The sequence below is a fragment of the Diceros bicornis genome, chromosome 3, assembly GCF_020826845.1.
Source record: "Diceros bicornis minor isolate mBicDic1 chromosome 3, mDicBic1.mat.cur, whole genome shotgun sequence".
Classification (NCBI taxonomy): domain Eukaryota; kingdom Metazoa; phylum Chordata; class Mammalia; order Perissodactyla; family Rhinocerotidae; genus Diceros; species Diceros bicornis.
The window spans coordinates 67,531,884-67,762,559 of NC_080742.1; the positions used below are offsets into that span (position 1 = coordinate 67,531,884).

Consider the following 230,676-nt stretch of genomic DNA (forward strand, 5'->3'; position numbering starts at 1 on the left):
TAATTTGAGCCTCCAACAACTTTGTATGATGGGTATTAATATTCTCCTTTCGTAAATGACACATTCGGTGAGTAATGCCTTGAATTTTGCCATGTCTTAACTGAGATTTTTTTTTTCTTTGATGAGGAAGATTGGCCCTGAGCTAACATCTGTGCCAATCTTCCTCTATTTTGTATGTGGGACACCTGCCACAGCATGGGTTGCTGAGCGGTGTAGGTCTGTGCCCAGGATCCGAACCTGCAAACCTGGGCTGCTGAAGCAGAGCGCACCAAACTTAACCACTACACAACTGGCCTGCCCCCTAACCGGGATTTTTTTAAAAGGCGTATTTAAGAAACAATTTATTTTTGGCCTTGACCAAGTTTACAATCAGGGCTTCTATATTAGTCAGGGTTCTCCAGAGAAACAGAACCAATAGGAAATATATGAAATATATATATGAATATATAAGGAATAATATAGACATGAAGAGACTTATTATAAGGAATTAGTTTGCACAATTTATGGAGCCTAACAAGTCTCAAGATCTACAGGGTGAGTCAGCAAGCTGGAGACCCAGGAGAGCTAATGGTGAAGTTCCAGTCCAAACATCGGCAGGCTTGAGACCCAGGAAAAGCCAAGGTTTCGGTTTGAGTTCAAAGGCATAAAAAAAAAAAAAACAATATTCCAGTTCAAATACAGTCAAGCAGAAGGAATTCTCCCTTACTCAGGAAAGAATCAGCCTTTTTGTTCTATTCAGTCATTCAACTGATTGGATGAGGCCCACCCACATGAGAAAGGGTGATCTGCTTTTTCGGTCTACCAATTGAAATGTTAATCTCATCCAAAAACACCCTCACAGAAACACCTAGAATAATGTTTGACAAATATCCGGGCACTTCAGTCAAGTTGACATATAAAATTAACCATCACAGCTTCCAAACAAAATTTTGCAAAGGGGATCTTCTAATTTCTCTCACCCTGAAATTCCTTTCACGCAGTTTGCAGAGTCCTTCTCTTTGTTGGACTCTCAAGCAAGCACTGAGGCTGCTTATTTAGTAACCTAGTCTGGTATTTGTATTTACCCAACAAATCCATTTCTAGTGTGCTGCGTGGAAACATGCCTTTTACAGTGGCAGCATGTGAGATCCTGGCCAAAGTTATGCCCCCATCAAGCAGAATCAGTTAAGTGACTTTAAAGAAGGATTATCTTTCTGTTGGCTTTATTATTTGAATTTCTAAATGAATGCATATTAACAAAATCAAGATTTTACTTAATTATATTTTGGCTCAGCTATACACATGAAACAGTTCCATTTCTGGTTGCACAAATAACTACCATGGCTTTAGACAACTTTTACTCCTTAGAATGGCCTTAGAAGAAAGTAAAATTGGGAATAAACAGCTTCATACTTCACACATTTCGTAAATGTTAGTTACATAATAATACACACCAACCTACTGGAGTGGGGCTCAATCTGAATAGCTGACTCGTACCTTCTCTGATATAGGAGCTGATATTTAAATGTTGTGGTTTTTAAATTATAATCCATATTCATAAAATTGGGAGAGAAGGGGAGAAATAGAGAAAGACACTCTTAGCATAACACAAAAGGATAAAATCACAAAAGAAAAGATCATGGCTATGAATACATAAAAATATTAAACTTCTGTATAGCAAAAACAGTAGAAACAAATAGAAAACAGTGATCAAGAGCACTAAAAGAAAGCATTTGATATATATATACAACATATATATATATATAATGCAAAGCATTATAGTATACTGAAAAGGTAGCTTTCAAAAATCAAGAAAAAGATGAAGATGCCAATAAAAAAAAAGGCAAGATATGAAAAGATAATTCACAAAAAGAAGTGCACAGCAATCATATGAAAAAACTTATCAGTAATGAGATAATAAACAGCAAAGCAACAAGATACCATTTTTGCCTAAGTTTGCAGTGACCAAAAACAAAAATAATATCCCAGTTGGAGAGGGTGCAGGGACATGAGCACATGCATCCATTGCTTCTGTGAGTATAATTGGTACAAGCCTTCTGGAGGACAATTAAATGTACATATGATCAATCCAACAATTTCACTTACTAAATAAAAATAACAGCAGCATATCAAGGTTTATCATCATAGATGTTCGTTATTTGATCGTCGACAGTAAGAAATATTGCAAACAACATAAATATTCAGAAATAGGAAATCGGTTAAATAAATTATGGTATATACATTTAACAGTCTACCTCAGTTATCAGCTTTTAAATATTTTTATGTAATGGAATATTTAATGACATGGAAATATGTTCATGATATAACGTTAACTTAAAAAGCAAAGCTAAAAACTGTGTGTAAGATACGCTACTTTTTTTGTTTTAAAAAAATAGAGGAGGGGATTCAAATAATTGCATCATTTCCGAGTACCCATCAGACAGTTTACAGGGATTATATCATTTACACAACATTTCAAAATGATACTGATGTCCTCATTTTACAAATAAGATTTAACTTTGGTGAGTCACCAATTCACACAACTAATAAGCATCGGAGCTCTTGTTTAATCCAGGTGCATCTGACACCTAAGCCCTGCTCCTTCCACTCCTCTATCCTCCTGCTCTGTGTGGTTTCTGAGCCCTAAGCCTCCCTCCTCTTCATGAAGCTTCCTGTTCCTACTGGCTTGCAGAATCATTTCACACACCCTTATATACATAATAAGAAAGTAATGTGAGCAGAGTTGGAGTAAACTTCAGCAATAGTTAAATAACAGTAGTTAAAACTTTCAATAATCTCTGCATGCCAAGCATTGTTCTATACCCTTTAAATATATTAGTTCACTTAATCCTCCCAATAACCCTATGTGGTATGTACTATCAGTATCATCTCAACTTTACAGGGTAGGAAATTTAGGCACAGAGGAGTTAAGTAACTTGTGCAAGGTCGCACAGCCAGTAACTGACATGGAGTCTGGCTCCAGAGTCTGGGACTTGAACCATGGTGGCAAACCACAGAGTTAGTGATAACGCCAAAAACCAGAAAGCAAGTTGTGCCTCTACTGAGAACAAGTAATGGTCAACAATATGGGTGGCAATTAAAATACTAATTAAGGGGCCAGCCCGGTGGCATAGCGGTTAAGTGCGCGCACTCCGCTGCGGCCGCCCGGGGTTCGGATCCCAGGCGCCCACTGACACACCGCTTGTCGAGCCATGCTCTGGCAGTGTCCCATATAAAGTGGAGGAAAATGGGCACAGATGTTAGCCCAGGGCCAGTCTTCCTCAGCAAAAAGAGGAGGATTGGCAACAGGTGTTAGCTCAAGGCTAATCTTCCTCACACACACACACAAAAAATACTAATTAAAATGTTTTGCATCGAAAATATAAAATTAAAATTACTCACAGATTTACCAAAATCTTTGATTTAAAGTTTAAATATAAGTTTTTACAACATTAAAAAGTGTTTTGTAATAGTGTATATTTGATCACGTTATAGCTTAGTGACCTTCAGGACCATAAAATGACTAAGTGACAAAGTGATGTACAGACTCCAGGACAGAGATTTCAATGATGCAGAGAAACACAAACTTTTTGAAATGAACCATGATATTTATATTTATTCAGACAAAAATTTAATAATGTAATGGAATCAGATTGGATATAGATAACTGACAGAACAATTTTACCATCAAGATTTAAAACACTTCTATTTTTGTTTCTCTAGGAATCCATTCAGTTACTTAACTTTCACATGCATTCTCAAATCTGCCAGTTGCTTGAGCAAAAATGAGTTTCTCTAAGTGTTATCCGTCACCCAACTTACCAGAGCCATGAATGCAAACTCTCTTCTTCCCATAACGCACAACAAGTCTACTTATATTTGCTCCCATTCTTCTCTTTTCCTTCTGCTAAAATGGAGGAAGATTCTACACTCCCACAAAAAGCCATTCCCTCTACATGTGTTGTGAACTTCATTCCTTCTTATTTTCCCAAGATCTTTGCTCTTTGATTACCGCCTTTCACTCCTTTACCATCAATCTCTCCCTGTATTCTGGATTGTTTCAGCTTACAAACATAACGTATATCTTTCTTATGAAAAAAAAAAAAAAACGCCCTCCCTTGGCATCTAACCATCAACAATTTTCTCTACTTTCTTTTACAGTCAAATTTCTCAAAAAACATTATCTATAGATATTAAACAGTATCAAATTACCCTAGCTATAATTGTACTTTTAAGCCAAACAAGTTTTTAAAATAAGTTTTTATCTCAAGTGCCCAGATGTAGGCATCAGCATAGTCATAGGTTAAGGTCATCATTGGTCTTGTGTGGCTTTCTTTTATCTGATTTTCTTTTGTTATTTAGTTATCATTAATTAGCACCTGTGAATTCATCACCAATCAAAGATCTAGGACAGTAATAGGAACTCACAACCACACATTTGTTCCTTCTCTTTTCTATTAATCTGTCTCCCTTCATCCATACAAGGTAATCATTCCCCTAAATTTCATATTTATCATTTCCCTGCCCTTAAACAAAAAATGTTTTACATATAAACAATCTCCCAAGCAGAAAATTACTGAGTTTTAGTTATTTTTATGTTTTTTTTAAAAAAAGGGTATCATGAGGAATAGAATATTCTGACACTTAATTTTTTTCACTTATTATTTTAATTAAACTTCATCCAGATTATTGAATATAGTTTTAGTTCATTCATTTTCACTGCTATACATTAGTTCATTGTGTGAACATACACTATTTATCCAGTTGCCTCTTGATGGGTCCTTAGGATCCAATGGTGCTCCTATAATCATACTTACATTTCGCCTGAGGGGGCTATGGGCCTAAGTACCTCTAGGAATTATCATTAAGACTGAATTGTTTGGTCCTGACATATGACATATCCTCAACTTTTCTAGATAATGATAAATGGCTTTTCAAAGTAATGATAGCAATTTACACTCCCACCAGCATTTGGAACTGGCACACTTTTTAAATTTTTCTAATCAAATGGTATAAAATAGTATCTTATTTTAGTCTTGTTTTGTAACCTTCTGATTATCAATGAGGTTGAGCATCTCTTCGTATGTTTACTGGTCATATGGGTTTCCTCTTTTGTGAAATGACTTTTCACATCATTTAGCAAATGTTTCTTAGGATGGTTTATCTTTTGTCATTGATTCATAGGATTCTGTCAGTTCCATCTCCACTATGTATCTTGCTTTTGAACTCTTGCCTCATCTCCAGTCACTACCTCAGTGTGAGCAACCATCGTTTAAATCATGTTCTATCCTAGCTAGTCTTTCTGTTTCCACTCCTGTCTCCCTCACCCCCCATCTAACTCATTTGGCCATTTTTCTTTATAGCAATACAAATTGTCACATACATATGTACACACACACACATACACAAACAGCTTTAAACCCTCCAATGACTGCTCATTGCATTTGGTATAAAATCTAATCCCTTTACCAAGACCTAGAAAGTCTTACATGACCCAGGCCCTACCTATTTCTCCCACCTTATCTCATACCACCACCTCATCACTATCTGTGCTCCAGAAACTCTGATCTTTCAGGCCCAAGAGCATGTTAAGCCCTTCCTGGTCACAGGACTTCACACAGCTGTTCCCTCTGACTGGAATGTTCTTATACCTTCCTCTCTACTTTGCTACCCCCCTCTCATCCTTTAGGTCTCAGCCTCAATGTCACTAAAGTCTTCCATGTCTTCCCTATCTGAAGCAAGTCCACTCTTCTTAATCTCTATCTTAACCTCTTGCCTATTTCCTTCACAGTACATGCCATACTGAGTGATTATTTTATTTGTCTGTATACATTTTTTTAGTCCTCATCCGTCTTAGGATGTAAACTCCATGAAGCAGAGATTTTTGCCATAATAGACACTCAATTAACATTTTTTGGATAGATAGATGAATGGATAGATGGATGAATAGATGGGTGACGGTCAGACTATCCTGGAGACTATGAAGGCATGAGGTGTCAAATTTCTGCTTTACCACTAATAGTGTCATGAAGAAAGTCACCTAACCCATTCTGAAATAAATTACAGCATTATCAACAACATACTTGCCATTTGTTTTTCTTCTTCCACTTTGCTTTATTTCTCTATGATTTTGTTCCCCCATCAAAACGTTCTCTACTGTACCCATTTGAACATTTTGATATGTCAAAACATGAGTTTCCCCAATGAAAATTTTAGCAAGGACTATCATGGATATTTGATATACATATTTTTCTTACTTGAATAATAGCAAACAGATGTTGATACAGTTATTAAGGAAAAAGATGATTTTCCACCAGCTGTTGACTTCATCAATTCCACTATGTGATGAGTCACTCAAACTTCCACAGAACTAGAAAGTTACAAGTAAGGAAGAAGGATTTTTTATTGTGATGAGAGAAGAGTGGGAAGAGTTAGACATGGGAAAAGCAAATAAAACCAGCTGCAATGAGGGATTTGATGCTATGGAAAGTTGAGTAATTTACTATACACCTACCTAGTACTTTAACAGAACAACCGAAGAACATGTGAAAACTGGTATAAAGGATGTGGTATTTACAACAGGAAGAAGGCAGTCATTTAAAAAAAAAAAAAGGCAACAGCTGCCAGTCTGAGCCACTCTATGAATGGGCAACAAAGAAACCTATTCCTTTCATTTTATTAATATAATGCCAACTATTAATGAGATAATAACTATACCACAGATTAGTCAAAGTCCTTTTTGAGAGGATATTTCTCAAATCCTTCATCATATTGCACAACCTCCTGGAAAGGTGAAATTTATTTACCTTCCAAGTTTAAAACAGAAAGTTCTGTCAGCTATATAACACAAGTAAGAGCTTTATGAAATGCATAGCACAATGTTCACACTGATGGTTGTGATTTGGTTTGACACTGACTTTGCATTTTCACCATGATTTTGTTCTTTGCTTCATTGTCTTTCATATTGCCCTCAAAATAAAAATAGCTTCCATTTATTGGGCATATACCATATGCCAAGCAATGTGCTAAGCATTTACAAATATTACTCCTACAACAGCCATATGGCTTACATTTTGTCATCTAAGTCAAGTAGATACTATTGATCTGTTTTTGAGATCAGAAAAGAAAAGCTCAGAGGGATTAAAAAACTTACTCAAGGTTACCCAGTGAGTTTAACACTCATGACTATGAGCTTCAAAGCTCTTCTTTATGGAAAAACTCACTATATTCAAGGAAATTGCAAAAGTGGAGCCCTATTTGGCAGTGATACCATTGTATGTCATCAAAGGGAAACAAAGAACAATAAATGGTTAAAAGCCATGCAGATAATGTATTCTCTCATCCAAGATTCTGATCACATAGTTGTTCACTTTATTCTTTCGACAGGCATTTATGGAGCAACTATCTGGTATGGTAGGGAATAGAAAGATAAGTAAGACAAAGATGGGTAAGACGAAAGCCTTTGTCTTCAAGGACGCTCAGTGAAGCATCCATGAAGGCAACTGCAAGATGAAATTAATATTTTGCTTTTTTCTGCTGAGAAAATAACTTTTTGTAAAATAAAAATTAACAATAAACTTCACGGTTTAATACAGCTTTAAAACTGTATTCTACAGAATCCAGAAGTATTGACTTGGTCCCCTAAGATGGTAGAGGTGGGCTAGGATTAGAGATGAGAGGAATAGCATCTACCACTTTCCCTCAAACAGACAAGCTCCATTTTAATTTCTTTTCATAAGAATTTTCAGCATAATATTTTGTTTGACTAAGTAGCTCCATCACCAAGAAAATTTGAAAGCCATTGAATGACTTGGTGAAATAAACACATATTTTATACCAACTTAGATCTTAAATGAAATGTTGGTGCTTGCTTTTGTGATTATCACCCAAATATGCTCTAATAATATTTTTTGAAGATGCAGGCTCAACTGAGGAGATGACCAAACTCAGAAAATATCTATCAAAACCATGAATAAATTCCAATTAAAATATATGATAGCTTTGCTAACTCTCACACTCTGGTCCTAATAGAAATGAGTAATGATTTGAGTGGGATGAGTAGGAGGACAGTAGTGGTGTCATTTATATCTCCAAGGAGGAAATAAATTTAACAGTGTGGTTTTTGGCATTGGGACAAATATCCAGGATGATGTCCAATATTGCTCAGGCAATTTACAAATAAAATATCAGCCTTCAGTATCTACCTTGGACTAGAACAATTTCTTTATATCTTCTTATTTCACCTTCAGCCTTAAATAATAATAAATGCAAACAATAAGACATCCTGCAGCAGAAAAAGCTTTGAACTTAGAAGCAGGAACCTGTATTTAAATCCTCAACCAATCTCAGAACCAGCTGTGTGACCCTGGATAAGTCACATGACTGACTATATTCTCTTAAACCAGCAGCCATAATGCCTCCTACCTCATTAGATTGTGGTTTGAATGAAAACGCCAAAACAGAGCCAGACCTCATGGGAATTAGAAAGTTTCAGACAGCCCCTCTCTCCATCACACTATTTCATTCTTTCTAGTGCCTCAAGATCACTCACGTGCTTTCCTTAACACATCCCAGCCATTCTCTTGACTCTTCGTAGACCAAATTTCTTCTTGTGCTCATCAATATGAACTGAGTCAAAATGCCACAAATCTACCTGAACTTTGATTTCAGAATCTATCACTGTTTGACTTCTATTTCTGTGTCTCTATATTCAGGGAGTCAAGGTGGACATCTGATTGGCTCAGACTAGATTAAAGATCGGCTCCTCCTAGATTTGTTGTCCTGGTTCAATCAGTGGCAGCTATGGTAACCAAGTCACCTGGTTTGAAATGTTGCCCATTCAAGGGGTTATGGAAGGAAGGGGAAGCTAATTAGAAAAAAGATGTGACAGGCAAGCTGGCCAACATGTCTATCATAATCTAAATATCCATAAAACTCAAATCTTCCAAACTCTTCCACATCTGTGTCCTCCTGTACTCCCACGAGACAGGAAGGGAGGTGTCCTCATAACCTATTTTACAGATGGGAAGAATAAAGCACCAAAGATAAATGACTTACATAGGGTCACATAATGGGAGTCTGGTGGAACAAGAAATAAAGCCAGATTTTCTGAGAGCTTAGGCTGCCTGGTATTTCATTAACAATTAAGATTGCAAAGATTCCAAAACACACAGCAAGTGCAGCAAATGCTGTATCAGTACCAATTGTAGAGGCAAAAACACAGGCACAGACAGAAGAAGGAACTACCATAGGTCACTAAAGTAAGAGAATAAATCTGCTTGAAATAGACTTCTGTCTCCATGGCTACGTGATTTCACTCCTAGGCAACTTCCTCTCTGCAGAGCAACATTAAAGCCAGTAAAGGAAGAACTTGAGGGTTAAATCTTTGGCACCAGCCCTAGATAGCAGTGGAGAACTCCCCACCCCCACAATTCAGCCATTGAACGGATGTCTCTTTCATACAGGAGTCTCAGAAAACACAGTTAATGTTCAGCCACTACCTGCAAATTAAAAGAGGAATCATCTTACTATAAAGGACACGACCATTTCACTATTTGTGTAATTTAAATGAGACATGGTAAAGAGAGAAGAGACACAAAGTAGCTGCTGCCAGAAGTTTCTTTTTTTTTTTTTCAGAAGTTTCAATAAAAGATCACCACTAGCCACCCTTAAAACTATTGGGCAATTATTAAACATAAGTGTCTCCTGAACCTGACCCTTGGTGGTGGGGAGGGGACAGGAAGGAGGTTCTCTCAGCTTTAAGCAGCAGAGTGCAAAGAGAAGCGTCATTGGCGTGAGGTCTAATTGCCTGCCTTGTGAATAATGTTGCCAAGCAAATTTGGGAGTTGTCACGGTTCCCACCCTGTGGTCCAGGCTCATTTGTAAAATAGAGCAAAGGGAGCCCAGTGCTTTGAGAATGACAATGCAAAATTATAATAATTGCTTATTACATAATACAGTTATTAAAGTATTTTCTGTGTTGTTCAAGAAAGAAGGCATGTACACGGAGAGAGAAGACAGAAGAAATGGACATAATTGTATTTTCCTCTTGTAACTTTCCCAGGCAGAGAAAGTTGCTCTGGTCCTCAAGGCCTTGAGGCATTTTATCATATCTCCACTGAACTGTAAGCTACTGGGAGGCAGAGACCAATTTTTAGTCATCATTGTGTCCACAGAGTTTAGCATAGTGACTGGCCCAATAAATATCTGCTAAACTCAACTAATAACTCTGTTATAGATTACCATGATGTATTCTAATTTCTACTATAAGCATTCAATAATTATAAATTCTTAAAATGGAGAGACCAAGTCTGATCCCTTTACATCTTTATAACTACGGAGCAGTGCTGTCCAATTGAACTTTCTGCAACTATAGAAAAGTTCTATTTCCATTATAATAAATGGAAAGATTTTAAAGGAACTTTCTTCCTTTAAAAATCTATACCTGTACCGCCCAATAGTAGCCACTAGCCACATGTGGCTATTGAGCATTTGAAGTGTGGCTAGTATGATTAAGAACCCAATTTTTAAATTGTATTTCATTTCATTTCATTTAAATTTAAATCACCACTTGTGGTTCGTGGCTGCTGTGTTGGACAGAGCAGCACTGGAGGCTAGGATGATGCTTGGCACATAGTAGTTGCTATGTGAATGCTTCCGAATGAATGAATGACTGTACATACCTAATCTTTCCATAAACCTACATCCCTCCAAACAGCTCTCAGCTGCAGAATGATGGGAGCATTCAACATGTACTCATTTACTTGGCTCAGTTAGGGTGAAATATGCGATCTAAAGGAAGAGAGAATTTGGTCATTTGCTAGATATTGTGAGGAAAGCCTTTTGTGGTTAATTTGAAAGACGTATGTCAACATCACTGATTTGCTTAAGAATGAGTCATCTGTAAACCCTATTTTCACTCCCAGTCTTACAGCTTAGGACAGAGTTGTCAAGTGGAAAAACAATCTACTTGGGTTCTAGTCCCACTCAACTGTCAACTGGCTGATTGATTTGGGAGCTCAATTACCGTGAAAAGCACTTGACTTTTCTTAGCTGCAAAATGGGGAGATTGTATCTGCCATGCCTCCTTCCCAGGATGTGGTCAACAGCAAATGAGATTACATGCATGAAAATATATAATGCTAAGCAAATATAGATTATTATTAAAAATGTTACTCACTTTGAATTAAATAACATTTTTAAATAATGATTATCATAGTTATTACCAAATAATTGAATATATATTTTCTTGCACAGTAAAGACATATATGTACCCCTCCCCAAAAAAGGTCAAATTACTTTCTTCCACTTTAAGTTGATTTCCACTTTTTTTCTCTGCCACTTCATATCTAAGGTCACATCCTGCTTGCTGGATAGCTTCAAGTGACAATTCTGCAGCTACTCCTCCTACCCATCTCTTGACATTGTTGGATGTGGCTGTTGGCACAACAGGGTTACGTTGTAGGTTCTGCGTTTGTAGGAAAAGACTAGTATTGGCATATTATCTTCCCAGCCACCTCTCCAGAGAGATTTCACATTGTACTTCTAAAGGCCTCTTAAAGAATGATTATATAGGATCCTCTCAGAAATGAAAGGAATGAAAGAAGCAAGATGGAAAGGCAATTTGGGGCTTATCCTCCAAGACTGGGGAGACAGCAGAGGTCCCATGGCAATGACCCCCAGTGCCCCAGAATGGCAGTGTCCCAGGAAAGCCTTCATCCCTGAGGAATAGTACAGCTCTGAGCACTGACTACATCAGCTGTGATCCTTGAGGACCAAATACAAAGACCCTCAGGGCATTCAGATGGCACCAAGAAGGACCCCATGATGACAGAGCTTGACCTTTCCACCAGTTAGGCTGAATGGGGGCTTGGAGCATATTAAATTTATTTAGAGAAAGGAAAGAAATGAAGTATTACTCACATCCTGTGTTTTGAAGAAAAATCACACTGCTGCCCATTTTACAACTGTGCGTCAAAGCAGGGCTGCCTTCCACTCCACATTTTTTATAGAGGCCATAGTGAGGTGGCTTTTTGACTCACACTTTGTCACAGCCCCCATCTCCATAGAACTGTGAGGGCTGAGTTGGAGACCAGTCCAGTTACAGTCACTAGGCTGTGTTCAAAAACCAGAGTTTCTCTGGGGCCGGCCTGGTGGCATAGTGGTTAAGTTCGCTCACTCTTCTTCGGCCGCCCAGGGTTCGCGGGTTCGGATCCCAGGTGTGCACGGACGCACCGCTTGTCAAGCCATGCTGTGGCGGTGTCCCATATAAAGTAGAGGAAGATGGGCACGGATGTCAGCCCAGGGCCAATCTTCCTCAGCAAAAAGAGGAGGATTGGCATAGGCTGTTAGCTCAGGGCTAATCTTCCTCACAAAAAAAAAAACAGAGTTTCTCTCCAACCCTCAAATGATTTTCTTAGATCAAGTGAGTTTACCTAAGGAACTGACTTTAGCAAATTTGGTTGCTCATGAGTTTTAGGTTATTCTAGCAGATATCAGTCACCTCCAGTAGCTATGAACAAGTGAGAATTATAATTCTCCTCCTCCACAATCTCATTACTGAGTGATGTGTTATATTGAAAGCACATTTTGGACCAAAGAAGCCACGATTCAAATACTCATAACAAGCAGGCCCGGAAACAACTAGATAACCTGAGGTCATAAGTGCAATGACGTTCTAAGCATTGCCATGTACAAAAGGGTCACTCAAGGCAGATGCATCAGTGTTCTGGTGAAGAATTCAGTTCAGCTTCAGGTCAGAAGGCAGGCCACAGGATCTTCTGTTGAGCAGTTGCACGAAGCCTGGATGGAGCCCTGGTCCAAGAAGGCTCCTGTGAAGGGGGTAGGTGGCAGGGCTGACTCTAGATTCCTACTCCTTGTTGTTCACACAAGGGCAGCGGTGCCTGTATGATATTTCCAGCTAATCTACATAACTTGATCACCAACCATTTCACCAACGAAGTATTATTCTAGCAACCCTTATGCTAACTAGCAAACCTTCTTATGCTCATGGGTGACAAAGTTACAATAGGATTGCAGATAATTGTTTTTCAAATGCTAGCTGAGTATCCTTGGAGTGTGAATTCCTTAGCCCAGTATTTCAAAAGTTCACTATTCACCACTAAAGGTGTTCTCTAAAACTAGACACATACACGCATACGCACACACCATGTATCCCTCTGTTAGTACTAAAGAATTATGAGGTCATTTACAGAGACTATAATAGAACTGCTCTCCCTTCAGAAGGGTTCTCCCCTTGAATGGCTGAGAGGTTTGAACTCTTCCTTCTTCCTAGTCGTAGAACTTAACCTTGGAACGCAGTGTTTCCCTTCGTTGTCTTTCCTCTAAGTCTCCCATACAAATAAGCCTCTGGTGAACCCACAGAGCTGGCTATAGATAACCACACGTGTGAGATCATAGTGAGCACACAGCTTGTGCATGCCCCGCTCCTGGTTTTTCCAGCCAGCCAAAACATGAGATCCATTCTTAAAAGCAAGTGTAAACCCAGTAGTGTCACTCCAAACCTTCAGGAACCTCCCAACTTCCAGTCATCTATTTGTTCCATTTGACTCCACAGTGTTTCTTCTCACTGAAGTGGGGATACTTGGAAAAATTCCCACATGGAGAATCCTGGTACCTGCAATGTATTGATTTTTTTCTTTCTTCTAGGAACAGAGGATGTTAGTAAATTGTGGATTCTAACAACAAAATTGACTGCACATCTATCCTGAGAGACAACAAATAACAGTTTTGCAAATCTCTTTCTGAACTTTCTTCCTTTAAGAACCATTTTGCTGGTCTCTGCTTTGAAATGTGTCTCTTTCAGCTAGTGTTTCTCAAACTGTGAGTGCTGACCTATTATAGAATTACAAAACTGAGTTAGTGTGTAATAGCTTTCATTTTTTTAATGAAAATATAACAGAATGGAATGGATGGGAGGGGGTGGAATGGGATGAGATGGGATGGGATGGAATGGTATATGATAGAATAGAAATATCACAGTAGATCACAGATAGCAGGGGTAATAGGATGAATTTAGTAAGACTTGTTGCACTTGGATGAGCATGTGTGTAGTGAGTTGCAATATATAGCATATTTTTTACTGAGGATAATACCAAGAAAATCTTTTAAGCCATTACCATAATTTATGTGGGGATAAGTTTTCTTTGGGTCCCAAATAAAATAAAAGAAAGTTCTAATGGGAAATTTCCCTGTACCTATCAAGATTAGCTAGAAAGAAAGGTTGGGAGTAAATTCCATCATGATCCCAAAATATCTGCCTGGGGAAACATTATTTTTAAAGTGTCAGAATAACTCCCTCATATGGCCCAGGCTGTTTTCTGGAAAAGTAGAGTCTTACTTTGCATTCTCCCAGAAGCAGACCCCCGAGACAAGGATTCACATGCAAATCGTTTTGAAATTTGAGAAGAGCAAGGAACAGCAGTTGGGAACCAGGAAAGTGATACAGGGAAGAGAAGGCAGCTAGAAGAGTCAGCTACCATGGTCAGCTTATGTTATGGGAAAACTCAGGGAAATGGTGCAACACCCAAGGGGTAGGAGAGCAGGCATTTATGTCCAATTCCCAAGTTGGTTGAAGCTGCTGCTGGGGCTTGAGTTGGAGGGGGCAGGTGTTAATTCCCCTGCACTTCCAGCCTGCCTCGCTCCTGAGCAGAGTGAGGCAGAGAAGTTTCCACTCCTCCCCTCACCCAAAAAAGCCCTCAGACCCAATGTGCAGATACTGAAATATCCATGGATTACGGGTGGAGCACTGCTGACATCTGCTCAGTTGGCCTGATCCTACAGAGGCTCACCTGAAAGGCCATAGCATCCTCTCCATCCTGTCTACTTACACTCATCTTGGGGACAGTGCTAGTCCTGAGCTGAGCACTATGGTGTAACTGAGGGTAGAAAGTAGTATGAGTAACGTCAAGTACAGTTTTGGCTCTAGTGCTTGGTAGCAAATGAAGAGTGGGTAAAACCTTTTTGGTTATCCTAAAATTTCAACAACTTTGGGCTGAGAAGAACAAAGTCTGCGTAGACCTAAGAGGAATGCCCTAATTGTGGCAGATTTTAAGCCATTATGCTAGTTTCCCTGGCTCTGAACCATCAGCCACATATTCCAACTTTGCTGCAAATCTATCCCTCCAAGATTTAGTTCACAGGCTGAAATTCTGGGTCATGAGAACCTCCATGGTTCCTGAAGTAGCCCACTCTTCTGGTCTCAGTGTCCCCAGCCAGCTGGAGGGAGGGTAGTGGCCAATTGCAGTCCTCAGCCTCTTGGGTCCTCCCTCCCACTTCTGCCCCCTGGACTGGTGCCAGTTATATCAGTCCTGCTCCCTGGAACCCTGCCACCTTGAGGGGAAGGGAGATGTGCTCAAGTTCTATGGTCACTTGGATTCACTGAACTGAGATGGACAGATCCACAGCATCTCCATATCCTACACTGGAAAATGCCCCACCTGAGGGAGGTGTTACTCACAGGTGTGGAGCAATTTCACAGGTCTATCAAGGGGACTGGTAATTCCACATTTTCTCACCAGTCATGCAACTGCAATTCACATGGGAGTTCCTGGCTCTGCCAGGTAGCCCAGCCAGGTAAATGAATGGAATTAGCAAGATGGCTTTAGATCTGTAGTGAAACAGACCTTGGAGACTCAACCACAATATCAACTAGATTCAAGGAAAGAGCAAAAGGGCATATGTAACTCTGCATTCCTCAACCCCAACTAAATGAAGAAACTCAAGACCTTTGCTCTACCTATCTCCAGAGTTAATTCCACCAAGTCTGGTAGAGCACTAGAGACCCCTCTCCACCAGGTGTTGTGGTCTAGAATTTGACTTTCCTCATTATGTCCAAAACATTTGTCCCAGACCCTCAGAGCCCAGGCTATAACTGCTCCTAATTTGTTGTATTGGCCAAGGAACCATAACTGAGTTTCCACCTTGGATTTCCTGAGATCATTTTGACTTCTCCTGCATTGAAATCTGTTTGGGCCCAGATCATTTGGCTATGATCTTCCGCCCTACAACCCTGCCTGGTTCTTCCAAGCCTTCTCTTCCCATCCACAGGGGACTGAACCCTATTTTCAATGTCTCTGCCACTGGCCTCTTCAAACTACACAGACTCTCTGGGAAGCAGACACAACTCATCCTCTGACTTCAAGTCTCCTCATTGCTTGACAACCAGCAAGGTTCAGCCTAGGACCCACCAGGTCCTTGGCATCAATATCAGCCATGCTGAGAAATGGACCTTGGCTGTTGTGACGGGGACTGGCTAGTTTGTACACAAAACTCTTTTACCTTTCCTCCTGGGCACACACAGCTAGACTACATTTCCCAGTCTTCCTTGCAGTGGCCATGTGACTCAGATCTGGCACTGGAATTTGGGCAGAAATTACATGCTCTATTTCCAGGCCTGAGCCATAAAAACCACCCACATGTTCCTCCATCTGTTGGCTGGATGTCTAGACCAGGGGCATCTATGAAAACCATGTGTTGAAATGGCAGAGCATCTCTCATCTTGGGTCCGCCAAAGACTGTGTAGAGGAAAATGCCATCCCCCACCCACCCCACTCTCCAGCACTAATGGGCTGTTACATTAGTAAGAGCTGAGCTACTAAGATTTCAGGGTTTATCTGTTACAGCAGCTGCATTTATATTAACCAATGCAGCCACCCACGACAAAGGCTAGGCTCACAGCCAAGTTGGTTACTCCAGCTGTCTGCAGCCTGCTCCCATCTCCCTCACAGTTGTGGAGGTCCCAGCTTTCTTTACTGCCCAAGGAAGTAGTTTTAGATGTATAGGGCATGTAGATGGGTGGGAGACACTGTCAAAGAGATGTTTCTCAAGGGAAAAACTTTGACTTTTCCATGTTTTATAATCAAAATTTTCCATGGTCATGAGGTGAGTCAGAGGCAAAGCAAGGATTCATGTTCTCCCTCTGCTGGGGCATCTCTCCTCATGCAGGATGGAGTCTAGATCTGTGCTTAGGGATGTAGGGATTAATCAGGAGAAGGGTCATGAAATCAGGATCCTACCTTCTGACACAGACCATTGAGAAGACTTTAAGCCCACCAGCCTCAGAGAAGTGAGGAAGTTTAAAATCAACTGGACAATGCCTTTTCAGTTTATATATTGTACTGCTCACTCTCTCTCCCAAGTGACTTTATCCCATCAGTATTTTCATGTCATTAGAAATGCATATTCCCATTGTTTAATGTGTACTCAGTACAGAGAAGAAAATTGAAAAGTTCCACCCTCTGGTGTCCCCACACTTAGCAGCTAATAAGTTTAAGAACTGGGAAAAAATGCTCTGACAGGATGTCTGGAGGCTCCCAATCGACTCTGTGCCTGGTCACCACAATCAGCTTGTTTCCTCCAGAAAAGAGTTCACGCAGCTCCCGCAGTGTCCTGTGTCCTCAGGGAATTTAGGAACGCTTCGGCAGCCCTACCCTGAGGAGAAAGATTCCTCAGAGCAGTGCAAAAGGCACTGGGCAAAGAAAGGGGGAGGAGGCTCTTGACACGTAGCAGGCCTCCGTCAACAGAAATGGCTGGGCCTGGGAGTGCCTTGCTGGGCCTATATTTAGTTCATCCAGTGACATCTTTGCACCTCAGCGCCATCTCTCACGCTAGCAAAGGCCTTTGAGACTGAAAGTTTTTCTCATTGTAGCAAGGCTCTGACTCACTAGTTTAAAAAAAATATGAGGACAATAAGACCCAAGGGGACAACTGAGTTCTCAAAAAAAAAAAAATTAAAAAATAAAAGAAACAGTCAAGCATTCCTGTAGGCTGAATAAAAAAATGACAGTCCTGGAAAACTTTTCCAGGAGGCATCCAATAAGCTCTTTTTTTTTGCTAGAGCACAAGTCCAAATTGCACCAAAAACTAGTTTATAATTTCCAATGAGTTCTGAAAAACATAAGCCTATTTTTATAATGAGTTTTTCCAAAACGAAAAACTGTTAGTGCCAACTAAGACCAGCCTTGTATCTGACTGCCAATAGCCTTTAAGGGGCTGACTCCAAATTGCAGAGGTACCACATTTAAGCAAATGGTAGCCTGTTTTGGTTTCATCTTGACCCCCAAAACAGACTAGAGACAACCTGAATACTTTTCAACCAATTCTCTTCTAAATCTCTGAATAACTTACTGCAGTGATTGGCAAACTTTTTCTTAGCCAGATAATGAATATTTTTAGACTTTGCAGGACATATGGTCTTTATCACAACTAGTCAACTTTGCCATTCCACACATTGGCTCTATTTTATAAAACTCTATTTTATTGGAAAAAAAGAGGTGGCAGGCTGAATTTGGTCTGTGGTCCTAGTTTGCTGACCCCTGACTTAGTGGTCAGAGTCAATGTGGATGAGGCCAGGCTCACAGACACTACTAAGGGCTTCACCCTGTCTTATAGCCAAAGATGTCACCCTACCCCTACCCCAGCAGGCTGTTCCAAAAACCCTCTCCTAGCTAAGGAAGCAAAAGAGGGTGAATCTATTCCTGCGTTTCTATCAGCACCACAGAATTATCAACTCTAACTCTAACTTTGTAGGAAACCGAAAGTTACTGGAAATCTGAAAATGATTGCATATTCTTTTAAGTTTGAATCCGAGGGGAGAATGAATTGGACTCTTAACCAACTTATCTGAGGTTGGACCTTTGTAAGACCTGGCTTTCGTGCTTATAGATGGACCACATTCTGAGGCCGTTATACAAGATTTGGTTTCCAGGAAGTACTCACACCCAGAGCTGTGTGAGCAGTGTTTGTGGACCTGGGAGCCTAAAGGACTCAACTGGTTCTTGCCTAAGCACCAATATTAATGGATAGCTGAATGGTTCACCTAAAATGTGGGTATTTCTGCTTTCATAGTACCCAGTTGAGGTTCTTTAGGAAAATAACAAAAGGAATTACCTACCTGATAATGGTACGCAGGCTTATAAATAACTCATTTAGGTATGGATAACTAATACATTTTTCCCAAGGAAATGATAAACTATTACCAATCCAAGTAAAATCTCGAAATCTAGGTCCCGGTTCCATCTCTTTTCATAGGGCAAAAAGCATGAAGTTGTATGAGAAAGGAAGAGGGTCTTGTTTTTTTTTTAAGTTGGGATAACTTATATAAGACAGGAATTCTGGAAGAGACCAGGGCCTGATTTTGATCCAGCCCAGTTGTGAAGGGCAAGTACAGAGTTGGGCACACTCAGCCTCATGTGTAAATGGGATATGACATCAGGGGAAGATTTCAAGAGAGAGTAACAGGCCAGTGGCATTTGTCCTGACCACCCATGTCTAAAGTGGTCTGAGTCGCCTGTCGTCAGAAGACAATAGGAGGAAGCAACAACATGTGGCGGTTTTCTGTGTTCATGGCAATTGCCTGAGGACTTTTTCTCCTTGCTCCATCCTTGCTCTCAATTCAGCTTCCCTAGCTCTGCCTGTCTTCAGAAACTTTGCCTTCATGGAAGGTAGGATTGAGCAGCTCTTAGAAAACCAGGCTTTAGTGCAGTGGGTCTAGACCCTGGGTGCACATTAAAACTACCTGGGGAATCTGTAAAAATCCCAATACTGAGGCCACATCCCAGTCCAATTAAATGAGGATTCCTAGGTGTGAAATCAGGTATCAGTCTGTTTTAAAGCTCCCTGGACTACTGGTTTAAAATCAGATGGCCTGAGTCCAAAGTCCAGCAAAACCAATTATCTATTCTCTCTAAGTCTTGCTTTGCTTCTCTGTAAAAAGGTAATAAACATAGTGTCTAATTTATAGGATTGTAAGGGTTAAATGAGTTAATTCATGTCAAAATCTTAGTACAGTTCTTAAATGGTAGCTCTTAGCACCAAGTTTCCCTCTTCTTGACTTGCCAGTTTTGAACAAATATCTCTTCAAAACCCTGCTTTCAATTCTTTTGGTTAAATATCTAGAAGCAGAATTGCCTTGATCTCTCTTAAGCTCTCATCCTGACCTGCATGCCTCCTTACTGTGGGCCCCAGTGACGTTGTGGCTTTTCTCAGGGTGACGAGAGCTTGCTACCCTTCCCATGGAGGAGCTCTCCCCTGCTACCACTACCCTGGCTGTACTTCCTGCCTCATTTGTACCTTTGAACTCTTGGGCTTGGAACATTAATCTTCTCTGCATGATCATTCATTCATTCATTTACCAAAAAAATGTTTCTGTGAGGCTGAGATGTGAAGACTGAGAAGACGGTGGACCAGAGAAAGTAGAGGGGAGAGGAGCACTGGGAGTCGAGTGAATGGCAAGTGTGAAGACTTATACTTGGTTCATCTCCTCTCATCTTCCCTGATTTTTTACTACATGCTCCTCTACACCAGGACACACATCTCTTGGCTTCAAACAGAGTCAGTGACCTCACCTGGTATCTTCCTGGTCCTTTGACCAGGAAAGGTCTTTCCTTGACCTTCTTCTGACCTGGGCAGGCTCACCTCCAGCATCCACAGCCTTACCACCTCCAGCAGCCCTAACGCTTGCTTGTTTCTGGCCTGACAAACCCCCAGGGGATGTTCTGAATGCACTGAATCCTGGAAACAATGATTATTCCTCTCTGCTCTCTAGCAGACCAGGATAGGTTCTTTACCTTGCCCAAGTCTTGAGGTAGACAAGAACAACCACCAAAGCGAAAGTCCCCTTGGAAACTCCTGCCCCTTAAGGGAAAACATTCCATTATCATTTTATCTCTTCCCCCCCCAAAACTTCCCTTTGACAAATCAGATTGGCAGCCTGTACAATAGCAACTTTGCAGTATATAACATTAATAACAGTTCCTACAATTGCCCATAAGTTGTGTCTTCAACAGATAGAGGAAATTTCCTAGAAGAACAAAGCATCATCTGGAATGTTCCTGGTCACATTTGAAGGGCAACATCTTGGCCACATCCTCCCATCTGCTCCTCTCTAACAAATCAAGAAAACTTACAGAAAATTGGTTTATTGCTTTTATCATTCTAGTGTTTGTGGATATTTTAAGTTAATAATTGCTTTTGTTTTACTGTGCCAGAATCTTTTTCAAGCAAAATGAAACAAAAAAATAGATATATGTTCCATTTATAGTGAAGAAGAAAGTAGCTTAAAGTTGACCCACAACCTGATTGTGTGAAACTTCATCAAAGTTTCCAAAATGCAGTTAAAAAATAGCTGCAGTTAGAGTTTGACAAGGGTCTGTGAATTCTAGTGCATAGACTGACATCTACTGGACATTTACGATATAAAACTAGCTAATCTGCTCTAGGACCAAGTGCACTTTACAACTGAAGCAGCATCTGTAGAAGAAAAGCACGCCACAAATGTCATTAATTTTTATAATAAAGATAAGTGTCTGGATGGCTGCATAGAATAAGTAAGTGGACTAGGCAGTCTTAGAAACATTCTGTCTGGAAATACTCGTCACTAAGGAGTTTTCATTTCCGCCTGCAGAGTAATGTTCGTTTGCCACCCTGGTGAACACAGAATCACTGCATTCATGCTAATAAAATGATTTTCAAATTGTGGTTACTTGATACGGCCAGAGAGCAGAGACAGCTCATATCATGCTTCATGTGTTCGAGTAAAAGTGGAACTTCTTTTTTCACAAAATGATTGCAGAATAGGACATTCTTTGTAATCACACATTCTGAAACTATACATTGGAAGTAGGTGTGCAATTACATACATTTACGGAAGCTTACCAATTTTTAAGAAATTGAATTCAATCACATTCACAATGCTGACCTTTTCATAAAATAAAGTTCAATCTTCATTTCAGAAGGCAGTTCAGGGTTTTGTAGTGCCTTGTGGTCATTATTGAAAACATTAATTATTTTTGTATAATATAAAAAAATATATATTTAGTTGAGCTTTGACCTGTTGTTACTCTGGATAGATAGTGCTATCCTTTGATTAGATGGCAGAAAAATACATTGTTTTTGCATTTTAAAATGTAAAAAGTAACAAGTTTTGAATATTTGACATACATAAGGGAGTGACAAGTTTTTTTTTCCTTGCATAGTAATTTTTTAATAAGGCAGAAATTTAGGATAGGGAAAGCTGAGGTGTGGAAAAGATAAAATTTATTATAGATATTACAACCAACCTTTATAAGTCACATGTCATTTTTCTACTTATTTTGGACCAGATCCTCCCACGCATATGCACCTCATTAGAGACGTCCTTTCAACAACAATATTATGACAGATTCCAGTCACTTTGAATCTTCGACAGGTGTATCTGTACTTGTGTGTGTGAATGTATATGTGTACGTGTTTGTGCATATGTATGTGCAATGTATATGTCTATGTAAGTGTGTGTGTGTGTGTTGCTGGAGGAGTTGTTTATCTGGCAATAGGGATTAAATTAAATTGTCTTCTATGATGCCAATAATAGAAATCAAGATAGATTATGTACTAATGAAAGAGTTAGATGAGTGGGTCTAATTTTAACTGCAAGAGCACAAAAGAAAGTATACCTAATGATAAATAATATGGAATGAATAAAGTGGGATGAGGTTTCTATTCAAAATCTTAGAGGTTTTCAGGGTAGATTTTAAGAAAGTCTGGATTTTAAGAAAGCTAAAATTTAAGTTCAATAAAAATTTTAAAAATTGTCTATGTATTTATCTCTTTTTAGACACTATAATAAATAGAAAATAATATATTTCGATATCTCATGAGACTCCTAGCTTTTTTTTTTAAACCTGAAGGCTCAAATGCAGAGAATTAGCTTAGAAAAATAACTGTAGGGGTTAGGCTTTGAAATTTACCCTTACTAAGCATTACAAAGTGTTCTCAATATTTTTGCATGTTTTAATCCTTGTTTGTGAACCAGAGACAACATCTTTGTTTTACCTAAATTCAATTAAACCAGATCTATACAGCTGAAACCAACAGAGAAAATACAATATGGAACAAATCCTAACACACTTGTATGGTGGATTCCAGCAAAAAATAGGACTGGCGAGTGTGGAACAGCAAGAGAAATACAGAGCTACTTTAGAAAGCAAATTAAGCATATTGGTGAATACAACCTCAAATCCATAAAGAAATCCTCATATCTCCGCACTAGGTAAATCTGTATTGTCCAAGACAGTAGGCACTAGCTACATATGGCTATTTAAATTTAAATTAATCTTACATTAAATAAAATTGAAATTTAGTTCCTCAGTCTCACGAGCTACATGTCGAGTGCCGAGTGTTGGACAGTGTAGATATAGAATATTTCCGTCACCGCAGAAGCTCTACCAACAGTGCCACTATAAATCATTAAAATCCTATTTTAGTTTTTTGTTATAACTTGTAACAACAGATGTTTTTTAGCAAAAGAATAACCATACTCCTCCAATTAACAACTGTTTTATTTGCTACTTTATTGAGTGAACATATTCCAAGCTTCAAAATAGAGTTGGCATACATATGCATTGCTTTAAAAAGAGATCTCATAGGATGCTAGAGTTAGAGAGGACCTAGAGATAAACAAGATAGTCTATCACTCTCATTTTATCAATGAGGGCATTCAGACACACTCAAAGAGGAAAATAGTTTGCACAAGGTCACAAGAGCTAGTTGGCTCTGTGACTAGAACCCAGCCTCCTGACTTCAAGTCCTATTTTGCAATTTGAATACCAAAGAGTAAGTTATATCTAGCCTGAGGCTATACTGTAACCCGAATAAATAAATAAATAAATAAATAAATAAATAAATAAATAAATTTAATAATAAATGTATTAAATTTGTTATTAAATAAATAATTAAATAAATAAATTTATTAAATTTGTTATTAAATAAATAAATAAACCTGAAAAAAACAAAGTATATAGAAAAACTAAATGGAATGAAAAAAATAGAGATTCTCTTAATATACTTTGTGAAATATTTAGCAGTACTCAAAATTAAGTTTCAGATCTTTTGATATGAAAAGTTAAACCTGTTGAAGACAGAGTTTTTATGTATTTGATTAAAAAGTATCTATCTTCCCAAATTCGTTGCAAAATTATATTGCATGGTAAAGCAGCTTTGCTTAACTTTGTTGTCCCTGCGGACTGGAGCAATATAATCAGTCAGTCCCTACTTCTGATCTGTGTTCTAAGAAGAGAAAAATATTTACTTTTCGTAAGCCTAAATTGATTCTTTTTAATTATTTGGGAACATTTTTAATTGTTCTTCTCTGCATTTGATAAGAAACCAAAATATTCAATGGTTAACTGTAAAGAGACTTAAAGTGGCATTATACCTCATCTTAGGATGTGTGCTTAATATCTGAAAGATGACATAGCTCCACTGCAAATATAAAAGCCTTTCCTTTAGATAATTTAAGGGAAAAGACACAAATATAAGGCAAGAAATAGAGATTTAATCCCACCTGGCAAAAGACAATATAGCAGGTTGAAGACTAGGGAGACAAGGGAGGGATTTAGAAAGAGGAAGGAGAGTTCATGGCAGTGTAGATTAGGAGAGGGGTTCTAAGATGAGGGGCATGGGGCAGAAAAGGCTCTAAGTCCAAAAGGCAGCTCAAGGGCTGAGGGTCAGAGTGAAGAGGGAAGCTTGGCAAGAGAAGGGAACAGGAAGGAGTGTGGGTAGAGATAAGGGCTACAATCTAGCCAGCCATGACTCTGTTCCTCCCTCTGAAGATGAGAACTTGATATAAGGGAAATCAGGGGACAAAGTCAAGGGAAGAGGTGATAGCATTAGTAGACCTTGAAAGGAAAATGAATCCATTGTAATTCTGGAGAAAATGGGAAGGGTGAGATTAAAGAAATCAGAGTTCAGAGCACAAGAGAAATTCAGATGAAAATATTCAAACCAAAAAAACGTGCATATGATATTATTTTAGCATTTGAGAAAAAAAGGAATTCCACAAGCAATGATAAAGTCAATTTGACTTGATAAGTTTTGGAGCAGATCACGCCGCTCACGCTCCTATTTTCCTACTTATGGACACCCTGGAAACATCAGGGTCACCTCAAGCATATCATGCAAAATGCCAGACTTTTGTTCCAGCTGCCTGGACAGCCTACGTGATCCCCCTAGGGTCACTTTCAGGTACTGCGGGAAACAGGCCATGCAATTCACAACAGCAAGCGGATAAAGTTTTCCCTTGGGGAGCTACCGTTTTAATGCCCTGTCACCTTTCTTAGGAGCCCATCCAAAGGTCTGTTGATCATCTAAACCTTCCCTTCCCTAGCCCCAACCCTCCACACGTTACAACATTCCACCAAATCTTATTCCCTTAGGATATCAAGTTTCTAGTCTAACAAAGGAAAAAAAGGTAATATGCTAATGGAAAGGTTTGGGGTGCCTTTACAGCACGTAAACGTACGACTACACATAGGGTGGCCCTGCATTACAAGAGAAAACTCACAATTACTTCAAGAACATTTACAAAGCGAGGAAACTCACTATTTCCTACGAACATTGCTTCTTGTGTTTATAGGAATCAGATTTCCAATGTTCTCAGACTGATCCCTTTGGCATCGCATTTAAAAACAATCTCACACAACTGAGGGAAACCCTGCTGTTTTATGTCTGTGTTCCTAGATCTAGGAAAAGGAAAATAATGGTTAAAAGAATACAGTCATAGCATGAGCAGAAAGGATTATTTTTCCGGAGGTTTTAAATCCCATGGAGTTATAGGGTGCCACAGAGGTGACTTAGAGCCTTTTATGGAGGAAAAGGGAAGTTCAGTGGGCACGGCTTAGGGCCCCAATCCCCTAGCTTCATTCTTTTTTTTATTTGTTTTATACTCTGGAGTTCATATAAGATATATTTTGTAATGGTTCTACTGGTAAATGTTTAACAACCAGTTTTCCAGAGAGTATAAAAAGCCCTGATTTGCAGTGTTCGCCACTTTCCGTGGTGTAAGTACTCCCAGCATGGTCAATTTCAAGCTGCCAACATGAAGTCTCTGAATGCAAAGTTGGGAAGAAATACGCACAGTCAATTCTCACCAGCTAGCGAGAGCCGGTTCCAGCCGGTTCCAACTTCTGCATAGCTCATCAGTGGATGGACCAGAGCTGAACTCAGAACCACCACAGTAACATACAGTCCCACCACACATGTCAAATTACCAACAATCTTGAGCTAAATTATCCAGATCAATGTTTCAATCTCATATGCAAAAATTTGGGTCTGGACCTTCTTCATCACGATGGTTCAAAGGTATCACAGGTAACAAACAAATGTTCGATTAGACATGGAAATGTTAGAAGCACATATTCAGGATTTTCAGCTTCAACAGGAGCTTAGAGGTTATCAGTCCAACCATGCTTTCAATGCCTAAATCTCAACCATAATTAATCTTTCAACTTATGAGTAAATACCCCCAATGACAGAAAATTTACTACCTCTCAGATCACCCATTACATCTTTAGTTAGGAAACATCCTTTCTTCAAGTAGACCAAGTATCTATCACCTTGACGCTCTATCCATTGTTCATCATCGAACACAGGCAGCCAAGAAGAACAAGTCAAATTAAATTTCCACATTAACAGTCTCTCAGCTGGGATACTAACATGTCCATGAGTCTTCTCTTTCTAGTCCAAGCACCCCTAGTTTCCTTGACTGTTTTCATGACACCATTCAAGCCCTGTCACCACCCAAGTCACTCTCTTCTGAGCTTGCTTCAACTTGCTTGTCTCTCTGCTTCTCCAGACATGTAATGAGTACCACAGGCATCATGTGACCAATTCAGAGTAACTCAAGACCAATCCCTTCTATTTATCTACTTTCTAAATGGCTGCCACATTATCATCCTTTTGACACAAAACACTTTCTCATACATGCCATTGCTAAGTCATGTCTGCCTGAAACAATCCCCTTAGAGTCAGGTTCTTAAACCCAAGCACAGATTTTTACATTTATCACCATCTCCTTTAATCTTGTGAGATTTGGCTCATCACTCCTTCCTGTCAGTACCTTTTTGGTTCCTGCTTCCCTCATCCAATGTATCTCTATTTATTTTCCTGAGATCCAGGCAAAGGACAAAATCACATGGTACCACCAGAAACTTCTCTTCCAGGTGATATCAATCTATTAATCAATATCATTTGGGTATCTTTGTTCCAATTCCCTTTTGGAGAGTTAAAAATTACAGATCAACTTACTCCTCTTTGTAGATTCCTAAATGACCTTCAGCTGATCGTTATTACTAGCACATGAGAGATCCTGAACAATCCGCAAAGGGGATTAACCTCAAAGCATGTGCCCCTCAAATCAGCAGGACACTCTTCTTTCAGTCATAGTGTCAGAAAAAGAAAGGACTGGGGAGAGTGGACAGGTTTCCTGCTGCCTGGTCTCCACCTAACGTCGTGTGTGTGTGTGTGTGTGTGTGTGTGTGTGTGTGTGAATTGTTCTTCCTGATATGTAAGCTCTGTAATTATAAGAAGAAACTAGATAAAAGCCCCAGTATATGAAATCATCTCTTCATAATGCAAGGCAGTGTCTGTCATGCCAATGTCATTCTAACACCTTTCATGCACCACAACTTTTCATCTGAATACTTAGAAGACTCTTCTTTGAGGTTAACACCAAAATAAAAGACAGAGTAACTGCTAGAATAAGTCATGGATTGGCACTGTCTCGGGGGAGTCACATCTGGACAGGAGCTAGAACAAAGGCAGGAGGTTGAATTCCCATTAGTATCAATTACATGCTATATAACAAATCTAGTCCAATAATAGGGTGGTTATGAAAAGCTCTAAAACCACCCAAGGGTTTCAGATAGAGAATTCAAAAATATGAGTGGATTTTTTACCATATGAGGCACTGATTCTGGATTGGAGTTGCTCCTAGTTCAAGGGAACTCTTGAATGTGGAGATTGCGGACAGGTAAACTCTGAGGCTAGTCTGAGCCCTTAGGTTCAAGTGTTGATCATAGGGAGCCCTTCAGCTCCTGGTCACCCAATAAATACTAACTGTGGAATATGCTGAGAACTTGGGTGCTCCCTGTGGGGTACCTAATTGTTTTCCTATCCCTGAAGGTAATAATACTTTGCCATCTAAGTGGAAAAAAAAACTTAAGCTTAACCCTGTGCCTATCTAGTTCCTCTAAGGTGCAAGTCAGTCAAATGATGACCATAAAGGCTGAGTGGCCCTCAAATGGACACATTCCAAAATTTACAGGAGGTGACCTTGTTCCTGGATAAAGGAAGGAAGTGAGTACGGCCCCTTGGGTGTTCAGTCAGGGAGATTTGGGGAAATTCAGTCTCGGAAACAGGGGTGGTCCCAAAGAAATGCTTGTCAAGGCCAGTGTCAATCAGAAAAGGCAGAGAGGAACACATTTGAAATTCCCCGGGAAGTTGGAACTACAAAATGGCCATGGATTTTTGTTGAGTGTGTAGTAAAGGGGAGATAAGAGAAAGACTTAGAAAAGGAATGGAAATATTTTATTCAGTTTTCATAACTTTATTTTAATTTTACTGAACTTGTGAAATAATTATTTTTAAACCATTTTACTAATGGCTTACCAAATCTCAGAAAGTTAAAAGACTGGCCCAAGATCACAACCAGCAAATAAAGGAGTCAGAATTTAAACATCAGGTCTGTCTGACCCCAAAATCCATGCTTTCCCCCTGTAAGAAAGAAGAAAGAGATGAGAGAAGAAGAATGAGAAGGAAACGTAATGTTAATTGAGTTCCTAATATAGGCCAAGTACTAGGCTTAGCACTTTACATATATATTTATTTTTATTATGTAAACTTTACAACAGATACAGTTGGTATTTTGTTCTGCTTTACATCTGTAACTGTGGTTTCTTGTGTCAATTTGAGAGTCCCACAGCACATTAACCCCCACCTGTCACTTTTTACTCACCCCCAGACTCTCTTCCCTGATACGCTCAAGGTTTTCAGCCAGTATGTAAAGTATTCAAAGGCCCAGACCTATGGATTTCTTTGGAGTTGCAACTCAAGAGAGCCATTTTAAGGCTGAGGAATCTCATAATTGACACCAGAAGCTCTAGAGTAAACCAGTGCTCCTGGTGCTGCCATAAACATGAGAGGCCACTGAACAACCAAAGTGGGCAGCCAGAAGAGCTTCTCCTGTTTTGTCCATGGCTGTATTTCTGCCACCACCATGTTCCACATTCCCGAGCTACATCAAGGAAGAGGAGAAAATATCTGTCCAATTCTCTCCTGGTGCAAAGTTCAGCCACAGGGATACCAAGCCAAAGTAGCCCAGGCTCAACCTTGCAGCCCTTTCCAGTGGTTCACATACAAATCTCACCACAGCAAAAACAAGCTCCCCTTTGCTTCCTCCAATCAGTGACTGTGACCAGTCCTGTGGTCCTCTCTTTCTACACCTGTCATTATTTTATTCTGGGAGTCATATCTCCCAGAGACCTTGCTAAAGGCAACACTGGTCCACTCTGATAGGTTTGCTGACTTGAATCATAGAAACATCAGAATTGGGACACAGTGAGTAATCTCGGCCCCTTCCCTCCCAGAAGTCTTCTGGGTTCCTTATGTAAAATTACAAAATTACTTACTCTATTCCCAAAGAGTTAATTATTCCTCTCATAGGGGAAGAAAAAGAAGTTTACCTTCCATTTTGCTAGACTCTCCCTATGCAGATGATGAAACTGAAGCTCAGAGAAGTTATAAAATAACAAAGAAAGAAGAGGAGAAGCACAAAAGAGAAAACATACCCAAGTTCTTTCAGCTAATTAGTGGGACAGCAGATTCAAATCCATGTCTTATTCCACGATGCAATGTGCCTCAAAGAAAACCATTCTCTGAGATTCATAATGTGGAACATGCATTCTTGGGGTGCTCCCCCTGGGAACCCAGCTGCCATACTGTGAGAAGCCCGGGCTGCATGGAGAGGGTACAGGTAGGCGCTGTAGCCCACGGTCCCAGCTGAGCCCAGCCTCCCAGTCATCCCTGCCTGGATGCCCGGCATGAATCCTCCACATGATTCCAGCCCCCACCATTCCAGTCACCCTCAGCCATTTGAGTCTTCCCAGCAGAGGTCCTAGACACCAAACAACAGAGAAGCCATCTCTGCTTGTGCCCTATCTGAATCCCTGACCACAGAATCAGTGAGCACAATAAGATGGTTGCTGCTTCACCCCTCCAAAGCTGGGTGTGACCTGTTTCCAGGAATAGATGACCTGGGGAAATTCATCAGGAGGGCTAGGAGATCAAACACCCTGGAAAGCAGTTTTTGGTTATCCTGGACAAAAAGTATGAAAATGCTAGAAAGTGCATTCTGTCACATAAGTCATCCAAGCACAAGTCTCTCATATTATAATTTTTGGCTGAGGGACTCAATATACACATTACTAGGTTATCGTTAACTGAGTATTGTTCGTGCTGGGCCAGGAAAACTTTTATGGGCAACAGTGGAACATTTGGATGTGGAATTCTCTGCCATGGAAAATATAAAAAACATTCTTTAGCAAAAAACACTGATCATCTGGAAAAAGCTTTATCAGTATCTTACTGATGCTTTTCATTTTCTTATGAGGCGAAAACAGTTTTCTCCTAGGTCTAGGTTACATTTGGAACTTTTAATAAATAGTCTCCATTATGCAGATAACAGCACAAGAGACGAGAAACTCTCCAAATTGTGGAAAAGATTAGATAAGTCTATGAAGTGTGAGACAAAGATTCATAAATATGAGACTGACTTTCAGATTTCCTGTTTCTTTAACATATATGGTGTCATATATCATATATGTGTTATGTGTGTGTGTGAATTTATGGCTATGAAACAAAATAAACTTCTATTAAATTTCTTGGTTCTGTGGAACTAAAACATACGAATAAAATTTTTGATATCCCTATATTCATCTTTTTTTTTTCCACAGGGAAAGATTCACCCTGAGCTAACGTCTGTTGCCCATCTTCCTCTTTTTTTTTTCCATCATTTTTTCCTATCATAGTAGCAAGCAGTTAAAGTCAAGCAGGACATATAACCTTATATATGTATTTATAGACTTGTAACCATATACATTTACTTATAGTCTATCTTCGTTCCTTCGGGCTGCTGTAATAATACCATAGATGGGGTAGCTTAGAACAACAGAAATTTATTTCTCACAGTTCTGGAGATTGGGAAGTCCAAGATGGAGGCACCAGTAGGTTTGATGTCTGGTGAGAGCCTACTTCCTTGGTTCATAGAAGGTCATCTTTTCATCATGTCCTGACATGGTAGAAGTGGCAAGGGAGCTCTCATAAGCGCTCCACTCTCATGACCTAATCACATTCCCCAAAGCCCTCACCTCCAAATACTCTCACACTGGCGTTTACGTTTCATCATATACATTTCAAGAGGACACAAAATTCAGTCTATAGCATAGGCTGTCTACTGTCCACAGTCAAACATTTATCTACGTATTTACTTATTGGGAAAATACATATTGAACACCAACTATATGTCAGACATGGTTCTAAATACTGGAAATAACAGGGGTGGACAAAAGAGAAAAATATCTCTCCCTTCATGAAGCTTACCTTCTGGTGGGGGGAGCAGAGATAAATGATAAACAATGAAATAAATAATATCTCCGGGCTCGGAGGATTCAAAGAAAAACCAGATTAGATACAAAGAACTTTTGAAACGTGGAGTCACACAGCAAAGAAACGAAGTAGACGTTTGTTCTTCAGCTGTTCAGAATATCACTTGCCTTGCCCTGAGCATCTTGGTCTCCCTTTAAGGGAAACCCCCAGCCAGAAGTACTGCCACCCTCTCACTTTGGAAACCAAGGGGCGAGAGACTGTTTCTCCTCACCCTGCTGTAGCAGGGTGGGCATAGGACTGAGATGTGGTCAATCAGGACTTTGATCTTGACTGACAGATTCCTCACAGGTCTCAATGGTGGCAGGCTAACCAGACCACACCTGCAAAGAGGAACTTTCATGTGTGATGGTTAATTTTATGTGTTAACTTGGCTAGACCATAGAAGCCAGATAGTGGGTCAAACATTATTCTAGATGTTTCTGTGAAGGTATTTTTTAGATAAGACTAACATTTAAACTGGTAGACTTTGAGGAAAGCAAGTTACTGTCCACAATGCGGGTGGGCCTTATCCAATCAGTGGAAGAACTTAATAGAAAAAAGACTGATCTCCCCCCAGGAAGAAGGAATTCTGCCAGCAGACTTCCTTGGGCTTCACGCTGCAACATTAACTCTTCCCTAGGTCTCAGGCCGGCCAGCTTACTCTGCAGATTTTGTATCTGCCAGTTTCCACAATCATGTGAGTTAATCCCTTAAAATAAATCTCTTGGTTAGGTAGATAGATAGATAAGGATAGAGATGTCTCTCTCTCTCTCTCTCTCTCTCTATATATATATATATATATGTAACTATATAGAGGTATATAAACACACCACAGATATGTATAGATATATATAAATACACCACATGCTGTGTATATGCACACATACACACACACACACACACATGCACACATACCTATATACCCTATTGGTCCTGTTTCTCTGGAGAACCCTGATTAATACACTATGGTTTTTACAACCTCCGAATTTCCTCGCTTCTTCCTCTTCCAAGCCTCGACATTTAGTCCTGTGTTATTCTGCAAGTTGACACCTCCACACCTCCAATACTGACATAATGATGGTTCCAATTAAAGAAAAATGTTATAGATCAATCACACAGACTGGCATCATAAAAATACAACTTAAATTTTACAACACCCACCCTTCCCAACTCATACATCAGTCCAGTGAACATCCTTCTGCCCATGGTAGACAGAGGAGCCTGCAACCATGCACCTTGGGTAATACAGGAAAATCTTTTTCTTAATATCTTTGCTTTTTCTTCCCTGAAGCTTTTCCCAGGCTCCTCCTGCCTCCAGTAAACCACATACCTGCTCAGAACATTTTTGGCATCCTCACAGTAATTCTGGGTTGATTTACGTGTTGTGATTAAAGCGTTCCTTGTCTCCCAAGCTAGGTCCTCCAGAGCAGAGATGATGCTTTCACTCCCTCATGCCACCCACGGCGACCCTTCAGGGCCCTGCCTGTGAAGGTTGCTCAGTGATGGTCTCCTGAGGTGGTGGAGGTGCCTCAATGAAAGAGCAACTTGCAGCTTGAGAATTATGTTACCTGTGGTGGTAGTGACTGCTTTGATTTATAGAACATCTTTCTCCCAGTGAATTCCAAACATCCGAGCGCATTATTTCACTCATGCAAGACAATTTTGGCAATTACTTATGAATAGAAGTCCAGAAAAGACAAAATATTGCGGTGATTCTTCCATGGACAGGATCAGTTAAAGGTAATCGGAGAAAAAGGCTGCAATTGTCCTTATTTTCAGTAAGCTGTGTTTTTCTGACGCTAGTCTGTGTGATCTATAGCCTCGTTCTTTAATTGGGACTATCATTTTGTCAATATCTGAGGCGAAGATAAAAAGGAAACTGGAATGTCTGCCCACATATCCCTGGCTGACTGGGAGAAAATAGAGAGACAGGAAAGAGCACAGAAAGTGGAAGGGGCAATCGAAGCTATTCTTATCCAATCAGGTCGGGAGAGAGACAGAACCAAACCAGCCAGAGATTGAGAGCATCATTTCTCTCACTCCATGTATTGCTGAGGATTAAAGAAATCAGGCAAAGCATTGAGGTGAGTGGTAAAGGTTTATAGGCTGAACACAGCTAAGATGTGATATTTAGCACATTACTAATGAAGACCTCTTAACCAGAATGGTAGTTTTAAAGCATTTCTAACCAGGCAAAAATGCTTCCAACACAGCCCGCCTTTTCAATACTTCCCATGATCGTCAAGTTAAGTTTAATAGTCACAAAACAAGAGGCTGCAGATATGAGTCTCTCTCTTGCTTGAATTTGTATTTTTTGAAGTTTCAGAAGCTGGTAAGGGAAGTAGCAACAAAACGGGAAACAAAGCTAAGAGACTTCAACTCAAATTCTTAAATGTCAATTGCTCTCTGCTGTTGGCACCCAATCCAAATTTTACTTAATAAATTATTAATTGTATGGCCAGAAAGATAAAAGGATCAAGTTCGTGAAAATTGCTAGGCCAGCACCTAAGTAATAGCAGTATGATGGTCCTATGTGGACTCAAAAAAGGAAAATTAAGCCCCCATTGTTTTAAACTCTCTTCTTTGAATTTATTACAGAGACCATTAACTGCCAAGCTCAGATGCAAAAGGCAATGAGACAATAAAGGTAAAATTTAAGGCAGCTGAAAGGGAACTTGGCTTCCAGCGTACCTTTCCCATTAAATTACCATCAGCACAGACTCATTTTCACCACAGTCCAAGTTACCGGCTTTTAGCATGAGACTCTAATAGGCAATGCAGGAAAATTCTTGTTCCACTACAGAGCCCCCCGCACAGTTATTACGCAACTTCAACGCCTTGTACACACGGAGAGCAGCCATAAAACCTCCTCATGAACAGCTCTCTGCATGTGGTGCCTAATAAGTGCTATAATGTGAGTTTCTGTAGCTGCTTAGAACATGGCCAAAATGATGCCCTCAATTGAAATCCACCTCTTAAAAGTGCCACTTCCAATTCTTATCCAGGCAGTAGAGTTCATACCTGGGCTTCAGATATGTAAGGGCCACTGGGGCCTTGCACAAGTCACTTCACCTCTTGAGCTTCAGTGTTCTCACGTGAAAAATGAAGATGATGGTGATAATAATAATAACAATAAAAAAGATAATAATGTCCAACACCTGTAGAGTCATCACTATCTGCCAGGCACTGTTCTGAGCAATAGCTCATTAATACTCAGAACAACCCTATGAGGCAGGTACTGGCATCAACCCCCAGCTCCAGCCCCACCCCACCCACCCACCCTTGGCCTTAGGTCTCAGGCCAACTTAACCTCACCTCTTATAAATACATGGAGCTGATCTCAAGTGGTGCCAGCTAAGGGAATAGGCCTTAAAATCTAAGATAGAAAATAACACCAGGACTCTACAAGAAGGATGCATGTCTGTGGTATAATAAAAAACATATAATTTGGTCTTTGCCCCTGGTTTCTGGCACAGAGTTCCTAAAGCCTTTGGAATTTCCTGAGTGATAGGAGTGTCTTTGGGAATTCATAGTCAGCCCCTTTCTACCATACCTGAGTTGGTAATGAGGTGACTCAGAGTGGGGCCCTTAGATAGCTTCCAGACGAGAGCTACTCACCAGAAAGTCTGAGCACATGATTAGAGAGTGGGAAATTTCAGCCCCACCCCTCAACCTCTGGAGAAAGGACTGGGGGCTAGATATTGAGTTCAATCACCAATGGCCAATGATTTAATCAATCATGTTTACGCAATGAAACTTCGATAAAAACTCTTGAACAGTGAGATTTGGGGAGCTTCCTGATTGGTGAACACATGGACATCCTGGGACGGTGACATACCCAGAGAGGGTGTGGAAGCTCTGTACCACCCACCTCCATACCTTGCCCTATGGATCTCTTCCATTTGACTGTTCCTGAGTTGTATCTTTGAGAATAAAACTGTAATTTGTAAGTATAGCACTTTCCTGAGTTCCATGAGTAGTTCTAGCAAACTATTGAACCTGAGGGGGAATTGTGGGAACTTCTCAATTTGTAGTTGACCAGACAGAAATGTGGGCAGCCTGGGGACCCTATCTGCCACTGGTGTCTGAAGTGAGGGCAGTCTTGTGGGACTGAGCCCTTAACTTGTGGGGTCTGCACTAACTCCAGGTAGTTAGTGTCAGAATTGAATTGAATTCTAGGACACTCAGTTGGTGTCAGAGAATTAGAGAATTGGTCATTGTTGGACAATAACAAAGAATATCCTCAATGGCTAATTAACTAGCTAAATCAAGCTCAGTGGCAGAGATGGATAACTCTAAAATGGAGTGGTATAATTTGCTCTGTGACTTGTGAAGTAACCTGTATTTCTAGTAATTAGGAAAAAAAACCCACAGAAAATTCTTTCTTATGACATAATATAGGAATTTCCCCAATCTTGCTTATCGAGGTCATCTGACCCTATTTTGAATGAGAAGATACATCACTTATTATAAAAGCCATATTTGAAATTTTCCATGAGGAGTCTACATCTTTTGAAAAAAGTTCATTTAAAGACTCTTTCCCCAGAAGAAAATAGATGCATATATATTTGGGGCAGGGGGGCATAATAAAATAGTTTATGTAATCATAAAAATTATTACAATATTTCTTTTTAAAGTGTTCTGTCTACCCACTTATTGTCCTATAGCCCACTGCAATATTTAGCACTTCAAATGTCTAGTGAAAAATAAAGAATACTTGACCTTAAGTCACTATTTCTATAGTCTAAAATACTTTGGTAAAAGTGGGAAATAGATGAAGAAATGGAGAACAGAAGAAAGAGACAAGGAAAGGTGGGAGAGAGGTCAGGAAGGAGAGGGAGGAGAAAGTCTGCCTTCCCCCTACACTGACCCACATAGTAGAAGGCTTCCCCATTGATTTGTAGTCATTCTTTTTGTCAGGTATTAATGTGATCTAATGAAACATCAACCTCTATTTTGATCTGTTGCTGCTACAGCACCCTCAATTTATTAGGCACTTGCTTGCATTTCAAAACACAACAAGGCTTTGAAGGATGATTGGCCTCCTCTGATCAAAGCAAATTTCATTAGCTGAAATAGTTTGACTTATAGCTGGCCTATAATACAGAATTGGAAAAAATTTTAATGTCTGTATAAAAATGCCTGCCAAAGGCCTTTCAATATGTTTATTTTTCCTCAAAAGACAAAAGGAAGCCTAGGTAGCTAAATAATTTCTTATCTGATTGAAAAACCTGGTGCCCAGAAATCATTCAGAAAGTTTTCATATAAAACAAAATAAAAAACCTTTGAAATACTACTACATAAAATGCAAAATCTTACTTAACAGAACTGAAAATGATTTACAAAAACAAGCTGATTACATAGTTAATTCTTTTTAAGCTCAAAATTGATAGGATTTAAATACAGCCAATTCTTGGTGATTTAGTAATTGATAATCCAAATCATAGATTTTTTTAAGGGCACGTTTTTCTAGAGTCTTTCCTTGACTGCATTTTGGGCATTTTACTGCTTTTAGACTCAACCACTGAGTATGGGTAAGGAACGCAAGAGAAGATCTAGCTCAAATTTCCTACTCGGTCTTTATGTAATTACTTGTTTACTTAATTGGAAAAGCCCAAACACAAACATGGGTTTCCAGATTCTCTGTCTTTATTTTATATTATTTCACTATTCTTCTGTTACTGTTTGTTAAGGAAAAAAAATGTAGGAGTATTTGTAATAACTTTACAATAGAAAATCTTAGATCATCTCCTACTTGGGCAAAATGAAAGAAAGTGACTTTCAAATAATTTAATCAAATAGTCATTCAGAATAAGTTAAAAAAAGATAAAATCATCAATACAAATGCTATCACCTAAAATATTCTAGTACTTGCATTTTTCTGTAATTTTGTCTTAGTGCTGTACTTTTATCTATGTAAATGCAATATCCACGGCAAAAATTTTTAGCGTTTTTCTCATTGTTAATAACTTTTGCTATATGCCCTGTGAATTATCAATAATTTGGAAAGTCAGATGACATTTGCATTCAAGTCACTTAATATAATTGTATAAGGAGCAAATTTGAGAATTTATAACTGGGTAATTTCATTTAAAGATTTCCCACTGCGCTCAATAATTAAATAACTCAAATTTTAGACCATTAAGAACCTTGAGACCAAAGAAGAAGAAATTCTGCCTATGGACTCCAGCATCAAGCTCCTGCCTGAGAGTTCCCAGCCTGCCCTTCCTGACAGCCTGCCCTGCTGATGTGGGACTTGTCCAACCAGCCCCCACAATTACATTAGGTCAATTCCTAGCGATAAACCTCTTCACATGTATCTCCTACTGGTTCTGTTTCTCTAGTTGATCTCTAACTGATACATTCCCCCAACACTCTCGCCATCTGCCTCCCCTCCTCTTTCACATCCAACACCCCTCTTTTCCTCTCTGAAAAGACTTTCCTTACATCCCATCCTCCAGTCTTCCCAGGCACCGTAAAGGCAGACATATCATAGAGAGAAAAATCCATTACTAATGAAGAGCTATAAACCACAGAGCATTTTAAACTTTTCTACCTGTCTTCTCCCCACCCAACGGTTCATTGTAAAAATTTCTAACTACAGAAAATTTGAAAATTTTTATAGTAAACACCCGTACAACCTAGATTCTAACCATTAACGTTTTATTACACTTACTTCATCTGTTATCTAGCCATCCACATATCCCTCTACTCATCCATCAATCCATCTTATTTTTTGATGCATTTCAAAGTAAGCTGTGGACATTAATACCTTTCTCCCTAAATGCTTCCGCATGTACATTATTAATTTTAATTTATTATTTGTGTATAGCCCTTTTCTTAGAAAAATTTTATACAAATGAAATGCCCAAATCTTAAGTGTACCATTCAATGGGGCTTTTTGTTGTTATTGTTATTGTTGTTGTTGTTTTTAATACTATTTTTTAGAGCCGTTTTAGGTTCATAACAAAATAGAGAGGAAGGGACAGAGATTTCCCATATACCCCCTACCCCCACACATGCATAGCCTCCCCCATTATTGATCTCCCCCACTAGAGTGGTACATTTGTTACCACTGATGAATCTACACTGACACATCATAATCACCCAAAGTCCATAGTTTACATTAGGGTTCACCCTTGGTGTTATATATTCTGTAGGTTTAGACAAAGGTGTAATGACACTTATCCATCATTATGGTATCATATAGAGTATTTTCACTGCCCTAAAAATCCCTGTGCTCCCCCTATTTGTCCCTCCCCTTCCCCAACCCCTGGCAACCACTGATCTTTTTAGTCTCTCCATAGTTTTGCCTTCCATTCAATGAGTTTTGACAAATGCATCCAACTATGTGACCCAAACTTTATCAATAAGACATTTACATTACCCTAGATTTCCCCTGTGTTTCTTCCCAGTAAATTTCTTGTCTCACCTCACCAGAAGCAATCACTGATACGATTTCTTTTCCTTCACACGTTAGTTTCACTTGTTCAAGAAATTCATAAATATGGAATCATAGGACCAGCTCCGGTGGCCTAGTGGTTAAGTTTGGCCTGCTCCACTTCTGGGCCCCGGGTTTGGTTCCTGGGCGCGGACCTACAGCACTTTGTCAGTGGCCATGCTGTGGCAGTGGCCCACATACAAAACAAAAGAGGAATATTGGCAACAGATGTTAGCTCAAAATGAATCTTCCTCAGCAAAAAAAATTATATGGTATCATAGAGTATGTACACTTTCAGGTCAGCTTCTTTAATTCAGCATAATGTTTTTGAGATTCATCCATGTTGTTGTATGTATCAATTGTTTGTTATGTTTTGCTGCTGAGAAGCATTTCACTGTATGAATATATGACAGTATACTGTACATTCTCCTATTGGTGGATGTCTGGCTTGGTTTTGGCTATTATAAATAAAGCTGCCATGGACGTTCTTGTATTAAAAATTAATCAATAAATAGAAATCCAAGCCTACATTGCAAGTTTCTTTCTCAAATAAACAAATATTTATCAGACAACTATTATGTGCAAAGCACTGTTCTAGGCACTGATGTCAAGGAGCTTGAAACGAAATAGTAGAACAAAACATGTACGTAAATTATTACTGTAAAAACAGAAGTGCTACAAGAATGATGTGAAATTGAATGTATCTTGGAGAGGCTTCAGGAAGAAGAGTATCAGTGGATAAGTCTACAAAAATGTGTTTGGACTATATTTCAGACGGTTTTTAACAGGGTGGGGGGTCTCTATTGACTTCAGCAAATAATGAAAGGGAAATCATTGAAGGATTTTGAGCAAGGAAGTGATGATCAGAACTGTGTTTTAGTTAGATTCTTCCAGAGGTTATGGCAGATTGAAGAGAGGATAGCTTGGAATTAAGATACCACTAGAGGGCCATTACACCCAAGTGAGTTGATGGAGAACCTGCCCAAAGGTGAGGGCAGGAAGAATTACAGGAGAGAATAGATGTGTTGCAAACGGACCTATACAACTTGGCCACCAACTACTTTTTTAATGCATCCTCTAATTACATTGTAATTCAACACACACACACACGTATAAATAATGGAAACAAAAGTTTCACAAAAACACCCCCTTTACTATGTGTGATGCACTCTAATATTTTCTATTTTTATTCTCTTTCTTTTTTTATTTAAAAGCCGAGAGTAAACCAGTAACTGATTTCATAATCTGTTGGGTCATGACCTGTGGTTTAAAAAACACTGGACTGGATAATAAAGAAGATGACTCAGATTCAAACCTGGGCAATTGGGAGAATGGTGGTTTTGTACATTTGAAAATATTTTATTGAGAAGTCTCAACTTGCTGGGGAGTAAACATACAACTTAACTTTTTCCGGTAACTGCCTTCAGCTATTCTCCATCACTCACCTTTCATTCTCACTGAACTCATCCCCACCTGACTTCATAACTTTTCTTTTTATTTATTTTTTTAATGGACTTCAGGAGTACAACATTGGATAAAGCATAATCCTTGTTTCATTAAATACTGTCATCATTCATGGCCCTCTTTTTACTTGTTATATATTTATTAATAATGTAATCAATACCCATAAATCAACCACCCAACCGAAGAATTAGAACAGTTACAAAAACTTACTTCTATGTTCACCTCCCCATTCTATCTCTTGCCTCCTCTTATTTGATATGACTATTATCCCAGTTTATGTTCATCATTCCCCTGCTTTTTAAAAAATAATTTATTACAAATGCTAGTTTAGAACAAAATGATCAAGCTATATATAATCTTCTAGGGCTGGCTTTTTCTTTATTCAACATTACATTGCCATTATCCAGCCCCATTTTTGGATATAGCTGTAACTAATTCATTTTCACTGCTGTATGGTATTCCATTGTGTGAATAACTGCCATTTATTTATCTTTTTTGTTTCTTTTTTTGCCATGAACATTTTGGTTATCCACAGATTTTTGTTTGTTTATTTTTGCTACTACCAACAGTGTTGCTACAAACATTTTTGTACCTGTGTCCTGGTGCACATATTCATGAATTTATCTTGAATATATATCTAGGAGCAGAATTACTGAGTCACAGAGTATACATATCTTCAACATCATAAGATAATTCCAAAGCACTTTATCAATTTACCTCCCTCTAGCAAGATATTGAAGACATTGTTGCTTCATGTTCTCTCCAAAACTTGGTATCTGACTTTCTTCTGACACTTCTAATTCTACTTCTTTAAATTCAGTCCTGGTAATTTAGAAACCTCGGTATCACATGGATTTAAAGCTCTCTTTTGAACACCCCTTTCCCACCCTGCCATCTTAGACCTGCAGCTCTAGCAGCTTGGGGTGGAGGTTGGGGCATGTCCTCTTTCACATATGGCCACTACCACCCCCCCACCCCCCCGTTGCCTGTGTTTCCCCTCCGATCTCAGAGTTGGGAGGAGGGACAGTGGGGAGGAGGCAGAAGTATGCTTACTTGATGGCTTAAGACCAAATTTTACAATTTCCTGTTGCTGCTGTAACAAGGATGGAGAATGAGGTTGGAGAGAGATGGAGGCATGTGCAAAGTTGGGAAGTTGGAGAAGGCTGGGCACACAGCAGATTCAGCTGAAACCATTCATCAAGCCCCCAGGGAAAGAGCCTGACTCCTCCAACAGTAAGCACTCTGAATTTAGAATGTGGACTACTTAGAATCTTCTGTTTCCAGCTTTGGGCCTTAATTACAATTTTGAAATAAGTCCTACCCGGCACCTAATACTATCCTGTTACAGAGAAGAAGCAGAGAGTTGAAGGGAGAGAAGATGCACCTTCAGAACATTTTGAGGTTAAGTTGCTAGTGAGACATCCAGATAGGGTTTCCTAGTAAGCAGTTGTTAACACAGTTCTGGACCTCAGGAGAATGACGGGGGCGAAAGACGAGACCTTGGAAATCAGCCACATTGCTAAAGTCATTAAAAGGTAGATATTATTATATTCCATTTTACTAATGAAAAAAACTGAAGCTCACTTGGTATCAATTACTTACTCAAGATCTCATAGTTAGCCAGACAGAGGCAGAGAGGAGATCTGCCTTTGAAATTTTGTGATTGCAAAATCTCTGCTCCTTTGACCACATGACAAAATCGCATGAGGGACAACACAAAGAAAGAAGGGAAGGAGGCCAGCCTGGTGGCATAGTGGTTAAGTCTGTGCGCTCCGCTTGGGCGGCCCAGGGTTCGCAGGTTCGGTCCTGAGCGCGGACCTACGCACCGCTATCAAACTATGCTGTGGCAGGCGTCCCACATATAAAGTAGAGGAAGATGGGCACGGGATATTAGCACAGGGCTAATCTTCCTCAGCAAAAAGAGGAGGATTGGCAACAGATGTTAGCTCAGGGCTAATCTTTCTCACCAAAAAAAAAAAAAAAAGAAAGGAAAAAAGAAAGGAATGAGGCATCTATGACAATCAAATTATTTCCCTTGCAAATCATGGAAATAAGATTGTAAATGAGATCTATATAAATTGAATTAGTTATCCTTTATACCATCTGCTTCTAATAACTCAGAGGGTAGGATTCCCATATATGTTCAGGTATGACTGCACCCCGAAGAAAAACCATTCATAAGGAACAATAAAGGTGGGGGGATATGTACAAGGTGCAAGGTCGGCATAAAGTGGGTCATGGTACGATGGGAATCAGCTAATGAAGCAGAGATGAAAGAGAGGCACAGAGAAAAATAGTGGCAGTGCTCATCAAGCTCCAAACACTGCCCATGGGGAGAAGGAACGCTGGCCCATGAACTCACCCACTCTAAATCCAGACCAAGAATATACATCCCCATGGTGAAGATCAATTACTTAATCTGCTCCTTGTTTTCCTGCCCTCGTCTCACTATGCAACCTGCTGAAGGTAACTTGGCTTCCTTACACTTTACCTTAAAGAGAGAACATATTGAGCAGAAGACAGGAGTATCCATCCCCTGAGGCTCTTCCATATCTCACTGCAGTTTAATTTAATCAAGTTATAAGCATCAGTTTCTGGTGAAATTTTCCATGAGGGTAAGGTCTACTAAGTCAGTTTTGGAAGCTGATACCAGATTTTTAATCCCACAAGGCTTTGGGCAATGGTCATTCCACCGTGGTAAGGATTTGGTACGGCTCTGTGGTCATCCAGTGCCTTCCACCCCACAGCCCACCTCCACTCTGGACTTCTCTGTCAAGTAAACAGGCACTGCAGATGGCCAAAATGACTTTACAAAGGAGGAATAAGGGAAGAGCCAAGAGTGCCATGGCCACAAGATGGAGAATGTAACTGTTAAATGAGCAGAGGGTGGGCATCCACTGTGTCAAATCCTGTCGAGGCGGTAGGACCTGAGCAAAAAGAAAAGACTTCAACTATTTTCTATATGTAAGTACATTGTGGTGACTAAAAGATATATTATATATAAAAAGCTAATGGATAGCAATGGAAGAACTGCTTCTGAATGAGGATGTTAAATGTGGATTATTTAAATGTAGTAAGTAATTTAGAAAAATATTATTTATAATCTTTGAAAGAGAGTAAAAAGGAGTAAAATTAAGTGCTTTGATTTTTTAAAAGTATGGGTTATTAATTCATTCAATTATACACAGTCTGGGCTTGCACACTGAGCAACATGAAACCAGCTCTACAAAATGAAGAGAAACCAAAATGCTCTCCTGAATATTTGTCTATGTAGAGACCCTACGTATGAAGACATGATATTCCTGATAAAACTGCATGTATTGATCACAAATGTGAATGGCTAGGGGGAAAATAATTTTCATTTTCAATTACTGATTTATGGGTCACAAAACACAGCTTTCCCCTAAATAATTGTTTTAAAAAAATCCTGCCCTTCCCCTCTGCAGCTTCAAATTTTTCAAAGTAATAGCATCTCAGATGCAACTAAAAACATAAGCCAGAAGACCCCTTGTAAACAATGATGTGTCTGATGGGACAGATGCCATCATCCCTTTAGCGTCCAGTGCCCCAGCTCATGTTCAAATTATATCTGAGGTTTGGATGGGAGAGTTAAATTTTCAGCCCTGGTTTCCCTTCCCACTGTACTGATTCTCTCAGATAATCTTTATTTAGAGCAGAGACAGGAAAATGAAAAAGGATAAGCTAACAGTCCCAACTAAATAAGAAAACCTGTATGAGGCTATATTTCATTTGCCTAAACTTGTGGCTTAGACTATCACACTGCCCAGACTTAGATGGCAAAGTGAATCTTTCCCTGCCAATTAGTAAAAAATAAACTAGGAAATGCTATGCTCCTTCCCTCAGCTGAGGTTGCAGGTGCACAGGCTGCTCACTAAGGGCAACCAGGGAATAGAATAGCAGGAGAGTGTTCTTCATGAGTCTGGTGTTTTCTTTGTGCCCAGACAGGATCATTTGTTAGGAGTCTTCTCTATGATCTGAGGGTAGACAAAGAGAAAAAATATATTTAAATGATGAAGGTAGTGTCAAAGATCTGAGCTTATTAATAATCAGGGAGAGCTCAATTCTGGACCCGGTAAATATAGACAGTTCATTTAAGGGGGACACATGTGTATATCAAAAAGAAATCCCTGTGATGTCATGTTCCCTGCTGTCTGAAACCTACACAGTAGACAAGTCAAACGGTTGGCAACCTCATTCGTGTTTCTTTAATTTGATTTGAATGCTGTACTCTCAATATTGACTTTTGTTCTTTATCTTGACTTTCTGTTACTGGCACAGCCAGTAACAGCAGTGATGAATGCTGCACACCCTAACAAAATAAAGTACTTTTGAAAAAAACAGTAATTAGTGCATTTGCTTTGTAAGTTGAACTTTTTCCCTGATGGGGTAATGGGGGTAGGGGCATCTTCCTCATCAATAGTCAAAACGAGGTTTGGTATTAATTCACCTTTGTGATTGTTCATCCTTGATAGGTTGCAATTAGTTCACATTATAAAAATACTTTTAGTAAGTTTGATTTAAAAAAAAAAAAGAATGCTACATCATCTCTTGCCAATTGGTATGTGATATGTGTAAACCATTTCTTTACAATTCTTTTCATAACTTACCAATTCACATCCCAAGAGTTTCCTGGAAGTATATATGCAGTTGGGTTTAGGTGATTATGCCTTTTTCAGTTTCAGCATAGTTTCGGTTTTGCCCCAACCTAAGACCTGACATACCAGTCCCCCGATTATCAACAGTTCCATCAAGTTAGCATAAAGCGTTCTCTCAGCTACAGCTCAGTGATTCAGTGACAAGCAGCAGCTTGAGAGAGACGGGAATTCACAGCATTGCAATGGCTAATCCTTTTACACTTTTAGGGGAAATAATGGAACCAAAGAGCCATCTATAAAAGAATGAAAGTGATACCAGGACGTAAGTGGCTCATTAGGCTAGCACCATGGGTTTTCACATTTGAGAAAATGGGATTTGAAGGCCTAGGAATAAATGAAAAGGAATTGTTTTGAATGCTCATGCTATTATTCAGTTATAAGAATATACGCACATATACCACACGTAAACATTCACACATTCACACCTACGTACACACCAGAGAACTTAGTAAATGGGTGTGCAGTGCCCAAGAAAGGAAAGGGTAGGAGCAGCAGGAACAGGTTCTTTGGCAGAGCTACAGAACAAAAGACAAATATGCACAGCGTGCAGTATGTGTGCTTGGCTCAAGTCTGTGCAATTAGTACTGCTATTTACAGCAAACTCCTTGTACCAGCACTTTAAAAGTAAATGACAACTAGATTGAAACTGTTTAATCAGGATGCAAAATTGAACCACGGTAGGTTCCAAAGCTGATTAACTAGCTCACATTTTTTTTTTCCTCCTGCTAATTGCTAAGTACATTTGCTGGTTCCTGGCATTGATTTGCTGGATTCTAATTCAGGGTATGAGTTTAAAATATTAATCCACAAACTTCTCATTTTCTTTATTGGTCAATATAACTCATGACAAATTGTACTCCATAAATTCTTTATCTTAATCCTTCCACTTTGATTTTTTTTCTGATTCCTCCATCTATCTCACATATTTGTCCCCATCCCTCCCCCCACAGACTACATTTTTACTCTTTCTTCCGCTAAATTTCCCTAGACAAGAGCAACATCAGTCAGAAAAATGAGAATATGAGTAACAGAGATTAATAGATACCACTTAGAAGACAGGGGCTCAGTACAATGGGTGTTCTGAACTGAAGAATGGAAGCATATTAGAAACCCAAAGAGACTGGTACCCAAAGGTAGACATGGGTCAATTCCTTCCTTTCTATGAATGTTTCCAAATATCTTATTTAGAAACCACCAGGTTTTGCGTTAATAAATATGTTTTCCTTCGGAGTTTGTGACTAATCTAATTTTACAAAAATGCCAATTTGCCTGTTTGTTGGCAAGGATGATATTAGTGCTACAAAGAGGGTGGTTGACCCCAGTAGACATATAATGCCTGATCCTGCAATCTGTTCTTTGCAGACAGGGAATAAACTAAACTCTGCACTGTAGAGTGACTCACAATGATGGTTCTTCCAGCAGATAATGCCTTGAAAATCTCTGTATTCTACAGTCTCTTTTGAAAAGCATTATTGTTCCTCAAAGGATCTACCGTTTAATTGAAATTCCATTTATACTACATCAGAAAAAAATAAAATTCAACTTTGCCAAAGAAAAGGCAAAAGCATTACAGAAAATTGTTCTTCCTTATTTCTAAAACAAATATTTCCCACACACAGAACACAAACCAACAAAATAAAAATTTCTTGGCAAAATTAATCAACTCTTTAAAAGATATATTTAATGCTAATATAACAGATTTTTTTTTTTTTTTTGAGGAAGATCAGCCCTGTGCTAACATCTGCCAATCCTCCTCTTTTTTTGCTGAGGAGGACTGGCCCTGAGCTAACATCCATGCCCATCTTCCTCCACTTTACATGGGATGCCGCCACAGCATGGCTTGCCAAGCGGTGCGTTGGTGCACACCCGGGGTTCCGAACCGGCGAACCCCGGGCTGCCACAGCGGAGCCCGCACACTTAACCACTTGCGCCACCGGGCCGGCCCCAACAGATTTTTTAAATGCTACCATTTTATTTACAACAATTTCTCTAATTATTCACACCACTTACAATTCAGAGAAATAAAGTCAGAGGAATTTTGAGAAATAAAGAGTGAAGAGAACAATATTTTTTTAAGACCACCTGTATGCAAGGTGCTTTACCTATATCATTTCACTAGATCCTCAGAACAACACTGTAGGGTCCATAGGATTATCTGACACATAAAAAACTGAGATTCAGAGAGACCAAGTAACTTGTCCCAGATCACACAGATAGTAAGCGGTATTCTCAGGATTCAAACCCAGGAATATCTGCCCTGATATCATAACCTTTCCACCACAATATATCATTCTGTAAAGTTCTCTTTCTTCCTTTTCTCTTTTATTCCAAAAGCAAATTTCTTACATCACAATGGCTAGGGAACTATTCAGGAATACATCATTTAACTTATTAAAGGTGTTCTTATGTATAAATCAAATTAATTTTTAAGTGAACGAAGGGTATATTCTTCTGCTATAAATTCTTTGGCAAATAATTTTAATAATGTTTTGTTTAAATTATTAAATCCTCTTATATTTAAGGTACGTGTCCTAATTTGGACTTCAGTATAACAAATTCAAGCAGGGCACATAATAATTATGAGCAATTCTTCATATGTAAACATAAGTGACGCCAGTGACCAGCCATAAGTAGGTAATATTATTCAAGGTGTTTTTCCAATAGCAGTGATGGATTTGCACTGATTCATTCTTTCTCCTTTCTTTGGCTGGCTCCCTTGGGACCATGTGTATGTATTTGCATTTGCTAGAAAGTCTGTTTAAGATTGAGAGCATGAAAATGGTGCAAAGTTAACTGGCCCACGAGGGAATTAAACCTATGACCTTGGCCTCATTGGTATCATGTTCAAATCAACTGAGTTAACCAGCTGTATTTTCTTAAGTCCAAGCACATATTTATTTGGTCAATATAGGAGTCTCAACTTCTTCAAGCCCCTCGGGTCCATTAAGTGGACTTCAGCATTCATTCATTCATTCAACAGATACTAATTGAATACAGTCATGCATTGCTTAACAATGGGAATATATTCTGAGGAATACATCAGGTGATTTCATCATTGTGCAAACATCATAGAGTGTACTTACAGAAACCTAGATAGTATAGCCTACTATACACCTAGGCTATAGGGTACTAATTTTATGGGACCACCATCATATATACTGTCCATTCTTGATCGAAATATCATTATGCACCTCAGGACTGTACTTAAATTGAGCAAGTCTTGTCCTCAGTAATCTCAGAGCTACCAAGCAGTGCAAGGTGTGGCTCCTTGGTCACCAGGAATTACAGGTTAGTTGATTGAGGGAAGACATATACACAAGTAGAGTCTTATGTAATAGTTAAGAGCCTGAGCTGGAGACAGAGAAACCTGACCTTGAAAGCTGGCTTTGCCACTTACTAGCTGTAGGGCATTTGTCACATAACAGCTTCTCTAAGGTAGTCCTGAGAACTAGATGAGAGCCCATTCTTAAAGCCCTGTGTGCAGTTGATAGCATATATGAAACACCCAGTAGGCTGTAGCTACTATGTTAAAGACTGGAAAGATGAGAATCAAAATTTTCTATTCTCCTAAGATTATTCAATTGGTCCAGAACTAAAGCTCATCCCAACCCAAATTACCCATATTTTTCTTCTCCATTTCTACTAAAGGTGTCACCATTCCCCAAACCAATCTCTGTAAACTCTAGGGTCTATTCTACTTCCCCCTCAACTAGATACCAACATCTCAGCACCATTTCTTGTCACTTTTTTGCTAACTCCTTTAGTTCTCCTCTGAGCCATCTCCTCAGCTACTCCTCAATTAAAGTTCTTGGTTCTTGGGCTGGGCTAGTCCCTTGCCTACTTCAGTAGCCCCCTGATTTCACATATTTCTTTCCAGTTTATCATTCATCCAATCAGTCCTCCATGCAACTGCCCCCAGCAATCTTACTAAGCACAGTGCTGGTCAAGTCCTAACTTAACCTTCATTGGCATTCCATTTCCATTACTCATTAAATGGTAACAACCACACAAAAATTCCTCTCTTTGTGCCTCCATTTCTGGTAATACCCTCAATATTTGCCGTTAGACATAACACACAGAGGTCAAACTTCACGGTCTTCCCGCCTGTCTTCATCTTTCCACCTCAGTGTCTTGGCTTGTTCCATTTTCTACTTCCTGAAACTCTGCCTATCCTGCAAAGCCCAACTTACATGCATCCTCCTTAAAATCAAGCCTGTTTTGGGGCCGGCCCGGTGGCGCAAGCGGTTAAGTGCGCGCGCTCCGCTGCGGCGGCCCGGGGTTCGCTGGTTCGGATCCCGGGCGCGCACCGACGCACTGCTTGGTAAGCCATGCTGTGGCGGCGTCCCATATAAAGTGGAGGAAGATAGGCACCGATGTTAGCCCAGGGCCGTCTTCCTCAGCGAAAAAAGAGGAGGATTGGCGGATGTTAGCTCAGGGCTGATCTCCTCACAAAAAAAAAAAAAAAAAAATCAAGCCTGTTTTGATGCTTTCATCGTGAGACAAGATCTCCCTCCCTTGTGTTCCAAGTACACTTCATTTGTTGTTTCATACAACGTTCACTGCAGTACACCTTGTATTGGAGTTATTTGTATATGTCTTTTCTCTATTTCTAAAGCACACTCCCTGAAAATAGTCCTAGCATCTTATACATCTCTCTGTCTTAGCAAATTCAAGAGCAATGACCTGCTCAACCTCCATGATCCAATACCCTGACTTTTTAAACCACTTTTAGCACTAACCCTGTATATGACAAGGTTCTACACAAGATCTCCTAGCTCCTAAATCCTGTTGATAGATTTTAGTTCTTATTTTTACTTTTTTAAAAATTTTTACTGGTCTCTCTGCAGAATTTGGCACTATTCACTTCTCCTTTCTTCCTTTAAGTCTCTCTTCTGTTGGCTTCCATAACCAACACTCCCTCTTAATATCACCTCCTATAGCCTTCCTTCTTCTCTTCCTCATCCACCTCTAAAATAGTGGTATTCTCATACTTCATTTATCAGTCATGTCCTCTTTTCATTCTACATGCAATCTTATTGATGTACTAAATCTGACCTGAATCCATCAAATTCTTCCTCCCAACCACCTATTCCTTCCGTATTGAAAAGCATCAACATAAATGCAATCACTCATGCCAAAAACCTGTAAGTCATCCTAGAAGTTCCCCCAACCTCACACCAGCTATCAATCTTTTGCCTCTGAGCTCCAAATACACCCTTCATTGTCTTGCTTGTGATATTGAATCTGGACCCTGTGAACATTTCTCCTTTGCCAGCTGGCCCAAAGTTAAGTTTTGTCAGTGGAGGCAACTGGAGGGACATTGCAGAAGGAAGAGGCTTCTCTTCCTGGTTGCAGTTTTCTTTTCTCTCTTCTTGCTCCTGTGTTGCCTATCCAGTATGAAGAACACTCAGTGGTGCTCACTCCCAGAGATTTTCAGCAGCCATGTGTTCAGCTCTCCAGTGAGTTCTACTGGTGCCACAACCAGCTTCCCAGAGAGGTTAGCCATGAAGTGGCTCCCCAGCAAGTTCAGCGACACTCCTCCAGACAGCTTCCCAACAAATTCCACCAGCACCCAGAGGCCAGTTTTATGGCAAGCTTTATCAGCATCCTAGTAGATTGTTCCCTGTTTGCCAGCCTCGGGTTGCTGCACTTCAGCAGACTTCTTCACCATCCGGTGGGCTACAGAAACCTTCTCCATTGAGATCTGAATCTCAGCCTTGGAGGGTGGGAGCATTTCCAAATTTATTCTTTCTTGGATGCTCTGTCTCATCCCCAAGGTGAGTGGCAGCTCCTTATATCTGCTATTCCTGTACTCTTTAGAGTTCTCTTTACCTCTTAGTACTAGTTAATCCCCTTTTGTTAGTTAATACTTTATATTAAACTTTCCCTGTTCAAATCACTGTGTGGTTTCTGTCTCCTGACTGAAGCCTGATTGATACCACTCCCTATCTCAATTCTGTCTTCTGAGCATCTCTCAGATCTATCAACTTCTCTCCAGTCCCAGAGTTCCTGCCTGAGTTTAGACCTTTTGGTTTGGTTTTTAGTATAAGCCTCCTAAGCAATTGCCTACTTCCAGTTTAGATGTTTTCTAGTACTTCTTCCTACACCAGAGAAATAATTCTATAATGTGCAATGGGTGTGAATTTTGATCCACCAATTCAAATGTGGATGAAATACCAAATTATTTTTCCTAAAATCTAATTAAATCTAACTCTGAGCAGAAAGTCTTATTCTTAGTTATTATTGAGTTTCTTCTAACCTTCCCTCCAGGATTGTGTGAGGATCTCAAAAGTCCTATGTAGATTAAAATATGATCCCCAGGGGCCTGCCCAGTGGCACAGTGGTTAAGTTCGCATGCTCCACTTCAGCGCCCTGGGGTTTGCGGGTTCAGATCCCAGGCACAGACCTACATACCGATCATCAAGCCATGCAGTGGTGGTGTCCCATATACAAGGTAGAGGAAGATTGGCACAGATTTTAGCTGAGGGACCATCTTCCTCAAGCAAAAAAAAAAAGGAGGAAAATTGGCAAAAGACGTCAGCTCAGAGCCAATCTTCGTCACCAAAAAAAATAATAATAAAATAAAATATGATCCCTTGATGGTAGGTGGCACAGCTAGTTCTCCTGAAGCATAGGAATCTTTGCTGAAGCTGGTAGATCCATTACCATGAGTTCAGCCTTCTAAGGACACCCCACCCTCTTCCCCTCCCAACCCTGTGCTAGCTTCCTGGGACACTATAAGGGACTACAACACAGGTCTGCGTGGTCCCTGAAGACCTCCACCCCTCCCCAGGTTGGAAGACCTCCTGCTTCTCTCCTCTCCCTCCCCTTAACAAGGTGAGGTTTCCTCCCAGTAAGATTTATTTCTTCTGGCAACTCTGCTTTTAGACACTAAGACCCAAAACTCCCTCAGGCCAAGAAACACAAAGTCCTGGCCACTTTCTAGAGATGAAAAAAAAGAGAGTGAAATACATGGAGAACAAAACAGAAATTAGTATCTCACACAAGGTCAGAATCTTTCTAGTCTAGAAAAAAACCTTTAGCCCTTTATGCTTCTGGCCAAGACATCTTGAATATATGCTGTATCTTCTTAAAGTCCTTTCACTTTTTACACAAATCCTCTGAAACTTTCAATAAAAGGTTTAGGTTTCAGAGACACAATTTCTCAGACTTTTGGTACCTTATTTCTTGCTACAACTCTAAGGCAATGAGCACAGGGCCAGCGGTCTGAATTTGACAGGTTGAGGCAGGCAAACAGCAGAGAAAGAGGGAAATGCAGGGAGAAAATAAAACATAGCTAACTCTCAAAATACTATCCCACTAGATATTCAATAAATCATCTTTTCACAAATGCAAATTTAACTTGTCCCTCCTCTGCTTATCACCCTTCATTATTTCTCAATCACTCCCAGGACAAAATTAAGTCTCCCTGCCTTTGATCAAGGTCCTTCCCAATGTGGCTCTTGATCACCTCTCCAGGCTCACTCCCTCTCCAGGCTCTGCTCCAGTCATACCTAAGTACTGGCCATTTCCTCCCTCTTGCCTTATACTTTTCACTAAGTCCTCCATCTTAGAAACACCTAGATTTGTCTTTCAAAACTCAGTTCAGGTGACAACTCCACCAAGAAACCTTTAGGCATGCCCCCCACTGCATCAGCCACTCCTTCAAGGAGCTTCTGTGCACCCCGTGCATTCCACAGCCATAATATCCACGTTGTGTTTTATTATGATTTGGGTTTCACATTTCCATTCGTTTTTCTTTTCTGCCTCCCCCTCTGGATTGTGAATTACTTGAGGAACTGGCAGTGTCTCTCTCATCTCTGTATTCCAGAGCTAAGAACAAAGGTTGCTCTTGAATGTTTCCATGTTTGTTGAAATCATTTTATTAATTCCTTTGGGTTGCTACAAAGAAATCTGATGACAGGAGTGCCCTGAAAGATGCATTGTTCCATGAGGTGCCAGAACTGAGTTGTCAGGTATTCTTTCACCTTTCTAAGAACACACTAAACTCATCTTTAATTTCAGCTATAAACAAGGACCTTTTAATTACGTCATCTTTTCAGTCCTACTTATAACATCTGGTGTGATGTAGTCTTTGGAAACTTCTAAATATGGGCAAGCATAGAACCTCTCATTCTCCACATTTTTGGAAATCAGGTGTATGTTTTGGAATATGATACTCTAAAAGGGGCATGTCTTTCTGACGACCAGTAAGTGAACTTGCTAATAATTTGTATTTTTAGGCTTCTGGAATTTTATTATTGAGTTTTCAGAAGGGGAGATATTTTTCTCTTAAAAAATGATATGCTAATATTTTTATGTTGTTTGTGTATTTTGGCAGTCTCAAGAAATGCCATCTGGATTAACAAAATGAGGTATATTCTTAAGGGCTGAAAAACAGCTCACAATTCATAAAATGTTAGTAAGGAAAATGTAAGTTACTTCGAAAAACAACAACAACTAGGGGATTAAGTTAACTCAGCATGTGGCAAAAATATGGTAAAAGACTCAATATAATTTGTTCAATGCTTGGTTATCCAAAAGTGAGGTTATCCAAGTACGTTTCATTTTGCATACAGCCCAACTTTCTTTTGTAATTATTATGTAAACTGCTTTCAGGTTTCTGCAAAGCAGCAGTTCTGCCTGGTTCAAAACTTGGCTCTGCCACTTTCTAGCTGTGCAAACTTAACCACTCTGCACCTCAGTTTTCTCACCTGTACAATGGAGACAATAATTGTATCTACCTCAGATAGTTGTGGTGACAATGTAATAAATAATTTCATTCAAAAAATATTTATTGGTTGCTTTCTGTGGACTAAGTTCCATTCTAGACAACTGGGATACAACAGTGAATAAAACAGGCAAAAATTTCTGGCCTCACAGACCTTATATTGTAGCTAAAATGTGAAAGGCTTAAACAGAGCCTTGAACATGAAGCACGTAGAAAGAGTGATCACTATTATTATTATTACTGTTATTGATACTGTGACCAGAAAGTAAGTATGTGCTGACTGGTAAGTATACACAGTCTTTAAGCAATTGCCCAGGATCTCAAGTCACTGCTCTGTAGTCCGTCACACCCAACACTGCTAGATGAGAGACTGCAGACCACTGCCCAACCAAGCCAGGTCCTGGGTTGGGGGGTAGGGAGGGAGGAAGGAAGAGAGGAGAGTTTCATCTACCTCAAGATGCTTAATATTAGCACTAGCAACTATCATGGGATATATTTTTCCCCTTCACAGAAGCCTAGGTAAGAAAGGATGGAAACAAAAAACTTAACTCAGGGCGCAGAGACCAAACCAATCCTGAGAGATTCTATTTTGCCAACAGCAATTTGGGGGCATTCTAAAGAGACTGCAACACATGGTACCTGAACCCGAAAGGCAGCCTCAGGAGGGGTGTGGAGGATTTGGGAATAAACAGATCTGCCCTAATCCTCCATTTCCTCCAGAACTTTGTACCAATTTCAACTTCACATAAAGTACTTTTTCACAGAGAATGACTGATACAGGTAACCTGCAGTGTGCTTGCTACGATCTCAGCTTTATGCTGCTTCTGCCATTACTTGGTCTTTCCCTTCACAGCTTTTATCCATCTCTTCCTTCTCCCCAATGTTTGCTTTACAGACTCTCCCTTACACCCTTACTATTTAATACATCATAGTTTTGGAGAAACTTATTAAAATGATTTTGTAAGTTTCTTCTAAGCCCTTTTGAAGACAGGTACAAATAAGAAAAGCATAAGCTTTTCAGATTGAAGTTTACCACATCAGCAAGATTCAGACACGATATAGTGAGCTCTTATTCCCACCCTGCACACTGTCGTGGAGGACTCTGAATGCCTCCGAGCTCCTTGTCACATGAGGCCAGGTGGATGAGGCCACTAACCACTCGCTGTGTCTACACAATTCCTCCAGACCTTGGTGGGAGTCTCCCAAATAAGACCATGTGTTCCTCAGAAGTACAATCCAACTAAACCCCCCTCCCCGTCAGTGATTCCAGAGGGATCTGAGCGCCCCTGTACCTCACACTTCTGCAAACCTTAGTCACCCTCCAAGATACAAGCCTCTCCAATCATTTGTCCGCCCCAGGATATTTAATACCAAAATACTCTTTGCTTCCTCTCCACTGACCCAACTTTTCTGCTCTTCTCCCTCTCATGCCTTCCATGGGTGCCCCTAGGACTCCTTTTAACAGTTAACAAACTTTACCAGCCTCCTCACTAAACGTTCCTTCCACCTCCTGGCCTGCCTGAGAGAACAGCGCTTTCTCCATACCCTCTCAAGCTGAGTTGGGAGGTGGGGTCAGTGTCTTTGGGAACCTTCCCCGCTCTTTTGAGGCTCATAGCATTTTGCTACCTCTTCTGGTTCCTATTGTCTACCAGCTTCCAGTCACTTCCCCCTTTTCACCAAAGTCTTGGACACACTGCCACCATGCACACTCAGAATCATAACTCTGGGAAAAGTCAATGCCTATAAGAACAAGCTGGCCAGCACTTCAGCCACCCAACACTTGGATCTCGTCTTCAGCCTGAGCAGATCCACCTTTTTAAATTATAAATGTGGTCATACGATAACCTGCACTTGCCCAATCATAGCACTGATCACACTGTTGGTTCTCTCCCCAATTAGACTGTAGGCTCTGTGAGGGCAGGGATTTTTGTCTGACTTATTTACTGCTGTCTTCCTAACCTCTGCCACAGTGCCTGGCACAGAGCAAATTCCAAATAAATACTTGTTAAATGAATAAATAATGGCCTATGTTTACCTCAATGGACAAAACAGCTTCCCAGAGGCAATACTGTTTGAGAAAGTCATGAAACCCCTGGGACCTGAGCTAATTTACATTCAGTAATGTGGCAGAAGTGGGTGCCAAGCCACCCATGTATTAGCTATCCTTGCAACAGTTAATAACTAGAGGCCAAAAAGGACCAAAAGACCATTTGCTGGGCTAATGAGAACTTTATCTCAAAGGGAATTTCCAATAAAGCTTTCCTGATGGTGTTTACGCCATTTATTAATTTTTTATCTTCACGTAAATCATTCTGATTGGCAAAGAAATTGCTTTCTTGTGGACTAAGACAAGACTGCTCCTGTTGAAAATGGCCTGCTGAAGATTGTCCTGGCTGCATGCTAGGTATCCCCTGGACTCAAACCCAACCATACCTCACTTGTAAGACAAGTAGGAGAGGCAACAAATTACCAAAATAGATGAATTTAGCAAGTATTCTTTGGGCTTCATCTGCTGAGGTGTTCTGATACCACAAAGAAAAAAAAAAGATGATAATGAGATCACCAAACTCTTTATAGTCCTTGAGACTTGTTAATTATTTGACCTTGTAACTTCATTAGTGGAATAGTTTTATTAATTAGGATACTTGTTCTTTAATGGTGATTTAATTTAATTGTGACTTTTTTTTTTAAGATTTTATTTATTTATTTTTTCTCCCCAAAGCCCCAGTAGATAGTTGTGTGTCATAGCTGCATATCCTTCTAGTTGCTGTATGTGGGACGCGGCCTCAGCATGGCCAGAGAAGCAGCGCGTCGGTGCGAGCCCGGGATCCGAACCCGGGTCGCCAGCAGTGGAGCGCGCTCACTTAACCACTAAGCCACGGGGCCGGCCCTTAATTGTGACTTTTTAAAATTGTAATTACAGTGCAGGGCATTTATGAAAGGTCATGTGAACTCCTGGTTACAGAAGTAAACTGAGATCCAGGGTTCCTGGGACTCCAGTGCTGACTTCACAATAGCAGGCAAATACTTGGGAAAAGTTTCAGCCTTCAGAAACACCACAGAGATCCCTAAAATTAATACTTACCCATGCAGCATAAATACACAATAACACTTCAGCTACACACTGGGACCAAGAGACAGGTATTCTAATCAAGCAGCTTTTTAAAAATAACCTATTTTTACTATAGAACAGATCCAGGCAAGAATATCTCTACAAAGCATTTATAAAACAGCGATCAGAATAATTCTCTTTCATGCTTAGAGTCATATTGGTGCATCCCCCAGTTAGGCGTCTTGAGAAATACAAAATTTTACCAACCACAGACCTTCAGTCTTATAACTAGACCTTTGAATTTCAATGTAAAAATAATCTCAATGAACTTCAGTAAAAGTACATAGGGATTTTAAGCCAAATAAAATCAAATTATAACAGTAGCTACCATTGACTGAGCACATATTAGGTGTCAGGCTCTGTGCTCAGCTCTTTACATACATAATCTTGCCCTAATCTAGAAAGCTTCAGAAGTCCATGAAAAATGACAGGCATCTAAAAGAGAAAATTTGATTACAAAATATAAGCATGGAGTGCTGGCTCTGAAAAACAGTGGCCATATGGGAAGTGTTATTAAGGCAATAAGCTTTAAAGACATAATAATAAAAATGTAAATGCAAGAGTTAAATTAATTTTTCCCTTCAGACCAAAACTGCAGTCGCTGGAGGTTGAGAGCACAGAAACCTTAAGGAGCTCTTGGGAAATGTCAGGGCAGGCTTACCAACTTCATCCCACTGACTCTCTCCTCTACCAGAGATTTCTCTGCACGGTTGGGAGAGTTCCAAGCCTGCTTTTGAGCACTGGGTAAATCTGGAGTGACTGAAATGTTATCACAGTAAGTATTATTATTATCAAACAGATGCTAAAGAAAGTAAAATAACAAAAAGCAAAAATGAAATATAAATCACAAGTGATTTTTGAAGATCTCAGCAGGAAAATAAATAAAACTTTAAAAAATATTTTAAATAAAAAACTTAAAAACTTGAATGTGAAGCAATTCCATGATTATGCAGGCACCAAATCGGTACAACCAATCTATACAATATCACCCATGAAATAACTATAATGATATTTAAAAAGGATAAACAAAAGAAATTTACTTCCATGACAACAAAGGCCAAGGCACATTTAAATGGATCGATGTGTATGATGTGAAAACTGGAAACAAAACCCATTTCACTGTTTGGAGTACCAAAAGGAAATGTGAGTAATTAAGGAAAGATTAAAGTAGAGCACACCTAGTAATTACCACAGCTAACGGAAGTGATAAAATATGAACAGTGATTAGAAAAAAATCTCAGCCACAAAAGAGATTATCTGAAGTTATATGTTGAGATGTTGAGAAATATAAGTAAAAAAGTTGAATTCCAATTGTAAATTAGTCGAGGTGCTCTTTAAACTATTTCTACGTGAGTGATATGAACCGTGCCTGACTCGGCAGTCTGAGTTTATTTCTAACTGTGATTTAGCTGGGCACGCATTAACTTCCTTAGCATAACAGTGTGAGTACCAGCCCAAGGAATGTCTGTATGGTCCTGCTTAGGTTTTCCAGAAGAAAGCTTTTATAAGCATAGTAAAAAGCACACAGAGAGGGCCGGCCCAGCGGCTTAGCGGTTAAGTGCGCACGCTCCACTACTGGCGGCCCGGGGTTCAGATCCCGCGCACGCACTGACGCACCGCTTCTCCAGCCATGCTGAGGCCGTATCCCACGTACAGCAACTAGAAGGATGTGTAGCTATGACATACAACTATTTACTGGGGCTTTGGGGGACAAAAAAAAAAAGGAGGAGGATTGGCAATAGATGTTAGCTCAGAGCCGGTCTTCCTCAACAAAAAGAGGAGGATTGGCATGGATGTTAGCTCAGGGCTGATCTTCCTCACAAAAAAAAAATAAAAAATAAAAAAAATAAAAAATAAAATAAGAAAATCACACAGAGATTTATGAAAACTGGCATTGATTTTTCTCTAAAATTTCTCTGGGAACAACTGCCCTTTGTCAATGACAGAATGGGGATGGCAGTTATCCTCTGCTCTCCTCAGAGTTTGCCTCTTCAGGACACGGAGAATACAGAAACCTTTTACTATAGCAATTGGGAGCCTCATACCTTAGGACAGGGGTCAGCAAACTTTTTCTGGAAAGGGCCAGATAGTTAACATTTTAGCCTTTTTGAAACAGGAAACAAAATCAAGGATAGCATGTCAATACATATACAACAAGAGAGAAAGCATATTTCCACAAAATTTTTATTGGCAAAATTCAAAATATAGTGATGATAATAATGGGGCACAATTTTTTTGGAATACAGGTCTACTGCTGAGAAGAGTGAAATTCTCTTGTAGGGGGATAATTCACTTAATTGGGGCATAAAAGTTAGTGCCCCATCATCAAATCAATTGCAAATATCCATCTGTAAAAACCATTAGCTCACGGGCCATACAAAACCAGATCGCCAGATTTGGCCTGTAGATCATAGCTGACGATGAGACTTCTTACTGATGCCACAGAAGAGTTAAAAAGCACAAGCAAAGACTAGTAACAGTAGAAATTATAATTTACATTTTTTCTGAAATGTATTTATGTGCATCTTTATTTCACATTTCATTTTATGTGGCCTTCTCCTTGATTGGCCAAAGGCATCCATTTGCCTTAGGGATGGATTAGAATTATTTAGCAGATATGAAAAGAGGGAGAAAGAATCAATGTTTAGCTACTAAATACCGAAATAAAATGTTTTGGTTCTGAGTACTGAATACTGAAATTCGGTTCAGAATATTGAAGCCCAGCATAGCAGAGTGAAACTTTTTTTATTAATTACTTAAATTCCCATTTATATATCAAGAGCCAAGTTTGACTGACTGGTACCTTCAGTTTCACTAAGCCAAAGGAAGAGATTAAAGGATATGTCTTAAGAGAGGTCCCTGCTACATGATGTCTTAGTCACCTGTGGTCACATTAATGTTGAATAACAAACCACATCAAATCGCAGTGGCTTACAACAATAAGAACTTCCTCTCATCTTCTTGGAGTCTGTAGGTCAACTGTGGTTCGGCTAATCTAGCCTGGGCTCAGCAGAGTGACTGTGCTTCAGGCTGAGGTACAGCTGGGCTGTGCTCCAAGTTGTAGGTTCATTCTACATTGTGGGGCCCAGGCTAATGAAGCAGCAATTTGCCATGGCATGTTCTTCTCGTGGTGGATCATCAGAATGCAAGAGGCCAGCCACATTGCACAAGCATATTTAAAGCTTCTGCCAGTGTCATGTCCACTAATATTCCTTGGCCAAAGCATGTCACATGGTCAAGCCCTATATCAATCATTAAGGGAAGTAAACTCTGCCTCCGGTGGAAGAGGAGGAGAGTGAAATTCGCTGCACAATAATTCAAACTATCACCACAGGAAAGAAGAAAAGCCCTGAGCCTAGAGTCCTACGATGTATGGAAAGGGAGATGAGAGAGAAAGTGAATGAAAACCAAGCAGATATTCCCATAGTATTGGTCAGGAAAGCATTTGGCCCCTTGTAAAAGAAAATCCTAGAACAGTGGTTTAAACAGTTTTGTTTTGTTTTGTTTCGTTTTCTCATAATGAGAAGCATTGAGGTAGGAAGTTGAGGGCAGATGTTGCTGCCTGTGTCATCAAATATCCAGAATCCTTTTACCTTTTTGCTCTCTCATCCTTACCCTATAACTTCCTTTTCTCTCTTTCTCTTTCTCTCTCTCTAATGATCTTAAGAGATTGCAGGATTCTCATATTCCAAACAGGGTTGAAGGTGAAGAAGTCAAAAACTTTCTCCTCTTATGGCCTTGTTTTTTCATTCAAGAAAAGCAATCCTTTCCAGTTTCTGCAGCATCTTTTTGGCCAGAACTGTGTCCCATGGCTACTTCTGACCAGATGACTAGCAAGACTGAGTATTTAGTTTTCCAACACCCATAGCACAGGAAGGCAAGACAGGAGGTGGTTGGGATTCGAGACTGAGGGAGCTAATCCATCCTCTGTGCTATAACTTCTCTATCCTAAGATGATGGTAGAAAGGGGTTTTCTGTAACAATGCCCAGAGAGGAATGCAAGTACATGAGAATGAACTTACCTGGGTGCACCTGGGGGGAGGCTACAAGCCTGGAAAATAGGCCCTGCACTGACCTAGAGCCACATCTAACCTGGCTTAGAAGTATTGGTGAAGGAAAGTATAGAGAAAGATGCATGAGGTATGGGTCTTTGTTCCTGCCTGTGCATGCTCTGGGATCCAGGAACTTCCATGCCCGTGAAAGAAGTTAGGGTACTGAGAGGGACACTAGAGGAATACAGGCCTGAGGGCAGGGCATTCTGGGAAGAAATGTTCAATGCTCAATCCCTTCTCCTAAGATTCAAAATTATTGAAATAGGCTGTGACAGACCAACATGGCTTCAACTAAGTCTCAAAGACAGGAAAAGGCAACAGATTCCTAAAATAAAGTTACTTTGGTGGTGGAGTAAAGCCTGGCCCAATGAGCTGACCCAGTGCTGACTCAGGGAGTCAAATGGGAATGATGGTTCTGGGTTTGTGATAAGACTAAAGCCAGACTTCCCAGCCCTGCCCTTCTGGATCAGGCTGGTGCCCCCAAGAAGTGGCTCTGAAAATGAGTCTAAGGGGCTGGGCGTTGGGGGAGACCAGAGGAATCAGAGGAAGGTGGGAATTTCCCCTCAGCACCTTGAAGAATTACAACGTCCTAGGAAAGACCAGAACCAGTATCAAGGGCAATGAAGCCTACAAGAGGTATAGCTGCTGTCTATCACCATGGACAAGATTGTGGCTGTGGATCTCATATCATTTTCTGAGCATCAGCTGCGACCCCAGCCATTTGGTTTGGTGTCTCAGCTGCTTTAACAGCCTGATTCCAGAGAGGGGTGTAGCATCCTTTATCACTGTTGGGGATGCCTGGAACTAACCCAAACACAATTATGAAGCCAGGAGCTCCTAACAGTTATCTCAGGAGGCTATTCTCTCTCTAGGCAAGATGGGAACTCTAGGTAGGACTAACTACCTTATCTTGAAAGCCAACAGAGAGAGCAGGCCTCCATAATAGGAGGAACAGAAGGCGGCGTTCATGGCTTTGTTATTCTCTTTCCCCTCTGAAGAGGAGAAAAAATAACTCGTCATATCTTCTTATTTATATAAATGACAGCATAAATCTCAATTTTGCTTCTGGGGAGCATGAGTTAACAACATTTTAATTATTGTGATTACAGCTAACATTGGTCTGTAGCTCTAAAATCATTTGGATAATAATGATAGACTATGAGCCTATTAAAGAATATCTTTAATAGGGTGCAGTAGCAGTTAGTTTATGGAGGATGAACTTTCTATCAACTGACTTCAGCAATCCTTTTGCATCTCAGTTTTACATTTTCCAGAGGAATAATTGAAAATAATCATTAAGAATGTCATTATCAAATAATCATTAAGAATAATCATTAAGAATAATGATGCTATTAGGAAACAAGAAGAGAGTGAGAGAGAGAGAGACTAAAACAAGAAAGAGAGAAGAGGAGAGGAGAAAGGAATAGACTCCACAGCTTGCCTCTAATACTCTGAAAACCAGGAAAAGGAAGGCAGTACAGAAGTACATTATCTAGGTTCAAACCTCAGATCCCCCCATTTATTAGCTGTGTGACATGGGGCATCATTTGAGTCCCCCAAACCTCAGTCTCTTTATCTGTAAATTGGAAATCATAGTTCCTACTTCATATGGTTATAATGATAATTAAAAGATAATAGATACAAAGCACTTTCCAGAATGTCTGGCAATAATACTTGATAAAATTTAAATGCTATTACTACAGTAAATAAATACATAAAACAGTCCATCTCTACTCATTACCTAATGGATACCCGTTACATCTGATGTAATCTATAAAATGAGTTCTGCCTTAAAGAGATTTACTCTCTTTTATAATTGTTTGGAGTCGATTTTTCTGCCTATCGCTTACATAAAGCTTACCATCCTGTTCCTTCATAAGTTCCCCTTTTACCTGGTTCCTCACATATGACCTCCCCACTCCCACGTCTCCTGGACCAGAGCTGACTCTGCTACAAAGGAGACAGTGCCCACTCTGCTGCTCCTCTCCAGTCCTCTGGCTCAGCATGGTCTCTTTCATGGGCTCTTCCAAGGTGCAGAATCAAGTCAGCCAGCTGGTCAGTCGGCCAAGCAGAGTCACAGCGGCCAGACCCTCCCCCTGGGTCATTCAGCAGTCACAAGACCACAATGCCTGCACTTAGGGAGAAGGGAACTCTTGAACGGGGCTTATCAGCAAGCCTCTTCCTTCCCCTCCAGCCACGTCAGAATCTCATGCTTAAAAATTTCTCCTCAGGCAAAGAACAGCTGCTCCAAACTTGGGAGAAATTTGCTGCTTGAGGGGTCTCCTCTCGGTGAAGATCCAAAACAGACTATGAGCCTATTGATGGTCACCTCTCGTAGAATTGTAACAGTTTAGAGCTGAACAGGGTACAGTCCTCTCATTTCACAGAACAGGAAACTGGGGCCCAGAGAGGCTGATGGCTTGTCTGAGGTCACACAGCCAGCTCACAGCGCAGCTGGGAGGGACCTGATTCATGGTCCCGTATCTTTCCATTAGATCCTACTATTTTCTTCCTGTTTGGCCCAGGGGTGAAGGGAGAGTGTTAGATCATGTCAAAGATGTCCCTTTAAATAATACAGTCTAAGCAACTACCACATTATAGGGACTGCTGACAAAAAGAGAGACCACCCTCCTCCTTTGAGATCTACATACACTGAAATAAGCAAATGTCTTACATTTAACTTGATTGCCTAGAAATTAAACTTACGTCTCTAAGAACACACCCGAAGTTATGATGGGAGCAACGCTCACCAAAAAGTATGACTTTCATCTATAAAATTTACTTTTAGGATCCTGAATAGAGACAAGGAAAAGTCTAAGATGTTGTCAACTCTTATCCACCTGGTGTGTGTGTGCGTGTGTGTGTTTATCCTGACAGCGTATTAAAGGTCAAAATTTTTAACTGGTGCAGTTTCCTGCAAACAAGGAAAGGGCTGGCCCTGTTGTGAATTTGCCCTAATGACTGCCCCTTCCTTTCCATCTGCCGTTGGTCAAGTGCAACTCCAGCTGGGACAAAATCCAGTGCCACGGGCTCTGCAGTCACTGTTGTTTAGGCTGAGCACAGATTATCAGGACACTGAGTTTATCTAGACTTTGGTTAAATATAAAAGTTATAATATAAAGGAAGACTATATTACGTCAGGTATGGTCAAATCCATTTAAACTCTAACCTACTCGACAAACACATTCTAAACTATAAACTGTAAACATTAGTTGACTGATTAGTCTTCAACTTCACTACTGAGTAGATAATAGAACACAGAGTTACTGCGAGACTTGGGGTAGAAAATCTTTAATTCATTCCCCACCTATATGTTACTATTCAATGCAGCTTAGAATAAAGAAAAATGTATAAAAGAAGGCTATAAATTAAAGTTTACAAAAAAGGGGGAGGAAAAGGAAAAAGACAGATAATTTTATCAGAAACTTGGGTTGAGGCGGCTGCCTCAACTGAACATCGAATTTATCTTGGGCTTCCTGACCACGAATAATAATGGCGAAACTAAGCTCCTTATTTTTATGTATTTACTCCCACATAGATAGCACTCTGCTTATCTCATTTAATTCTCTTTGGTTCATATACTTTAAACCAAAGGGAATCATATAGGTAAAGCATTTTCTGAATTGCCTGGTTATAAGCCAAAACTGTTTAAACTAATGTACTGAAATTACATTATGGAAAAATTGAAGATCCACAATCACTTATCCAAAACCATTGGGGCCAGAATTCAGGATTATTCAGGGTTTGAAAATGCAATAAATTACATGGAGCCTGTGTTACGTATCATTTCCAGAGTCTGGGGCGGCGCCCTATAATCAAACATATGACTATTTCTGAAACGAAATGTATGAGTCACAATTGGTATATACGAAGTCTATAAATAGCCCCACATCAGTTCACGTCAGGTTTTGCCACCAATGGAGTTTGTCACAAATATGAATAAACGTTTAGTTTTCAGAGCTTTTTGGATTTGGGAGCAGTGAATAAGGGATCGTTCACAAATACTCACACATACACATGCACACACATGCATATACACATATATGCACACACGTAATAAAGAACTACACATGAGAAGTACGGCTAGTGAAAGCTTTGCCTTTCTCCTTAGTATCTGTTTGATCTGGAGCAAATTATATCACTCTGGGCTTTTTTTTGTGTGTGTGTGTGTGAGGAAGATCAGCCCTCTGCTAACATCTGCCAATCCTCCTCTTTTTTTGCTGAGGAAGACTGGCCCCGGGCTAACATCCGTGCCCATCTTCCTCCACTTTATATGGGACACCGCCACAGCATGGCTTGCCAGGCGGTGCGTCGGTGGGCACCCGGGATCAGAACCGGCAAACCCCGGGCCACCGCACCGGAGCGCGCACATTTAACCTTTTGTGCCACCGGCCGGCCCACTCTGGGCTATTTTTGCAGCCACAAAAAGAGGAATAAATGTGGAATTAACCAAAAGATAAACTGTGACTAAATGTTGTAAACATTCTTTGAAGCACTCTTAGTGAATGAGCATAGCCAGGAGATTAGGAGATCTGAGTGCCATCACAGCTCTGCTGTTGACTTTCGATGTGACCCCAGGAAAGTCACTTCATTTCCCTGGTCCTCAGATTTCTCTCCTGTAAAATGAGGCAACTGGAAACTATCTCTAAGGCCCTTTCTAGTTCCACAATCTGTGCTTTTAAGGTTTTTCACTTTGCTCATGTCAACAAGTTTAATTTTTAAAAATTAATATTCAATAATAATGTTTTAAGTCATCTCTTGATCTAGTATATCTATTTTTACACAACTGTATACGTTAATCATCCTTTAGTCATTGAATTACAAGAGTTTGGGGCCAATCACTTCTCTTACCATTTCTAAATACATTATTTTACATACAAGCAACATGGAACAACTAAGTGTGATAGTAAAACCAGAATGCTCCAACTCCCTTCAGCTGGACGCAAACCTCTTTGTATTATTTTTACACGCCTTGATGTCCTTAAAATAAGAACAGAAAGTGCCACAAGATTATTTCTCAACTCTGGAAATATTTACGAGCAATTTTGCCCAAGTATTAGTCAGAAATGCTAATTAAAAACTCCAGATGGCAGTATCACAGTTACCGTGCCTCGCTAATTCTCCTCTTTGAAATCTTGCCCTCCTAACAAAACACGTTGAAAAGAAATCTCTTTGAAACACTATCTTGGCCATGGAAATTAGCCTCTCAAGGGTTTTAAAGAGCCAACTCATACTTATGGCCTCTGTACCGTGTCTTTTTTTGTTGTCACTGTTTCAATTTATGAACAGTAAATTTTCGAATAGCCCAATGGTAGGAAATAGTAAGTTGAGTTTCTATAAAAATATTTACCAGTTTTGAATCTTACTAAACTTCCGGCACTCAGGGGGACAATTACTGTGTTATCCAGTGTTCTCCTGGAGCCAATCCAAGTTCAAAGTTTCCAGTGACCTTGAATCGGACTTTGTTCTCAGGTCAGCTGCTTGGTCATAAGAATAAAACAAGAATCTAGGTCAGTATTGCTTGTGCTGACAGCATAATACTTTTAAAACTGTTGTCATGTGTATTTCTCCACGACTTATATTCTTGCTAATGTATATTTTCCCCCTTACCTGCAAAATACGTCTCTAATATTGTGTGTGTGCGTTTGTGTGCATACACATACACACATTGAGTAACCTCTCCATCCTCTGTTCTCAAAACTGGTAACTCAGATCACTATAATTACTTAGTTTATTGATTACTATCTAAAGAGCCTATATATCTTAATATATTTTATTTTATTTAATAGTTGAGGGCCAGGTCCTCTAAACCCTAGCTTGATTTTCCACTTATAATATGTATACTTCCTGCCCTACTCTTGTCTCTATAGGTTTAGAATGGAAGTTGGAAAGACAGTATAAAGATTATAACATTTTATCTTATTACCCCTTTTAACTCTCTCCCAAGATCTGCCCTACATTCCTATTGTGTCTTGAACAGTGGCCTGAAATTAATGTTAGTATATTTTAGTATATATTTATGACTGTAGAGACACAGTTTGATGCATAGTATACCCAACTACATATTATTGTAGGAATCAGTTTTTCTTGTCTTTTTCCACTTAGTTGAGGAACATGTTCTCTAATATATGTAAAAAATATTTTTCTGGTTCTTTTTATATTTTTGCACATTGCAGCTCATTTCCTAATCCAGCTTTTCCAAACTTTTTAAAAATAGCCATCACTATGTCTACTTATTACTCTACTTTTTTGAGTGATAGCCTCACTTAATTTTTTTTAAAGTTTAGTGAGCAAAGTCTCTATATAACTTCTCTGCCTTTTCTTCTACGAGTATGGCCTTGAAAATATAAAATAGACATATATATTTATGATGACTATAAAATATATGAAGAAACATTTTGATAAGTTCAGAGATTTGAATGGGAGGATGAAAAGAAGGCAACCTTTTTCTCTCAGCTCCATTCTCCATCATAACATACCACTTACACAGCCCTCACCTATGTCACCACCTCCGCCTACCCCCCGATGCTTGTTAATTCTGCCTACTGGTCCACCAGCCAATGGGAGGTAAAGAAGAATCAAGGAATGGCTGTTAAGGAGAGATGGAAACAAGGCTAAAACATAAAAGGAAATAGATGAGAGAAGTTTAGGTGGTAAGCTAATAGGCTCTTGCACTCTTGATACTAACTAAAAAGTATTTCACAGACTTTAAAACAGACCAAAGAACAGGAGAATTTTCAGCATCTATGTTCCCTATCCAACAATAGCCTTCCCTTCCCCTCGAAACTTAAACACTTACCCAATTTCTTTATATAAATTTCCCTGTAAAAAAGAACCAAATAAGGGGCCAGCCCCATGGTGTAGTGGTTACGTATGGCACGCTCCGCTTTGGCAGCCCAGGTTTGCAGGTTCAGATCCCGGGCACAGAACTACACTACTCATCAGGCATACTATGGCCATGACCTACATACAAAATAGAGGAAGATTGGCACAGGTGTTAGCTCAGGGGGAATCTTCCTCAGGAAAAAAGAACCAAATAAGCAACTATGAATAAGATCTAACCTAGACTGTTTTTATGAGTTAGGCTAATAGATCTGATTATGCTTAATTGTGATTGAAGATTTTGGTGGAAGCAATGGTATATTGCTAATAATTTACAGTATCTCCAATATACTCTCAAAATAATAATAATAATAGCTAACACTTATGGTACACTTCTGTGTGTCAGACACTTCATGTATTCTAAACACTTCATATATATTAAATTAACTTACCAGTCACAACAATCCTAGTAGCATTCCTATTTTACAGACAAGGAAACAGAGACACTGAAAGGTTAAATAGCTTGTCCAAGGTCACCCAACTGATAAGTTGCAGACTCAAGGTCACACACATACAAGAGAAATTTTCACTAACTTAAGAGATTTACTAAAAACAGATAATCGTGCAAATGAAAAAACAACCATCTATTTCATCAAACGGAAATTAGTTTCATATCCCATATTTAATTAATTCTGTTGTAATTTCTGAGAGGAGGGGGTTAAATTAATCAAACACAAAAAACTTCAACTACATAGTAAATAAACAGTCACAGAGTAACCATTTTGTGCCACAAATTGTTCTATGGAGTGAAATGTTTTTATTATTTCCTTAAACTTAGACAACATACTAGTTGAATATTCCCACACTCCGGCAAAAGGTAAAAAAAAAAAAAAGGTATATGTAAGCATTACATAAAACTGAAGTTGTATTATGTCCTCTAATACTAAAAATATTTATTGGGAGTGCACATTAATTCTCAGATGCCTCTTTTCAGCAGTATATTAAAATTACAGCCCTTCATGACTTTATTGAGAATTTAAACTACACGCGTTATTTAGCTCTAATCTTACCACCACCTCAGATGTTATGTTTGTAAACTTATACCTCCTGGTCCATTTTATAGGATGCAGTTAAGTGGATAGCTGCAAATGGCTGTGACACAGTAATATATTTTAGCATGGTAGTTTGATTTAAGGTTATTGATACGTTTGTTCAAAAGACTGAAGACTGAGCGTTATTGTAGACATTTAAAGGAGGTACCATAAAATCAAACTGCAAAAAGTACAATGGTCTATATGCCCATCATAAATGCACTGCCTTACTGTTATTTTGAAGATCTACAATAACTTGCAGAAAAACTTCACGGTATTAATTCTCCCTAGAAAGTCAAACAAAATAACTCTACTAAACCTCTGGTTAATATTTTAAGCACAATATTAGAGTTTAAACATTTAAGTAGAAACACTGGAATAAAGGTTTAATTTAAATTTTTTTTAAATAAACCTTTTAGAAATATTTCAAAGAAGTTAGGAAAATAATAATGTAAATACAAACAGAGGACCAAAATGAATTCCACAAAACGCTAAAGGAGTGTTATAGACATTACCCTCCCCCTCCAAAAAATTAATGTTGGTGTCAAATAATCTGTGGAGATGCAAAATTTCTTTATAGGTTTCTTTTCTATAACTCATCTTGATAATTTTCATATGTTAATTGCTTTATGAATCTCCAAGAAGGAAATATGGCACACAGTATTTCCTGAAATGTTTGACTATAAAACCCCTTTTTCATAGATCGTCTTGGAAGACTTGAGTTACACAGAAATTATTTGGGGATTTTTGTTTCAGAAGCAAAGGACTCTGGCCACAGATATAGTTGTTAGCCTCTAATGGAAAGATGCTCCTGATAATGGGCTCTCCCTTCTTATAAGATTTCCACTTGACTCTCAGCTCCCTTAAGGTAAAGGCAGTGTGATCCATCATTGACTCCCCAGTCTAGCACATTGCTTGATACAGATTAAGGACTCAATAAATATTTGCTAAACATTTCTACTTAAGATATTGTCGTTGCACTGCGGTCTCATTATCCTTTCCCCTTTTTTCTCCCATTCAGCTCCCTAAAGTTGATTCACTGATTGATCATTCAAGTCTGGGTCTTTCTGGTTTCTAATTCAGTGTTTCCAGAGCCAAGATATGATTAGGGGCCCAAACATAGCTTCCAGGTACCCACAATCTCCTTGATAGACACCCCGGGTACCAGGAGCCAGAATTATGTATGTGTAAGTTATATCCTCCCAATCTCAGTCCAGATTGGCATGGTCCAGAAATCTGGTCCTCTTCCTTGAATTTTTTTCTCTTTATTTCTTTTATATAAAATATTTCAAATATACAGAAAATTGAAGAGAATGATTTTTTTTTTCCTGAAGAAGATTTGCCCTGAGCTGGCATCTGTTGCCAGTTTTCCCTTTTTCTGCTTTGAGGAAGATTAGCCTTGAGCTAACATCCATGCTAATCTTCCTCTATTTTGTATGTGGGTTGCCACCACAGCATGGCCAATGAGTGGTCTAGGCCAGCGCCCGGGATCTGAACCCAGGAACCTGGGCTGCCAAAGTGGAGCACGCCTAACTCAACCACTACGCCACTGGGCCGGCCCTGAGGATGGTATTTTTTAAACCCACATCATGGCTAACAAAATGTTAACATTGGCCATATTGAATAAAACACTACAGATATACCTCAAATGCCATCTGTGTCCCTCCTAATCCTGTTCCTATTCTTCCATTCTGAAAGGTAACTGCTATCCTAATAAAGTCAGTGCAAATCCACAATTTAATATCTTTACTACATATTGTGCAACCATAGCAACACATATTCTTTTTGTGTTATTAATATGCATAAATGATACCACTTATTTAAACCATTCTTCCATCTGCTTTTTTCGTTCAACATTATGCTTCCAAGATTTATCCGTGGAATACACGTAAATCTCATTCATTCATTTTAACTTCTATATAGAATTCCACTGTATGCATAGGTCATAATTTTTTTTACTCACTCTCCTATTGAGGAGCATTAGGTTTTGTTGTATTGCATTTTTGAGGGGAATTGCAGTGCCCCACTCAGATCCCTTTTCCCCAGGCAGTGCATCCACCCCGGCTGCTCTAAGTGTTGGCTGCTGACGACAGCTCCCAGTGGCCCCTTTATCCAGAGATTCCTCTTGGTTGACAGGAGCTACCTTGCCCTGGAGGTGATAACACCCCACCCCATATACACGCCCAGTTATGACAGTAATGGGGTACAAAAAGACCCCTTTACCTCAAGGGAGGAACTCTTCGATGTGATTTATGTCCCAGAACCCTTCCTGGAGCTGACCAAAATAGACTTCTTCACCTGAGACCACATCCTTGCCTGGGCGTTTCTCCATCTTGCCTCTGCATCCCTCACTACTTCACAGGTTTCTCTTGAGAAGCATGCCAGAGTAAATGGCATACACCTTCACTGCTGTCTCAGACTCTACTCCAAAGGAACCTGACCTCAGACATGGTCCTTATCATAAACACTATTATAAAATGCTGTGACCATGCTCATGTGTCTCCATGTGCAGATTTGCCAGGGGGTTCTCGGTATATACCAAAATTGCTGCCTAGTAGGATAGGCTTATCTTCAACTCTTAGATGTTGCCAAATTGCTTTAGAAAATAGTATCAATTTATACAACTACTCCCACATAGGAGAGTTCCCACTTCCCCACAGTACCTCTAGCACTTGCTGTTGTCAGGCATTTTAAATTTTGCTACCAAGATGAGAGTAAAATGATTCATCTATCTCACTCCTTTGTTCTGGGTTGTTTCCTTTTCATTTTGTTATTTAACAGATATTTATATAGCACTTACTAGGAGCCTTATAAATGTTTGAAGCACTTTACTAATATTAATTCATTTAATTCTCATACAAAGCCCATGAGGTACATACTACTACAATTATTCCCATTTTACAGATAAAGAAACTGAGTCACAGGAAGGTAAGTAATTTGCTCAAGGTTGCACAGATAGAAAGTGGCAGAACTTGTATTTGAATGAAGGCAGTCTATCTAAAAAATCCACGTGCTTTATCACTATACTAACACTACCTATTAAATACATCCTTTGGTAGTTCTTTCAGTATTGATCTCTGCCTAGTGAGTCTCTTGGACTTTGGTTCTCTAACAAATGTCTTTTTGTTAAAAGAATAAACGAAAATAAAAATAAAACCCTATATCACAATTGTGGTCTGCTGAATAATGCCTGCTCCCCAAGATATCCATATCCTAATTCCCAGAACCTGCGAATGTTACCTTATATGGCAAAAGGGACTTTGAGGATGTAAGTAAATTAAGGTTCTTGAGATGGGAAGATTATCCTGGATTATCCAGGTAGGTTTTAAATGTAATTACAAGTGTCCTTAAAAGAGGAAGGTGGAAAGAGATTTGACTACAGATGTAGGAAATGTGACAACGGAAACAAAAGACTGGAGTGACTTGAGGAAGGTTCGTGAGCCGAGGAATGCGCGTGGCCCCCAGAGGCTAGAGAGTCAAGGAAACAAATTCTCCCATAGAGCCTCCAGAAAAAACAGCCCTGCCAACACTTTGATTTTAGCCCTGTTTGACTCATTTTGGACTTCCAGAACTGTAAGAGAATAAATTTGTGTTTTTTAAGCCTCTAAGTGTGTGTTAATTTGTTACATCAGTAATAAGAAAATAATGCAATAATTCATCCCAAAACTCAAGAACTTAAAAAACAGTGATTTATTCTCGTGGGTCTGTGGGTCAGTTTATCTCCTCCCCACTCAATTTGGGGTGGCTCTCTCTTCATGTCTCTTCATGTCTCTCATCCTCCTCCTGGGACCAGTGGGGTAGTCCAGGCATGTTCTTCCCCAAGGCAATGGCATCAGCACAAAGAAACTCACAACTGAGGCCTAGGTTTGAAACTGGTACATTGTCACTTTCACTTCATTCTATTGGCAACAGCAAGTCAGATGGTTGAGCCTAGAATCAAGCAGTAGAGAAATACACTCCACCCTTTTTTACATCAGCATTTAAAAATGCATTCCATTGTTTCCTCAATCTAGTTTTGCAGTGAGAAAATTGCTTTCAGTCTAATCGTCATTTCTTTTAAGTTTTCTTCCCTTTCTCTCTGAAAGCGGTTAAGATTTTTTGTTTGTTTTTTAAGAGCCTGGATTTGTATTTGTTTCCATTTATCTCCTCAGATGTTGGTATATTCTGTCAAACTGAGGACTCCTATCTTGCTTCAGGTCTAGAAAATTTGCAACTATACAACCTCTTATTATCTCAATTTTATGCTTCTCGAACTCCTATGCTGGGCCTTCTTATCTATCCTCCATCTCTCTTCATCATTTTTTTATATCTCTTTACCTTTTTTGCTATATTCTGATTGATTTTTTTCAGAATAGCTCCCAATTCAATAATCCTCTCTTTGGCTGGGCCTAATCTGCTACTTAACCTTTGCTGAATTTTCATTTACTTACTATATGTACTATGCCTTTCTTTTTTCCATACTATTTTGTTTATTTTTTATTATGATTTTTGTTCTTTCTTTTTATATCTTTCAGCCTTTTTAATGTGCCTATTATGATTCAGATCCTTCTAAAATCTCCAGCTCTTGGAGAGTAAATTCTCCTCGTTATTGCAGCTGTTCTCTCTCCCTCATGGAGTTTTGTGTTCTGATTTTTTTGCAGTTTCCATGTGCTCTGTTTTGTGGGATGATCCTTTCAGAGCTGTTCCACTCCTGTTTCTCCTAGAGACCTGGGAGGTTCATGAGTTTTAGTGCCGATATTGGTGTTAATTTCTCAGTTTGGGATTCCTGCACCCCAGGAGTGGTGTAAATTCAAGACTCACACCTGTTTATGCTGCCTTAAGTTTCCAAATCCTTGCAGATTTCTTTACCCAACCTACCCAAGGCCTGCCCCAGAGAGTAGTTTCTGTGGTCCCATTTCATACAGGGGTAGCCCTTCTAGACTCCCGTTGATTCAGGGGACTGTCTCAGTGTCTGTCTCACATGAGTCTAGGGCCTTATCTCCTGTCTCTGAACTGGACTCTAGTCCCAACTCTCAAATCTCAGTCTGATTGGAAAACCCCTGTGAGCGTCCATGGCTTCATCTTCTCCTTGCAAATCTGACTTTGTATTCCTTCCTCATTTCTGGTACCAGGGATTTTTACTTTCTTTCTTTCAAGATTGGTTATTTACTTTTAAAAATGTACATAATTTGCAGTATTTCTATAACTAGGAGCAGGAGGAAGAGACTTTCACTGTCATCTCCTTTCACCATGTTGATAGGAAGTCTCTGCCTTGACTTTCCACTGTAGAGTTACATCTGGTGATCCTATTTACTTTCCCAGGCCCCCTTTAGCACTGGGACCCTATTCTAAATCCAGCTCATACCTATGGGCCCTAATGTCTCCTAGCCCTTCCTCCCCAGGCTTAATCCCCTACTCATAAGCACCACTGTAAAAAGTCTTCCAGAACCAATCAACCACAGTTCATCTGGTTAGATTTCTTGGTAGCAGTCCTGCCGTATTTGAACTCCTATTTCCAAAGTCAATCCAGAGATTGTGACAATTCTTGGATGCTAAACAGACTACTCTCACTCAAGGCCCTTCTCTACATCCAGGTTACTTCCTCCTATCCAGTCCCTAACCATGAGCTACACCCTGTTGAGTGAATCACTGCCAGCATAGGGACTAGGCCTCAGCAATCTAGCCCTGCGCTCACCAAAACCCCATCAAGAATACAGTAAAATCCTATTTTAACAAATATCTATCTATCTAGAGCCCCTGATTAAACATTCCCAATCCTAAGCCTAGTTGCTAGAACTCTATTTTGAGGAGAAGGAAAAAGAAGCACATCTTGAGAAAGGAAGTTTATATCAAGGATTTATTCAAATAATAAATTCCCTGATTGTGTGCTGAAGTTATATACACTCATCCCAATCTCTGACATACAATGATTACCGACATTCAGAAAGATCAATATCAGGCACTGGAAATTCACAGTGGCCAAAGAAAGATTAATACACTTTTTGTACTTCCCATGATGGTAAAGACTATCAATACATTTTTAAAAGATTTTCAGTAAGAACTGAAAGTGAAACACTTAATCTTAAATTAAAAATAAAAAAATTAAACAAAATAGCATTTTACCGAAATATTTCCATCAATTGAGGCATTCCTAGCTATACAATATTTCTATTAAGGTACAGTTACCATTTAATGAAATTTTTCAGATTCCTGAAACTGCTCCCAATAGATGTTTTAAAATTAGATTATAGATTTAATTCACCTTGTGAAAAGTTGGAGAAAATACTGTCTTTTGACATGGTAAAAAAAATCAATAATGCCATTTGAAGTTGGCTTTTTAAGAACATTGTGACCTATATCAGGATAGGTAATATTGAAAAATCTTTGGGAATTGTAAAAAAACAAAAAGAAGAAGAATATAAGTAAATCCTAATAATATTCTTCTTGAATGTTATCATTTTTTTTTTTCTGTGAGGAAGATTAGTCCTGAGCTAACATTTGTTGCCAATCCTACTCTTTTTGCTGATGAAGATTAGCCCTAGGCTAACATCCATGCCCATCTTCCTCTACTTTATATGGGACACCGGCACAGCATGGTTTGGCAAGCGGTGCATGGGTGCGCACCTGGGATCCGGGCCTGCGAACCCTGGGCCACTGAAGCTGAACACACGCACTTAACTGCTACGCTACCAGCTGACCCTGAATGTTATCATTTTTGAAAAGCAAAACTTATCTACAGAAAAATTAACACACGTGGATAACCTATCCCTTAGCTTTTTTTCCTAGAATTCCCTAGAAATGTTTGCTTACTCGTGAGTTCTACAAGGCATTTCAGCTGTCTCCCTTTTGGGAATATTTTTTAAGAAAATTCCCTAAAGAACTTTCTAACAAAGAAATTCCTTACGTATCTATGCCATGTTTTCTAGTGGATTATTTTTAAAAAGTTATCCCACAAAATGTTTAGCAACATTTTTCTGTGGAGAAAATTTCCATGATTAGAGCTAAAAGATTTCCAGTAATAAATATAAATCCTTCTGTATTTCTTACAGCTGACCTATGTAATATTAAATATATAATTATTTTAAGGTGGCTGAAGATACGATTTGATATATGATATAACTAAACCATGAAATGAGGTCTATGTTACTCTTAAAGACGTAGCAAAGAGAATATTCTCTTAGTATAAGTAATTAATGAGGCATCTGTCATAATATTCCTAACTTGATTAAAATTCACTATTTTAATGTCCAATCTCTCTGGATTAGAAAGCATCTAATATAGCTCATTCTTATTGTAGAATAGACCCAACTATAATATATTTGCAGACCATTGATATTTATGGATCATAAAGAATGCTACAAAAAGTACTAGATATGTTTTGCTTTTAACTGGGACATTTCTAATACCAACATAGGATTGGATTTGCTTGAGAAGCCCTAGAAGTTGGTTAGGTCTTTCCATCTAGGTTAGTTTATTGCGGTAGCTTCCATTAATGATAGTGCTTGTTTGTGATTAAATTTCCAAGAGTTTAAGTTGCTTGCAGCAATGGTAGAGTCTCTCAGACTTTTCAGGCCTCTGGTAGCCAAGACTTCACTAGTGGGTGGGCAATGAGGATTCTCTTCATGGGCCAAGAAAGGACAAAAATCCTTCCTTAGTCTCTTACAGGGGAATGATGTGCACTCCCTAGATTTTCATTTTATATATGACCAAGGACCAGTTTCAAAAACCTACTCTCTTAACCAGGTTCCCCAGAATGCAGAGACAGAAGCTAAAGCATATGTGCACCTACTTCATTATAGAGTGCAATCCAGCAAAGCAGGGAACTTACAGCAAGGAAATTAGTGGAACCAGCTTCAGTTCCTATGTCTATTGCTGGTCCCATAATAAGGCCATAATTGATATTCATCATCTCATCTTCCCTCCTCCACCATCCATTCTAGATTCCCTTATTCTTGGCCAGCACTTTGGATCGTCTGATAGTCTTGTCTAGTGAGTACCCTTTCCAAAGAGTGTTAGCTCTTCCTCATTTCTAGGTCACATATATGTGGGAGCCAAGCAGATCTCATAGTGTCTTCTTCCTCACTATCAACAAGGAAGCCCCAGGGCAGAAGGTAAGCAGTGCCTGGGCAAGCATAAGGAGAGGTGCTATTGAGTTGTACTCTCTTGAAATCAGTTAAAACTCTTACTGAGATGGTCACTGTAGTGGTGACTGAAGTGGAAAAAGAGACCAAAGACTCTTGAAGACAAGTGACATTGAAAGGATCTAAAATGGTACAGAAGTGTCTGGTACTTGTAGTACACGAGTTAGTAAGAATAAAATTTTTTAATTTTTCATTCTTAATCTAAAGGTAGCATATTCACTGAGTTATTTTTCCCTTGAAAAGTAGGAATGAGAAAAGTAGGAATGAGTAGAGTAGGTGGTCCACAGGGCCTTTGCCTTATCTAAGTATTTGGGGAGGGTTGTCCAAAATGCTGCATACTATTGCCTTAGATGACCTCTAAGCTCCTTATTTACTTTACTTGTTAATGATCAACTTATTTTTATCTTGGCTCTTTTTAAAAAGGATTTGAAATGGCTTATAACAAAAAGCAAACCAATATGATAGACATATAAAATGGCCCAAGCAAATGAAGCAAATACAAATACGGGTAAATGTGTGTTGAACATAATTACAATGATAGAGCTACAGATTTGGCTCAGAGTTGTACAGTTCAGAAAGCATGATAAGTTATACAGATCTTGTTATCAGAAAGGAGGAAGCCTGCTTTAGGAGAATCAAAGTTTTTCTGGCACTGAAATCTAAAAGAACTTTCTGATGTGGAGACTTGTAGAAGGAACATTGAATGATGTAATGAACAATATTCTCAACAACATTTTTACAGCAAATGCAGAAGTTGATTTCATTTTATAATGAAGTGAGGAAAATTATTATTTCAACAACCAGCACTACAATTCCTTTAAGGGAGAAAACTTTTGCTAAGAATAACACTTGGGGTAGAAGAAGAACCCTCCAAGGGTCTGGTGTGGTCTGTGAAGGCTTGAGAGGAACAGGAAAATAGTTGCGCCTAATAGGGAAAAAGGAATTTGGAGGTTCATAAGGTAATTAGGAAATGAGTAGATGAAGAGCTGAGGTTGGAAGGGAAATGAGGAAGAGCAACAGCCACCGAAAAGGTGAAAGGCTCTGTGAACAAGTGATCCTTCATCACCTGCCACCACCCCTAGTCTTCAGTAAAGTTGGCAAAACTCATAATTGCTTTGGGTATGTCAATACATATACTGAAAGTAAAGAGTGCTAAGTTTTGGTCAAGGTGGCAGCAGAGCAAGATGGCGACAGAACGTGAGGAATCCAGAAATCAAGAAAAAGATGAAATCAGGAGATTGTAAGCCATCTGGTATTAATGAGGACTAGAGAGCAAAAGACAATGCTGATTGAGGGCGGGTCCACAGGCTTTCAATACCAAATAACAATTGTTCACTTTAACAACTCCTTATAAAAGCCAAATGCCAGCATGATAGACCATCCCTCCTCTGAATGCAGATGATATACTCCTTGTGAAAGAGGTACGTAACTGTCACTCAGCATCCATTTCCACTCTTTTTTGAGTTATGAAATCTCCCCATTTTTAGCTGGACACATGGACCCACCTAGAGTCATTTCCTAACAGACCATTCAGTTGGTTGCGGCTTGTTAACAAATGGCCAATGAGATGTAAGCAGAAAGGATGTGGACAATTTCTGGATCAGATTCTTATGAGAGGCTACTTGCCCATTGCTTCTAACTTCTGCCATTCCTGAAGTCTAGAATACGGACGCAGTGGTAGTGAGCCACCTTTGACCATGTGGATAAAGACAACATTCCAGTCTAGGAGATGGCCTAGCAATGATATAGAAGGAACCTGGATTTCCTGGTGAACCAGAGCTGCCTACCCTCCCTCCCTCCCTCCACCACCTATCAACTCAGACTTTTACATGAGAGAAAAATAAACCCTCTATCATGTTTGAGCCACTGTTATTTGATCTCTGTTAAAGCAGCCAAATCCATATCCTTTACTTAGAATACATGTTAATCTATTGATACTACTACACTCTTTGGGTGTAGCCCTTAAAATTATGAAGTATAAAATATCTTCTAAACTTAGCCAAAATTATACCTCGCTAGCTGCAACAATGGTTCCATTACTGATACACTGCAAGCATTTCACTGGATTTATTTTTGCTATCACCAGGTGGAGTACTGTTAGATAGAATGTTTTGCTGAGTAGACTATGTTGCCCATTATAGAGCAGAGTTCAATATGCTGCAAATAAGAGGTAAGAAGCATGTCATAACGTCATGCTGGCACAGAGAGCCCACACTTATTGAACATGCCAAAACTGTCCCTCATGAGTATAGGAGAGAAGGCAGTCAGAGCAGTAATAGCTCTATTCATACAGAAACACAGTGAACAGAGGAGAATCTGTGGATGCTTTTACAGATCCTGTGATATATTGTTAATCTCTAGCAGTGATTATATTATAATTATTGCTGACTCTTTTACAGCAGTAATTCAGTTAGAAAATGGATTTAACTTTATGCAACAGAAACCCAATTGCTGTGGTTTGACCACATACAGGATTATTTATATCACATTTCAAGAAATCTAGAGTAGACGGTATAAGACTGCTATGGTGATTCCACAAGGCCATCAAAGAGCCAACCTTCCAGCCTTCCAGCTTTCCTGTCATTGATCCTTTACATGTTGCTTTCTTACCTGTGATCACCTCTGTTGATCACAAGGCTGTTGCACCAAAGATGTCACATTCTCAATCCAGGCAGGAAGATGGGAGAAGAATGAAGAACAAAAGAAAAAGCTGAGTTTGTCCTCTTGGGGTGTTTTCCTACAATTAGTAGCTAATAACTTCTGTTTACAACGAATTAGTCAGAACTGTGTCCCATGGCAATCCTCAAATGTAAGGGAGTTCAGGCAAGTGCAAATTTTTACCTGGGCAGATTGCTGACAAATTCAGAGATCTCTTAGTATGGAGGAGGAGAGAGTGGATACTGGGTAGGCAACCATCCATGTCTGCCACATACTGTTACTAAAAACTCTTTTATTCAACCAGAAATCATGAACTCAAAAAGATTAGAACCACTGGAATACAAGATTCCATACATTTCTAAAACACTCGTCAATCCATTCTGTTACTTCTTTTCAGGATATTCTGTCATTTTTTCCTAGGAAGAGTGACTGCTACTGCTTATTATCGTAACTATTTTTCCCTCTGGTATTGTGTCTTCATAACTGGTTAGAAAATGTTTAATACTGGAGTAGATCAAAGATGGTCACAAATTTTTTGACATTCATCCAATCAAGAGGTGAGGTTTATGTCCCCTCTTCTTGAATCTGAATGGGCTCTGTAACATGGCAGAAATGGTGCTGTGCCAGTTCTCAGGCCCAGGCCTTAAGAGACTGGTAGCTTCCTCGTCCTGTCTTTTCAAATACAAACTCTTGGAAACCAGTCACCATGTTGGGAAGAAGTTCAAGCAGCATCATGGAGAGGTCAACAGGGAAATGAACCAAGGCCATTGGCTTATAGCCCTGGCTGACCTCCCAGCTCAATACTGGCACCAACTTGCCAGCCATTTTAGTGAGCCATTCTAGAAGTAGATCCTCCAGCCTCAGTTGTACTGTCCTAGCTGATGCCCTATGCACCAGAAACGAGCTGTCCCCTCTGAACACTGCCAAAATTTCAGATTTGTGTGCAAAACAAATAATTGCTTTGGCTTTAAGTCTTAAGTTTTGGGGTGGTTTGCTACACAGCAATAGATTACTTTCAGTGAAAGAAATTAATGATGCCTTAATGAAATGTAAATATAGATGAATTTTTAGTGGTCAAAAATTGTGAAGAACATAAATATCATCATAAACACGCCACTTATCTTTATTTAGTACAATAAGCCAGAAATACATTTATTATTAATACTTGACTTTGTAGTTTATTTAGCTATAGGCACAGAGCCATTGATACAAATATTTGGTGAAAAACTTGGGGAGGGTGTATTCCCCATTTACATGAAAGCAAAAAGTATTTACGAAGCAAATGAAAACTATCCCTGAAAAGCATCTGATACAGTAGTATCACCTTCCTGAGCTCTGAATGAATTGTGAACTCTGAAGGAATTTAGAATAGAGATCATCTATTTTTTTTAACAATGTACAGCTAGCTCTGTTGGGTTTTACCATTCAGAAAAATCAGTTACTGTCACTAAAACACTCAGCTGATAAACACAAGAATGAGATAGAGTAGGACAGAGTGCAATGGTCAGTCAAGATGGTTTACCTGTATAATATATCAGAATTGTACAATTTTAGTTAAAATATTTTCTTTTCAGTTTTACTGCTTTTGCAATGTTTAGGACTTTCAGAGGATGAAGTCATTTCAAAGTAGAGCTCTCTAGTCTGTTCAGAGGTACAACTAAAAATTTTTTCTTTATATGTTTTAAGATGGGGAGTCACACCCCCAAATTCAAGCTTTTTAATGTACTCAGCATAAATAAAAATTAGTTGATTTTTCCATGAGACCTGATCCATGAGTGGGCGAATTGGGGTAAGATCTGAAAATTGAATCACTTTTTTCGCCTCTTGCTTTCTATAAAGATATAGTCGATCGATATAGTCGATGGTTTATAACCAAGACTCAAACTAATCATGTCTTAAACATCTTTGCTCCTCCATCTTTAGGTGGTTTTCTTCCCACCCACATGTCCAGCGTGGCTTGTTACCACATCTATATCCCAAGCAATAGGGTGAAAGAAGAGAGAAAGAAGGGCATGCCCTCCCTTTAAGGATGCAACCTAAAAGCTTCACAGATGAATTCTGTTCACACTCCATTGGCTGGAACTTAGTTACCACAGGCCACATCCAGCTTGTAAGAAAGGTGGACAATATGTAGACTTCGTTCAGATTGGCCATGTGCCCAGCAAGAAATTAGGCATTCTATTGTTACAAGAGAGAAACGGAGATTAGATGCTGGTGAACAACTAGAATGCCTACCACCAGCTGCACTCACTTGGGAGCAAGAATGAATCCTCTGGCTAACATTTTATTTTATATGAGATCTTTGATTTGAACGTTCTGCCTGAATGAGCACCAGACAAATGCTTTACCTAAACTTCTCTGACCAAAATTTCATAAAGAATTCTTCACTATGAAAAGAGATGCATCTTTAACTCATCTTTATGTATTAGCCATAAAATACTGCAGTAAATTAAAGAAACCAGAAGTCGTTGATTCAGACACGGCTAATAGATATTCAGGGCACTTTTATCTTTGCTAAGCAACAATTTCTAGAGTGCTCTATATGTTTGCTTTTTATATAATTTTAACTCATGTAATATCTTTCAGCAGACAATCTCAAGAAGCTTTTATAAACATTAATTAACTGAACTTCACAACACTCTCGAGAACCGAGTATTAATACATCCATTTACGTGGCAGGAAGCCAGATGAACATTACAATCAAGCGCTATGGAGCTTACTTGGTTACAGCCATGTAAGGACATCAAGTAGGCAGTACTAGAAACTCAATGTTAACCTGAAAATTGGGTATTTAGCTACTACTAGCCTAGTAAATGATTATTACCCTATATTTAACATAAGCAAAGCCACATTACTAAAACAAACATAAGATGAAACCCTTTATTTTGAAATGCTACTTCAATTTAAATGTGACTGATGTGTAATCTTCTATCTATAAGTCTAAATATAAAAATAAAATTGGAAAGATTCTCATCAGATAGACTTTTAGCACCAAGCTTGATGCAATTTGTTCCTAGATTAAATTTGAAAAAACAGCTGCTAAAAAAAAGAGTTATTCAATTCACATGTCAGGAAAGGACAGCACATATCAGATTTCTTTTAAAGAAATAATCAAATTATATATGAATGTATATTATGTGTATTATCTGAACCTATCTTAGAGTTGTTGTCATGAATAAATAATAAAAATGATGGTAAAATACATGATTACCATGAATGTGCTATCCAAAGAGCTAACTTCTTTGGTATGGCATGAAACATCCTGACATATTAAAAATATTTAAAATCTCAAGGTTTTTTACATTTTTGTTATTCATTTAGTAAATTCATTAAATACAATTCATATGTTCAACGGAACTTTTCAAATACAGAAGGAGATATAACCATGGTCCCTTATAGAGGCAGATAAACTTATTTCAGTCACTAAATAAAAGTTTCAATATTATACTTATTTCTGGTAATCTTATCTATGTCTGAAAAAAAAATGAGATCTAAGCCTCGGTTTAATGGAAGCTAAAATACAGAAATAAAAGCAAGAGTGTCATTTTCATAGGAATGGACAAGTGTCCAGCGCAAGATTTACTGGTGACAAACGGCACGAGGACTAATGAAACATGAACCAATGACTTTTAACTCAGACTTTCATCAGTAATCTTTCCAAAAAGCTCCTTAAATAGATTTTTTAAAACTCTTCGAATAAGGGCAATCTAAAGTTTAGATATAGGACAATATCCTGAAAGATCTTTTGAAGTTGCTGATTTTCCAAATCATCAGAAATTTAAAATAAATTTTTGGAAAATTTCTCCTAGGACATTTATCCTGGCCAGGCTAATAAAGAGAGGGAACTGGGCTTCCATTCCACCTGGCTCACCGTTTCTATTGAACTGACACGCTCAAAATGTTAGAGTTGTAAGCCAGCTAACTAATGAAAGCCATTTCAAAGCTAATAGTTTAAACTTATGGGTTATTTTGTTTGGTTCTGAGGGTGTGGGGAGTACTCTTCCAAAGGAATATCAAATTTAACTTTAATGACTTACCCAAGGCATAGAATCCAGGTCATCAAAATCTGGTAAGCACGCAAAATTTCTGCTAATAATAAAGGTGGAATAGAAAAGATGATAATTTATGATAGAATGGAAAATAGCTTTATCCAGAGATACAACTCTTTTTAAGAAAGATACACATACATGTTTTCCCATATACATGAGAAAGGTTTTGTTGGTTTTTTGTTTATTTTCGAATGGCTATGGACTTTTGCCTGCAGATGTGTTATATAAAATTCATTTTAAGAACAGTTATTAGGAGTCTTCTACTGAGTATAGCACAAGATATGCAGACAACCAAGACAAGGTTCTTGCCCTCAAGAAGTTTATAATGTGAAAGGAAGATAGGGAGGTATATTTCCAAGGAGAATAAATAAATACTGTATCATTAGAAAGGTACAAATAACATGTTATCAACTTTAAAGAAGAAAAAGCTTGAGCTCCTTGGGAGAATCAGGAAAGGCTGCTTGAGCAAGGAAATATTTAATCTGGGCCTTGATGAATGGGTAGGATTTTGGCAGTTGGAGTCCATGATATGGGGGGAGGGAGGGCGGTAGTGGTGGAAGGATTCCAGGTAACAGAAACAAAAGACATAGGACACATAAAAGTCTAAAACATACTGAGTATGAGACTAGCATAAAGTAGAATGTAGGGAGCCACGTAATAGAAAATGAATTTGGAAAGATAGGTCAGGGTAAATACTGTTCTTTGTTTCAGCTTGCAATATGTGCATTAAAAGTGCTGGATATAAACTCCTGAGTTTGGACTTGATTTTAAGAACTTGTTCCATACACTTTTTATTACTAAGAGTACTCATTCGATGCTTGTGACATTGAGCTATGCCATATAATCGTATGTTAAATGCTATTAATTGTGCACTTGAAATGATCATAGCTATATTAAAACCTCACTTACATTTAGCAAATAGGAACCACGCGGGCTGGGTAGTGGCTGTGATCTTTTTCTCTTTGAATATAATAAACTTAGAAGAACTTTAGAATCTATAAATGGACTTTAGAGGTATGGGTCTCTTCTTACCAACACTTCTGGAAATGCTGAATGAGCACCAGTATGCTGATTTAAGTTTCACTTCCTTTCTGTGTCATAGGCCTTCTTCTAACAGAAGTACTAATTAGTATTGAGATAACCCAAGGCAAGATCAGCTTTTAGAGCCAAATGTGATATGAAAGATTACGTGTACCCAACTGCTTGTTTTACATCCAGGAAATAAAAATCCATAGCGACTCACCCAAAGTTACCCAATAAGCTACCCTAGCAAATTTTCTAAACTAAAGATAAAATAGGTAATATTCAGAGCAAAGGAGAAAAATTACTGAATTTACCAAAAAGGTTTTTTTTTCTTTCTACTTACATTGTCAAAGACCATTTACTAAAGTAAGAGTTCCTGGCTTATTTAGAATAATTAAGACAAATATATTTGAGACTGTTACCCTCACTTACTTTGTTTGTCCACACTGGCCTCGTTGTTGATTCTCGAAGATACCAAGATGGCTGGCACGGTACCTATTTCATATATATGTATATATTTCATATACATATAAAAAAACTAGAAGATAAATCCTGCAGGTTTAACATCTCAGTTCTGGAGTCCCAGAAGAGAGAGTAGAGAAAATGAATTGGAGGGAAAAAAAAAAATCAGGATTTAAAACAGCATCAAACTTTTCAAGAACAAGAGTGAGGCTAGAAGATAATGAATCTTTCCACGCAAACTATCAATCAAGTGATAAGGGTAAAATAAAAACACATTCAGACTTACAAGGTCTCAAAAAATTCTCATCACATGCACCCCTTTTTAGGAAGCTACGGGAGGAAGTGTTCCACCAAAAATGAAAAAGTAAACCAAGAGAGAGAAAGATAGAGGACCTGGGAAACAGGTGAGAGGTGATAGAAACGCCAATCATCCTGCTTCTGACTTCTCAGCTCATGCCTTAGATGTAGCTTTGCCTCATCCCTCAGTCCTGACACAAAATGCTGCTCCCTGATTTTCACCTTTGTCTTCCTCTCCTCAACCTTAATTCAGATACTCTGGCTTTGTTACCTTGGCCATCACAGGCAAATAAGTAAATCTTTCATTTGAGCTGGCCTGGCCTGGAGCACCTTATGCTGCACCCAAGCCCTCATGAGTGGGCTTCTGACAGAGTTACTTCAGCCCAGTGACCAAGTCCCAGACAAGGCCCATGGGACTTGACTGACACAATCATGAAAGACTTCACAGCAATTGTGTATTAGCTCTCTTCCAGCAGGATTCTGCTATCCTTCAAAAGCCAAGCCTTTGCTGCATGTTTTAGAATGTTACCAAAATCAGGGATCCTTCCTAGGTCAGGTTTCATTTCATTTCTTTTAATTATAATGAGAAAGTAATTTCAGGATGTGAAGAGACTAACAGGCTGATGTGGAGTCTTGCCTGCCTATGCAGAACAGGAGCCCTGGCAGGCATGGCTCAGTTGGTCCTAGGGCAGCAAGAGGGCTTCTTCCCACCCTACAGCCAATAGCTATGAGCAGAATCAGCAAGTGCTTCCAAGGGAATAGGTGTGTTGTGAGTCCTGGGTGACATCCAGGTGCAACTCTCCTCCCCCAGGCCCATGAGAGGGGTTTACTGGTACCCTCTGATCACAAGCTTTACCTTACTTGTAACAGGTTTAATGGACACATTCAATCCCAACTTTCTTGCCTCATTTGTGGCACTAAGTAGTGGATACCTTCCAAATATGTAATATAAAATAGCTAGCAAGCATGGTCTCTGGACAAAGAGAAAATTGTCACAAGAATTTCTGCACATATTGCATGACTCTCTGTGTAGTATGTATAATATGTACTTTAGGGAGAAGACACCAATCTCAGTGTGACTTCCTTAAGAATAATAGACACTGTCACAGTTTGCTAATCCCATTTGTTTCCCAGGAGAAGGGAAAGGTTATTAATTACACAGTATGGGTCAGGGGTCATCAGGCCCATAAAAGGGGTTGCAATATGAAGGCTCTGCCCCCAGAACACAATCTCCAACTTCTGCTATGCCTCCAAAGCAGTCTGCAGAGGACATAGCCTAATTTTCACACTTGCTTATGAATTTTTAAAATTTTGTAAATACATAGATATCAAGGTTTTTAGGCAAACAGATTGAAACGGTGTTATTTCTAGTTACTTGCCTAACCAAGCAAATGTAAAGCTGGGTGATCCTGTATTTGCAGCAAGGCAACCTCTTCTGAATGCACAACACTCTAAGAGATGTAAGACCTCCTACCTCCCACCACCCCCAGTGACAGCTTTTCTCATTTTCTTTCCCTTCATGCTTTCTGATCCACAAAGTAGAAGACAGAAAAAAACCACACAAACTAATATACCATTGGGTTATGCTGTCAACAAAAAATAATTGTAATACAGTGTGAGATACGCTAAATTAGGAGTATGAAGTGCCATTGGAAAACAGATGAAGCAACCTGTCAACCTGCCTAGAGTATGGGACTGGGTGGGGTGGGAGAGGGCCAGTCATGGAAGCCTTCCAACACTAGGTTTGGATCTTGAAGAATGAGTCAGAGTTTGCCATGCAAATATAAGAAGGAAGGCCACTCCCACCGGAAGAATAAACAATGCCAATACCATTGCCTTTGCTGACAAGGCTGCCAATACTGCCTCCTTCACCACTCTCTTCTTGGAGTAGGAAACATCCATGTTCTCCTTTGCTGGCTTTGGAAGAAAGGCAAAAAGCAGAACAAAAACAAGAAAGTACTCCCCAGAGCACACACCTTTCAGGTCAAGTCTCATTTCCCAATACTGACAACAAAGTCAATACCTCTTCATTACCATCCTTGGGCTTAAACTCCACCCTCTCCCCAGGGCAGGAGTGGATGGAGAGGAGCAACCCAAATGCTCATTCTAGAATTTTGGACAGTACCCCCTACTCAGTCCTGTTCTTGGCCTGCTCATAATGGGATCTTCATTGAGCACAAGGACCTCTGTGCCACAGCTGCTTTTTCACCAAGAGACTCCATCACACTTCACCCCAAGAATGGTTCCACGTGCCAGCAGGAGGAAATCTTCTTTTCCTCCCACAATCTGCCCTGGTCCTCACCCCCTGTCTCCAAGGCACCTGAGATCTTTCATGCCTGGCTCTCTATAGCCCAGATAGTCCTAGAGCACTGGATTATATTAAAATGTTCACATACAACAAATAATAACAATGATTTCTTTCAACGGCATAAGAACCGAATGTTGAATTCTCTTGAAATTCCTCTTAGCTATTCTGACATTTTTTTTCCTATTTGGACACATTAAGATCATCATTCTGTACTAGTGATCACTATCAGAAAGTCAGGAAAAAAACAGACTCTCAAAATCAAAACAATTTCAAGCAAAAAGTTTTGAGTGGAAAATATAGTGTTTTTAAGGGGTTCTGTTTGAAAATACACTTTGGACGTAGCTTTAAAAAGATTCAATCAGGGAAGCAGAACCACTATGAGTGATATGTAAAAAGGAATTTATGATAAGAATGAGTGCTTACTCAATTGTGGAAAGACCTGGGAAGATAAAGATCCGAAAAACGTAGTTGAAGGAACAGAGAAAAGTCACGAACGTGTCAGAACTTGCAGGGAGCTCTGGAAACCAGCACGTCCTGCTGTTGGGTGGGACAGTGAAGTCTGTGGAAAGTTGTTGGCTCTTCGTGGCTGCCACCTCTGTGAGTTGTCAGCAAAGCATCCAGAGGAGGCCTGGGGTCACTTTTGGTGGGCAAGGACAGCATTAGGAAGGAGGGAAGAATAAGAACAAACTGGAACCCAGTGGCACTCCTGGATCCGTCTCTTCCCACCTGTAGGTGATGATAACCTTCAGAACATAATGATGGCTGCTTCCCTTCTGTTTCCCAGAGCTCATGCAACTTCCCTTTGGGCCAAATCCAATCCGGAATTACACAGAGAAGGAGAGTCTCAAAAACTTAGGCCCCAACATAACCAGGTAGACAATAGATCAGTCCAGCAGATTGGTATTTTGACTTAACTACCAGACCTCCAACAACTCATTACGCAGGGATGCGTAAATACTCCTCCACAAACTCAACAAGTCCAAAATGAATGCATCGTTGTATCCCAAACTTCCGTTAAACAACAAAAAATAAATAAAACAAAAAGCAATATCTGAACATTGCTCCATTTCTATTACCTCTAAGTGGTCCTGTATGTTCCACATCCTAGGCATCTATCAAACTTTCCTCCCTGCCCTGCATCCCAGCAGTCTCTGCCTTACATCAAGCTTTCATCATTGCTCTCCTGCATTAAAGTAATAGCCTTCCCTCTTGCCACCCTGCCTCCAATCTCACCCTGCTCCAAAACTTCCATTAAATCAGAGTGATCTTTCTCAAACGCAAAATTCTAATTATTTTACTTAAACTATTTTAGTGACTCATCACCCACCATACAGATTTTCTTTCTTGGTGTAGTATACAAGACCCCTTATATTCTGATCCTCACCTACTTTGTTAGCCTAATTTCCTGCCCTAGCCCCCAAACACATTGTGCCCCAACTGTTCTGAACTACTTGCAGAACCCTGAATATATAATTATTTTAGGCTTGTGTGCCTGCTCCCTCTGCTATGAATTCATTTCCTCACCTCCATCCTCCTGCAAATACAGTCGCCTGACAAACTCCTGCTCATCCTTTAAGATGTGGCTCAAATGTGGCCTCCCATGAGGTGTCTTCCATGTTTCCTCACTCCTCCTGATCCCCCTAGGTAGTCCATGATGCTGTCCTAACAGTGGTTAGTTAGCACTTGCTCCATTGTACCGGGTCTGCAGATTTACATGCAGGTTTTCTGTGCTCAACTACATGCCCCTCAATGGTAAGGACCACATCACATTCATCTTTGTAGCCCCAGATACTAACACTTCCCTGGCACATGATAGGGGCTCAATAAACATTTGGTTAAGAAATTAATTGATGGATTACAAGACCTGACAAGCTTAAATAATTTATTCCACATTTATAACTGCTTCCATACAAGTTATGATTCCCATAAAATATAGGTTTATATTTATTTTTTTAAATGATTAATTGGGGGGTAATCTGATAAATGTAGATGGCCAAATATTGAAGTTCAGTCTAAATCTTGAAACAGCCCTAAATCATATGACCTCATTGATCATATTAATAAGATTATTTCTAAATCGTAATTTCAATGGTGCTGTTTAAATATGCTCTTGACTTGCCATTGGAATATAGAACAACAAAGGAAACATCTGGTTTTTCTTAACTTTGGGGTGACAAATCCATTTGTTAACAGTAGCAATGAAAGAGCCAACGTTACTTGATAACAGCACTAACATGGGGAGCTTGGGCCAAAACAGATGGCCCAGACACTTCAGGGAAAGCTTTAAAAAGATATCTTTTCTAATTCAGGTTGCACACTCCTTGCAAGTTCCTTCAACATAAGTATGAAAGTTTGCAGATGATTTTATTGGCTCTGACAGTTCTGTCTAGAGGTTAGTTTGCAATTGTCTCTAGGGGGTAGTTTTTGGATTTTGTTTTTCAGAGTAAGTAAAGGCAGGAATGTTTACAATAGACCAGCGAACTGGAAGTCCAAAGCAGTTTGCATCACTGCTGACTTTCTGAACATGACCCTTGACTGTTCACAGTTTGTCTGTGCTCTTATGTTTTTAATTCTTCATTGACAAACCTAGGTTAATCCAGAGTTACTGCCATTTCTTCTGTGTGTTTTGAACATACACTAATACTAATTATGTTTAGACTCTGAGGTTGTTAAACAAAAGGTTGAAATCTAGCCAATGCAAAAGTGTTGGAACCATCTTTATTATTCTTCAGAAAACACTAGTTATGTGTAATAGTTACAGTGATTCTAGCCAAAACGTTCAAACATCCTATCATTTTCAATGCCACTAAAACCTATATATTCCCTCTTAAACTGTAAATTTTGTAGCCATTTCTAAATTGCCTAATTTACTTTTGGACTCATCAAACATACTATCCCTAAATTGATTATTAAATCAATAATCATTGGAATACAAAAAAGAATTTTGTCATATTTGGACAAGGCAGTAGTTAATAAGAAACACATACAGGAGTACTTCCTTTCTAACAGAATGTCCCCTTATATACAATATAATTAGTAAATTGTTTGGCATATTTGCTCCAAAAGGACTGGTTCTAGTAAAATTTTGGTTGATATTTAATTTTTAATCATTTTCATCAGGCCATAGAACTGTTTTTATAGCTGAAGAAACTGATCCACAGGAGTTAAGTGCCAAAGCACTCATCAAGTTTGTGGTGAAACCTAGAACTACAGTAATTACACAAATGCCCACGCTCACATACACATTTTTAAAGGGCTATCCATAAAGAAACACTGATCAATGAAGGAAACACGTTTATTTTTGTGCATTGTTTCCCAAGATAGGCTAATCCATTTGTGTTAGTATCAAACAGTTTAACAAATAGAATGGATATGCTAGTTGGGAAATAATGCTATGCTATGTTGTATAAAAATGAAAGATTTTTCTTTCCCAAAATGCTTTTACCAATTTACCACAAGGTAAAAGACATAAAAGGAAAAGAGATGAAAAGAAAAGAAAAACAAATTAACACAGCTTCAGGGAGGGAAGTATTGATAGAAGAAAGAATTATGAGGGCAGCCTTCTGGGTCTTTCTGCAAGTCTTTGCCTTTACTTTCTCATCTTCCGAGAGGACAGAGACTCTCCAAAAGACCGTCTCTTAGGACTCCTGACTTTCTGTCATCTGATGCTTCCCTCTCTCCCTCACATTTCTTAGGTCCCCAAGGAGAGCTCAGGGGTTGTGAAAACAGAGACATTGGGGAAAGAGCATTCCAGGTCCTTTTCACATCTGGGAAGTCTACGTCCTATGCACCTATAGCCCACCACCCAGGCTACCCTAACTGCCTGGGACCCTCGCTCCAACCCGTGCAGTGTTTTATAGATGGACAACATAGGTGGTGCCAGCACCTTTATTCTGCACTGCAACATCCAGTCCCCGAGGGTCAAGCAAACAGAGGGGTGGCCATGCCTTAAGTCGCAGCTGACTTTGTGGACAGGGAAGAAAGGAAATGAGAGAAAGCCCTAAGTTCTGCTGTTCCACGTTAAATGACTGCATCATTCACCACAGGACCAGCGACAGTTTATAATATTGCGATGGGAAGTGCAAGTGTTCTGGAAACGGACAGACTTAGGCCAGTTGTGTGATGTTGAATAAGTTACATGATCTCTCTGAGCCTCATTATTTCCCTGGATGTAAACTGGAGAAGGATGATACCTGTCCTGGAGTTTTATTATGAGATCATAAGTAAAACTCAAACACATGGCTGATACATGGTAGACATTTAATAAATGAGGGCTAGACACATTATGCCTTTGCCTGATTTTAGGAGAAAGGCAATAAGCTAGATGTGAAAATGAACCAAATTACTAACAAAATTGCAGCACCCTGTTGGAGATGGTAATTTATTTTTAATTTTTCTGCCTCCAGTTTCCTAGGCCTTCTGATTAAAATCATGATACCTGTAGCTTCAAGAGCCTAGCAGTCTTGTACTTGTCCTCGATACTGAATACGCTTGGTCATATTTTTAGATAACTTAACATTGCATGTTTTATTTTTAGAGAGCCCAGCCACAAGCAAATGACCAATACAAATCAACATAAAAGTAGTTCATATTGCAAGAGCCTCATTCTAACCCTTTGTAGCTGGCATTCTTTAAGACAAGGTTTCCCAAAGCATGTTACCTATTAAACTAATTTTACGGAAAATGGCTACTGAAGATGTTATGAGGAAAAAAAGGCATATTTTCGGTTTAGCTTTGTTCTGTTTTGTTTTTCCCTGTGATTTTTCAGAATCTTCAATATTCTAATGTGCATGATGTATCTCTAAAAAGGGTAAGAAGAGTCCTATATCCCCAAATTGTATTTGCCCACAGAAATGATTTGAGGAACCAGCACCTGAATAATTCTTCTTGTCCTTCTGTGGAGACCTTTTCCACAGGCACACTAATAGGGGCAACGGGGCAAGGGAAGGGAAGAGAGTAGAGCGAGAGAATCCAAGAATAAATACTCTAAGACAGGGGTCACAAATCCTAACACCTACAGGAGAAAGTGACGTCAAGATCAGAGGTAGGCGGGATGCATTACAAGAGAAGATGGGATGATGGCAAACTGCAGAACATATGTTCTGTCTATTGCAATTCAAACTTTTAAAAAACATTCTGTGGGCCTAGGCAAGTCTCTACAGGTTGCCAGCATGAAGCCCCTGTGCTAAGAAGATTTCTTTCGTTTCAAAAACAGTAACATGTGAACAAACTTAGAGTACCTTCAAAGATCCCAATTTTAATGTGTTGCAGGGAGAGCAGAAAGGATGTGGCATATTTAGAGCGAGACACTGCTGCTCCTCTCCCCTTTGACCATGGCTACCATTAGGCCATCTCAGGGTTAAGAGATGGGATCTTGCTTATAGTTGAGCACTATGTCATCCACAAGTGTGTAGATAAGGATAGCTCATGTCTTTCAAGCACTTATATTTTACCAGACACTATTCTATGTGCTTTACTTATAGCTCCTCATTTCATCCTCACAATAATCCTATTATCATCTCCATTTTACAGATAAGGCACAGAGAGTTTAAGCCACTGGCCTATAGTTACATAGCTAGCAAGCAGCAGAACTGGGCTTGAAATCCAGGCTGTCTGGTTCTAAAATCCACACCTTTAACTGCTATGCTACACGTGGAGATGTCTTGCTCCTCATTTGAGGGGTATATCAGTTTTGAATGCTTTTGGCCACAGACGACAGAAATCCCAGCTAACAGTGTCTGGAACAAGTATTTTTCTACAAAACAAAATCTGGAAGCAGGTGTCTACTGGCATTGGTGCTGTCGCTCAGCAGTGTCAGAGTCCAACTTTTCTCCTCATGGTTGCAAGATGGCTAGCTCTTTGCTGAGCATTATATATGAAATCAAGAACGCAAGAAGTGAGAAGGGGTGGCACCAGCTTATTAGGGAAACTAAACTCTTTTCCAGAAGTCCCCAATAGACCTCAGCTTAACTCATCACCAGAATGACATCACATGGTCATGTCTGGTTGCAAAGGAGTCTGAGAAAGCAAGTATTTCTCCTTTCCAGCTATAAGAGTGGAGGCAGGCAAGGGAATATCTGGTTGGGAACAGGTGCTGGCTTAGCCAGCCAACAATGTTGGCCACAGGGGTTTGGTTTGGTTAGGAAAATACCAACCGAACTTCATCATACAGTGTGTCACCCATGCCATGGATCCAAGGGAAGTTAAACAGCAACAATTAAAGTTGGCCACAAAACCAAAATTGAATTGTAGAACTCCTATGACCTTTTTTTTTTTCTTTTTTTGCTTCTTTCCTTTTCCAAATATGTGAAATTACTTTTAACTCTTTTCTGGATCAAACCTATCTAGGTAGTGCGTAAAAACTAATTATTTGATTTTCATACACTCAGTTACTTTTAGTTATGCTATTCTTAGTTATGTTATTTTTATAAAATATTATCTCCTTATTTATAATTAATAAATCAAAATGACAATTCTTAATAAGTTTCAAAATTGGACTGAAATTTGTCAGTAACTAGAAACTAGGAAACCAGTGCTGAAAATATATAATAGGTTATTTGGATTTATAATCTATTTTATTTTCCAGTTTGTACTGGATTTTCTGGGTCTTTCTACCACTTTAATTGTAATTTTTTTCTTTTATATTTTTATCATGGCACTCAAACTCAGAAAACCTGTTAAGGCAACTACATAATGCAATCTAAAAATCCAGTTAACATATTGCTATGGAAACCAGGAAACAGAATCAGCACTCTAACCATTCCTTTGGACAACTATGACTAATTATGTGTGTGTGTGTGTGTAAATTCATTAGTTTATTCACCTTTTATTGGAAGTTGGTACTGAACCCCAAAACTATAATTGACCTGTCCATAAATAGGCCCAGGGCCCTCCAACCAGTCAATTAGCATTTTAATATGAACCCTAGTCATTGTTAAATTACACCATGTGATATTAGGAAATCTTCAGTAGGGCTGTGTTGTTTATTTAGCCTTCCCAGGCTGTGGCCTCTTGGCATGTTGTGAAGAACACCTGACTGGGATTTGAGAGCTGGGTTCTAACCTCTCCTCTTCTACTAACCAGCTGTGTGACCCTCACAGGAACTCTCAGGCACTGAGTTTCCTCATCTGCAAAATGGTTCAATGCAGAGTTCTAGCACAGTATTATGTAACGGGAACTTTCCTTTTCCATAAAATTGGGGAATCATGAGGTAATCACATTTGAGGATGGAAACGGCTCTGTGTAGTCCCGGGTAAAGCGCCTGGCACATAGTAAGCTCTCAGGAAAACGGTAACTGTTCTTACTATATTTTCCTATTTTTCATTCTGTAGTAAATAATTCCTGAACCTACACAGTCAATGTCGTTTTGTCCCATGACTGTCAATAACTACCAGATGCCACTATCTGACAAGCCCTTCCCAGAGCCAGAGAGGAGAATGCTAAGTCCTAATAGGCAACGCTCTTCCTTAGATCCTGTTACCTTTGAGTGTTTATTTTCTCTTGAAGGTTAATGTCAATTTTTATATTCAGACATGTGAGATATAAAAAGTTATCCTGATACAACTCACCAAGGCCCTAACACCCTTTTTTTTTTTAAAAAAAAAATCGTAAGATTTCAACATTCAAGAATTAAACTTTTGTTCTGTTTTGCTTGTTCCTTGATGTTTGCCTAGTTATTTAATCAGCCTGTTTCCTGCTACAAAAAAAAAAAAAAAGTGATAGTGAAGTTTCATCAGGGTTCAACTCCTGTGTTGTTCTTCCTTCCAGAAATCCGAGTTATTATAGTAGAGGATAATGGTTGCATAACGATATCCTTGGGACAGTTCGTCCACCCACTCCCACCTCCGCCTGGACAATGAATGCCTTGTTTCCGCGGCGCCCTAACCGTCCTCCCCGCCGGGCAGCGCCCGGCGGCCGGCGGAGCCGCGGGAGAGGCTCCGGGCAGAGCCTCGCGCTTTTCCCGCCGGCCGCGCGCGGGGGAGCGCGGAGGGGGCGCGCCGGGGGACGCTCGCCGCGCGAGCACCAGGAGGGGGAGACTCGGTGCCGCTTATCTCCGGTGCTGCAAACTTCAAACTCCCCGAGCTGGGGGAGGAGAGAGCGCGCAGCCAGGGCGAGGAAACTTCTCCACCTAGAAAGTTTCACCTTGCCGTGGGCGGGGCGGGAGGAAACGCGACCCCCGCGGGGCCAGGCGCGGCGCGCGGGCGGCAGGAAGGGCGGGGGCCGATTTCCCCCTCTGGGTGGTGCCAGTCCCCACCTCAGCGGTCCTCGGACCGGCGGACGCAGCGGACGGACAGTGCGCGAGACAGACAGACACGTGCTGGGGCGGGCGGGCGAGCGCCGCGGTCGGGTCGCCTGGCCGTGCCTCCCGCCTGGACGCGCCCGGGCCGCGCGCGCCGATGCCCGGCTGAGTCACGGGCCGGGCAGCGCGCGGGTGGGGAGGGGCGGAGGGAGCGCGGTCGGCGAGCCGACGGGGCGCTCGGCTGGGCCCGGAGGCAGGTGACCCGGAGGTTCTCGCCGCCCGCAGCGCCCCGAGCCCCGAGCGCTTTGTGACCAGATGCAGAGCCCAGCGGAGGGCGCGAGCCAGATGCGGGGCGACAGCTGACTTGCTGCGGGGAGGCGCGGAGCGCGCCGGTGGTCCCAGCGCGGCTGACTTCTCCTCCGCCGGGTCCTGGGCGCCGCAAGGTAAAACTGCAGTCCGCTTCAGATCCCGTACCCACCCCTGGCCCCAGCGCTTCTCCTCTCTTTGTTCCCCTAAGAGACCTGACTGCTGTTCCAGAGGACGAGACCGGGGAGGTGGGCGAGAGTTTAGGGGCTTCAGAAACTGAAGGACTGTGGCCAGGGGGGAGTCGAAACTAGAATGGGGCTTTTCGTTTTAGGGGGTTGCTTCTGACGGCCACCTGTATGACTCAGGAGAGAGAGGGGCGCAATACATTGCAACAGGGGTTTACATTAGATGTACACTCTGTGCTTTCAGAATTAGTGGATAAGGTTTGTCTGAATGATAAAGATGTACACAGATGACAAGATTAAACCACAGCCAGTCAGAGGAGAGGGTGATGTATGACTGTTATGGCCGGGCAAGTTTCAAGGCTGTGATCTGACTCAGCCCTTACAAAGGGGATCCGGTCACCCAGTCCCAGGGTGATGCAGCCGGCAAGGTTTGAGCCGCAGAGCGGTTTCCTTGTTCCTTGTTCCCAACCCTGCTTTATCTGTATTAGTGGGTGGGGGTCCTTCCAAGGGGCAGGTGTTTCTGTGAAGGTCTGAATTCTTCATTTCTAGCAAATACACAGGGCTTTGTGATCCATCATTTTCAATCGTACCTTCTCTCTTGGCTGGGACTCTGTGGAGGACATCTATCTTATTAGGTGAAATAGATTATAACCAGCGGTCGGCAGTCTGGCTTGTACTGGTACTGACCCAGTAATTAAAGCACCAACCAAAGTATTTTCACCAGCTATTGCCAATGCAGAATTTACTCCCAAGTACGGTTTCCCATTTCATACCTTTTATGTTTTAAAAGAGTCATTTACTAATTTGACAGTTGGAGAGGGTTGCAGTGGCTCACACATGAATAGTTGCCCAGTGTATTTTACAATTTAACAATTTTATCTTCAAAGGAGCCTTGGGGCAGAATGAAATATTGTCAACTCTCTTAGGCAAAATAATCAGGATACTTTAATTGCCAAGTTCAAGATGGTCGATGAATGTGAGAGGATTGTAAAAACTGACGTTGGAGAGAATATAGACTATCTGGACCCTCTCCTGAATTTTAAGAAGACTGTTAACGTTGTGTAGAGTTGGGTGGAGGTTTCTCCTGTCATTTTCATCAGCCAGACACATGCACATTGCCATGCAAATGGATTCAGAAAAACATTATTTTCCTTTACAGCTAAACTATTATAGCTGACTAATGAATTTTTTCTGCATGAGGATGATCTGAAAATGGTGTACATCATGTTTCTCTTTGCTACTGGGACATAAATTGTGCTTTTATGTAAACTGTAAGTGGTGCTCAGATTATTTACAGGTGCATAGCTTTCCTTTCCAGCTCTGAGCTTACTGGGCTTTGTTTTAACATGTAACCGTCCGTAATGGAACAGAGCTGAGATGCTTTGGTTCCAGTCATAGACTGCAAAAGCCTGTGGTGTATTCAGTGTTCATTCTTTTTGGGTTGCTGAATAAGACAGGTGAAATTTACATCACTCATAAGAAATTTTTTGTTGTACCAAAATTTTTTGTGTCTGATTGCCTATAAAATATACTGGTGTTTTAAAAATTCTGTTCGTTTCGAACTTGACAGTGCATAAGCCTGTAGTTATTAACCTAAGTATATTTTGATTTTAATATGATGGAATTTATGGCATATAGAAGATGATCTGCTGACTACTGCTTTTTCTAAGATTGCTTTGTTCTTAATACTTGCAGTAGAGGTTTACATTAGATGTACACTCCGTGCCTTCAGAATTAGTGGATAAGGTTTATCTGAATGATAAAGATGTGCAAGATGAACCACAGCCGGTCACTATGAAAGCTCGTAACTAGTATTTTCATGACTTTTAAACCTACAATAAAAGAAAAATGTTACTTTTCTAAGTGGGGGAAATACTCTTATAAATTCCTTTAAGACTGTATGTGTATGTCCCACTATAATCTTGAAATTTTAAAAAAATTTGTTTTAATGAGGGTTAGATTAAGAAATACATTTCAAAAATCAATTTCCTTAGCTGTTGATTAAAAAATAGTCCAAAATAGCATTAGTCTAAAAAATAGTCCAAAATAGCATTAGTCTAATTTTCCTTTTACAAATGGGTATAATAGCCTCAAACAAACTTTTTCTCAAATGTGGTCATCTCAAAACAAAGTGAATAACTCAAAAGGTCTAACATCCTCTCAGGACGCACACTGTTCTCTAAGTGGCTGCACCAGTGCCTATGGTGACACACCCATGGTGTGTACACAGCTCCCTGCACGTTCAGAGTAGCTCCGGTCTCTCTGCCCCCTTCCTCCTCATCCCTTTCCCTTGGTTTGGTCAGAGCTGCTTCCAAGCCCTTCTATGCTTTTCTCCACTCCAATTTCATGGTTTCTTCGCTGTCATTAGGCTTAATGCTTCTCACCAGACTGTCTATGCTTTCTTTTCCCACCATCCATAATATTCTGTGTTTGTTCATGGAATCCCGAATTTCTTAATTGTGCCACCTTAAGGGGATTGAAAATATGCGGAAGCTCAAGGGCTGGGCATGTAACCTCCTTTACTTCCCTGGTGTATGTTGAAACTGGTGTCTTTGACTCTGAGCCTTCAGGGCAGAGTTTCTCCAAGGGCTTTGCTCATTGCAAAATAGTCACCTCTTAGTAATAAATGGTAGGTATACTGACTGATGTCAACTCAGGATCACTTTGATTCTCTGTTCTTAACAGACACTCAGTTGCTGCCAGGCCCACATTCGCCTCACCAAAAATAGCTAAGAACTGTATGTTGAGCGTTCTATGTGTTTGGTACTAGGGGAACATTTTTTAAAAGGAAGAAATGAAATCTCTGCCCTTGAAGAGTTTAAAATCTAGATATACAGATAAATATCACACATAGAAACTGAACCAAGATCCATAATTATTAAGGGGACATCACACATATTTAATTATTAAGGAGAATGACAATGTTAGGAGTCATCCTGTTTGCTGGTAAATAATAGAAATTTTTTAGAAATCAAAATTCATAACTTAGAGGCCTCTTAAAATTTTCAACCTGTTTCTGAGTGTATCATCTTTCTCATACTACAACAACCTTGCAAAATAGGCAAGGCTGATATTAAGATCTTGACCTCCCCATGTTATAGACAAGGAAACTCTGTGCTTGATCCCGGCCCCCATGATATCTCAACAGCACCACACAGCCTCTGCCCAGACATCGATGAGGGTTAGCTATCTGAAACATTTTCTGCCAAGAAATAGGTTGGGATCCTTAGGTTAGTGATAAATGATGACTATGACATTTCTAGTCTCTGGGGTTTTTCTCACCTCTTTCTCCAGTTCTCTTTTTCTCTCTTTCTCATTGTGGTAAAGCATACCAAGAAAGGCTTCATTCATATGTGTGGGGCATTCTCCTATTATCAGATTAAGAGCTGTGAGTAATTTTGTAATCTACTCTTCTATCAGAAAGCCCATTCTCAGATATCTCTTCAGCTGTGTTTAACAGTTTAGTATATTCCCCTTGGGATTTGTTTCAATAAAAATATCCAGTAAAATCAAAGTACTTTGCTTTTCAAGGGACAAAATGAAGAAAGTGTTTTTATAAGCTGTAAAACTTAATTGAGAGAAAAATCACACGTGTGGCATTTGTGGCTGGAGGTGTAAGCACGGTGAAATAAAAAAACAGTTAACTGGCTAATTGCGTGCCTAGGTATACGTATTTCTTCTGTGATTGTGTAAATTTGTGCAAGTACGTTTATACAGGTTACTCCTGTTGTTTTTAATTTCTGTAATAAATTATGTAGCTGTAGGTCCCATAGAAATTATGTAAGAGCTCATGAGCTGTATAAATTATATAATGGTCCATAGGGTTTGAAAATGTATTTCTCCTAATATAACTAAGGATTATTAGGAAATATGGTCAGAGCAATTATGACATATGGTCAGAGAATCACAGGTTCTAGCGAAAGCCAGGTCCCTGTACTCTAAGAATGTGATTAAGGATTTAACCATTCAGCATAATTTGTTGTGTACCTACCAGGCATAATTCTAGACTCTGGCAATGCAGCAGAGAGTAAAGCAGACAAAAGTCTCTGACCTCATGATTCTCTGTTCTATATTGAGGAAGGCAAACAATAAATAAAATAAAATGTGTTGTATGTGAGGTCGTGATAAGAGCTACGAGGAAGCATAAAGTGGTGAAGGGGAGTAGGGACAGTCAAGGATAAGAAGGGGTAGGGTGGTGATTGAACAATTCAGTCGTGGGGTCAGAGAAGGCCTCACTGCAAAGGTGGTCTTTGAACTAGAACCTGAAGGAGATGAGAGAAAGAGCCATGTGGATATCTGGAGCAGAGCTTCTACTTTGCATTCCTCAGGAGTGCCACTCTCATTTTGTTTTCTCTAGAATTGTGCAGTGCACAGCCTGCACAACTGTACATGGAGTCCCTGGTTTTTTATGAGAAATACCCAGACAGTGCCTGCCATAGTTCACTACAGTCTCAAAGATGAAGATAAAGGAGTGGGCCACATCCCTTGGTTTATGGGGTTGGAAGAAGAGAACCGTTGGTATTTTCCTGCGTTTGCCTGGTCCCATCCCCACATCCTGTCCTTGATCAGCGATATTGCTCCATTGGGACAATTTTCCTTCTTATTTTCTCTATTGTGAGCCTGGCTCGGTGGGATTTGTTGAGAGTAATACTCATAGCTTTCGTCGTGGATCCCTCCCATAGTATAAATCTGGAGACAGCAAAGGAGGTAATTGCTTATGGTATACAGCTTCTGTCTGCTGTGCACTTCTTTCTTTCCTTCTCTCTCTCTCCTTCCTTTTCCCTTTCCAGTGTTAAACCACTGTGTTGGATTTTCTTCCTTCCCCTTTATGCCCTCTCTCTATCCTGTATGAAGATTTGCAAACAAGTAACCTAATGAATAAAACTAACCCTTTCCCTAGAGACTGACAGTCTGCTCAGAAGAAGCCCTACCTAAGAGGCAGCAGCCACCACTTTGCATCATCAGAGTTGTCACGAGGCCCAGTGTGTGGCATGGGCCCTTGTGGTGTTGTCTTTCAGATTTTCAGGAGAAGCTAGAAATCTCTCAGTTTTAAAATATTGACTCAGCATCTTTTAAAACACTGTGCAGGCTAGAGAGACAAGATGTCTGCAGGCCAAATTTGGCTTCTGTTAGTCCTGTTTGCAATCTTAGCCATGACTGCACCTGCCAAGTGGTCCCCTGTGTCACCTTCAGGTGCTGTTGAATTCAGCAGCAAGTGTGCATGGCCAAAGATCCCCAGGACTGCTTCTGCAAAGTGCTTTATCTTCTAGCGTTCTGATATTTTTCGTCTCTGGAAAATTAGCTTAGCAATTTAAAAAAGAAAAAAATATTTTATAGTTCATCATCTGTTGGCATATACTTATTTTTCTAAGCTCATCAGCTCACATACTTTCCATCAAGCTGTGTATATTTCTAAACTAAAGGGTAATCTCGTTATTTCATTCTTCAACTGAAGCAGTCATTTTCTGAAACCTAAATTCATCATAACTTTATATGTAGATTTCGTATTTCATTTCCAAGTTCTCATTCAGAATAAACTCTCTCTTGGGAATACTGGTGCTTTCTTTGTTTTGTTTTGTTTTTTTAGATCTGACTGAACTTCATCAGTTGTTATTCCTCTACCGTTGAAACTCAAAATAAGCACTGCATTGGTTTCGAGTGCCCTTTAAAAACCATCAGATCAGTGTTACAATCTATTTTTCCAAAGGAATAAAAGCTCACAGGTTGTGCACTAACTTGTTTCCTTTAATCCTAAAAACTCAGTGAAATGCCCAGGCTAGCGGCCTTCCGGAAGGCCATTGTGTTAGAACGGAAGATTATGTACTGTATTTCTTCCTACTATTTTAAATGCAAATATAATAATATATCATGAAACAGAGCACATATTAAGATTAGTGGCCTTTTCCTGTTTTGAAATCATCTCATGCTCCCCAATAGTTGGAAATCTGAGGCAGCACCTAGAATCTCAGTCCAATTTTGAAATTATATGTAAAACAAAGAATTCACTTGGAGGCATCAAAAAGTACCCCAATTGTTTTGTAAGACCACGGGATGTTTCTGATTTTTAATATTTTATTGAAAATATCAAGAAGAGCGTTCAAAGCTGGAGACCTTTGAAATAATGCAGTCTTCACAAGGCAGAGAAAGAGAGAGGTGGAGTAATTTGTTTAGCGGAAGGCAGGTTGCCTCCTTTGAGGCCTGATCATGTGAGAAAGGAAAGTCCAGCCAAGTTTCGGGTCTATAAGACAGCTCCAACTATCTTTAAAAATAAGTTTTAGCTTTGCTTGGGACTAACATGTGTTTAGACCAACATTTTAGCTTTTAAAATTTAAACCTAGGGGTCTTTTAAAGGAAATTTAATCCATGTGTTTTTGATTCACTAAATCCTAAATCATTACCCATAAACTGTATGTCTCTCTAAGCTCTTTGATGTCTAAGAAATCTTTGAAACCATGTAAGGCCCTTTTTGTTCCTGGAAAATAGGAAGTTGATTTTTGCTGAGGGTCAGTAAACAGCATCTTCAAAAATCTAAGTTAGGTCTGAAATCCTGCAACCATGACAGAATGGATGTTTGAATGAGTGCTAATGCATTTTTCTGATGCAGTGTGAAAAATATAAGTACTTTTAAAGACCTTGCTTACCATTAGTATTCAGTTGTAATCTTTACTAACCCCAAGGAAATTATTTTGGCACCATTCCTCTTTCTATTGTAATGTAAATATAACGTCCAAATATTTATCATTTTATCCTGGCACACAGTAGGTACTCAGTAAATATTTTGTTGAATGATGAATGACTTTTTCTTCTTCCCGGAACCTTCCAGCTAATGTCAATCTTTGCATTCGATATCAATATCCATCTGTCATGTCTTGGAATGAGATCTGTTCTGAGTCAGTGACCTGGTTCAACAAATTTTAAAAATAAGCCATCTAACTAAATATATGACATTTATTGAAATTCATTCTGTACCACGAAGCAAGTGCCTTGCAGAGAGTGCTGAAAATAGGAAGGAATTTCTAGGCTAATTTGATTAAATATTCAGTTGTTACCATATGCTTTCTGAATATTGATTTTTTTCCCCTTTTTCTGTTTCTGCCATTCTTCCTCCCACCTTGACATGCTTACTGATTGAAAGCTATGCACAGAAAAGGGCAGGTCGTTTGTATGTATAAACAAGTTGAAACAGGCTTAGAAAACGTAATGCTATAATCATAAGTTGCCATCATATAGGAGGGGAGAGGGAGGTACTCAACAATAATCGTGGTGTTGGGTTTTACTCCAAATTACACAGATGACACATCTTTGACTCTATTGTGTGGAGGAAAACACCTTCTTACCGTAGTTAGATTTCCTGTTTGTGAGTGTGTATTTTCTGGTACCTAGACTTCCCTTATGGACTCAGCACAAATACGTAGCTTTTAGTGCAGTTGAAATGCACATGATTAGGAGTACTGACTTCTATGGAGACAGCAATGCCTTGTCTCTAAAAGAAGTAAAGTAGTAATAGAAGAAGGCATAGTACTGAAACATGGGCATTGAAATCTTTCTTGATAACCATGCTGTGAATTTCTAACTACTCATCATGTTTTGTCCTCAGAAAACCTTCACTGATCAAAAGTGTGTTGTTTCTGTGTGGCATAGGGATGCCAGAATTGGTCAATTTCTTAAATCTTGGTGTGAAGAAAAAGGAAAATTGTGTTATCATGTTGAAATAGAGGTTTTCTTAGGTGAACTCTTGACTGAATACATATATCATCATTAAAGCTTGTTTTGAAATTTTATTATAGATAGCTCTGTCTAAGGAATAACTTATTTATATAGTTTTGACATGCTTAATTTTTATTTCAATAGTTGACCAAACCGTCAGTGATAATCATGTATCAGTGTGTTTGTACACATTCATATTTAGATGATTTTTTAAACTCCAATTCACAGGTCTCAGAATTTGATAAATGAGCAGTCAACTGCCTCTGTATGTGAACATTTTGAAAATGGTAGTTCAATTTAAGAAATTTTTTATGATAACTCTCATGCACCAGATAGAGAAAATAGATAACAAAGGAGCAGACCTGGAGGTTTTGATGGGGTATTGGAGAAGCGAGGTTATGGGAGGGGAGAGGTAGATGGATATGCTGAAGGATGATGGGCTTGGGTGCATTGTAAGTCACGAAGAGAGTGTCCCATCAGGAATCAGGCTGCCACCTTCCAAGTAGGGAAAAAAACTGGCCAAAACAGTGGGGAATCAAGGGGCACTCACAGAAAATGGTAGGGCTCGTAATAAGCAAAGTCTAAACTTCATCCAACTCTGTCCCATGTGGTTTGATTTTTGGAAAGACTAAACTTGTTATCTGTCCATTCCTAAATGAGGCCTCTTAGTCTATCCTACCCTCAGCTACCAGGAAGAATGCAGGAATACGTAGCAGGAGCAGAAAGAGTGTCGGAGTCATGTCCTAAGCACTCTATCAGCTACTCGCCAACACTCTAAATGAAATTTCATGTTCTCAAAGGAAATCATAGTATTAACCAAACAAACTTATAAATGTTTTACATTGTTTTCATGACTATATTCATTTTCTAGTGGATCAGAGCATTATAATGCATTCATTACTGTTGGGACCAAAAAGTTATGGCCCTAAAAACTATAATCCATAATTACTTTCCATTGGGATATCATGTACTGTAGATGTATATGAGTTTTTCTTGCAGATATTATCTTGAGGCCATTTCTTTGGGCCTTCGTTATACAGAGTTCACGCTAGAGTGTGCATAGGAATTGCATTTTCATGTTCTAAACACAAGCTCAGACAGTGGTCTAAAGATTTGAGGAAAGCTCGTATCAGGGCCTGCCTTCACTTCCTATGTTTTTGTTCCTCTGCGAGTCTTAGGTGAGCAGCTGTCATCTGATTCTGGCCTCACATTCAGGCAGAATCCCTCCAGCTCCTGCCGATGGCTACACTGTCCAAAGTGAGCTTGTGGTTTGACTACTATCTAGTTAAGACAAAGACAGCAGACAAATAGAATCATTTAGGGCCTACATGAACCTTTGGGCTTAAAATATTACCCTAGCTTTTTTTTCTTTAGTTGAGTGTAAAATAGTACAATAAATATTTTAAGTTCCATTTATTATATAATGAAGCAGCCAAAGCAAAGTTTGCTGACAGAAGAAAGCTTTCTCCTAACAGAAATCAATACACATTTTGGACTTTTCAAAAATTCACTTTCTAACATGTTAAAGTTAAGATACTTCTAAATTTTATTTCACTCTCACTAACGTACGTGGGTTGTTCATTGAAATCTGAACATCAAGGTCCAAAGATTTTAAACATTCTTCTGGTCTTCAAAGAGCTTACCAAAAAAATTGTTCTTTAAATCGCCAGAAAAGTGCAGATAAAACCCCAGACAATTTCATTAACAACAATGAAAGGTGACAGCCCTGAATCTATGTCATAAGTTGATTAATTACTTTCTAAATGTTATTAAAGATTATGAATGAATAACTAGGCTGGTATTTAGGATCAAGCCTCCCTCACAATTCCTAAATGGGTTTTAATTTTCAGAGTTAGATGATCATTATATCTGATTCATTTCTTTAACATCTTTAGACTGTTGGTTTTATTGAAAAGCGAGCAGAGTATCTGTTTCAATATGTTTTTCTTTTCCCTGAAGTTATTCCTTGCAGATTTCAATAAAACTGGTTTTGAAATAAAAATAATCAAATGCTGGCATTTCCTCTTAATAAAGGCCCATAGATCTGATGAATTATATAAACATTACAAAGAATTCACTACAGAGGTCATGATTATGGAATTATTTAATTCCCAAATCTGCCTTGCAGACTGCTTGGACACTCGGTGAGAATGGGCATTGTGTATTAGGATGCGTATTATCTCAAGTGAACTTTTAGTCTTGTTTTGGTCATTTCCCATTTTCCCCATTCCCATTACAGTGATTTCAAACTTTCACCATTCCCTCAAGTTCTGGAATCTCTTTGGCTCCCCTCATTCTCAGTGTAATTTTTTTTTATAGTTTAGAGAGTAAACAGAAGCCCATATGGTTTCCATGTCACCCATTATTACCTATATACATATGTTAGACATTCTGATCTTTAATACACAGTTACCTTAAGTATTCACTCCTATTTCTACCTCGGCCTTTAAATAAAGAATTCTTGAAAATAAATTTGTAACTCTTTTTGTCTACTCACATTCATTCCTTACCTCATTCAACTCAAGCAGTCTGTTCCACACTCCTGAGAAAGTGCCCCCACTCTAATCACCAGTAACCTCCTCATTGCCAAATCTGATCGACACTTTTGTTTTTATCCCACTTGCCCCCTTTGTGAAATTGGTCACTACGCGTGCGTCTTGCTTCTCCTTTCTTGAAATTTCTCCTTTAGCTTCTGAAATACCACTCAAACTCTTCCTTTTACCTTTAAAGTTTAGATTCTTGTCTTTTTGGTTCCATCTGAATGTCTCCTTTCTACTTACTGAACATGCTTGTGGGTGATCTCACTTACCTCCATGACTTCAAATACACTGATGGACCAGTGGCTCACAGATTGCTATCTCTGAGTCCCTCTTTGCTCTAGACCATCATGCCCATGTTGTTAACTACTTTATAGATTAACTACTTTATAGACACTTGCACTTGAATGACCAACAGATACCTCAGAGTTATTAACTGAACTACTATTTTGGCCCCAAAACTCGTCTCTGCCTGTTTTCCTTACCTTTGTTGATGACACCCAAGATAGATACTTTTTTAGCCATCCTTGACATCTCATTCTTTCCTGTGATCAAAATCTGTATTAAATAATTGTCACATAAATTGTATCTCTTTAATATCTCTCTGATCTCGTCCTTTCTTTCTATCATATCCATACTGCCAAAGTCTTTGTTCTGGATCATTCTTTTATGTATTAATTCATTCCATTATCCATTCTTCAACAGATCTTTACCAGGTGCCATGTAATGGCACTACACCAGGGGCTAAAAATAGAGCTTACAGTCTAGTGGGAGATACAGATAAGTAAATTATAACACAACATCATAAAGTCTAGATAAGGAGAAGGAAGGTTTGGTGTATAAGCACATGGGAGAGTTCCCAATCTCTTACTAGAGGGTGAGAGAGGCATTGGAGAAGGCCACCTAAAAGAAGTGTTACCTAGGGTAAAAGTAAACCAGGTGAAGGTCAGGGCAAAGTGTGCCAGAAAGAGGCATCTGCATGTACTGAAACTCAGAGTGAGAGAGCACACAGTTTGCTTCAACAACTCAGAGAAGAGCAGGGTGGCTAGAGCCTAGATTTCTAGGGGAGCGATGGTAAGAGGCAAGACTGGAGAATTAGGCAGAAGCCAAATCATGCATGGCTTTTAAGCCATGCTAAGGAGTTGAACTGTTTTTAAACAGAGAAGTAACATAATCAGTTTGTCATTTCAGAAAGATTTCTCTGGTATGTTGGGGAACGGATGATCAGGGGCAAGAATGGAGAGGGAAGACCAGGTAGGAAGCTGTTGTAGTAATCTAGGCAAGAAGTGACACTGCCCTGAACTTTCAGTGGCAGTGGGGATGGAAGCAGATAAACATATTTAAAACACCTGTTGGTGGGAGTCAAGAATGATGTCCTGGAAATGTGGGAAATGTTATGCACTGAGACAGGACACCAAGTGGGACAGCAAGTTCCAGGGGAGTAAATGGAGGTGCCAGAAGGAAATCCAACTGCTCCCTCTTAGTCTCTTTGTCTCGTTCACCCTCTTCTCCCCAGCCTATTAGCTTTGGTGTTCCCGGAGCACAGTCCTCCTCTCTTCATTCTCTGCACTCTTTCCCTTGGTAGTTTCATCCAATCTCATAGCTTTTCATACCATCGATATGCAGACAACGTCCTAATTTAAATCTCTAGTCCAGGCCAACTCCAGGACTCAAATATCCAACTGCATACTCAACAGCTCCACTTGGATGCCTAAAAAGTATCTCAAACATGAACAAAACTAAACTCCTGATCTTCTCACATCCTCGCCTTGCTTGCTCCACCCACCAGCTTCTCCATGTCAGTAACTGGCAAAGCCGTTCTCCCGGTTACAAAACCCAAAATCTTTGGAGTGTTTTTGACTCCTTTTTTTCTCACACATCCCATATCCAAATCCATCACCAAATCCTGTTAGCTCTATCTTCAAAATATAACCAGAGTTCAGCCACCTCTCATCACTCACTCCTTCCTCTCTGCCCATCGCTCACCTGGACTACTGCAGCAGCCTCCCAACTGGTCTCACTTCTCCGTTTTTGCCCTCTGCCACCCCTTGCCACCAGCAGTCTTCTCCCACACATGGTCAAGTTTTTGATTCCGTTCAAACATAATCATTCGCTCGCTCAACGCCCTTCAGTGGCTTCCCGTTTCATGCCAATAAAAACCCAAGCCTCACAGTGACCCACAGGCCCTACATGCTCTGATTCTTTGTCCTGTGTGATCTCATCTAGTCACCAAGGTCCAGGCTTACTGACCCCTTTGCTGTGCCTCAAACACACCAGGCGTGCTCTCCGTTTGGTCCTTCTTGCCTCTGACCAGAAATCTCTTTGCACATCTCAGATGGCTAAGTACTCTCCTCCTTCAACTCTTTCCTTAAAAGCCACCTTCCCAACTTTTCAAAGCTCCTAACCTCTCCCACCACCTTCCCTCTGGGTGCTCCTGATCCCCCAACCCTTCTGTTTTTTTTTGCCTGTAACTCTTATCAACTTCCAACACACTACATGATCAACTTAATTGTTATATGTATGATTTGTTGTCTGGATCCACCTTTGAGAAACTAAGTTCCACAGGGGCAGGAATGTTTGTTTTGTTTACTGGTGTACCCTAAGAAACTGGCACATAGTAGGACCTCAATAAAAATTTGTCAAATTTAGTCTTAAATAGCCGTTGGACATACAAAACTGATGCTTGAGAGATGGATTTCTGGACTTTCTGGAGATAGAGATGAAAATACAGATCTGGGAGTCTTCACTCTGTTGTTAATCTTCATTCTCTATTGCCTGAACAGATGCAGTGATCTTCTGGCATGTCTTCTGGCCTCTAGCTCCTTCCCACTCCAGTCCACTCTCCACATTGTCACCAAAATTGTCTAATATATAGATATTGCTAATTTCCATCTTCTCCTCAAAACCTCCCAATGACTGTCCGCTACAGATAAGGTGCAGACCCCTCAACAGGATATATAAAGGTTGCTGTGATGTGGCCCCAGCCTAATCTTCCAGCTTCATGCACACCCAGCCCAGCCCACACAGCCTCTATGCCGGTTACAGCATCCTGAACAGCCCTGCACGTTTTCCCCGAGGTGCCCCTCCTCTGTGCAGAGAGTCTGTCCCCCTCCTCAGCTGTGCTTGAGCAACTCCAGTTTATCCTACAAGACCCAGCTCGAGTAATATCACCACTCTGAAATACTCCTCGTCCCTGCCTCTGTCTGCCACAGTTAGCTCTTCTTCCCAGTTTGTTCCCCCAGGGATGTGCACCTGTCTTTGCAGCACTGCCTGGAGTGCAGTGAGGTGGGCGGCTGGGACTGCCAGCCAGAGGGCAACACCTGGATGGTTGAAAAGGTTTTTTTTGTTTTTATGTGTTGCCCTCTCTTCTCTCTTTCTGTTTCTCTCTCTCCCTCCTCCTTCAAACACACATACCTTCTACACACACACACACACACACACACACACACAAACTGCCTTGAATTATTTTTCCTTGAATTGATCAGTTATATAAACGCAATCCTGAGCACAGTTGTTTTCAGGTTGTCCTAACCTTTTGATTTATTGATTTCGCAAGGATCCAGAGTGTTTACTGAGTTTTAGAAATTGGATTCTGTACTTCTGTACTTATTTTTCTGTGCTGTTCTGTTTTTACAAGGATATTTTTGCTTGGCATTCTTTATTCTTTTAAAAGTAGTTAACGATTTTGGTAGAAAGTTTTGGCTCCTTTTTTTTTTTATTGGGGTAACGTTGATTGATAACATTATAGAGATTTCAGGTTTACATCATTATAATTTGACTTCTGTATGGACTACATCATATTCACCACCAAAATTCTATTTTCCATCCATCATTGTACAAATGGACCCCTTTACCCATTTCACCCTTCCCCACCCCACTTATCTTCTGGTAGCCACATATCAGTTCTCTGTATCTGTGTTTTCGTTTGTTTGTTGTTGTTATCTTCCACATAGGAGTTCTTTATCCTCTAATTACATATTGATCTCAACATAGTGATATTTATGTGCTTTTGATTTTTCTCCCAACACTTTTAGAATTGCTTTGTGTTCACCCAAGGAATCCACATCTGTACAAAATATAGCCAGGCTTGGCTATTCCTTCCACTCAGTGTTTTCATGATTTCTAGAACTTTTTTTCTACTTTACCTGAAAAAGGAAATGTCATATACTGACAAACTTCACCTTGAAAGTTCATTCCACTGCCAGAGAGTCTACTTGCTAACCTTGATTTCCAAAAAACGTTCTCAGCTGTGAGCAAAATAAAATTCAGACATACCCTAAGGACTAAGTGAAAATAGTGAATGCCCACCTCATTTGACCACTCCACATTTCAGGGCCAGCGCCTGGCCTTTGGCACCCTTATGGCTCTCCCCTTTGTCTCTTTCCCTGCATGTTGATTTCTCTTTCTTTACATGACAGCCACCGTAACAAGAATGGGGTCCACTCACCACCAGCGTTCCTCTGCAGCCGTTTGATTTCTGCTTTAGGTAACACCAGAGGAGATTGATTCATTTTATAAACCTAAACCTGAGCACAGTTCCCCTCATTTGGAGTTTACCATGCCTTATGCCAAGAACATTTTCAAACACTGAGGGAGAGAAATGTCTGATTCATTAGTGAGTAATGTACCAGCTTCCTCTCCAACTTGTCTCCCTTCAGTGGTTCACACTCTGGCTGTTCAGTCAGGTTTATCCCATTCAGATTCTATAGTTGAATGCACTGGAAAAGATTGCTAGACTTTTTTATTTTAACTTACGTACTTAGAAATTCTGTTTCTCAAATGTGATTTGTGGCTTCATGTTATTCAGTATTCCTAGATTAATTGAGCAAAATCTCGTAGCACTTCTGCACAATCTGAACTATAAAATTAGATCTATCCATTAGGCTGAAAAAATATTTTTAAATACTTTTATAGGATTTCAAGCGTCTTAGCACTTTCTTAACATTGGGGAAGTTCAGCCTTCGCATTTTCAAGGGCAATGAGACATTCTTTTCTGACCTACAAGTTACTAATGGAACAAAAGCCTGTCCATCAGTCAGGACTCTGACAGTTCAGTGTATTTTCTGAACAGGACTTTTTACCATACGCACAATGATAAAACAAACGTCCTTTTATTCTTCTGAATAAGTTGAATACTTTCAGCCATTCTTAAAAGGACAAAGATGTTTACTAACAGATTATAAATGTATGAGGGATGATCTTGAGAATATAATGGAATTCTATTCTTTTTATCTTTACTCTTACCATATCAGAGTTGGCAATGATCTCAATCATATGTTACAACTAGAAAATGCACAGTTGGCTTTTTCTTATGCTACAGTTCAGTCATTTCCAACTTTTAAAATGTTTATTAGAAGAAGAAAAGATGCAGTATTGGACAAGAATCTGAATAAAAGCACTATTTAGGTCTCTTTTAAAGAAACAACATCTGTGTAATAATCAAGAATTAGTGTTTAGAGTAGCCCCCAAAACATTAATTATAACACATGAAAATTATTCTTGTACTATGTTTAACTTGTTTTCTCCTATAGCCACCTATATATGAATTTTTAATAAAGCTTGCTTATTATAAATTAACTAGTTCAATCTAGGAATACTTTTTCTGTTTCAGAAATTCATGTCAATGACAGGCTGCCATGTACAGTATAACTTTCCTCCACCAGCACACAAATCCTTGATTTTTAGTAAAAAAAAAAAAAAAATACCTTCACATGATATTTAAAACCAACTGTTAGAAACAGGTTACCCTGGTAATCATTTTGAAAACAGCATGTTTTAGACACACAGCAGCAAAACAACAACAACAACAAATTGTATGCAGTTTTACAACGTGTATGTGCTACAAAAAACTTAAAAATACTGTTCTACCCCAATAGATGAATAGGTTCAATCAAAATCTTTTCAATCTAAGTTCTGTTAGTAAAAGGGATGATTATTCCTTTATTTTTCTCTGTTTACTTACAACTAGGATTGTCACATAAAATACATTCATGGGACATACTTATACTAAAAAAATTATTCATTGTTTTTGTGCAATTCAGGCTTAACTGGGCATCCTATATCTTTATTTGCTAGACCTCAGTGAAGGTACGGGTTTGCTCTTCTTTAAAGGGGTCAAGTAATGCTTCCTTATTTGTTGTTCTTCCTTAGTATGGAAAGCCCTTACCATGGCCTTTGACTTGGAGGACAGCTTAAGAAGGACTTGAAGAACTTGAAATGAGTTTAGGGGAAAACTACAAGATGACCAAAGGGTGGGAAAATAAGAAATAACACTATTTAAACTGTAGACGAGAGGACTAAGGTGATAAAACAGTCACCAGGTATTTGAAGTGGGCTCACCCAGTGGACTGTGCCAAGTTCCTCATTTTTGATGAAGGCAGGCAAAAACTGGCTAAAACACAACGTAGGTTGATAAGCATAGTAGCTACATTTATTGAAAGCCAGTGTATGTTGCATAATTGAATGCCAGTGTCTCTCATAATTTATCTCTAACCTTCACGGCCAACCCACAAGATGTGTACCATTGTCCTTATGTTTTAGATAAAGAAACTGACACAGCGTCAGAGGTGTGTAAATGGTAAAGCCCAGATTTACATCACATCGAAGTCTGTCTGACTATACTCTCTCCACTACCCCCCACCTCTTTTCCAGAAGGTTTTATGAGCTATTGGGAAGAATGTTGTCAAGCCAACCAGTCTGTAATTATTACACATAAGATTGACTCATGGGCATTTTGGATCATTTAAATGTGGTCATATAAAAGAGCAGTTGGATGAGCTAAAAAATGCTGAAGATTTCTTCTGTCCTTTGACTTACTGTTAGAAATCATTGTCAAGGTAGTGTCTAGCTTTGTTAGAAGCAATTTTTGACATGGTGTATTGTTTTATCTTTCTAAAGTCAGGTTAGGCTTTTTTAATGATCATAATGCTGTGTTAAATCTTAGGCATAAGAATCAAATGCCCAACAAAGCATGTTTAAAATTTGCTTTCTCAACAGCCCAGTAGATCCATTCACTTTTCAATTTAAGTTACACGTTCAAATTTTTGGCATTTATCTTACTATCTTCAAATCGATGGACTACACTTTTTGAGGGTATAAACTCTCAGTATCTAGACAACAGCATGGTATGCAATGGGTGCTCTTGAATATTTGATTAGTATTGTGTGATATAATGTAATATGACTCTTCATAACCAGTGAGTATTTATAAATACAGTATTTTAAATGTCATCAGGAATCTCCTATTGGAATCTTCTTTCCTTAACTTTGTTTTTATGGGCTTACTTTTAAAGTTAATGGAAGTAATATAAATGTAGAAAGGGCTAAGAATTTTCCTTAGGATTTCACTCTGGCAAGTCCTCTTGGAGATTTAGTTATGACTGCTAGATTTAGCTTTTTATGACTGCAATTTCCTTAATATGAGATCTCAGCAATTTCCATCATCATAAATCCCTTTTTTACACTTAAAAGCAGGATTGAAATGTTTTCTAATTTTTATATCTTGACTCTTCACTAAGATACATTATTTCTATCTTAAGATTATGTTAAGTAAATATTGTAGAAGAATTTGAAATTATATAGCAGAAAAAAACTAGTATACCACCTCAAAAATTTCAGCTAATATATGTTTCCAAAGGCAAAGTGAAATATTTAAAGTAATTATTCAAGTGAATAAAGAAACCATCTTTTTCCAATTACTTGAGTATTTTACATAAAGTTGCTTTTATGCACTTAACTTTGTGTTTGAATTCAGATTTGTAGTATCTTCGAGTGGGCATTGTTTGGTCGGGACTTTCTCAAGAGCGAGAAATAAAAGAATCACAATGAAACTGCTGACTGAAAAAAGGAAAGAGAAAGAAAGGAGGGGGAAAAAATTTTACTGGTTCACATTAGCTTAAGACGTGGTGGATATAGATACTAGAACAATAACATCAGTAACCTGCCTTTCTTCATGTCTGGGATCTCCTGCCCCTTGGGTCAGTGTCATGCTCAGGCAGGCTTTCTCCACGTCGTGGCAAACGTGCTCATCAGACACTCCAAGTTAACATCATCTTTAGTGCTTATGATCTTTGAAGGAGAGGTCCTCTCCCAGTATCTGTATTAAATCCCAAAAAAGACTGATTGGCCTTGCTTTGGTCACATGCTCACTCTTGACAAGCTCTGGGTCAAAGGAATAGAGTTCATTGAAAGGCCAGCCTGGTTTGCAAGCTCACCTTGTGGTGAGGGAAGTAGGCCGTGTGATTGACAGCCCCATTAGATAGAGGAGGGAGAGTTTTCAAGAGTCACCAGTAGTAGAGACAGTGGAGGCTGGGCAGGTAAAAACAGATGTTCATTAAAATATTATGCCTTTTGAATAAAAATCTTTTCCAGGAAATGCAAATAATTTGAAATAGTTCAAATAAGCAACATAACTTTTTTAAAAAAGCATTTGAAATACACTCAGAAGAGCTAGATTGCATCACTATCACATTTAAGATAATATTTTTTCCTCTTTGAATCTCAGTTTTGTCATCTGAAAACATGGGAATAATACTTACCTTCTAAGAAATCATGCTGATTAGAAGAGATGATGTAATTGACAGTATCTTGTAAACTATAAATTGCTATCTACACAGTTATAAAATATTATGATTTCTAAGAAAATCAATACCTAAAGAAAGCAAAGTTACCTATGTTAAAGTTTGGAAAGTCTCTCTCTTACAAAATGTGTTTCATTACACCTATTGTCTGTTTTCCTGAGGAATCAGTACTTGAATACAGCCACACATATGCTTTTGTGACAGGTTTTTGTTGATGATGAGGACAGTGATGGTGACAGTAGTGGGGGTGAAAGGCATAGGTAGCCATTCAATAATTCTTAGGTAATATAAAGGTATTGCTAGATTTCTAGAGGATGAAAAGACCAATGTAAGCTAGTTCAGTGAGAAAACTAGAGGCAGATAGACGGCAGACAGAGTTGAGCAGCTGATCTTAAGGTTAGACTGAGCTGATATTCACAGCTAACAGAGCAGTACTCTTTAAAGGAAATGCTCCTAAATACCAATAGTTTAATGACCGAGGTGCCATTGAGATAATCACTCCCAGGAAATGTTTTGCCACTGAGATTATTTTAACTATCAACTGAAAAGAAATAAAGAAATGTTTTATGGATGATTCAGTTTCACCTGCTATGTGCACAACATTTTAAGAGAATGAATTAGTCAGTCTGTTTGAATCATCTTTACGTGTTCCTTTTAATAAGGAACTCAAAGTTGGTTAAATGGCTAGCAGTATTTCAGAAAGAAAGAAAGAAAGAAAAAACGGAAGCGGTAAAAAGACATTCTGTATTGGCAGCCTGATCTAGGCACATCACAGGAATAAATGTATCAAGACAAAAATATACGAAAAGTGAAAGTATTTTTGGAGTCACTACCAATATAAATATTAAAAAATTGCTCACACAGCGTGATCTGGCAGATTATATAGATGGAGAAGAGAAAGCAATATGTGCCAACTCAGTGGCATTGGAGTAAAATGTTATTGTAGAAAAACAATCTCAGAGTTGAAAATTATTAGAGTTGGAAAATACTTTGGAGTTCATTAGTTCAACCCAGGAGTATGCTTATAAATATTTAATAACCGTCCCCCCAGGGGAGAAGAAAAGCCCTGATTTGTATAGTGTTTGCCAATTTCTGTGTCAATACTCCCACCATGGCTGATATCAAGCTACCAAGATGAGGTCACTGGACGAAAGTTGGGAAATGATAGGACACGATAGGCTGTCATGAACTGGTGCAGAGGCTCCAGCACATGGCTAGTTTAACACTGTAATTTTACAAATAAGAAAGCAGCTGAGGCCAAAGCAGTTGAGTGACTGGCTTTGGGTCATACAGCTGTTTAGCTAAACTGCCACAAGTAAAACTCAGGGTCTCCCTCATGCTGCCCTCAGTATTGTGAACACATTATGAAGAAAGGACCGCGACTGATGGATTGGTAAGCCCGCCTGACTCGCCTAGCCTGGTTGAATTCCCCTTTAGTGGCCCCCATAGACCTTTTCACATTGAGTTTAAACTGTGGTCTGTTTGTCTGCCTCCTCTACTAGTCCGAGATCTCGCTGACAATTGAAAAGTGTTTTGTTTATTTTTGTGTCTTCAGCACTCTGCATAGTATCTAAAACAGTAGATGCTCAAAAAGTATTTGTTGAGGGCATGAACAAACAATAATAATAGAGAACATTTGTTGGCCTACTGTGTGCCAAGCACTGCTCTTAATGGCTTATATACATTAATTCATTGAATCCTCAGAATAACCATCACAAGTGAGGTAGGTACTATAATCACGCCCATATTTCAGATGAGAAAATAAAGGCTCAGAGAAGTTATTTGCACAAGGTCACACAGACAGTGAATGGATTCAAACCCTGTAGTCTGTCTCCAGGGCCTGTGCACTTGACCATTCAGCTGTCACTCAGTTAACTGGCAGTGTCATCAGGGTACACAGCTTAGCAACAAATCCTTACAAAAGCATTCCTCCATTTGTTATGAAGGACACACATTTCCTGGAGAATATCTAATCTGACCAGCACACACTGTTGTTAATGGGGAAGGGCCTTAATTAATTGGAATATCAAGGAAATGGGGTGTTTAAGTTTTCTCATTATCTGAGGATTAAATAGAAACTCATATTTTAATTAAAAATCCTGTTGTTGACAATGGGCCCTAGTCCTATTTTTTTGGTTTAATAAAAAAAATTAACCTTTCTCTGATTTCTCCATCTGAAAATTGACATCACCATTTGCTTTCAAGAGAATGTAAAGAAGGTGTAGGAGACTGGGCTGCTAACTCCAGGGGTATTCTGCAAGGTTTTTTCCTTAAATAGAAGAAATCTCCTCCTTCCCTACTGGTTTTCTTATGATTTGCCATCTAATCAAGTGAGATAACAAAAAAGCCCATTAGTACATTTGTACATTTTCTTGGATCCTAGTTAACTGAGGTTTAGTACCAAGAGTGAATTATGTACCGACCTTAAGATAAGAAATTTTTTTTAAAACGTAATTTAATATAATATATCTCAGATTTTTTTTTTTTAAAGATCATGTTGAAGGCTCTTTGAAAAAGCCTAGAAGAAAAAAAAAAATCATTCTCCCTTCACACTACATTAATGGGCATCAACTAAGATGCAAATTGGTTGTAATGCTTTTTTTCTTTTGGCAGTAATGGTTCGTTTATTTTCTTCCTTTATTATTTTTCTAGAAAAAATATGGTGATAAATTATGTATTAGGCTAATGTTCCCAATTTTAGAAGATACGCTGATACTATTGAGAAGTACATTTAATTTTTCCACATAATATATTCTAGAAGGTTTAGACATGTATTTGCAGTTTGTATTTGTCTTTTTTTTTTTTATAATTTTATTTATTTATTTTTTTCCCCCAAAGCCCCAGTAGATAGTTGTATGTCATAGCTGCACATCCTTCTAGTTGCTGTATGTGGGATGCGGCCTCAGCATGGCTGGAGAAGCAGTGCGTCGGTGCGCACCCGAGAACCTGGGCCGCCAGCAGCGGAGTGCGTGCACTTAACTGCTAAGCCATGAGGCCGGCCTGTATTTGTCTTCTAATAGGACAACTTGTCCCAAATCCTTCTTCTCTTTTACTGCTTGTCATTCTCCCCACCAGGACCAAAAATTTTCTAGTACATTTCAAAACGATGAAGAATTATATATAAAAATAGCAAGTATAACACCCTACATTTATGTTTATATACACTGTATAACAAAGTGCTTTCAAAAATGAGATCTCTTTTTGATACTTAAAACAGTCATGTGTGGGTTTTGGACCCTGAGACTCAAAAGTGGATGAGTTGCCTGAAATTACACAGCTAGAGAGGGAAAAGGCGGGAGCCAGAGCTCTAACTGTCTAGCTTCTGCTCCAGTACTCTCCCTCTCAGCTCAGGAAGCTGCTCCAGTGTGAGTGAAGCGCTTAAGAGCCCAGACAGATTCCTGTCAGCCAGACGTGGGATTGAATCTGGTTCTAACTGTGACTTTTGGCAAGTTAGTTCATCTGGAAATGGAGAATAATACTACCTCCTACTTCACAGGGCATTTATGAAGAGTAAATCAGAGGGTTTAGCAGAATGGCTGGCACATAGTATGCACTTAATACATGTTATTGTTATTTTTATTATTATATGGTTTGTACCTCTTCCAATTCTTTACCTGAATGAAGCTTTGTTTTGCCCTCTGGTCCAACTATTATTTTCTAGCCTTTAGAGCCTGTATCCCCAATCAGATGCCTTCTTTTGGATCCTGAAAATCATTGTGTCCGTGATCTTCTGCCTTGGGTTTCTTCCATTCCATACCTCATGAATGTGAAGAGGAAGTCATAATACGTTCTGTCTTATCTTAAAGGGCCCTCAGAGCTGCTGTGCAATCCTTTCTTTCATTTCTTGCTGACCTCAGTCTGCATGCCCTGCTGTAGGTACTGTAAACCTCCTTCTCCACCCTGAAGTCCCAGTCCCTCCTCTGTAGCCATCAATTTCAGCAGATGGTTATATACCCTAATTTGTTTTTAGAACATTGAGATCATATACCCTGAACTCCTTCAGTGTCCCTGTATATTCGTCTGACTTCTTATCCTCTCCTGCTGTCTCAGAAAGAATGACCTCTCTTATGTTCAGGGCTCTGGGAAATGCCTCTTTTTGCTCCTTTGGAATGTTGCTCCAAAATTTTTCTCTCTCTCTTTTGCGCTCTTTGGTTTTCCCACTTCTCTAGGCACACCTACTTGCAGTTTTCCTGACCATGCCATGAGCTCTCTCCTGCCTCTATATCTTTGCACAAACTGCTCTGCCACTAGGAATTTCCATTCCTCATCCTCCTTCAAGGCTCAGCTCAACATTTCCAGTCTGATTGGCTGTGCTTCCAACACACTTCCATAACTATCTGTCAACCCCCAGGCCTCCACCAAGTGACCGCAAGCTTCCAGAGGAAAGGAACCATGTCTCTGTGTTCCCAGCACCTACCACCGTGCCTGGCCCTTAATAGATACCCAATAAATGTTAGTAGAAGACAGGGAGATCTACTAATAAGCATGTATCTTTCCTACAATTTAAGAATAAACTCCTCTTGACCTTGATATTGCCTTCTGCTTGTCCTTACTTTGACAAACACTCTGCTTCCTCACCACACATTCCCTTGCAATTTAGTATCTGATACCACTGTTGAATCTACTGAAGCTACTCTCGTGAAGGTCAACAAAGAGCTTCCGTGTAGACCATATCCTCCTTCTTGAGCCCCTTGCCTGGCTTCTGTGACATGGTACTATATTGGCTCTCTTGACACCTCACTGACCTTACCTTTCTTGACTCCTTCACTGGTTTCTCCACTGTGAGTATTCCCCAAGATTTTGGTTCTCTTCCTTCACCTTGTCCCTCCGTGAACATACTCACTCTTGGTTTTAACCATCACCTCTGTTCAGATACCATGTAAAGCTTATGTCTATTTCAACTAGAGTCCCAATTACTCCGCCAGCCCAAGTTCCGAATTTTCAGTCCTTCTAGTGCAGAGATGGGAAATACTTGGCACTCATGCTTCCACTTGCCACTGTCTCATCCAAGATGCATATTGTCTCACCCAAGACCGATCGTGCCACTTTCCCGGTTAAGGGCAGGAGTCTCCTCAATAATCCTTCTCATTTTTCTCCTCTGTTGCTTGGCACAAATGCTCTATCTGCTCGGAATCTTCATTCTTCCCTTATTCCAGATGCCTGCTTCCTGGTAAACAATGTAACACCTGCTAGTCATCCATGTAGTAGAACATTTTCACTCATTTCCCAGTAACACATCAAACTCAACATGTTTAAAACCAATTTATCATATTCCCCAATCTTTAGCCTTACCTCCTCCTACTGACTACTCTAGTTTTGTAATTTGTTGCACTTTTTCGCAGACGACTGCTAATCATTTTTGCCTTCTCCTTTGTGATCCACTACTTTAGGTATCAAATCTTATTTGTTCAAATATGTCTCTCATTCATCCCTTCCTTTCTATTCTTGAGGGCACTATCTTGGTTCTGGACCTTATTGCCTGGTTATTGGCTATAATAATAGCCTTCGTCTGGTCGTCCCATTGCCAGATTCTCCCTGCTCTAAGCCACTTTGCCTCCAGCTTAATCTTCCTAGAGGAAAACCTTGGTTATATGACTCTCCAGCTCAAAACCCTTCAATGACTTTCTATTACCTCTTAAATAATGTCTGCAATTCCTATCAATTTAGTAGAGTAAAATTATCTTTGATTTTAGCGTCAAAAAGATTTGGATTCAAGTTCTGACTACTACACTTACCTGTTCTGTGACTTTGAATTTATTGCTTAATTTTTATTCACTCATTTATTCAACATATATTTATTTAAAGGCTACTATGTTCTAGACTCTATGTCAGGTACTTGGGATAGAGTGAGGAGCCAAACAGACAAACAGACATTGTCCTTGCTCTCCTGGACCTCACAACGTAGTGGACTTGTGCCTATTTCTCATAATCATGGTAATCCTAAGTACAGGCCGTGCCTCCCTCTCTTGATGCTTTTAGCTTCTGGTTTGTGCTAGGGTATTATAAGGCCGTGTATTAAAGTTATTTGCATATGTATGTTATCTCTTAACCACATTGTAGGTTCTCTGAAGGGTAGGCACCATGTCCCATTCCCCATAGTGCAAGCACAGAGCCATGTACATATTGGTTGCTAAGTGAATTCTGTTGCGATTTGGTAGACCCAGGGTTAGTCTTTGGCATAGCTATAATGCCTAGTATGATTTTAGAGGCTCCCTTTGTCCTGTCAGAATTTTGCATTTAAAAAAAAGGAGAAAAATAATAGCTATTTGGTTTCTTTTCCTTCTAAGACCTGTCCTCTCCAACCTACCACCCTGCCTACAGCTATTATAAGTAGAACTCACAATGTTTATAACTTGTGCACCTTAAGTTTTTAAAAACTGAATAACAAATCCACTCATGCTTCCTAGTAGAAATACTGTCCGTGTGCATACAACGGAATGTTAAAGTAATGTTCTTTTTATTATTTAGTAGCTTTTGACTTCGTAATGAATATGTTGTTTTTCCCCTGAGAAATAATTCTAGGACTTTAGTGCTGAAGATTATATTTTATTTTATACATTTTCAGCTTGCTGTTTTTATGTTCCTGGTGATCTTACATTGAGTTAAGTGTTTGTCTATCCAAAACAATAAGTCAACTATAGCCAAATTATAACCATACCTTTCCTCTGCACACAAAATCCTATAAACAGCATGTGATCATATTGCTTCTAGAATTTATGATTGTTTTCTTCCAAAAGGAAGCTAAATTTAGCCTAGCAATTCTACATGCTCCCAAGGAAACAATGCCTGCTGTGATTTCTAGAATAAATGAATCTGAACCACAATTCCTTTACTTGACTAACTGAGAAAGTTTAAATATCAACCTAGTCATTAACCACAGATACTAAACCACATTAAACAACCAGCGAGGGGTTAAGAAAGAAATTTGCTATGTTTCTGACTTTGTTGCTGAATGAGTCTAACTTAGTTGCTCTATCGTCCTTAATACAGAACATTGTTTGCATCTCATAATGGTTCTCTAAAATTACTGGTTCATGGCTTGAGTTCTAAAATTAAACTGTGTAGAGTCATGTCCAACTGCACAATGCATCTTTATCTGAAACCAGCTCGAGTTTTTTGTTTTCACTCGATGTAAAAATTCCTGTTAGGAAGCTTTGTTTCTAATAGTTTAACTGGTATGGTTCTTTCAGTTTCTTCTTCTTTGTTTCTCATGACAACTGAACTGCTCTTGCCTTGAACGTGTTTTGGCAGATAAACTTCTCACCATGAAGGCACCCGCCGTGCTTGCACCTGGCATCCTTGTGTTTCTGTTTACCTTGGTGCAGAAGAGCGATGGGGAGTGTAAAGAGGCGCTAGTAAAGTCCGAGATGAATGTGAACATGAAATATCAGCTTCCCAACTTCACTGCAGAAACACCCATCCAGAATGTCGTTTTACACAAGCATCACATTTACCTCGGTGCCATTAACTACATTTACGTTTTAAATGACAAAGACCTTCAGAAAGTTGCTGAGTACAAGACTGGGCCTGTGCTGGAACACCCAGATTGTTTCCCATGTCAGGACTGCAGCCACAAAGCCAATTTATCAGGTGGCGTTTGGAAAGATAACATCAACATGGCTCTGCTTGTTGACACGTACTATGACGATCAACTCATTAGCTGCGGCAGCGTACACAGAGGGATCTGCCAGCGACACGTCCTTCCTCCCAACGATATTGCTGACATACAGTCGGAGGTTCATTGCATGTACTCCCCACAGGGAGACGAAGAGCCCAGCCAGTGTCCTGACTGTGTGGTGAGCGCCCTGGGAACTAAAGTCCTGCTGTCTGAAAAGGCCCGGTTCATCAACTTCTTCGTAGGCAATACCATAAATTCTTCTTACCTTCCAGATCATTCATTGCATTCGATATCGGTGAGAAGGCTAAAGGAAACACAAGATGGTTTTAAGTTTTTGACAGATCAGTCCTATATTGATGTTCTACCTGAGTTCCGAGATTCTTACCCCATTAAGTATGTCCACGCCTTTGAAAGCAACGATTTTATTTACTTTTTAACAGTCCAACGGGAAACTCTAGATGCTCAGACTTTTCACACAAGAATAATCAGGTTCTGTTCCGTAGACTCTGGATTGCATTCCTACATGGAAATGCCTCTGGAGTGTATTCTCACAGAAAAGAGAAGAAAGAGATCAACAAGTGAGGAAGTGTTTAATATTCTCCAAGCCGCATATGTCAGTAAGCCTGGAGCCCATCTTGCTAAGCAAATAGGTGCCACCCTGAATGATGACATTCTCTACGGGGTGTTCGCACAAAGCAAGCCGGATTCTGCTGAACCAATGAATCGCTCTGCCGTCTGTGCGTTCCCTGTCAAATATGTCAATGAATTCTTCAACAAGATCGTCAACAAAAACAATGTGAGATGTCTCCAGCATTTTTATGGACCCCACCACGAACACTGCTTCAATAGGGTAAGTCACACATGTTCTCCACTAGAAATTATGAGGTATAAATCAGAATAGGTATTAGTCTACAAGAGAGTATCAAGGGCTTTTTAGTGCTTAGTAAACAGTCTTTATCCAAAATATTTGCAAATTCTTTCCAAGAAGATTTAGGAGTTGAATCTTCATTTAAAAGTAAAATCATAGCTTGAGAAAAAGTTAATGTGGTAGGTAAAAGAAAATATAAAATATTTTGACAATTTGGGTTTGCATGTTTGCCAACATTTTTCACATTGTTAAACTTATTTCTCATATAACCTTTAGTAGTTCTGGTCAGATTAACACAAAGTTTCACATGACAGCAATTCCTGTAAAACGCCATTATTGAGATCCCACTGCAGACTTACAACATTTAGAATAAGACGCTCAAGTTAATTTGTGAGTTTTGAAGGCTTTTTCCTTATGAGGCCCCATTTGCTCACTGATATATAAATGAATGGTCTATATTCTTGGCATTACTTAAAGAAACTTAACTCTAAACAGCAAAAAAATCTCTTCTAAAATGTTGGTAAATAAAACATTTTTAAGTGTGCTAATATACTTCTCTGAATAAATTAGAAAACGAGAGAAGAAATTTTTGCTCCCAAATCCCTCCTTTGGATCTTGACTTCAATTGTGGACTTCCTGCTTGCATAGCCATGTGTTTACCAAGTTCTAGTTTGGTACTTTTTACCTAGTTGGTATTTGATATTTATAGATATAAATATTTATGATTGATGATTGTTTGTACTTTTATGAAATGGTATTTTCACAGGGGATTTTAGGGAAATTCTTTGTTGCTTTGATTTAGATATAGTAAAAGCTACCAGCTATGCCCAGAGGATTTATCCTGCTAGTTATTAGATCACTTGGTGCCGGAGAAAGAGCACCAAATTGGGAGTCCATTGTGGTCTTGGGCTCTCTTGGTTTGGACCCAGATTTGAACATATGGACCTAGCTCTGCCTCCTAACATAATGACCACTAGTGATCATAATCAGATAAACAAATAGTATAGCTTTTCTAAAGATGATTTGACTTCGGAACTATACATCTTACTTACTCTAGCAGTTTTCAGTCTAAGTAATAAAGGTTATAATTGCAAGCAGAAAGGACATTAAACATGTCCTTGATAAGAGAAAATATATAATTTGCTGAGGAGTACAAAGGGCACACGAATTCAGAAACATTTGGTTCACTTTTGCTGAAATGTCTAGGATACTTCTCCGGATGGAAATTCCAGGTAATTTTTTTATAAAGCTAGAAAAATACTTTCAAGAAAATAAATTCATCTTTTAGTGAACTAAAGACATAACTTCCCTCCTCCCCTCTCCAAAGTATATAAACATACATAATATGAATACATATATATATACCAACTAAGACTTATTTCTCCATGAATATGTTTAATATATGTTGCAAACTCTATAAGAAGCAATGGAATTCCTCATGTGGCTGCCCCTTTTCTTCACTATAAAATACAAAAGAATGAAAGGAAACAAAAGGACTTTCAGAAACTTGGAATTAGGAAATAAAAGTGTAATATTAATAGCATTTCACAGAAGACACTTTTCCTGCATCCAATAAATTGCTTCAGAAACACCTTTAAAAAGAATTTATTAGAAATTCCTCTGGGGCCTCTAGAGCACATGACTTTGCTATTTAAATCTTGTTCTGTTAAAAATTAAAAAGAGACTTTACCTTATGGGAGTTTATCGATATCTTATCTCATTATTTTATTTTGTACATTTCAGCCCCCAGATATACAAGTACTTAGCAATTCTAGAAATTCTCAAAACACATCTGAACTTTATCCTACCCCTTTAACTTTTCTAGTGTTCCAAAGGGAACAAAAAGGTGGGATTACCCAATGAAATTCAGGTCAGTTTTATCGCCCAGGAAAAATGCCCAAAATGCACCAACCACACCTGAAACCGTTATCACTCCCATCGCAAAAATTCTTGTGGGAAACAAGATGGGTCTTGCCAACATAGTCTTCTTACAAGGGAAGCCAATTTTTGTACTGGCCAAATTCCATAAAGACAAATACCTTCAAACCTTCTGTATTTATTTGTATTTGTATTTATTTGTATTTGTATTTATTTGTATTTGTATTTATTTGTATTTATTTGTATTTGTATTTATTTGTATTTGTATTTATTTGTATTTGTATTTATTTCCATATTCATCTCCTCTGGTTACTAAAGATCAAAATCTTCTGAGAATGAGACTACCCACATTCTCAGTTTTCATATACCTGTTCCACTGAAAGACCTGAGATCGTTCCAGTAATCAGCATACAATCATTTCCCAGCTTCGTCTTAAAATGAAGGCACCTAGTGCCATTACTTACACAAAAACAAAATGATTTACAAGATCAAACCAGTTTGGAGAGACTCTAAGCAATAAGATGACTCCATTTTGTCTTGGCAAATTTACTTGGCAAGGGTATCAGGTGACTCTTCTAATAAATTCTTGGAACTGAGTTTTTGTTTTGGCATAAAGTTTGGTGAATAAATACATATATTGTAGTTTTGTTATTAACGTCTCTTATCCATCAGATCTTTGTGGAGGGACTGTTATGTGCTCTGTGGACAAGGTTAAGAAAGCTGCAGCAGTAACTTTCAGCTGAGGCTTCTGCCCAGTCCTTAGTGTGTGGGCACAGCCATGGCAGGGGTTTTCTGGCCCTCCTTGAGCTTCCACTGTGTGCAAAAAGGGTTTCTATCACAGGATCAGACAGAGACAGTGCCAGGAAAGGGTTTTTTAAATTCTATGGGTCCAGCAGGTATTTCAGTCCTGATTGCTTATGTAAGATCACCTATTGGGTTGCTTTTCCCACTCTCACATTTTATGAAATGCGTCTGTGCAAATTCTTCATATACATCTTCTCATATTGATGCCATCACTGACGCCCTCTTTTGAGTCATCTCATAGTTTCCAGAACACATCATCGTCTCCTCTAAGTTATGTGTGCTTCAGAACTCTTTGATTCCACATATGATGCTGTTTCTGGAAATTTGTCCCAAGCCATAGGTACCCATTCATGTAATATTAGTGTTGATTATATCAGTTGTTCTCTAAGAATAAACTCTTCATCTTCACAATGTGACCATTTCCTATGTTGCTTTTGAAAGGGATTCTTAAAGGGTTTGTTTACAGTGATTTCCAATAGTTAGAATTATCAGATTATACACCCACAAATAATTACTAAATCTTTAGCCTTAATATCTTCACCGCCTTTTTTGCTCATTCATCATTCGCCCTCTGTAAGCATCCTAAATTAGTATTGACTGAAGTTGTTTTAGGCTAATGTGTATTCCCTAAACAGCACATTATTATTCAAAATAAAGTAATTAAGAAAATGTCCCATAATGTGGTGACTTTGTAAATTCCCAAATTGGGGGAGAAAAAAACTTTCACCTCTATTTGGGGATAAACAGTACTAAAAATTCAGTTCATTTTAAGCACATTAACTAGACTCTCCAACAGTATCATATAAGGGATTTATTAGTATGACAGTTATTCTAGGAAAAAACACATTGGCCCAATTTCCTACAAATGAGAATCAATAAGGGAATTTTTTTAAATCCCCAAATTAGCCAAGATCCTATTCCCTAAATTGTAGTATACTTACTAAGAGAAATGGAATAATGTATTTTGGAAAGATTTTTAATCAAAGTTGAAATAAAAAAGAGTTCTTGAAATATCTCTCACCTACCCAGAAAATACAGTTATCACACTACACTGTTTCTTGCTATCTCATTATCAAAGTTTTGCTCTATACATAAGCATTTGAAAGAATAAAAGTAGACTTATAGAAAATATTTTCACCAACATCTTGGTCATTTTAGTGACCAATGATTGATCAATTGAAGGGGAAAAGCATGCAGATTGGTACCAGACATACTTGGATGGAAGTCCTGGCTTACTACATACAGCTGTGTGACTTCTGCCACATCACTTAAAGCCTCAGTCTCCTCGTTTGTAACATTCAGATAACGGCACCTACTTCACAGGATTTTGTGAAAATTTGGGATAATTTGTATAAAAGTACCTGGCACAATAAGATGACCATAAATTTAGCTCTTTGGCTAAATGGAATGAGACTGAAGTCAAAGATATCTGGGTTCAAATTTGGACCCCACCATTTCCTACCTGTCTGACCACAAGAGCATTATTTAAACTCTATGAACCCATTTTCCTCCATGCAGGACTATTGTGTGGACAAATGCAATAATGTTTGTAGAAGACCCTAACTTAGTCCTTGGTACATTATAAGCAGCAGGTATCATTGTAAGAATACTTGTGTAAAGAAAGGCAAATTCAGGGCTGGCTCGATGGCATAGAGGTTAAGTTTGTGCACCCCACTTCAGCAGCCCATTGTTCACGGGTTCAGATCCCGGGCAAGGACCTACACACTGCTCATCAAGCCATGCTGTGGCGGCATCCCACATATAGAGTAGAGGAAGACTGGCACAGATGTTATCTCAGGCACAATCTTGCTCAAGCAAAAAGAGGAAGATTGGCAACAGACGTTAGCTCAGGGCCAATCTTCCTCACCCAAAAAAAAAAAACAACTATACCTCACAGACATCTATAGAACATTCCGCCAAACAACAGAATATGCATCTATCTCAGGTAAACGTAGTACTTTCTTCAGAATAGACAATATGCTAAGCCCTTAAAAAGTCTCAATAAATTTTTTTTAAAAAAGAAAGGCAAATTCAAATTATTGGATTGTTTTCTGAAAGAGTCACATTCTGGTTTTGTTGCTTATGAAGGTCTTTCACTTCCCTCCCTACTTGTTATGAGTGAACCACCTCCAAAATGCTTAATTTGCATAAATCCTTCTTTAAAAAGGAGAGGTAGGGGGTGGTGGTGGTTTGGCGGTAGAGAAAAAAGCAGTTGAATCAGAATTGTACTATAGTCAAGGCAGAAGGTATAAGGTGTGCTCCTTTTCCCAACTTTCAATTCCAGCTCCCCATGGCACTGTAAGATGCTATGCTTATGTAATTCAAGTTATACTGTGCATTCAAGAATTTGCAGATAATGCAGTTTTAGAAAAAGTCAACCTCACAGGTTGTTTGTATCAAGCTTCCTTGTTTTTAAATATCATTTACACTCAAATTCAAAGAGTAGCCAACTGCTTCCCAAAATAAAGGAAACTTAAAGTAGTAATTTTCCATCTCCGTTCAAAGAGTGCCAAAGTTAAAGGGTCACCACTCGGAACCATCAAAGGAGGAAAGCAAAGTGATTAGGACAATTTTGAATGAAAACAAAATCAAAACAAGATGCAAACAAGGAATAATAGGAATAGGCAGAAAAATAAACATACAGTGATGTTTCTTTATTACTATTATAAAGATGATAGATGAGTAAAATTGGGTTACATTTAAGTTGTAATGGAAGAAAATAATTGCAGCCTTCCATCAGGAAACCACAAGGACCATTATCGATCTGTCATCCTCAGGGCATGTCTCATGATATTTAATAAAATAAACAAAGATTTATCACTCTTGATAAGCCATATATCTATAATCTCCATACCACACCATTTGAACTGGGAATGTGGAGTCAGTGTTACAAATAACGTCCATGTAATTATACTGGTTTGGCATGTCTTATTTAAATAATCTAGCACTCTCAAGAGAACGCATTTTGTTTTAGAGATGAAAAATGTGAAGTCAGATTTCAGGGGCTTTTTTGCTTCCTGTGCTCAGAAATGAGAGAATGTTATCCTATATGAAAAATGTTATTGAGCATTCTTCATTCTAAACACTAAATATCTTGGCCATATGCCAACTGTAATAGCTACCAAAGCAAAATCTTGCAGGAAAGAAAATCCTTAAGGTATAAAGATCCAACATACTTTTTAAAAAAATCTAAGTACAAATTCATTAATTTTACACTTGATTCCTTTCCTTCTGTAAACTCTTCTTTATTCTGTCCGAGGCTCAGGGAGTCACTGCCCCCTGACTTATTTATTTGAATTCTCCATGCTTTTCCTGTCCCATGAAAAGTGGCATATTGCATTATTTTATTAAAAGGAATTTAAAATTATTTTCTTTCCAGAATACATTCTTTGAGATCACTGGGCACACCCTGGGGGTATTAGAAAATGTGTTACAGAGTGAACCATTAACGTCTGTTGCTTTTTTCTCTTCCTCCTGCTAATATTTATTTAAACCATTTCATAGCTTATAGGCAAGTCCACCCCACGAAAGAATGAATAAGCAAAGGCAAGATGTTTTTATAAGCTAACAGCAAGGAAACACAGGTAATGCTAAAACTGTCACCAAAAATGTAGGTAGGCTTTAGCTGTGGATTATATCGGTTCATAATATGATTGATAGTATTTCCCACATGGGTGGGTATTTAACAGTTAACTATGCCACATGCATTTTAACTTAATTCTTTATTCTTCTTAATGTCTTTTGAAGCAAGTGGTGTGATCTGTATTTTATTTAAGTAGTTGATTTCTACATGAGGATTCATTTGATGAAATAAGTGTAGCAAACAAAAGGAGTTCATGCAAAGAAAATAAATCTTAAAGTTGGGTTTTGAAAAGCTGAAGTGTTAATAAAGCTTTGAAGACACAGCTTTAATACAGGATATTTTCATTGCCATACTACACATGATTAGAGACTTCTGAAAGCGTGTGGGATCCTGCATTTTTATAAGAATATTAATCTCCTGGAGTAATAATGGATTTTTTTACTTGGAATAATATATCAAATTTTGGGTGTTACACCCTTGCTTCAGACTTCTATCTTATCAACAGCCATCCCACCCTACATTCTTAGCTCCTCACTCTAATAAGAAAAATGAGGATCTGTCAGAATTTGGCTAGAAGACCCACTGAGAATTTCTGCCATTGCTTATTCATGGATTGGCACGGATACTGAGTCAGTGGGCACATGGAGTCCAGAATGACTCAGTGCCCAGATGTGTGCCGTAAGTCACATCTCCAGCAGCCAGGGAGGGCTGTAAAGGGCTCATTTATCAGAGAAATGAAACCAAGGGCTCAGCTACTCTTGAAGTCGTTTAAACTCCCTTGATTTTTTTTTTTTTTTTTTTTTTTAATAATAGTGGATGAGGTAAGTGATTCTAAGATCCTGGATACGTTCCAGTCTGCTAATTATATATTTTTTCTAACTAAAATGTTCCAGGCAGGTTCATTTGCATATGAATTGCTTGCTGAGCAGTGTTGACTTCCTATCCTAAAAGCCTTGGAGAAGAGGTTTACTGCTCTTCACCCTAGACCTAGGCTCACATTGGAGCAGGTGAAGTGTGTCTGCCTTCTATACGTCAAACATATTCTCTAGTTTTTCAACAAGAGGACAGAAAAATGTCTTACAAACACACTAAATATAGAATAAAGGCTTATTTTAACCATTCTTGATGTTCACAAATGGGGGAAATGGTTTATGAATAGTATAACTATAAAACAAAAAAATAAAAATTGTGGAGACCAGCCCGGTGATACAAGTGGTTAAGTGCGCGTGCTCTGCTGTGGCGGCCCGGAGTTTGCCGGTTGGGATCTCAGGCGCGCACCCATGCACCACTTGTCGAGCCATGCTGTGGCGGCATCCCATATAAAGTAGAGGAAGATGGGCATGGATGTTAGCCCAGGGCTGGTCTCCCTCAGCAAAAAGAAGAGGATTGGCAGATGTTAGCTCAGGGCCAATCTTCCTCACAAAAAAAAAAAATAATAATAAAAATTGTGAATTGACACTAAAGTCTGACTTCAGTTGTCTTATTTGGGGAAATCACCAAAATGTTCATCAATCAGAGGGCTTTAAAATGGAAGGTGATATTTCAAATCATGCTGTAGATAAAAGGGGTGAATTAAGGTCAGTTTTGATTTGTAAAGCATTCTTTTCTAGAGCTGATTTTATGAAAATTAAGTTTGCTGACTTGTCATCTCAAAATACATGGATTATTCATGATTTGTTAAAATTTGTGTCCATGTACCAGAAAAGCGTAAATCTTTATGATATTAAATTTTCTAATGACATTTTAAATTTAAAATTCAATTAACACTTGCATCTAGCAACCAGTCTACTAACTAAACTATAGATAAAGTGGTGCTCAGGAAATGGGAAAAATGCAAAGATTAAATTGGTCAGTTAGCTGAATGAATCAATAGTATTTAGTGCTAATGCACTAAGCAGGTTACAAGCACTAATGCAGTGGCAGTCAATAGCAAAAACGAATATCTCTAAAAATTATCTTGACAATAAAATGTGCAATATTTTCCATTTATTTTAAACTAATTACATTACATGCTTGTTCTTTCATCTTATTAGTTTAAGCCAAGTGCTAGAAGCCTAACCATTTTATTTAGTACGTAAAATGACCAAAAACTTGTAATCATTGTTTTCATCAAGAGACAGAGGAAAGGATTTATTCATACAACCAAGATGCAACAAGAAATCCAACAGCTCTTTATTGAGTGCCTAACCCTGCTGGTGTTACAGTGGTGAATGAGATAGGCACGGTTCTTGTCTTTATGAAGCAAACAGACTAGGGGAGGAGATGACAATAAACCATCAGGCACACCAGTAAACAAATGCATCATGGTAATTTTTGAAATATAGTGTGAGGGAAATAAACATCTGTGAATGTAAATGAGGAAGAATATGTTAATTTGGTAGTATAGTCACAAAAGGCCACTCCGAGAAAGTGAAAGTTAGCTTTTACATAAGGCTAAAAGTTAACTTTTACGTGAAGCTCAAAATTTGAGAAAAAGCAATATATCTTCAGTACATGGACAAGTACATAGCCAGTATTTAACCACCTAATAATTGTTACTTATTTCATAAGCTTTAGGTCTTAACTAAATGCTGTTGGCTGGCTTTTCAAAGTGGATTCTGGCCATCAGTGCGTATTATTTTACACTTAGAAAACGTATCACACGAAGTGGAACTATGCTGGAGAATTTAACTTTTTTAACAGTTTCTGTTTAAGAAAAGTTGTGAATGTGTTCAAACTTTGTCTTTTCTTTGATTTCTAAATGAATCAAGTTACTTGTCATTAAGTGATTCTTAGTATGAAGAAGACAATGCGGAGATTTCTAAAAGCTAAAGACATAATTTAGGAAGTGCTCACTGTCACTGCCTATCATAGCCTATCACCTGATCAGCTCCTTTGAAAATAGATATTTCTTATGTCAGTCCAAGTTGTTTCTTTTTTGTCCCTCTCTCCTTTCTTCTGTGGCCAACACTGGGGACGCTATTTGTCAGAAGAACCTGTGTTTCTTGGGGGTGAAAGGGATTGTCCTGTTACCAGTAAGTCCTGTGACAGAATAAATCATATAATTCTGAGAATACACGAAATAAGCTCTTTCAAACTATCACAATTGTAAAAGTTAATAGAATTCAAGGGAATGTGATGCTGAGTGAGCCCAAGTCATATTGTCTTTCTGCATCTGTGTATTGTTCTCAGCACAACTGCATCCATCTTAGACCATTTCCTTCTCATGAGAATCATGTGGCCTAGAGGGCCAAGTGAGAGACACATGCTCCCGGGACTCACGAGGATGTCATGAGCACCTACTGAACGTCCAGGGGCCTGCTCTCTAGTTAGTGCTTCCTTTGTGTTGTTCTAATGCATCTCTAGCAGCAGACACATTTTGCCTTTCTCTTTCATTTTAATCATGTTTACCTATATATATTTAATTATGCAAATACCTCAATTAGTTTAAGGTCTTAGAGGGCAGGCAGTTTGTCATGCTTCTTTGTACCTAAGCATATTGCTTTGCAGACCCTAGACAATAGTGTTGATTTTACTTGAGAACAAATTTTGTCTTCCAAAAGAAATCTGTATATTTACACGGTAAACAGAGACCATCTGAATTGCTGAAGTGTTTGGAGAAAAGTCCTTGATAAAAATCTACAAATGTATTTTTATGACTGGATCATAAAAGGCAGTGTTTTAGTCATCTCCACAAACCAAGAAGATTTGAAATGCAGGTGCAAAAATATGTATGAGGGATCAAAAGAAATACTCACCTTTTTCTGTGTTCACTTTGTTCACTTTTGTTTGGCTGAGAAAGAAGTGGAGTTTGCCAAGGGAAAAGAGGAGGGAATAGGAGGCATTTAATCTTCAGGGCTTATTCCTGTGCCTACAAGTCAGAGAGGTCACTGGCTTGCCCCTTCCTGAAGGCTATAATTACAGGCAGAGGACTATTTATTTTCCAGTAAAGTGACCAGAATCTTGAATGTAAGAGATTGTTTATAAGAGTGCCCTGTGTGTAGGGGTTATACAAAGCTTCAATAAAGATAATAGGGAGGTAAGATTATTTTTTTTCATCTATTCACTAATATGAGAAGGTCTGAGACTCTGGAAATGTTCTAAAGTGCAATAAAAGAGGTGAATATGAGGTCAAATTAGATGATCCTGATACTTAAGGAACTGAATTAAATGAAGAAAGAAGAGGAATTTTTAATAGAATATAATATATTTGATGATTCATTAAATGTAAACTTATTTGTGGCTCCAACATCATGGTAAACAAGAATCAGTAAATGTATTAGTAAGAGTAATTGAGAAATATTTCTAATTTAAAAAACACCAGTTATGTTTGGTTTATCTACAGCTGATATGGAAAAAAATGGGCAGTGTTTCTTACTCTCAGCTAAACTCACTCTCATTGTAGGAGAGTCATAAAAAAGGTATTGATTCCAAGTAGAATTGGGCAGACAAAGCACAAGATCAATTCTGTTACTGGACCAATATTAAGAATATTAGTGAGTGTTTGCAAATGATGAGTAATATGTAAGTGGTAGTTTAACAGTAGTAGGTATAACTTGTAATTAACGTTGAAAGGTCCAAGTACAAGTTTCGACATGTACAAAGAGGACTAAAATATGTGCCTGCTTTAAAAAGATATTATGGTAAATTGTGACAATGATTATGATATTTTCTATCTAGATACTTTTTTAGAATCAAATGCTTGTGATAACATAAGGAGCAATTTCAGATTTTTAGGCAAACAGTGCTTTTTATGATCCTGGGTATGCAGCATGGTGGCACACTAATTACCCCCATGCCTCCTCTCCTGTCTCCATTTGTTTTTAGTAGATTCTGCACAGGAAAACATATTCACCTCAGTATTGAAACTTTGAAGTTCACCATTTGTGGCACAGTTATAGATCGTAGAAGAATATATACCAGAACTTTACTACACCTAACAAAAGAAAGTTCTTTATTAAAAAAACAAACAAAAAAAACCCTCCAAATTATTATGAGATCTAGGGTAGCTGTGGTGTAAACTATATGATATTGAGTATCTTATGACCCTACTGATAAGATAAAAATCCAATTGAATGCAGATGAACTCATGAAAAAAGAAGGATTATGAAATATTTGGAAAGTAAACACCTAAATTTTCATAAGTAAATATTAATTTAGTATTTGTGTGAGCTTTAGATATTAAAGCTTTCCCTGCATTTTCTGGGCCCTTAGAACCAGCTGTTATAACTCCTAGTGCCTTATTTAGTACTCTATGCTCAGGATTCAAGAACTAGTTAAAAAACTGTCAAATTTTCTATTTTCTCTGCCAATATATAATAAAATCTCTGTTCCATGAATGGCTGAACAATTATTTTAATAACGATTCTGGCATAGCTTCATTTTACCTTTTTTGCTACTAGCAAGGCTTTCATTTTATACTTTAAACTCTGGGTAAATCACAAGTTAAACTGAACTATTGTTTGTTTAATGCTCTGTTTCCTTCTAGCCTTATTCTTGTCTATCAGCCTCAGCCCAGTTCCCCAATGGCTCAGGAAACCCTCAGTTGGGATTAAGTAATAGTTTACACAACCTCTCTCATTCATTAACCCATGTTGACATTCTCATTCTGTGTATCAACCTTATTTAAGACTTTCTTAAGCACTTTATCCAGCTGCTGGTTTGGGTGCAACTAACAACACCTATTTAATCAAGAAACTTCATACTTCCAAAAAATCATTCAGCCTATCTCAGCCTTCTTCATTAGCACAATCTGTTTTAGTCTGCTGCTTCTGTTCTTTCTTCAGAATAAAACTTGGTCTCATTCATAGTAGATATGAAGTTTAAAAATCTTTACTTCTTCTCTTCTTCTACATATACACAAAGCAGAAACAAAAAAATTGCATGTTATCATTCCAGACAGGATTTGTTTTATAAGTGTATTGAAAATGATGCCAGTAAGATAACACTAGATCTTTCTGGTTCCATCCTCATCCCCAACCAGTCTGTTTGTCTCCATACTGCTGCTGGAGTAAGTAATCTTTCTCAAAAGCAAACTCATTTGTGTAACTGCATCCCTTGCAATAATTTGAGGGATCTCCAATGGTTTCAGAGTAAAATCTACATTCTTTAGTATCATAGTTTAAGGCATTTCTTACCTTGACCCTGGCTACTTCCTGGCTGTTACCGGTGATGTGCTGGTAAATATTTAACTCTAGAGAGAGAGGGAACAGAAGTCCCTGATTTGTAGTGTTTGCCCATTTCTGTGGTGTAAATACCTCCACCAAACCAATTTCAAGCTATCAAAGTAAAGTTACTGAACAAGAACTAAGAAGAAATGTTTACAGTTGTTTCTATAATTTCTCTATAATCGGCTCTATATAATCTCTATAATTGACTCTCTATATAGTGTACAAGATGTCTCAAGCACACCACTGCCATTCTACGCTACTCTCAATCTACCTTTTTTTTTTTTTGGTGAGAACATTTAAGTTCTACTTTTTTAGCAAATTTCAGTTGTACAATACAGGGTTATCAACTACGGTCACCATATATATACATTAGATCCTTAGACTTTATTCATCTTTTAACTGATAGTTTGTACCCTTTTACCAACCTCTCCCTATTTCCCTCATCCCCCAGCCCCTGGCAACAACTTCTCTACTGTTTGTTTCTATGAGTTTGACTTGTTTTTTTTTTAATTCCATATATGAGTGATACCATGCAGTATTTGTCTTTCTCTGTCTGTCTTATTTCACTTAGCTTAAAAAGTTTATCCATATTGTCGCAAATGACAGAAATTCCCTTCCTTTTTAAGGCTGAATAATATTCCATTTTATATATACACCACATCTTCTTTCCTGTTTGTCCATTCATTTGTTGACAGACATTTACGTTGTTTCCATACCTTGGTTATTATAAGTAGCACTGTAATGAACATGGGAGTATAGACATCTCTTTGAGATAATGGTTTCATTTCCTTTGGATATATACTCAGAAGTGAGATTGCTGGATCATATGGTAGTTCTATTTTTAGTTTCTTGAGGACCCTCCTTACTGTTTTCCATAGTGGCTATACCAGTTTACATTCCCAGCAGTTGCATACAAGGGTTCCCTTTTCTCCACATCCTCTCCAGCATTTATCTCTTGTCTTTTTGATAATAGACATCCTAACAGGTGTGAGGTATTTTGTAGTTTTGATTTACATTTCCCTGATAATTAGTGATATTAAGCACCTTTTCATGTACTTGTTGGCCATTTGTCTGTCTTCTTTGGAAAAGTATCTATTCATATCCTTTGCCCATATTTTAATTGGATTATTTGATTTTTGGCTAGTGAGTTTTATGTGTTCCATGTATATTCTGGATATTAACCCTTTATTGAATATGTATCAACCTATCATTCTTGTAGTTCCCAGATCCATCAGTCTCCCTCACAACTCTGCCTTAACATTTATCACTTCATCTGCCTCAAATTCCCTTCAACCCTCATTTTATCGGGTTAACACTTTCTCCCTATTCTTTACAACTCAACTCAGGCATTTCCTTCCCCTCGAAATCTTCTCTAGCTTTCCCCTCACCCGATATTCTGGATAAGCTGCCTTTCCTGAGAACTCTAGTAGCACCCTTGCTTATTGCTATCGTATCTTTTACCACACTCTGTGGTGATATGTTCAGTGTTTCCCTCATTTGCCCCCTGAAGATATGGACTATGGCTTTTATCTCTGCATCTCCAGTGCCTACACAATAGCTTGAACAAAATATATATTTATCAAATGAGTAAATAACTATGACAAAGCCCCCATATTTCAAATAATGTAATAAAATGCTGATTAGTAAAAATAATTTTTAGATAAAACAATTTTTCATTCTCTCCCTCAAATCTCTAAAAACTAATTTATAGAATTCAGGAGTTTCCGAGAATTACATTAGCACTGAAGAAATTCTGGGAAGTTCCACTCACCATTACCTATGCCCCTTCCTTACACATACACACACACACACCCTCCTCCGTCCTCCAGTTTGAGATGAAGATAGATCAAAGAACAAAGAAGAAAAATGAAAGGAGAGGAAAAGATGAAGATAGGGAGGGTGAATGGACAGGAATTCCAGAGCTTTGTCGTCAAAATTAGGAAAATACAATTAAAGCTATTAAAAGGAGAAAGAAAAGAGTAACTTCTCTGCTCCTTAAGGCTATCTTGAGCCTGTCAACAGGGCTTGCCCTCTGAGTGGGTGATACTATCTGTATGAGGGACTTTAAACAACACCTTCTGGTGGGCATTGCTCAAGCAATGGTACCAATAGAGGTGCCCTCCCATGAAGTTTGCGTTTGGAATCCACAGATTTTCACTCTTGACCACGAATCTATGATTTCAAGTTGAAAATAGTATATGAGGTAAGGAAAAGAAGTTAAGGGCGTAGGTCTTTGTTAATACCACCCTTACTGTCGCCACAAGATTAGACTCCACGATGGCACCACTTCATAGGTACTGAGTACATGCTTGGTACAGAGAGAAGCTTTCCTGAGCTTGGTCTTGAAATAAATGCAGTAAGATTAGAAGAGAGTTTGGTAAGGACCTGAGGGACCCTGGCCAGTGAGAAGAGTGGCCCACAGATTGAGGTTTCTGATAAACAATTCTGGTCAGGAACAAGGGGAGAGGATGAGCAAAGAGTCTCACTGCACAATGGCAAGATGGAGAGGAAGGATAAGAGGTGACGACAGTGATGGCAGGCTAGAATATAGTCATGAGTTTAAACAATATATTGGGCACAGTTGAAGGACTCTGCTTTCATCCATCTTTCACCTCTCCACTAAGACATTCATCAGCCTGTTCCTATTGAGCGTGACACTGTTAGGCACATAAACAGACCATGGCTCTTACCACTACAGGAAGGACTGCTTTGGTTTTCCTGGTTAGTGCAAGGTAATTGGTGTTCTGTCTTCTGAGTATCTCTTATGTTTCTGAGTAAGTACATTAAAATTTGTTTTCTGTTAACAAAATAGAGAAAAGCAGAAAACCTCTAAACACTAAACGTTAAAATGTGCCTCACTTGGAACAACATTTTTTTTATGAATCACTCTGTCACTCCTGACTGTGATTGAAGTGCAATATGAAGGCTGCTAATTGAAACCACATGTACTTGGTCTGTTTCAGATCTGATTCACCTTAGGAAACGATGGTAAAGAAGCAAAAGTTTTGTCACTTAGAATTCCACAGCCCCTATCATTGTAGACTTGTGAGTCTTTTGAATCCTAGGGGTACATCGAGAGGAGAATAGATCTATTTGTTCATTTGTACACGTTTATAAATCCATACACACATATACATAAAATATATTCTGCTCCAAGTATTTATCTCTTCCCTCTTCACTAATCTAACTTCTGTCAAGACCTGGCGCAACTTCAGCCTCTGCCATGAGCCTTCTCCAGCTGTTAAAGCCCACACTGGTCTTATCCTTTTCCTAATCTTATAGCATTTACTACCTGTACCAGTGTTTTTAGAACTTATCTATCAGCGATGTTCTTCGTACCTTGCAGTATTAGTTAGCTGTTTTGTTTGTCTGTCTCTTGTCTCTCTATATGCATGGTGCCTTCAAGGGACACTGAGGGAACAGACTGGACTATAGGTAGAAGCATTTGCTAGGGTTGGCAAACTATGCCCTGTTTTTGTACATTTAGCAAGTTAAGAATGGTTTTTACAATTTTTAAAGGGTTAAAAAGTAACACACAGACAAACTAATATATGCTACAGAAACCTTATGGTACTCAAAGCCTAACATATTTGCTATCTAGCCCTCTACAAAAAAACGGTGCCAATCTCTGCTTTACAGAAAAATGAAAAATAATAGTGGACAGACAAGAGGGCCAACTTTACTTACTAGCTGTAATTCTATTAGATAGGTGTGAGTGTTTCCATTTTAGAGATGAAGAACCCGAGGTTTGTTAATCTAAATAATTAGAATTAGTCTTTGTAGGCATTATGAAGAATCGCTAGACCATCAACAGCAATAATAATAATAACTATTTATATTGCACAAGGGCAGGGACTTAGGTCTGTTTTGTTTGCTGCTGTATCCTTCTAGCACCCAGAACAGTATCTGTCACGTGGTATGGTTTTGTATTCGTTTCCTAGGGCTGCCATAACAAATTACCACAAACTTGGTGGCTTAAACCAACAGAAATTTATTCTCACACGGTTCTGGAGGCCAGAAGTCCGAAATCAAGGTGTCAGCCAAGGTCATGCTCCCTTTTAAGGCTCTAGGGAAGAAGCCTTCCTTGCCTTTTACAGTTCTGGTGGTCCCAGGCATTCCTTCTGCTGTGGCAGATTATGCCAGTCTCTGCCTCTGCCTTCACACGGCCATCTTCCTTGTGTGTTTCTTTGTGTCCTCTCTTCTTGTAAAGACAACAGTCATTGAACTTAGGGCTCACACTAAATCCAGGATGATTTCATCTCAAGATCTTTAATTACGTATGAAAGAGCCTATTTCCAAATAAAGTCCCATTTTGAGGTTCCAGGTGAACATGAATTTTTGGGGGGACACTATTCAACCTACTACAGGTCTCAATAAATATTTTTGAATGACTAAATGAATGAAGGAAGTAACCATTTAACATATTGCTGGCACTGGATTCGTTTCATTTAAACCTCAAAACAATTCTATTAGATAGGTATGTGTTTTTCCATTTTACAAGTAAAGACCTGAGGCTTGGAGATCTAAGTATCCTCTCAAAGTTCTTATAGCTGGTAAGGGCAGGGCCACTCCCGAGCCCGTGCTCTTCTCCACTAGGCTATGGTGATTACCACTGGACATGAGTAAGGAGGTGTTTGGGGGACATTACACTAAAAAATTATGGAAGTGGACTTGAAGAAGGAGATTCTAGAATCAAGGAAATCAGATTGTAGGAGGCCAAGTATGAGATTTCCTTTAATTCAGAAGAAAAATTTTTAAGAATCGATAGGTAGATATAAACAATAAAGGAAAGGGAAGAGTCAAAGATAGCTGAGACCTCAAATTTAGGGAGAGGGTAGCTATTGATGCCATATAGAAATAGGAAGCTGGAAGGAGGAGCCAGTTTGGAAAAAAATATGATGAATTTGAATGTCATCAACAGCACGTTCAAACTTGGGCTGAAGGCAGTTTCAGAGACAGAGCTGGTCCTCAGAAGAGAGAATGCTGCTGGATGTGTGAAGTTAAGTCATCACCACGAGGCAGCATCCATCACCTCATGAATCACCAGTGTTGAACCAGCAGCTGGCTGGCCAGATGCCTGGTTATGCTATGTTCATGGCCATCTTAGGTTCTACACACAGCCAGAGAAGATGCCCTTTCTTCCTTCCTAGGGATGAATCAACCCTTCTTTAACTGCCCCTCGGTTTTGCTCTCCTGCTAGAACCCAGTTGAGGTCTCAGGTTGTCACGAACCCAATGGCTGTTGAGGCCGTGAAGCAGGATTACTTCATCAAGGAGAGTTCGTGGCAGCAGAAGTATTAAGGAACTGTGCACCAAGCACAGCATCAGGCTGAGTCCTCTTCATAGCACAAGACAACGTAGTCAGATTCTTAGGGTTTGGCCACACCACCCTAACCGTCTGGCCTTTCATTAAAGATCCTAAAGAGAAGGGCCTGCTCTGTCAGAGAGCTGACTCTTCTGCATTTTACAGAGAATGAGGCTTCATTGTCGACATCTTAGATATCTGAGTACAGACTGAGAGAAGTTAAAATATAGTCTGAAAGAAACATAACCGGACACTGAAGTTCAAAGCTCTGTGCCACCCCCTTGCAGTCCCATTTAGTAAAGAGAAGAGAGCACGTGAGTGAAATTTAGGGAAATAAGCTAAGTGGAATTCCTAAAATTAAAGCAGTTGAGTTTTTAGCCAACTATATGAAAAGCCTTAGGCAAAGAGGGACTTTCTATTTTGAAATATGTATCCCCCTGAAAACCACAGAATTTGTACAAAGTATAATTATGAATAAAGTTTATATTAAATTGCTTCTGTTAATTTAGTCATGGGCCAGGAGGGAAGAGAGCTGATATGAGTGAACTGGCAAAGACTTCGCAAGATAGTACATTTTTAAAAATCTATCTGCAAGACTGATTTAAATTATCTATAGATGAGCTAAATCCGTCCTATAGATCAATTAAAAGAATCACTATTTTAAATATATCACATCCTTAATTGAACTGAATCAAATGTAGTTGCATATTCACTGCATGCATCATAATGTTAATTAGGGGAAACATTTTGAATCAAATACATGGAGGTATATAGCACTTCAATTTTCTTTTTATAAAGAAAGGTATATGCCTGAGTCAGGCAAAAAAATCTGACAAGTACTCATGAAAAGGTAAAGAAAGACTAAATTAATTAAACTATTGTTTCACGTTTTACAGATTCTAAAGTAATTCCTGTTATTTATCCCCATGGCAGTATATAAGCCTTTGAGTTGAGGAAGCAAGTTTGTAGCAAGTTTTAGGAAAAAACAAGAGTGTTGACCATTGGTTCTCAGAGTTGATGTCATACAATTATTTTAGAAGAAGATCAACCTTGAAAAGTTAAATGCTTTTCAAAACTTCTTTTAGAATAGGCATGTGTATCCAGAATCTATGTATGTTTTGGAGTAGCCTCTGGTGATTGGGGGACAGTGACTCTTTACTCATGGCAGCCTAAACATCCTGGGCAATCATTTGTTCGGACAGCGGGCTGATGGCAGTCTGGTGATTCGAAGGCTAGCAGTAGCTTTGGAAAGCCACCCACAGATCCACAGCATTGTAGAGCTGGAAAAGAACTTGGAGATCAGTTCGCTCAAGCCTCCCTTTACAGACAAGGAGCATGTAGCCTAGTGCAGTGGTGAAGACCCTGAGGCCATGGCCTAGGTTTAGTCCTGGCCCTGCCGCTGCTAATCATGTGACCATTCAGTGCCTCAGTTTCCTCCTAGGATTGTTAGGAGGATTCAGTGAATTAATATTTGGAAAATGCTGTGGAACAGTGTCTGACACATCGTAAACACTACAAATAAATGTTTGTTAAATAAGTAAAAGCAAACTCAGACCCAGAGAGATCAAGTGATTTGCCTAAGGTCACGCGACTTGTCAAATCCTCGCTGGGGTAGAACCAGTCCTGTCCTGTAGGTATGCTCCTTCTTCTTCTCTACCAGGTCCTTAGACCATCCCTAGAGTGTGAGTCTGTCTCAGAAATACCGTAGGAGCCTACAAGTAAGTAGCATGACACAGTGTAAGGAAGACAGGATTTGAAATGGACAACTAGGATTCAAACTCTAATAGTTACTGACAACTCTCTGAACCTCAGTTCCTTATTTGTAGAAATGTGATGATCATAACAAACTCAACTCACAGACATGTTGAGAGGATCAGATGAGATAATGTACTTTGAAAACCATAATCCACTATGCAGGTGTTATTTAACATCATTGTTATGAGCTTCTGTGAGCTGAGAAAAGCCTTGCGAATGTTTCAGACCTGCTTAGGACGTTAAGAAATTGGAGTGGAGAGAGTTCTTAATAGGCTTTCTCTACTTTCTCACTTCCCATTTATTCACTGCTTTCTTTTTAAATTTATCTTTAATATAATATATTCATAAAAGAATCATGTACTATATAAAGTATTTGTGTTGTGTGTGTGTGTGTGTGTGTGTGCATGTATGAAAAATAAAACAATTACTGATTTTTCTACCACTGGGCTTAAAAAAGAGAATATTACCAGTGCCTTTGAAGCCCCCTGTGTGTCCACTTCAGTCACATCCCTCTCCCTCTCAGAAAAGTGGGTAGACGTTGGTTGTAAATTGTTTGTTCGTCTTCCCTTGCCATTAGTTGCACTACATGTATGTATATGTCTAAACACTATATTGTATTGGGTGAATTTTTTTTCTTATTTCTTTTTTCCTCTTGACTCAAATCTCAAGCTATATGGTATCTTTCTGTACCCTTATACCATCCACTTTATTCATTGTCACTATCTCCCCTCCCCCACCCAATAAAACACATTACTCCTGTCATTCAAAAGACCTTGTAAACAGAGACTTTAGAAGAGAGCCAGGCTTCAGGTTTACATGAGCAAGGAGTAGATATCAGTGACTAGCGGGAGATGGGGCATCTGCTGCCAAAGCAAATGCAAGAATCCAAGAATGGGAAGGGTCTTGTGTCAGGATAGCCACTCTGAGATTTATTTGGTGTCCTAGATGGTCACCTGACCTTTCACCTTAATGGAAAAAAGACTAAAAACATAAATCGAGGCAGATTTGGATGCCGTGCTAAGGAGTTTGGACTTCCTGCAGGCCTTTGGGAAGCAACTAAAGTTTTGAAGAAGGGAGTGACAGCTTATAACTGCTTCAAGGAGATGAGATAGGACAGCAAAAGGCCAGTGAGGAAACACCTAGCCTGGAACAGGGTGCAGGCTGGAGGGCTGCACAGGAGAGACACTGCGGACAGGGTTTAGTGGGACTTAGCAACTGGTTGGATGTAGGAAATGCTAGAGAAAGAGGAGTTGGTGATGACTGAAATTTCAAAGTTACCTGGATGGAAAGATGGTAATGTTTGTTAACCTAAATAGGTAACAGAGCTAAATTTGAAAGCCAAGCTGATTACAACAGCCCAAAATGCTAATGATTATCTCTGTGCTGTTATCCAGAAAATAATGATTAATTCCAGCCTTTCTCAGAAAGGGAATCCAGGGTAGGCAAATCTACAGTTCCTACCTTGAAGAGTTGTAGGATTTTACGTGTTAAATGATAACTTTTGTTCAATGATTCCAACTCTCTGAGAGTTACAACTTCCCTGACTTTTGTTTTCTCATACATAAAATGAGGGGCTGGAGTTAGATGGTCTCTAAGGCCCTTTCCATTTTTGTAATTGTACAATTCTCAGAACTTGGCCCAGAATACTAAACAGTAGCAAAAGAAATTCATGAGCTTGAGAATCAGAGAGAACTAAATTCTAGTGCCAGTTCCAGTGAACTGGACACTGTGGCCACACCCTTGGCTGCCCTGAGTCTCCTCCTCCTGAAAACTGAGTGTGATGAGAGCTCACAGGACTGCTGTGAGTCTGGTTGTATGTGAAAATGCCCAACTCAGTGCCTGGCACAGTGTAGGTGCAGGGTAAAGATTCATTTCTTCCCTCCCTTCCTTCCTTCCTTCTTCCTCCCTTTGTTACTAAAAGGAGAGCATTAGTCTGGCTCCCCAACTGGTGCTGGGGTGAAACCTTCTCTGAAGTCTCTTCTGCAGTGCCCCAAAGCAGCTGTTGTACCAGAGAACTTTCCACCAGCCTTGCTTAGTTTTACCCCAAAGCACAAGACCTCCTGGCTTTGAGGGAAGTGTGAGTGGCAAGGAGACTGCTGGCAGTAGGTCTGCAGTTGCTCTCCATCTGGACCCATCCCACCCCAAATGCCACACCCAGGAGCTGTGTGTCAAACAGTGAGAAGAAGCCACCCCAGCTTCCCTGCACGAATAAGCGGCAAATACATTCACTCATTATCGTTAAGGGATATAGTGAATCAGGCTGAGATTTAATCATATTTGTGCAATGCTTTACCTTTGCAATGCTGAGGGCTGAAACCAAGGCTCTCTATTAGTTAAAGTTCTACTATTCAAGCTCAGAGACAGCATGCTGCTTTGTAACCCAATCCTACCACCCTGACCCCGGTCATTGAGTTTATCAGGATTCTCAGCAGGAGGAGACAAGGAGTAGTCCCCTCTCCTACAGTGAACCCTGGAGTGTTACTCCTTCCTGGAAGCTAATGCCCCTACCCCTCTCCTGCAGCTATAGAGAAAATGAAAAAGAAAAAGGTTGGGGTCCCCTGGCTTATGAATTTGAATGCCACCTGAGCCTGACGTGATGTTTGTTTTTTGGCTCCAAATTGCACAATTTTTCAAGATAAAGGAGTTCTGTAGATCCTAGTCCAACATTGTGCAATGTTGTACTTAGGAATTTGTTTTGGTGGAGATAGAGACATAACTTAATCCTGTCAGCCGTTGAAGAGGTACCACTTAGAGGCCTTACTGTTTCCTGAAGGAGCAGCCTTGAAGTGCACAATATAAATGTTACATTAACTCTGATGCAGAGTTCTACGTTTATGCCTTCCATGTGAGGAAACAGACACATAGAGGCTAAAGTTCTTGTCATACTGCTCTCCCGCTGTTTAGAAAAGATCAGCAAGTTCCTGCAGGTTTGCAAACGCCTGGAGATCCGTCTCACCTCCATTCTCCAGCTCACCTTGTTCAGCAAGGCAGACCACAAAGCAAGCTGGGTAGACAGATAGGCTTTATCTCTGGTTACTTTGCATATACATTAATTTTTCAGCAAGCTGTTATTAAATACCTACTGTGTGCTGGGCATGATACACAGTGGAGATAAAAGATGAATGAGACAATTCCTGGCCTCTTATTGGTTGAAGGCTGCTATTAGTTTACGATCTAAGACTCTACTCCACACACAGCAAATTGTTTTATATCCCAATGAATCCATCATATCTCTACCAGCACCAAACCCCAGGTCAAGTTTGAGGCTTTGAAGTTCCAGGAATGTCACCTAGACGTAGAAAAAAGTAAGAATGAGCAAGAGAAGGAACAAAACAACCGCAGAAGCTGACAACCACAGAAGCTGACCCTGAAGAGCAATCACCTCTATATTGGAATACTTGAGATGGCCTTCGATTTAAAACTGATCTCTGCTCCTTTAAGCATCTTCCCTTAGTTCTGGCTATCTCTGTAAAATGGACAATTGATCACCAATAAAAACTTAATTACCAATTAATCGGTTACTGTTGAATTGCTGGTACATCTCAGTTATCCACTACTCCTCAAAGCAATCCATAGTACTTTAGTGAAGAAAAGCTTCTAATTAAATAGTGAAATAGCAATCATTAATATATCAAAATAAATGTCTAGAACTAGAATGTTTTATTAATTAGAAGAGTCAGGTTTAGCATCTCTGAGATTCTCTGCTTGCTCATTTATGGCCATTTAAAATAAAGGAATGATTGTTGCTATATAAAACAGCATTTTAGGTGACTTTTAACTTTTAAAGTCAATAGATATACGAACTTTGCATTCTATGTGACAGAAGTTTGACGTTAAGGAGTAAGGTTATTTTACATAAGGACAACTAAATTTTTTTATTTCAGTTTGTTCTTAAACACTAAGTTGGTTTGAAATATACTATGACAACTTTCTGATCATTATATATATAATAGGACAATAATAGAGAATTTCTAATCTTCAGATCATTTTCCTGGACTTGTAGCTACATACAAAGATGTGTAAAAATGAACTTTTTCTCTCTTTTTCTTCCAAGTTAGACTTTGTTTTCCTTAATACATCTTCTTGCCCTCTGATATCTGCCCCAGATTTACCAATTCACAACTATCTTGTCAGGACAGTCAAGAGCTGTCACTCTATGTGTCTCTTATAAACTCTTAAACTACCCCTATTCCTGAAAAAAATGACTGTAGTAACATTGATTCATATCTCCATACTCATGCCCCATCTACCCATAATTGATTCACTTACTTGTTCATTCATTCAATTAATATTTATTAAACATCTACTATATGTGATATTTCATCTACTACTAGCAATACAGTGGTGAACAAGCAGGGTCCCTGATCGCAGGGAGCCACTCAGGAGAAGTCTCACATCAATCATCTATCGCACAAATAGTAGTTGCAGCTATACCAAGTGCTATGCCATGTAGATAAAAGGTATTATGACAGTCTATAATAGAAGCATTTGACTTCAGGAGGCCTGTCAGATAACATGATGAGATTTGTGTTTTACAAAGAAAATCTGTCTGCAATGTAGAGAATGGATCTGGAAAGAGATTAGATGAAATTGGATGTGGCAGGTCCAGTTAGGAAGCCATTGTAGTAGTCCAGGAAAGCGATGGGTGGCTTGGATGAAGGTTGTCGTGGTAGAGACAGAGAAAACTGGATGAGTCCAGGAGATAGTTAGAAAACGCAATTGATGGAATTGGGGATGGACTGTATATGGGGAAGAATCAGGGATGATACTTAGATTTCTGACTTGTGCACCTGGAGGAATGGTAGAGCCATTCGCTGGGATGCGTTGTATCGTAAGATCAGGCATGGAGGAAGATTGTGATTTCAACTTTGGTCATGTTGAGCCTGAGGTCTTTAAGACATCTGAGTGCAGATTTCATAGGCAGTCTGATGTATGCACAGTCAGCTCAGAGGAGAGGGGTAGCCTGGAGGTACAAAGGTGTGTGTCAACTAAATAGTAATAGACATCACGGGGGAGACTGAGATTGCCTGGGGAGAGTATGACGAGTGAGCAGAGGAGTGGCCCTAGGCTGGAGCCTTGAGCAGCCCTAACATTGATAGCCAGGCGTGGATGGTCCTGCAAAGGAGACATAAACGTTGCAGTCTGAGAAGCAGAGGAAAACTGGGAGACTGAAGTGTCAAGGTGAAGGGAGAGATCCACAGTGCTTAATTGTTGTATATTACTGAACAATTTTTTTTTTTAAATCCTTCCATTTAAAGTTGAACCTAAAGGATAAATACCTGACTGAATGGTAATTGCCTTTTACTAAACTGGTTACTGAGACATTTGATGTACAACTTTTACATTTTTTGAGCCTTTCACCATAATGATGACACATACTTAACGTGGTGTTCTCTGCATGCTAGGTTCTATTGTAAGAGATTTCTATAAACCAGCTCATTTAATCTTTACAACAGCTCCATAAGGTAGGCATATTTCTAGAATTCTCTTGATTTTACAGTTGGGGGAACTGAAACAGAGAAAATATGAATTTCACAAACAGAGAGGTTATAGGGACTACATAAGACAAGTAAGCATTAGGGACCAGGATTTGATGCAAGCACTTGGGTCTGGGGTTTATGCTCTGCTGCCTCCCCATGAATTATCTACCAACCACCATTCCCCACCACCTCCCTACACACAGATGCACAAGGGCACACATTTTAAAATATAATGTCCTAGTGTGACTCTTAACATTTATGATTATTTAGTTGAAATTCATCTCATTGGACTTGCCTACTAGAAGCATTACCTTTATGTCCAGGGCTGAGACATTTCATAGTTTTGTTTTTCTTTTAATAGCACCAGCTAAGTTCCATTTTTAGGTATGCACATATTGACCCACAGTGCAAGTTATGGTAGTAAGGTTTGCCCCCAGGTTAGAGTCTATATATACACCACAGCACCTAGTGATACTGGAGCCACTCAGGTCACTAGAAATATTTCTGCCTATCTGGAGCTATTTGCACGGTTATCCTTGCCATTTCCCTCCAAGCTCTGAAAAGACACACTGAAAAGTTTTTTACCAGCTTGTTCGCATCTGGACTCACATTAATTCTATAACCACATTATATTCCAGACACTTTTGAGAAATTCATCGGGCTGTGAAGTACGCAATGATGAATATCGAACGGAGTTTACCACAGCTTTGCAGCGCGTTGACTTATTCACGGGCCAATTCAACCGAGTCCTCTTGACATCTATATCCACCTTCATTAAAGGAAACCTCACCATTGCTAATCTTGGGACATCGGAGGGTCGCTTCATGCAGGTAAACACTTTCTGAGAGTGACTGTGTCTGTTTTGTCTGGTATTATGCAATTAATTTGTTTTTATTTTTGCAGTAAAGTATTTGCAAATATTGTAAAGTGAAAAATCACAGTAGAAGCTAGAGACACAGACTAAAAGCAAAACAGTGAAGCCTGGTCCACTTTTTGTGACGTGTATGGCCTATTTTTGTTCAATTCTTGAAGCTTTCAGTTTAAATGTGGTTGCTTTAATTTTCTTGCCCAGAATGGTTTGAGTTTTGTGTTTTTTTTTTTCCATTCATGATTTCTATCACATGATTGGAAAATAAAATGAAACAATTAAAGCACTTCCAGGCGATGTTTTCCTATTTCAAGGGAAGCTACGGATCAAAGGAGAGCTATTGTGTGAACCGTGCGCCTTCATGAGAGGAAACGTTCACATCATTGAGAAATATTGGCAGGGGTTAGGAAGGGACGTTATCATCAAAATCCCATTGTAACTCCAGCTCTCCTGATCCTTCAAAATGATGGTGTCAGACACAAAGAAGTTCAAATACTGGGAGGAAAAAAAATCCAGATTTTGTTAAGAAATTCTCTTAATGAATAGCAGCAGTATTTCCATACAAAAAAAGTTCACATTTCAGACTCACAGTTATTGTATTTCCTAGATACAAGAATTATAGCACTTTGCGGAAACTAAAATGCTCTTGTATTAGATCTGTCTTACTGCCTTAATGGTTATTGGGTAGTGCTTTCAACCTGAGTTCATTAGTAGATTCTTCATTAATGCAGAATGACAACAGCATCTATGGAAATGTTGACTTTCTATGAATACTAGAAATTTCTTTTAAAGAGAGATGCTTATTTCATAAACATCTGATATAATTAACATCCCAGTCAATGACTTCTAGTAAACCAATTGAAGACGATGATGTTTTCCTATGACTTGCACATCTGTACATCCTCTATCTGTATTCTTTTACAAAACATTTTTAAAAATTACGGCTGTCTTTATAGCAGTCTGAATATTGGTCATTGCCATATTTTAAATCATGTTTTTCTTGTACTAGTAGGCATGGTAGAATTTTTTCAAAGTCATAAAACATGTAAATAAAACCTTCCTAGCTCAAAACATATCATATAGATCCTGTTGTCTAAATGTTCCCACACTTAATCTCCCCTCCTCCCACTGCTTCACAGTTAACTACACTTTTTCTCCCCCTCCCCCCTCCCTCCCAGCTCAGTGTTCTTATTTACCTACCTCAGACCATTTAATTCTGTCCTTAACTCTTCAAAATCTGTCCCCCACACACAGATGAGCACACTAACATATTTGAAATATGGTCATATCTATAATCTTTGTAAAATGTGTAGTGTTGTGTTGTGTTTATATGTATTTTTAGTTTACATTGATGTTATTCTGTGGAATTCCAAAGGATTTTTGACGGAGGATGAGAGAAGCTAGCATCTATTGAATTCCTAATGTGTTCAGTGTGTTGGCTTGCTTCCCTTTATCTTTATTTCTGCTTTTCTTTTTTTCTAAATTGTCTATTACTTTGCCAATTCAGTTTCATATTAATAAGCTTTCTATAGTCACTTCAGGTCTGACACTTTTTTTTACATCAAAAGGTTCTTGGCCTATTCCCAGATTCTAAAGTTCTAATGAAATCCCACTTTTAGATAGATAGCTTTAATAACTGAGTAAATTCTGCTGTGTGCTGTGACAGATTCCACCATCCGACTGATATGTCATGCATCAGTCTCATTATAACAAATGCTGTAACAGATGTTTTATTCTTGCCTCCCAGCATTTTCATAAAAGAAGCTATAGTATGCGCATTACCTGTGCATCCAAAACATTAAAGATGAAAATAAGTAAATAAGTAGATATTTATTTTATGAAAAGTACTCATATCACTGATTTTTTTAAAAACAAGGTCGCTCTTAATTCCTTAAATATACATCAGGAATTTACTAACTTGGCTTTACTAGGCAAATCAGTGAAGCAAAGGAAGCAGTGACATAGAACCTGCCTTTAAGGAACTAAAATTTTAGTAGGAGAGATAAAAACATGTACCTGATACCAAGAGTATGTGAGACAAAGACATACAGACAAAGGGCTACTGAGACCCACAGAGAGAGGATCTATTTCTCTGATAACTTGCCTAAGAGAATTCCATTCGATAAAATTTTCTGTAAATAAACCTAAAGCATTTGGAGGATCAAGGAATCAACATTACTGAAATCCAGTTTGTTTACAGCAAATACTGTTGGAGGAGGAGTCAGGAGTACAGCGAAGACATGGAGACCTTCTAGCTTAATCTGTCCGGGCAGTAATTAACTACCTAGTTCTGTAAATGTTTTGACTGCACTAAAGTGCTAAATCTGTTGGCCAGCCCTAAGTTTCTACAACTCGTGTTTTAATAATACTATGGAGTTTCTGTTACAAAATAGAATGGACATAATTTTTTTTTCCAAAGACAGCTGCCATACATGAAAAGGAACAGAAAAATGATTTTACTTCCTTCCTACCCTGAAACCTAAAGGCAGAGTTGCTTTGCAAATGTTTTCTCCCAAGAGTTTGCAGCTGTTTCTGCCTTTCCTATTGTGCTTATGTTCAGCTCTGGCTGGGAATACAAGCTACAGCCCCAGCTGTCGAGTGCAAAATGAATCAGGTATTTCACAGTGGTTATTTGATTAGAAAGAATTATATTGTTTAGCTAACAATATTATATGTATGGAGAGAAGACATTTTTGACATGTTTCTAACATTTAAAAACATGTGTAACTTATCCAGTGCAGGTGCAGCTATGTCTAAATATACTAATGTGTATATATATTTAAGTCTCTCTATCTGTAGAGCCATGTCAATATAGATATAGATTTCAAAAACAGTTTTATTTGTGTGATCACTCTCTTGGGATGCTCTGAAGTAAAATAATATGATAAGCAATATTTGAGATTATGTAAATAAACATTAAGAATGAGCCTTCTTACAGATTTGGAGGGGGAGGGGATGTAGAAAAGAACAAGACCCTGGAACATTAGTGCAGTGTGCAGGGCTATGTGGGAGAGGGAAGAGAGATTCTCGTGAAGATCACAGGATTAATCACAGGGATTGCCCACATCTCCCCTTCTGAGCTCCTCATCTAATCTATATCCAAAAACAATGCTTGCTTGATTTTTTTTTTTAACAGCACTTGTATAAGGCCTTTAATCTCTAGATGCAAGGCTTTGCTATTAAAATATTTGTGCATGACTTTCAGGCCAGGGAGACTGAGTGAATTGGGGTGGGGTGAGGGTGGGGAGGCACTTTCAAGACTTGTTTCAAGTTCACTCCACAAACATTCACTGGGCAGCTACTTTGTCTGCATACAGTGGCCACTGCCTGGGCACTGTCACAGCTGTCATTAGGTTCTTTGGCATCATCTTTGCTCTTCTCCCATCCCCCTTTCCGCTCTGCCAGTTCCTTGATGCTATTGCTACTCATCACCCCTTTTCTCTTGTGCCTCTTAACTGAACTAGTTGGATCTTAAGCAAGAAACTTAAAGAGGTAGAGCTCACCTAAAAAGACATCCTTAGCTCATGATTGTTCCTTATGCCCATTATTCAAAGTATTATGTTAGTAATCAGTGAGCTTGAGAATAATTACTCACTTCCAGTAAGAAGAATCAATTCATCTGTTGACCTCCTGTCTTCAGATTCCTTTGGTTCCTGTGCCACCATCATGGCATGTCAATGCTTTGTGTTGGAAGCTTGTGGCATATATATTACATTTGGGATTACTGCTGTTTTAGAGTATGTAGACACAGATCATCAGTTCATCAATGCTGTGAGCATCCAGCAGAAACGCAGCTGAATGAAGCTTGAACTTGAACAGCGCTTCTCTTTAGGGATTGCTAACTTACCCATCTTTATATATCTTTATAAAATGTTTGGATAAAAATATCATCTGCCTTTTTTTTAATGTCTACATCATTGATTTAGTTACATCTAAAGAATGGTAACTTTGGCGTATTTCTTTAGAAGAACATATACTCATGAGTTCTAAAATTTCTTTTGTGTGAAAAAGGACCAATTATAAATAATAATTTTAGTTATGTCCATAACGAAAAATTAGGCCCAGTTCGTGTATAGTCCCCTAAAATGAATTAATACATGCTCTTGAAATACATATATCTTATATACTGTTACATGTGTTACAATTTAAAACATCATAAATATTTGAAACTATGGGAAAATACTAAGCTTTTGTTTTGGTTTTGGTAGGAGGAAATAACTGGGATTTCTTGTTTGGATGCTTATTTAAAAGAATAGAGAGACATTTTAAGACGTTAAGATATAGTAAGACATTTATAGACATATAATATCTATATTTAAGACATACATATCAGTAGTTTTTTTGAATTTTTATCACTTTTGAAATTCAGAAACAGTTATACTTTCTGTATAGATTGGCTAATCCTATAATCATTGTATTTGGAATATTGATTTGAAAGTATTGGTTATTTTAAAATTTTTACAAATTTACTAGCTTATTTGGTTTTTAGATGCTTGAAATTTTTTACACAAGTCTCAATGTGGTAATGACTCATTTCGACTCACTTTGACTCATTTCAAAAAGTTGAAACACACACATACATCAGTATCATAATAGTAAGAAAAAGTGTTTTGTTTTTTGTATATACCTGGCCTTTCCAGTATCAAGTTGGTGCAAAAGCACTTCTGCCCATTTACCGAAACGAGTGAAGGAAAGAAACAAGTAAAGCTTCATTTAATTCAGTTTTTACCACCTGGTACTTTGTCTTAGCGCTTTTAGTTTTGAGCTGTCAGCACAATCAGCAATTTCTACTTCTTCTCATGCTTATTTTTTTTCTGTTGCATAAAACTAGATGTTTAGCTTGATTGAAACATAGAACTCTACTCTTCGTATCTGATTTCTTTCTAAACAAACACTGGTTTCTCTCACATACTGAAGATAGTAAACCTAAAGCAGGTATCTTAGTTCAGACTGCTATAACATATTACCATAGACTGGGTAGTTTAAAAAACAAGCATTTATTTCTCACAGTTCTGGAGACTGAAAAGTCCAAGATCAAGGTGCAGGCAGACCTAGTGTCTGGTGAAGACCTGCTTCCTGGTTCATAGATGGCCATCTTCTTGCTGTGTCTTCATATGGTGGAAAGAGGGCAACAGAGCCCTCTGAGGCCCTTTTATAAGGGCACTAATCTCATTCGTGAGGGCTTCACCTTCGTGAATTAATCACCTCCCAAGGCCTCATCTCCTAATACCATCACATGGGGGTTAGGATTTCAACATATGGTACAAACATTCAGTCCATTGCAGCAGGGAAGAAGCAAGAGGCATCAGAAGCCATACCTTGAAAATGCGGGTCAAACTCTTGAAGATTATCTAAATATCTGAAACATTTAAAAACCCCATCCCTTCATCAGGGCTCAAGTGAGCTTCTTATTTCAGTCTATTCATGTATTTAGGCAATAGATGTGCCTCTGGGACCTACCGTGTGCCCAACTCTGTACTGGGAACTACAGGGAAAGTAGACCCACTCCCTGGATCCGCAAGGTCACATCCAGTTATAACCCAGTCTGTTTATTAATGTTGTCATCACCTTCACTCACATTTTTTTTCCCTCAACTCACATTTTCTCTCATTGAGTCTCAAACTCTAATAATGTGCATCATCTTTCGTTAAAAATAAAGTTTTCCTTATTCCTTAACAGAAACCCTGCATTTTTCTTACGTTTTAAGTTAGAAATCAATATAGATGATTTCTGAGGTTCCATTCAGTGCTATTTGCCTGTAAATAGAACTGTATGTTTTCTGTTCTTATAAAAGGAAAGTTCACTTCAATCTTCAAAAAACAGTATCCCCTAGGGACTGTGCAGCATCTTCCACTCTGACTGATCTCCTAGTGAGAATCCATTTTTGTCTCTTCTATCCCTCCCCCACCTCCAGCCTCTCTAGGACCATGTTTTACAAAAGTCCAGTCTGACCATGAGGGGATGTTCTTCAGGTGGGAGGCTCGGCAGGTGATGCCCAAGTACTCAGTCTCAGGGAGGAGCAATGGGCGGAAGGCTGTGAACCTCTAGAAGTAAACTTGCCTTTTACTTAATTTGAGAAAACATTTGGCAGAGAAATACAAACCACACAACGAAGTGCCACTTCACACCCACTAGGATGGCTATCACCAAGAAAATGAAAAATAACAAATGTCGGCAAAGATGTTGAGAAATTTGAACCCTAATACATTGCTGGTGGGAATGTGGAATTGTGCAGTCCCTATGGAAGATGGTCTGGCAGTCCCTCAAAAGGTTAAACTAGAGTTACCATAAGACCTAGCAATTCCACTCCTAGGTATAGACCCAAGAGAAATGAAAATATATGCTCACACAAAAAGTTGTACATGAATGTTCATAGCAGCATTATTCACAATAGCCAAAAAGTGGAAACAACCCAAATGTCCAACAACTGATGAATGGATAAATAAAATGTGGTATATCCTTTCAATGGAATATTACTGGAAATAAAAAGGAATGAAGTATCCATACATGCTCCAACATGGATGAACCTTGAAAACATTATGCTAAGTGAAAGAAGCCAGTCACAAAAGACCACATATTGTAGGATTCTGTTTATATGAAATGTCCAGAATAGGAAAATCTATGGAGATAGAAAGTAGATTAGTGGTTGCCAGGGACTGGAGAATATGAGGGAATTGGGGGGGTGGGAGTAATGTCTAAGAGGTGTGGAGTTTCTTTTGAGGTAATGAAAATGTTCCAAAGGTGGTTGTGGTGATGGCTGCACAAATCTGTGAATATACTAAAAACCATTGAATTGTCCACTTTAAAAAAAGGAAATGAGGAGAGTACAAATATCTTATGTTAAATTGTATTTGTCCTTCTTTAAAAAAATTAAATTCTAGGGGCCGACCCAATGGCATAGTGGTTAAATTTGCACGCTCCACTTCAGTGGCCCGGGGTTCACAGGTTCAGATCCCAGGCACAGACCTACACACCACTCATCAAGCCATGTTGTGGCAACATCCCACGTACAAAATAGAGGAAGATTGGCACAGATGTTAGCTCAGGGGCAATCTTCCCCACCAAAAATAAATAAATAAATTCTAACACAACTTAGTTAAAAACAAAACTCTGTGTGTGGTATGAGGGGACCTGGCCTTTATGTTTTTATAGATATATCACACAAAATTACTTTGTTTAGGTTTATGAAATTTGGGGCCTAGCCACAAAGGTTGTATTTTATTTGTATGTATATTTCTTCCCCATGTCTTCTCCCAGATAATTTGAGATCATAACCGTAACAATCAAGTAAATTCAGGTTCCTCCCTACTCCCTTGCCTCAAAACATATTAGTCTTGTATTTTCAAGAGCATTAAAGAAAAGATTTTGAAACCTAAATGCTAAAGATTAGTTGTCAACACAGTGGAAACACAAAAGGTAATTGCCAGTCTTCTATTTCATACTAATTGTCCTAAGATTGCCAGGTGAGTCATCAGAAGAATTAAATTTAGATGCTAGATTCAGTTCTATCCCTAGAAATATCTCCATGACAACCAAAAGGAACTCGTAATTTCTGGCAAACTTGCTTCAGGGGTATTTTGAGAGTTAAAGTGGTTGCTCAATTATTTAGAATTCCAGAAATAAGAGAAAGTGAGGAATTAATGATAGAAAAGCATTCCTGGCATTTTATAGCGGTAGGTATCCCTGTGGAGAGAGGGCTAATGATCAACTAAGAAGGTATTTGCATCTGTGATATGACCTCTGCTCAAAATTCCAAACAGTCATCTCACTTTAAAAACACAGCCTTCCAGCCTTCTCTTGTTCGTCCGTTTTCTATACCAAGCCACACTCATCCCAGCTCATGATCAAAAGTAGAGCTTGCTAGCGGTGCTGGTAACATTTTCCCTGTGCCATCAAAAACTATTTAGATGTGGAGTCTTTCTCCTTAGGCACACTTAACTTGTGCAGCGAAGATTACCGAAACAAGGAGTATTTGGCAAGGCAAATACGTTGTGAAATTTGTTTTAATGCTTTGACTCACGAGTGGCTCTTGGGAGCTCAGAGTTGAAGCTTTTTATTGGTGTTTACTCTGGTGCCCCAAAAGTGTAGCAGTTGAGTGCTTAAGAAGAGATCAAGCAAACAGATTCTGGCATTAGATAAAGCTCCTTGAGAACCTGACTCTTGCATTTTCTAGCTAAAATTCTCTGTCATATTTTTTTTATGGAAAATAAAGTACCAACCTTGTAGGATTACTGCAAAGAGTAAACAAAATATCCATTTAAAGCACTTAGCACAATGCCTGGCTCGGTTACCTCTTATAAGAGTACCATATATGTGGTGCTCTCCAGACAAGTCTTGACAGGGGACACACCAAATCAATCTATCCAAGTTCCATAGGTGCAAAGAGCTTATTTATGAAAGGACAGAGAAAGGTTAATCTTTTCTGGGAAATGAATATTTGGATAGACTTCAGACATTTGATAAAATCAAAGATGATGACCTAGTAATTAAGAAGGGATTGCTTATTATAGATATGGGAAATGATATTAAAGAGAGCTAGAAGATAGGAGAAAAAAGGGTCCTAGGAGGTGATTGCTATGTACCAGGTCTGAATAGAGTGGAAGATACAAGAGAGACAGGCACAAAATGGGAATATCCAGGGGCTGGCCCAGCGTCGCAGCGGTTAAGTTCTCGAGTTACCCTTCGCGGCCCCAGGTTTGCCAGTTCGGATCCTGGGCGCGGACCTACTCACCACTCATCAAGTCATGCTGAGGCAGCATCCCTTATAGAAGAGCTACAACTATGATACACAACTGTGTACTGGGGCTGTCTACTTGGGATTGGCAACAGATGTTAGCACAGAGCCAGTCTTCCTCAAAAAGAAAAAAGCAAATATCCATAGGAAAGTTCATAGGGATGAATGATCTTCAGTGAAGTGTTGAAGCACAGAATGAGGTGGAGAACAGAGTCAGGGGATTAAGAAAGGCTGGTATTTTGGTGTTTTTTTGACTTGTCTGTGAGAGAAGGAATTTTTTTTACCTTTGCAGTTTGAAATGATTGGCATCAACCAGGGAAATATGAAAAAATGGGAGGGAGGAGGGAGGAAAAACAAGAAAAGTGACTTAAGATTGAAAAGTTGGGTAAGTGAAATCTGGATAATTTCGAATAGAGGCTTTAGAAGTCTCATGTCCTAATACTCTACTTGTAACCAGCACCCAGAGGGAGGTAGGACTGGTAATTGAACTTCTTTTTACTTTACCTGCGAAAGTTACAAATACCTGTTTGGCCCTATATTTAGGAATAACAATAGTTTCCCTCCTTTCCCATCCTGGCCAAGTGACCTTTGATCCATCATTTAACTTCTTTGCACATATAGCCACCTTGCTTAATGGAGATGTTTTGAAAGTATTAAGTGTTTGGAGTAGAACAAATGTTAGAACAAAAATGTCATGTTTAACTTTTACGGCTCTATATAAGCTTGGTTAGTTTCTCTGTCAACAGTCCACTCTCTGGGAGCAAATTAGGTACTTTGGGAATCTTCCCAAATTGTTTCAGGCTACTTGAATCCTTTATCATGTTGAAGAAAAAATTTACCACTGGTTCCCCAGAACATTTATATGCTGTGTGAGAGTTTGTTAGAGTACTAAGCAGTTAATTACTCCTGTAATTTTCATTCCCATTTTACGGATGAGAAAGTTGAGGTAGAGGGAGTGTATTTAACTAATTTTAATCTCACAGATGCGCGGGTTTTTCCTGTAATTTCATACCCGCGGCAAATAAATGTACTTTCAGTTAAACATAGAAGGATTTTGGGGACGTAGGGCAGTTTCACAAAGTCAATTTCAAGCCCAGAGCTGTGCTCAGCCTCCTACACCCTCATGTAGATAGAACCTTACGGCCTATTGAAGAATGAAAATCTCTCTGAGCCCTCCTAAACTCTCCTGACGTCTAAATGTTCATCTCAAATGGTAATCCTGACTTTATTATTAACGAGTCCTAACAACAGGTCAGATGGAAATTATATAGCTGAGAAACATCCCAAATTAGAAATACCTGAAAGCAAGAATGACACCAGTCAACAAACCTCATTCCCAAGGAATTGTGGAAACCCTCAGGCCTTATTATAAAAACCAAGCCAGGAAGCAGAGCTTTCTTTATAATCCAAGTAATAGTATGCGATGGGACAATGGCTTATAAAAACTACAGCACGTCATTTCAGATTAGCTGAGGGCCTATTTGGACCTCAAAAGATCTATAAATATGGCTTAAGAGTAGCAAAGCTGGAACTAGATCCAGGTCTCCAGACTCCCCATCCGGTACACTTTCCATTATGTCAAGGGAAGCTGCCCGGTGGGAGCGTCAGGAGGATAGATTTTAAAATAATCCAAGATCCTTGTAGCATAAGTGAGGCCTTCTGTTCCGGGGAGAATTTTGGCTCCTCCAGTTCCCTATACAATCACGAGGATTTGTCTCCATGTGCTGGCTGATGGACTGGAAGATCTCCTTCCCTGGAAACCATTAAAAGATCATAGGCAAACGTCTGTCGTAGGGGTTCAGATGTATTGTCTTCAAGGCAGGAGATTAGAAGATGTCATATTGATTTACAATGAGATAAACCGTTGGGCCTTTAGTTCAAACACCCACGAGCTCTCCTAATCTGTTATTACCATTATCATCCACATTTTCCACTTATAGTTAAACTGAGCTTATTGGACTAAGGGTGTTTTCTGTTTTGTTTCTCAGGTTGTGGTTTCTCGATCGGGATCATCAACCCCTCATGTGAATTTTCGCCTGGACTCCCACCATGTGTCTCCAGAAGTGATTGTAGAGCACCCATTAAACCAAAATGGCTACACACTGATTGTCACTGGGAAAAAAGTAAGGCCTGTTCCCACAGGGAGGTTCCGTGAATGCAGTTCTTCCTGAATGGATATTTACATCCAGTGTCATGTGGTCCTTTTTTTTTTTCCACTGATGTTTTAATAGTTTATAACATTGTGACATTTTGGGTTGTATATTTTTGTTTGTCCATCACCATGTATATGTCTCCCTTCACTCCTTGTGCCCACCCCCCACCCCCATTGCCCCTGGCAACCACAATACAGTTTTCTCTGTCCATGTGTTGGTTTATATTCCACATATGAGTGAGATCATACAGTGTTTGTCTTTCTCTTTCTGGCTTATTTCACTTAACATAATACCCTCCAGGCCCATCCATGTTGTGGCAAATGGGAAGATTTTGTCTTTTTTATGGCTGAGTAGTATTCTGTGGTATATATATACCACATCTTCTGGATCCAATCATCAGTCAAGGGGCACTTGGGTTGCTTCCACTTCTTGGCTATAGTGAATAATGCTGCAATGAACATAGGGGTGCATAAGCCTCTTTGGATTGTTGATTTCAGGTTCGTTGGATAGATTCCCAGTAGTGGGATAGCTGGATCATAGGGTATGTCTATTTTTAATTCTTTGAGGAATCTCCATACCACGTGGTCCTTTTTAACTTCTCTCTTCGTCTTGGATTCACCTCGCCTCTCTCAAGTTTCTTCTTGAGTAGTCCAGAGATCTTCTGAAATCAAGTTAAATTTTTATTTGGGAAAGATTGGACCTAAGGGAGGGCTTTTTCATAATGAGTACTTCTCCTTTTGTCCTGTATTTCTCAATAAGAAAAACACACAAAATGAGAATTCCAGTCCTAATGGCAGAACTCTACTGCAGGCAGATAAGTCTTGAAACATACATTGGAGTCTGATGCCAGCCAGTCATCCCTTTTCTCTGAGAGAAGGAGGTGCATCCTGATGCCAGAATATGTAAACTTACTCTCAGGGATTCAAGTGTGTGAAATTGCATGACAATGTTTGTGTTCACTGGACAGTCATGTTAACTTTGATCACATATGTGCCAACAATAGAGGGAAGGAAGGAATTTGACTTTTTAAATTTTAATCACTTAATCATTACACGATTTGCACGCACAGTAAACTCCACGAAATTATATTTACATGTATCTTTGGTGCATTTGCTTTTTATTTAACAAAGCTCTGGAAGCTCTTTCCATCGCTTTTCTTCACAGATCACCAAGATCCCGCTGAATGGCTTGGGCTGTCAACATTTCCAGTCCTGCAGTCAGTGTCTCTCTGCCCCTCCCTTTGTGCAGTGTGGCTGGTGCAACGACAAGTGTGTGCGATTGGAGGAATGCCCCGACGGAACATGGACTCAAGAGATCTGTCTGCCTACAATTTACAAGGTAAGGATATCTGTCAGCTGTCGTGTATGTTTTTTGGTAAACACAAATCTCATTAATGAAAAAAAAAATCCAAAAATCAATTTACTCATTTAGCTGTGAGACATCAGCGAAAGCACCATCTCCCTTGGGTTTTTCCTTTAGGATGGCATTTGGGCATATCCCCCTGAGTCCTGCCCCTGAAGTGCTTACTTCACGCTCACTAAGTATATTCTCTCCTTGGGGAACTGCTCTCCTTTAGTGCTATGTGAATAAAAGAGTGGTGGCTAGTGAGCAACATTGCTCCCCATTTCCTCACACTGGGACCTGTTCCCTCCTGACTCACCCATTCTCTGATTCCACGCTACCCACTTTATCTACCAGGTGCCCAGATGTGAGCCTCCACCACACACGGAGCTCTGCTCAGGTCATAACCCAAAACCCTAAGCTGAACCATGCGAGGTAGAGATCCCAGCCCTGCTGGGGCAGATAGGACAGAAGTTTTCTTCTAGTTTGACGCATAGATGGCGGCCTGGTCTCATCACAGATGAGACTAGATGTTACTTATCAGGGTGATGTGGGAGGCAAGTGGGTGGTCGACACCCATGAGTGGCTGTGCGCCTTCTCTCAAAGTCCCTGGAAGAGAGGTAAAGGAGCAGCTGATGACTATACTAACTAACATCTATACTCTGTGAGCCGATTCCTTCTTTAATTCATTCCAGAAATATTTATTGAGTGCATACCACACAGCAGGCACTCTTCTAGACACTGGAGGGATACAGACTGAACAAGACAAAGTGCCTCCTGCTATTAGAGAACTTAGCTTCTAGCAGTGGACTTCAGTCATGACATTGTAGCCACACTCTCTAACTTTGTTGCCTTATTTGCTTAAGCATATATTTGGCACTATGAAAATCTCGTTGGCAGTTTTTTTAAATGTCTTGATCCAAATACATTGTGCTTGAAAATACTTCCCTATTGAGGACCCAGTATGTGTTTTCTCTGCCTGCATGTAGAACAATTGGACTTTAGTAAGTGGTTCTTGTGAAAGATTCAAGTTAAAGGTCTCGGTTGCCTGGTTCAAGCCCAAGTAAACAAAGTGTGCAAGTCAGAACAAGAAATGCCCCCAAGCACATGGCTGTTTTCATTTAGTTACGGTTTGGGGCAAGATTTGTACTGGGTGACTGGGTTTTAAACCAAATCATTTTCTGTTAGTTGTGACATGATTAGTAAGACTTAGCTTGATCAGTCAGAGAATAAACCAGAAGATAGTAAGAAAACGAATTTAAATCTATACTGTAGTATTTATGCACCTTTTTTTGTTTAATATACTTTTAAAACTACATGCAATTTTATACTTTTTTAAACACACAGTCTCGGCAATTTGAGACACTAGAAATCTGATCTCAGCTATTCCGTGAAAGAGATAGGGGGAGTGCGTGTGTGTGTGTGCGCGCACACGCATGCATGCAATTAAATCATAATAATTTTATTTCAAAAATAGCCAAGCTGGTGTTTTTAATAAAGAGCAGGTTGAGAACCTGTACAAATGAAACATTTAATTTTGACCAATGTGCTTCCTTTTATGAGTCATGAAAGCTATATTATTAAAATGGTTAACAACAGAGTAAATATTTTAGAATCTTTTGAAACCAAGAAATCTCTCATGATGTTTGAATCTCTCTCCCCTCTCACCTTTCTTAACTCCAGCACTCTAGTTGGCAATTTTAAAAGGTTGCATTGCATCGTGCATGAGTCAGTGAGGCTTGGACTGTACAGTTAGAAGGAAAGTGGTGCAGCTGAGTCCATAAATCCCTTTTGGTTCATAGTTGTTAGAAAGATTTCACGCTACACTAGAGCGTGACATTTAGCATTCTTACTGCAAAAAATAAGATTATTCATCTTTTTCTTATCTGTCTTAAACTTTATAGGCACAAAACCTGGCTAATGTATAGAGTTTCACTTTCCAATAAATGTAAGTTAACCTGCTTTTCAAGGTACATGATGTTCAGTGGCTAAAATTCTTTGCCATTCCACTTATGAGAGACTTCAGGATTGCAAGCCCATTATTTTATTTCAAACATGTTATCTGATCTTGTCCCTAAAGAGCAATGAGAAAGCTTCAGAAAAGGAAGAGCATTTTCCAATGTATTCTGAATTTATTAGGATAAAATTGTCGTATCTTGTCAGGTTGAATTCAATCCCAGTGAGACAATAAAACACTTTATTAGTTGATCAGAAGACTCAGATAAGAAACTACAGCGGTATCTTATGGGGAGGAGGGGTCATGCAGGCAATACACTGCCACCATGTGACATTTTTTCTACTGAAGAGGCAAATTTTCATTTTCCAAGGTTTTGTTGTGATTGTTGTTGTTGTTTTTCCCATATACTCCTCATCGGGTTTCCCATATTGTCAATATCTTACGTTACTATGGTACATTGCAAATTTTAGGTTTTTGTTGTTGTTTTAGCTTTCTCATCTAGTATCTTGATGGATTTTGAAAGAAAAATGACCATTTAAATCTTTTTCACCTGTGAAAGGACAATAGCTACTTTTCTGGCTATTTCTCCCCTATCCAGACAGGTGGGAGACCCAGCCTCTGTGGCTTTATGTGGACACTCATTTCCTTCCCACAGAGTTTCTCTGCCCTTCAGGATAACTCAAGAGTTTGCCAGCCCATTGTTGGTTCTATCCAAGGGTGTGTAGTCCAAGACTGCTTCCTTCCTTTTCCCCTGGAAGAGGGAACATTACCCCATAAGCTAAGGGGAAAATGCTCATCCCCCTCCCCCACACCCGCCCCAGTATTTCAGCTTGGAAAGAAAAGCTAAGTAGAGCTGGCCTTTTGAATCCTAACAGTCTAGCAGAGTTTTTATAATATCCATTTCTGTTGCCAGAGCACCAAATGAACACCTCTCAGTGTCTTTTCTTGAATCATCACCCAATCGCTTTTCCTCATAAAGAAAGTGATGGTGTATGTAGAGTGACAGACTTCAATTTTTACATAGAAATGGGGGGATCCAGGCAGCCGGATCAGGCCAATGTCAGCCTCGGGCAGCTGCTTTCAATGGGGAAGCCTCCTCGTTAAACGAGGGAACAGCAGCTGTGTGGCTGCCCCAGGCTGGAAAGTCGGAGAGGGTTAGATGTCTCCTTCTCTCCTACGGAATTTCTAACATAATAATAAACAGATATTTTTTCCCTAGCAGTTCTCCTTTGGCTAGACATGGGCGAGGTAGGTTTTCATGAAAGGCACACTGTGTAATGGATTTTATGGGTAAAATAGCTATCATAAAAGCATTAAGCTAAGACTTTAAAGGGGTTTGGTAACAAGGGTAAGTTAAGACTTTGGTTTGCGATTATTTACTTAGGAGGGATGGGAATGTTTGCAAATCTGAATTTTGCTAAAAGCCTTTCTAAATTGTAAAAGAATCACTTTTAGACTTTCACTAACTGGCCTTCAGCAAATACCTTAACTGGTTTTTGAGCTGCCTCTTGAGTGGTGCTGTGTTTTCCCACCATTGTACTTTACAGCACAATTTACAATGTGTCCCCCCAAAAAAGCATTTCCTTTCTCAATTGTCACAGAGCTGCTGAGGAGAAGATTATTTTTAACGTGGAAATTTGTTTTGTTTTAATAATTTTAGCCTAAAAACAGTTGTCTTATAGACTTCATAAGAGTCTAGTGCTATCTTATATCACAGTTGGCAAAGTTTAATTAATAAATTCAAATTTTACTTTTAACACACCAAAAATGAGCCTGCAATAATAAAAATGAACTTATTATTTATTTAACATTGAACATGGGAGAGGAAAAAAATCAGTCCTAGAAATGAGATGTAAAATAATGCCAGAGAAGATAATTAGAAACATTGCTACAATACACATCACATTTGGGGCTCTCTCCAGTTCTTTTTTTATCTATTTCTAATAGAAATCATATATTGTGTGTATGTAACATTACATCATTTTTAGAAGGCTGAGTGTGTCAACTAACCAGCTGGTATATATCAAATAGTGATCATATTTAAAGAAAAAAGAAAAATCGCAAATCAGTAATAAGTGTGAATTAACAAGTATGAAGAAGTAGATTCACTTATTCATTTGTTGGTGCCTGGCACATAGTAGATGATTTCTAAATAAATAATGAGAGAATGAATAGCATATGTGTATTGAATACCACCTATGTGTTTGATATTACGATAGCTGCTGAATTAAACTGTGAAAACACTGGATGCTGAAAGAGGTATTTTTACTTGGTGACTTTCTTCTCTGGGTGGGGAATACCATGGCAACGAGACTAGCACACGCACCTGTGGGTGCACAGAGCAAGGCATATACTGGCACTTGGCTTCTAGGGCCCATGAAGGAGGTTTGAGCAGAGTTTGATCTGGAGGCTCGTGAGGGAGTTATAATCAGAGGTATAAGCATGTAAGAGTCTGGGTCCAAAGTGTGTCTCCTCCAGCCCAGAAGATTCCTAGAAGAATTCACTTCAGTGTGGCCCGAGAAGGCCCTTCATTCCCACCCAGGCTGAATCTGTTCCCTGTCCCATCTCTGGATCTCCTGAAAACAACTTGTTTCATCAGCACGTCAGATAGTTTTAATGTTTGTTCCAGATTTTCTGAAGTTTGTGACCCTTTTTCCTTTAGTGAAAATTCAATTCTTTTAGATAGTGGGAAAATGGAAGAATTTCAGACTATTTGAGGATACATGTTTTGTTTGTTTTCCATACATATGAAAGACAATAATATATTGGGGGTTTTTTTAAAGTTCTGTGTTGTCCTTGTAGGTTTTCCCAACCAGTGCCCCTCTTGAAGGAGGGACGACACTGACCATATGTGGCTGGGACTTTGGATTCAGAAAGAATAATAAACTTGATTCAAAGAAAACCAGAATTCTCCTTGGAAATGAGAGCTGCACCTTGACCTTAAGTGAGAGCACATCAAATACGTAAGGATCTTAAAATGCTTTGCTGGAGTTTGGTTGGAAAACAGGTTTTGTTTTTGAATGAATACTTGTAAAAATTGCCCCAAACGTCCATCTCTTGAGTTAAAAAGGGTCTTGGCTTATCATATCCCTTGTGGCTTTGTTTTGTTTTTAATCCTATTTACTTACCAGGATTAAGGAGAGAGAAAGGTGGCATTGCCTGGGTGAAGAAGAGAAGAATCTAGCATTGGGAGGATTTAAAGTCTTCAAATATGGAGAGTCTCCATGAGCTTTTTCTATAAAAATCAGTGCACAGCTCAGTATGGACCCTCTTTTCTAAATTCATTTTCTAAACCTCAGAAATGTAGTGAAGCAGCTGAATCACATATTTGAGATTTGATTTTTTTTTTGATGATTTTAAATTTATATTCAGCTCATATTTATTGGCACTGTAATGTAAGGGGTGTATCTTATTTAGCCATTCCCAAATCCCGGGAGATAGGAATACCATTCCTCTTTTACAAAGGTGGTACCTGAAATTCAGAGAGATGGAGTGTAACTTAGCAGAGGTAATCTAGAGAGAAAGAGCTGAACAGGCCTTCGGACTCAGCTCTCCTGATCCTAGACCTGTGCTTGTTCTACTATATTCTACATGAACCTTCTATAAGGTCTGAATCCCGTAATGAACAGAGAATCCAGAAATCTTTAATTATCATGTAGTAACAACACCAAGCATTTAAAGTTTTATGGTTGAACCTATTCTATCAAGTGGTTATTTTATACCTAGTAGAATTCCTTCCAGGGTTACAGAGAGGTCTAAATCTACTCATTTTACTGAGATAAATCAATTAACGTCATACTTATTTGGCTTAATGGCAAAACAAATTCATTCTAGAAATTTCCCTTGTAAATTGTTACTCATGGCATTATAAATTAGAGCCTGTAAAAGTAATTCACTCTCTTCTTTAAAAAGTTATTTAAGGGGCTGGCCCGGTGGAGGAGTGGTTAAGTACACACACTCCGCTTCGGCGGCCCAGGGTTCATGTGTTTGGATTCCGGGCACAGACCTACACCACTCATCAAGCCGTTCTGGGGTGGTCACCCACATACAAAATAGAGGAGGATTGCCACAGATGTTAGCTCAGGGCTAATCTTCCTCAAGCAAAAAGAGGAGGATTGGCAACAGATAGCTCAGGGCCAATCTTCCTCACCAAAAAAAAAAAAAGTTATTAAATAAAACAAACTATGTTTATACTTTTTCAAAACTATAATAAGATTATTAATTCAAAAATAATTCTATTGAAAGCCCATCACAATTTCGTTGTTTTTTGAGTAATTTAAATAAGCAGGTGACAAGTATAACCACAGAAATGTACCTGTTGACATATTTTAATGAAGAGATATGGCTTATTTATAATTAGCGTATTGTTTCATATGCTTTGAAATACCATTTCTTTGTCTTAAGTTTGCCAAACATCATGCCTATGATTTTATAGGATTAGACTGAGATGATTAGACTTAGATTAGACTAAGATTGAACTCATCAATTGGTGAGGTCTGCATTGATGAGGTTTAACATTTCCTGTTTTGTCTGTATAAATAATGTAATACAGTCGATATAAAGTTTAGTGTAATAGTACAGAAATAGAATAACATAATTTTCAGCCCTAATGCTGACCACAAAACTCTGCTTGCTATTCAGAGTAGTCAGCTCACAATTTAGAGTTAATGTCCCTTCATATAAAACAACCAAACCAGAAAATGCCTTTGGATTTGTAACATATTAAACTTTGTTTTTTTCAGGTTGAAATGCACCGTTGGTCCTGCAAGGAATGAGCATTTCAATATATCCATAATTATTTCGAACAGTCGAGGGACAGCACAATATAGTACATTTTCCTATGTGGTAAGTCTAAGCATTACTTTTCTCATGAACTAGGATATTTAATTGCTACTTCATCTCTTTAGAGTTATAAACTTAACAAGTTACTTTGTTTTGTTTTTATCTCCCATTCAGAATCCTATAATAACAAGTATTTCTCCAAGTTATGGTCCTAAGACTGGTGGCACCTTACTTACTTTAACTGGAAAGTACCTAAACAGTGGGAATTCTAGACACATTTCAATTGGTGGAAAAACATGTACTTTAAAAAGGTGTTGTAACTTTACTTTTTGTTGTGTCAATCAAGTCAGATTAATATCTGTACCTAACAAATCAGGAAAAGTTTATTCTTTTTTTGTGGAGAAATATCAAGATGTTTATTATTTACTCTCCTGCTTATAAAACTTCCTCCTTCCCAAATCCGTCTACTCCCTTTTGTGGATTTTTCTACCCTTCCCTTATTGTTTATTAATTCCACTTTTGAGTTTTCTCTTCTCATCCATCTTCTCTACTGTTACATCTTAGTATCCTAGCTATGCTATGAGCTGTGAGATTCTGGTAATTGACAATAAATTAAAATAAACATTTCAGTCAAGATTTACATTTAGACTAAATCATTTTGGGGAAGTGTGAAAAACATGAGGGAGATTGGGTTTGGAGAGAAGTTATGTTTTTGCTTCTTAGACTTGGAAGGGCTCAGTTTAATGAACTATCAAAAGGGTACTTTAAAAATTGTTTAAAATCTCAAATATTTTGAAGTCAAGGATAGCTTGTCTACAACAAGGCTAAGTTTGGGGTCCAGTCAAATGCAAACAGCTTACATTAGAAAGAACTTTTTCTGGACCACATCAGGAAATTCCCATTTAGGAGCCATTGAGTGATATCCTTTTGATAAATGGATATAATTCTAAAATATGTGTGTATCTAATAGCTAAGGTTCATTGTCTTAATTTTTTTTTAATTTTCTTAATTTTTTTGTTCAGTGTGTCAGACAGGATTCTCGAATGTTATACGCCAGCCCAAACCACTCCAACTGAGTTTCCCATTAAATTGAAAATTGACTTAGCCAACCGAGAGATGCACAGCTTCAGTTACCGGGAAGACCCCATTGTCTATGAAATTCATCCAACCAAATCTTTTATTAGGTAAGTAAAAGCTTCTGATGGGTATAAGAAAATAATGAGCATAAGGATGGTTTGGCTGTCAAATAGTCGAGAGGAATTGCAGTTTTATCTCTGGCTTTGATGCTGTTACATTGCCTTTGAAGGCTGCCTTTCCAATTCAGGAGTGAAAGCTACGTTCAAGGTCTGAGTACAATTTGACTTGATCAGTGCTAGTTCATGCCAAGAACCATTTTATCCTATTCTATTACTTTTTAAATGGATTTCAGTAAGGCAGTTTAATGTGGCACCATAGTATTTATGCACTTATATTATATACATGTCAATTCTGTACTAACCTTAGTGCCCAAAAGTGGAATCACCTTTTTTTCCTCCATTCTTCGGTATATTTTTGCCCTGCCTGCTTTACACGCAGCTTTTCCCTATATCAGACTCCCTCTGAATCAGTGTCTCATTGGACCCAGTTCAGGCTGCCTTGTTTCCGTTAATTCTATCAGTCTAGCAACAACAGTTCATTTTTCTTTGTATTTTTTTTTCAGAGAGAAAAAATATTTCTTTTGCATATATAGTGAATAAAAAGACAAATGCATTTCTTCAGCTTATGAAATAGGAATTTTTAAAAATATTTTCCAGTTAAATAAGTTGTTTCCAAAGAAGAGTTACCACTGAACTTCCATTTGACTTTGGCTGTGACAGTAACTTGCAATCACTACATGTAATTTAGTTAAACTTCTCTCTTAAAATACTTGGTGGGGAAAGAACCTCTCAATATTGCTATTTGTCTATTTTATTTTGCCAGTGGTGGAAGCACAATTACAGGTGTTGGAAAAAATCTGAATTCGGTTAGTGTCCTGAGGATGGTGATAAATGTGCATGAAGCAGGAAGGAACTTTACAGTGGTAAGTCCTCTGAGTGATGATTGTGCTTAAAGCCCTGAGTCTGTGCCTCTGCCACTAGCTTTCAGAGTACATAGGACGTTTTGGTTTTGCCTTTAATGTTTGCTAGTTACCTTCCTTGCAGCTGAGGTCAAATAGTATTTTTTTTATTCCACAACTAAAATTATCTAGTCTCAGGCTAACATTGTAAAAAATACACACACACACACACACACACACACACACAAACATTATACATATATAATGTTTACACACAAATGATGATTACCAACTTGAGGCAGTGTTTTTAAAAACAGTCTTAGTCAGTTTGGGTTGCTATAACAAAAATGCCATAGACTAGGTGGCTTACACAACAAATATTTATTTCTCACAGTTCTGGAGGCTGGGATGTCCAAGATCAAGGCACCGGCAGATCCAGGTGTCTGGTGAGGGCACTGTTCCTGATTTGCAGAAGGCCGTCCTCTCATTGTATCCCCACATGGCAGAGAGAGAAAGAGGAAGCAAGCTCTCGTGTATCTCTTTATATAAGGGCACCAGTTCCTTCATGAGCACTCCACCTTCATGACCTAATCACCTTCTAAAGGCCCTTCTCCAGATACCATCACCTTGGGGAATTCAGTCTGTATTATTCCCCTATCACCTGTCTTTTAATGCACCATAGAACATCAACCCTTTTGCTCTAAAAAACTCTTTGGGTAAAGCCCCTACTCTTGGCAGCAGCACCCTTGACTTTCTAAGTGGCAGGCACACGTGTTCTTACACCTCCATTTTACCATTCTTCTTGTCCCTTTGTTAGCACCTGACTAAGTAATGAGAAAAAGCAATAGAATACTTACGTTGTATCCTAGAGTATGTTGTTTGGTATTTCTCTGCCTTTCCTCTTTTATTTGCAAGGTCAATCAAAATTTAACTGAATGCCTCCTTAAAAGTAATTGACCGATTTTGTGCTCTATCAATTTATATAGGTCACATTAAAATGATGGTTTTAGTTTAGACCTTTGAAGCTTGGAGTTATTTACAAAGATTTTGTATTTTTGTTTTTCTCTGATATAAAACACCATAATCTAGTTGGACCTGTGCACTCAACTTAGAATGAAAGTTCTAAGTGCCCCCTCTCAAACAGGGTCTTGAGTGGGCAGGTGATAGATTGAATTACAGCACTTTCTTTTAGATTCCCCATCCAATATTTCTTGAAGACTAAGGCCACGGTGTTCTTTAATTACGAAAACCAATTAGGGGCTAAAAATGTCAAGCCAGATCACCAAACAATAAGGTCATCTCCAATGAGATTTTTCTCGACCTTCTCAATCAGCCACATTGCATCACCTCTAAAGAGTATTATTAAATTTTTATCATATTCCTGAGAGATTGTCCTCCAGGGAGTCACTGTATGAAGTAGAGAGCTTTGAAACCAATCCCCACACACAGCCACAAACAAAGTTAGAATACCGCTGCTATTAATTTAAAAGACATCAATTCTCCAGAACCAAGCATAACAATTTTTCTTTAACCAAATAAGAATACCAGTAACCCTCTTTGGTGTTGGCATGTGACTTTTTAAAGTAAAAATCTGAGAAATTATTAGTTTGTCTAATTCACACCAAGCCTACGTTATTAAATAATGGCTAAATTATCCTTCTCCCTCACCAACATTATGATGACACATGGAACTCTTCTTGGCTTTATTTATTCATTTGTAATCAAATGTTTATTAAAAACCTCCTAGATATGAGACATAAGAGTCATATATTCCAAGGAGGATACAAACAATGGTAAAAGATAAAAATCTTATCTCTTTACGTATCTGGAAATGTAAACTTGTGTTATTTTAGCCACAAACATATTAGTATAGTAAAACTATGCGTTACAATTGGACAAGAATGAAAAATTCAGTGGGTCTGTTTGACTATTCTTTGTGAAAATTACCTCATAAAGAGCCGTGTGTTCCTTCCACATTCCCTGCTGCTTATAGAATTTGAAGCTGACTGTGATGAATTGAACCTGTTCGTTATTTAACAAATAAAAACTCTTGGTCAGGTCTGATTTAGATATATTGATCCAGCCGCAATAACTTTTAAGTCAAACAAACTCAAGTCTTTTAAAATAAAAATACTAATCTCCTTCCTAACAAAATGTATATTAATTTGTTAATATGCATTATGTCCCAGAAGCCAGCAGTTTATTGTATAGTTTTCAGATTTCTTGTTATGGAGACATTTATAGTAATGGCAGTAAAATTGTTCATTTCCATTTTTCAAGATGATAGGAATAAATAGGTTTTAGCATTATAATATGAATTTGATACAAAGCTAAATAACATTTTATTCATATTATATCTATGTATCAGTCTCTTTTATCTACTTACAACATACATTTTAAAATTAGGATAATTTTTTTAAATTATTTTTAAAAGAAAATATCAAATACCCAATTTTGTTTGTGCTTTTTATGTATATCCTGAGTCCTTTTTCTATTGTGGGCATAAGTAATTGTTTTATCTCCAACTCTACTTGTCAAAGAAAAGGAAATCTAAGGGATGTTGTTGCTTGTTTGTCTTTTCCTTGGAGGACAAATGCAACCATTTAACCTTAAATGTGCCACTTTGTGTTGCTGGTTTAGTCTAAGCACAATCAAGAGGAAACCACATTTTCCAAACTTCCATAAATCAGAATTCCAAAGGGGAAGATTTGAAATCAGAGATGAAAGGTCATAAAATAATAATAGCAGAGCCTTTGTAAAATAGAGAGCATAGGAAAAGATTTACCCATATAGAATACAGAGTAAGCAAGAAGCTGCATAGAGTGGGAGTTAAGAAGGTGAATTTTGGAGCCAATGCCCTGGGATTTACGTTCCCTACTCTGCCATTCAGAGCTGTGTGACCTGGTCTAATAATGTAAGCTTGAAAAGCTCAGTTTCTTCATCTGTAAAATGTGGGTAATCATAGCACCTACCTCATAGGATTATTGTGAGAATTAAATGAGACCAACCTTGTAAAGAATTTTGCACAGAACCTGGCACTCAGTAATTGATAGCTTAAAACACACTAATAGGATGACCTAACTACATAGGTAATTAGAATGTGAACCGTATGGTGCTTGGCAGTTGACAGAGCACTTTACCATGTAGTATCCCACATGGTGAATAACATTTTAGTCTTACTTCTTAAATGAGGAAACTGAGTTTCCAAGTAAGGGCTTTGCCCTGATTCTCACAGCTTGGTTTAAAGGTAGGATGTGAATCAGGGACTTTTAACTGCATCAAGTCCAGCTCCCACTCTGCCACTGCTGTTTCATAAATGAGGAGGCAGCCCCTCCAGGTGACTGTCCTGTCTTCTTAAGGAAAATAAAATGGGGACGGAGAGCCGGCTTCAGATAGATCAACATAGCTTATTCCGGGTAGGTGAAACTCTGTGTTCCCTTAAAGACGTTGTTGTTTGGATAATTTTGCATCTGTCGTGTTTCCAGAAATGTGTTCTTCAACGTTAGGAAGTTAAATCCAGATTTTTTTTCAAAAATTATATATTTTCAGTGGATTGTCTGAAGCAGTGAAATGTGAAAGTTACTATTGGTATTGTCAAGCCATATTCTGTCTACAGTGGATAATTGTGTCTTACTATAGGCATGTCAGCATCGCTCTAATTCAGAGATAATCTGCTGCACAACTCCTTCACTACAACAGCTGAATTTGCAACTCCCTCTGAAAACCAAAGCCTTTTTCGTGTTAGACGGGATCCATTCCAAATACTTTGATCTCATTTATGTACATAATCCTGTGTTTAAGCCTTTTGAAAAGCCAGTGATGATCTCAATAGGCAATGAAAATGTACTGGAAATTAAGGTAAGAAATGCTTCAAGTGCTCTCTTAAATCAACAACTTGAACTTAATTGACTTCATAGCTATGTGAATAGAATTGTTGTACTTGGTCATTATCTTATGCTACATCAGCAAATATCTAAGCTCTGAAAAACAAATCTTTTTGTCATAAGACTAAAGGTAAGAACAATCATGGACTGCTTTTTAGTGAAGCGTTTAAAAACTCTTTCTTGGGTATATATTAAAAAGTAGCAAATGTGGGACACGAATCCATTAAATAGGCTGCCTGTGATGCATTATCCTGCCAACGTTGTGTATTTCCCTTGACACCTAAATGTGCTCATTATAGAAAAAAGGTGAGTCATGAAAGTAAATGCATCAATTGTAGTTCTGTACTTCCTTGTGATAGTTGGAATTTTCTATCTAGGTGTGGTCATCTCTAAGCTGACTTATAAATGGAGTTGGACCTCCTCTACCTTAGGAATATATTAGCCTCAAAACATAATTTAATTGGAGCATAACAGATCATCTGTTCTAACCCAGCCTGTTGCAAACAAAGAATACTAAAGCCCGGAGAGGTTAAGTATTTTGACAAGTGATAAAATAGTGGCAGAACAAAAACTAGAATACAGCTCTCGTATGTCGCTTCAGTCATTTTACTTCAAATAGTAATAAAACAGGCAAAACAATCAAGACTTGAATTATCTATAGCCCTAGTCGTTAGAAACAGCAAACTGTTTATCCTTCAACGTGTTGTTTTAGACGTTCAGATGTTTTTTCCTGAAAGATAGCCTGAATGGCAATATGAACAAGCACAAAGTAATAGGATAGTCCTTATTTAGATGTAACCTAAGTTCCCATAGATCATCTCCATCTAAGTAATAACACATTTCTGCTGAAATTTTCTATTTTGTCAACAAGATTTTAACTATAGCCGAACCCATGCACACGTTCACACTCATATAAGTTTACTAACCTTGCAATTGTGTTTTGTACAATAATTAAGCAAACCCAGCATGAAATTAAATGGAAGCCTGCTTCAATGAACAGCGTGTTTACCACAGCAAAGTTCTGTCATCTGCTTCTTTAATTAGTTTTAGAAAGGGAGAAAGAGCTTTTATCTCTTCTTTTTTTTTCAATAAAACTAATCTAGTGTGACCTTTTACTTTCAACAATTACTGTGTTTGCCATTTGAAAGATTCCATTTGGTTTTCCTTGATGAACACAAAGGTTTATTTGCAAATATTTTTGCGCCCAGATAAACTCTATTTTTCTGTTCCCATATCTATGATGGAAGGATTAGAGATAAATGGTTCTTTATCTACCCTTCCAAGCACAGTCTTATATGGAGGAGAAAACCTTTTTTTTCTGTAAATTAAATACCCATTATTCAACATCCTACGAAATTGTTGAACCAAGGAGAACATGATTTGACATCATCCTCTGCCTTTCAGTGCTATTCCCAACATGGCCCAAGGGGTCTCTAAAAAAGGCACAAAACACTTTCTTTTTTTTTTTTGGCCTATGTACAGAATAATTCTTTTCTCTACCAAGTATATAGCACTTGTCATGTCACAGAGTGGCAATCTGGGAGAATAGGGGCCAGTTTAGGGAGACTATTTTGGTGTCATGATTCAATCTTTTCCTGTACTCTATTTCCTTATTTTAAGAGGAAATCTAAAGTGTAAGAGAATATTTGTATCATAGCAATTTAACCCTTTATCTATCTCTAAAGTTGATCATATTAAAACCTCTGCCTCTCAGGGCAGAAACAAAGGAAAGCAAAGAATGAGAAAAGAAAAGAAAAGTCCTCTTCTGGACAAGCAATGGACTGTTTTTTTCAAAAGATAGCATTTTATCTCATGTTGTGCTTGTTCAATTACCATCCAAAACATGAGTGAGAAGTATATTTGTATTCTATCAGTGAAAGCACTATGGAGAGAATCATGCGTTTAGAGTGAGATTTGCTCCTTATTACCAGTGAGAGTTTATGCTCCTCAAGCAGCCATGCATACAAGAATTCCTTGGCTAAAAAGAGATTGTGATAGTTTCCAGCCCTAGTTGTGAGAATTGCCTAAGTCAGCAGTTGGCCCAATGATTACGCCATGGCCAAGAGGGTCAGCCAAGTTAAGATCAAGAGAACATAATAGGACCAAGGATCAGTCACTCCTCAGAATGAACCAGAAACTCCATTGATGGGGAGGTAGTTTATGACCAAGGCTTCAAGTCAGCGAGCACCAGTTGTGGACAGTGGTCATCAGAAGGAGACATCTCTTTGGGAGTAAATATTAGGGCACAATGCTCATGTCACTAGCAGCTCACACTGGTGTGGAATTTTACTTAACACAGTACTTAGACATATTTCATCTGAGACTCATGTGGATCTGTGAGGTTGGGAGGTCAATGATGATTATCCCATTTATAGACAAGTAGACAGAGGTTTAGAAAGATTAGGTGATTTGTCTTGGGTCACCTAGGGAGCAAACAGCAGAACTAGGGCTCACACTCAAATTTCTTCGTTCCAAATTTGGTCTTTTTTCCACTAAATTACAGTACTTTTCATATTAACTTTCATTTAATGGATACCAAAATGCCTTTCATAATAGAGAAAATTTTCTATCATATGGTATGCAGATATCCATACAATTCTTTAAGTGAAATAGCTCTAAACTCTTTACGAATATCTAAAAATCAATTCTGTTTAAAAAGTACCATATATTTTTCCCTAATTATCTCATTATGTGACTTTTTGTACATGAGCATATTTTATGGAAAATAGAGAAGTACAGTATTTAATGCTGGAACAAGGACTGCCTGACACTACCCTGGGGAGTTATCTTATTCTGGAGCACATTGATATATATGGTAATAGAGATGCTTCAGAAGTCCAGTATGGAGAAGTCAGCTAAAACCGGAAACGGGGAGCAGGAAGATGAGCTAAAACAGGGAGCAGGGACTCAGGCTGTGACACTGCAAGCACAAGAGAAAAGGTTGAAAGCTCAGGTAGAGGCCTGCATCAGTGTCTGGCATCAGAAGGATGTAGAAGGGAACATAGTTCTGAGCCAACCTGGTCCACGTGCTGCCCAGACCCAGCCAAAGATTGTCTCCCTCCTCCTTCTGACTTATTTACCTGCAACTATAGGCCCAATCCCAGTCACAGCCGCTGTGAGGCCAGTTCTACCTCCAGACAGGATGGAAGTGAAGGGCTTTTTTCTTAGAGGTCATTTGGCCCAGTGTCAAGACCTATTCTTATTGATGGTACTTGTAAACTGGTATTTCCCTGTGCTGCACACAGTAATATGCATTCTGTGAAGAAAACATATTCCAGGGCACATAGACAGCAAATGTGCCCCAAGTAGCCAATGAAGAAACCAGTTTAATTTTGGTTCGCCCAGCTTTTCTCAAATGACCTAGGAACATTTCCCCCCTTAATGCCTACCAGCATACTGTGGACTCAGTTTTGAAGCTTTCTGTGAAGGTTCTTTGGCCTGGTTCCTAAGCTGAGGGACTCGTATCCTTTGGATAAAGTATAAATCTCTCTCCCCACCACCACCACCAGCTCACTGATTTTCTGCTGCCAACCTCCCTGGACTGTTACCTGGCCTGAGTCCTGCTACCAACCTGTACCTCACTGCCTTAGCTGACTTTCACAGACTCAATCTTGTGGCCACCTGAATGTATGAAAACTTGTAAGACCCCTCCTGTTATAATGCTATTTTTCAAATCCTACCCTTTTCTGCTCCTATCTGCTCTGTTCTATAACCAGCTCAGACTTGGGTCCCCAGGCCTGAATCCCAGATAGAAACATGTGTCACACCTGGCCAGAGTTGGAGAGGAAAGGGACAAGTAACATCCAGATATGAGACATTGGGAACAATTAGTTTCCACTTTAGAAATGTATTCATTTTGACATTATAGTGAGAGGAAGAAAATCTTATTCGTCTTTATATTGTCAGTAACTAGAATTGTGTCTAACACACAGTAGATGGTAAATAGATTTTGTATCAAATGGAATTTGATTTGCTTCATGACTGAGTCCCTTCTTGAACCTTAGTTCTCAATGTGTAAAGCAGGAATGACAATAATACCTACCTCAGGGGGGTGTCTTTACAGGATAAAATGAGATAACTATAACTGTAAATTGCTCTATGTGTATGGGAGATTAAAGACCAGAAAGTTCCTTTTATGTTGCTTTATTTAAAAACCCATATATTAGCATTTTAATGACTGAAGAACTGAGCCAATTTTGTAAATATTTTCTTCTATTTAATAATAGTCAATATTAGGGCCAGCCCTGTGGCTTAGCGGTTAAGCGCTCACACTCCGCTCCTGGCGGCCGGGGTTCGGATCCCGGGCGCGCACCGACGCACCGCTTCTCCGGCCATGCTGAGGCCGCGTCCCACATACAGCGACTAGAAGAATGTGCAACTATGACATACAACTATCTACTGGGGCGCTGGGGGGAAAAAAAAAAGGAGGAGGATTGGCAATAGATGTTAGCTCAGAGCCAGTCTTCCTCAGCAAAAAAGAGGAGGATTAGCATGGATGTTAGCTCAGGGCTGATCTTCCTCACCAAAAAAAAATTAATTAATTAATAATAATCAATATTAAATAATGAAAATAATAAAAGTTCTAAACATGTACAGTTTCTCCATAGCTCCATATAGCTGTTTGTTTTAGATGACAAAAAGTAGCTTATGTCTATTTTTATTTTTTTGACTCAGGCCTCTCTTTTATATAGTAGTGGGCTGCCAGTATCACTTCTGTGATATCTTGGGTTGTAGACTTTTAAAATAATTACTCAACATACAAAGCTGATAGTAATTTCTTATGTAAGTCACTACTTATGTGTTCCTTAGTAGGCACAAATGATAAGGAGTTCAGTTGTTTCGCTGTGTGATCTGTTTTTGCTTTAGGGAAGCTTTTATGCAACATTCTAGGAAATCTTGAGCCTAGAAGGAGTATTGGAAATGTAAATGCAGTATGTTCATCCCTTCCCCCAGCCTTCGTTATTATCTAAGTAGGCAAAACACATTTTAGTCATTCCCTCATAAATCAAGCCCTCTAGCTCTTTAATCTCTTTTCTTTGTCATTCCCTGTATTCCCTCCAATATGTGAGTGAATGCCTTGGCCCTCCTCAGACCTAACCAACAGGTTGTCACTTGAAGCCCCAAAGTGACCTATTGGATTTATGTGCTTCTACGTTGAATTGCCCTGTGTGGTTGACCTGGTTCAATGGAATACGCATACCACCTCTAGAAATATCATAAGGATAGGATTTGTCTATATCCATTTTTTCTTAAACTCCAGATTCGTGCTATGAAGAAGTATTTTCTTTCAACTTCTTTTTCAAGAATAATATCTGACCTACTAACCTATTGAGCGCCATCTGAGACAACGTATATAAAAGCAGTTTTCGTAGTATTAAAGATTATATAAAACAAAGAAGCAGTATTATAGTTATTACTGGCTGCTCTTTGTCCACAAGGAAAATAGTAATATGTTTTGATGTATCTCTCCTCAAAGTAATAGCTCGTTTAATAAATAACTGTACTCATTAAGTCTTTTTTTTTTTTTTGAGGAAGATTGGCCCTGAGCTAACATCTGTTGTCAATCTTCCTCCTTTTTTCCTTTTCTTCTCCAGAAAGCCCCAGTAGATAGTTGTATGTCATAACTGTACATCCTTCTAGTTGCTCTATGTGGGACACCGCCTCAGCATAGCTTGATGAGCAGTGCATAGGTCCGCGCCCAGGATCCGAACCAGCGAACCCTGGGCCACCAAAGTGCAACGTGCGAACTTAACCCATACGCCACCGGGCCGGCCCCTCATTAAGTCTTTTAAAGATTTTATTTATTTATTTTCCCCCCACCAAAGCCCCAGTAGATAGTTGTATGTCATAGCTGCACATCCTTCTAGTTGCTGTATGTGGGGCGCGGCCTCAGCATGGCCGGAGAAGCAGTGCGTCGGTGGGCGCCCGGGGTCCGAACCCGGGCCGCCAGCAGTGGAGCGCGTGCACTTAACCGCTAAGCCACGGGGCCGGCCCTCATTAAGTCTTGATATGAGAAATTATACCTACATTTTCACTTCTTTCCCAAGGCTAATTATTGGTTTCTTTAACAAAGTGTTGATATTTTTTAAGTGCCTAATGTTAACTTCAGTTAACTAAATATGTCAAATTGAAGAATTTTTTTAAATCCTCATGTAACTATATAATTGTTCAAAATAATGTAATCATGCTCCCAAATCATAATGAGGGTCACGTAGCATCTTACAGGCATTTCTTTAAAAATGAATTCATTTATGTATAGGATTCAGCTGTGCAAGAAGGATGAAAAGAAACTGCCCAACTCAAACACAAAAGGATTATGTTAACATAGATCAATTAAATCAGAATCTCTGGAGCTGGGACCTAGGCAACAGTATTTTATAAAGCTCTCACTGTGATTCTAAAAGTGAAGCCAACATTGAGTATCACTGCATCAGTCAGTGTTAGGCAGCACAACAACTGAATCTCTAAATTGTTTCCTTCTTGCCAACCATCAATACCCCCTGAAGACATTAATAAGGTGATTATGGGTAAGACGTCATTGATGTAAGGATGTGAAACAAGGATCTCTTTCCTTTTCTCTAAAATCCAATTTATGGAAAAGCCATGTGCTGTGATCCTCGCTCATTAGTGCCCTGAAATGGTCATACTCCCTTCCAACCATCCAAATTCCCATGAAAATGAGTATTATAAAATCACGTGCCTTGCACACATCGTGGCCTGTGTTTGCAGTATATTTATATTCCTTCACACTTGTTAGCATTCTTGCAGAACTGTGAAGTGTTAACAACCTCTTTTTTTTTCCTTTCTTCCAGGGAAATGATATTGACCCTGAAGCAGTTAAAGGTGAAGTGTTAAAAGTTGGAAATAAGAGCTGTGAGAATATACACTCATATTCTGAAGCCGTTTTATGTACAGTCCCCAGTGACCTGCTGAAATTGAACAGCGAGCTAAATATAGAGGTGGGATTCCTGCGTTCCTCTCATGATGTAAATAAAGATGCCAGTGTAATTATGTCACTTGCAGGCTTAAAATAAATCATTAAAGCTCATTTGTGTGTTGGCTTTGGCTCATCAGTTCAGCTTTGATTCTTAGTTGTTATTTTAGAAATAGTGAGTTTTTTATTGCACTATCTCCTTCCCAAGCTTCAGAGGGTAGATGTCAAAAGTGCTTCCTAGTCACCCTGCCTCTCCATCATGCCACGCTCTTGCCAAAATTTGCTGTAATTCTCAAGAGGGATAAGGATGCATGCAAGAGTGCCCCTTCCCCCACCACTCACCACCCAGGAGGCAAGAGCCAACATACTGCTGCCCTCCACAGTGATTGCAGATGCATGGACCCCTGTAGGTAAAATAATATGTATGCACTGGACAAAGTAAAATAAGAATTGAACTATTTTACAGTAACCTTTCAGGTAGACAGCTAAATCAGATAACCTAGAACCAGAGCGTGTGATTTTTTTTATTCTTTTTTTTTTAACTATTTTATTGAGATATAACTCACCTACCATACAATTCACTCATTTGTAGTATACCGTTCAATGGGTTTGGGTATATTATATTATTAATTTTTTAATTGTAAAATGTATAATATAAAATTTGCCATTTTAACTATTTTTTAGTGTACAATTCAATGGCATTAATTACATTGTGCAACTATGATCACTATCTAATTCCAAAAATTTTTCGTCGTCCCAAACAGAAACTCTGTAACCATTAAGCAGAATGTCATACTCCCTCCTCTTTCCCAGCCCCTGGTAACCTGTAATCTACTTTCTTTGTGAATTTACCTGTTCTAGATATTTCATATAAGTGGAATCATATAATATTTGTCCTTTTGCGTCTCACTTATTTTACTTAGCATGTTTTCAAGGTCATCCATGTTGCAGCTTATGTCAGAGTTTCATTCCTTTTTATGGCTAATATTCCATTGTGTACATATATAGGTATATGTATGTAGACATATATATATACACATTTTGTTTATCTAAGAATAAGTGATTTTTAAAGGGTTCCTGAAGTTTTCTAAAAAGTTATGAAATGGGAAAGTACAAAAAAAATTAGAAAATCTAAAGCTGAATCATGAAATCAGAATTTGGAATTCAGAAGGACCATATATCCTAAGAATCACGATATTAGAGCTGGAAGAGACCTCAAAGATTTTTTCTACATATCAAAACTGAAATAAGGGGCCGGCTCGGTGGTGCAAGCGGTTAAGTGCGCGCGCTCCGCTGCGGCGGCCCGGGGTTCGCCGGTTCGGATCCCAGGCGCGCACCGACACACTGCTTGGCAAGCCATGCTGTGGCGGCGTCCCATATAAAGTGGAGGAAGATGGGCATGGATGTTAGCCCAGGACCAGTCTTCCTCAGCAAAAAAAGAGGAGGATTGGCAGATGTTAAGCACAGGGCTGATCTCCTCACAAAAAAAAAAAAAAGAAAAAACTGAAATAAGAATATTCTGAGACTTTATTATCCCATAATAGTAATATGATTACTTACCTGTTATTCGAAGTCTCCTCTGCCCTCCACCCCACCCTCCAGGACAGAATTAATGTGCTGTTGTCTCTGTTTCTTACTATTTGTTCATATTTCTGTGGTACATATCACTGTATTATAATCATTTATTTGTGCATTTGTCTTCCCTTTTATACTTCAGTTCCTCAAGATCAGAGACTTTTTTATTTCTTTTTATCCCTAATACTTAGTTGCAAGTACAAACAGCTAAGTGTAATATAAGTACTTTAGGGATCAGTAGCCCCTAATGATTTGAACATTGAAGCAGAATTGAGGCACGTCTTATCACTCTGAAGTCAAGTACGCCACTTCTAGAATGGTGATAACCAGGTGATATTTGGGGCCCAGAGAGACTGTGATTCAACCTGTGTAGTACATTTTGTATCTATCATAGCTAAATTGTGACTTTTATTTGTCATTTTTAGTGGAAGCAAGCAGTTTCTTCAACCGTCCTTGGAAAAGTAATAGTTCAACCAGATCAGAATTTCAGAGGATTGATAGTTGGTGTTGTCTCAATAGCAATAATACTCTTGTTATTACTCGGGCTTTTCCTGTGGCTGAAAAGGAGAAAGCAAATTAAAGGTGCTTTTTATTTTTTTATCGTTTGTTTTAAGGCATTACCTTAAGAATTAGATTTTAAAATTGTCATAGATTCGTGTGTGCTGTCTTATATGCAATCCACAAAACCCATCAGATCTGGTCACGGGGTCTCCTGAGACCCATGGTAGCCAAGTCTTTAACGAGCTCTTTCTCTCTCTCTGTTTTAAGATCCGGGCAGTGAATTAGTTCGCTATGATGCAAGAGTACACACTCCTCATTTGGATAGGCTTGTAAGTGCCCGAAGTGTAAGCCCCACTACAGAAATGGTTTCAAATGAATCTGTAGACTACCGAGCTACTTTTCCAGAAGGTATATTTCAGTTTATTGTTCTGAGAAATACCTATACATATACCTCAGTGGGTTTTGGCATTGTTGTTTATTTTTGGTCTTGCCTTTATATTTTTATGAAAATATGAAAGAAATATTTACCTCTTCTTTGTCCAAGAAGTACTTAACTTGACACAGAATTACACGGCTCTTCTTTTTAAATGAACTCATTTATATATTATATTAGATTTTTAGAGTCCTTAAGCTTGCTTCTCACAAAAAGCTTAATTTGGAAATCATTTGAGTAAAGGTAAGGTGTTTGTCATCTGAGTGCAATGCTAAGAAATGGTGAAGCTCTCTTTAACCACCCAGGAAGAGTTAAGATACCAACTTATACGTATTTAAATATAAGTTGGCACTGCTACATTTTTTTTTACCTGTTGATCCTCAAACATTTAAATTATACCTTTAGTACTCCTTTGAAGGATTCTCAATGAACTGTTAATACACAGCCTTTTACCCACAGCATTCCAGGACTTGAGTATATTTTGAGTCTTATCCAATAAAAACTTTCAATTATGCTATTAAAAAAGGAGGCGTTAACATCATCGGCTTTGCGAAACAGTAGGCCTAATGGTCAAGTTAACCAGAGCGTTTCACATTGTTTTATTTGAAATCTCCTAAAAGCAAAACGTCTGTATTGTATCTGCTCCATTATCTTTAGAAGTTACAGGACGTGAGTCAAGTACAAGCATTTCCCTGGTTGAATATTTACCATTGGACAAATAAAATGAGTCACAGACAGTTGAGGATACTGGAAAACTTAGAAGCTGCTCATCAAACAAGTACAAGAGCAGTGAGCCACTTAACATCTTAACTTTTTCAACACTTACTGCCTCTCATTTTTTGAAGTTTATGTTAGTTTTTGTAGAGATGCATCTTATAAATATTGTCTTTGCCCACATGACTCCATTCACTTTTAAAAATCCATGCCATTAACAATGTAGACAAATCAAATCCAGTTTATAGTTTTCATATTTAAATCTCTTTATTATTTTATATTCACATTTAATAGCTCCAATCTGAGAGCATTAAAATTCACAAGTAATTTTTAACAATTTACATAATCTTCTTTCAAGCTTGTTACTCACCAAACCTCTGTCATCATTGCTAAGAAGCTTGAGTTTCATCCTCTTTCCTACATTGAACCTGATCCTTGGAGACATGGAAAAGTAAATAGGCAAAAGAAGGTCATTCAGAGAGAAGAATGAGGAAATGCACAGCCAGCACCTAATGAAGAAGCAACTACAGAGCCTTTCGCTCTATCTGATGGGGACAACCTCCTCATCAGTCTTTCATGCAGACCTAGAATTCTCTGTGGTGTTACCCAGAATCACACATTGATGGTTTAAATTGGTTTATGCACGTGTTTGAACTTAGCCCAAGGATCACTAGAATTTCCATGCCAGAGGACTTTTTTCCTGTGTCTCACCAAGGATTTCCCTTGATCTCTGCACCTCTGAGAATTCAGAATCCTGATCTCCAGGTACAAAGGTTTAGGAAGTGAAAGTGAAGGAGCTGGGTTTAGAGAGGCTCATTTGCATTTCCATCCCCTGGGGAAGGTTTGGAGAGCTAGACTCGTTGGGATTAAAGGAACAGGCAGCCAGCTAGGCTCCCTTCTTCCCTCACCCATCCACCGTTTCAGGTACTTTCCTGATGGTCTGCGTGCTTCCTTTAAGGTTGCGTCTTGTCTTATTTGCAGGTAGTGATTACTATAACTATAGGTGGCCCCCAAAGCTTTTCTGGGATGTTGTTGAGATTTACTCCTCTAGCCAAACTGATTTGTTGTTAACCAAACTGTCCACTGTGAAAAATACTAAAAATGCTTAAGTCAAATTAGGAATAGTCAGGGTACCATCAACTTTCTTTGAAATGCCCCTCTCTCAAGTTCTGACTTTCCTGCTCATTTGCAAACAAACAATATTATCTTTTGGTGCCAATGCGGACCTCCTCGATAACCCTCTTCCCTCTCCCCATGTTCTACACTTATACATGTCAATACCCTGCCTAGTTTATCTTCAAGTCAATTTCGGTGGATATGATGCCCTCTCCTTGACGTGTATGGATTCCCAGCGGGAAGGGCAAAGAAACTGGTGGCTTTTCTGCCTTATTTGGCATTATAAAATTTATTCTCAGCCTCACAGTTTCTTACCCCTGAGATGAAAAAGCTTCGCCTTGCAATAGGGAACCTTGCCTGAGGCTCTTACAGGACTTTGGTTGTTAGATCAACTAATAAGGAATGCTGATCCCTTTTCAAAGGCCCCCACCTAAGCCATGGAGATGGTACGCTAACCCAGTTCTAACCTGCCTTCTCTAAACAGCAGTGGCACCAAATCTGCTACCATCACCACACAGTGACGAATTTACCGCTAATGTGAAAAGTTTTCAGTTCTGAAAATTTAGCCATTATTTATTTCAAATTCATATATATAAAATATTTCACTATATATATTTTTTCTTGGCCAGGAATCCATATAGGTTTCGAGTAATGCTAATTAATTCCGTTAATAAACACTAGTGTCTGAAAAGACATCTGCTTCATTTTCTTATATTTGGATTGGATTTTTGTGAGAAAGGCAGCTGCTTGACTACTCTTGCTGCTTCCCATTCTCAAGGATATAATATATTAAAAAATAAACCTCAAGCATGGCTTTTTGTTGTGTATAAAGAGAAATGTCTAAGGAAATGAAGAGAGTAAACAAGCTTCCAACGTTAATGCTCAGTCTACTTAAAAGAAACTTCATAAACATTTTTTTAAAACGGTTGTATGTGTAAGCTAGTATCTTTTCCCAACTTATCGTTTTTATTAAACCAATTCTTTTGTAAGGATCCTCCTAGCCTCTTTCAATGATAAAACCACCATTTCTCTAATTTTAAAAATCGGCTTCATTATTAATTTAGTTTGCTGCCCCTGTTGCAGTCCCCACTAAGTGAGGTTTTGCTATTGTTTCAAATAATTTTGCTTTATCTTGCAGACCAGTTTCCTAACTCATCTCAGAATGGATCATGCAGACAAGGGCAGTATCCCCTGACGGACCTATCCCCCATCCTAACTAGTGGGGACTCTGATATATCCAGTCCATTACTGCAAAATACTGTCCACATTGACCTCAGTGCTCTAAATCCAGAGCTGGTCCAGGCAGTCCAGCACGTAGTGATTGGGCCAAGTAGCCTGATTGTACATTTCAATGAAATCATAGGAAGAGGTAAGTATTTCCACTCAGCTTTTGGTTAAATACGATTTTCCAGTAAGCATTTTATCTTCTGCCTTTGCAGATTAGGAAATTAGACAATGGTGAAAGCAACTGACAGAGCAGTGATAACAAGTGCTCTTGATTTCTGTTCTGCAAAAATACAGCCCTGCAAATCGTATCCACGGGGATTTGCCCCTGTGCGTGGAGGCAATTTGATAATCTCCAGAACATATTAGAAATAAATCACATTCTTTCCTCACCTAATGGCAACTATAGTTTCTGGAAGATGCCATTTACTTCCTTCTAAAAATCATTCTTTTAAGTTCCAATGTGTTTACTCATATCTCCTTCCAGCCTTTCTTTACACTGAGAGCAGTGACTAACTCTATGAAGTCCTGGTTTATAGCAGTGTGTACACTGCTGGACAGCATCAGAAGACAGGGAATTTATAGCATCCTCCTGATCTGAAGCAACATATATCATCTCTACAATGTGCTCCAATTTCTTCATACAAAGAGGAATGAGTATTTGTAATAAGCCAGCCAGAGCAGCAATAACAGCTAACATACGCAGTATTTGAGGAGATGTCTAGCAGGAAAAGAAACCAACCAGAGGCTAGGAAATGAACTCCACTCTCCCTTTTTTTTTCCTAAAAAGCTTTTACCTTTAGTACTGAATGGCCTCTGATCCATTTTATTCAATATGTGCTGCAAGAGGTAGCACAGGCATCTGCCAGCATGATGCAGAGGAAGCTGATGGGATGATGTGTCTTATATGAACGAGAGGGCTTCCCATTTTCCTGTGGTAGCATCCACACATTCCTCTATCACATACATCATGCATGCTCCCCTTCCCTAATAGCAGCTTCACTGTTAGCAAACATGTTTCACATCAGAGTAATATATAGTTCTATTACCGGCCTATAAATCCCAGTAGTTGCACCAGTTTTAGAGTATGTGGCCTCACTGATTATATTCTAATTCTACACATTGTAAAATTAGAATTTTTTATTTTAGTGCTAAGAAAGGTGCTAAGAAGCAATTATTTCTCTTACGAAGTAATAATCATTAACGATTCTATGAATATTTATTTATATGATTTTTTCCAGTGGAATGTGAGCCCTCAAGAGCATAGGTTTTGTTTTATTCATCTTTGCATTACAAGAGGGTAGACTCATGCCTGACACTCACATACTAGGCACTTGGAGTCCTGACTGGCTAGATGCATTAATTAATGAATGACTTATACAGCTATCAGACATTTGGCACCTCTGGGGAAAATTATTGCCACTGGATGAAAGGCTACCATTGGGAAAGTGATGTGGCTAAAGCCAGACAAAGTGACTCAGAGTGAATTTGCTTCATTTGGGCAGTTGCCTTTCAGTTTCTGCAAACCTGGATTATGTATTAACCAGTGACTAATGGGGAAATCCTTATTCTATAATGCCAATCTTATTTCTAATGGTAACACTTTTATTTCATTTCAGTTTATTGGAATATAGAGAGCTTATTTAATTGCATTTCTTCATGTGGGTAAAACTATTTTCATATTTAAAAGATATTATTTGATCTTTAAAAATAATAAATTTCTTTTATGAGGCAGATGTTACTCCTGTTTTCAGTGGTTCCACTATGGTTGAACGTTTTATTATATTAGGCTTTAATAACAGTTATTTCACCTAAATTTTCTTACCGTGTATTAAATAATCATATCTGATTGTGTCTTTTGGTGAAATGTATTACATCTACGTATATTCACAAACACATACAAACACACGATGATATTGTTAATCAAAAGTAGAAGAAACAATGCACTTTTTTGCCATGTAAAAAAAAAGGGAAATGAAGACCATGAAGGACTTAATAAATAATTATTACATAATTAAAAGTAATGCAGCACTAACCAGGTTCCTTCTTCCATGTAGGACATTTTGGGTGTGTATATCATGGGACTTTGTTGGACAATGATGACAAGAAAATTCACTGTGCTGTGAAATCCTTGAACAGTAAGTTACATTTTGTTTAACAGTGGAGTATACTTTTGTGGTTTGCAAATTAATAAATAGTTCATAATAAAATGTCAATTTACACTTTCCCTTGTGGAGAAATCGGCTACTGCTGGAATTATGGATCTAATCCTGAAAATTTTTTTGGTCTAAATTCTTATTGAAATATTTTCTCAGAAACTATCCTCAGAGCCCTCATAAGTAAGAGTGGAGGAGAAATGAGGTTCTTGGATGAGCTGAGTATCATTTAACTATGTTTGGCTTATAATATTTGTTTTGCAAATGACATTTATGGAAACTATTGGAAGCATGCTGGCACATACAGTAGTAATGACTCATTTTACCCAAAGGCATTACTATAATTATTTTTTAACCGCAACTTTCATTAAAAAGATAAAAAATCAAATAAGACAAACGAGAAAAATATGCTGGCAGAAAATTAAAAAATCGTAAATGTGGTTAATACCTCATTTATCCACATTTTTGGGGAATGAGGTATTCCACATAAATAAACTTCCTAAACAAGTGAAATTTACCCCCCTTTTAATGCTAGAACATTTCCTAAAATTTTAGCAGTTATCGAGAAAATCTTTTTAAGATGTAATGCGTACTCTGTTTAAGAAACAGGGAATGCTTCCAAACATAAACTGAGTCTTTACTGATGACCAGGCATAAATTACTCTCTTGTACAACCCACTGTACTCCTCATACTAGTTTTCCTGGCTCCACCTTTGCTGACAGGTGTCACATATCAAGTCAGTGTGCTTGCCTTTTCTAAATTTCTGCTTATAATTTGCAGCAGCCTGAAAAATGCTAACCAGCTATATTACAAATTTATATTGGAATTAATAAACTTTAAATGCTTATTCCTGCAAGATACGTGATTGTCAGAACTCTTTCAGCCTTTTTTATGTAAATCTCCATGCTGAGCAGTGTTCTATATGGTTGATTTTGTTGGAAGTCTGACCACAAGGTAATTAAAGGGACAGTTTATATGAAACCTAACTGCAAACTGTGATGGATTAAGTATGATCGTCAGTAAATTTGCCTCGTGAGAGAACACCACTGCTGATTGTATTCAGAATAATCCTAACACTGAGAAATCTTTCTCTGTCCCTGGTATGCATTGATCTCTATTCAGTCCAGATGGACTTCCAGGTCTCAGAATGCATTGCATTTGTAAAGAATATCATCACTGACACTGATACTAGTCAGATTAATAAATTAAAAGTTATTAACTCTTCATTAATGCTGACTAGTGTCAGGCCCTCAGGATCTCTATCTGGAAATGATTAGAAACTATTATACCAAAAAAAGTCTTCTTAGATATGACATTATGGCCATATGACCATATGACAATGATTAGTCTTCAAATCCTCCTAGTGCAGGGATCTGAAAACTATGACCCACCACCTATTTTCGTAAATAAAGTTTTGAGATTCAGCCACTTGTTGTCTGTGGCTGCTTTTGCACGACAATGGCAGAGTTGAGTATTCGCAATAGAGACCATATGGCCAAAAATATTTACTATCTGGCCCTTTACAGAAAAGTTTGCCAACCCCTGCCCTAGATAATCAGTACAGAAATGGACTGGCCTGCTTACCTCTCCTTTTTCTGTATGAGACAAACTGATTGCTAGACTCTGTCTTACAAAAATGGGTGTAGGTGGTGACTTGAAGGCGCAGCGCAGGGTGACGTCATTTACTCAGATGTATTCCAAAAACCACTCTGAGAGTGAGGCCTCAGGACAAGATGTAGCCCTCTGGTTTTACATTCCGTTGCCCTCCCTATCCGAACTTGATAAAAGTTTTCATTGTTCTATAATGAAGTTAATGTCTCCACTGCTGAATTTCTCAGGAATCACTGACATAGGAGAAGTTTCCCAATTTCTGACCGAGGGAATCATCATGAAAGACTTTAGTCATCCCAATGTTCTCTCACTCTTGGGAATCTGCCTTCGAAGTGAGGGGTCTCCACTGGTGGTCCTACCATACATGAAACATGGAGATCTTCGAAATTTCATTAGAAATGAGACTCACGTAAGTATATTACCAAGCTTACTAACTACTGAACTAGCTGTGAGCCAATCAGCCTTCCAAAATGTGCCTGTTTTGAACCTTTTTAAAAGCTTTTAGGGGCCGGTCTGGTGGCATAGTGATCAAGTTCACATGCTCCACTTTCGGGGCCTGGGGTTCGCAGGTTTGAACCTCTTGATGAGCACCACTCATCAAGCCATGCTGTGACGGCGTCCCACATGCAAAAAATAGAAGAAGATGGGCGCAAATGTTAGCTCAGGGCTAATCTTCCTCAGCAGAAAGAGGAAGATTGACAATAGATGTTAGCTCAGGGCCAATCTTCTTCACCAAAAAAAAAAGCTTTTAGCAAAAGAAGTGCATGTAAAATGTTGGCACCATTCAAACGTACAGAGGCCGATTCAATTCACTTGTACCTCAAAATCCTCTATCCTGGTGGGAAGATAGTGATACCTAGAAGGATTTCCTGGGAGCAGTGATTCTTACCTGCCCTCCAGACAGCCTTGCTCTATCATCCCCCTGACAGGTACATTTAGTCATCTTTGAGTGCCTACCATATGCCAGAAACAGCACAGCACAGGAGACATAAAGGCAGAATGAGCCTCAGCCCCCATGGAGTTTTAACTCTAGAAGGAAAGACATTGAAAAATTAATTACAAATGAGTCGCTAACTATTCTTCAAACTTGCCACCCAGTCTCCTACCTCAAGACCTTTGAACTTGCTGTTCCCACTGCCTGGAACACTCTTCCCCAAAATAGCCACATATCTCACTTACTCATCAACTTCAGCTTTTTGCCCTAATGTCATCTTCAAAATGAGGCTTCCCTGACCTTTCTAAACGTGCAACTGGCCCACCCCACCCTCATGCTTTCTGTCTCCTCTGCCCTGCTTTATTTTTCTCCATCACACTTAATATCCTCTGATACCCTAGGCCTGAGTGGTCCGATACTGTGGCCACGAGCCACACGTGAAATGTAGCTAGTCCGAATTGAGATGTGCTGTAAGTGTAGAATGCATCCCAGGTTTTGAATATTTAGTATAAAAAAATAAGGTGAAAGGGGCTGGACCAAGGGCGTAACGATTAAGTTCACACACTCCGCTTCAGCGGCCCGGGGTTCGCAGGTTTGGATCCCAGCTGCGGACCTACGCACAGCTTATCAAGCCATGCTGTGGCAGGCATCCCACATATGAAGTAAGAGGTAGATGGGCACGGATGTTAGCCCAGGGCCAATCTTCCTCAGCAAAAAGTGGAGGATTGGCAACAGATGTTAGCTCAGGGCTACTCTTCCTCAAAAAAAAAAAAAAAAGTAAAAAAATAAGGTAAAATATCTCATTAATAATTGTTTATATTGATTACATATTAAAATGATAATATTTTGGATATGTTACATTGAAAAATATATTGTGAAAATTAATTTTGCCTGTTTCTTTTTACTTTTTTAGTGTATTAGAAAATTTTAAATTGTATTTCTATTGAACAGTGCTATACTAGACAATAAACAAATAACTAATAGCTCTATATGTGTGTAAATATGTGGATGTGTGCACACACATCCCATTTGAATGCAAGCTCATGAGCATAGGGATTTTTGTGTATTTTCTTCACTGCTGTAGCTCTAACACCTAAAATAGTGTTCTGCACGTGGGCTCTCAGATATTTGTTGAATGATTGAGCTCAGGATTACAAAAGAGGTTCTTAGGCTCTTGCAAATGAGAGTTTTCTGAGCGACTTTTATGCCAGGACCTAAAGGGTGAGCACGTGATGGCCAGGCAGGGCAGGGAGGGAAGGGGAAGGAGTCCCCAGAACTGAAGTCACAGATGCCCTCAGGCATCCTCTGTGGGAGTTAATAGAGTAGCTTTACTCTTGATTAAAAACAACTTCATAAACGTGGGGTCAGGTTCTCAGAAGAAATAAGCTCGAGGATGGTAAAGAAATATCTTGTGTTCAGCCAAAAGAATAAAATACTCCCTGGCAGTGAATTTTGCAGATCCGATGAATTTACCTTACAGGGCACAAGGCTGCCCTGACAGATCCCACTTTTGCACTTTAACTCTTGTCATTACCCAGATGAGTTCATCTGGTTGGATATGCTGCCTTCTCTAGGATGTTATTACCCAGGGTTAAAGCATGATAGGGATTTCCTCTTATCCAATACCATGCCTTTTATAGTCCAAGGAGTCTATACTTATTACAACCCATAACAGACACGTCCTAAAGAGAAGCCTAAAACACAAGGAACTGGCCTCTCCACATGCTGTGTGCATTAAGGGGGGCTGCAACCCTCCTTGCAGGGTCCCCACTGTCTGCTTCTTGAGCTCACAAACTCCACAGTGGCTGTCAAAGAAAACATACCCTGTTTTTGATGGCCAGGTGCCAGTAGGGCTACCAGCCGCAGTGACATCTATGTGATTTCAGGTATAGTTACTAAAGGCATTCTGTCCATCCAGTTTTGTGGATGGAGTTTCTGGAGAATGAGATTTCCTGTTCTCTGTGTGGGTCCAGGCCACTGGAGTTGTGGGCTGGTGCTTTAGTACCAGTAGGATGGCTTCTGATGTGATTCATTCCACTACAGTGTGGGCTTTGGAGCCTAACAGGTTAAAATCCTAACTCCTCCACTTACCATCTGAGTGGTTTGGGTGATTTATTTCTCTCTGAACTTCCTGTATTAACCATGTATTTCTGATGCTCTGACTTCTAGGGCCTTGCTGACCCAGGAGGAACTGCCCCTCTCAGGACTAGCAAATTCTCAGAGATCATAAACAAGTCACCTTCAAAGAGCACGCCTTTCATAAGCAAACCAACCAGTCCAGAACCCATACCCCAACTCCTTCTTTAAAGGGCACTCTGGGCCACTATTCCCCTGCCCTAATCACTTCAGAGCCAGGTACCAGACAACTAGGGACAGCCTCTACACCCAGAGCCTGTTGAAATTATTCAAACGAACTAATCCTAAACCTGTTTACCCTGGCTTGCCCATTCCATCCCACAGAAACCACAATAAAGTCTCTTGCCTGTGTTTTCCCCTCGCTCTCTCTGCCTCCTAACCAACCCTGGTGCTTCCCTGTGTGGTCTTACATGGCATGGCACGCCCTCACCTCTTGGGAATTGCAAGTAACAAACTATCTTTTCAGTGACAATTGTCTCCCATCTGTTGGCCTCACCATACATGAATAATAATAAAACCTACATTTTAAAACACCTCTATTTCCCCATCTGGAAAATGGAGCCCGTATCACCTGCCTTACAGAAATGTATAAGAATTAGCCAAAATTTGTAAAAAAAAAAAAAAAAATCCAGCCTGATGCTTTGCAAACAAAAGATACTTAATAAATGATTGCTGCTATCAACAGGGCACAAGGTGTTATTTGAAACAAGATAACTCTTATAAACTCTTCAGAATTCTGAATTCAGAGCTAGAATAATAGATGTTTAGTTTATGTGTTTCCACTTCTCTTTGATTGCAGAACCCAACAGTAAAAGATCTTATTGGCTTTGGGCTTCAAGTAGCCAAAGGCATGAAATATCTTGCAAGCAAAAAGTTTGTCCACAGAGACTTGGCTGCAAGAAACTGTATGTAAGTATAAGAATCTCTGTGCCCACAGTCCAAATTAAGTGACAAGGAGGAATCTGTTTCCCACTGTTTGAGGCTAGTGAGGATGTTTTCTCTCTTATGCAAAAGTCCTTTATTTCCGTTACAGTTTTAAATCGATATGTAAGCACTGGGGATGAGGCGGGGCTTTCAGGCATTATCAAATGGAGAATTTAAAAGGGATTCTCCAGAGGGGGTCTTAAACAGCTGTTGTGTGCTTTTGCTTTTCTTTTTCCTTCCCAGCAGTAGCCCCCAATGTTGTGGTTTCACACTGCATTAGTGTTTGAGAAGGAGAATTTGATATTCAGCATTTTACAGTGAAAAGGAGAGGGCTGGTAACACAAATACCAGCATATTGTAACTTCCCAAGAGTGGGTTTGAAGTCTGCCTGCCGAAACCCTACCAAAAATGGTATTTGGGAATGAATATACAAAGAACTTTATTTGTGTCTGGCTGCCTGGGCTGTATAATACAACAGTCAACAGTTTGTAATTGATTCAGGGCTTTCCCTTGCACAGCACTGATTCATGGCTTATGGTATGTGTGAATGAAAGAGCTGTGCTATTAATTTCCTACCTTGGTTTTGGTCAATATAACAACATAAAAGCCAGCTTAAACAAAAGATACATAGCCTCAGATAGTGGAAATGGATTGTTGTCGAACCTTGCTGTTTTTCTTAGATGCTTTACTATGGATCCTATATCTCTCCTTTACCTCAGTGGTGGGGTCTATGAGTTTTATGTGCTAACCTAGCCCAGTTGAGAATGAAAAAGTAAAATAACAGTCCCCTGTCCTATCTCCCCCATAAAACTGAGTATTGCTAATTAAGTTGACAAGTGAAGATTGACGAATGCTTTGGGTAGTTAGTTGGCATACTCAATTTAGCCACCAAGGAAAGCTGAGAGGGGGGCCATTTTTACTACTTCTCCAGATCTACATTAAAGCAAAAAGGATTTTCTTATGCCACATCATTCATGGTCTCTTTCTTTGGCTGTTGAATTTGTAATGTAAATGTCAAGCATTTTTATTCAAGAATTTCACTGTAATTTAGTGTTAGTCAATAGAGGCCAGATGAAGCCCTCCCTGCGTAAGTTATGGATTTCAAATACTGAAGTCGCTTGTTCTAATCTACAGATATTCAGCACCACTGTAAATTATTCTATTTCAGCTACCAGTAATAACTTTTGTTTTTTCTGTAGGCTGGATGAAAAATTCACTGTCAAGGTTGCTGATTTTGGTCTTGCCAGAGACATGTATGATAAAGAATACTATAGTGTACACAACAAAACAGGTGCAAAACTGCCAGTGAAGTGGATGGCTTTAGAGAGTCTGCAGACTCAGAAGTTCACCACCAAGTCAGATGTGGTAATGTGTTGATCATCCCTGACCTTCTCCTCATTTACTTTCATACCCAACATTTTTAGTAGTTTTATAGCTATTTAATTTTTTTAAAAAGGAAATCTTCAACACCACTAATCTCAGTTTTCTTCTTAAGTAAAAATAGGCTTGATTGTCTAATAGGTACCCATAGTATGTTTTCATAAATTCATTCATTTATTCAGAACCGTTTGTCTAGCAGGGCACCATGCTAGGTCCTTAGGAAGCCCAGAGCTGAACCAGGCGTGAATTATGTCATGTCCTCTAGGAGCTTTGGCTCAGCAGGGAAGAGAAGGCATGTCCATCAATGACTGTCACACAAAGTAGACTGGGATTACTCCAGCCATTCATAGCTCAAGGGTGGTGAGAATTCCACTGCGAGAAATCTGGAAGCTGTAACTGAGGCAGATCTAGCAGTGAAGGCATTATCCCTGTGCTCTCCATCATCTGCAGAGGTCATCCTCCTCTCACAGAACAAGTTTCAAAAGGCATGCACCTGAGAGCTGAGGGCAGGAAGGACACTCACCTGGGCAGCCAGATCCACTACACTGCCTTTCCACCTGGTGGAGGAGGTGGCGTCTGAAATGGGCCTTAAAGGAGGATGGAATGGGCCATGAAATAAGAAATACCAATCCACATGAGGCCAAGGGGCAGGGAAGTATACACATCTTTAAAGTTCTAAGGAAACAGTAAGCAGTAGGTGATTTGGCAAAAATAGAAGGCACAGAGGGAAGTTATGAGAATAAATTGAGAAAAATATATTCATAGTAGATCATAGAGGTCCTTGGAAAGCAAACTAGGCAGTGTGGAATTTATTCTCTGGCCATGTGGAAACATTGACGTGTAATCAGATTACAGTCATTCTTCATTCCATAAGATGTTTTGAGAGGAGTGGATGCAGGAAGACGAAGTGAGAGGTAGAACTTGAAATAATATAAAAAATGTGAGAATGGAAAAGAGATGGAAAGAGAGGCATCTCAGAAGTAGAATTAACAATATTCAGCAAGAAATTGATAAAAGTCAAAGATGAGCAAAGTTATATGCTGGTACAGTAACAAATATGTGAAGCAGAGGACCAAAGCCAGTTTTGGAGGAAAAATACCAGTTGAGCCTTGACCATAATGAATTTGACTTGGGAGTAGAACCTCCAGGCAGAGAAGTCCATCAGGCGATTGGAAATGTGGTTCTGCAGCCTGTACAACCTCTTTGGTTGTCTTAGTCTACTTGGACTGCCATAACAAAATACTATCGACTGGGTGGCTTAAACAATGGACATTTATTTCTCACAGTTCTAGAGGCTGGAAGTGGGAGATAAGGGTGCCAGCATGGTCGGGTTCTGGTGAGAGCTCTCTTCATGGCTTGCGCATGGCCACATTCTCCCTGTGTCCTCACATAGAGGAGAGAGCAAGAACAAGCTCTCTGGTGTCTCTTCTTATGAGGGCACTAATCCCATCATGGGGGCCCCACCTCCATGACCTTATCTAAACCTAATTACTTACCTCCCAAAGGCCTCACTTCCTAATACCATCGCACTGGGAGTTAGAGCTTTGACATATGAATTGGGAGGAGGGGGGACACAATTCAGTCCGTAGCAGAGGTGAAGGGTAGAAGTAGGCTTTTGAGAGTCCCAAAACAATTATTCAGGAAAACCTACATATATGAAGTGAGGAAAAAAAGCGGAGAGGTAGGAGACTCAGGAGAAGAGACTATCATGAAAGGCAGAGGAGGAGAAAGTTTCAATAAGAAATGGGATATGGTCAGCAGGGTCCGTGCTACTCACTGCACAAGAAGGGTCTTGGAGGCTGAGTGACTTGAGTGATTCAGAGGTCTGGAGTGTGCTGAGGAGCGTGGTGTTAAATGGAATAGAGAGTACACTTATTCTATTTGCATGTAGCAAGTCAAGAAGATTGTGATGTGCAGAGGTAGAGAAACAGTAATGTTTCAGTCCTTGAGGATAACAACTGAAAAGGGAAAAGTGTAAACCGGTGATATCAACAAACAAGATGGGCAGAAAATAATGTTAGTGGAGGGCATAGACTTCAAAGGGTTGGCAGCTATTGAGAGAGAACGGGGGACAGATCTGAGTGCAGCATTGGGAAGCAAGAAGTCGTCTACGCTCCTCCCTGTGAGTTAGCAAGAGGGAGAGGTGTGGCTCCTATTGGTAAGAGTTTCAAAGGCATTGTGGTCTTTAAGTGAAAGCAGAGTTTCAGTTCCTGAGGAAGTAGGGGAGACATTAGAGAATAAGTTGAGGGTGACTGGGAGTTTGTTTTCAATAAACAAATGTGTCACAGAACATAGTGGAGGAACGGGACTTCAGGGTGGGTAAGATTGATAAGAGGATGTGATGGCACATGCTAGAGCTTAATGCCTGGGATTCTGATCCTGAAAAATTCTGAAAAATATGAAAGAAGTGGGTGCTAGGGAGGTAGACTGGGGACATGTTAGTGATGGTGGCAGGTAAAGGCATAAGATAGGGAGAAGTAACCCATCCCCAAGGAACATACATTTCATCCAGACTTTACTCTCTGGATTAAGAACCAGAACCAACTCTTACAACTCAGTAAGAAGACAAAATAACTCAATTATTAAAAATAAGCAAAAGATTTGAATAGATATTTTTGTGTGTGTGTGTGTGAGGAAGATCAGCCCTGAGCTAACATCCATGCCAATCCTCCTCTCTTTGCTGAGAAAGACTGGCCCTGAGCTAACATCCGTGCAGATCTTCATCCACTTTATGTGGGCTGCCGCCACAGCATGGCTTGACACGCGGTGTGTCGGTGCGCGCCTGGGATCCGAACCCGGGCTGCCAGCAGCAGGGCACTCGCGCTTAACCGCTACGCCACGGGGCTGGCCCCGTGAATAGACATTTTACTAAAGAGATATATGAATAGCTAGCTAATAAGCATGTGAAAACATATGCCCACACAAAGACTTGTTCATGAATGTTCATAGTAATATTGTTCATAAAACCCAAAAACTAGTAGCAATCCTAACATCCACCAACTGGTGAATGGATAAACCAAATGTGGTACATCTATACAGTGGAATAATACCATTCAGCAATATAAAGGAACTACTGATGTGTGCTACAACATGGATAAACCTCAGAAACATTATGTCAAGTGAAAGAAGGCAGACTCAAAAGATTACATGCTGAATGATTCCATTTATATGAAATTTTTAGAAAGAGACAAAACTGTAGAAACAGAAAACAGATCAGTGGTTTTCTGGGACTGAGGGTGGGAGCAAAGATTGACTGCAAATGGGCTTGAGGGAACTTTCTGGGGTGTCGGAATTGATCTAAAACTGAATTGTGATGATCACTGCACAGCCATATAACTTTACTAAACATCATCGACTGTATATTTACAATTGGCAAATTTTATGATATATAAATTATAACTCAGCAAAGCTGTTAAAACAAAACAAAACGAGCCTGATGAAATTTTGGATGTTCAAGGCAAAAGTTGAGATTCTGACTTTTTTGACAACTCCACACACACACCACTACCTCCACAAACATACACACACAGTACAGAGGCCAACACTTCTCGCGTAGCAACTGTCACTCAAATACTTGACTGGAAATTTACATTGGCTTCTGCAGAAATGAAGTGCTGTATCTCTCTCCCTCTCATTGAAAGATGCTATATTATTATACTACAGAAAGGGTGAACCTGAATAATCCATACACAGTGCTACTTTGGCAAATGGTTATTGATTGCAAGGTTAAATTTGTATAAAGTTTCATTTCCAGGACAGCACAATCTTTTGAATGTTGACATTGAAACATTTCCAAAAGTATGTAATAAGCTGTATGTATGTTGAAACCTACAAGCAAAAACGTGCCTGCTTGTAGAAAGGCCCACTTTTTCACAAATGCCCAGATGGAGTTGAGCTAAAGTCTGAATACTCTTGAAACTCATTCAAACGAAATGGGAGTGTTGCTATATTTGCAGTTACTCATGTCCAGTATTGTGCAGTGTTTCAAACTTAGTACAAGTGCTTCCATTAAAGTCAGTATTGACTTCTCAGTTGTTCAGCCAGCTGGCTTTTTCATCCTGCTTCAGCATTCTGCAGCATTTAACATTGTCAGCCACTCCTTCCTTCTTGAAATTTCCTCCTCCTTTGGTTTCTGGGACACTGCACCATCTGGTTTTCCTCCTGCTTCTTGGTTGTCTTTTCTTTACCCTTGATGGCTTCTCTTCCTTCTCTCACATCCTACATGCAACTGTCCCCTGGGTTTTGGTCTTCAGGTATCAGCCACCCTCAACAATTTCAACCATTCCCATCAACAATCACCTTTGAACCTCTTTTTCTGGATGTTTTCATCAGTATCACAAATTTACCATGTTCAAAGTCAAATTCTTTCCTGCCAACTCTCAATTCCTCACTTCTTTATTTCTATTTATGGCATCACCGTTATGCAATATAACAACTTTTCACCCTTTTTAGTGTAGTTCTTCAAGTTTTGAAGAATGCGTGTAGTTCTATGACCACCACCACCACAGCCAAGATATAGAACAGTTCCATCACCCCAGGAAATTTCCTTGTGCCCTTTTGTAGTCACCCCTACCCTATCCCTAGGACCTGGAAACCACTGGTCTGTTTTCTGTCTCTATAATTTTACCTTTTCTAGAATGTCGTATGAATGGAATAATACAGTTAAGGAGCCTTTGAGTCTATCTCCTTTCACTTACTCATAATGCATTTGAGAGTCATCCATGTTGTTATATCAGTGGTATCAATGTATCAATAGTTATTCCTCTTTTTTTAGTGGTAAAAAATACATAACATAAAATTGACCATCGTAGCCATTTTTAAGTGTACAGTATAGTAGCTTTAACTATATACACATTGTTGTGCAACTGATCTCTAGAACTTCTTCATATTGCAAAACTGAAACTCTATGTGCACTGAACAACTCCCCATTTCCTCCTCCCTCTAGCCTCTCTGGCAACCACAATTCTGCTTTCTGTTTCTAAGTGTTTGAATACTTTAGATACCTCATATGAGTGGAATCATGTAGTATTTATCTTTTTGTGACTGGCTTATTTCACTTAGCATGATGTCCTCAAAGTTCATCCATGTTGTAACATATGACAGGATTTCCTTTTTTAAGGCTAAATAATATAGCATTGTATGTACATACCACATTTTATTCATCTATTCATCTAGCGATGGACGTTAGGTTGCTTCCATGTCTTGACTATTGTGAATAATGTTGCTGTGAACATAAGTGTGCAAATAACCTCTTTGAGATACTGATTTCATTTCCTTTGAATATATACCCAGAAGTGGGATTGCTGGATCATGTGGTAATTCTAGTCTGTTTTCCATTGCAGAGTAATTCATTCCTTTTTATTTGTGATTAGTATTCCATTGTACCATACAGATGTTCCACATTTTGCTTATCCATTCACCATTTGAAGGACATTTGGGTTCTTTCCAGTTTTAGGCAATTGCTTATACGTAATTATTACTGCTATAACTTTTGCTTAAAGGTTTTTGTGTGAACATAATTTTTATTTCTTTTGGGTAAATACCTAGAAGTAAGGTTACTGGGTTGTAAGATATGTTTAACTTGATGAGAAACTGCCAACTGTTTTCCTCAGTGGCTATATCATTTTATATTCCTAATAGTAATATATAAGAGTTCTAGTTGTTTACCGTCCTCGCCAGAACTTGGTATTGTCAATTTGTTGGGGGCTTAGCCATTCTAATAGATTGTAGTGGTGTCCCATTTTCTTTTTAATGTGTGTTTCCCAAATGACGAATGACGTGAAGGATCTTTTCATGTGTTTATTTGCCGTCCTTCTACGTCCTTTAGTGAAATGTCTATTCAAGTCTTTTGTCCATTGTTTTTAAGTTTTAGAATTTATTTATAAAATAAATAAATTTTAGAAAATGGTTTTTTATTGGGTTCTTTTTTTATTATTGAGTTGTTAAGGGTTCTTTATATATGCTGGATACAGGTATGTGTCATCAGATACGTGTTTTTACATGTATATTTTTCTAGTCTGTGGCTTGCCTTTTCACTTTTTTTACTTTTATCTTTCAAAGAGCAGAAGTGTTACATTTTATTGAAAATCTTAACGATTTACCAGTTGAAAATTTTTATTGATTTATCCATTTTTTCAATCAATTGTAGTTTTCTACAGATTGTATTGGATCTCAATTTACCTACTTTTGAATGCTCGAATTTGGCTGTCTCTGTTCCTTGCTTGCCTCAGCAGTGTCCCTTTCTATCACTTTTTATAGCTTATAACAATCTCACGTCTAATAACTGCTTTGATCTTCACCTTTAATAAAGTGAAGCAGAGATTCTTTAGATGAGCTTACTGCTGGTGCTCAGATATTCAGAAAGGCTTGACCATTCACACAGTAAGCGTGAATGGCAGAGCTCTCCTATCTTGAAACTAAAATTTACTTGTTTCCGTCACTCCTAACACACATGCATTGCACACCTCCCTCTCCCTCTCTCTCTCCCACCCCTTATCTTCTCTCTTTCTCTCTCGCTCTCCCCTTCTCCTCCCTCCCTCCCTCTCCTCCTTCTCTTCCTCCTCCTCCTTTCTCTCTGTCTCTCCCTCTGCCTCCCTCCTTCCTCCCCTCGCTTTTTGGTCAGCATCACTCTCCTCCTTCACCATCCCTCCCCCGACCATCCTGCCAGTCTGAAGCTGGTAAGGGGAGTTTAGAATGAAGACAGTGCAGTGCTTTTCCTGGAAACTGCCTCCCTCTCGTGTCTCCAGCCCCATGAGTCCTCCAGCCCTCCTCTGATACCCGATTATTGCCCAAGTCCTGTAATTCCTCAGAAATTTACACCACTCTGCCCCCTTTTGTGTGAAGTTGCCTCCAGACAAACCTATAGCCTAGGCTGTCATTTAGGGAGACTTGATCACGGGCAAGTATTCCACCTCTCAGAACTTTGGTTTCTTCATCCTTAAAACATCTCCAAAACCAATTATATTACAGGGTTGTTGTAAGGATTAAGTAAAATAATCTTCTTTTAAAGGGAATGATGCCGGTGCTGGGTTCATTATGTGATACACACTCTCTCACCCCCCTAATTCGGGGTTCAGTCTCATAGGTTTCCGTGTGGCCAGTATACAGTAGCACTTCTCACCCATTCTTGTTCAGAAGCCTCCTAACTGGTGTCCATATTGTGGATCAGCCTCTCCTATTGGTCTAAAGCATAGTGTTTACAGATGCAATCTCTCCGCGCTCAGCTCCAGTCACGTCCCATTGATTTCAGTTGAACCCACGTTCAACGTTCAGAAACCTCCCCGGCATGGTCGCATTTCAACCTTATCTCTCCCTCGTCCCTTCATCTACTGCACACGTCAAGCAGAGTGACTTGTTGTCCTTACAGTTCAAAATACACGAGTACTCTCACCCCTGGGCCCGCTCCCTCCATCCAGAGCACTTCCTGCCCTCACATTGCATGTACCTATGAAACAAATTCTCCCTGTACTTTAAGATCCACTTTACTGTCACTTTCCTCCAGAAGCCTTTCTCAGTACCCCACTATTATCTCTCTGACTCTTCACAACGTTTGTATCTCTCTTCTGTTATTACTCTTTTTTACAGTTATGATATCTTATTGCTCTACGTGACAGTTCATTGCACAATACTCTTAACCCTGTTAAATCAGCCCTGGGGCCGATCCAGTAATTTGGACAGTAACCTACTTGTGCACCATCAAGGGTCAGTAGATACTTGTTAAATTGCTATAAATTTTAATGCAAATTCTGGAACTTGAATGTTAGCACAATGAAGTTGTCAGAAGTGACTTATAAGATTTTCAAGCTTCGAAAACTTTGATTTTGAAAGGCTGCAGAAGACAGCAAAGTTACCTACTTCCCAGCTGGGAAGGAGTTTGTTTTCTCAGTTTGGATCAAGGTAGTCTTGAAGAGTTCTTGCACTTGGGCAAAGGGAAAGAGCCATTAATGGAGATTTGTATCAACAACTGTAGTACCTGGTTTCTTTCTTTCGGTTGATCGCAGTGTTCAAAGACATGCTTTATTTTCCTTCTTGCTGAATATTACGAGCTACACATGTTTCTCAGTGTTTTCATACTCTGCCTATCTGGTCTGCATTCTCCTTCCCCTCCAAGCTTCTTTTTTCTCAGGGCCTCTTTCTCCCCCAGTATGCTTCTTAGTCTGTGAGCGTCCTGAAAGTGTTAGCTAAGCAACAACTGATTTCCTGGGTCCTCTGCCTGCAGGTGACCCACACATGCTGACTTACCCTCATTGTGTCATTCTCACCTTGGCACACATCCAGGGGGGAGATAATGTGTATGACCTGACCTATTCCAAGTAGAGTGTTTCAAATCAAGAAATTGCATATTTAGTGCAGCCTAGTAGACCACGCAATACCCAAGAGTCAAGAACTCTTAAGTGTTTATCCCCATGTGAATTCAGATTTATTGAGGAATTTTTAGAAAGTCACTTAACCTCCCCTTGTCCCTGCGATCTTCCTATAAAGTAGTAATACAGCTGTTTTATATTAATCTCCTACTTTAACATTTTCAAATTACAGTTATTTTATTGAAATTAGTTTTCAATAGAGAGCCTTGTTGCCTAGCAATTTTATTACTCCTATTTTTAATATAGATTTTTACTTATACTGACTTAAATCTTCTCTTTTAACATTAACTTTTAGATATGGTTACATTTCTTAAAGACTATTAACATTCATTTGGAAATCCCACTAATTTAAATTTTGGAAGGCTTATTTGTCATCTTCTTTTACTAATAATCTAAAATTGTAGTGAAAAGAGAAGGATAAGAAAGAGAAAGATTGGCAAAGAGAAGTATAGAAACATGTTAATGCTTTGACCCCATAAGAGAGACCTTGGAAGTTGTGCTCCCCTAACTACAGATGAAATCTTCATCATCCTGTGGACTTCGGATACTCTTTTTGAAAACTTTACATTTACTTGTAATCTCAACTTTATCTAATTCTGGTTTAAACAAGTCACAAAATGTATAGTTTACTAATTGCCTTTATGGAAATTTTTGCCCAAAACAGCAATAGTATTGAATATTCTAAGCCAAGTTTAGTTATCAAGACCTACTGATCACCTTTTACGTTTGTGCAAACTTCTCTCACGTGGATTCTCCCTTTCCTTGTTTGACTAGTGGTCCTTTGGCGTTCTGCTCTGGGAACTGATGACAAGAGGAGCACCGCCTTATCCTGACGTCAACACCTTTGATATAACAGTTTACTTGTTGCAAGGCAGAAGGCTCTTACAACCAGAATACTGCCCAGATCCCCTGTAAGTAGGAATTGTGACAGAATCTTCTGTAGGTCTTACATTCTTTAATTTTACAGAAATGCTTGCCTTCAAAGGGTCTCTCAAAGCATTTCTTCCTTTCCAAAACAGGTATGAAGTGATGCTAAAATGCTGGCACCCTAAAGCCGAACTGCGCCCATCCTTTTCTGAACTGGTGTCCAGGATATCAGCAATATTCTCTACTTTCATCGGGGAACACTATGTCCATGTGAACGCTACTTATGTGAATGTGAAGTGTGTCGCTCCATATCCTTCTCTGTTGTCATCACAAGATAATATTGATGGCGAGGGGGATACATGATGGATGGATGCACCACCAGCTGCCTTCTGAGAAACATCATAGAACTGTCCAAACAACAGTCCACACTTTGTCCAATATTTTTTTCACTGCCTGGCCACTGAAAGGCCACCAGATATTTTTTGCTTTTGCCAAAATTGCACTATTATAGGACCTTATGTTGTTATTTAAAATAACTGGATTCTAAGGAATTTCCCATCTGACAAATCGTCAGAGCCAGAAGCTTGGTCCCCCAGGCCAGTGACCAACAGCAACACTGCAGCTATGATGACACTCCTGTCACAGTCAAACCAAAACCTGAATTCTGGGTTGAAATTTTTAAAAACGAGGATCCCACCTGATGTCATATGAGGAACTGAGGCAATGAATTTTGAGGGCTTCTTGATCACAGGTGATTCAGAAGTGGTGACGTCCAGGGCAGATATGACAGCCCCAGGACCAGGCCACTCATTTAGAATTAAAGTGTTTTGAAGAACTTTTGTGCGTTGTATGGTCACTAACATTTTTCATTACTGATGTTATCATTTGCCCACAGGCAAACATTCCCTTTTAAATTTTTGCATATACATTCCTTTTATTGGAGAAATATCTATAGGCGACACAGTCAATGTTTCAAAACAGCAGAACACGAAATGTGTTTATAAATTAATAAGGATGTTTATGTGTTGTACATAGACAACATTAAGAGTGTTTTCAGGGGCCGGCCCGGTGGCGCAAGCGGTTAAGTGCGCGCGCTCCGCTGCGGCGGCCCGGGGTTCGCTGGTTCGGATCCCGGGCGCGCACCGACGCACTGCTTGGTAAGCCATGCTGTGGCGGCGTCCCATATAAAGTGGAGGAAGATAGGCACAGATGTTAGCCCAGGGCCGTCTTCCTCAGCAAAAAAAGAGGAGGACTGGCGGATGTTAGCTCAGGGCTGATCTCCTCACAAAAAAAAAAAAAAAAAAAAAAAAAAAAAAGAGTGTTTTCATAAAATAGCTTGGTCACAACGAATTATTTGTCATTTAAAAATCAACTGAGAATGATACTGTTCTGATCTAATGAATGTGGACATTTAGATGTTTTGTCTGTATTTTTTTAAGTGACGACTATGAAAATAAAACAAGTAATTTGTGATAAGTGTTTTTAAAGGTATTTCAGCATTTTTTTTTTTTTTTTTTTTTTTTTTGGTGAGGAAGACCAGCCCTGAGCTGACATCTGGTGCCAATCCTCCTCTTTTTGCTGAGGAAGATTGGCCCTGGGCTAACATCTGTGCGCATCTTCCTCTGCTTTATATGGGACGCAGCCACAGCATGGCGGTGCGACGCACAAGCGATACGTCGATCTGCGCCCGGGATCCGAACCTGTGAACCCTGGGCCGCTGAAGTGGATCGCGTGAACCTAACTGCTACACCACCAGGCCGGCCCTTTCAGCATGTTTTTAAAGCAGGATACATCTAACTAAAATGTTCATTGATTCTAAAAACGGCTCATTTGTAGAGAAAAGAAAGGATCAATGGACTGGAAATACTAGCCTCTCTCTCAAGTGGCAGCTTCCCACCCCACCAACAATTGGAGACAATAAAACTTTTGGCAGTCCTGTTTTGCGTTAGGACATGTTTTGTGTTAAGCAAAACACATTTTAGGGGAAAAAAAGCAATTGAAAGTTCTGGCCATTTCACCTGGATGAACAGTTACTCTGGGCAGGGCTTTTGTGATGTTCTGTGGGATTTTGTGCTTACTACTGTATAGTGCATGTGGCACAGGATACTCTAACTGGTTTTGTCAATGTAAACATTTAAAGTATTATATTTTTATAAAAATGTTTATTTTTAATGATATAAGAAAACTTTTGTTAGGCCACAAAAATACTGCACTGTGAACATTTCAGAAAGGTATGTCAGACTTGGATTCATAACAGCATGGTTTCAAATGGCTGTAAATAGTGATAAGGAAATGTACTGATTGCCAGTACACCCCACCCTCATTACATCACCAGGACTTGAAGCCAAAGGTTAACACGGCAAGCTATAAAGAGGGCGTGTACTGCAAAACCCAATAGTAAAGTTGGGCTATTGTTGCAAGAGAGTGATTACAACCAAAAGCTCTTTGACAATGGTGGAACTTACCAGAAGACACAAGGAATTGTACTGCAGAGATATTTCAGTTCAAATATGACTATTTCAAAAGTGTAAAGAGAAATACTGATTCGGAGAGTATTGTAAATGGTACATGACAAAAAAAAAATCTGCTCTGCAGAAAGAAATAACTATCTCTACCCGTGTCAGGAGAATGAATGCATCAAGAATAGAAAGAACCTGTGGAAACAACACATCAACAAAACTACACACCTGTGTATATGCTTGAGAAAGCTGCAATGTGAAAATCACGTTTGCTATTTATAAACGTGTCCTTAGGTTAATGTGTCTGGACAGATTGTGGGAGTAAGTGATTCTTCTCTTAGATACTTCTCACTGCCTATGCCTGCAGTTGAGCTGAATGGTACTTTGTATATTAATAGTTGTTGTTCTGATAAATCATAGAATTAAAATAAAGTGATGTATCATCTTGTATACTGAGAGTTGGTTATTGCTAGTTATGCTTGATTACCTACTTCTTTTACATAATGACAGAGGAAGCCTAAGATTGATTTCACCTGGCTGCATCAATGGGCAGCTAAAAGAATTTGCACCCCTGAATCTCAGGAAATCTGTGTTTCTAAGGGTAGTTTGCCCTGAGTTGCCAAATTACTTGCATTTCTCCGGCAATCTTTCAACTGCTAGAGCACCTGGCTCCAGCAAGATGCATCCTTAAACCAGAAGATACGACAGTGGAGCTGCAACCCCACAGTTGGCTCAGAGATACCTAGCTGAGAGTTGGAGGAGAGAGACCGTCTTAGCCCCTTAAAACTACCCTTTCCGTCTATACAGGTGCCCACTGTTCAAGAGCCCCCAGTTACAAGAGAGACTACCTTCTGGTTATCTCCAGGAATATTCTCATAATGGTAAGGGAACTCAAAGGTGATATTTCGGTCATCTAAGAATCATGTGGCACTTTGGAGCAATCTGATTTAAAAAAAAAAAAAAAAAGGCCCGAGTTTAAACTGGTGCCCTATAAGATACAGTGGGGGCTGGTTCTTTACTGAGAGAGAATTCAATCCATGTACACAGCCCAGCTCCCTCCCAGCCAAGAGATGCATTTCTGTAGGAAGTTCAGTCAGACTCCATGCCCCTGAAGGACAAGAATCTGTCATCTTTATATCCCTAGTATCTGGCACTTAGTAGATTCTCAAATAATTGCTGAAGTGAAACAGGATTTCTTTATCCTCAATCACTTTTTTTTTTAAGAAATTTTTTTTTTAAAGATTTTATTTATTTATTTATTTTTCCCCCAAAGCCCCAGTAGATAGCTGTATTTCATAGCTGCACGTCCTTCTAGTTGCTGTATGTGGGACGCGGCCTCAGCATGGCCAGAGAAGCGGTGCGTAGGTGCACGCCCGGGATCCGAACCCCGGGCCGCCAGCAGCGGAGCGTGCGCACTTAACCTCTAAGCCACGGGGCCAGCCCCCTTAATCACTTTAAATCACCACAGATACAGTTATTACCTACATAGCTCCTATGATGTTTGATGAACATTAAGCATCTTTTCATGTACCCGTTGGCCATCCGTATGTCTCGGGGAGGGGTTACCTTTCTAGGGAGGGAGGGATAAAAAAATATCCTTTTGCGAAGTTTTGCTTGATGCTCTGAATTTTTAATTACTGCAGGAGTTTTTGCTTCACAATGTAGGCGTCAATTATATTTTTGCTCTTTCTGACCTACACGGCAGATTGCATCATTAAAGAAATATGGAGAAGGGCCGTAAAACCTGTAGATCACATCAAATGTTTGAATGGTGACATCTCACATTGTTAATCTACCCAATTTAGTTCAGGAAACAAGTTAGCATTATGTAAAAGAAATCGACTAGTGTTTATTTAATTCAACTAATATTTATTGAGCATCTACATATGTCAGGCACTATGCTAAATAATGGGGATTTAAGAATAAATAGTCCCTCCCACCCTGAAGAATTTAATGAAAGAGACAAAATTACCCAACTAGTGAATATTAGAACTTTCATTTCTTAGATATGTAAACCATCTTGAAGAAGCGTCTCAGTTTACAGCTGCAAATTTGTACCTTTTGTCCCCCTTCACCCATTTCTCCCACCCTCAGTCCACCACTTCTGGCTACCATTAAATCTGTTCTCTGTATCTATTAGCTTGGTTTTTTGTGTGTATTTGTTTTTTGTTTTTTAGATTCTACATATAGGTGAGATCATACAGTATTTGTCTTTCTCTGTCTGAATTATCTCACTTAGCATAATGCCCTCGAGGTCCATCTGTGTTGTTCCTTCTTTTTTGTGACTGAATAATATTCTGTTGTATACATATCCACCACATTTTCTTTATCCATTCATCCATCAATGTACACTTACATTGTTTCCACATCTTGACTATTATAAATAGTGCTGCAGTGAATGTGGGGGTGCATATATCTTTTTTAGTTAGTGTTTTCGTTTTCTTTGGATAAATACCCAGAAGTGGAATTGCTGGATCATATAGTAGTTCAATTTTTAATTTTTTGGGGAACCTCCATACTGTTTTCCATAGTGGCTGCACCAATTTACGTTCCCACCAACAGTGCACAAGGGTTCCCTTTTCGCCACATCTTTGCCAACACTTGTTATTTCTTATTCTTTTGATAATAACCAGTCTAACAAGTATGAGGCGATATCTCATTGTGGTTTTGATTTGCATTTCCGTGATGATTAGTGATGTTGAGCATCTTTTCATGTACCTGTTGGCCATCCGTATATCTTCTTTGGAAAACTATCTATTCAGTACTTCTGCCCATTTTTTAATTGGATTGTTTGTTTTTTTGCTGTTGAGTTGTATGAGTTCTTTATATATTGTGGATATAACCCCTTATCAGATATATGATTTGTAAATATTTTCTCCCATTTAGTAAATTGCCTTTTCATTTTGTTGACGGTTTCCTTTGCTATGGAGAAGCTTTTTAGTTTGATGTAGTCCTACTTGTTTATTGTTGCTTTTGTTGCCGTTGCTTTTGGTGTCAGACTCAAAAAATCATCGCCAAGACCTATGTCAAGGAGCTTACCGCCTATATTTTCTTCTAGGAGTTTTTTCATTTTAAGTCTTACATTCAAGTCTTTAATCCATTTTGAGTTGATTTTTGTGTGTGGTGTAAAATAGTGGTCCAGTTTCATTCTTTTGCTTGTGACGGTCCAGTTTTCCCAACACCATTTATTTAAAAGATGGGCCTTTCCCTGTTGTATATTCTTGGCTCTTTTGTCGTAAGTTAATTGACCATATATGTGTGGGTTTATTTCTGGGCTCTCTATTCTGTTTCATTGATCTATGTGTCTGTTTTTATGCCAATATCATACTGTTTTGATTACTGTAGCTTTGTAATATAGTTTGAAATCAGGGAAGGCATCACAGTGTAAACATACCAAAGTGAAGCCTCTTGGGCAAATAGATCAAGCTCTGACTTACCTTGGGCAAAAGACTGAACCTCTCTCAAGCTAAGTTTCTCTGTCTGTCAACTAGGTTAATCATACTTACTTCACAAAGTTGTTTGAGGACTAAAAAATAGTGTTTAAAGGCACCTGCACACCACAGTTGCTCAATAATTGTGATAGTGTTATTATCTTCAGTCTTGGACAATAAAAACTCATGTAAAGGTAGCCTGTGGTTGATTGAAAGGGAAATTAAGCCTGAAAGGGACCTTACAGATGTTTAAATCCAAATCCTTACCCCATCCTTCACCTCATACCTGCTTTATACAGTAGAAACAGAGCCATGATTCCACCTCATCCTTGAGTAGTGATATGGCAGTGCAGGTGGGGGATGACAAGGGTGACAAGACAGTGGCACCTTTCCTCTTAGTGCAGGACACCTGAAGAATACCTCCATCCCCCTTCTTTCTCCAAACTGCCTACTATTCCTTTAATCATGTCTCCAATAATTAGTTCCCTTTTTTCTTGTTTAGCCTTCAGACGTAGGACACACAACAGATGTGGCAAAAAAACAATCCATCTGAATTACAGGAAAGTTACACGAAGGTACAATGACAGGAGTCACAATCCTCAACATTCATGTCTAGAGATTATTACTGTTCCTTGTTTTGCTCAAATGCGTGGTTAATGATTATTGAGATTTAGGAAAAAGTAGACTAAGTACAATATTATTTTAGTTATATGGTGTGTGTTTGGAAGATAAGCATACTTCATTAATATTGTAATCCATCTGGATAACTAGAACTAGACATACACAGGTAACTGCACAGACACACAGGGGTCACTCTTGTGGCGCATTAGACAATTTCAGGAGGTAAGTATGCAGACATTATGCCCCAAAGGAAGAAATGCTTATTGCTTTTCATTCCATGAAACGTTTTTCCTTTTCATACTTGACGTTTTTCTTCAGGACTATCTCAATTCCCTATCTATCAAAAATTGGAAACAATTTCAGTCATAAACCAGTGAAATATTTCAGTTGGTGAATTGAAGGTAATAAAACAGGCTTGCCCAAACTGTCCTTGGTTGTAAATTATGCCAGAGGTCTAGATGACGTCAGCCAAAGGTATCGATCACAGCACTGAGAGGTTTATAACCACTATTGACTTACCATGTGACCCTGGAGCAAAAATCTAGGAAAATTGCAAAAGCATATCTACAGTAATGAAAAGCCCATCATTAATAGGACTTACTGTCCTGTCGTCCAACGAGTACTGTGTTGGCTCCAAGGCAAATATTTAACAAATGCTGGAAACAGAAGGAACTTCTGTCTTCTCCCTTTTCTCCATTGCATGCTTCTGAGCTATTCTGATGAATGTGTTTTCCTTCTTATCGATAAAAAGCATAGATTTAAAAAAAACTGGTATGAATTAATTAGTTTCACGTAACATTGGCATCCAGACATCCAAACAGCTCCTAATCCTTTATTATTATTTTTTACCGAAGAGCTAGTTTCTCATATCAACCAATTTAGAATAGGGCTCAGATCCTGTTCTCCTGGACAGTTAAATGCTGCCTGGTTAAGCATCCTAAAAACTAGGTGCATGAAAGAAGCAACTCTGAGATGAAAACGGCCATATTTAGGATGCTTAAACAGGAATTTTTAATTTAAGTAAACTACTAATTTAACATTATTTTGAAGCATGGGTCCCAGATTACAATGATAATTAATTTTTATCCTTTTCTTGAAAATAGACTGCTGTCTTTGTGCATTCACTTTTTCGCTGTCACACGTGTACATTCTTTTCACCACATGAGTTCCAGGCTGGCAGAAACATCCACTAATCCTTAGACCTCTGGGTTGGAACGACAAAAATGCATAAAATCTTACCAGGCCAAAAGAGATCAACTTTAAAAATCTTTGGCATCCAAACATGTCAGAACTGTTTTTCATTGACTCCCCAAACCATTTGTGTTCCCCGTTATGGTCCATGGGATCTGTAATCTCAGTTCCTACTTTATTGGGCAGCCTGGAATTTTTGAGCACCGTATTTTATTTACCTCTCTTGGTTGTTTATAATTTTCACAGTTGTTTTATGAGTGTTCTTTCTGTCTCTAATTTTAAAAGTGTTGGAAAGTGGTCATGGACAGGCTGCTCCCTGCCAGCCAAAGCCCTCACTTTGACGTTTGTCACTGTGTTCCGGTGACATCTGCTCTTTCCATTATAGTCAAGCTGAGCCTTTCCTTCTGTAGAGCTGTGACTAAGCCACCACCATATTCATCAGTGGCAACAGTCCTTATAAACAAGAAATGCCAAATTCAGAGCCTCTGTGAAATCCTGCCCCGCACGGCTGAAGTCAGTCATGTGATCTTCAGAGATTGTTTCAGATGTCCCAATAAAGAAAAATTACAGAGAAACCCAAATATCCTATTGGGCTACTTTGGCAAAGCTGTTTCTAATTTTAATTAGACTTAAACATAGGGGATTTAAATTAGCTTCGGTGGTAGCCAAAGGGTCTGTGGAAACACATGGATAAAGCAAGAAATCCCTATCGCAAAGATACTAAAAAACATGTTCCAGAGAGAAAACGTCCAGTGTTAAAACTACATGGATATGTTTTCTGAAAATGAACTTAATTGATAAAAATAATAATGATAATAATAATGATCTCATCCCAGGACATGTCACAGGAATTGATGGCTGTCTAGAAGCTAATGGGCTAAGGTAATGCTCTCAGGAATTAGTCTTGCTTAATGAAATGCTGTTAGTTTAGTAAACGAATTCTTAAAATGACAGAAATTTAAAAATCAGAGCTGCCAGCGTTGAGCCTGGTTGATTCATAGGAAAAAAAAAAAAGCTAATATGAGAATGTGTCATGTGCTGCTCTTACTCATTTTCTTAGTTCATTTGTAATTCAGAAAGAATATATATTCTTGATAATTTCTTTCTTTCATACATCTATCCTACTTTTACTCTGAGGATATGTTTACTTATGGATTATTTTATTGACAGAGATTTAACCTGTTAATAAAAATGTAACTCACTCTAGTGCAGGCATATCGAATTTAAAATTATGATTGCTCTGAATCATTATATTTTAAATACTCTGATGTGAAGAAAATGTGGATCCTTCACGTGGGCTTTAGAGTATTGTCTCCAAATTATACTTGGCTTACAAGTCATTACTCAACGTCTTATTCCAAGATTATTCTAACAACTGACTTCCTAATTCTGCCCTCTCCGTTATTGACTCTTCTTTATAGTCTAAACCCAGCTGCCAAAATTATATAATATATCTAGTATTATATAATGTAATATAATATATACCTGATTACATCATTTTCCTGCTTGAAAACCATTCCTAGATGTTCCTTGCATCAATTCAATTCTTTATGTTGTTATGTCTCGTTTTGTTTTGTTTATTTTTATTATAAAATATATCCTCATGGAAAAAATTTTAATTAGACAAAATGTATAAAGTAGACAGGAAATATCCTCTGACCACTCTCCCACACCCTCCATTTTCATTCCCTGAGGGTAACCGATGTTAACACTTTCTTGTATATTCTTCCAGAAATTTCCACCCTGCATCAGTTCTAAACTAAGCCAGACACTTCAGGATATCCTTCAAAAGCTTCCATCTTATTGACCAAACTATTACTCAGCATAATCTCCCCAGTCAAGAGACTGTTTCTCTACCTCTGTGACTTTGAACTCCTACCAAAAATATTTCCCTTTTAATAGGAGCTGTTTAAACAGGACTAGACCAGCTATTTGGACCACCTCTATCCCACAAGCTGGCCTATAATTTGGTGCACCTCAAACCGATATTCTTTAAATATTTTTTTTTTATAATTTTATTTATTTTTCCCCCCAAAGCCCCTGTAGATAGTTGTACGTCATAGCTGCACATTCTTCCAGTTGCTGTACGTGGGACACGACCTCAGCATGGCCGGAGAAGCTGTGCGACGGTGCACGCCCGGGATCCGAACCCGGGCCGCCAGCAGCGGAGCGCATGCACTTAACCGCCAAGCCACGGGGCTGGCCCTAAATATTTTTTTTTTTTTTTTTTTGAGGAGGACTAGCCCTGAGCTAACATCCGATGCCAATCCTCCCCTTTTTACTTGAGGAAGAGTGGCCCTGAGCTAACATCTGTGCCCATCTTCCTCTACTTTATATGGGATGCCGCCACAGGATGGCTTACCAAGTGGTGCGTTGGTGCGCACCCAGGATCCGAACCCTCGAACCCCGGGCTGCCCAAGCTGGGCGGGCACACTCAACCGCTTGCACCACCCGGCAGGCCCCAATATTTTCTTAACTTTTATTTAAATAGAGAGGAGATTGAAATGATTCTCCCTTAATAAAAAAAATTAAAGAGCAGATTTACTTATTTCCATTTAACAAAGCAAAATCAATATGCTAAAAAAAAGAAATCAGCAAAATATTACACTTTTCTAAAATTCTAGTTCTCTTTTGCATTATTCCAAACCAGACTGCTTGGAAGTTATAAAGGGTTTTAAACTTAGGTAATAAAAATAAATCACCGATTCCTGATAAGCAGCATTCTCTGAGGGATTATGTCAGAATTTCAGCTGACTGACAACTTTTAACTGACTGGAATCTGTACTTAATGTGTGGCAAACATACACCACAGATGGGTTGTTTACTGTAGCAAGTTATTTTGCTTCACTCCAACTGTCCTTTTGGCAGGAGTGCACTCAACCTAATTTTGTCCGTTACATAAGGAGCCACATGTGGAAACCTGAATCTCCTGACATCATATTACTGACTTAATCCAGTCATAACTCAGAGCCCAGCGACCTGGCAGGCCCATCCCTTACTCTCATTCTGCATAGAAGTGCTGTAGCATAGAGGTTAGGTGGACTCACTTCGGAATCAGACACTCTAGGTTTGAATCATTTCCACCATTTACCAGTAGTGTGATTTTGGACTAGTTGTTTAACCTTCCTAAGCCTCAATTTCCACATCTGTAAAATGGAAATATGAATAGTGGCTTCTTCATAAGATTGTGTGAGGATTGAATGAAATCATGCCTGCAAAACTCTCAATAAATGGCAGTAATTATCTCTGGAGACCTTGAATTTTACTACTATTATTATTAATAAAATAATAAAAATAATTTTACTATTATTATTAATAATAATAATAATAATAACCTACCTTGCTCCACAAGAAAGATACAACGTGGAAGACTCTAGAATAAAATTACCACAACGTGAAGGTAAAAGTCATGAAAACAGACGCTGGTTTTTTTCATCCTTTTTAGTAGTACCAGCCTGATATTAGGAACGAGGTCCTAGTCCAGTCTGACTTTACTACCCGTGTGACCATCAGTGTCACAATCTTTTTAAGTTGTACTTTCCGTATCTATAAAGAATGAAGATAATCATACCTCACGGTGCTGGATGTGAATATTAAATGATATAATAAAGTTTTATACAAATACAAGGTATTATATTGTTATTAGATCCATTAAAATATATTTTTTATTTCAAAAGTCTCCTTAGAACTCATCTGATTCATAAAATTTCCTCTAACCAACCCCAGCACTTCATTTGCTCCAACATAATTGCTGGAGTTGTTTACAGAAATCTGCACTTAGAATCCACGAGCTCAGAACTGGAGACTGCCGCGAATGTGGCCCGGGGCCTCGGCACAGGGGCTCTGGGTGCTCTTTGCTAGTTGACCCTTAAACAACTCCACTTTCTCTTTGGAGTTCAAAGTTTGGGGGTGAAATCACTGCCCCTTCTCAAAGACAAACACAAATGCAGATCTGAAGTGGTGTCCTGAGCTAACATGAGACATGTTGAGTTTGAATCTCATCAGGGCAGTGTTTTTCCAACATAATAAATTGCTCTTTGTTCAAATCAGAAACTGAATTCACTTTATTTTCCAAAATCGGCCCTGCCAGGTTTCCTTGATTTAATTGTATCTTTTTTGTCTGCTGACAATGGAAAGCAGAAGAAAATAGTCTTGCTAAGGAAATGAAATATGACCAAGAAAAACAGGTATTCTCACACTGTATGCAGTGTTTTTTTTTTTTCACATTCACTTTTTTATAAGGAAAAGGTCTCTACCCTTTGAAAAAACAGCATTATTGCGGTGACTGTTAGGTCATATCTACACGACCCAAAAGAAAACGTTGGAAAGAAAATTAACTAGTTCATAAGGGTATGGACAACATTATTTTTAAAAGGAAATGGTTCTTCATACATAGAATAACAAATGATAGCAAAGAAAAATGAGAATTGAGGCAATTATTTAAATAATTCAAATAAAAAATGTATGATTAACTGAAACATCTGTGGAGCTCAGGTAAAATAGCTTGGAGGGAACACAAATTAACCAAATATTACTGCAACTCTTCAGTATATTTAGCAAAAATAGTTCTTACTTTCATAACACAAAAGAACTTTGAGTTCTGGTTGATTGGTAGGAAGGTCTTGTAATGAAAACATAAGGGTTTGAAGCAAGAAAGGGCCAGGTTCCCATCCCAGCTCTGCCATCTACTCACCATTTGCCTGTGGACAGATACGGTTGTCCATTTATTCCATTTAAAAATGTTTTAGAGGGCCGGCCCTGTGGCTTAGCGGTTAAGTGCACGCGCTCTGCTACTGGTGGCCTGGGTTCGGATCCCAGGCACTCACCGACGCACTGCTTCTCCGGCCATGCTGAGGCCACATCCCACATACAGCAACTAGAAGGATGTGCAACTATGACATACAACTATCTACTGGCGCTTTGGGGAAAAAAAAAAAAAGGAAGAGGATTGGCAATAGATGTTAGCTCAGAGCCGGTCTTCCTCAGCAAAAAGAGGAGGATTAGCATGGATGTTAGCTCAGGGCTGATCTTCCTCACAAAAAATAAATAAATAAATAAAAATAAAAATAAAAAAATAAAAATGTTTTTGAGAGACTTCTATATGACAGGCACTGTTCTAAGGAAGGAAGATACAGCAAGAAATATACTAGACAAGACTGTTGCCTCACAAAGCACTTATTCCAAAGCAGAGAGAAAGATAGAAAGACAGATAGATTAGATAGATAGATATATAGATAGATAGATAGATAGATAGATATGGTTGGCTATGTAGATAGATACACAGAAGAGCTAGATACACAAAAGTTAATTTCAAATTGTTATAAATGCTAGGAAAGGAATGAATAGGATAATAAAATAAAAATTTTAATGGCTATTTGGCATAGGGTGATCAGGAAAGACCTCTCTAGGAAAACAAAATGTGTGCTGAGACCTGAAGGTGAGAATGAGCCAGCCATGCGAAGAGCTGGTACAGAAGCAGAGAGAATACCAAGGCTGCTTCTGGAGGCAGCAAAGGGCTTTGCCTATTGAAGGCCCAGGCAACAGACCCGCATGGCAGTAATATATTGAGCTGGGGAAGAGTGGTGTGAGGCAAAGTTGGAAATGTAAGCAACAACCAGTTAGATTTCTATTCTAACAGCAGTGGGAAGCTACTAAAGAGGGTTAAACAGGAGAGGACATGATTTATTTTTAACAGGTCAGTCTGGCTGCTGAGTGAAAATAGATTGTAGCAATGCAAGAGAAGCAGGGTGGCTATTGAATAACTCCATGCATGAGATCATGGTGGGCTTGAAGTATGATGGAGGCAGTGGAGGTAGAAATAAGTGGACAGATTTGAGATACATTTTGAAGATAAAATGAATGGAACATGCTGATGAACTGTGTGTGAAAAGGGAAAAAAGAATGATCAAAGATGACTCTTAGATTTTTGGCTTAAGCAACTGGGTGGATGGTGTCACCCCCTACTGAGGGAAAAAGCTGAGAAAGTCACAGGTCAGATCAGGAGTTCTACTTTGGACATGTCAATTTGAGATGCCTCTTAGACAAAGAAGTGGAAATTCCAAGTAGGCATTTGAATATGTAAGTCTGAAGTTTAGAGGAGCAAAACCATCAGCATTTGGTGGTACACGGCTGTGAAACCAGATGAGCTCATTTAGGGATAGAAGCTAGAGGGGGCCAAGGATGAAACCTCAGGGCATACGATGTTTAGAGGTCAGAGAAGTGAGATCGAGCAGGAGTTACTACCTCATCGTAAAATGCAAAGTTGTCACCTGGAAAGGTTAAATGAAATTATGTATTGTTTGCTACTAGCCAGTTAAAGACACTCAACAATCGTTAATTTCTTCCTTTTTTTTTTAACCTTCTCCCTGCTTACCCACTCCTGATATCCAAATATAATTAATCTCTTATTCTAAAAAAGAGAAGTGAGCCACTGTATATCCTAAGGAATAAAAAAATTTTAGCTTGATTTTACCTAGGTCCCAACTGCATGTAATAAATGAGCAAAGATCATATACTAACAAGTCATCGTGCTTCACAACTTGTAATCCCAAAGGACAGGTCTCCTCTTTCCTCCTGAAGAATTCAGTTTCATTCTAATTACTCTAAAGTTTACATTACTAAATTAACACAAATTATATCCAGGCTTGCCTTCTTTCATTTTAAAATGGAAAATTGTACATCCTGCATTTACCTGTTCACTCTGAACACCTTAACTCCTGCTTAAACTTAGATGATAAGTTTATATGATCATTATCATACTTAGAGAAAGTTCCTAAAAACAAAAAAAGTAATGATCTACAATTAATCTAGAGTATATGTATCAGGATTAAGTTCAGAAAATCCCAAAACAACTGTGGCTTAAATAAGGTAAGAGTTTCCTTTTTTTTAACCCAAAACAAGTTGGGAGACAGATAGTTGGGAGCTGGTGTGGAGGCTGCAAGGTGTCATCAGGGACCCAGGCTCCCATCTTTCTGTTCCATGATTCCCAGTGCAAGGTTTCTATCCTCAAAGTTACCTTTGTGGTCTGATGGCTTCCTGACTTTCAGGAAGAAGGAGGAAAGACTAAGTCAGCATCCTTTGAGAACCTTCCTAAAAGGCCTGAGAAACTCCTCCCCTGCTCTATTTGGCCAGAACGTAGTCTTAGAGCTACACCTAGATGCAAGGGATGATTGGGAAATGTAGTCCTTTATTTTTGGCCCCAGTATGCCTAGCTGAAAACCAGGGTTCTGTTAAGGAAGAAGGGGAAAATGGATGTTGATAGGCAACTATTGTCTATTTAGAGTGTGTATACGCGACCATTATCAACCAGTGTTTTTATGGAATAAACCATTTAAGAATCTTCCTCTTTTAATGATTAGTCCAAAAAAACAAGGCATCCCTGACACAGCCATCCATCCTGGGTCCTTTGATCAAGTTTTATCCTATCTAATTTCAGTAAATTCAACATTTATGGACCATCATTGGTCCATACAAAGATTTGTATGGACAAAGATTTACAAATCCTCACATAATATACACATTTATTAGAAAAGAAAAATAAGGACAGAAATCCTCACTATAATAGGTTATTATAATAGGCATATAAATTAAGAAATTTAGGAGTTCAGCATATAAAGAGATTCATTATGATAGAGGACGTTGAAGAAGGTTTTGTGAAAGATGGACTCGAGATGGGCTCAGATGGATAGACAGGAAAAGGACAGTCCACCTAAAGACAATCACGTCAGCAAAGAAGTTGGGAAAGTACAAGAATGGTTAAGCAACAAGAAAGATTGAATATAATAAAATTTAGGAAAGAAATAGTAATGTGTCGGGCCGGCCCCGTGGCTTAGCAGTTAGGTGCGCGCGCTCCGCTGCTGGCGGCCCAGGTTCAGATCCCGGGCGCGCACTGACGCACCGCTTCTCCGGCCATGCTGGGGCCACGTCCCACATACAGCAACTAGAAGGCTGTGCAACTATGACATACAACTATCTACTGGGGCTTTGGGGGAAATAAATAAATAAATAAATAATTAAAAAGAAAAAAGAAATAGTAATGTGTCTATTGAGAATGAGCCTTGGTGTATGATCAACTGTAAGCCTCCTCTGCCTACGACACAATGATCTTTCTTATTTTCTCATGATCCTGGGAAGTGACGTTGGAAATTCAACGATGGGGCTGGGTAATGGAAGGATATAATCAGGGTAAGAGAGGGTGAGTCTTTTGTCCTGTTTGGCTTCCAGCCCCTGGGCTCTGTCCATGCCACCCCACTCCTGTCCTGGGAGTGAGCCCATCCAGAACCCTCCATGCCCATGGATATGATGCAATATGGAAGCTGCACTGGGCTTTATCTCTCTTGGAAGAACACAGCACATAGGCACATAACACTGCAAAAATGTTGTGAGTGAAGAATGGCATGGCACTCCTGGAGCTAGGGTACAGGCTAGGGTGTGCAAAGGACCCAAGTCGTGAAGGGCCTTTAGTATCCCCCTAAGGCATTAGAAAATGGGAAATGACAAAAGGATTTCCAAACAGAAGAGCAACAAAACCAGAACTATTATTTGGAATAATAACTCCAACAGCATTGTTTGGAAGAGGAAATATTTTAAAAGATGGATTCGGAGACTATTTCAGTTTAGTCTAGTTGACTAAAGCAGAAACTACAGCTGTACTGAGGAGAGTGGCAATAGGTCAGGATCCCGTGACCGCATTGCACCGTTGCTTTATGATTGTGTTTGAAAGCACAATTGTTTACAACCTCTACTTTCTTCCTCGCCTTATCATTAGTGTTACTTTAGAATAATGAAGCCTGTTCCATCCATTAACTCCACTAACATTTGATCTCCCCATGGATTGAGGTTAAAAATTAATTACTCTTCCAACATATTGATTACATGACTATAAATATAAAAACAGAACTACAGAGCAACTACAGGGACCTTTGTTTGAATAGCATGTTTGCTCTTTTTAAAGGAGGGAATTAATGTTGAAGGACCTTGACACTGGCGGAAGATACTAAAAAAGCAACCCTAGAGTGCCATCTAGTGTTAGCAACATTTTTAAATGCAGTGTATCAAGGAAAGGTTTGGTTTCATATACAGTATGCGACTTCCTCCTGTTAAAAACTAGGCAACATCTGACTAGGAAGAGCCAAACTCTTAAACTACCTTTATTGCTTGTCATCCAGATATAGATCTGAATTTTAAACAAACAAAATATTCATTTTGGAATGCAGCGACAGGAAGGCTTCAACTTCTAGGCAGCAGTGAGTTAACAGAATTGGAGGGTGTCGTTTTCAGCTTTGCGTCATCCCTCATACAACTCCCTCTTTTTATCATTCCAGGAAAAGGTTGGCCCTAAGGTAGAGTTAGCTTTTAACTCTTTCTTTTCAACTCTTTAACTAAGTAGTTTCAGATTATTTCACCTAATTAGAAGTGAACTCATAATATTTCATTAATTAAAGGATGGATAAGATGGAAGAGGTTAGGAACTGGTGTTAAAATCTCCTGCCGTGGAAATTCATTGTTACTGGGGTGGCTCATGTATCAGAGAACTGCCTTCTGCAGACATTAAAATTCACTTTGTTTCATGTCCCTAATACTACCCAGCCCTGGGGAAGCACGAATCTGACATTATATTAGGCAATTCACGCTGACCTAGTAACTCAAAGCAATCATCACTGGTAACTTAAAGTGACTACACTCCAAAAGAAATAGAGCCTAAGGTCACAGTTGTAAATCTTGCCACAGAAAGGCCAAAGATTATAATCTTTATGCCAAGTGCTGCGGATTCCTTTCTGCTGAGCAGAGTCATATTTCAAAGACTTCACTAATCTGAAACCTATAGGCGGTGGTGACAATAGCAGATATGGCTTAAATGACATCAAATATACATTTTAAAGAACACCGGTAAATCAGTGGAAAAAAGACAATTACATTTATTATATCTGAGGTTGAGATTTTATAGTTCTAGCTTCACATTACACTGAAATTCAAGTACCATGTTTTTTATTAATTAAAAGACTAACATAATTAAATAATTAAATCTAGTCTGTTAAGGAGGTATGTGATCCTGTATCAGTGCATATTTATGTAATTTGCAAGTGGACTCCAAGTTTGCTATGATTGTGTGTAAACAGGGGTATTAGTTCAGGTGGAGCTTTGTGCTGCTGAGACCAAGGTCAGAGGTTTGATTCCTAAACAGGACAGACAGCTTCACTGTTGGGTATTTTGAGGCGTCTTATCAATGTTTCCTCAAGATCCCTGGGCTTTGGGAGAGTGAATGTGTAAATTGGCCACTGCTAAAGAAAAAAAAATCTTTATTTGTTCTTATTAGACTTTTTATTTCATAAGTAATATACATTTCCTGTGTGTAAAATAATGTCAAGATGTAATTTTTTGTGTGTGTGTGAGGAAGATCAGCCCTGAGCTAACATCCATGTTAATCCTCCTCTTTTTGCTGAGGAAGACGGGCTCTGAGCTAACATTTATTGCCAATCCTCCTCCTTTTTTTCCCTTTTTCTCCCCAAAGCCCCAGTAGATAGTTGTACGTCATAGTTGCACATCCTTCTAGTCGCTGTATGTGGGACGCGGCCTCAGCATGGCCGGACAAGCGGTGCGTCGGTGAGCGCCCGGGATCCGAACCCAGGCCGCCAGTAGCGGAGCACGCACACTTAACCGCTAAGCCACAGGGCCGGCCCCAAGATGTAATTTTTTTTAAGCTAGCATTCTTGCAGATTCTAACAATCCTCTCCGGTACTGCCCTGTTCCAACAGATTCTCTCACCTCCGTATTTCCATGCCTCTCATCATTATAGAAAGATATACATATATGTTGATTTTAGGGTTTTTAAACAAAAGTAGGATCACGCTCTGTACATAATCTGCAGCAGGATTTATTTAGTGTATCACAGGTATTCCTCTGGTTTGTAACTCAGTCTTTTTCATCACCTAATATTCTGTAGAATGGGTGTTTCAAAATTCATTTAATCATTCTCCTCTTCTGAGCATTCAGGTTGTTTCCAGGTTTTTTGTTTTGTTTTGTTTAGCATTACAAATAATGCTGCAAAAAATCTTATACATATAATCTGATATATCAGCCTTTTATTCTTCTAGGATACAGTCCTAAAGAGACAGAAAAAGTAATAAATAATTGATGCAGCCTCTAATATCATGTTAAATATCTGAAGTTTAAAGAGAAGTTTTCTCCTTTGACACACAATACGTCTGAGCATGTGTCATAACAAAAAGACATGGCCACATTTGCTCCAGGCCTGAAATTCTGGAAAAACAAAATTAAAATGAACAAGAACAACTCTTTATGTTGATGTTATGATCATCAGCATACTCTCTGGCAAAATTACATTCTGTGCGGTGATTTCATAAGATGCAGCAACATTAAGTTCTTATCTGTGCTCTGCAATCCTGTTATGAGTTAAGTAAAAATCTAAACAAGACATCTTGGCCTCAGATGTTCCTGAAAAGAGCATTTCAAAAGAAATTTGCTTCAGCTTGCTCTTCTAAGAATAGGGCTAACGTGAATGATAAGAAGACCACAAGAGTTGGAGCCAGAAGAACTAGGTCCAGGGCCTGGCTCAGCCACTTTTTAGTGGCCAGCACTTTGTGTGAGCTTACTGTGTGCCAGACATTACACAAATGCTTTACGTGGATTAACAGATACAACCCCCACAATAACCTGCTGAGGTACATAGTACTATTATCCCCATTTTTCTGGAATTTTCCCAAGATTACATAGCTAATAAATAGTTGGACCAGGAATCAAACACAGGCAGTGTTCCTCCAGGAATCCATGCTTTTAATCAATGTTCTATGAGTGGGTCACCTTCAGCCCTTTCCTTACTAAGACTCAGATAACTTATCTCAAAGATGACAATAATAAACCTATTCCACATATTTCCCTAGGTCATTTTGAGGAGTTAGTGAGATCATTATACGTGAAAGTCTCAGTGAGTTATAAATCATCACAGTTTTCAGGTTTTTTTCCTGGTTTTCAGAAATGAGCAAGGTGAATCCTAGGCAAAATTCTAAAGTAGATGTACCTTTTCAACAGAGAGGTTTATACTTAGGCAAATTGCCTGGCATTGACCTTATAACATTACTGTGCTTTGAAACTGGATATGATGTCCTTCGGGTAGAAAATATAAGCGCAGCATGTGGATTGCAAAGTAGATGTAGAGTCAGGGATTCAGCCTTTATCCACTCTACAACATACTCTCTTATCCTTTGTGTGTGTGTGTGCTGGGAAAGATTCGCCCTGAGATAACTTCTGGGTTGCCAATCTTTCTCTATCTTTTTTTTCCCTCTCCCCAAAGCCCCAGTACATAGTTGTATATTCTAGTTGTAGGTCCTTCTAGTTCTTCTATGTGAGCGGCCGCCGCAGCGTGGCTACAGACAGACGAGTGGTGTGGTTCCGTGCCGGGGAACCAAACCCAGCTGCCAAAGCAGTGAAAGTGCCAAACTTTAACCACTAGGCCATCTGGGCTGGCTCCTCTTATTCTTCAAACTCCCCGTCTGTAAAACCTATCCCCCGTCTCACGAGTTATTAAAGTAACAGATCTGCATGTGCTGTGTAAACTTCCAAACAACAAGCTGCTGTTTGTATTACTGCCATGTCAGAGAAGAATAACGTACAACTTAACCGGGAGAGGGAGACGGAAAGGATGCCACTGGCAGGGAGCCAGCCCCAGTCACCTCAGTGCCTCAAAAATTCTGGAAAGCCTAACTTTGATGACCACGGGTTTTGTCACATTTTTTTCCAGTTACAGTTGGCTGGGGCTATATCCTTGCCTTGAGTCCCTGCCACCCACAGGGAAATCATTTATTCATTAATCCTTTCATTCAAGTACCAATATCTTTGTTGAGAGTCTACCATGTGCCTAGTGGTGTGCTAATCATGATAAACACTGGAGATACAACAGTAATCAAAATAATGTCCCTGTCCTTATAGAACTTACGTTCTAGAGTGGAGACATAAACAAAATTTTAAACCAAATGATAATAGCATGGGATAAGTGCTAGAAGGAAATTAACAGTGATAGCAGAGATGATGGAGTGGGAGAGAGCCACTTCAGGTGAGGCAGTAGTAAAGATGGGATGCTGAAGATGGAGAAAGGCAGACAGATTTGAGGTCTCTTTTAAAGGCAGAACTGACATAACTTGATGGATCTGATGTGAGATATAAGGAAAGGGAGAAGTAGAAGATGACTACTAGGTTTCCACAATAGACAACTGAAAAGACTATGTCACCATTTACTTACTCGTGGAAAATTGGAAGAAGAGTTGTGGAAGTCAAGAGCACCATTTGGGATATGTTGATTTTTAAATGTCTATAAGCCATTCAAATGTCAAATTGGAAGTATGAACCCAGAGCACAAAGGAAAGTTCTAGACTTAAGAGAAAAATTGGGATGTCAGAGCTTATAGACAGTACTTAAAACCATAGGAATCCGCATTAAGCTGTTTGATCTTACCTTTCTCTTGATTATTGACATTTTAATTGATAACAGAAGTCTGAAAAACTTTCAAGAATGGATATTTTTTTAAATCCCTATTAGTGAAATTTCGGGAACACTGTAAGTCTCAGGAAAAATATTTCTGGCCAGAACTGAGAGAATTATTAGGCTCTGGAAAAATCATGCCAATGGGGTGATCTGCTGCTCTGGTGGGGATATGGCATATTGGAATGGGATAGGACTTGGACCAAGATGGACCTGGGCTTGAATTCCAGCTCTGTCATTGCTAGTTATGTGGCTTTAAGAAAGTTTCTTGTCCTTTTCATCTTCTATTTAATTATCTAAACAACGAAAATAAATACACCTACCTTGTCGAGTTGTGAAAATTATAATATATGCAAAAATGCCTAGCACAGGGTAATACTCAATAAATAGTAGTAACATTAAATTTCTCTTCTTCCCTGTGCCATAAAATGTCTTGAAAGACACCACCTCCACTTCCACACTCATTCTCTCCTCAGTTCACTCCAACCGATTTCCCATTCCTCCATTCCTCTAGATCTCCACTTGTCAAAGTCACCAGTGGTGTTGAATCTGTCCTCAATTTTGCACCACTTCTCCACAGCATTTGACCCAGGTGATCACTCCTCCCTCATTGATTAGCTTTCTTCTCTTGGCTTCAGTGACACCGTACCATCCTAGTTTTCTACCTATCTCACAGAAAGCTCCTTCTCAGTCCCCTTGCTGGATCCTTTTCCCCAACTCAAACTCAATTATCTCAGGTTCAGTCCTGGAGCCCCATTTCTTTTGTGGCCTCACTTCCTCCAAAGTAATATTATCAAGTCCTATTATTTTTTTGTTTTTGTTTTTCTTTTTGTTTTTGCTGAGGAAGACCAGCTCTGAGCTAATATCTATTGCCAATCCTCCTCCTTTTTTTCCCCAAAGCCCCAGTAGATAGTTGTGTGTCATAGTTGCACATCCTTCTAGTTGCCGTATGTGGGACGCAGCCTCAGCATCGCCGGAGAAGCGGTGCGTCGGTGTGCACCCAGGATCCGAACTGGGCTGCCAGTAGTGGAGCGCACACACTTAACCGCTAAGCCAGGGGGCCCGCCGCAGTCCTACTGTTTTAAATACATCTATAGATTCCCAAATTTACATCTTCCCCTGAACTCCAAATTCATATATTCAGCTGCCTACTTGACATCTTCATGTGATAAGCACCTCAAGTTTAACCTAAAAAAACAAGCCTCTTGACCTCCCCCGCTCCTCAAGTCTTCTGCCATCTTAGTAAAATGGCATCATCATCCACCCAGTGGCACTCTACCAAATCCTACCCTTCAGCAGATGCTATTAACTCTATTTCCAAAATAAATCCACAATCTGTTTCATTTGTGCCACCAAACCCCAAGATCAGGCCACCATCGTTTCCTACCTGGACTACTGCTCAAATGGTCTCCAAGATTCCACTACACTACATGCTTCCATAGCAGCCAGAGTGAACTTTTGAAAATATAAATCAGGTCATGGTGCTTTCACGTCTGGAATCTTTGGAAGGCTTCCCATTGCACTTAGAATGAAGTCCAAGCTGTTTACCATGGTTCATTAAGGCTTGCATGACTGAGCCTCAGCTTTCTGTCCAACCCATCTTATCCTCCTCACTCCCTCTAGCACACTACCCTCCCACTTCACCAGCCTTCCTTCTTTCCTCTACGCTTGTTTCCCCTTCGGGGTCTTGCCCTAGTTGTTTCCTCTGCCTGGAACCCTCTGGCCCAGATCTTTTCATGGCTGGCCCCTTCTCATCATTCTCAGAGAGGCCTTCCCTCATCACCAGTCTAAAATAGCACCCACCCCCTCGGTCATACTCTATCAAATAACCCTGATTTCTTGTTCTTTATTATATATAATTATTTGAAGTTATCTTGTTTATCTATGTGTTTACTTCTATATTATCTGTCTCCCCTCCACCAGATCATGGGCTCCAGGAAAGCAAGGATCGATCTCTCTTATCCATCACTGTATCCTTAGAAACTAGACAGAGCCTGACATACAACAGACACCCAAAAATATGTGTCAAATGAGTGAATGAATGAACAGTAGTCATTATTGCTCTGCCTGTGTACAAGGCTGAGACTCAGGTGCTATGGAATACCATCCTCTACTTGGTTCAGTTTTTGCTAGTTGGCCAGTTCCTTCTGCTTTACCTAAATGCCTTTTCTTCTCTTTCCCTGCTTCCACCCACATTTTAAATGTCAATGTTTCCAAGGCTCAACTAGTTATTAAATTCTTTCTCTTAAACATCTCATATTTCTATCATGTCCTCTCCTGCCCATGCCTACTGCCTTACCTCAGGCCCTCTTCATCTTTTACCTTAACATGAAACAGTCTCCTAATTGGTCTGCCTCCCCCTAGCGCCACCATTCTTAAATCCAATATCCAATTTTTCTAAGATACAAATTTCAGTTAACAGCCTTCCTTCAGAGTTTCCACCTCTTCTACAGAATCCTAAGTAAGGTAGAGAAAGGTCCTCTGTGATTGGGCCCCTGCCTTCTGTGAGCATCACAGTTCGAAGCTTCCCCATATTCCCCTATGCTCTAGCCTTTCCAAAATGACTTTGAAATGCCCTCCTATTTTCATCTCTGTGCTCTGGTACAGACTGTTCCTTCTGCTAGAAATGTCTTTCCAGCAGCCCCCGCCCCTCCCCCTCTATGTTAAACACATACTCTTCCTTCAGTGCCCAACTCCAAGATCTCCTCTTCTGCAAAATCTTCTCCAATCTACCAAATCCACATCAGTCCTTTTTTTTTCCCATGTTGCCTCTGTAACAAACACATACTTTTGTTTTTTCACTTTTCAAGCTATATGGCAATTATTTATTAGCTTGATACCATATTGTGAGTTCCTAATGACAGGAACTATGTTTTATCTTTGCATCCCTAGCACTCTGCCTGGAATATAATAAAGTGTTACTAATAAACATTTGTTGATAGAGAAAAGTAAAGAAGCTAAAGACAAAGCATTCTACCACTCGATAAACATGCATTATAAAAAATAAGTTGTGTTTCCAAGTCATAATTCAAAAAGTATCAATGAGGGGCAGGCCGGTGGCGCAGGCAGTTAAGTGTGCGCTCTCCGCTGTGGCGGCCCAGGGTTCACCGGTTCAGATCCCGGGTGCGCACCGACGCACCGCTTGTCAGGCCATGCTGTGGCGGCATCCCATATAAAGTAGAGGAAGATGGGCACAGATGTTAGCCCAGGGCCAGTCTTCCTCAGGAAAAAAAAAAGAGGAGGATTGGCAGATGGTAGCACAGGGCTGATCTTCCTCGCACACACACAAAAGAAAAGTATCAATGATGGGGCTGGCCCAGTGGTGTAGTGGTTAAAGATCACGCCCTCGGCTTCGGTAGCCTGGGATTCTCAGGTTTGGATCTCGAGTGCAGACCTATGCACTGCTCATCAAGCCATGCTGTGGCAGGCATCCCACATATAAAGTAGAGGAAGATGGGCACAGATGTTAGCTCAGGGCCAATCTTCCTCACCAAAAAAAAAAAAAAGTATCAATGAAAGATGTCATACACTATTATTCTTTATTATTTACCAGAAAGGAGTGATGGAAGAATAGAAATTATATATTCTGAAAACTTGCTTAATAATTTAGACCAAAGCTCAGAGGCTTGGAAATCACACAGTTGGGAGAACTGTTTGTCACCACATTGCCTCTCCTCTCCATTTGCTGCTTTGAAAATGGCCAGTTAACAAAACCCTTTGCATGCATCTTATAGTTTCTTTGATTTAAAAAAAAAAAAAAAATAGCCAGCAGTCTGCTTATTATGAGAGCTCCAGGTTATTTTGAAATTCCTGAACCAAATGCAAAAATCAGTTCTTTTAATAGTCCTTGGAATTACAGAGCAACCAAGCAGATGCCAAAAAGAAGAGAGATGCTCAATGTTCTTTTGGTGGGGCCTGAAAATACAAGGAACACTAATAACTGCTAGAACCGTTGCACTGCCAAGCCAGTGTCAACTGTAGAAGGGCACTATAAATATATGCCTCCTTTTTATTTTTTTTTATTTTATCCCCTAAAAAATATCTGAAAGAGTAAAATGGGATGTACATCTAAACTGTATCATGAGGCCTCTCCTGCTCAAAACAA

General features: G+C 39.1%; 1 protein-coding gene across 2 annotated transcripts; it reads left to right on the plus strand.

The window, feature by feature from the left end:
• Positions 1–96,384: 96,384 nt before the first annotated feature.
• On the plus strand, positions 96,385–206,421 carry MET (MET proto-oncogene, receptor tyrosine kinase). 2 transcript variants are annotated; one of them, XM_058528789.1, is made up of 21 exons: positions 96,385–96,443; positions 122,565–123,781; positions 149,391–149,582; positions 160,343–160,477; positions 161,672–161,845; positions 166,608–166,768; positions 168,548–168,650; positions 168,762–168,898; positions 169,610–169,771; positions 170,547–170,646; positions 174,262–174,480; positions 181,319–181,465; positions 183,441–183,597; positions 183,784–183,924; positions 186,918–187,148; positions 189,061–189,141; positions 190,999–191,180; positions 194,641–194,750; positions 195,965–196,130; positions 205,283–205,419; positions 205,528–206,421. In XM_058528789.1, the coding sequence occupies exons 2-21, from the start codon at positions 122,579–122,581 to the stop codon at positions 205,736–205,738; spliced, it is 4,149 nt and encodes a 1,382-aa protein (XP_058384772.1). In that variant the 5' UTR covers positions 96,385–96,443; positions 122,565–122,578; the 3' UTR covers positions 205,739–206,421. The 2 variants fall into 2 exon arrangements, with proteins under 2 accessions (XP_058384772.1, XP_058384781.1); XM_058528798.1 differs by lacking the exon at positions 183,784–183,924.
• Positions 206,422–230,676: the final 24,255 nt, after the last annotated feature.

Excerpts from the sequence above, each read along its gene's own strand:
- MET (XM_058528789.1), top strand. The coding sequence starts at position 122,579 with ATGAAGGCACCCGCCGTGCTTGCACCTGGCATCCTTGTGTTTCTGTTT. Across the intron at positions 161,846-166,607 it reads GTCTGCCTACAATTTACAAG|GTTTTCCCAACCAGTGCCCC; the intron begins GTAAGGATATCT and ends TTGTCCTTGTAG. Across the intron at positions 187,149-189,060 it reads CAATGAAATCATAGGAAGAG|GACATTTTGGGTGTGTATAT; the intron begins GTAAGTATTTCC and ends TCTTCCATGTAG.